Consider the following 260,540-nt stretch of genomic DNA (forward strand, 5'->3'; position numbering starts at 1 on the left):
TTCTGTTGACTAACCATGTATCGACATTTGACCAGTTGGACACCAAATGGATGGAATATAAGAGTTGGTGAAATGGATCTACCCTAGAAGAGACAATAATAATGGTTTTGAAAGAAAAATTTACAGAAAATTAACTTTACAGAAAATACCAGCAATTTATTTACATAATCAGAAATAGAGACTGTTTCAGAAAAGCCAAACAATCACGTTAAAGCACTTTTAAAATCCCAAACACAGGAGATGATTATAGGTTTTATAAAAAAAATACAATCTTGACAATCTGAGTAAGTGGTTTTCCAGTTTCCTTTTTCTTTTTGGATGGGGCAGATATTTCCCTGTTCCCTAACCCTTCAATAATAATTTATTCTATATGAAGAGAGGATCCTCTTCATGTCTTCTGCAAAGATGTTTTTGGGGGTTTTTTAAGTCTCTGTGTTCATTCCTATTCAGCTGGATTTTTCCCCCCAAGTAACATATACGTCACTCCAACTCCTGGAGACAAATCAATTTGCTCCTGAAAGTAGCTCACTTGAACTGTAGCTGGGAAAGTGCTACAGGGTGAATGGAGGGAGCACGCTTGTGTTTTGTAAATTATATGCAGTTTGTGCTGTTCTGGTGCTGTGCTGCTTCTGCTCACCACATCCTGCCTTCCTGGCTACCAGCTTTCATTCTGACACCCTTGTGTCTAATGAGCAGAAGAGCAGGATGCCAGCAATATGTTCTGAAGAGCGTGAGTAATCCCTGGTGTCTGAGAATAGAATTGGGTTGAGAAACCCTATGAAAAGCCAGTAATTCCTCTTATTTCAGCCTCTCTGTGCTCTGAGTCACACTTCAGATGATAGCCCAAGGTCAGTTGACAAAGACATCTGAATTTCAGTGCAACTTAAGGGTGCATTGCCATTGCTGGGGAAAATACTTGTCCATTTAAATGTTGCCTTTTAACACAGGCAATGAACTCAACAAGGGGATTCTGCTTGCCTTGCAGCTGCTTTGGCCCTTACAATTGATAAGTTTTTCTCCAATATTTCACTCCATAAAAAGGGTCCTTCACTAGCAATGGGGGAAACTGCAAAGGAAGTATACACACGGCGAAAAAAAAGAGAGCTGAACTTCACTGGAATTTGGCAAATATTTTAATGTCTGCTTTGCCCAGGAATTTGTGTTGGCTGCTCTGGTTATAGCTGCGGTGACGGGATTCATTGGAATTTTTCTTGGATTTGACTTTCGGGAGGGTGTTCCCCAAGTGAAGCCATTTGCATTGCAGGACAAAAGCCAAGCTCTACCTAATAAATGTCACAAGCAAACACCAGTCTTTGGCAGACTTGACCACTGCTACCTGTTGCAGGGCAAACTGATGTTTCGTCTGAAGCCGGTGATGTTGTTCTGGACAGTGCTGAACCACTGGGTTTGATCCACTACAGCTGTTAATTGCAGTGGGCAGAAGTGTAAACATCCATCACCTCTAGAAATTGCATCCTCAAAACAGCTTAAAAAATTGCTTCTATTCCTATCTCCTCCAAGCCTTTTTACTAAGAACTTTACAATTAATATTACAATGGTCTTACAGCAACTGTAAATTTTGCTTGAAGGTCCTACTTTAATCTTGAAATACATCATATATTCCTTCTCCTGATAGCTTCACAGGTGCATGGGGGGTCTTATTTGGAGGAAAGAAGAAGGGGGCAAGACAGCTGTTTAGCTCCAGAAAGGATTGTCTTTCCATTCTCTGTGGAGATGGCTTCCTGGAGGTGGGTGGCCTTTTATTCATGCAGAGGGAGAGTTGCTGACAGAAATCTGTGTAGGGAAATGAGCTTTGTCCTAATTCCACTGGAATCAGCTGGGTTAGGGAGATTCTCACATGCTTTTTAAAATGAGCTCAGAATCAGTATCTTAAAAGACGTTACCATACATTAATAGAATATCTTTGCAAACACTTTTTGACTGACAGGCAATCCTAGGCTGAGGTAAGGAGTGTGCCTGACTATTAACATGGGTATTTATTTGACTACCTGCCTTCAGACAGCACATTTTAGGGCAGCTTGTCAAATGAAATGTCCACTGACTGGCTGGAATCATTACAGCAATATGGTTTTTCCTTGGGGGACAAAGCCCAAGACCAGGCCTCTTTATGATATTGCTGTTTTAGACAGAGAAGTTAAAAACTATCCCCACAGAATATAATCAGAAGAAACATCCAGAAGATTTTCTCATCCACGTGATTTCACCCTATGGTGGTTAAGAGTTGTGATGGGATTGGAGTCACAATGGTCTCAGGTTAGACAGAGAATCTGAAATTTGTTGTTTGTTTCAGATCTGAAGGCAGCTTTCATGTCTAAAACTTGTGTGTATTTCTTCAACAACATTAGACATTCTGTAAAAATTTGTCTGTTTTTAAGAGGATGAAGCTAATCAGTACAAAACAAACCAACATTGTTTCTGAGATTCTTTCCTTAGAGAGGAAAAGTTGCACAGACCCTATATGTCTCTCACAGATACCTCTGTTTTCTAATGGCATTCTGTTTAACCTTTCAACATGCTCTTCAATATTAGCCTGCTTGTAATTTTTTTTATAAATTGCACCCTGAGTTTACTACATGCTGTATTTACATCTGTGCTGTTTTTCAACTGCAGTTTTGCTATTTTTAGAGCTTTATCAATAAATAGTCATGTGGGCGGTTGTGTTTGGTTAAGGTTTTTTTTGTGAAGCTTTTTTATTATACAAAATAATCCACAAAACCCTGTCTGGACTTCTTTTGATGTCACTGGCATCTGGATCTTAATCTCTTAAGTCTTTCTTTCCAGACATCTCTTGGATGACAGGACTATTTTTATTCAGAGATACTGAATGCTGGTTATTATCATGGGAATGGTAGGTGATCACACCCACAGTACTATCCAGACTCCCTGCTGCTCTGGAGCTGCTAAAGTTTCCACTCAGAGAGAGACATGCTTTAGAAGTGCCTGAGCTGTTCGTGTACTTGTTCTATAACTTGGCACCCACCTGAGAAGACAACTGTGTTTCCTTATGTTACCTCAGTTATGCTCTTTTCTGTAGGAAAACCAAAAACCGGCTGTCTCAATCTCTCAAAAATAGGCTGCTGCATTTCATTGTCCTGACTCACCAGGAAGGTTGTCATAGTTGGAAATTTGCAGAGATGCTGTAAGCATTTGGGTGGTTGTTGAGTTTATAATCACCAATGTCCATAATGATGCTATTGCTTCATAAAGTACTCTTAAAAGTAAATGGCAACACAGCTGGTGATTTTGATCTTAATGCTTTAAAACTCTCCATCGCTCCATTAGAGGATGATGCTCACAAAAAAAAAAAAGTAACTATTGTTAAGCCACATTGAAAAACTGTCCACCTTTTCTAACAGCACAAAGCACTTCTCTTCTTGTGTCACTTGGCCGAGTATTGAGTTCTAGGCTTTTGCCCTCATCCCTCGATGTCTTATCCAGATTCCTGGAGACAGTCCAGTTCTTTCTGTTGAAGTGCTGCAGTTGCTGTAGTGCTGCAGAGCATGTATTGACAGGGAATGCTGAAATACCAGGCTCTGCTTCTGGTTGACTTTTGCTGACTGCCCTAACGATCCACCACTTCGATGCATTACATATAAATACTTCTCCTTGTCTAGTGCTTTTTGCAGAATGCCTTTCTGTTATGTTTGCAGTCTGGATTTAAAAGAAAAACAAATGTAAAGCTTCCTTTACATTAAGAAGACTAGAAAATGGTCACTGCATATTAAAACTGCTAAAAGAAAAAAATTGAGAAAATCCACAGAAAGTAGGCAAAATACTGTGTAAAATCTTCCTTAATGAACAATGGAATTTGTTCCTAATAAAAGGAACTTTAGGCCAAACCTAAATAATCTACTCTGTTCCAAATGTCTAACTAATTACTAGTTTATCCTTGAGGTAAAATCTTTGGCTTTTGCAAAGTGGAAATGGAAAACCCTGATGACTTTGCATGTTTCTGTCACAACTAACCGGGAATGAACACTCATACCTTCTGGGTTTGTTGACTGAGGTTTTGTTTGCTTGTTTCTTTTGTTTGGGGCTGTTTGTTTGTTTGCGGGATTTGGCTTTTGGGGGGGGGGGGAGGGGACAAGGGTGAGAGGGGATGGAAGGGGAGGGGTTTTTTTAGCTTAAAATATGTTTTACTCCACTTGCTTCCCAGCTTCGGACTCAGACTGTTTAGAGCTATTTTCATTTTAAAGACCCCTCCCCCAACCCATCGGAAGAACAGACAGAAGCGCGAGGGAAAAAAATCCTTTTACACGTGAAGATGGTATCAGCATCAGTATAATGATTTTCACTTTAGCAAAAAGAAAACAGCAAAGTGGTATTTGGGCTCATCGGGGGAACAAACAGAACTGTTACCACCGAACAAAGATGAACGGTATATTGTTAAGAAGACATTTCCATTCAGCACTGTACTTTTCAACACCTGTGTAGCTCACAGGAAGGGGACAGTCCCAGTTTGGGAGCTGTGCCGTGTGGTTCGCGTTGGGAAACCTCGGGACTCAGCTGAGCCGCAGTCGCTCACAGCCCCCGGCTCCCCAGCAGCCGCAGCCGTCCCGAACCCGATGCACGCTTGGACACGGCAGATGCCTTTTGTTCTGTAGCTCGCAGCTCCTCTGCATTCCTCCCACGTACGGGCTCGTATCTCATCGCCTGGTGCTGCTCTCGGCTCCCGAAAGGTAGATCCACCTTCGGCGGACCGACCGCGGGGCACGGATCTTTTGTTTTCCGCCGACAAATGAGCAATGTTAGTTAATTCGGAACACTTAGAAGTCTCGCGCTTAGAAACAAAAGAACCCCTTTTCATTTCTGTCAGGCCAGGTGGCACTGTTTGCCCCGGGGATGGCTCCGTGCGCCTGGAAGTTGGTGTTCGCAACGATGATAAAATGAACAGCTCCCGGCCGGGACAACCCGACACCGGCAACACACGACGGCAGGGTCTGCCTGTAACATAACCTCCGGAGCGAGGGAAGACCTGGTAGGAGGCATTTAGGGTTAGCACAGAGTGACAGGCACCGCACGAGAGTGGGAGAAGAGAATTTCTCTCCACAAACGGGGTGCGGGGCAGAGCCAGGCGGGGGCGGATGCTCCTGCCCGCCGGCGGCTGTCGGACCCCGAGCCCCTGAAGAGGGCGAGAGTGACCCAGAGGTGGTCAAGTTCACGGGCAGCGGGGCCGCTCGAACGGCAGCCGCCGGACGCCCGGGGCCGCTCGGGGCCGGGGCGCGTCCCCGCGGCCCCTCGGGGCCGCCCGGCTCGTCCCCGCCCGCCGCCGCCGCCGCCGGGCGGGACCATCTCTCCCCTTGGCGAGGGGGGGGCGCGCTCCGCCCCGGCTCCCCGCCTGGCCCGCCTACCCCCCGCGCGCGCAGAGCGCCCCTCCGCCTGGCGCGCGGGGTGGTCACGCCCAGCGCAGGCATTAACGCCCCCCGGCGCGGGGCGCGGGCGCCTGGGCATCCTCCGGCGGCGGCTCCTCGGCGCGGGGCGGGCGCGGAGCGGCTCCCAGCGCCAGCTCTGCGCGCTCCGCCGCCCCTCTCTGCGCCGCCGGACAACGCCATGAAGCCGGCGGTGCTGGAAGTAATGAGGATGAACCGGGTGTGCAGGATGGTCCTGGTCACTTCCGTGGGCTCCTTCATCCTCGTCATCTTCTATTTCCAAAGTATGTTGCACCCAGGTAGGGCACCGGCACCACAACCGCACCGGCATCACCGGGACCACCGGCCCCGCGGAGGGCAGCGCCCGCCCCGCTCCCCGCCGGCGCAGGTGGCGGGCGCCCCGAGAGCCCTCGCTGGCTGCCGCCGGCCCCGGCTCTCGGCTCCCGGCGCCGCTGCGGCAGGCGCGGGGCTCGGCGGCGGCGGGCGCGGCGGGCGCGGGAAGGTCGCCTTGCCCCCCGCAGAAAACTTCCCGCGGGAAGGAGGAAAGTTGGTTTATTTAAGAATTTTGTTATTTTCCGCTTTATATCGTGCCTTTGGTGAAGGGGGATGGAAGGCGACAGCGGCTGGCGAGCGCGCCGTGGCAGAGCGGCGCCGGGACCTGCCCGGACCCCGCGGGTCCCCCCCGCCGGGAGCGGGACCCCAGGTGCCGTCTCCCATCTGGGGTCGCGGGCCTTCGTCTTCCCAGCTTTTCGTTTTCGGACGTGTCAGGGACACCGCGGCCGAGCAAGGGCATCCACCACCGCCCCGACAGCTCCGCGCCGGCTCGCCCGAGTTGTCCGGAGCGCGGGGGCCACTGCCCAGCCCGGGCCATCCCTGCCCGCGGCGCTGCTGCCCGGTCCTGCCTTGTCCCGGTGTTCGGGCGGCCGAGGGGCTCCGGGTGGAGCCGCTGGCTGGGCACGGGTGTCCGCAGGGACGCAGGCTGCGGAGCGCCGTGCGGAGCGCCATGCAGGGGTGCATGGGTCACCTCGGATCCACACTCCCGGGTATACCTAATGCGACTTCAGTTTTACCGTTTCCCTCATCCTAGGGATGGAGCTGTACCGGGGGCAGCAGATGCTGGCTCCCAGGGAAGTCCCACGTAGATAGCTTCTGATTCACACAAAGGTGGGATTGGGCTGTGGAAACTTCATGCGGTGTCAGCTGTGTGCACAGACCCATCGTGAATGTTTTGCACAGCTTGGCAAAATGTGTCAAGCATGGCAAAAATAAAAAAAAAATCATTTTGTTCTGTCTGTCTGTCTGTCTGTCTCACTTTTTCCCCTTTCTGCCTGAGAAATGACGTGGAAACTGCACTTGCAGTGTCTTTTCGGAGGGATCTGACAGCTGAGCAGAGGAGCGAGGCTAGTGAGAGGGAGTGGTACCTCTTAGTAGGCCAACAGCTGCAGCTGGCAGACTGGCCGTACTCCTCAGCAGGCGAGTCTTCCCAGCCGTACCTGTTATTGTCTACTGCCAGCTCTCAAGTATCCTCGCTACAGGCATATATCTGTAGCTGATAAGGGAATTGCAGTCCAGTAAAAAGAGAAAGGATGTGTTCAGATTGACTCTTTCCCTGTTTGTGGCTACCGTAGTTGCCATATGTGTATGTGGCACTTAGAGATGTAGTTTAGTGGTGGACTTGGCAGTGCTGCACTAGTGGTTGGACTCAGTCTTAGAGGTCTTTTCCAACCTAAATCATTCTATGAAAAATGATTTTTCCTTAAAGTTGTTGGAAAGTTTTTCATCAAATCGTAGAGGCTTGCTGCACTGATAGAATTAGGAGTCAGTAGATCTGCTGCTCTGTGGTGAAGCCAAGTCCTGTTTGGTGTTTTTGTATCAGCTGCCTGCTCTTCCAGAGTTGGTATAATTTGCTTGATGAATGTGTTCTTGTATGGTGCCCATCTGTGTTAATACCTGCCAACTTCTTGGAAAAAATAGCATAATTTTTTTCTTTCCTGTTGTGTCTGCCCCATGCTTACTGGTTTCACAAGGAGTACTCGGTCCTTAGCAGACCTGGAGAAGGCTTTATTTCTGGTCTTCAAGACATCATGCAGAATTATGGATTGTAACATAGCTTCACCAGTTTAATAGAAGTGTGATATTTTAATTGGTGGAGTTCCACAGATAATAGACATATTCAGAAAATTTGGCCAAGACTTTTTATTTCCTTTGTTTCAGATGAATTATACTGCTGGAACACAAACTCAGCATGCAGTAGGTGAGAGATTAGGCTAAATATTCTTCTGTGAAATTTTGAATGTAGAAAAATCACCTTTTAAGAATTCTCAATATGCTCTATAGTTAACTGTTGGAGATTATGGCTTTATATTCATTGTATTGTGAGGCTATAAATAGGCTGAGATTTTAGTACAGTTCAAAGGATTTAGCATAAACTCCAAGGAGAGAATGCGATGCTGTGAAATCACCGGGAGGATAATGCGCACCCATTTTCTGTGTGACACATATTTAGGTTGTTAGTGTAAATGGAGTAGATCTGGAAATAAATAGATCACAACCTTTATTGTGTCTTTTTGATCATAACTGATTTGTCTTTTTTTTTTTTTTTGGTGGGCTGTTTCCATAGTGGAAACTGCTGGGAAGCTCTCAAGCCCTACTGTAGTCCTGCACAGAGTGTCCCTGTTTGGGTTACACATGGTTTGTCAGGCTTGGAGATCTGCTCTCCCAATATCTGTTATGCCAATGTATGTGTTACCATCCTGGTAGTGCAAATGATAGATGAGTGTAGAGTTCTTGAAGGGTCAGGAGAGAGGGAGGTGGTAGAGCTGTCAGTGTGGTGTACATCCGGTAGCAGATCATTTTTGGGAATTAAGTCTTTATTGTAAGATAATAACCCTTCTTCTGTGTCAGAATTCAGTGGAGCCAGACCCTGGGCAGAGTGTATGTCAGGACTGGAGGTACTAAGAGCTTTCAAAATCTCGTTTAATGTCCTTTTTGTTGTTGGAGGGCGTTTAAAATTCTAGCTGGTCTCCACTGAAGCATGTCTTCGGACGGCTGCAGGAGGGAGCTCTCTCTCATCTCTGTCTTGCCAATATGTTGTTGGTAGCTTACTATATTCTCTAGCAGAGGCGCTTTGTCATCAGAATTAGATAGAAAATTCCCACCCAAACCTTTGGGAGAGAAAATAAGGTTTTCAGATAAGCCCTCACCAAGAAGTGTCAGCTCCTTACTGTCAGTTGCCTGAGCCCCAGAGCTCTCTTGGTGAATTTCAGAAGGCTGCTTACAAAGCTTTCTCATCAGTTTTAGGTGTGAGAAAGTGAAGGTGAAAGATGCTAGAAGGCCACCAGTGATGAGTCCAACCCCCTCTGGGTTAAGATAAATGTTTATCTGTTAGATGGAGATTTTCCATTTTAGGAGACCTGAATATGGAACTCTTGTTAGAAGAGTGAGACACAAATTTCTGCTGATGGCTTTTTTTTTCGTTTGGGTTAAAAAATAAGAAAATTACATAGTTAACAGAAGCCTTTTTAAAAAACAGACAAGAAAGAACCCAAACAACACAAACACACTCTATGCCTAAAGCTGGGAAGATGAGCTTAGTTTTGTCTTTACAAAAGAGTATAATGTCTGCCCCTTGTGCTGTATCCCAAATACCAGCACATTTATATTGGAAGGAAATCAGGTGGTTTTTACTGTTTCTTCCCTTTTTTGGCTGTGTACCCATTCTTTGTTGGGAAGCCAGCTGTACACGTGCTGTTTGGTTATTGCACCTTTGCATTGTCTGAGTTTTCTCAGAGATTGCCTATGAGCTGGGAGCCCACCCTCCCAAATTAGGTTTCCCAACCAGTTGTTGGTGAGGGAAGGTGAATGGTGCTGCTCTCCATTGCTCATGACCACTGTAAAGAAAACTTTGGAGATGATCCTGGCTGTTCTGGCTTATCTGGGGCTATGTTTGTTCCTGAGGGAAGAAATGGTAGTGGGGACTTTGGTGTGTTTTCCTGTCTCCTGTCTAGCCTTTTCTGAAAAAACATGCTGCAGTGTTTGCTATAGCTGGAGATACGGCAATCTACAGCTGATTTTCCCTGTCTCTTTTGCTTGAAATATTTTTCCCCTTCGCTCTCATGCTATGTGCTATCTAGATAACTGAGTGCAAGCTGATTATTGCTCCATGCTCCTGGAACTGCTGTCTGCGTGAAATAGGTCAGTGCTGGGGTTTTAGATGACAGCCCATCATAGTTTTATCTGCTGTTTTTCCTGTGAAATCAGTTTGCTCACTAGTCTTTAGCCTGCCTACACTTTCACAGATGTGTTTGCTTTGTTCTGTAGGCTTCCCAGTTGCAGCGAGCGGGGGTACTGTGAGTCACCCAGTGCAGGCAGGAGCTGCTCTGCTGGGCTGGGGGTCACACTGGCGGTGTGCTAGGATCCCTCAAGATGTAAAATTCCTCACAAAGGCAGAATAATTAATGCTATCTTTATCTTACCTCAGACAGGTTTATGAAACTAACTTATTCTAAAGCTGATTCCCTTCCCACCTACATTTTTTTGCTCCATTTTTCATGTCCTGCTTTAGACTTGTACTGTTCTCCTGTGGATGCTAACAAAGGTTAGATCTCACAGGTCAGACTTGCCTCCTGTCCATGATCATCTCAGTTACATATGCAGCACTCTGACTGATAGCTGATGTCTGCCTTTGCTCAAATATCAGAGCAACTCAGACTGCATGAGATTTTTTCCTTATGTCTGAAGACAAGCTCACCATTGGTTTTGATGGAAGATTCTGTTTGAAAATCAATGCAGCAGTCTCCCATCTTGCAGTTGATCCTTGCTTTCTCCCTTGTTTACAAAGGAGAATTAGATCTGCAAGGCAGTTTGGTGTGTGGCATTCCTTTGATGGACCCTGTATACTGATTTTAAATTATTCTGTTTGGGATATGGAGAAATGGAGTTCATTTGACAGCCACAAGAAACTGGCCCTCATTTTGTATGCAAGGAAATCCATCCCCCAGAAACCCCGCCGTGTGCTGGATCTACTTGCTGTTGTCCCTATAAGCTTTTCATAGATTTCCATGGGACTGTCACCAGTGTGAGCAAACTTACTCTGGTCACTCTTCTCAAAGGGACTGGTAGTCTGGAATGGCTTTAAGTTGAGAGTGTAACTGCTTTTTGTATCTTGTGAAAATCCTCCTGGTTAGTGAATATTAATCTTATTAGAAGAGCAACATATCTGTTGCAGTACAAGTGAGTGTAGCTTTTTGCAACAAGTGCTTGTTGAATTTAAAAATCTGTCTCTGAATGTGTTCAAGCAAAAATTACCTGGGTAATTACTGTCGCAGTCATGTCTTATTACATTTTAACTGATCAGGATACTTATTACTCCACAATTACCTTTTCTACCGTGTAGGTTTTAATAAGCTTTTATTTTTTTTTTACTGTGTATCAGTATCAGGAAAGTATGTGCTAACTTTCAGAGCACTGACACTCTATTCACAGATGTAAAAGTGTCATGACTTAGCTAAAGTAACTTTTCCAAAGATAAAGTCAGTGTGCATGGAAACTTTGTTTTGAACTTAGCAAAATAGCATATAGAACTGAAGTGCCCAGGGCTTTTTATGAACAAATTTATGTAATTGATCAGGTGCAACTAGTATCTCAATTTTATTTCATATTCAGAAATATGACCATGTTTCTGGATTCTGAAATTGTTTCCATTACGTTTCATAAGTGACAAGTAGTTATCTTGTGCCATACCATGTAATTAACTCTAAAAGTGGTTCAGACAATTGGAAGAAATTAGATTCATGTTACTTTTTCCAAAGCCAGCACTACTGTGTTTTGTTTGACTCTGTTGCCAGATGTACTATATCAAATCCTGCCTGACAAAGCTGCTGCAGTCGTCCTTGTGTGAATGTCATTCCAGCAGTTTTTTTCCTCTCAAACCTTTTGGGCTGATGCATATGTATTATGTATCAACTCTAAGTTGATCCCGAGGGAGCTAAGGACTGGGATGGGGGACACAATGATTTGAATCTAATGGTTTTTCTTTCTGATTGTTTGTGCCATCCAAAGCAAACGTTTGAGTTCTGTGTGTGACTTGTCTAAGTGTCAACATACATAAAATGAAGCATAGATGCATGGATGAAGGGCCCAGTTGAAATCAATGAAAGGAGAAGGAGTTTTGCCCTCCACATTAAAGGAATGAAATTAAGTTCAGGGATGATGTACTTGTGTAGACCTGGTGTGTCCAGGATAAAGATGAAGAGGTGTCTGTTGTGGGTTTCTTAGATTTAACAGCCACCTACTATCTCATAAGGATAACATTTCAAAGCATGTTTGTGTTTTTTTGAATGTTTCTATTCCCTCTGTAGCCCATTCATGCAGGATCTTTGTGGACGAGGTATTTGTCCTTACAGTCACAATTCCAACTGGGTTCAGTTAATTCCTCATTATTTGTGTTTCAGTATCCAGGTTATAGATAACATCCTTTTGTTATGGGCAGAATGCTTGCATGTGACAGAGTGGTGTTTCTGGCACAAGCCTTGTGCTCTTGACTAGAAGATGAGACCACCAGAGACTGCTGCAAACCAGTGAAAGAATTAAGTTCCTAATTATCTCTGGTTAATGCCTCCAGACACAGGGATTTTCTTGGATTTCAATTTTGTGAATGTAATCAGCAGAGGATGCAGCGTGTTCCCCCTTTCATGTAATTGTTTGGCCCCTGAAACTAAGGTTTCATGGATAAATCAAAATTTTTCCCACATATACACTTGGACTCTGGGTCACTTCACTTGTGTAATGTTGTCATCCCTCACTTTTCGTTTAATGCTGATCAATGAATGTGGTTTGTTTTCTTGCCCTCTCCACATGCTTCTTCACAAAGAGTTAGCTGTTGGGGAAATTGTCTGGAGTAGATCCATTCCCTTCTGTGAAACTGAAATTGTAGGTTTCCACATGAATGACCCGTGTTAGATTTCAGCTCCCTCCCCACTGTCCTCTCGGGCTGTCACACCACCTGTAGCATCACTAGGAATTACACCTAATGGAAAGCAACCTGTACGCAGGTAATGAGCACTTATCTGTAAGGAATAAGGGAATGGAGGGTGCTGACTATCCTGTGGCAGTGTGCGTCCTCTGCTCTGCCCTTTCTGTGATGTCCAGTTCAATCCCTGCAGGCTGGTGGGGAGCCCCTCAGACAGAACATGGGAACTGCAGTTGTGTCTGTGGGAGCTGGTGTGTTTTACTGGTTCCACTCTAGGAACTTGGAGATTGAAAAGCTCTGTGGCAGCAAGCCTCAGAGAGCCAGGGTGGATGACAGGACTAATTTTTGTGATATGCTAACAGGACTTTGGATAAAAACATGGTATAAGTAGGTGCAGCACAAGCATTTGTTAATTTGCAGCAAGGAAGTTTTGTGTCCATGTGTGTCAAGAGAGGCTTCCTGTATAAAGAAATTTTGCTGTCTTATGCATTTAATATTTAAATATCAATTTTTAAAAAAAATTATGTTAAAATAGTAATGCTTTTTTTGGTTGCTTTTTACACTGTGCCCAGTGTTGGCGATGAAAGCAGATGACAGCTTTCCTTTTGGCCATATTAATTTTACACATTAGAGATGAGGTCCTGAATGAGGCATTAACATTAGGTTACAAGCATCAGAAGGGGATGCTATTTAAAATAAATAAAATTAGATGGCTGCCAGTGGAACATTTGAAGGAAAATGTTCATTAGAACACAGTGACTGACATCGAGGCTAGATTTGGAAACTTAGTATTTCATGTCTTTTCCCCTGACAAATTTGAATCTGTGGATTAAAAAGCTGAGTATGAGCACTTATAAAATGCTGACTGGAAAAAAAAGAGGGCTATGCACACAAATGTGTGTGAATGTGCACATGCACTCCCCCATCTTCCCACCTCCTACAAAATCTGTAGTTGGTGGCCCAGGTAATCCAAATGCATTGACTTCTGAAGTGCAAACCCTTTTCTCCTAAAAAGGCTGCTGTAAGGAGTATGAAGTTCTTTGATATTAAAAGAAATCCCAGAAGTGCCAAGGGCCCCACATAGGTGCCTTTGTTATTTTACTAATTGAAATGAGCAGTAAGTGTGGTTTCTCATTTCTGTTATTGTTCCTCAATTTACACATTTGGGAACACCCAGGTTGAGAGAGGAATGATTTTATGAATTCTGTCTAGGCTGTAGAAGAGCAAGGATTTTTATAATTTATCAGTGTATCAGTTTAAACAGTAAGAGTACCTCTTCAAGGTAGCCTTCATCTTGTTTGTGCCAGGCTGTAGACACTGAAGGATGACTTTGCTCCGTTACTATCAATCACCACTGCGATGGCTTCACACTCCTATGAAAAAATGTAAAAGAAGGTGCTGGGGGAAATGGAAAATACAAACAATGCAATCGAGCAGAATTTCTCACAGCACTGTGATTCTGGGGGTTTGGGAGATGGTAACTCTATCCAGCAAATGTCATGGAGGTAGGTGGACTGCACTGTGCAAAAACAGGTGCGAAATGCTCACATCCAGTAAATGTTGTCTGCTCTTCGTTTGGCAGCGAGAGGTAGCCTTGGTTTCAAGGATGTGAGTAAAGTGATCGATGTGTGGTTTTGCAGGATCAGGCCCCCCCCCTCGTCTCTCTTCTCCAGGAGGTGAAAGAGCAGCATCTCATCCTCAGCCATGCTTAATCTGCAAAGGAACTGCTGCATTGTCTCAGGCTAAAAGATGCCCTCCTTAGTCATCTTAATATCAAAAGATTGTGTCTTTTTATCTTATTTGGCTGAGTGGTAGGAGACTATAGATTTTAATTGCAGAGTCCACATATAAAATCCACAAGGAATAAAAGGCTTTGTTGGGTTTCAATCCCCTTCTCGAACACACTGTACTCTGTAAAAAGCAGAGAACTGTGGGATTCTTTTTTTTCCCCCACTTTTATTTGTTTTTAAGACATGGACATTCAAGATACATTTTGTAGATGGTAAAAAGGTGGCCTTCAGGACCCTTGAAGTAATGCCTTCTGAATTCATGCCATAAATGACATAGTAGCCAGAAATTTTCATGCTTTTTTGACTGATAGATGTTTGCATAAAGGAATCAAAAACTTTAAAATGGATAGCTTGTAGGGATTTTTGAATTAGGGAAGGTAGACATATAATTAATAAGGTGACTGTAATTGGATCTCACAGATGATCTTAACTGTAATACCTTGTCTTAAAACAAAGAGCTTTAGGTAGTTAAAATCCTTTTAAAGACTATTTGCATTATAGTGCTTTAAAGCTGATTGGTATGCAGGCAGAACAAAAATGTCTGTATTATCTGAAGTGACCTGACACGGAATAGCACATTCTGCACCCACGCTGGTGGGTACCAGGAGCCGAATATGTCCTTCTAGTAATCTGTATTTTTACAGCCTGTGTTGGAAGTGGGAGCAGGGAATTTATAGTAACTGAGGAGGAGGGCATTAACGCTTTTTAAACACTCGGTGATTAATCAAATGTGTCAGTTGGGGTCATAAATACAAAACTGATAAAGCCTGTCTTGATTATGTATTTTGGTCTTGATTAACTTCTAGAATACATTTGAGTTTCCAGATGGTGAGATAAGCGTTTTATCTTTAGAATTAAGCACGTGTATGCGTGCACATAATTATGAAGTTGAAGTAATTGCTAATCAAGTGGGGCAATACATCAGAGAATGATGGACTGCAAGGGTGACTGTGGACACCTGCACTCAGCCTCCCAGGCATTGCTGTGTCCCACTCCCTGGTTTCATTAATTGTTACAGGATCAGTCAGCTGGACGTGCAGAATTCCTGCCACCATGGCACTGGCAATCCTGTGGGCTGTGCCAGATGATCTCTGCCTCTCCACATTCCTTCTCTTCACAAGTCTTGCTTGTCCTTTGTGGCAAGGTTAGGGAAGCTCAGGTAGGGTGAACATGGCTCCCTGCTAGGCTGTTGGGTTTGGGGTTTTGTTTTGGGCAAGCCATAAGATTTTACTACTTTTTTTCATGAAAGGAGTACACTGAGTGGTTTGAATTTTCTGATGGGTGGACAGCACGAGGTCTGCGTGATGGACTGGATGAGACAGTGGTTGCTTTTCAGTTGATTTCAGTGAGTACTGGGTCAGGTCTACCGTGCTGGAGCAGAGGATTTTGGATTACACAAAAGGCACACGTTCCCCTTGGAGGTAGAAATACAGGATTGCAGGCTTGCATGAAGCCCTGGACTGTTTCTGCCCTGTAAATCTGGGTCAGTTCCATTGACTAGGTTTGATCAATTCTGGATCAAAGGTGCTGTAACAAGGAGCAGAATTTGTCCCTCTGTGTTTTCCTACAGAGCAATATACAGTAGAACAACAGCACTGCTTGTCCTTATTATTATCCAACACCACTTATTTGTCCTTTCTACAGTCAAGTGAATGGAAATTTTTTTTTCCTGTAGAGATACATGCTTGAAGTATTGAGAGGGGTGCTGCCTGTTTTCAATAGTTTCAGTAGAAATTACATTGACAGACAAGCTATATGTAACTATCAGCATGCAGATCATCAATAGGATCGAAGCGTTCTTGTCCTGCTGTAGAGCTGCTCTGTCTCATGCAGAAAAGGCTATTAATATTTCTGGTGCAACAGCAAAAATGTAATTGCATTAAAGAAAAAAATGAGAAAAAGTTGGGGCTTCTGGAGCTATTAACTATTTTGAGATAAAACTCTTATGAGATACTAAATTAGCTGAAATAGATGATATAAGACAGACGTGGTTTAATTAAAATTGTCTTCATATTTGGCTGTCTCGAGCTAGCTTGTGATTTTTGGTGTTTTGTTTATTTTTTTTCCCCTTTTCTCCTTCCTCCCACCCAGAACTCATCAGTGTTTCTGGTGAGTCTTTCTCTGTTCTGTTCCTGTTTCCTGAGCACTTTTTCTTAAAATCTTCCAGAGTAGAGAAAGGAGAATTTTTGCAGACGATGCCAGGAGAGTTTGCAAAACAAAAATATACACGGGGCTATTGTGTCTGAATGATTAGTAATGCATGAAGTCCATACATCAGTATAATGTCAGTGACTTACAACCTCATCCATCTCCAGAATGCTACAGCCAGTGTGGTAACACATTACTGTGAGAACTCTTTGTGCAGCTAGAAATGTGTCTCATTCCCCTCAGTGTGCTTGGGCACCAAGGGAAACAGGCCATAATTCTTGTATGTCCAAACTCGCTGGGGTTTTTTCCCACTGCCAGTCTTTACAGAGGCTTTTCCCCCCTTCATTTTAGGGGTTTTTTTTTGTACTCTTCAGACCTTTTGCTTGTTTCTGCATTCATTGGGATGTGACCAAGAGATTTATTTCATGCTCCCTTTCCAGCTGTGAGGGGATCTCTTGTCATCAGCTTGTACCTCAGCCACTCTTACCTTGCCAGAATGGTTTATGCCTGGTGTAATTTTTCAGCATTTTGGGAGCCTGGAATCACACTGAGTGTCACGTCATGTGTGTTGTATATTGGTTAATGGTGAGTCTGTGCTTTCCTGCTGTCTGTTGCAGTTGAAAGCTTTCACTGGGAGCAAGTTAGGAGCAGTGTTTCTGGAAATCTTTGTGAATTTGGGTCCAAATCTTCTTCTGGGGCAGTAATACTTCATTTAATCAGAAGGCTTAAAAATGGTCCACAAAGTATGTCCATACATTCTTTTTCACTCTACAGCTAGGGAAACTGGGTTGTGCCCCAGGGCATCTGAGTTTTGATGCTAGGTTACAGATGTGCTCTGGTTGTACTACAGAGCACAGGCATAAATGGTTCTTGTTTCTAATTTTTCATTGTTTTGTCTTTATGTTTGGGTTTCTAAAGTGTAAATCTTCCCTGTGTATGCCCTAACAAATGTTGAGTGGCCTTGCTTTTCTTGATCAGAAGTTGAAGGCATACTTGAAGGGAAAACATCAAAGGTCCTCACTAGCTCTTGGGAAGTTATTCTGCTTGGTGGCTTCTCATGCTTCAGCATTGCATGCCCAGCTTGGAGGCAGGTTGCAGAAACAGAGCTTGGAAGTGAGCAGCAAAATGCTCCCCTTCCCAAGCTGAGTACAGGGAAATTCGCTATGGAGGAAACATCATCTTTGGTGCTTCTACTACTTGGGATGGAGACATTGTCCAGGAGCACAGTGTTGCTTAATGGAACTAGACAGTGTTGTGCTTGGACAGCTTTTGCCAGTGAAAGTTTTACTGGATCAGTATAGGTAGGAAAAAAGGCCTGCCTCTTCCCTTTTCATTTTCTTTTACCTCTGTGTCCAGGTCTGCTAGAGGTTTTGCCAGCAAATCTAAGTTTACTAAAACAAGGATGAGAAAAAAAGAGCACATACAATGAAATCATATCCTTTCTATCGTCTTGCTCTGTCAGCAAAGCTTTTCATGTTGACCAAGGCTGATGTGCATGAGGCATCCTGGGTTTTTATTCATGCATCCATGTTTATTAAAATATTGCCTCTCTGTAAAGTACATTGTCCCTGCACTTCGCTCATTCTTCTCTTACTGCAGTTTTAAAGTCAAAGTTGGGAAGGTATCATCAGCTATCTCTGTGAGGGGCTGCATCTGCTGGCTGATGCTCTCTTAGATCCTTCCCTTTTATTAGACCTCCATGCTTTCTGTGGTGGCTGTGGGACATTGCTGTTCATTCCTTGAAAAAGAAAACCTTGGTACAGCATTTCATGCATGTATTTGCTCAGAGCCGCCTCAGATTTAAATCTAGCATCTTTTTCAGTTCCTGTGAAGGACTGGGGCATTGGAAGAAATGCTTCATGCAGTGCAAGGTGGAGAAATGGAAGCTACTTAACATATTTGAAAGGGTAGTTTTACCTCAGTCTTGGAAACATAAAAAATTTCCCATCTATCTTGCTGAATGTGCATGACTGTTTCCCACAAGTGCACAGGACTAAGAGCTGCAGTGAGGCATTTCGAAGAGATGGACTTCTTGTCTTAACTGAAAGGCATCTAGGAATGCTTTTCTTCCTGCCTTTTTTCTCCCCTGCTGACCTGTAAGTTTCTGTGTCCCCCTCATAGTCAAACAAGCATAGTAAAAATATATATCTGTGTCTGAAGTTCTGGTGTTTATTTGCTTCTTGCTCATCTGTCAGATTAATTTTGCATTGAATTATGAAAAATGTTGCTATGTCACGAGTTGTGGCTGGTAGTAGATTGCTTGCACACTACATCTGTTCAAATGTTCAGGAAAGGGACTACTTTAAAATTTCAGTTCTAGCCTAAAAATACACGTGGAGTCTTTTTTTCACGTTTAACTTCCTTGCTGGAAATAGCAGGGTTCTGTCATGTTTGTAGGCACTTTTAAGCGCACCATAGTTATGTAGCAAACTGAAAAAATGTGTACCCATCTTCCTCAAGTGAGGGCATGTGGCAATGGTGCTATGGCCACATCAAATCCTGCACACATGGAAATTACAGGAGCTGGGTTTTGAGCAGACACCCAGTGTTTACATGCTTAATTTATGTAATAGCCCTTTCAGTTCCCATCTGTTCCTGTGCCCTTTGGCAAATGGGTTTGCGGTTTTCTAACACATGAAAATGTTGTCAAGTTCAGGGAATAAGACTCGGATTTTATTTAATTGCTTCTTTCTTTGTCTGTTATAAGTTGGTCCTTAGGGAGAAGAGGTTGACCCCAGGAAGCAGGGAAGCTTTGTCTTCCCAGGCTGCCAATAATCTCTGAGTACAACTCAAGGTTGAGGTGTCAAAGTTGCAAGCTGAGCACTTATGCCCCAAATACATCTCACTGTCTCATATGCAAGTGAGGCAGCTGCAAGGGGGTTGTGCTGGAAATGAAGCTGATCTGAGAACCCCACATTTGTGTTTCTGCACTCATGGCTGAAGTGTGACTGGGACTTCTTGTGAAGGGTGTTGATCTAGAACAGAGAGTGCAAAGATGAGTTCCTATTTGAGTGGACCGTAGCAATTGGCTGTCAGGAAAGAGGGGTCGGTTTCTGCCTTGCTTTTATCTGTTCTTGCTCTTCTGCAGTGCCAGGGCACACTCCATCTCTGTGGCTCAGCTGAAGCAGTGGGTCCTGTGGCAGACACAGTGCAGACCAGAACTTGAGGGCAGGAGTCTGATGGGCCTGACATGCAGTGGCAACAATGATGTGTGTAATAGAGCTTCTCTGAACCTGTGCAGTTCAGCATAGCTAGGGGGTATCACCAGCACAACAGAAAAGCAAATTACTGCTGAAAACAATTGCTGGCTACCAAAACTGATAATTCTGACAGATTTATTCAAAGTCAAGTGTGAGCCTGTGTATGACCCCAATTACCACCTCACTTCTGCGGTTGGTTTGAAATGGGTTTGTGTCCGATACAGGCTTCATGGGAGCTCCAAGGTATGGGTGGAGAGAACACTCCTCTTCTCATTACTGCTGGAGTAAGGATATGTACACCTGTGTCTGCAGCATGGTAAGCCAAGCACAGGTTGTCCATAGCTTCCCACTTGTGTCCTTCACTGTGTATCTTGAAATGCCTTACACCAACACTGTGAGCTTGTGCTTGGAAAGTTGGTCATGTGGCATCCTTCCTGGAACAGGCAGTGTCCTGCTTTGTAGGGCACTGGGCTGAGCTGCCTCTGTGTGTGCTCTCGTGACATCTGTGTTGGGATGAGCTGTGGGTCATCTGCTGTGCTTGGAGACCAGGTTGCAGTAAACTGACCAAATCAGTAAAACTAACCTCCTTCCTAGCATATACCCATAACTTCAGGAAGTGGTTGGAGGACCTGGGAGTTCAACCTAGTTAGCTCCAGGCTTACTACTGAATGATCATGTCTTTGGACAATGTCAGTGGAACAAGGACAAGCAAGCTGGCAAGGAAGAGATGGTCCTGGTGACAGGTGCAACTCTAGGGAGGTTGGTCAGGGCAGTTGAGATCTCTTGGTGCCCTCAGGGTCCTGGCAGTAGGCTTGCTTTTTATGATCTACTAACCAACTTCTTCAGAAGTTCTTCTGGCAGCCCTCACAGATGGCCTTGTGCTGCAGAGGAGCCCAGAGACAAGTGGTATGCAGTGAGAAGAATTTGCTGTGCCAGTTGTTCCATCACCATGGTCGTAAGGGTTTCATGTTTTCTGTAATGGGTTACAGTAAACCTTGACTCTTAGAGTTTCCCAGTTTTGGATGCTAAATGAGAGGATACTTTCAGGGCAGAAAGGAAAGGCATTACCTAGGAGAAACAATCCCTGCTAGGGGAATCTATTTCATCAGGAATATTTATTCAAAGGAAAACCAGTTATTTTCTGCTAAATGGATACACATAGCCTGGCATGTGTGCACAGAGGGCAGGACTGCGTTCCAAGCGTGTGATCCCTGGCAGAGTTAGCTGGTGACATGCAAGAACACTGAAGGTCATGGCTTTGTTGCTTCCTCTTCTGCCTGCTAGCCCTTTTGTCTCGCTCTGGTGGTGCTGGCATGCAAACTACACCATGCTACTCCATGCTGGGCCATTCCTTACAGTTCATGTTGGTGTGCCTCTCGAGCTGGAACTGGTGGTGAAGCAGGTAAAACCTGATCAAAGCACATGTCTAATTGAATTTTTAGATCTTGCTTTAAAAATGTGGGATTTTCAAATACTCCCATTAGTGGGCATTAGTACTGAGGAGAAATATGTCACCAGGTAGGGTTTTTTGAGTCAGAATTTCAGTGTAATTAAAAAGAGATTACTGAACTTAATATCATTAAAAGAAATGCTTTCATGAAATAAAGAACACCACTGGAACCTCTGGGTGCACGTAGGAAGTGTGCTGAGCCACTGCCTGCAGCTTGGTGTTAAGGCAAGAGAAGCATTTTTTTTAAGTACGGAAAAAGGGAGCAGCTGCACACTGGGGCTTCTTGCTCTTTGCTCTGCAGAAGGTTCGTTTGGAGGGAGAGAATTGTACTTCTGAAGGAGTAAGCAGAAGAAACATATGTGGGTTCAACTAAGAAGTGTCAACCTAACTAGCAACGGATTCTGCAGTTTGTATTGGAATAATCAACTGATAAGTAAAATTTTAATTATTAATGTACATTTTTATCCTTTTGCCATGCATCCTAGTTAATTGCAAATGAATATTCTTCTGCAGTGTTGCAGTGCTTTTCATTCTGACAGTCACCACCTTAGGGCCGGGTTATCAGTGCTAACGCGTACTTCAAATTAAATTGGGAGGTAACAGTGAGAGCAGCTTATCTTCAGTAGTAAGGACAAGTTCCCCTAATTCTCAATCATGTGTCACTCAATTCAATTATGACAGGAATATATTAATCTTTTCTTGTGAGCAATTTAGTATGCCCCTTTCTACAGCTAAGGGTTGCATTTTTATGAAGCATTATTGATTAATATTTTTAGGGTTTGTGTTTTACCAGAAGTTATTCTTAGCTGTAATTTCTGTCTTGTACTTGACTGCTTTTCCTTTTCCTGAAATGTTATTCAGGGGCAATACCTCTGAAGGAGGAAGATATTTCCTCCTGTGCACAGGACTGGGAAGGACAAGTAATTAGTTGACAGGATGGCCAAGAATTTTTAGAAGCTGTAGGAGAGTTAGGACTTTTCTAGCAAGACTGACAGTGAATTTGTTTGGTATTTTTATTTTGGTCTTTCCAGCGTTGCTGTAGAACTGCAATGGCATAAGGAGTTGTGCTGCTTGGCTTTGCCAGGGACTGTTACAGTGCTGGAAGTAAGTGCAGGCTACGGGGGTTGCCAGATCTCCTTGAAGGGAGGCAAGCAGAGAAAACAGATACATCACTGATGTGAAAAACAAATGAATCTTGTTTTATCTTCATATATTGTCAGCAAAAAAAAAAAAAATTCCTGATTTATGTTAGTCTGAAAGAGACAGATTTCATGGTATCAAAGAGCTCAATCTTGAGCTTGGACTTGTAGTGAAGCCAAACTGTAAATGGAAAGTTTGTCAAGTGATCTGGCTGTAAAAATTTAGATTTGAGGAAGGAGAATTTAAATTTATGTCAATTTATACCATGTTAATCTCTGCAAAGGAGATCTTAATTGCAAGACTGACAATTTGAGTCATGTTTGAAATTGATTCAGAGATTGGTCCTTGATAACTTTGGATCTGTTTCCAAAGGTGGCTTATGAGTTGGGATTGAGGATCAAAGCCTAAATGTCACTTTGTTTCAAGCTTGAGTGTCAGACTGAGGCATCATGTTTTAAAGTGGGGTTTTGTTGCATACTGTAACTTGAAGTGAAAAATTCAGTATTGTACTGAAAATATTCAGTCTTCGAGGCTTAAAAGACTTATTGAAGATGAAGATGAAACTGTTTGTGTACTTGTAAGCATTATAAGAAGAGACCTCAGTAAAAATAAAGAAGTGCAAGTGGCACAGAGAATTCTGGCAAAAGAGAATCATTGCTATGGAGTTAAAAGATGGATGTTTGAAGGCAAAGGCTTTACCTGTGTTTGAAGTTGTAGCATTTGTGAGTAGGGGTGTGCTGCCTTCCCTCAGGGAGGGAGGCTGGGCAGGGTTTGGTAGCCTTCAGAGGACAGCAGCTTTGGTGGGAGATAGTCACTTGTAGCTGCTGCTGCATCGTTGTGTAGAACTAATGTATTTATGGCTAACAGAGTGATGAAAAGCCAATCCAGGGAACGTTTTCAGAAACGTGCCTACAGACATGCCTGTAGCTGGAAGTTGCACCTTTAAATCACCCTTACAGACACAGCTTTCCAAATCAAGTCATTGGCATAGCTGAAGTGCAGGAAACATTCATCCCATAGAATCATCTTCCTGCCTTTCCTCACCTGTGTGAGGTACTACAGTGTGACAGCTGGGAGGTGAGGATGAACAGCATGGGACTGCCAGGAGGTCACAGGTGGAGAGCGTAGAGAAATGCTGTGAAAAGAATCGAGGCTAAAACAATTGCATGCACATTTGAAGGGGGAGTCTGTTCATTTGCTTGAGCCCTTTTTGTATTTCTTACATTAGTTTTCTGTGTGTCACCTGATACAGTTGTCTTTGCCCTGGTCAGTCTGCTCCCACCCCACTGCTGTGGCATCTCTGGCACGTGCCTGTTTGATCAGGCAGTTCATCAGAATCATGTTTTTTGGAGGGGTGTGTGTGCAAGTGTGTGTCCCAGGTAGTTTTTAGGGAGTGTGATGCCTTGGGCCAGGAGGTCAGTGTCGTGTGAGAGCTGCTGGGGAGGTGCAGGTGCCAACAGGCAGCAAGGTTGGGGTAGGTGACACCGTGCCCAGTTGCAGCCAGATGAACCTCTCGGTGAGCTGACAGGGTGGCCCTACGTTGGCTCCATCAGAGCTGGATGAGTTTCAGCAAGAAGCAGATTTACTGTCGTCTCTAATAAGTTTCTTCCTTCTATTTTCCCTTTCCAGTAAGTCAGTCTGGAGTGGACTGTAACAGAGCCAGTTAAAGATTGGTACAGGGGAAGAGGCATGTCTGTTTAGAAATGGCAAAGAGTGCAACATTTGGCAATAACGGCTGTGTCTTTTTTGGCAGGATCCAAAGAGCTCAAGAAAGCGTTTTCTCTTCATTAGTGGTCTAAATTTTATGATCGCCCCTGTGTTTTGGAAGCATTCTCGGCAAGGATGAGATGATGGAATTCCATAAATCCAAGATTTCCTATTTTTTTACGAAGAACTTTTGAAGCTTTGAATGTGGACTGGGTGCTGAAAATGTTCTGTTGTAGGTCACCTCTACATCTCCCTCGGGCACAGAGAGCACTGAAAGCCAAGCGGATCTGTGTCAGTCTAAGCTGCTTTAGGGTCTGCTGTCAAGCGAAGGCTTCCTGGGAATGCTCTGTGATGTGGACACAAATGAGATGAGAAAGGTTTTTTCTTTTATTTTTATTTAACTTTTTTATTTCAAGCTCAGTGTAAGCTCTCTGACCTCCAACATGCTCCTAACAACATAGTTTTCGGTGATTCTAGGAAACCTTTATTTTGTTTCAAACTGTCTCTGGTAGCTTTGAACAAGCCCCAGAGTCTTAATTAAACATTTTTGATCAGGCATGACTTCACAGCAAGTCAAATCCTTTGGCTGTGGTGTTTTGTTTTATTTAATCACTGGACTATTTCTCTGTATAGAACACTGCAGCACTCCCATCTGACTTCCTTTGTTAGTATTCCATTAAAAATTATTTTAACTGACCTTTTTCTGTCTTTATTCAACTTTTCAGTGACCTATTCCTTCCTTTCCCTTTTCCGATCTCCTGCTGCAAAATTTTCAAAGAAGTTGAAACTTAAGGAAGATGAAACTGTGAGTTCTGTCTGCTTTACCCAATTGAGATGAAATTGTGTCCCTCAGATGGCTCCCAGTGAAGCAGAGAAAATAAACTTTGCGAGTCCCCATTTTTCAGAAAGGAGCCCATGGCACTGAGCTGTGGGGATTGGTGTCCCCTCTGCCTTGTGAAGCTGTTCTGCTTGGCCAAGGGAGTCAGCCAAAATGACTTTATATCCTGGTGGTTATGCCCTCTCCTTCCAGCACCTTTAATTGCTGTCCTTAATGAACAGTTTGTTTCTTGCTTTCATAGCTACTTTGTGTTAGAGAAATTCAGCAAAATGAGAGAGGAAAAAAACTTAAAAGCCCTTTGTGTGTGTGTAAAATTGTGAAAAACTATTTAAGAAGAAACTAAAAGAAAAGTTTCTCATGATTTTGTCACCGAGCTACAACAATTTTTTTTATAGCATGGTTTTATAGGATCACTATCAGCTGGCTGACCTACAGCATCTGAAATTGCCAGTTCTCCACGGGAAAGTTCAAAGTGCCTGGCAGCTCAGTTCTGAGCTCTGCCTTCTGCTTTCCCACTTAGTGTCATTAGCCTGATTTGATAACACTTTTCAGACTCCATAGTTGAGATACTGAGATTGAAACTTGACCCATCTTCTGAGAATTCCAAGAATTTAATATGTAAAATATTTACAAAATGCTAATGGATTCTTAGACTGCTCATGTGTATGATTTATTTAAGTCAAAATCTGCCCTTCTGGGGTGACAACCAGTCTTCCTTTCCAGGGACTGCTGTTTACTTATCTAGTTATATATACATATATATTAAAGATCACCTACTGAGTCATCCTGGTCCATGCTGAGCACTTCTCACTTATTTGCATCCTTTGCTTCTAAGTTGTGCTGCCTGGTATGGCTGTGGTTGTATTAGGATCTCTACAGAGTAGGAAATCTGTGAGCACAGTGAGACCTAATTTGAATTCAATATCTGAAGAAAGCATGCAAACCTGAATTCAGAAGTTCTCTGTAAGACAACCACCTAAGTGCAAGATGCCTCCTGTATGTTTTGTTGCAGATGGGAAAGAAGTTGTGCATGCACTAGTAGAGTAGCATTTGTTCTGGTGTCTGAACGTTCTCAGCACTATCTGATGATAGGCCCAGGAGGCTGTAAAAATAGTGGTTTAAAGTGCTGAATACTCCCAGGATTACTGGGTGAGGGCCTCATGCTGGAGACATTTGCCTGTATCAATACATTTTACACTTCTATGCAGTGCCACCATGTATATTTGGTTGAGTTTGTTGCTAAGGAACTTGGAACCTTTTCTAATTTGATGTGAAATAAATGGTACTGGATGATGTTGAGATGAAGAACTAGAATGCAGTCCATGTTAATTTTATCAGTGAATTTTTATGTGAATTCTATATCTAATATAAGGGAACAACACCAAAATAGATTTGGCATGTGCTTTATGTTGGCTGAGGGCATGCAGGGTTTTAATCTAATTTGTGACAATGGGTATGAAGCATCAGTTGGCAACTGAGGGTGTTCCCTTTATAAACATGCTTTTCCAACATGCTGTGCTTTTCCTGCTGCATCTCATGCTTTATGCAATGAAGTTTTGGAGGTCATTTGAATACTGGTTAGTGCTAATGGGCTGCAAGCTTAATTCATGTTATCCTTGTTATATTTGGGAATTTTCTCTTCTGTTCTTTCTCCACCTCTGTTCTTGGGTATGTGATCACAGTGATAAATTTTAAGTCATCCTTTTTATCCCTTAAGGTTCTATTATGTGATTTTTTAAAAAAAAAATTTGGATGTAATTTGGCAATATCTGCGCTCGATTGACAAATGTATCAACACAGTGTGGGATCTACAGCCTGTAATGTCTCCTATCACAGGAAAAAGCTACGTGGTAAAAAGCCTGCTCACCACAGAACCTTTGGAGACTTGTGGTGAAAAGCACAACCTGTGGCTGTGTGAGCTGAGCAAATTAAGTGGCTGAGATAAAGTTGTGTAGGTGAAGAAGAGCAAGGTGAGTTCACAGGTGTGTCAGCCAGGTATGCACCCTGAAAGCACTGAATGGTTAAAAAAAACCCCAAAGTCAACCCTGCTCGTGGTAGGCTTTGCAGTCTATAATAAAGCACTTGGCAGATTTCATCCGGGTTTGCTGTAGAACACCAGAAGGGCAGTGAAACACCAGTAATAATTAACATCTTCAAGGCTGAATTTCAGTGTGAAGCATACACCATTAAAATGAATGAATGCTTGAGGGACTGCCCTGTTTGTCAAGCAAAGGTTCATTCTTTCAGATCTGCTGTATATCTCTTGGTAAATAGATGTCAGATGTGTAGGTGAATCAGTGCCCTGATAGTAGTATGTGAAAGGGGTTTAAATACTGATTTTAAAAAATAATTAATTGAGCAGTATTTGAATAAAGACCAAAATTTAGTGAAGCATAACAAAAGAGGTGACTTTTTTCCCCTCCCCTTAGTTAATTATTAATTATTTCCCTAACAGTTTCCAACTCATCTATTCCATTGGATGGCAGGAAACAAAGAAGGAATTTGAGTTGCATACCTGCAAGTTGCTGAGTGTATTGAGTGGGGTGGGAGGTCACCTGGCTTTGTGTCCAGTTTTCAGTTAGTGGCAGGGAACTGTTTGCAGAAATCAAGTACTTAGCCATAGCTCAAACCAAGTGGGTTCTTCACTTTATTCAAAACTTGCATGTGTTGTTTGCACTGAGAGAGATGCCTCCTTTCAGAGTAGAGTCCCAAAATACCCCACCTCATGTACTGACATTATAAAATTTTGGACTTTGCACAGTTTAAAGGGGAGATTTTTTTCCAAAGCTTGGCATCTGGCTGCAACAGGAGCGTTCTGCACCAACTTTCTTAGGTCAAAAGCACTCAGTAAAGCAGCTGTACTAGGACTCCCCTGTGGGCCCCCAAGCTTAGATCATCACAAAAATGATGACAGCTGCCTCTGTAATATCCTTGTTTGAAATGCACAGAGCTTCTTGCTATAAAGTGATCAGGTCTTTCCTTCAGCGTTAGCTGTAGGTGCTCCACTCTGGTGAGAGGAGACTGCTGCTTGCAAACATACTGACACAAGATGAGGGAGACTTGATTAGTTTTAAAAAGGATGGACAAATACATGTCCTTCAGTTATGAATAAATTAGAACTACCAGAAGAGTTTTTACAAAGAAAGAAGAAAAATAAAATAAATGAGTGCTAAACTTTTAAATGTTTTATAAAAAATGTTTCAGAATATGGCTACCTCCAGTAGTAAGAAACATCCTGAACATGACTCCCTAGAATAACTAACCTGAGTCGTGCCTTAAAGGAAAAAGCACCCAAGCCCTGGGGCAGTCATAATTGCTTTATTCCACCTGGGAAATATATGGGTTTTACTTGAAAGAGAACACTGAATTTTGGATCTCTATTGTTTTGTTTCACAGTCTGTGTGCTTGAAGAGAAAACACTGTTATATACTTTAGTTCCAGATTCCAAAGGCTGATTGAAACCACATCTTAGATCTGTATGCCACAAAATACATAATACACAAATAAGTGATAACTGCACCTGTTCTTGGGTCTTTCCCATGATGGTCTGGGGTTTTTGTTTTGTTCTGGGTTGGTTTTGGGTTTTTTTGAGGAATTTACCCATTTTGTTAATTCCAAAAGTCTAAAATACAACAAGATGATGGCACAAGTCAATGGTGATGTTGCTAATGGCTTTCTTAGGCCAAATCACAGATCCTTTTGGGGATCTTGCTGACTGTAAGGCACAATATGGGCACAGACTAAAGCACATCCTGAAAATATGGAAAAATATAAAAAATCTTGTTCAGGTTCTGACAGCAGGTTTTCACTCTAAATCTTTCCTGTGATGACAAACCACTGCCATTCTCTAATAAATCAGTTAAATGAACATTTGGCTGCATCTGGAGCTAAAGCCAGTTCAAGCTACTGGATATGGTTGAGCATTCCAATGCTATGTTGAGTCCTGTCTTGCAGCCTGGTCCAGTTAAAGTTGATCCCAAATCTTCTTGTCCAGCAGCCTGATCCAAGGGCTATTGCTGTGATAACAGTGCATTGTTCTTCCCACTAGGATGTGCCCATGAGACATTAGCTGCTGTGTAAAAGCAAAAGCATTATTCTGTTAAAATTCATTGTGGAGCTGAACAAGGTAAACTGTAACGCTAACCACTTTTCTTCAGAAGTGGGGAAAGTCTAAGAAGTTCAATAGTTTTGTTGAATCTAATTGAAGGGACCTGATCTAAAAGAAGACACTACTCTTTGAAAAATCCTACTTCTGTGAAAGTGTTTTGGAGCAGGAACCACCATCTCTTCCTGCCTTGAGGCTACTTAAGTCAGTGCTTCTCTGCCTGGTGGCTGGGACTTCTACAAGCAGGTAATTACCTTTTGAGTGTGTGTCTCTGTGTTACCTTGACCTTGCAGCTGTCTCTCTGATGACAGACTGTGTAGTAGAACAAAAACTTGTTCTTTAAAGCTGGTGGCAGTTCTCACTATCTGTATGTAGCAATAACAGAAGACTGCTTAGTGTCACTGTTGTGCCAAAATAAGGGCAGGCTAGAATGATAGAACTTGGGAAAGGTCAGACTTGTGAAACCATGGCAAATAGCAGATAAAGCTTGTTGTGGTTTGTGGTTTTTTCATAGTTGCCATTCTTCTCTTTAATTTTTTTGCTAGTAATTTAGACTAAGTGTGCTTTTAAGCATGGTACTGCAAATTGTTTGTGTTTAAAACAAAGCATTGCTGGTTACTTTTGGTTGTGGGAGTGCATTGCTTTGAAACACTTCACCAAAGCAAAATTAATTTGAAAAACTCCAGGTGACAAGTTGCTCTGTATAAGACAGAGGCAGCCTAATTATTTTTCTGTTGTTTTTTGTCAGGCTTTGTTAGGTTGCAGTGATAGGTGCCACTTGTTTCTTGTTAGGAACTAGCAAGATGTCTTAACATCAACTCCACTGTAAGTATTTTGGCCCTTCCAACGAAAACTTCCATCAAGATTTCAAATTCACAATTGCTTTTCACATTTAACTCGATTCCTGCGTAATTTCACTTGTGGGCTCTGGAAGCTGGGAGCTGTTCCGGGTCTCCAGGCTGGAGTGAGAGATGATGGCAGGATGTGGCCTCCCTTGCTGTAGGCTCTGGGGGTGTGAGGAGGAGACTCCAGACTGCAGAGAGGCTTGTCATTTATCATCACAAGGCTAGAGCATCGAAGTAGACTGACTCATCCCCTTGCTAGTGACTCACTATATGTCTTCTCTTTCCTGGGTGGAAAAATAACTCCTTTGTTTCTAATGGTAATGCAAAGTGACAGACCGTAGATACCACTTTGTATCAACAAAAGGCAGATACATATTTAGAAGTATTTTTATTACAGGAGCCTTGGTATCCTAGGAAATGCATGCTCATGTGGTTTGGGGCAAGGATTGAGTCAAAATGTATATTGTTTCAGCTGTTGGGACTGGGAAGGATTCCCTAGCACAGAAACTAAGTAGCTTGTTCACGATTGTATTGGGTTCAATGCAAAGCCAGACAGTGAATATATCTCCCGATTGATCTCTGGTCCTGTACACCATCAGCCATCACACCTCTTGGGGGATTTCAGTCAAGTTTGTCATTTCTCCTATGCAGTATGCCAGTAGAAGTGGATTTCTTTTTCTATTATCTCTGATGGTCAGAAGAGCCTCTTCCTGTGTCAGTTCTTTTCTGTTTACTTAGTTGTTTTAGTTAAAGGACAAGACTTTTCTCATAGGAGCTCCTATACCAGTCCTCTACTTCATTTATCTAGATCTGCCTCTACTGGTTTTTCAGTGTGACATTGCAGCTGCAGCCTCCTCTCCTCCATGCTCAAATGTTGTATTCTCATGTAACGTGTGCACACTAAGGACCTGATTCACCAGTGTCTTACTGTGCATTTACACAAAGGCTTCTAGTAGGGCTAATGAAGTCAAATTTTGTGTCAAACTGAATAATGCTGTTCTATAGCTTCACAGAAGTTTTCTCTCCTGATTTTAAATTCAATTTTCTTGTGTATTTTTGCCTATTAACTGAAACTTTCAGAACTGCACCACAGCTGTCTCTCTCTGGAAGACCTGCTGCAGTCCTTTTGCATTTCCCTCTAACATAAGCTCCCTGGCTCCTGTGTACTGTGTGTACAGAGGTGGCCACCCCCTCTCCTGGAAAGGCCGTGCCTCACGAGCCCACTGCAGGTGCTGGATCTGTAGCTGGCTGGGGAGCTGAGTGGATGGGATGGGAGCAGGCAGCTGAATGGAGCCACTGCAATTACACAGACCAGTTAAAGCCTTTTCGCTTTTGAGCAGAAATAGATGAAAAATTTTGTAGGAGGAGGGTGCTAAGGTTCTTTCATGATAAATCTGTTTCAGATAACTCTAAAATAACATTTTCTGCTGTTCCTGATGACTTTGCACTCAGGTCTGCATATATTAGCCCCTCCCACCTACAGCTTACTAAATGCTTTTTTATTTAATACTTACATTGAGGCAACAGTGAATGACAGAAACTTACTCCACTGAAATTCTAAGTGTGTATGTGCTTAAATGTGGAAAAGGTCAACATTGACTGGCACCTGGCATGTCGATAGCAGCTTGGTAGGTCTGTGCCCCAGGCTCTGTGTGCATCACTGGGGCTTGCGGGTTGTGTGTGTGATGATGGATGTAAACATAATTTCTGAGGCTTCTGCTTGCTTGCTGTTGCTGTAATTCACGTTTTTCCTAGTGACTCTGGAATGGCATGGCTCTAGCTAATCTTAGTTTTAAACGACTGGATACTGTTTCATACTAGCACTGCCGCGGGCAGGGCTGTAGGGCGGGTCTGGCTGAAGCTCAGGGAAGATGCAGCCGCGTCTGGTTTCCCAGCTTTACACTCAGACACTTGTGTCACAGGGAAGGAGTAATGGTGTGGGCAGCTCTGTTCCGCTCAGAGCGTTTTATGCTGAGTCTTGTTTTCCATGGCCACTCATGAAATCATCAGGGTAGTTCTGCATCTGAGCACAAGGAGTGTGAGGGAAACCTTGTCTTGCATCTGTCTGGGGAGGCATTTTGTGAGGCAAAACAACATACCCTAAATATTTTACAGAAGAATAGAGAGTATTTTAAACAGGAATAAATAATACAGGTGCTGTCCAGGCTCTCTTTAGCTAGTCAACACAGCAGATCCAGACTTTTCTGTTTCATAAAATCCACTGTTGTGAAGAATTGTAAGAAGGCTGGATTCAGGTTGTGAGGGATGATGTGTTTTGACCAGGAACTGACAAAAGTCTGTCTGAACCAAAACAGTATTTTTTTGTCAAGATGACACTTTTCCTGGCCTGACATTGCGTTGCACAGCTTTAGTATTTAGACTAAAGTGCCTCAAACTGTTCTTCAGCTCCTTTGTAATCCTGAACAGCACTTCTCCTCCACACATACATGACCTTCAGAAGTCCAAGTGTCTGTGGAATAAAGATAGATGACTTTTAGTTGCAATAAGTTTTTTTGTTTGCTTTGCCTAAATTGAATTGTCTTGAAATCAATAGCTGATTTATTTGAGGTTCACACTGTGTCGTTGACTTATTGACACTTTTCTAAGTGCACGGTTTATTAAACATTAGAGTAGTCCTCACAGAATCTGCTGGTTTAAGTTTTGAGTTTTCTTGCATTAAAACTTCCTTTCTTTTCCAAAACTTTTTAGAAAGTTGCTAACAGCCTTCAGCCCACAAAATTTATATAAAGAAGTTTTTGTTGACTCTGAATTTGTTAAACCTACATAGTGTGAGATGTTACTTGTTTCTGAGACAGTTCTTGTACATTTGGTTTAAAATGTTGTTCAGACACATGAGACAAGAGACTCTGTTCAACTTGCAAGAAGATGATTCAAGATACTCATCTCTCTTCTAGTGAATGATTGTCAGAGATTGCTTAGAGTTCATCTAAGGAACCTCTCCCAAACAGCAAGTATGGAAATGTGACATATGAAGGAAACATTTTTTAAGAAGGGTTTGGGCATTCTTTCTTTATTTCAGGATTTTACCACCAGGATTTGAGGTTCTCTTCTGTTTTTCTTCCTTCTCTTTTCCAAATGTTCAGATTTGATGTTGGTGGCTAAACAGGGACTAGATCACTGAAAAATTCCATTATTCATGGCACCTCATTTCAATGAGGTTCTTTTGTAAATCTGTTCCTTAAGCAACTTCCCCAAATTCTGCTTCTTGCCATGTTCCTTCTTCTAAATGGGCCTAGGGGATTTCAGAACATGTTAATATATTCTGATCTTGGTAAGTAGCATTTACTCTCTTGTTGCAATGAGCTGGGAAAGATGAAGAGTAGCAAAGCAGCATGGTCCTTTCAGATAGCATTATTCGTAAAAAGCTGAGGATAATCCTTAGGCATCCTGGCTCATGGGTGTGTATTGTAACTGTTGAGGAAAAGTGTCCACTCACCAGGTACTGAAATAAAAAATTTATATATATTTTTTTAATCACTGCATCTCTCTTGCAGACCCTCAGAGTATGAAAGTATTGGCATATTTGTTTTGGGCAGTCCTTTCCAATCAGCCCCATGAGAGACCACATGAACATGTAGGGTAGAAGCAGAAGATTAAATCCTAGTTAATGATAAATTTAGAATTTGCATATTATCTGGTTTTTGTGTGTGTATATTGGGTTTTGTTCTTCAGTTGCTGCTTGGCCCAGAAGGAGGCCAAAGTGCGTGTCTGCTGTGCTGTGTCCTTTATTCTGCCTCCAGTGCCAGCAGTCCTGTGATGACAACTGGCAGAGGTGCCTCGAGATGTTGGTTCACGATTTAATTTTCATTTTATAGTCTCTGCGTATGGTGTAGATGGAGGAAGGGGGAGAATGATGTTACATTTAAGACCAAACCGTGTTGTATCATTTCTTTTGCAGAAGTGAGGCTTGCAGCACCTTCTCATGGTCCATGGGGCAGGAAGCTTGAGTCACCTCCCAAATTCCTGGCTCTCCATGGCTGGTTCCTGTGGCTCCCTGGCAGATGTGGCGTGAGGAGCGTCTGGGCTGTGCAGGAGCTCCTGCCACCACCCAAGCTCATCTGCAGCTCCAGGGTGGTGGCAGCAGGCCTGTCACTGAGAGCAGCTGCCTCCAGGAGGAGGGAAGCTGGAGGTGGAGGCAGGATCCAGTCATCTGCCAATGAGGCAGATGCCAGGTTTATCTGATGCTGCTGCAGTCTGAACCCCTGGATGCTGGGAGGAAGAGGGAAGGGGAAGGACTGTATCTAGTTTACCCAGCCACAGGTGTGTAACAGGAGGAAGCTGGAGAGAAGACAAATGAAAGGGCAGAATTTCTTCTTAAAATCTAATGTAAACTCACTCTCCTTCAGTTTAAAGCCATTGCCCCTTGTGCCATCACTACATGTCCTGGTAAAAGGTCCCTCTCCAGCTTGCTTGCAGGGCCCCTTTAGGTACAGGAAAGTGCTGTAAGTTCTCCATGGATCCTTCTGTTTTCTAGGCTGAACACCCCCAGCTCTCTCAGCCTGTCTTCATAGCAGAGGTGCTCCAGCACTCTGATCATCTTCATGTCCCTCCTCTGGGTTTGTTCCAACACATCCATGTCCTTCTTTTTCTGGGGGCCCCAGAAATGGATGCAGCACTGCAGGTGGGGTCTCACCAGAGCAGAGAGGGGGAGAATCTCCTCTCTCAGCCTGCTGCCCATGCTGCTTTTGGTGCACCCCAGGACATGTTTGGCTTTCCGGCTGTAAGTGCACATTGCAGGTCATGTTGAGCTTCTCATCCGCTGACGCCCCCAAGTGCTTCTCAGGGCTGCTCTTGATCCATTTTCCAATCACCCTGCATTTTTGCTTGGGATTGCCCTGACCTTTATGCTTTAATGACAAATACTTATCACGCTTCTGGTTTTGTGCTGCTAGCATACAGCACTGAGATCTCCTGCACGGCTCAGATGGATATCTGAATTAAAAAAAAAATTCTGCTGTACTGTGTATAAATACATTTAGAAGTAATTTAAGGAACTTGGAAAGCTGCTGATCTCTGTGAGGGTATTTTCTGTTTCAAAGAGATCACTGCTACTTATGGCAAGACATCTGTTATCTGAGCAGCCCTGCAAGGCACTGAACAATAGACATGTTCTTTGGCAGATCTTTATAGTCACCAGCATCCAAGAATAGCATGTGGAAGGTGTACACTCGATAGTGCTTGATGCTGATGCATGCAAGCAGGTGTGCACTTTAATTCTCTGTCATATAGAGTGTAAGACCTTAACTGGTGCAGTTTCTAACTCAGGACTACTCTGCTTATAGTCAAATCCTGGTACACCATTGGAGAAATAACTTTCTTGTCCCTTCTGTTCAGATGTATAGAAGGCCTCTTGGAACAGCAGAATGCACTTAGCTGATACCAGCACCATCATGGGGAAGCTTGCTGATGCAGCTATGGATTGTGTGCTAGGAGCGCTGCCTCTTAACATCCCTCTTTCATCTCCCCTGTCAGCATCCCCTCCGTGCAATGTTGAATTTCAGCTTTATAATGAGGGCTAAAACACGTGGCAACCTTTTCCTTGTAGGGAACACTGGGAGTCTTTCTCCTCTGATGCTTGTGTTCCCAAGACTTCCAGGAACTAGATGACTTGGAGATTCCTATGCCATGTTTGGTTCAAAGTGGCTCTAAAGCTAACAGGAATTGAAACATGCATAGCTAGGATTGTGTCTGCACAGAAATAATGTCTTATGGTTGGTGCAGAAGAAGCTTATAGCTTAGAAGTTTGGGGTTTTTTTCCAATGCCTATCTTCAGAGTTGGTAAGAATTGGCAATTTCTGTCCCACAGGAAACTTTGATCTTTGAGAAGAAAATCCTGAGACTGCTTCAATGCAAACTACTAGTCAGAGACTTGGAGCATTGAATTGTTTTCCCTGATGCTGCTGACTTCTTTGCAAATATCTTCTGTGTGTCTGAAGGCTCCAAGACCTGGGGCTTCGAGTCCAGGCTGGGTGTGCACAGGGAGGAAAGACCCATGTGTCATCTGAAACCTAATATCTGTGATTTTGTAATTCCCTGCAAAAGTGGTTTTGTTAGGTTTTTGGAGAAGGAAAAATCATGTGATAACATGCCCGGCACCAAGAGGCAGTAACAATACCATGCCTGGAGTCTTTTCCTGAGACTGGTGAGGTCCCTGGAAAATACCATAGCTGAGTACATTCTTGTTGAGGAACAAGGCATCTGGGGAGAGAGCCAGAAATAGGGATGGAACTTTAGTTCATTTGAGCTGATGTCATTTGTAATCAGGCTTTCGATAGCAAATCTGGTGTGGAACAGGCAAGATGCTGGACAGATGGTCTAAGGGAATGGACAAATAAAAGAAGTGAAAACTAACATAAACTGACAATTTTTTTCTTGTGCCTGCAGTTTGGGAGAGTATCCTTTTTGAGAGTGGACTTGCTTGCATTTTCCCTAATAAATGGAATATTTTACAGCTCAAATCTGGTCTAGACAGTTTAGCCACAAAATTTTAACATTCTTTTGAGATCATTAAAAAAAAGTTCCAGCCACATTTGAACAAATGGCTTTTCATTGAGTGCTCACCCTCACTTTAGCCATAGGACTGAAACTAAAAGGTTCTTTTTCTCCCTGGTGATGTGGCTGCCAGGGAGGAAAAGAATTGTCCTGTGGACTAAATGTGGGGGAGCAGCAGGAGGAGATAGTTTCTTTTTGGTAGCTGTGTGCTTATTAATTCTCTACCCAGCAGCAAGCTGCAGGAGTTCAGGTTACTGCCCACTTTGCTTAGGGGCAGAATCTGCCCTCCTGAGTTCCTGTATAAATCTCCAGTAGTCCCAACTGCCTCAACACTCAAACTGGTTGAGAAGTGCCTGTCCAAGAGCAGGTGTGGGATAAAGAATGCCTGTATCAATTTTAGTAATTGTAGGTCTCAATCCTCAGTAAAGGTATGAGTGAAAACATGGAAACTGAGTTGAAAAACATCAACACACCACCATCTCAAAAAAACCCCAAGCAAATGAAACCCCCTGCCTGTTACCCTGATATATTTTCTATTGCTTGTAGTGAGATGGTTGCTATGACTGAAAATAAGTATCCATTTAAATGCTTGCAGAATGGGAACCTAGAAAAGGGTGCAGCCCTCAGAAAACAAAAATACGAAGTTAAATTTGATTCCTTGTCTTCCCAGCCTCTGTTCTCCATAGTGGAATTTGCAGCAAGGACTGCAAGACAGGGCCTGTCTTTGACCTGAACAATAAATCCTGCTTGAACACTCTTCAGTGTCAGGCCTTAAAAGAAAAAAAGGAAAAAAAAAAAGAAAAAGCAAAAAACCCCTGCCCCATCCTGTCTGATATGCATAGAATTGAAGTTCCAAAGATAGTTTTAAGATGAAAGGTTAATCTGTATAGGGTTTTACAATATCTTTTTGTTCATTCAGTTTCCATGACCATTATGAAAACCATTCTTGAAAAAAAAACCCAATCACACTGCAATTTTTTTACTGTTTTTTTTAAATTCAGAAAGTTGTTCCAAATTGTTCAGGTCCAGATCCACATAAAACCACATTAAGTTAGGCACCTGCTGGCAAAGTAGTTCAGTGTGTTCTGGTGATAGGGCTTCCTTCCCATCACTGCTGGGAAGTTACTGCTGTCATTATCAGTAGGAGCAGCAGGGACCCAGTGGTCTTCAAAATTAGGCTGCTTTTACTTTACAAAGTAGTAAAATATGTATATGCTGGAAGTGCTAGCTGGTATTGAAGTCCTGTAGTGTACAGTGGATATTTGTATGTATTGCGCTGCAGTGATTTGACAGGTTTTTAAAACATTCACAGGGTTTTTGCCGTTGTTGCTGTCACCATACAAAGCAGAGCTGGAGAGGATTTGTTCTTGCTGCAGTTACCACACGTACTTCTGCATGAGCTTTTATGGGATCTGTAGCTGAGCCATGGTCTGTAAAGAGTGGGTGAGGACTAACACAAAAGATGGGAACAAACTTTTAAGCAGGTCCTGTTGTGGTTGTACAAGGGGTTCTGGTTTTAAACTCAAAAAAGTTTGATTTAGATTATATACAAGGAAGATGTTTTTTTGCAATGTGGGTGATGAAATGCTGGCAACTCCTCTTGCTTGGAGAGGTGGTGGATGCCTGTCCCTGGAAACATTCAAGTCAGGTTGGACAGAGCTCTGAGGATCCTGATCTGGTTGAAGATGTCCCTTGTCGTTGTAGGGAAGTTGGACTAGATAACCTTTAAAGATCCCTTCCAACGCCCAAACCATTTCATGATGTTCTGAGTGACACTTGAGGCTTGTACATTTGTGCACTTAGGCCCTTTTTTCTACTTTAGTAGTGATGAAATACTTCTGCTCCTGTGCAAACATTTGTTTTGTTTCCAAGTTTTGTGGGCACAATGATGGGCATCAATGATGCAGGGCAGTATTTCCCAGCCTCTGATCAAAGAATGGGTATGGACATGTCCGAGCTCGAACAGCAGAAGGAAACAAAACAGTTTAATGTGAAGCGATAGGAGCACTTGTTTGCAACGAATGAAGTGAAGAGGGGAAAATCCACTTAGAATATTTGTTGCTCTGTAGATTATGCAGAGATTGTGGTATCCCCTGGTCATACAGAGTTAAGGGATGGGCAGCCTTCCCTGAAAAGAAATCAGACCATCAGAAGATCCTTTTAAGGAGGGAGTTGAGAAGAAAAGCACACAATGTGTGAAACTTCCGGTCTTTTGGGGGTTTTAGAGGTTTTGCCATCTGACAGAGATTGGGCCCAAGTTAATGAACTTGAGGGAGGATCCCTGTGTGGGGGCCAGTGCTGTGTGGGCAGGCAGGTTAGATGGTCACTGTGGTCCATGTCCATTATGTCTTATTTGTAGGAGCTGTCAGTCACTGGGAAGCTCCTAGCAATGCTTCTCAAGGCATGTACACTGCCATCAGAAAGACCCTGGTGTGTCCTCACCTACTGGCTGCAGCACCAGGTGGAGTTTATGCTTCTTTTATTTTGGGAGCTGCATGTCTCTGAAGGAGAGTGGGTTGCCTTGTTGCTTCATACAGGTAATAAATAACAGCTGTTGATGTAAGGATTGCTTTGTGGTAACTGTCACTGTCAGAAAATTGGTCACAAAAAAGTAATCTACTCTTTCATATTTTTCTAGTTTGCTAATTAACTAATTAACTTTCCTATTTACTAATTAATAGTGTTACTTTCATCCTGAGACTAAATTTTTAAAAAAATTATTTCTTTCTTGTCTGGAATAAAATTTTCAAAACCATATACCAGTATTGATGCTCAAAGCGTGGGAAAGTGGAGAGATTATATGAAATCTTCTGACTGTATCACTGGCTTTGCTTCACACATCAAAGCAATTCAACCTAAAAAAAAAAAGGAAAAAGATAATTAAGAAAGCATGCAAAGTACAAGAGAATCATTGTTTAATTAAGAACAAGATTCTCAGACCACTCTGTATGGGGGATTAACTCCAGAGAATTTAGGAATACATGTTTTTATAATGAGAACTTAAACTAAACATATTGGCTTCTTCATAAAAAAAAGAAAACATTGGATTGTAGGGTATATAACTGCCTCCACAAGGAGAACATCTCTGTTCCTTGGGGGATTCTTTACTTCCTGTGGTTCCATGTTAGTCACCAAAACTCAGTCAAGAGGGGAACAAAGGATATTTTTAGCAGTGAAGCAGTAGAATTGATTATCAACAATGTGATAAATCCTCAGTTGCTCACAGTGTTTATTTAAATTGGATGGGATTCTATATAATATGATCCATGTTGGATGAAAGTTGTTGAGCAAAGACAGCTGTAGCGAAAGTGGAGGCTTGTTTTTTGTAGAAGATCAAACCCAATAACCATCAACCCATTTTACTTTTGCTGGAAACAGAGATCTGTCAAAAACTGGGCAAAGGCTGCAGCCCGTGTTTGTTTCTTGATTGAAGCTTCCAGGGACTATATAAGACCTCTGTGATTTGGTTCTATTTTTGTTCCATAGCTGAAAGCCAAATGCGATTTTATGGGTTTGCAAATCTTGTGGGTTCTTGGCTACTTCTGTTATATTTGACAGTAAAGGAGAAAGACTCTGAGTTGCTAAAAGCAACCAGGTTATTATTCATTAAAATCACAGGGAAAAACTTCCAGCTTCTGTGGAGTGAGTTGTGGTCAGAGTCACAGATGGAGAATACATTTGTACCACAGCTTTTTAATTTATTCTCCATTTCCAGGAGTCTCAGTATTAATTAGCAGGTGTCTTGGGAGGTTTGTATCACAAGGCTGGAGGATGAGTGACCATGTTACTGTGGCTTCAATGTGGATTGGAACTGCAGTTCTGCTGTATGTTCCTTGACGAGAGCTGGGTTGCCCAGGTCCTCAAAGTTGAGCACCTGTTCCTCCTCAAAATCAGTGAGAGACAGCTGCCACTCTGCCTTAGAAGGGCTCAATTCTCATCTTTCTCTACATCAGCTGCTTTCCATGGAGCTGAGAAGTGCTTCAGAACCCTTCTGTAGGACACAGAGGGTATGCACTGGGATACTTTCCCAAGAGGTCCTGCCTCACTGGGGGATGTTCTCCAGCAAAGCAGGTCCCTGGTTCTGTGCTGGAGCTTCTGGTTGAAGTTTCTGTATAAACAATTACCTGGAAATCAGTCTCCTGCCCTGCCACAGCCGATGCAGAATTTGCCTTTGCAAGATTAAACTGTAATATTGTGCTACCCATCAAAACAAGGACACTATAAAATCAGAGGGGAAGCACACTGTCCTTTGATGCCACTTGGATGATTTACACTATCAGTTTCGTGGAACTGCACTAATTCCTTTTATAAACAGGGCAAGGTAATAGTCACGGAAATTTTAGGAATAAACAAGTATTCTGTGAAGCTGAAATTATTTTGATTCCCTGTGGCAGATGAAGTAGTTTCATGTGGGACATTAATATTTATTGAGATTGGTAGCCATAGAATTGATTTTGGTGACTAATCCTTGTAGCTTTGTAACCATTACAGGTATAATTTGCTAGCTGTGTAAATACATGATATCAGTGTATACACAAAATGATAGCCCAGTTAGATAAAAATACCCAACTGTTCCTGGGCTTTTTACTGTTTATTCAATGCACAGTTCTATCCGTTTTGCTGTTGCAGAGCAGTTACCAAATTGGCCCTACCTTATTCCAGTGGAAACTATTAGAAAAAATGTGTGTGACCTTTAACAGCAGCAAAATCTGTTCCACTGCTAACATTTTCAAGTAACCTTTCTCAGGATAATGTACTATGGTTACACTGTGTATGTCCTGACATTTAACAGAACTTTAATCTCACCTTTTGAATCTACTATTTATAAAAAAAGCAACAAACAAACAAAAAAAACAAACCAACCAACCAACCAAAAAAAAAAAAAAAAACCAAAGCAAAAAATGTGCCTGAAATTTTGAATTTAATTGTTTGAATGGTTGTATTTTTTTAGATAATGGTGCCATGAAGATGGAGGAAGAAATAAAAAATTACAACCTTTAAATACATTCTTTTCTAACAAAGGTGCATGTTCCTGATCATCCGCATAAAAGTTTAGTACGTCTAGTATCTTAGGCTTGTTGATGTGTAGGATCTACAGTATATACAGCAGTGAACTTTAAGTTTAGAAACTTTTATAGGTTTAATTCCATTGTATATTTCTTTCATGTGTTGATGTTCTAGCTTTTAATTAGTCTAAATTAAGCTCATGCAGCTGATTTATGGTCCATATTATATCCACTTAATTTAAAATGTTTAACCTCAGACATCTCTTAATAATAAATCTATTAGCTTTTTCATAAAGGTGGGTCTTTAGTGACTTCAGCATGTGAACCCTCTTGAAAAATAATTGGAGATATTCTTCTGAGTCCTCTAGACCTTTTCAAAACTCACCCAAATTATTATAAATTTCATAGACAGACATGGTGTACTGGAATAGTTCCCATGTTCACAGAGACTGGAGAGCTGCTCAGAGGAAAAGGTCCCCTTGAGAATATTTATTCTGGTGCAGTAGCCAAATCTTTGGGAGAATAATATTTAAGTCAAGTTCACCCTACACAGAGTTTTTCAGTGGTTTTAACCAAAAACTGTGTTTTGTTGTTCCTTTACTTAATAATTGCAGTCCAGAAAGACAAGTTTGATTGTTGCTGTGTGCAGGAGGCATTTCTGTGCTGCTGAGCCAAAACCAGAATATGTGTAACATACTGCACCCTGCTCTTCTGTGTCCTCTAGTTCTTCTGGTGGGTTCACAGCTCAATTTCTGGCAGCAGCAGCTGGAATAGAAAACTTCTCCCTTTTTCTTTTCCCTATTGCCCTTCAGCTCTTTGGGGCAATGGGTGTGCAGAATTCAGGCTGAGGGATATGCACACCGAGCAGTCGTATGTCGCAGAGTAAGAGAAATGTGGAATGAATTGTCGACCTAAGAGGTCACTCATTTTTTTTTTTGTTTACATTTTTTTTCCTCCCCTTTGTGCACTGTATAATAAAATACTGCCTGGAGAGCAGGAGGCTTGGAGGGTAAATTGGCTGAGATGAAAACTGGATTGTAACAACAGTGATTTTGTTTTTCTTCAACATTATCTTGACAGAGTGGTTTCTGAGTATTAAATTTCCAAAGATTACATACAGAGTTGTACCCATGCTCCCCATTAACTGGCAAGGTAAAGCTTTTCCAACCTAGTCCTGTGGAATCCGCCATGGGTTTTGTTGGATTTGGAGGTCCCAGGAAAAATGGAACAGATTCTTGAGTGCTGTCTGCTGGCTAATTACAGATGTACAGACAGGGAACAGAGGCCAAAACCATGAGGGGAGGCCCCTGCATGGCTCAAGTCTGAGCTGAGGCTGCACATCCCACATCTGCAGTAGGGAGCTGCAATGTGGCAGGAGCAGGCAGAGAGGGCAATGGCCTTGCCATGGGTGTCTCTCCTTGTGGCTGTCCCTTCTTGCCAGCCTGTAAGGGCCTATGTGGGGGAGACACCAAATGGGAGCTGGGTCTGGATGATGTTCCACAATGTTCAGCAGCAATATCTCTCTTCATTTCTAGTTCCACAGTTCTCTGGTTTTGGAGAACCTCATCCTCAGTTATAGCAATTCAGAGGTGAGGCTAGATAGCAAACCCATGTGGTGAGAAAACATGATGCCCAGACTGAAGCAGAAAGCATCTGTGTGGTATACCTCCATGTCAAGGGTTTTCTTTGCAGTTAAAATTGTTTTGCTATTTTTTCTACTGTAAGTTTTATGCTCTTTGAAAACAAAGCCAAGGTACTGTTTTTAAGGATCCAGATTACATGGATGTTGAAAGTCTGATGTTTCATAACCCTCTTCTCTTTTATAGACTGGTTCCCTGTTCATATTATACCTCTTAAAAGTGTTTCATCAGAGGCTATGCTGAGTTAGAAGAGACCCATCAGGATCATCAAGTCCAGCTCCTGACCCTGCACAGGACACCCCAAGAGTCACACCATGTGCCTGAGAGTCAAAATGCCTCTTGAACTCAGACAGGCCTGGTGATGTGACCTCTTCCCTGGGAAGCCTGTACCACCCTCTGGGTGAAAAACCTTTTCCTTTTGTTTTCACCCCCTGCATGGTAAATTCATGTGGCCACAAAAGGATTGAAAGCTCAGCTAATGAAACAGGGCTCTGACAGGGCATCTGTCCTGGCCGTGATCCCTCCCAGCTTCTGGTGAACCCCAGCCTACGCACTGGTAGGGTGGGGTGAGAGCCACAGAAGGCCTTGACTCTGTGTAAGTGCTGCTCAGCAATAATGAAAACATCCCAGTGTTATTGGCAGTGTTTTCGACACAAATCCAAAACACAGCCACTGTGAAGAAAATAAACTCTGTCCTAGTGGAAACCAGTGCAGTGTGCCTGGGGGTGCAGTCTGAGCCAGGCGTGGGCGTGGAGCACAGGGCCTGATCAGAGGATTCTCAGTCCCGGTGTTGCAGCTGCTCTCTGCCCCGACCGGAGCAGCTCATGGGTCAGCCTCACCTTTTAAACACGTCTGTGCTTTTGTCCCAGATGTAGATGGTTCAGAAAGGACTATCCAATGAAGTTTTGCTGGCGATGGAATCCTCTAAGATCCCTCCACCTTGCTTTTCCAAAACCTGACATTTTGTCTCACATCTGTGTGGACATGCCTTTGGGTGCAGGTACAGGTGCATTGAAACTCGTAGAATTTTTCTGAAGCCTCTTAGCATAGAATCCCTTCAGTAGCTGTAGGGCTTGTATAACACCACAGCATAAATTTAAAGTGCCAGGGAGGCATCATCCTTGACAGCCACTCAAGACCTTAATGCTGTGTTTTTTGCTGCTTGTCTGAGTGAACAAGCACAAGCATCACTGGGCCCCATAAGTGCAAAGACAGGTACAGGGTTTATTGCCTTTCATCTGCTTTCTCTGGAAATTGTAATTTTTCTTTCAAACATTCTAGTGAGATGCTGGTGGAGCCAAAGGAGTTGTTTGGGATGTTGTAAAGAGGGAATGGTCTCAGCCAGTGAGGATAAATTGGATCAAAGGCATATGTACTAAGAATCTCTCTCTGTTGATATAGTTCATGTCAGTCTAGTGCAGAAAACTACAGTGTCTGCCTGATCACTTGTAGGTGACAGTTCAGGGTACCTTTCTATGGATTGTTTATCACCACTCTGCCTTTCACCCAAGATACTACAGGGGGAAGTGGCTAAGGAAAGGCATAAATAACCCAGGCACAAGATTCAAAACAACTCTAAACACAAACACACGAGAGAGAAGCATAGAGAAATCAGTCTGGGTGGCTTGATTGCACTGATACAAGTGTGTCTCAGCACTCGTGGATGTAGACATTTAATGGCAGAAACCATTCAGTCAGAATAGAATGATGTCTTTCTGCCTTATCTGCTGAGAGCCCTTTGTCAACTGAAATCTTCTTTGCCATCTTTATGGCCTTGTGTTGCGGAGCACAGAGGTAGGTGACTCAGGCTGAGCTGTGTGTTATTTAGCAGGAGACAATGGGATTGCAGGTGGGCAAAGGCACGAGTGGAACGGGATGCATTTACTAGTAATGAAATGGGAAGAGCATTTACATCCACGGGGAGGAACAGAGCCTTTTGGTGTGGCTTTAGAGAAGATGACGGTGATGTCGGGGCTGGTGTTAGTGAGGAATTTGATGATACAGACCAAGTTTTACAGAGATGCCTACACTAATTAGCATTGTGAAAAATACTCTTCTGAAGTCCATGGGTTGTTTCATGAGGAAGTTCAACTTCAGGCAGCTGCAGGTGGGTTTGTGAGGTGTGCATGGACAGTGCAGTGTGAGTGGCAGCTCTTGGTGGAGGTAATGAGGTGGGCTCCTGGCACTGTGGCACAGAGAAACATTCCATTCCCTCCTGCGGTAGCACCTAGTGAAGTATTTCAGCAATCAAAATTATTTTACTACATGTTGTGTACATAAGGTGTTTGCCAGTGTTTTATGTAGAAGGAATGGATTTGGGCATTTCCCTCAAGATTTGTAAGAGCTGGATTTGATAGGACAGGCTTTTAGGCAACACAGAAAAGTGATACGAAAATTTCTTAATAATTCCACATTTCTAGAAAGAGGGATGGAAAACGTCTGAAGAAACTAATGCAGAGTAACTGGAAAGACTTGTCACAGGAATATGGCTGTGATAATGAAGATACTTGTTATTTTGCCATATTGGAAGAAGAAGGAGAAAAATCTGCTCACATTTTTGTTTAACATTGTGTTTGTTTCCATAGTACTCCTAATGTCAAAAAAATATGGGCATATTTAAGACTATAAAACATGTACAATTTGAACAAAACCAAGACAACACACACCAAAACACTACTGGAATATGTTGAATAAGCACTCAATTATCTAAAGTGGGTCTTGTGAATTATCAATTTCCTTATTTTTGTGGTGTTGAAGAAATCCGCCTTTTGGTTTATGTAGCTATTTCTGTTATGTCCTATGGAAACGTCCTCTGTAGATTTACCAGTCCTTTTCAGCTATAACAGCTCCTGCTCTGTGCCCCGGTTAGGAGCTGTAAGAAGCCTCTTTTCGGACAACTGCTGGGTAACTTTGCTCCCTGACAAAGGCAGCAGCAGAAAAAACTTCTTTCAAGAGTACAGATTAATTCTACATTTTAAGAAGTGCCTTTTCTTTCTAGAAAAAATTAGTTTATACTTGAGAAAGCAGAGTGTGCCAGTTGTTGGAGATTTGCTGATGCTAAGGTGCAAGGTAGCTACAAAGGATGTTTTGGGGGAATCTGAATCTCTTTTGTGATCTGTCTTTGGCAAGGTAATGCTTTATCTGTCGTGCGCTATATGCCTGTGCAGCATTTTATGAAAATGTGGCTCTGAACCTACCTGAGAGACCATTCATACTTGCCAAGCCACAAAATGGGTGACAGATGAACGATGAAATAAAAGTCTGAGCAACACCACCCGTTGTCTGAGAGACAGAGCTGAAGCAATCAGGTGGGCACATATGGGGAAGCTTTGTTAGCCGGGGGCTGCTTTGCCAGGGCAGCAATAGCTGGTGAGGAAGGAGATGTGTTGTTTATATTTGAGGAAAAGAGCGTTATATATCTGTCTGCTGTGCAGTGCAAGCATGCCATCAGTTGCCATCATTCAACATCATAGCAAGGCACTGTATGTGGTAAATGATGTCAAAGGAGGTGTTCTTGCTTTGGGGAAAGTGGCATCCACAATGTGTTAACCAGTCTTTTCCTGATGCTGTCTACATAAGACATTTAAAAGCGCAGGTGAAGGGTGACTTCCTTCTCTCTTTTTGGAAAAAAAATAGTCACCTAGCAATTGCCATCTTCACAGACTGAATTTTTCAATAACTGCTCTGATCTGTCAAAAATGACCCTCTCTCCCAAAACAAGCATTGAGAGTAAAAGGCACCAGGCAGTTTGGCAGAAGGTACTCTCAGGTACCCTTGTGAACGGATACTGTAGCCCTACAACACGTACATAGTTTAATGAGGCAAAGTAGTTCAGTTATAGAAAACCAACAGTGTCTCTTCTGCCTTTTCTAACTAATAGTTTCAGGATATCTTGTTTTATGTCTCATCTTTCACCTCAGACAAATACTTTAGCCAATGGAAAAAGAATCTTATTTTTATTTTATTTGAACTATCTCAAGTTATTGACTCTTAAAATTTTATTCATCCAGTATCAGACCACAGTAAAAAGCCAGAACAAAGTGACTTCAGTATTTCAGCTCTCATGTTGTAGCAAAAATATCAAAGTCACAGGAAGGAGAGTATTCTAGTTATTTGTGTGATGTCCTCACATCCCTGAAGCCTCTGTTGCAGCACTTCACAGCTGCAAAGAGCTGTTTGAAAAGTTTGGAAATTGCCAGTTTTTGCAGAGAAGTAGTGAATCCCTCAAGTGAAAGTATGTTCAACCTCCTTTCTAAGCAATGTTTTTGAAATCATTGTAATTCATCTAATTAACTAGCATATTCTTTTTATGCTTTTGTATCAGCAAGTGCAGTATCCAAATTGGCAGGCATGTGGGAATAAAGTCAATTCTAATATTTCACCCAGAGGATAAAGTCAGCCTCAGAGTCTCATTGGGAAAGGTTGCTAAGACTGACTCTGTTTCATGGACCACTCAGCAATTTTATTTCCTTACACTTTTCCTTATGTCCCCCAAATTAAAATCTCTGCTGCAGAAATGCAGTAAGCACAGTAAACAATAATGACTCCTGCTTCCTTTCACCTCAAAAGTAAGGTTAACAGAGCCTGGGAAATTGCTTGAACCAGATGGCGAAGGTTAAATTGCAGAAGCATGTACGAAGTGATGAGATCTTTTTTGAGAAATTAAATCCTTTCTGTGTAATATCTTCCCTTTCCTTGAGCAAACAGTGGCTGTGTGTCCTGCAGCTGTACTCTCAAATCACAGCCATAGCCTGGTCTTAACCATTTCCTCAAACTGGAGTATCCTTCATTTTAAAAACAAAACAAATGAGAAATAAAAGGAGTTGAGTTTGTGCACATTAAGACCTGTGTTATTCCTCCCATTTAGCAGGCCCTCAGTGCTGCTTTGATTCTTTGAGAAAAAAAAAAAATCCACACAAAAGCAACCTAAAAAGATGATTAGTCTGGCTTTACTTGCCATTTGATTAGTTCTGTAATAAATATTTATGTTTTTCTCCAATACACTCATATCATCTTTACATTGTATTTAGTGGCAAGACAATCAATATTTCATTTTATGCAAGACATAAGGAAAACATGAATATAATGAAGTTTACATCCTTGCCAGATAGCCATCAGGGATTAGTGTTTGTATTTTAGCCAGTGTAATGAATTGTTATCTTGTAGAACTGATTAGTTTCTAACAATTTGCTGCAGTTTAAACAGCTCTTCAAGATGGAGGGACATGGTTAACAGTCCTTTAAATACATGAGCAGAGGAAACCTAATGGAAGTTTACATTTGTTGTTATTTATCATTGTAAGGGATGTATTTTTTTAAATGGATGCATTGTGTGTTCTGAAAATTGTGATTCTTCCAGAGGATGTACGCCACCTCCCCTCTTCTTCCCCTGCATGTGGAAATGGTTGATGGGTATTTCAAAGAGCTCCACCCAAAAGCACAACAATGTCAGTTATTAATGTAAGTGGAACAGAGGGGCTAAGCCTTGGTGGCATTCAGGACAGGGTTTAATCTGTTAATAGACTCCACCGAATCCCTTGCTGTAATTCCAGCCAGTAAGCTGACCATCTTTACCCTGCTCTCTCCTGATGAAAGCATCCTGCTGACCACCTGCAGGGATCAGGTAGGGACTGGCAGTGCTCCCTCTCCTCTGCATTGAGTGGCCAGAGGCTAAAGGGGGGAAAAATGGGTCCCATTATAGGTGCAGGTCTCCTGTGGGATGCGAGGCCTCCAGATCTGTGGTTTCTGCTTTTCGGCTAAAAAGCTTCCTGTATGTGCAGAGAGGGTTCCCAAAAACCAGGGGGCAACACAGAGATGCTGAACCACACCAGCTGGAGTTTTTTGGTTTCCATACAGAAGCCCTTTGCCTCCCTTCCTTGTGTCATTCATGGTGGATGATGAGGTCTGTGTTGGAAAGGTCAGAAGTATGAAAGAGCTTAACTGGAGGAAGGTAAAAAGACGGAGAGAACTGAACTAAGGTGCCAGCTACAGAAGCTGTAAAGGAAAGGCAGCTTAGCTTCTCAAGTGTGATGGGGGAGGGGGAATGTTCTGTGTCCAGCAGGGCTTGAAAACGTGTTTTTGCGCTTTTCTTATGAAAACTACCTCAGAAATTGTCTTGATGTGGCCTAATTCTGGGTGTGGCTAGGTAGAATTTATTATTAAGAATCCGTGTCTATTATCATTGGCAATTGAGGGAAAGAAAACAAAAGTTTTCACTGTAGTTCTGCCATCGAGGCTGGAAAAGCAATTTCCATTTTAGTGAGTGTCCAAGCATGTTTCCTTAATTATCATGTTATTTCTCATAGGTAAAATACTGTCATATTTTTAAACTGCATGCTCAAAGAAACCTAATTTTAAAAATATGACAGTATTTTACCTATGAGAAGTTGTTCTGGAAAATAAATAGCCACAGAGGAAAGAGAAAATTCAGCTAGAAACTAGGAAGTAGTTTTGTGATAAGCAGAGTAGAGACTCAGTGTGAGCATAGAGTGAGTTCTGGAGTTGTTTAAGTAACATTATTGGAGGTGGGTAGCCTGTGACCAGGGCTGGCACAGCCTGATTTGAGAAGGATCTGGGCAGATCTCTTTCAAAGAGCTTTGAAGGAATGAACATATGAGCAAGAGTGTGTAATGAATTAGTATGTGCATGGTGTGCAGGGTGTTTTTACCCTAGAGGTACAAGAGGTCTCTTGATTAAAAGGAGAAAAACATTCTATTCTTCGGTCTGACCAGGTATGGTCTTCCTTCTGTCAAAGTGAAATTAAATTTTATACAAGAAATTTTTTGAAGTCAAAATTGCAAGAGAAATGGTCTACTATTGCTCCTCACAGTGACTTCCCATGTCAAATATGTAAAGCTTGGGTTGGTTATGGTAATGATGCAATCACCACTGGAAGACCATGGTGGGTGTTACGACATAATTTTCTCTTTTGTATTCAGGCAAGCACCAGATGTTTAATTGGATACATTCTGTAGAAACATAAATGGGGCCACAGCAAGCTGTGAGATACTTAGATGGATTAATTATCTTCTGTGGTAAATTTTATATTCCTATTCCAAGTTTTGCCCTTGTTAAGTATTCTTGTGCAGGTTTCCTGCTCTGAATTATGGCACGGAGATTATGTGAGTCTGGATCTTCCACTTGATTTTTTCCTTCTCAGAAAGTTTTTTTTCAAAGGTCATTTTGATTGTTAAAGCTGTCTCCTTGATTCCTCCTTTTTAGCCTCTGCCCTGCTCTATGCTATCGGGTTTCCCAGACTGCTTCTGGCAGTGTCGCTCCGCCTGTATCTGCCACCTGTCCTGTTTTCATCAGTGAATCCAGCCTGTGCTTCCTCCAGTGTTTTGTCCCAACATGCCTTGTCGTTCCTCCTTAATGACAGCTGCTTTTTTTCGTGTTTCTTTTTACTTCTGCCTCCATTCAGTGCTTGTGATCCAGCCAGTCTGAGAGCACTTGCCCTTTCTTTGATCCCTTTGTGTTCCCGGGAAGTGTCCTTTACCTACCTTTGCTGTGTGGGATCTCAATTCATGTCCTTCGTTTTGCTGCCTAAAGGCTTGTTCACCATTTATCAGTCCTGGCTCCCAGCTTTAGCTGTAGCTTTTCCTCTCTCCTCTTTTCCCTGCCCACCCTTGACCTTCCTTAGTTCTGGCAGTGGAAGTCGAGAAAGGGATCTCTTGTGTGTCCTCTATCTTTATCACAGACTCCTGTTGTAGCAGTTGAAGTTAAAGTCTGGATTTGCAAACGGCAGTATTTTAAATGTGATAATTGGTGATTTTTTTTTTTTTTAATAAAACCACTGTAGAGACTGTTTCTTCTGTTAGTACTTTGCATCTTTTGTGATCCAGTTTTTGATGTTACTTCTATTTCTTACGTTCAGTTCACGTGCTAAGGGCAGAGTTCTCTATCTTTCCATTTCACAGCTTGTGCTAGTCCAGTGTCAGGTTTTAACAAAGTAAATTAAATTAGAAAAATCAAGTATTTTATTCCAGGTACTTTTTTTGGTTTAGGTTTAGAAGACTGATTAGTAATTTTAAAGTTCCAGTTTTTTGTGCAGTCATTTGCTTTATTTTTTTACATAGAGAAAGAAATGTCAGTATTTTTCTAATTATGCCCTGAATCAGGAGAGGAGACAGAACTCCACCCTTTGAAAATGTTTTTAAATATATCCTAGTTTAAAGCTGTAGTCAGTTCCAGTTCAGACCTTCTGCATGTCCCAGCTGGGTTGTATAGGCTGCAGGAGAATGTGCTGCTAAAAAAATTAAATTAATAGTTTTCACTTTTTTTTTGGCATAAGCTTGGGAGGAATTAGGCTAAGATTCAGGGTTTCTATATATGCTTCTAAATTGTAAGGATGCCTTTAATCATATCTACATAAATATGGTTGTGCATGGCCTCTGCCTAGCTTGGTTTTGTTCACCCCAAAACCCCAAGTCAGGATGTTTTTGCAGGGGTTTCTGTGCTGGCACCTTCCCTGTGCTGTCCAAATACTGCCCCACCATGCTTCACTCCTTGCTCCATGGATTTGCTTGTTCCAGTGTTTTCCTGGAGCAGCTGCAAGGTCTCCCTCAGCACAGAGGGTTGGATTTTGCTCTAACACTTTTAGCATTTGCTTGTACATGTGCAGCCCTGTTGATTTACACTTGCTCATGATGCTCTGTCCTGTTAAAAATATGATTTATATAATCCACATGTGGCTGAGTTATCTAGGGAAGCTGTAGTTAGACATTTTTCAACACATCCCTGTGAGGCTTTACTTCTGTCAGATTTTCGGTGCTATTTGGGGGTCTTTGTGCTATTTTCAGTGGCTTTTCATTTACTATGGGAATCCTGTTTTGGAAATAACCAGATGTTTCAGCAGTTTGTGGGATTTTTAAAAAAAATGGTATTATCTTTTTTTGTATCGTAAGTCTTCCCTGCAATTGTGGTTTCGTAGTCTTTCAAATAAATTATATATGGACTTGTATAAGTTACGTTTTTAGAAAAGGACACATTTCATCTGCTGTCTGTAGTGCATTATCATCCTATATTAGTAATAATGAGTCAGTAACAATTTTGATGGAATCTGTGTGACTAATATTTAACTTAAAATAGCTCAATATTTTTTGTTTTGTTTTAAACATTTTGTTCTTATATGATGACTGTTTCATTTTTTCTGGTTTTGCTTTGTCCAGAAAACTTAAGCACAATGACTGCTTGCTTCCAGTAATGAAAGGTAACTGTAGGAGTGGAGGCAGCAGGCAGTGGTTGCTGTTATTTTAAGCAGCATGTAGTTCTTTCTGTTAGGTTTGAGAAAAGCACATTTTTGCCTGGGCAAATAGAAACCTAAGTCAGTATTTTCTGTTTTATCAGGGTCAGTCTCTGGGTTTTTAAATAGGAACCAAAATTTAGGATGTTACTGTTTTATTTGTAGTTGTTAAGACTTTGGAACCAAAATCTCAGCTGCATTAGATTCATGTAGTGTTGCCAATGTCAGTAGATTTGCTGAGATTTGTATCAGCTGTAGATGTGGCTCTGTGTCTTTTGATAGCACTGGAAATCATTAAAAACAACAAGGGAAAAGCTTTGTCCTTTTTTTTTAATCACAGACACCATCACTTCTCTTTCCTCAATTGGAAAGACACCTCTGTTGGCTCTGAGTCCTATTACGTGCACATTGAGTGATCTCAGAGGGTTCCTCGCTTCCTCCAGCAGAGGCTTTAATCATCCTGCCAGGGTGATACTTCATTGCTCTGTTGAATGAGTTGTTCAGGAGAGACTCAGCAAAGGAGCTGGTGGAAGAGTTGGGCACTTGCACAGATTAATTGTTCAAGCTCTGCTCAATACAGGTTGATTATAAACCTTTATTATCCATCAGCTTGCTGACCCCATGCTGTCTTTTTCTCCTCACTCGTGGGACAGTGTGTAACTTAGACTGAAATGCAGTGAGAAGGGCAAAGGAGTGGAAACCCACCAGGACTTACTGCTTGTGCTAAACTCATGCGTTGGTGGGGGCTGGAAAAAACATGAATTAGGGCAAGTTTAGAGGTAACTTCCATGGCAGGCTTATGCAGTAGACACATGTGTAACCAACAGTACTATGATAAATACTGCTCATTGTGATAATGCTTTGATAGCTGTGTTTTATCAGTGTGACATCAAGCTCTTTATCTGCATCCCTGATACATGAGTCTGTAAGGTGGACGAGAGGATTAAAAGTTAGTGGATGTTTAAATGCAAAATTAAAACTCTTGAAAAGAGTTGTTTTACACAGGCTTATTGTCCTAAAACTGGTCCTCTGAGAGGTTCTATCAGTGTGGCTGAAGAGGAACCCAGTGTTGCTATTCCAGCTTCCTTGATAAAGATATATCCCTTGTCCCTGCTTAATTCTTATCACACATATTACTGATGTAATGGGCACAGTCATAGTGCTCGCAGCATTTTGGTAGCTGGGGTTTCAGTGAAGTTCAAAAAAACAAACAGAACTTTCTCTTTAAATCCCCCAATGTGGGAGTTATCATCCCGTGGCAGTGCTTTTCACCTTGCCTGTCTCTCTCTCCAGCAAGCCCACTGACCCATGGAGTCATTGTGTAGGTATTGCTGGCAGTAATTCATCCTGTCACACACACAGTGAGGAATTCATCATCAGAAATGCGGGCTCTCACATATTTGTGAAGTGTCAGTTTGACAGAATTACTCAGAACTACTGACAGCTGGCATCCTTCCAACAGACCAGTAGTTGCTTAGCTGTGAAAAATGGCAGAAGATGGACAAATATATTGGAACAAGAAAATCTCTACAACACAAAAGTGGTGCTAATGTGATATAACTCATAACTGGTTGCTGTTACAAAGAGTCACCTTCAAGCATTCAAGTCTATTCTTCTTTCTTCTCTGGTAAGTGATTTACTTTGTGTCAGGTAGCTCAGCAAATCTATCTGACTGAAATCAGATGGCTTCTTACCCTGTTTGGTCTTTGTCTCCCTTCTTTTGCCCATATTTTGAGAGCAGGATGGAACTGACCAGGCTAAATGCATTTTACAAGTACTTCTGTCAGGTTGCAGAAGAGCAGCTATTAAACATTAATTTCTAGTGAGGCTTAAGTGGGATTTTAAATATTTAAAGGAGTAATTTGTGTAAAGGGAATTCCTACCACTTTCTAAAATGACGATTTCTCATAATTTGGGTTTGGATATCCATAGTCAATTAATCTAAAATTTCTATTGCTTTAGTTTAGCTCCCTTCACATTAGCTCTTTGTATAAAAATGTGTTCTCAATACATGCCAGCAGGCCTGTATTTTAAGCTAATTATGATTGTCATCCTTATCATACTTGATTACTTTTTACCAAGGACAGAAATTGTTGGGCAAGTGACATGGGGGTGGAAATTGGAGCCCAGAGCCATCAAATGTAACAATGACAGAACTGGGACGCATTACCTGATCACTAAAATGACTCAGACCACATGCAGATGAATTGTTTCCCTTGTTAATTCATGCAAACATGGCCTGGAGGTTAAAGGAATTGATCTTGAGATCAGGAGGTCTCTGCTATATTTCCAGCTCTGTCACCAGTTTGTTTTCTGACCTTCAGCAAGTCACGACTGTATCAATATACTTGCATTGATTTTCAACTCATATGCATGATGTGAAGCGAGGGCTTCAGTATACTGATGGATTTGGGCTGAAGTGGTACCCCCAAGGTTACACAAGAGGACTGTGAGGGAACCAAAAGTAGAAGCCAGAAGGAAACTCCAGTGGGAGGTATCAGCTGTGGGAAACTTTGCTTCCTGGGGAAGAATTTTGGCCCGAGACTTGAGTCTTGCCCATGGACTTTGAGGAGTGCATATCCAGATTTAAGAACAGGGCACAAGGTATATGATGATGATGTGGAAGAAAATTATGATGGGATTAGGCACTTCGCAAGTTGGATTGGTTAACTCTTGCTAAATAAATAAGAGCAGTTCTTTAGGAATGTTAAATGGAGACTAATAATAATCATAGAGTCATAGAATATCCTGAGTTGGTATGTAGAGGTTGTTTTCTTTCCAGTAGGGAATCTGAAGTCTGAGTATTTTTTTCTGAAGCTGTTCTTGAATGCTCTGTTCCAGGCACAGTATGTTTTATCATAAGCTGTGTTCTTTTGTTTTTCAATAGCTGCTATTTTGCAGTTTAGTAACTCAGAAATTCTTTGGGCCAAAAGTCATTGAAGTTACTCATAGCGGAGGGCAGGAAGGTGAAAGGCAGTGCTGAGTGATGCAAGTTGCTGTTGGTGTATAAATCTGAGAATCTGAGAAAGGCAACAGATTTGCTGCTCTTGCTAATTCCTGAGAAGAGTCATAGTTTTTCTCTTTGCTTCATGATGGAGTTCAGATTTTACACATTGAAAATTAATCCTGTCTACCAATGACTAGTTTGCTTATATCTTCCAAATAGATATAAACCTTAATGGCATCTTTTGTTCTAGTGACATTGTTAGCTCTATTCCGGATCTTCCCCCATGTTATTTTGGCCCAGCCCCTACTGTTGCTGTAAGGGGGGTATTTTTCTCCCCATCACTGAGAGCAGAGTGGTCAGTGTAGGCCATGCTCTTCCTGCCTCAGACCTCTCCATCACTCTCTGCTTTCCCCTGGAAGGGCTCTGCAGTATGGGCAGTGGCAGTGGGAGCCAGCTTGGGTGTCTGTGTGACCCAGTGTCTGCTCCCACTCACCCAGGGCTGTGGCTGGGACCCCTGGCATGGCTTCTCTGTGTGCCTCCCTTCAGCTGGGTGTGCCTCCTCGCTGTGGAGCACGGGCAGCAGCTCACGTCAGGAGAGGCAGGTGATCTGTGAAGTACTGTGCTTTTATTTTTATCCAGTGTAGCCAAGGCATTGGTTGTATAACTCAAAAGAACAACCTAATAATAAACCTGTGCTTGCATTCAAAATTCAGGCTGAGTGTCCCTGCTTTGCAGCCGCTTCTTGCTGCTGCTCTCTTTTGAAGTGGTTTGGATAGACATGGGTTGGTCATGGATTTGGCTCCAGTTGGCAGTGTGGTACCAGCTCGTATTTTAGGAAACTGCCATAATTCAGGAAAGCTGTTGTGTTCAGCACTGAATTGTGTAATTTGTATTTTTAACAACCTTCTGGGTGTGACTCCCATGTTAATTCAGTACCACTGGTGCCTGTGCAGTGACAGAAGTCAAATTACAGAATTGGGTAAGAAAGTGCACAAATATTTCCTGTAATGGCTGTCATTGAAAAGAGAAAGATAGTAGACTATGGTTAGGTTTTTTAAGAAGATTGCCTTTTTTTTTTTTTTTTTTTTTTAATTTTTTAATATTTTTGGGTGGGGGGCAAATAGGCACAGCTTTTTATAAGTCGTATTTTCACTTTGTAACTTTCTTCACGTTTTTTCAGGAGAAAGGCCATGGGAAGAAGAAAGAGGTGATTTAGGGAGGAAAAAGTGTTTGCTCTTGCTGTGTTCTACACTTCCCAAGTCAAACAGTGATGCTGGTTGCTGTGATGCCATATCTGCTAGAAATAAATCGCATCATTAGTGACATTGGGGGTGGCCTGCAGTTCATCCTGCTCATCTCCTCTCAGTGTGATTTGGGGAGCAAGATGTCTTTAAGTGCTTGTTTGAGGTGCTAGCCCAGAGACAGTGATTTTTAGCAAGTGACAAGTGGTGGGGCTGGCTGTCACCCTGTGCGTGTTTAGCTTGGCACCTGGCCTTGATGACTGCTTTTAATGGCTACTGTTTTGCTGAGAAGCTGAAAATCTTCCTTTGGCTTTTATCATTTCCATCTCACATATTGTACTTGATGTGGCCAGTAAAAGACCTTTTGTATTTCAGATATTCCCTCCCCTCCTTTAATCCTGACCTAAGCTTTGTTGTGAGGAGGAGAAATGGTGTTGCTGGGAGGGAGCTTCTGGGAAGGAGATTGCAAAGCCAGTGTGACTGGTGTGACCATGTTGTGTCTGGACAGTGGGGAAGAAGAATGCTGTTTGGGTTTGGAAGAAACATTTTGGTCACTTGTATCTCAATATTAGAGACTATTTGAGTATCTTAATCTCGAGATTAAAGGGAGGGAAGAGGCCTGTGTTTTGTTTTGTCTGCGCTAAGCAAACAGATGCTGTATGAAAAACATGGGAGAAAGGAAATGAAGTCTTGTGGTTTCTCTCTTCAGTGTTGTCCTAGCGATAAAAATCCACAATGGAGCTTGCTGACTTTTTGATTAGACAAATAGCATTGGGAAACCCCTGGTGCTGGAAACCCTTAGTCATGTGCATATCTTAACTCTGTCTTTTGGCTGTACAAAGAGCTAACAAGTGAAGGAGAGAAACCCTTGATATTTGGTTGGGGCTTGCTGTGCTTGTTTCACTTCCCCTTTTTCCTCCCTGCACTGTGTGTTTTATTTGGGTTTCACTTAAGGATAGGGATGACTTGACCGCCAGCTGTTTTTCAGGGAGAGCAAGTTGGGATGAGGTTCAACCTGCCACCAGCCCTGAGCACCATCCAAAGGGTGTCCCGAAGATTCTGCTCCCACATGGCCATGAGGAAGCTTCTCTGAGGCTTCTTTGTGTGGAAAATTGTGAGAATGTAACTGGAGCATTTCTACCCTTTTCCACACCAAAAAGCATTGATGCAAAGCACTGCCTCCAGCAGGGAGTTTGTGAAGCAAAGCTGGCTTGGAAAGAGATGCTTGCTGTTGCATTGTCCAACTGGAAACTGGTTTTCAGCTGTAGCTGTGATGGGGTAGATATTTGGAATGCTGGATGATGCCATCAGATATTTTGAAGAAAGCCACAAGTGGAAGCTTATGGAACAGTTCACACCAAATCCCCAAGCACGTATTATTTCTAAAACCTTGACCTTTAGCCTAAGAGAGTTTATTTGAATTTCAGTACTTGCTAGCATTACTGTTTACAAGGGCATGGAGTGACAGGACAAGGGGTAATGGCTCTAAACTGAAACAGAGTAGATTCAGATTAAATATAAGGAAGAAATACTTTACTGTGAGGTTGGTGAGGCAGTGGAACAGGTTGCCCAGAGAAGTTGTGGATGTCCCATCCATTAAGTGTTCAAGGCCTGGTTGAATGGAGCTTTGAGCAACCTGGTCTAGTGGAAAGTGTCCTTGCCCATGGCAGGAGGGTTGGAACTAGAGGATCTTTAAGGTCCTTCCAACCCAAACCATTCCATCATTCTGTAATTCCTGGTATGACAAAATGACATGGGTAGGGAGAGCTTCCTGCTTAAAGGGACATTCTGCAGTAAGGCACAAGGTCCTTGGTGCTGGGGCTGGGCTGATGGAGGGTGTAGGCTTTAGGGCTGTTGTTCTCTCTTAAAAGGGAAGTAGCATAGTTGCAAGAGAAACAGTGAAATTGTCTTAACATGGTGATCAGAGTATACAGCAAGTTTTAATTTCCTCATAGAATAAGTAGGACACAAATGAACATCTGCAGAGCAGAAAAGGTCAGAAAGGAATAAAGAGAGGATAAAGATTTCAGAAAAATAGAATAGGTTTTGACAGGAAAATATTATGTCAAGAGCTTGATTAAATAGAGTAGTTGAAAAGTCGTGTGTTCTGTAAAAAAAAGGTTATTAAATAAGAGACTACCATTAGATGAAAAATTCACATTGCCATTTTCTCTGAATATTACTTAAGCTTTCAGCCTGGGAGCTCTGTAATGAAATAGATAGAAGCAAAATATAGAGATTGGAAAGGAGAAACCAAAATAAACTGCTATTTCATTGTTGGATTTGAACTGTAGAACATTTTGAAAATTATTTACAAAATTAAAAAAACCACCAGTATCTGGCGGTGGGTTAAACACTGGTTTGCTGTGTCAACATCAATAATGCAAGTATATACTCACTCATGTATGGGTGTAATCTAGTCACTCATATCATACCTGCATGAGTAGCTCCACCAAAGCACACAAATGGTGTCCTTCCTAGCTGAATAAAATTATTTCACTGCTTTGCCTGCTGAGGACTCAAGCAGTCAATCTCAGTAAATCTTCCTTTCACCTTTCACAGTTCAGGTCCAATTCCAAACCACGCAGAAGGACAGAGATCTGTTTGAGTTCACGGAGCTGAGATGATTTATCTCAGCTTGGAAAGGGATAATATGTGACAACCCCTTATTGTAAATTTGAAATCAAATCAGCTTTATTTTTTTCACTTGTTGTGTTCTGTTATTTAACACAGCTTTTACATATACTCCTTGGTAAAGGCTGATTAATATTTAATGAAGACAAATGGAGTTTTCAGAATAAAGCATAAGAATTGCCCTAAAAGCAGCAGCCGTCTGAGATAAGAGTGATCAGGAAGGAGCAATCTGCCATTCAGCTCTGTGGCTTGAGAAAGCATCACTTAGACTGTAATTTTTATTCTGCTTTATATTTTTAAGCTGAAAGTGTAAAGTACTTTCAATTAAAATGCAGTTTTGATGTTTCAGCTTTCAAGAACTTGTGATAAAATTAACCCGTGCAGAGTTGAGAGTGAAGCAAGACTGGAATACATCACAGAAGCCTTCTCTGCATCCTTGGAAGGTTAAAGACAGACAATGAGCCTAAATATCTTTCCAGAAATAAATGTTTTAAAATTAATTCTCCAAGCTGGTGACCCTCTTTGTTTTAGTGATACAATGTCAGAATTACTCCTACACAGGTGATATGCAAATGAACAACCCAAAAATTAAATTGGCAAGTGAATGCATGTCAATTTGGCGTACATAATATTGATTTTAAAAATGCTGAACAGTTTGTAAAAATAACTGTAACTGGCAAATCAGCACTAAGCAGATACATTTCCCATGGGGCCCCTGGGGGACCAGATTTTGGGCTGATGCTTGTTAAATGTTCTAATTTATCATCCAGAACAAAACACACACATTTATTGGTCGAATTTACAGAGGATGCAAAAGTTAGGGCATGGTAAATGGAGAGGAAGAGAACTGCAAATCCTTAATGCAGACTTGTGAATACCCGGTGACTTGGGTGGCAGCCCAGTTTTAGTCATTTAGCAGCAGTGAATGCATAGAGGAATAAAATTTAGGTGATGCTTACTTAGTAGAGAACTCTTTTTTGTTGGAAGTGAGGTCTGGAAAGGGTTTGCGGGTGGTGGTTCACCAGCTGGCCTGCCTGCTGCCTGGTACACAGGAGAACACGTGATGGTGGAGGACAGGGCCAGCGAGGGGGGGTGGCACTTGCTCATCCTGTGGGTCCTGCTGCAGCCTTTGCTGTGTGATGTGGGGCACGCTGGTGCCAGCAAGCTGCAGTGCTAGCTTTGAGTGTGTTCAGAAGAAAGGAAGGAGTGATGAAGTGCCCAGAAAACTTGTCACAGAATAAAGAGAAGTTAGCCGGTGCCTTGATCACAAGGTACGTGCATAGAGGTGAGGAGACAGATGTGCCACAAGATCAAGTGGCTGGAAGGTGCAGATAGGTCACATCAGCTTAGCAAAAGGGTATGGTCGGGGAGGAAAATTTGGCATCAAATCAGTTTCTCAAGGTGTGTTTTCTGTTCCTGGCAAATTTAGAAACAAGATGAGTTGTCTTTCTGAGAAATGAACTATTGCCTAGTTGGGAATTATTTTAGGAAAATCTTCTGAAAGGGGCACTTTCCTTTTTTTTCCTCTCCTGCTCTTTCTATCCTTCTCTGCATGAGACATCACAAGGGCAAGAAAAGCATTTGTTCCCTACAGAAGAACTTTTTGAGTCCATGGCTCTGTCAAGCAGTTTTGTTGCCTGTCTCCTTCAGAATGATACTGTCAGAGAGATCCTGGATTTTAGCTACTTATTGGTCACCAGCAGCAACACTGACAGAATTTCTCAATGCTGTTGGCAGGCTATTTGGCAGAAGCCAAAGCTTGATATTTTGTGTGCTAATTATTAAATACTGTTATTACCAGTAGAAGTCACATAGGCATCCAGTATTCTGGAGCCTTAGAAACTACATATTGAAATGCTGTGTGATTCCTTCATTCCCATTTGACGCAGAGGAAAGCTACTTGCATAGTGGCCCCATGCTATTTGTGCATGTTGCTTTTAGATGCATGTAGCATGCCCATACTATTCAGAGGAAGAGTGTCCCAGTCAATTAAAAAGGTTTAGTCTATCCTATTTGTTAGTGATACCAGCATATGTATCTCTTGCCACTGCTGCCTGTTTTGGTTCTGCTTTGAATGCTCTCATTGGATGTAAAATCACAGAAAGATCATTCCTTGTTCACTCCTTTTTTCCTCTGGGATGTGCCTTCAGGAGGTGGAGTTGGTGTGCTTGGCTCATCCACTTGTGTATGTGTGAGGCATGGCTGCATTTCCTCACTGTAGACAAAGTCCATCAAAAGGTTTTAATTAAAGTCATTGAAATGATGGGGGCAATGGAAGGAGACAGATGAAGGGCGTAGTAAGACTGCTTAAACATAAGCAGGCACTGAGACCTCATGCATTCAGCATGGTGAATGGTTTTCTTGTGTTTTGAGAATTTCTCCTCAGAGAAAGACAGATCCAGAGTGCTCAGTGCCTCACCCCGGAGTTGGCTGTAAAGCTGGGCTCTATAATGGAAATACAGATTATGCTAATTGGGATGAAGTTTTATAGTGCTAATGTGTATTTTACTCTTCTATGTGGTGAAGTGCAGTCTGGGTGTGAGGAAGCTGACAATGTCCTATTCATATGTAAAATGTTGTGAAGGATCTGTGGTTTGAGATATTTCAAAACTGCCACATGAAGGGATTCGTACATCTGAAAGCAATATTATCCGTGTACACTCATTGCTAATGGAGAGAGGAGCGCGTGAAAGCAGCTTTCCAGCCTCCCTGTACGGATGTGCAGATCCTGCTGGAAGAAGGCAGGATTGGTGGAGAACTTCTCTGGTCCAGCGGGGCAGGACATGGGGCCAGCATTGCTCTACAGACCTGGAGCTGTCCTGATCCCAGTCAGCTGAGGCAATAAACAGCTGCTGGAAAAGTAAAAGATCTTGTAGAGAAACCCATTGTGTCTCTGTGCCTTGGGATTACTTGGAGTTTAGAAGTATTAAACAGAATAAACTCTTGGAATAAGACAGTAAGCCCAGCTGTGTATTAATTATTACTTCGGACAGCTTTCAAATCACAGATTCAGGCCTTAGCTGTCTTTGATACTTTTTTCCTTTTAATATCAGCATTTGGCCCTCACATTGCCAACGAAGTAGCATCCTTAATTTGTGAGAGCTCATCTGCTTATCCAACAAGCTGCAGTCATAATCCTCTTTGCCATAATGAATGACTGCTCTGGAAGCGATTACCGCAGGATTTCATACTTTCTTTTCTGCTTATCAAATTCCTTAGTGCTTCTTTTTTGTAAAGAAAATTGTTGTTCATAAAGCACAGTAAAGTATCAGGAGGATGTGACTGCACTAAAAATACCAGGGGCACTGCTTCAGAGGTGGTAAATCTTGGTCCATCTGGACATGTTGCTGGGACAGGAATGACCTGTGTCCCTTGGTTTTTGTTTGTCAGGTCAGGTGTGCATATGTGTGTGTGCGCTGCTTCTGCCTCAAGTTCAGAGACCACAAGTTTGAGTGTTTCATTGCTCCAGGTTAAAAAGACTGCTGCAGCTCTATTTTCTATTCTGCTTGGCTTGTGAGAAGACTTGCTGTGCGTTTCAGTATATCCATTGCAAATATGATTTTGTGTTTCATCTGTGCACATCTGTTGAAGAATAGCAAAGGAACAGTAGCTCAAATAGACTGCAGCTGCAGCAGCCGTCGTTTTCATTTTGACTGTGATTCAAGATAAATGCTTTTAAAATTACAGCTTTCTAAAGAAACCTTCCTTTAAAGGTTTTTCTCTCACTCCCTCTTCTTTTCTTTTTTCTGAGCTCATAAATCATTTTTGTTAAGTAGACTGGTACAAACAGTGTGATGGAAGTAGTGGGAAATGTAGAAAGAGAAATCCAGCTTCTTATTTTTTCAGGACAATGCAAATGTACGGCTTTTTTCCCCTGGACCTGTATTTACACAGTTTTCTTTTGAACTTACATCAGAGAGATGGGATATAGCCAACTATCTACAAACCTGAAAACTAGGGTGATAAGAAGAACAGAGTAGAGCATTTAGCTCTTTGCTATAAAGACAACCCAGCAGCAGATGTTGATGTTGTTACAGTGAGTACCTAGAAATTGGAGGAAGGCATGTTTAGAAACCTGTAAGCCTCGTTAGAAACTTTCTTACCGTACCAGATTATTGCAGTCTCATTTTGCAGAACACATGGCTGACTTGTAGTGGAAAAGTAGGAAAAAGTGTAATGTCCAGAAAGAGTTTTTTTCTTTGCATTTGATGTACTGGATCCACAGTGTCCCTTCATGCAAATTTGTAATGCACGTGTTTGTTTGTGAAATAGTTGTAGTTCAAGGCATAATTCCTAAGCTTCTAACTTCATTTGTGGAAAGTTGCATTCAAGATAGAAAAAAAGGGGAAATGAATTGTTAAGTTGATGTAGATGGTAACATTTTAAAAATTTATTTATGAACACTTAGTTCATTGAGAAAAGAAATACACTATTTTGATCAATATTTTGTAACATCTGGCTTTGCTAATTGGTGACATAAATTACGGCATTCTCAGAGGTGAGCAGACAGCTGAGGCGGTCAGTGATCTATCCAGAATGGACCTGTGAAATATTGTGATGCCCCCCGATCTGCATTTCTTGCCAGAGAAAACAAGGTTGTATCAGAAGAGTTCTGACCAAGTCTAATATAGTTTGTAGTATGCACCCACAAAAACTTGCTGCTTTAAAGGAAGCCTGTGTGTTCCAGAGATAAACAAAATAGAGCTCTCCTCATGGGAGAAGTAAAGCCTGTGGAAAAGTCTCTTGATTTAGGTTTGTGGATAAGTTCTTGAGACTTCTAAAGAAATGCTGTATAGAGTAACATTTTTTAAAACTGCTGGAAAAAAGTTTCTCATTGTTCATTAACGGGAAAGATGGTGTACTAATTTATGCCACATGCAATGTCCGTAGGGTGACCATGGATCTAAGTCTCTGCATAATTTCACCCAAGGATATTAACTTCCCCACTGTGCCCAATTAAATCCATCCCCATGCTAATCTGAGAACAAACAGGATAAAACACAAATTTATTTCTGGAAAACTGTCTAAAGCAGAAAGGAATTAAATATCTCTCTATTCTTTGGAGGGCATTTACAACTTTTGTAATTAGTGATTAGAGCTCGAAACAAATGTTGAGATTCATTTCCTTACTGTGCCAGGATTTATTTCATGTAACCTCAACCATTTCAGGTTGCTGGTCAGTGGAAGGGAGAGGAGCCACCTCCAGAGCCATCTCTGCAGCCGTGGCTCTCTTGTTAATTGTAGGAGCTTAAATGAGTGGCTTATAGAAATCTCACTTCCTAACAAGAATTCAGTCTGTAGCAACTAATAGGTCTTGTTTGCCTCTACTCTTTGCCTCTACTTTTCTGGCCAGTGAACTCAGGACTGTTACTTTGCTGGTCACTGGCCCCATAACTTGCTTTCCTACTCTTCTCAGCTGTAATCATTTCACTAAGGTGTGAACTCCTTTTAGTTTTTATCCTTTGCTTTTGTTGGATCCATTTTTGCTTTTTTCTCAGGCTAAGTAAACCCTTGTTTTTATTGTTACTGTCTGGTGTAAGGTAAAATCTGGTTCTCCATTGATATAAAGAAGAAGAATTGTCACATTCTCTGCATTTAAGACTTTGGCATGCTTATATACAACACCTAATCTGATTTTTACTTTCTGAAAATAGATCTCTCAAGCTCCAGGGAAGAAAGCTGCAGTGTTGCCTTAAGAAATCAGAAGAGGCCAGACGAGAGTTTAGTCATAAATCCTTGTACCTGTGGTCTCCAGATGAAGGACCAATAATTTAGTCTAAAATCCTGAGCTGAATGCAGCAAAGCACAAGGCCCCAGATGTCACAAGATGTTGCTATCAATCCGTTGATCTTTTTGAACCCCTGCTGAAGGATTAGGGTTCATAAATCATTGCCTGGAGAGCTATCTCAAAGTCTCCTTACTCAGGCTTTGTAGCCAGTGCTGGGTGACAGCATTTGCATTCACTCCTCATGTTCCTGGTTGCCGATTAAAAATTAACCCTTTCATACTGTTTGGTGTCCTTAGCCTGATTGCTCTGGAGAAGGGAGCATAGGAATTTTAATGACCTTTGAAATGAGTTAGACTTCTTGTTGCTGAATTTCCTATTTTGCCTGTGGTTTAAACTTGGGTGAAGTCTTGCAGAGGAAGTTGTTGTAAATTATTATGGAAGGCTCGTTTTCCTGAAGCAGAACAAGCTATTTATTAATCACAAGCTTGTTCAGCATGATTTTAGCTAATTGTCTGAAAGGTATGTAGTCAGAATGTTGAAAATTGGGGGGGGGGAGGAAAAAAAAATCAGTCCCAAACCTCTGATGAGCTCTGAGAAAGGGCTACTTCCTTGGGTCACTTACTTCAACTCTGCCCTGAGTTTTATCATGCTTCAAGAACATTGGGTGTGCAAAGTGTTGTTGGATTGAACCTTGCTTGGTTTGGATTCGGATTATCACCAGCTTTCCTTGAGTATAATCCTTGCCAGTACAGACAGAGCATTGTTTCATAATACCATTTACAGAAGAATGTTTACAACTGGGCTGCAGATGTCTACTGTGGTTAACATGTTTAGTGTACTATTGAAATATGTATTCCAATGCTTCATCCTATGTACCAAATAAAAGAAATTTTCTGTGCTGCTTTGGTGTTGTAGCAGAAGTCTGTGCAAGAAAAATCGTGTCCAGGTCTTTAGCTGAAGAGAATCTCTAAACTTTCAATGTGGGTGTAATTCTTTATTCCTGATTTGTTTAAAAATTCAGGAAGTTTGAAGGCAGTAGCTTGTGTAAACATGGCTAGAGATGGCAAAGATGTAAGTAACCATTTTGATGCTGCTGTCTTGCCTTGACCAGGTGGCACTGATTTTTCTGTCTAGGTTGGGTAGGGAATGTTTAGGTGAATGGTCAGCCCTAACCCAGTGGGATACAGCTCAAGGAAAAGCTACTATGTCACGTACCTGCTCTTTGCTGTCAAGAAGATGCTCCATGGAAAGCATTAACTCTGGCCTGAAATTAGGGGCAGTTGGGCAGCAGGAGAGCAATGGGTTAGCTGGAGAGCAATGTACTTCAGCCAAAACAAGCAGGCAGAACACTGTCCATTTTCTGCCTCTCATGCAGAAATCAGACCAAAAATGAAGAGCAGTCAGACCAAAAAGAGGAATATATTGGACTTTTTTCTTTAAAACAAGAACAGGATCTGATCTTCAACCAGAGTCTCACCATACTGCTGCCAGTGCATACTTTTTCCTCCTCAGTGAGAAAAGTTGTGTCCCAATAGGAGGAATGAATTATGTATGTCAGCTTTAAGCAATGCTGTATGAGGGACTTTTGTTCTTTGTACTTTAGACCAGTGTAATGAAAAGTTAAATATTAATATGTCCTCAGAACTTTTCTCAAATATTTGTGATATGAGACTGTTAATTTAAGAGGCAGTGAACAGAGGTAAAATTTTTACATGTGGCTTTTGTTATCATGCTAGTAATTAGAATAGTGCAAGCAATGTAAATCAAATGTTAGCAAGTAGGGAGGCAGTTGCTAGATAGCAGCTGGGGAACTTTTAATATATAGAACTCTTGGAAACTGGAGCCTCTGACATCTATGAGACTGTAGAATGGTAGTGATAGAGGTGGCTGCTGAATGCATGCACTCATGTTTGAAATGTCACTTTTTTGTCTCTCTCAGTCCAGTGGAAGAAGTGGCAATTATTTTGTGTATCTCTTCCAGCAGAGTCTCCTCTGTGACTTGACCCCACACAGACTTGTGAGAAATGGTTTGATTTGCCCTTCTGACACTTTGTGAGAAGGTCACCTTTATGGTTTTCAGTCTCCGAAGTTCTTGGTTCCCATTTCTGCCCCACCCCCTTTCACTTTGTCTAGGTAGTCCCAGTGTTCACATACCTTTTTAGACCAGTAATCTCCCAATAAAAGTGCTACCATGTCCCCTGTCTCAGTTTTTTGTAGCTCCTGATAGGGAGAGGCAGAAATTGTATTGATGTGGCTTCTTATATTCAGTATTTTCTCCAGAGGTGTCCCATTGTGGGACAGGGTCTTTGTAGGTTACCAAGTGCATTAGAAATGCCTTCTGCCAAGGAGAGGTGATTAAGCCTGGATCACATGATTCCATGTGAATGATCTTCAGTGTTCTTGTGCTCAGTGCACTGTAATTCACAGGTCAAATTCCTGCTCTGGGTACTAGTGGGTCTAAATGGAGTTTTCTGGAAGTTGAAGCTGTGCACGGATGCTTCCATTCTGAGATGATTTAAGGCCTACACACGTAGTTTCCTTTTCTCTGTGTATATATACACAGCTGATGATTGTGTTGATAAGCAGGGCTGTTTATCTTTAGAGAAATTAAAATTTGGTGCCTAGATAGCATCCTCTACAAACTTCCTTATTAGATTCATAACTAGTGGTTCCACACGTATTTTAGCAAGATGGGCCAAGACTGCATTTTGGACAAATCATTCCTGGGGATGGAACAAAGGTCTTGTTCTTACAGCTCTTGTATTTAAGTAACAAACTAACATTTCATCCAGTTGCTCACACTCCTGGCTAAATTCAGGGGATTCATGTTTTTGCTGCACTTGCAGTATTACAATACTCTTTAATCATTAAAGGCACTGAATGCTGCCGATCTTAAAGGTCTTTTACAACCTAAAGAATTCTAAATTTCTTTGTCAGCTGCTTCGCACTCCTAGTGTGCGTGAACGTGATCTTTTGATCGGTTCTTGGACCCATGCATATGCAGTACATATCATTAGATTATAATTAACTGTAATTATGTATGGAGATCAGCCCAAGTCATAAAATGGAGATTTAGATATTTACTATGCTAATAAGAAGATTTGGTGAGGATAAAGGGCTTGATTTTTTAATTTTCACTTCCACAATGGTGTGACAGATCTTTAGAGAAAGAGTTGTTAAAATTAGTAGAGCTGCAGTTACTCTCCACGCTACAGATTTCTTACTGCAGAGTGCTATAGGCGAGGTTCAGGCCCAAAAAGTTTTGTCATTGGCATAATGAAACACTGCTTCAGAGAAGCTGAGATGGTCGAAAACAGGTTGCAGGAGCCCTGAGAGATGAGTTTGTCCACAGACATACCAGAAAGTGTTGTGAACTATATAAAAACATTATAAGGACAGTTGTACAAACAGTGCAGGTGGGATTTCTGCTGAGGAGAGGGGAGTATTCACCTTTATTTTGATGCTGCAGTTAAATTCCAGGCACAAGTACTTTCCAGGTGTGCACAGATGTGCTGTGTACAGTTGTATCAGGGCGTGCTGTTCCTGACACCAATAAACAGGGAACCAAGTGTTATTATGCTAACCCCACAGTCTGATTCTAAAGGCTTTATTAATGAAAACAAACCAGTTAAGTAATATTGGAAATGATAAAATAGGTTGAATCGCCTCTATGATTAAGGCTCTATGTTAGCATTTAGCTTTTGCTGGGAAGATAGCTTTTTTTATTGTCTGTTTACATCTGGAAACAAATCTTTCATGTTGTGTAGATAATTTAATCTTTATTGCTGGTACTGCTGCATATAAAGTGTCGCTGTGTTGATACCTGCTGGCTAAGTGAAGTAGGGAGAGATGGATACATTTATGCATGGTACTATTTTCTGTATTTAATGGAAATGACAAGTGAAATAACAAGTTAGGGAACACCACACTAGAATTATTGTTCTTTGTCATTGTGGAACAAAGCATCAGTGTTGCAGGACCTTAGTTAATCATAGTGTAATGACCTGGATACACTGAAGTGTTCCCCTCTCCCTCTCCCCCGCTGTGGTGTTTTAATGTGCTTTGCCCTCGAGTAGAAGGCTTCATTTTGGAAAGATTTTTTTATTGAGGAGGGGCCTATAAAATGATTTTCAGAGCTTCTCTGGACACAGTTCCTGATATAAGAGTATAGAGGAGGAATGCAGATGGGGGATAAGGTGACGGGAGCTCTGTAGTTGGAATGGCTGCTGGATGTCTCACATCCACACTTTAATATTTTCTTCCTGAAACCACCTCCAGGCTCTGGAAGCTGACATTATTCATGTGAAATATTTTTAAAGCTTTCACTTCTTAAAACCCATTGTAAGTTATCTTCTAAGAAGGCACATTAGCACAGAAATGGAGAAATCTCAATACTTGTCTGCAGGACTAAAATTGCTCAGAATTTAATCAGGTGTTTAAATGTGTCAATTAAAATTGTTGCTTCTACTAACATTACTGTCCTAATTGTGAAGAAAATTGAAGCCAGTTTGTTTACTGAGTATGTCTGACTCCTGCCACAAGACCCGTGGAATCTGTCTGCTTAGGGAAAAAGCAACCCAGCATGTTATTAGATAATTACCTCCTATTGAAAAATAGATATGAAGTGAGTGAAGGAATCAGTTATGTTTCCAGATTAAACTGTGTAGAGTTTTCTGTGGTTTATATTACCCGATGTATCAATTATGATTCTGTATTAGGCCTCAATATTAAAACATTACTGGACTGTATTCTCTGACTTGGCTTGAAGCCCACAATATCATGTCTGCAAGTGGTGCAGCTCATTGCTCTAGCACACTTCAATAATTTCTGGTTACAAAACGTGGCAAGAGGTGGTAAAAGCATGCCTGACTCTGCTTAACATGATGTTCCTAGCAGGAACATCTCTTTTTTTCCTTTGTTTTTTTAGTTATGTCTTAATCAAACCTTGATGAGACAAATCTTCCCTCACTGCAGTGCCTGATGTGGGTGTCTGACAGCCTGATACTCCTTCCGTAGTTCTCAGGGGGAGCTGGGGGCAGAAGAGTGTTAGCAGAGGATGACGTGGGCCATGTGAGATTAGAAGCACAGCAAGCTCTTGTTTTCCTCTTGTCTACAGAAGGTGGTTGGAGCCAAATGGCTTCTTACGGAGTTTTATGGCTACAAAGGTCTAACTGGAAGCTGATGGTCTCTATCCCTGCTAGGGCTCAGGTCAACACCTCTCCTGAAAATTTTCTTGTCATCCAAAATGCTCCTTGATCAGACCTTTGACAAAGCCTTTGGTTTGAAAACCTGCTGATCTTCAGTGGGGATAACACAGCATGTGTTGGTTTGTGGATCAGTCAAATTTCCAGTTGCAATATGTAGAGCAAAATAGTTTGTGGCAAGAGGGGCAGCAATGTTTGACTGTATGTGTGTTGTGTACCAATGAGTACCTGTTCTAGGTGAAACTGAAGAGTTAGGCCAAAAGCTTTAAAATCATGTCTTTTAATATGAGGTTCATGTGTGCATCTGTATTTAGGCTGAGAGAGGCTCAGACATTGTCTCTCAGAGGTGCTGGTTATAGGAATCCATCCGACTCTTCCCTGGTGATCAGAGAAGCAGATAAATTGTGTTACTTTGGTCCCCATGCTTGAATTTTTGTGCACCCAAACTGAGAGTTGTTGCATAACAGCTTTTACAAGGGAGCCTTTATTTTCAGTAACTTCCACAATAGATTAAGGGTTTAGCTCTTGGACGATTGCTAGGGAAAAGAAAATTAGGACTTAAGTGACAACACTGTCTAGAATCCCATGATCTGTCAGAAAATCTTTTCTCACTGTAGGTATTGCAGTTGCTTCTTGCTAACCAGTGTTGCTAACCTGTACTAATTTCAATTTCCCCTTGCAGTAATGCGTAGAAATCCATTCGGGATGGACATTTGCTGTCGGAAAGGATCCAGAAGCCCACTCCAGGAACTGTATAATCCCACCCAGGTGAGTGTCTCGTGGCTATAATTAAGCTTCCTAATCCAGCATACAAATACCGTCTCTTTTGATGATATTTTGGTATGTTTTTCTTATTTACATGCAACAGCTGCCTTCATTCAGGAGAACTGATCCAGGAACCTGCAGGGTTTAGTTATAAAGTTCTACAGTCTAAGCTAAGGGTCTGATTTTTAAAGGCTTTTAGTGATTTTAATGATGTGGACTCCTCCAAAATCTTTCCTTAGGTACCCAAAAGCCTTAAAAGGGTATACTTTTTACACCTAGCTAGAAGCCGAGGCATTGTGTTGGCACAAAGTTGCAGGGTGGGGTGAGAGAATGTGACATGATCTGCATGAGACAAGGAGTGCAGCAAGACTGTAAATTGTAAAAATAATGCATGATTATAATTTATATGATTTTCAGGTAGCCAGCTGCCTTTCCTCTCCTGGTCCATGGCCTGTATGGAGTCTAGACAAACACTAGCTCATGTTCTTCCTTACACAGTGTGCTATTCAACACCTGACTGTCTTGATAGGAGCTTAGGATAACCTCAGTTATTACTCCTCTTGTGACAAGCAGCAGAGGAAAACTACCTGAAATTCATGCTCCTGTTTGCTCCTTTAAATCAATTTATTCCCTACATGTGGGCTGAATTGGCACATTCAGGAGAAGCATTTCCTGTTGGCAGCTGAGAGGAAGTGCTGCCATTGAGAGAAAATGCCAGCTGACTATTAAACATATTTATTAAAGTTTAACAACTGCCTATTATATATTTATCCATCAATGAATACATTGAGTTTTACTAAATTGGCTATTAGGGAAAGTGACTATCCCAGTAAATCTAACTTGTTAGATTTAACAAGGCAGTAAATGTTTTAAATACTATTTGATTATGAAGAGACTCACTATATAGTGTGCAGAAAGAAGTCTGAGGGATTTAAAGTACTTACATAAAGAATTGACAGCAACCCAAAGATATGTGGTGTCTGTTATGTAGCACAGTAAAGCTCCGTTTGCTCGTTAGCGTTGTTTTTATGAATGCGGGCTGACTTTATAATTCAATTCGAATTCTGGGCATGACTGGGAACATAAGTTTGTCATGCTATGATACCACCCCTTATTGGCTGTTATGGGAATCAGCATTGCATAAATGGAAGGTGCACGCAGAAGCCCTGAAGAGGAAAAATCCAGTGCTGCAAAGGAAAACTATTACCAATTGCAGGTTAAATTTAGAGACTCTGTGCAGATACTCAAGAGGAGCGGGTAAGGGAGAAGAGACTGGCTGAGTAATTAGTCTCTCTGGGGGTCTGCTGTGTGTCAATCAAAACCTTTTGTCCTTTAACGTCATTAAAGGCCAAGCCGTAAGAAAGAAACATCCACTGAAGGGCCATAATCCCAGAGCCCTTGCAAACTTGGACAACTGAAAAGATTTCCTGAGCTCCCTGAAGTGGGAGACATAGCTGGCAGCTCCTTCACTGCCTCTCCTTCCTTTCTGTGTACCCTGATCAAGCAAACCATTAGCATCACTTTCAGGGCTCACCTGTGAGCCAGCCAGAACATCAGTGTTTGAGGAAGTGCAGCAGTTCTGGCAGCTGATGTTGAACTAAAGAGATGATGTTTTTTATGCAGAAGTGTTTCCATCACCTTGCTGATACCATTTGTATCAAGCTTTTAATTTTTGTTTCTTTCTTTGTTTTAAGTTGTTGCTTGATTTTTTGGGAAGGGGGCTTTGCATGCTGCCCTCAGTGCTAGAGGGACGGACAAATGAGCGTATGCAATCTGGGAAAACAGTAATAGGAAAAAGCAGTGAGTAGAGGCTGCCAGAGAAAACAACAGACTGGAGATGACACCTAGAATGTTTCATCAAATACATGGTTAATTTTTTTTTTTCCTTTTTTGCCCAAAGAGATGTCTCTCTCACCTTTCTTAAGGTGGCGGATTAGAGACTGGTGTGTATTCTGGCAAGAGGGTGCTTGTTCCTCAAGAGTTCACCAGTACTTGCAAGGGTGGGGGGATGGAGATTGGATCTCTCATGTTTCCTTGCTGCAGCAGTCGCAGTCAGCCATTTCTAAAGTCAGCTCAAAAGTCAATATACAATAAATACGCAAGAAGACAAGGCCAGGCTGGATGGAAGCTCTAGTGGAAGGTGTCCCTGCTCATGGCAGTTGGAACAAGATGATCTTTGAGGTCCCAGCCCAAACCACTCTTTGATTCTACAAAGATATTTTTGACCAAAATCTCTCTCTTGCAGATCTAGATAATGAGAACAGTTAGATCTTTAACCTTTGGCTTTCAGAACCTGTTGGACTCCTGATCTGGTGAATCCACACTTCTCTCCTGGGTGTCAATTGCTGTATATGCCATCACAGAAACTCTCTGGTACTCAGTTTAGCTGCCTCAGAGCAACAGCGGAGCTGATTGAGCAGATATTGGCAGTTGTTCTTGTAGTTCAAAGTAATATGTGTAATTTAAACACCAAACGTAGGTCACTGAAAGATGCCCTGAAGCTGTGGTTTTGGATTACTGTGAGCTAGGTGTAGCTGTGATTTTTTAAGGGTAGGAAACTTTAAATTTGAGATGCATTAAGGGCCCATACTGCCTTTCATTCTGTGTGCTCCTGGCTGTTCCCTGCCTGGGGAGATGAGAGTTTGGCCATCGATTGAAATTGGTGTCAGATAGGGTCAATACTCACTGAGATTTCAGGCGCTGTAGTTTAACATGAGTAAGGTTTTTCTACTGTGTGTTTAATATCAAGTTGCACTGCCCTCATAAAACCGGATGGAGACAGGTTGATTCATACCAGCTGAGAGTTTGACTGTGGTTATTTACTGTGTTGACATATACCAGCCTCTCTGATCCTGGCCTGTTGTTTCCTTCTATGGAGTTACTTGAGTTGTTTGCAGATGCCATCGTTTGTCTGTTGAATCTTTTTTTGGCCTGGTGAATGATTGTGAAAAGGAAAGAGACAGGAAAGGAAAAAATAAGAGAAGGGAAAAAAATAAAAATAAAAAATAATAATAGTAAAAAAAAAAAGGCAGAATGAAATATTTGGCTTCAGGAAATTCAAATGTAGCAATGGACTGGAGGTGACTGAGTGGGTCGTTTGGTGGCTTGTAGGAGCTGAATGTTAGAATTGCAGTCAGATTTTCAGAGGACTCATCATAATTGTTCCTGTGGTGAGTGGAGAAAGAGAGGACAAATGGGTGGAGATAGCACTTGAATTAGGGCTTGAGAAAGTGTCCATGACAAAGCCCATGTGGTATTTATGCCTTAGCTGAGTGTCTGGCCTTGTGATTATTGTAAAAGTAAGAACAACACATTTGCTCTTTTGCCTGTGGTAATAAAGCAGAAAATAGGAAGTGCATTTGTCTGTGGACAGAAGATTTCTTCTCTAGGGCTTTCACTGCAAGATTTTTCGTGAGCACTAATATACCATGAGGGCAAGAAAAATCAATATAACAGAACTGGATTTACACTGAATAAGTGGATTACCAGTCTGTGGTCTCCTCATACATGGCAGGCAATGTGTAGCATATCTGAGACCTTATTATCTGTTGTTTTGTCTTTCATTTTCAGGTGGAGGTTTAGTAATAAACCTGCAGAGATACCAGTGGCAAATTTTGAGGGCCAAAATGGACCATTTATTTAATGAGTTTATTAAAAACCCCATAATTATAAATGGAAAGAGAAGGAGGATTCAAACACACAACAAGTAGCAAAGAAGAAAATCTAGGTGTAACTGAACACAGATGAAGGGCCCTGCAGGAATGTGACACAAGCATTTTATCTTGTGTGGATGTGGTGGGGATTTTTTGCCTATGAAACCCCAGGAATTTAAGAATGTGGGTAAACGAATACTTGCAAGACATATTCTTAGAAGACAACATATACAACTGTGTCTTGTAATTTACATGGCTTTGTCCAGCCCCACTGCTCCAAGAATAACAGGCAATTGTGGGTCAGCCCACAAGCTGGAGTCACCAGAAGTTCAGAATTGGGTAACAATGCTCACACTTTTGTGGTTAACATTGATCTATTTGGTGCAGTGAATGTGCTACTGAATTACAAGAAGTTGCAGACCCAAAATAGACCAAATGTTGGAGGAATGGGAAATAATTGCGTCTTTAAGGTTAGATTTTGTCTTCTAGTTGTCAAGATTAACATTTAATTCTTATTAAATACAAATAATACCGTTGCTTAGTCTAACTGTCTAGACTTCTGAGAGGAACACAGAAGAGATAAAGTTGTGTATGCAACAGGGTCCAAATCCAAGGAGGAATTTGTTTCGGTTTCTAGTTTGACATTGCCTAACTTTAGTTCATGAATCAACCTGACTGTTTTGCTAAAGGTCATGCTGTTTGCTGTGTTACTTGCCTTTGCAAACATATTTCTTTTTGTCGAGGAGAGGTATTTCTAGGTGTCTGCTTTTGATGTAGCTGGAGCCAGGTCTAGTGATTTGCTAAAGCTGGTGAGTCAGAGCTGTAGACCATGTGTTTGTTGCCTTTGTGTTACAAAATTATATTGGACTGGTTTAGTGCAGTCATTCCAAAATGACCCATGTCTTTTATTACTTCTATTTTTTTTTTTCCCCTCCTCTCCTTCCTACCAGGAGAAGGGAAGTAAGTGAACTCTTGCCTTGCAGACGCTGTTTATACATCCTCAGTCACCTCAGGCCACAAATGCTGGTTTTTGGGAGCTGCCCTGTGATTATCTGTGACTTAGACTGCCTGGATTTTGCACCACCAAATATCAGCCTAGTTCGGCCCACATCACTCACCTGGGTTGTTGTTTTCTATCTTCAGCTGGTTTCCACTAGGATGACTCTGTGGGCAGCTGTACCAGTTCCTTGACAGAGGTTTGTGGTGAGCTTTGTGGTCTGAGCTCTGTGTGCACATCATGCACAGCACTTTGTACCCAGGTTCCAGTGCTTGAGGCCTGGTACTTCTGTCCTTGGTGAGCCCAAGGCGCTGAGCACTGTGCAGTTTGTTTCAGTGTGCTCTGGCTTCTCGTTCTCAGAAACACAAGAACCAAAGAGCAAGTCATTGAGTAGGATGAAGGGTCTAGTTCACCTGGTGGTTTGTCTTCAGCAGCAAGTGACCAGACTACAAGAAAGATAAAAACCCATGATAACTCTTCCAGAGCACAACCACCTGTGAGTCATGAGCTTCCTGAGCCAGACTTGTGTTTTTATCGGCTATATCATGCAAGAAAAGCCTGAGATGACACACAATTACCAGATCAGTCAAAAAGGGGGGGAAAAAAGTAGATCTCCAGAATTACTGGTGAATTCCAGTAAGACAAGAAAATTACACCAGCACTTTACACCAGTGCTATCCATTATTTTTTTCTCCAGTTTTCATGTAGATGTATTCTGAGTTTCAGATTTCTTCCTTGAGACAGCCATATAGCTATCCTGGGAAGTGAACTTCAGAGTATGAGAAATAGTGCAGTTTATCCAAAGAACAGTGTGTTAGGATTTATTGATGCTTTGCAACGGATTCATAAATATGTATATGGCCTTATCGAGGGCAAGAAGTGGCCCAAAAGTCCTACCGGTACTGAAAACATATGTTGTGTGATTGATGCTGATCTTTGTAGGCAAATCTGTGCAGATGATAACAGCACTGTAAATACAGCTCATAATCACAGTGTTTGATTGATCATAGATTAAAAACTCCTTAATGGGAAAGGCGCAGAATGGAGACATAAGGAAGAACAGTCGATGTGCAATGCCAAACTCTGGGTACCTACACCTGTTGGTAAACAACAACTTCAAGTGTAATTAGCCTTGCTTGCTGCAGCAAAATGCCTGCTGATGAAAGAGGAGATAATTGATTTACTCCATGGATGACTTCTTATGCAGAGACATTACTTACTGTCGTGCTTGGAAGTCATAAAACAGCAGCTGGCCTGGCATGAAATATTACATTAACCTTAGCAGAAAAATTGCACTAGTGAGAATGCTTTGTTATTAATTACTGATTACAAATGATAAGAGCTGGTTTCAGATGCTGAGGAAATTACTTGGGGAGGGGAAAGTTTCAGGTATGGTGTGCTTCATAGATCATTCATTGTGACATGATGGATACCTTTGTAAGTCAAGAGGAATTAATCAGACAAGTATGTACATTAACTACCAGCACTCAGGGCTAGAATTATCCCCAGGACATGCTCATTCAAGTTCCTGCAGTGCATTGGGATGAATTTTTGGGCACCTGTGTTTAATAAAAGACTTGTTACCTGCATGAAATGAAAGAAAATACAGTCTCACTCAAAGTAGTTCAGATTTCCCAGATAGAAATAGAAGCAGCACCTCTTTTTAATTTCTCCAGTCCTTGATTTGTATTTCATTATTTTGAGAGCATATGAGTTTTATTATAAAAGATTTCTGGAGGCATAGAAGTGTGAGAGGAAAGGTTTAATAATACAAGAGACATGGCCAAAACTGAAAGGGTTGTATGTGCTGGAGGTGAAAGAAGGTAACACAGCTTTCAAAACTATCTGTATGCAATGTCTGGGCTCTCTGTTAGAGAAGCATTTGGACAGCTGGGTGGAGAGAAGACCTGGACTCCAGCACTCTGACCTGGTGCCATTCAGTGGCTTTTTGTGGTTAATTGTCTCCAAATCAGACCTCTGGAGACCTGAACCATGTTGGCTCAGTCAAATGCTTGCTCCGAACTCAGTAATATTCAAATGGGACACCTTGCCTGCTTCTTTTTCTGCATGAAGTTCCTCATTTTTCCTTTCCATTTGTAAGTTTTGGATCAGAAAAGATGGGTAATCATACTTCAGAGTGCAGGGGGTTATGGCAGTTTGGAGGATCAGGAAGCAAAGGGCAGTGGGAGGATGTCAGTGTTTGCAAATGGGAGTAATGAGAATGGATTTCTGCCCCCAGTCCCTGCTGAGCAGAGTTTGTCCTTTCTGTCTGTGCTCCAAGCATCAGAAATCATCCACGTACTCCAGCATCACTGGCTAAGTTGCTCTATCCCAGTGTTTTCAGCCTAGACCTTGTAAACTGTAGCCTCTCTTGCTTATTTCTGGTGCTAGTAGTTTTGGGGCAGCTCCATTGTGTGAGGGAGAGCAGCTGTGTTTGGTTAAACATCTGCCTTCTTTTCCCTGTGTTGGTTTGTTTTTTGGTTTTTTTTTAATTGGTTTCTTAACTGCAGCAGAGTTGTTGCCCACTTGTGACAGGGCCAGATGATCCCTTTAAACCTGAGAGCCCAGCTGCAACCTCTCTCTCCCCTGAGGGACTGTAATATATCCCAATAGATGTAACTATGAAAATCAGAGAATACAGACATACAGTCTATCTACTGGTACTTGTAGTTCTTATTTACTTTAAGCTTTAATTTTAAGGAGGGAGAGAAGAAGTTGGTAAATTTGCAATTAGTTTCAAGAGGTTAGATTCCCCAAGTCCCATTTTTGCAGACTTAACTGTATCTGATGCAGAACCTCAAGTTCTATAAAATGGCCTGTAATATCCATCAATATGTATTATTCATTCAGTTTTTAATTTTGTACAATGTAAATTAACCTCAGCAATTCAATGAGCTGTATCTTACCAAAGCTTTCTTCAGTAAAAGTGCAATAATCTTCTTGTCTGTTTATGCAGAAAAATTCAGGAATATTTCTCTATGAATGCCACAGATGTAGCAAGGTTAAAATACTGCTCGTTGAAAGATGTGGCTACAGGAGCCAGTGTGCCTTTTGGGATTCCTACACTAAGGAAATTCATAGTACTATGGAGAGACAGGCTGTGGTGTTTTTGTACAAGTGTGTAAATCATCAGATCAAGCACAGGTTATTTAAGGATGCTTTCCAAGGAAGTTTACTTTTAGTTGAAGTTTGTGGGGAAGTGTAAGGTGGGTCAAGCCAGGTGCTGCAGTCCAGTCCATACTCAGTGTGCTGGAAGAGCAGGCTTCCCCTCCAATGGGGCTGCTCCCTGTGGTTATGGACAGGGCTGAGCAGAAAGGTCAGCTGGAAAATATGCAGTTTGCGGATGGCTGAAAGCAGTTGTGAGTTTGGGCTGCATTCTTCCATTTGCAGTAGCTGGGATACACTTGGGTTGGCTTGGAGTTAATCTCACAGGGAAGTGTGTGTGGGTAATGACGGTCTTGAGGTGATTTAACTGTGCATCCCAGACTGGGCAGGTCATGTATCCAGGTGACACAGTGGTTTGAGTGTCTTCAGTCTCTCCTGTTCATGCTGTCATGCGTTCTGAAACTAAACAGAAGAAATGAGCAAGATTTCAGGCTGACAGGCTCTTCACTAAGCCTCTTGTCATGATGATCTGGGGATATAATAGAGTAACAGCCGCGGATGATTTAAGACCTTGTGCGCTCATCAGTTGATCTAGTAAAACAGGGAGAAAATCCTGCCTTGCCCTGACAGTCTTGTTTGGTGACACCAAACCCTTGTGACAGCAGAAATTAACAGTTCACTGAATCCAGAGTACAAACTGGAGGGTCCCGGGCTATTCCTGCCAGTATTCAGGGTGCTCTCACAGGACTGGGAGCTGAATCCCTGCAAACAGAGGAGATGTGTCCCATGCATAGGAAACACCCAGCTGCTGGTTGTTGGAGTTGTTCTTACATTTGTTTGTTTAATCAGCAGACTTTTTAGTTGTAAAAACAGGTTGTTTTAGTAATCATCACCTGAGCACACTTAAACTGCTTTTATTCACTAGTTTTCAGGCCTTGCTTCTTACTCATGTGGAACAGGTGAGGAAAGAAAAGGAAAAGAAAGGTATTTTTACAAGGTAATACCTGTACAGCATTTGGACGCAACAAAAAAGTGTTTATATTGTGTATGTCTTTTTTTCCTCTGTAAATAACAGTACCTATCACACTGAGACCACTCAAGTAGATCACTATTACTCTACTTAACCTGTTGCAGTTGTGTATTCTGGTGTGGGTGGGATCTTGTATTTGAACCATCCTTATGTTTATGAGACAATGGCAAAATGTGGGAGGCAGAATGAAAAAAACCATTTATTTCTTTCAGTGATGCTTTTGTGTAGTTGCACTGGAGGGAGGAGTGGCTTTGTATTCTAGGTTTTCCAGCATGCTGTCAGTGTAGATGTTTCTATCCATTTATAACCTTGGGAGTAAAGTGAAACTTGATCTACTGAAAATTGATGGCAAAACTCCCAAGCTCTAAAGAGGCCAAACTTCGAGTTAAAAGAGTTGATCCAGGGGATCAGAAAGGAGCTATATTTGTGTGTATTTTTTTAATCTGTCTTTTCAGCATTCCACACACTCTATTGCACTAGAAAATACTGAAGGTTTTATGCTCAAAAGATTTCCCTTTTTTTTTTCCCATTGGTAGTGACATAATAAATATAGCCAAACGAAAGAGAGTTGGAAAATTTACAGTGCACTGAAATTGACATGTATTTCTGGTGCCTGGAAAATCCAGGAAGGAGAGTTCCTTTCTTTTCAACCTTAAATCACATCTGAACAGTATTCTGAGTGTTGTGCAGCATGGGGCTAAAAGCAAAACATTACATCCAATTTTTAGAGGAACAGTAAAAAATCACAACGTCCCTACAGTCAGATTGCCTGGCTGCACAGCAAATTAGCAACCTCTGTAGCTATCAAATTCATGCCTTAATATAACTCTTTTCTCCCTGTAAATGTGGGCTGTGTCTTAGATCATTTCAGACAAGCATCTGGGGATTAGTAAGAGGAAGTGAATATTAATTCAATTAGAGGATAGAAGATGAAGGTACAAGCTTGCATGGGGAATTGACATCGGGAGCCCAAGTAACAAAGACATCCCTATAGCTGGGAGAGGACAGTTTCATCTGTTTAAGCCAGACTTGGCTTTTGCCTTGCATATATTTTACTTATGAAATAGTAGTTGAAGGAGTTGTATTTACATAGCAGTATAGTTAGTGTCATATTTTGTGAACTAAGCCTGGCTGACAATAGATGGATGAAAGATCTGGAGAGCAGATGCATAGTGGTAGCTTTCAGTTCATTTTGATACATTAAATATTCATAAAAAATTCAGCTGAAGGAGAAAAGAAATGTTTAGTTGAACCGGCAATGAGAAGCTGAAATCGCTGGTACTTCTCCAAAAGTGTAACACCTTACCTAATGTAAATTGAATGAAGGTTCCTGTGGGGAAGGGGAGACATGCAATATAAGGCACTGGTTTCTTTCTGTAAGAGATTGTTGTGCCAGTGACATCTCTCTATAAAGTAATAGCCAAAAATCACTATTCTGAGCACAGGAGATGCTTTTTTGTTCTTTTATTTCCATAGCCTTGGACCTACAAAAGCATATCCATGCACTTCCTTATTCTTAAATGCCATGTATTTACAGCCTGGAAACAAGTCCTTTCACACTGCATTTTCCAGGCAGGAGCACACCGTCCCTATGGGGGTAAGCCCTGGATCTGTAGGCTTCTCTCGCTCCTTCTATGCACACTCATTTGTGCATGATCTTCTGCTAATCTGAGTCTTCGTCTGAAGGACATGGGCACTCTGCTCAGCTCCCTGCCTGATGCACAGTCAGGAGTCCTCAGAGATGCTTTTGTGGAGCCACACAGTGAAAAACATGTAAAAAATTACAGTCTCATTTATTTGTTTATTTTGGCCAACTAGCGCAAAAACAAACCAGATAAAAGAAAAAAAAAATCTGTTTGCTGATAAAAAGAAGATGGGAGTGTGTTACCAAAGTAATGGCAGGGCAGGTCTTGTGTTTATTTAAACAAGTAGTGCAAGACCTACTGTTTCACCTCCAACAACCACTAAAAAAGTCATGGGACACTGAGATGTAAATGCATGGAGGAGTTTGTTTTCAAAAGGGATGTAACAGATCTCTCCCTGATCCTGCTTGTGATCCCTGAATCACACAGCCACTGATCTGTCACAGGAAGATTGGTGGAATCTTCAAGCATCACCTTCATGCTTTGCACAGAGTATCATGTGCTGGTCCTCTTTGAGAGACCCACTTCAATTTTCACTTGGGCTGTTAAGTGAGTTACTATATAAAATATTGACACTGAAGGAAGAAAACTGCCTTTTTACCCAAGTGTAAATGATCTTGAAACAAAATACGTGGGATAACAGAATGATTTCTTAGGCAGGTTTAATGAATAATTGATTTTTGCTTCTCATGACATTATCGGTGTAATTAAATCTGTGGCTAAAGAAGTAAGACAGAAGATATCATCCACTAAGACACTGAATCTCTTTATCCCACCACTGGCAAAGTACTGTCATGTGTTATTAAAGGTTCCCCTGCAGTCATGCAGGTTCAAGATCTGTCTTGTCACTAACAAGTTGGTCTTGTGTAAGTACCAACATGATAAAAATCCGCGTATTCAATCTGTTTTCCACGTCCAAAAATAACCTAAATAAGCTTCCTTTCCTGCTAAACCTGCTCCTGTCTTTGGAAGCTGTACATTGAAATGATTCTTGCTTTGTGCAGGGTATGTGGATATTGGTGTGTGTTTCCAGCTGATCTGTCACAGAACTACGTGTGGTCTTCAACTTGGGTCACTCACCAGGCCCCACCAGATGGTTGCTGTTGTGATTTCTTTTGCGCTGTTAAAAGTGTGTTGAAAAATCAGAAAGGACTGAGGAATAAGAAGAGGTGATAGGAAAGTAGTCTGAATGCAGCTGGGCTTGGCCAGTGTGTATATCTTTGGAAAACATCCCTATATAGGGCTGTGGGTTCTGTGTTGGAGAAACGGGGCATGGAGGGTAATTGCAGAGGCCAAGCAAGGATAAAACTAAAGGCAAGGGCTTAGTCTACAGTTGCAGGCACTGAAAGTGCATTGATTTAGAAACTTGAGAGTTAGATATCTATTACACTTATCAGCTACTGTTGCTTTATTTTGCAAAATTAATTCTGAGAAGCAGTTTTTGACTTTCCTCTAAGTAACATGTGGACACCACAGTGGTCTCCTGGAATAACTCACTCCCTTGTGAATCCTCACTGTCACACACATCAGCCTCAGATCCCTTACACAGTGAAGTGCTAGAGTGTGTTTCACTGCAAAGCTACAAGTGCACATAGAGTAAGAAATCTAAATACTGTACTGTGTGGTGGGTCAGTGTGTAGGTGATGGAATGGTCTGACGTATTTTGAAAGTCAACAGAGATCTTTTTGCAGATGTCAGAGCAGCCCATTGTATCACACATAGGAGGAGTCTCATTCAGTGGCTACTGAAGTCACAGAGAGACTCCCCCGTGGCTCAGTTTGCCTTAGGGACAGTCCCTTAGTTTCAGAGACTTAGGGAAATGCTCCACTCACATTGTTAGCAGCTCTGGTATATATATATACTACACTGAGCAACTGTTCCCAGAGAACTCCGTCTGTTCAGTGATACTCAGCCCTGCGTACTGCTGCCTGGGTCTCCAAGTGTGGCAGCATTAATGCTTTCCTTGAATCCCCATCTAAAGGATGATATGGTGATCAGCACCACATCAAAGTCACAGCAGCAGCAGCCTGGCAAGGTGTAGTTCTTGTTCCTGCTGTGCTGCAGGATGTTCAGCCAATGCCTGAGCCAGTTTGCACCATCAGCACACCGTACATTCTAGTGCCAGATCTGCCATTGGTGCTTTTTGTCACCAGGTCTTTGTGTCTCTGATACACTTGTAACGCCTGTAACAGTTATGCCTGTTTATCTGTTTCTCAGGGGCACATTGGTGGTATGATTATTGTCTGCATAGTGTTTTGATCATAAAAAATGACAAGTGTAATTACCAGTTACAAGCTAAATTGTGCATCTACCAAAACTACACAGCTGCCATGTGATGTGTCTCTTAAATTCCTCACTTACTTGAAGGCAAGCCAAGTATTTGCTCCTTTCTATAATTATCTAAATCAAAATGTACCCGTTTGATTTTTCTGACATATATCTTTGTCACTGCAGCCTCCACCAATATATACTGAGTCTGAAATGTTCATCTAAATGACTTCAGGGAGAACCAGTGTTTGTGTGAAAGCCTTTATAGACCAAGGGCAAACTGCTTTCTCATGCACAAATATGAACGTGAGTGTGTGCATGCACCCACTGCTGCTGAAATCCATGAATTAGGGATGGCTCAGTCCTGCCAACAGATTTTGTACCAGTCTTGAAAAGGGATGGTTTTGTATGCCCAGTGCTTCATTATGCATACAAAATACGTATTAGTAAACCTGCATTTTGATTCCACAAGATGTACTTGCATGACTGGCTATAGATGGCTTTTCTGTACTCCAGCTGCCGAGCTTTGAGCTGAAACAACTATTTCTCAGTGGGAAGAGTAATTGTTTCAGCTCAGAATTAAGTGGCTAATCATTAGGAATTCAATTGGCATGAAATGCACAACATTAATCATGATGCACTAACGTGTCAATGATGTGGATGTAGGGTGTGTGCTCCACTGAAATTCTCTAATTGATATATCTGGTTTTTATTGAAAAGGATTAATGTGGTCTCTGTTAAGCAGGATGTGGGAGTATCAGACCTGGAGGGGTTTTAAAGAGACTGCCCTGCTGTTCAGAGCACACATTAGTGAGGGCTGAAACCCTTAGAAAGGTACTTTTTTTTTTCTTTTTCTGGAATCTGATATTAAAATTGACACCAAAGATGTATCTTGAATTAAGTACTGTCCCTACCCTGGATATCCCTTATGCCCTGATGAGGGAGTCCCAGCTTGCAGCATGAGTAGGGGACAGAGGTGCTCGTGCTTTATGTAGATCTGGTCCAGTGTGGAGGGGGGGTATTGCCACCTACCTGACAGCTTTCACCAGCAGCCTCAGTCCCCAGAGGCACATGCCAGGTGTGATCTGTGTCCCAACAGGCTGCAGAGGACCTTTGCATCTGAGTCCCAATGCCAGAGAGCCAGAGTCCTGCACCTGGGGCTGTTTCTGCACATTCTTGCTATTGCCTGTGTTACCCTGAAATGCTTTTGATCTCTGTTCTGAAATGACTGAAAATATGATACTATAACATAGCAAATGTTGATGAATATTAAACTGAATAACATCTGGCTTATTCTAAATAACTTCAGATGAAATGTTGCTATTTCCCAGTATTGTGGAAAATTCCCTTCTTGCTAACCAGCAGTTACTGCATATCTCTGAAACAAAATTATTCTGTGTGTTCATTTGTTTTGCAGCCATGCAAACTCCCGTGTTGAGAATTAAAAAAAGTCTCCTATGTTTAATGCCCGAGGGCACAAATGTAACCTCTTCAAATATAATTCTTCAATTATCCTTTGAATCATCTGCCTTCCAACTCTTCTCAGATTCTGTAAAATACCCTTCTGACTACCTATCAAAAAAAATAGTACATCTGTTCTTTCAGTTCATTTCCCTAAACTGTAATCAAGCACTGTCTGTGCAGTAAAAATGAAAAGGAATGTCTATCTGGAACAGCACTCTTCACTTTTATTATTGGAAAATGCATTAATATTCCCTTATCAAACATACCCATTTAACAAATCATTCCATTTCCTTCCATATTCAGCTATTTTAAAAAGAAGAATGCACAGAAAGCCGTTCTTTCCTGATCATAAAGGCCAAGCTTGATTTATTTCTTATTCTTGTAGTTTTATGAAACCTAAAAATAGATTATGGTAAATAGCTTATTGACCTCTCTTTTGTTAAAACATAGCTAAAATATTATAGGCCCTTGCTATATCTGGTCTAAGCTGCCATTTTTATTAAGGGACTGTAGCACAGAGTGTTAATGGAAATTGTATTTAGGCTTAGGGGAAAAACTTGTGTGTCTTAGGTTGAAGTCTATTTCCAGCCTGGTTACAGCAGTTAGAAAAGTGATTCATTCAGGTTTCTGGTGGTTAAGTACTGGGGACAGGCACTCAAGCACTTTAGGAAGTGCTTGCTTTTCTCTCTCCACTCAGAGGGTAAGAAATGGAGGGAGCCCTTCAGCTACTCAACTTGGAGGCTTATTTTCTTTTCCATTTGATGTGGAGGCTTTATGAAGTTCCTTGAGTAGGGAAGGACTGCAGACCTGGTGCCTTAGTCTGCCAAATCCAAACAGCATCATTCTGCATGCACTCTGCCCACTTTCCACTGGCATGAGGCTAACACCAGGTTCAGGGCAGTGGAGGGCTGGCCTGAAGCAGCCACAACTGGGTGCCTTCTTGTAGGTCATTGCAAGGCAGCAGCAATATCCAGATGTGTCTGACTGAGGTTTGCTGTGGGACAGATTCCAGCTGCATCTTTCCAGGCAGGATCTGTCCAGCTGCAGGAAGTGCTGCTCTGTGGTCCAGCTGTCAAAGGTATGAAGAGAAATGCTGACCACCCACCTTCCCCAGCAGCAAAACATGAGATCTCCAGGGCTCCATCCTGACCCTGGGTGTGCTGGCACTCAGGAACTGCTGCTGTGCTGCACCAAAGAGAGCTGAACAGCCCCAGGGGACCAGAGGGTCTCCTTCAATGATGGCCAAGCACCATAAAAAAGCTGTGTATCATGCCTGAGGTCTCTTTAGCTCAGGAAGAAGGGGAACATTTATTGGTTTTTAGATAATTAGATAATTAGAGAGAGTCACTTGGTGTTGGTTTTCCCAAATGACTGAGATACCATGGGTTTTCTGAGATTCCCAAGTGCCTAGGATTTAGGCACTTGAAAATCTCACTCAGGGGCTCTAGAAGGCGGTTAAACCATTCATTAACATCAGTCTTGGTGGGCACCAGGCAATGTTAAAAGCTAGGCCTGGGGTTTAGGGATATCAGCAGCACCCAGGGTGGAGACAGTATGTACAGAGCAGAGTTGTTACGTTGGCACGTGAGGTGCTTGATCAGATCAGTGCAGAAGCAAAGCACTCAGCTCCTGCTCAGTCAGAGCCTATAAATACATTCAATTAAGTGAAGACAACTGTATGTTCGTGTTCAAGGCAGTATTCGACTTCATGCAGTGTTTGGCTCCATTAATTATCAGCCTTTGACTGTTCTTGCAAGTGCTGAAATCCCGAGGAAAACATAAGGTCCATTAAAACTTGCTGCTTCCCCAGGCATACAGACAGCACACAATGTGCAAACACTAGGATTCCCAAGCTGGTTTTTTTTTCAATCTTGAAGCATTACTTGTGTACTTATTTTAATATGTCTGTAAAAAAACCCCCAAAACCTCACACAAAAAGACAGCAATTTTGGTGAAATTAAGTGGTTTTTTGACCACTAGCATCTAGTAAAATTTAAAATCTGTGATTATTCAGTAGCTAAGGAAAATAAAGCCATGGCAGGGGAAAAAAAAGTCCTGCTGATATGCCCTTTTAGAATAGAGCTAACATCAATAATTCTTGTTCTGTGCATTAAGTTTTAATGTGTAGACAGGCACTCTGTGCATAGCAGGGTGTCTGTGGAGTCATCAGTGAGAGCTAATAAATGCCTGTCATATGAAGAATACATTACAGAGGGAGCCAAGTTAAGTGAATCATTTAGTTACCATTAGTCATTTTTCATTAATATTTTTAACTGTAGTATTATCCACTACGCATTAGGTAGGATAGAGAGGATAATGCCTGTGATGTACTTTATCCTAAGAACAAAGATTTCTTCCAAATTGTGTGTTCTTGCTGGGGATCAGGATGAATGTTTCAGCTGTGATCTCAGTGGTGTCTTTTTTTATTTATTTAAGACTACAGGAACCCAGATGAGAAAGGAAATAATTTCATCACATGGCTTGGCATTAACCAGCACTGGCCATTTGCATTAACAGCAATTGAACAGTAATAACTGTGCTGGAAATGGAAATACCCATAAGCGTGCTTAATACTGGGTATTAAAAATAGCACTGGAAAGGAATTTCCACAATAGCAAATGCATTATTCCAATCCAGTGTGTTCCGTTCTGGGATATGCTTCTGTTCCTGTGATCCTGTTCAGCTGTGACCTTTGAAGCACAGCCAAACTGGGACCACTGGGGACAGAGGTGGGAGAGACCAGGGAACTGTTCCTGACCCTGCAGGTCCTGCTCTGGACTCGAGTCTCCGCTGGGCAGAGCTCCCTTTTGTGACACATCGTTCACTCGAGGGCTGGATGCAGCTGGGGTCCTGACAGTCTGTCAGCATGGAAGAGTTACAAGAATAAATATATTTGATCTTACTTATACATTTTTCCGTAGGATAATGTGCTTCTGCCACTTTACACTTTTTCCTCTTTAGCTGGTTTATTTTCCATTACTGTCTGTTCTAAACTCATGGATTCTGATTTCTAAATGTAATAATGGCATGGTTGGGCATACATGTGAAGAAGTATTCTTCCCAAGATGCTGAGCATTTAACAGATAGAGTAAGAGGTACACACTTGAGGTGTGATATAAAGGCTTGTTAGCATGGATTTAAGATTAATCTCAAATTTGCATCGTTCTCAACTTACATCAGTAATGTTCCACTTCTAAAACTGCTCTCCAGTAGTCACAGAGGCTCCAAGGAGACAGGGAAGAAATTAAAATAAACTCTAGAAACACTTACAAATCACTTTGCACAGCTTTTTCTGAACTGTGACAAAATTGAAAGTGAAGTCTGATGGTTCAGTATCTCTGAAAGTTAGAAAGGGACATTGTAATTTTCTTTGGAAGAATGAGATGCCACCTTTTAAAGTGTCAAAAGCTTTGGTCTCTGCTTTTGATGAGTTGTGAAATACCACTTCCAAAACATGTAATTGTCTTGGAACTAAAATTTGCACATATTCCAACTCAGGCTAATAATATCCAGTGGGAAATGAATTTGCACCGTAGAGGGAAATACATACAATTTTTATTTGTGGAGTAAATTACTTTTGCTGCTATTATCTATGTAAAGTGTCCCAGATTATTTTATTCTGTATGTTCCAAAAGTAGTTTACTCATATGTATGGACACGAATTTTTTATTTTCTGAAAGATGTGGAACTGTCAGATGTGGATTTAACCACAAATCAAATATGTTACAGCATCTGTTGCTGTTCCCTTGGGCCAGGCACGCGGACAAGAACAACAGTATCCAGCCATCAGTTCGTTGCAGTAATTTTCTGTGGCTGTGAAGTAATGCTGTGTCTGGAGGATCAGAACATGTACATGGCAAGTGGGACTGCAACCACAATGTTTGTTTCTGTGCACCACTGAATGATGCCGAAATTTTAACACTGTATCTGGTGCGGAAATAACCTTTGTCTTTACTGCTTGATTTTAGAGTAAGGTTCACTGGGGTGATGCAGAGAGCCCCAGTCAGGTACTGTTGTGTAAGCACTGTGGCCCTGTGGTGGAAAGCAGTGATCAGGACATGGTTCTAAATTTGTGAGGGAGGCAAATTTAAGAGATGCTATCAAGCAGTAGCCAATTTGCATATCAGATGAATCTCAGGTAAAGTGATTTGGTCACATAAATATTCCACCTTTCTGGGCTGTGTCTGTGTGCTGACTATCAGCACCAATAGCTTCTTTAATGAGTAGAAATATTTCACTGTTTCACATTCTCCGGGGCTTAATTTTTGTAAGTGAACTGCTGATTCAGTTCTACCTCACAAAATAACTCAGTTTGACAATAATTCAAGGCTAAAAATGTGAGCTGTAACTGCCTGCTCTTTATCAAGCAAGCAATTACACGGAACAGTGCATCATTCCATCAAGCAATGTTTAAATTCTTCTAATTGTGTTTTAAAAGTGATGTCTCCTGGTTTTGCTTTTGTCCCTCAGCCCTGGCTGTAGGCAGCCACTGCAATGGCTCACTGTGATAGTGTTTGCTCCTGGCTTCTGCAGACTTTGAGGGGTCAGGATTGGTGAGGAAATGCTAATGTGTTTTTCTTGTTACTGAGCTTATCGATCGTTTAACCAAACTGAATCATCTGACTGGGTCTTAATCTGCTTTCTTCATCCTTTCCCTCACTCAGCAGCCACTCGGCACTAAAGGTTTGACTGGAGTATTTCACAAGATCCTTTGTATATAGCATTCCTACTTCATCCGTGTATCATTTGTACTTCTTCAGATCTTATGTGCTGCAGGGATTTACATAAGATGTAGATTTTTGGCCTTAAGGCTTGGATGGACCACTTTGCCATCAAAGACCCATTTAAGATCTGCACATTTAAATTTGAAACCCAGCATTTGTCTTAGTTTAGCCCCATTTTTTGGTGGTGCTGATGTTCCTCGCTGTATTCATGTAGCCAAGCCCACCCTTTGCTTGCCACTGATAAGGTAAGAGGGCCACTGAATTAAATGGTCTTTCGATGGGGTACTCTGGAGGTGGTGAGAGGAGCCTGTGCTTCCCTCGTGGGCTCATTTTTGAAGCTGTGGTGCAGGACAGAGGTGAAGGTGTGTTTTCTAGGGTTGCTGTAAATAATGCTTCAGGCAGCCAGCACCGTGGAGAATTTCAAAGTGCAATTCTGACATAAAATAACTGCTGCACAAAAATGTTTAATATGCGGGTCCTGTGCTCTCAGCTGATGCTGGGAAGGGCTTCTTGAGTTTCTCGTTTTGAAGCTCCATTTGGGTTCTGAAAACTGGAAAAATTTTTATCTCTTCCTTCTCTTCCCCCCTGCCCCTTTCCCAATGTAATGAGGAAAAAAAAAAAGGTTCCGTGGCCCAAATAAAATCCACAGGGAGGCTGGTGCAGGCTCTATAATTTCCAGCTTGGTCTATTTTTGCCCTCATTGCCAGTGTCTCAGAGGTGGAGTGCAGTAGCTTGGCCCAACTTCTTGTCTTTGGTGTGACAATAATTGTCTCAGTCTGAAATACCCTCAACAGGATTGTTTGATGGTGGAAAAGGAGAAACAGGGTGTAAGCTGGGCATTTTTTATCAGGACTGATTCTGAAGGGTTGTGAACAGTAAAATCCTGCAGAAAGTCAGATGCTGGAGCTTGGGCTGTATTTTAATCACTTGACATTGTGTATAAATGAGCAGGTTTGTGAAGCAGAGTGGTGCTGTATTTGCATTAATCCTTTTCAGAATTAAGGCATGTTTCAAAGGAAGAAAATTCTCATTTTTAGCTTCTGTAAAAGCCTCATGGTGGTTTGTTGATTTGGGTTGATACACAGTGATCACCATTAAAAGAATTGAACATTTACTACCAGTTCAAAGCTAAACCCAGAACAACACAGGATTTCCCTGAATTTGGAATATTTAATGCTTCTGCCTGTTGAGACACTGTGATCTGATAAGCAGTGATCTCTGTAGATAGCCATATAACTTAATATTTAAGCTCATATGGAAAACATGTCCTTCTTAGATAATTCTGCATCTTTTGATAAAAGCCTTGAAAAACACTGGCAGAATACCATTTCTCTTGCTTGGTTGTTTTTCCTTGCTATTGCAGACATCCTAGCGAACCCAAAATGGAAGTCCTAAAAATTGCATTATGCTGTCAACCCCTGTCACAGGAGTACAATAGTTGTTTTATCATTGGCAGCTGCTTCTGTAAGTAATGACTTCTAAGCTGTGCCCCTACATTTGAGCAGTGTGCACTAAGTCATGTATTCTAAATCAGTTTAAAACGGAACAGAGATGAGATTCCTTCCTGTTAACGTGGGACTAAGAAGGGATTAATAAAACCTAAAAAAAGAAGTCTATTATAGCCAATGCAGTCATAAATAAGGTTTATAGTTCTGTCTCCCCACCAAATAGTAAGGAACCTCTTAATTATTACCTGTGTAATAATTTTCAGTCTTATACAGGATAGAACTGCATTTATCAGGTGTTCCTGCTGTCTGCTTCCTGAACTCTCCCTTTGGACCCTTTTTTGATGAGTTCATTGCTTGTGAGACACCTCTCCATTACTGCTGTTTAAAAAGTCCGTGCTCACATTCCCAGGTTAGGAGCCTTGGTGACATGTCACGAGCTGATTAGACATGTGCAACAGATAAGGATATAAGGAAGGCTCAAGTGAAAACCAGCAGTGAAAGCCCTGCTACCTTCTAGCAACACAGAGCACATTTAAATGTATTCTTCAATACATCAAAGGGCTGGCCATCACCAGGGTGCTGTTCAGCTGTGAGGCTCTTCAAGCTGTACTGAGTGAGGCTCTCGTTAGTGTTTTAAGGATTATTGCACCCCTCACCATAATTTCTGGGCTCTGCTGCTTTCTGTGTTGCCCTGGCTTCATGTGCTGCTGGGTGCTGAGACCTTCATTCAGCAGAGTTCGTAGTCAAGTGTGAGCTTCAAGAGTGAACTCGAATAAATTGCCAAATTGAGGCTTGTATGGGGAATGCTGTATTACTAAATCTCTGTCCTTTTTACATAAGATATTAGCTGCAGTTACTGACTGCCAATCTTGACAGTGTGGGTGAATGCTGGAGAGGCAGTGATTAGGGAAACTGAACTGTATGGTTGTTCTTCCTCTGCTTTCTTCATTATTCATAAATTCACAGTTAGTGTCTCTGTAGTTAATAATTCTGTATACTTCTGTGCAGCCTTCAATCAGAGGATCTCTAGTACTGTGTGAACATCAATGAATCAGCATCCTCTCACTTTCTGCGGGCACTTTTAATCCTGGTTCAGTGTCTTGCCCAGTGTGTTCTGTGCTGCCCTTGGAGCACTGGGCTTTCGTTTTTTAAGGTCATTACTCCAATGTACTAAAATCAGCCATCTAACCTTCATAGAATCAAAGATTGGTTTGGGTTGGAAGGGACCTTAAAGATCATCTAGTTCCAGCCCCCTGCCATAGGCAGGGGCACCTTCCACTGACCAGCTGCATCTAACAACAGCACTTGTTTTTCAGGGTTAGATTCACAATACTGGCAGAAGGAGAGTTACTGGTGGGTTTCCCTTACTTGTTAGCTTGGTGGCTGTAGCTAGTGTTTCTCAACTGGCAGGTCTGTGACTTAGAATCATACCATAGTTTGGGTTGGAAGGGACTTTTAAAGGTCATCTAGTCCAGCCCCCGTTCCATGGGCAGGGACATCTTCAACTAGGTCAGGTTGCTCAGAGCCCAGTACAACCCAGCCTTGAACAGTTCCAGAGATAAGGCATCTACAGCCTCTCTGGGCAGCCTGTTCCAGTGTTTCACCACCCTCATTGTAAAAAAAAATTCCTTATTTCTTGTCTAAATCTACCCTCTTTCAGTTTAAACCATTCTCCCCTTGCCCAGTTACTCCATGCCCTTGTCAAAAGTCTCTCTCCAGCACTAGGACATTAGTTTGGGGAATGAAGGCATTTTAGATCTAATTTCCACCTGAATAGATATTGATTATTTGTAAAAATTATACTACAGAGACTTAACAGGCTACCAGCATTATTGCCTGATAGCTGGGCAGTGGGTGAGTGTGAGACAGTATCACAGATTGCCCCACATATTGCTCACTGCCCTTTGGGGTGAAATAGCATTTCCTTTTTCTAACTGTTTTGATTTTCTTGGCATGTGGCCAGAATTGTTCTGGTTCTGTGCTGGGGAAATAAAATATCTGGTTTGGTTGAAAACATCACATTCTGCACCGGGCAATAATTTGCATATTTCTGCAGATGTGTTTCAACAGCTCTGAGTGTTTGTTATTAATGCAGTGTTATAAATAAAGCAAAGGGTGTTTGTAAGACATAGAGAAGAAAGGTTTTGATCTAAGAGACTGAAATAAATGAAGTCTTACTTAAGGGAGAATGAACAAATTAGGCCAACTGAGTATCCTTAAATTCATAGAAACCTTCATCTGAATTTGCCTCCGGTCTCCTGATTTGATCAGTATGCTAGCAACCTTCCTAATGAAGTTATGTCTTATCTAATAAGCTTTCTAGGCTTATTAGGCAATGCCTAAGTTTTAAGATAAGATTTGCAGCTAAGAAGGAGAAAACTCTAACCATTAGAAATCTTTCCAACAAAGTGGGTAAGTTCCTGTAGCACTGAGCAGACTCAGAGTTGGCAGCATTTGAAGTGGTCACAGTATTAAACACTGAGAAGTGTAGTTTGCAAATGAGGATCATTGCTTAGAGAGGAGCTACAGGGACGGTTCTGGCTGTATAAAGGTTTAATTTTCAACTTCGTCTTTAGAGGACTTTCACTTCTCCCTCACATTTGATTTTCTTCATCAGCCTTTGCACGGTACCCTTTAGTGGGATAGTTTCAGTGCTGCTCTGACACGAACCTACACATGCTTTCATCAAGTAAGGTGTTTCTGATGACATGTTCATTGAAATCTATCCCCATTTGCCTGATCTTGATTGCTTTCAGTTCACAAGGTGATGTGTTGCATGATTCATTAAATGCCTGATACACACTAGGCCTTCTCAAGATTGACAAAATAGGCATGGTGAAAATGTCAGTAATCTTCCCCAGAAATGCCAGTCATTTCCTTATCAGCACACTTCCGTACAGCTATTGTGTTTCAGCTTCTTCACTTTCTTCCTACTCGCCTTTCATAATATAAAAAAGTTGCAGTGGTAGCTACAGGTAAGTCTTCTGTTTCCACCCTGGAAATTAAGTGTCACAGAATCTTTCATCTCTCCTCTGCCTCTTGCTCCCTCTTTCCTCTGTCAGTGCAGCAGAGCTACTTGATGCTACTGGGTCAGCTGGGTTTTGTATACAAAGAGGTGGAAGAATGGGGCTGTTGAGGTCAAAATCTCTTTTGTAGTGAAATGTGCTCTCTAAATTTGCCAAGGGGCTCAGCTGGTACCCTCTGCCTCAAGACTGCAGTGTTTACCAGCAGGAATCAACTCCTGGAGCAGTTTCAGTGCAGAAGGCACGAGTGCAGAAGCTGCACATCATGCTTTGCTGTCTCCTAAGCAGTTCTTTGTGTAAAAGGAAAATTCATTTGTCAGTGTAACAGCTGAAGCAAAATGTCTTTTTAACCTCTACAGTGTTCTGAAGGAAACAGCAGTAACATTTAATGACAAACCTTAATGTAAATGGTACTTGTTCACTGGAGTCCTCCTTTCAAATCACCAGCTTTACATAAATCTTTTACCAAGAAAAACATGCAGGTGGAATAACATCACTGTTAGTAGAAGCTCCAAAGGTCATAGATTTTTACAGCAAAAGCAGACAGTGCCTGGAGGAATATAATTCTTCCTATTGTACATAGACATTGTTTCTCTTTAAAACACTGAGTTTATATTCTAATGGAAACAGAGCTAGTCCTCCTTTGCATGGGCTCTATAGGCTTCTCAAAGTCAGTGGAAACATTTCTGGGAAAGCAGAATTGGATCTCTTGTGTTTTCTGCTTCTCTAGAAAGTAGGCTAATGTGGATCTGTCCAGAGGTAAGTATTAAAGGCACCGATTTTTCCAGAAACAGGACATTAAATAGAGAGCGTGTTGGTGACACCTGTGAGTTTTGGTGTTATATTATCTGTCGTCAGTACATGGCAGCCTGGAAGATTAAGGTGGTGGAAAACTTTGACTACAGAGTACATTTCTTGCTATTGTATTTGTGTCCTGTTCACCTTGTAAATGCCTCCAGCAGTTCCAACAGCAAAGAGGGGAGACCTGTCTGCCAGGCTGGGGTGGCACAGGCACTCCTTCCATGCTCTGCTTTGGCATTATTTACAACCTGCCTTATTTTCTTGCTTTATTTAGGTTGGTGAGAGAAAAAGCCTGTTAAGAAGGGATCCAGAAATATGTTTTGAGACTGAATTTATCTGAAGGATGGTAATGTCTTCAGTTATTAACCCAGGCATAGTTTTGGAGCAGGCAGGTTGCATGGAAGGGACATTGGAGCTGAAGGCTCCTCACTCAGGCTGTAGCTGAAGACAGTGAGGCTGCACCTGGTTGAAGATGGGCAGAGTAAAATTGGTATTATTCAGGCTTGAAGTGTAGGGGGAAAAACAGACAGCTTGAAGAAGCAAAACCACTTCTTCTTAGGCAAGGCTCAGTGTAGCAGCTCATTATGGCTGGAGTGCTTTACCTGCCACAGCCACAGTCTCTGGGTTGCTCCAGGGGACTCCCGATTTCCCATTTGTCAGGGTTATGGATATCCTGTTTGGAAACACCATTACTGAATGTACTTCCCCTTTGGCTTATTAGGAGCTGCAAAAGCTCTTCCAAATGTGCTCTCCACATAGTCCCTAATTTTTTTGGTCTTTGTGCTGTCCAGATAGCATACTACATGGTTACATTTGCCAAATTGTTATAAAATTGATAAAAATACCAGTATTGTGTTGGGAAAATGAGTTTTTTTTCTTTTGGTGTCTTAATCTATTTCAGAAGAAGTCATCCTTTGAAGTCAGGACCCCACTTCATGGGGTTTCACTTAGTCTACCTCTTAATAAAACTTAGATTAACATACAGATCTCTAGACAGCATTTAGCCTGTATAATGTCACTGTTCGTTTTTGCCTCATCTTATTTCAATTTCTACTCTCTATCAGCAGCAATCTTCATCTCCTCTACACCTGAAGAGAGAATAGAGAAAATTAGACCTCCCAGCCTAGCCTGTATGCATTAACCCTTCTTTAGCACAATCAATCCCCATAAAATAAAGGAAATTATATTAGGCAAACATTGCCATCTTATTCAAATGGATGATAAAAGTATTAAGAACAAAAGGTCATATACTTAGCCGATTAAATAAACATAATAGTACTGAATGCTTCTCCACATGACAGTTGATATAGAATTCGACCTCTGCTTTTATGTTAATATTTGCCTATCTCCTGCTGCTTCTGAGAAGATAAGTTTTTTCTTCTAGTTCTGAAATGGAATAGTATTATCTGTCCACCCAATTATAATATTATTATTATTGTTAATATTATGCATGTACAATAGGGCTTAAATGGTGCAAATTGGGTAAAAATTGTGCTTAGTCAAGAAAAGCTGTGTTGCTCTAATGGATCAGTGATAGAACTCTAGTTAACTGAGACAAGTGGTGTTGGAGGCAGCTTTGATATTTCAACTTTAACTGTTCCTCCAAATTCTATATTTGCAAGAAATATTTAATGGAAGTCCACATGACATTTGGTTTGAAATGACAGTTGTCTCCTTTTAATTTGCACAAAGATACTGCAAAACCCAGAGGAATTTCTGTAACTAAGTTTTAAAATCCCTCCTCTTTTCCCTCCTGGCTCTCTCAGTGAGGGTAACAGTTACTGCCTCTCAGTGTTACTGTGCAAGAAAACCTGACGACAGCTGAGCTGTAGAAAATTTATGATTTAGCCTAAAACGTGGACTTGAAGAAGAGGTGGTTTTTAGGTTTCCAGTCATGATTTAAACACTTGTTTAGGAGCCTCCAGAGCTTGAGGTTTGCAGTCATTCCCTGGCTGCTGGCACCCTCCTGGGCAGGGGAGTGGCAGCAGCCCCCGTGGGACCCGACAGCCATCGGGATTCCGTTTAGGGACTTAAGTGGGACCAAAACGTGGAAGGCTTGGCCTTGCCCCATGTCTTTGTTAAACCACGCAGATATTACAGGGGTTAGTTGAGAACGTGGCCGTTGTATGAAGATCTCATCTCCTAAGTAGGTGAGGCAGATGAGAGGTTCCCATCCCTGTTTTACAGGTGGGGAGATGAAGCGTGGAGAGATTACATCGCTTGGTCGAGATCACAGGGAAAGCCAAGGAGAGAATAACAATTGAATCAAGGTCTCAGGAAGGCTGTTCTTTGCCTTTAATTAGTCTGTCAGAAACATGCCATAGTTCCTTATACAGTGTATCAGTAATTACAAAAGCATACACAGCAGCCTGTGTTTGGAGGGTTGCCCAGACAGGAAAACAAAACTGTTTGTTGAGCAAGTAATGGGATTTGTATGAAGGCATGATAGATGAAATTTATTTGAAGGTAGCTTAGTAGATACACGGTGCGGAGAGGCAAGGTGTACTCCATGCAGTGAGAAAATGCAGTTGTTATCTTTCTATTAAATTACAGTGTGAATATCCCTACTAACATATTAACAAATCTGTTAGCGGTTTTCTATGTCTGGAAACATAATTAGAGTTGCTGGCAACAAATGCCACATCTGGCAGTGGAGAAGAATGTAGCACCTCTTGTTACTGTGTTCAGGCATAAGTGGAGCTTGGTGCCTGGGGCTTTGCTGGACAGTGCTGTGCGGAGGTGGAGGTGGTGTCTGTCCCCAGGGCCACGCTCATCTCACCCTTTTGAGGCAAAAAAGGAAATAAATTAAAAAGTAAAGAACCGTATAGAACATGTAGCTTCTGGTAAGGAGGCTGGCAAAAACTTGGACCAATCCCTGCTCTTCTCAATGTATTGGGTACCTGAGCAGAGTCTCTTTCTGCTAACCCTCTAGAGGAGACTGTCTGACTGCAGCTCTTAATTGGCAGCATTATTTGGCATTCTGAATTTTTTAAAGATGATCCCTTAAAAGCTGAGAGAGACCAGCTGATGGCTTTTTGATGTGTCTGTGTGGCAAACAGTAATGATTTTGGTGGATTCAATAGTTGTCTCAATATTTTCTGTACTAATGATGGCTGAAGCTGTGATGGCAGTGACACACCTGTCCAGCTGATCTGAAGGACACACTGAAGTGTGGGTGAGTGGGAGCTAGCCTGTCTTTAATCTGTCCCTTGCCATGACCCCAGTAAATCTGGCCACAGTACCACAATTACAAGACTGAGCTCAGTACCCACCAGGGCTGGCCTTGGCTTTTCCATCTTTCGGTAGAGCCATGTTGTAACTCTGCTCAGTGAAATCTGGAAAAACAGTCTTGCTGGTTTTCTTTGAAGAGATGAGCCCTTTCTTAGCTGCAGGTAGATGCTGACTTTGGTGCAATCTGCTGAGGATTTTCAATAGCAATTTCTTGAGAGTTCTCTGAAAGCCAGTTTCTCGTTCAGTGTCATTTCTACACATGACAGCAGCCCCTTTTTTGAAGGAACACCCTAAATTACTAGAAAAGTTGACTCATCTGTTGCTTTCCTGAAGAATAATCTTTAATTCATGATCTGTTCACTGTGGGCTGGGTGCTACTTAGCTGTGGATTTGAGAGGGAGATGGGCTTGTTTAAAGCCTTCAGTGTTAGGCCCACCGGGTTTAGTTGAATGTTTCTTGGAACATAAAAGCTTGGGAGACTGATAAGGCACTCAAGTTCTGTTATTAATCTATTATTTTTTTTAAGACATACTTTTGTATGTGATTCAGTTGTTGAAGAATAAAAAGACAAGCTATGAGCTGCCCCACACCTCTCTAGAGATTGCTGGCATTTTGCAGAATCAGACACTTAATGGATTAAACAGTTATTATGCAGCTGATGATAAGAAGCAGGGCTTGATTTAAAACCCCATTAATGTCAATCGAAATAATTCTTGTTAACTTCAGGGGTGGACTTTAGATCCTAGTGGAAGACAGTGCATGTATTTGAAGTAACCAGACTGGACAGTCCTACACATGGATTGTCTGCTGCTGACAGTGAAAGTGCTGGAGCCTCACCCGGAGAATGTCTCAGTTACTTGGGAGAATGATGGATGCAAGCTGAAGGTCTGGAGGTGAAATTTTATTTTCTCTAAAAGCTCTCAAAGTATTCAAAAACTCTCTCTCTAGTTTGTACTGTCTAACTTCCTGGACTGTTGGTTTTTCAGAAAATAATGTTGGGAAACTTACATACAGATGTATTGGTTTGATGTGTTTTTTTCCTTGCCAGACCCAGATGAACTTGTTATTGATGATGTCTTCCAGCATCTTGGGAGACTGCACTGCAATAGGCTTATGAGAACTGTTCATGTCATTAAGCCTCCATGAAAAATGACAAATTGGATTTTAAAAATCAGTTTTTTCAAATCCTTACATTGTTGAAATACTCTTAAAAAAAAAAAAAAAATCTGTTCTAGCATGTCATAGTTAGGAATATCCTGAGCGAACAAAAATGAATTTTGCATGACTCTAACTAAAAATATTTTATTTATTTTCCTTCCTACTTTGTCATCTGATTAGAACTCTGCAAGGGATAAAGACAACTCTCATGGTCTCATCCTCTGTGGGGTACCTCAGGAGGCAAAGGGAAAAGACAAGGGTGTCTGCAAATGAGCCTAAATTGGAGTCTGTGCCCTGTAACTGTATCTCCTGTGTCTGGCTTGTGTGACCGCAGGGTGAATACCTGCATACAAAGCAGCTGGGAAGTTCAGACCACCGTCCTAAGCCTAGATTTGGATTCATTAAGTGATTCTCCTTCTATTGTATCTATTGTTTGTACCTAAAGTATGCTGGGACCCACCAGAGTCTAAGTTAGGGATTTTATGATAATTGCAAGACCACCCCATGCCATACATGATAGCACTGAAACGAGTGGCTGCTTGTTCATCCCACAGCCTAAAGGAGAAAGCAAAGTCTCCTGGATGAAACCCCAAATCCCTCTTCAACCTGCACAGCCTAACAGGGGTGGAAGAATATCCTTTTTTATTATGTCTGTGCTGAAATGCGCTGTTAAAACCAGTTTCCACAGAACCAGCACAGTTTAATGGTGATTTATGCACTGAAGCAGGTCTGGCATTTAGATCCCTACTTGGTTCTTTATTATACTGTTATCACTCAGGCCACCTCTACATTCAGAGAAAAATGGCTTTCTGACTGAAAATAAATTTTGGCAAAGGTATTTCAGTTTTTGTCAGTAATGTCTGAGGTTTTGTTAACAACAAAGACCCAACTAAAAATCCTCAGCCCAACACAGCAGTCAGACAGTGAAAGACAGAGCTGTGTGTTTGCAAGCCTTCATGTTTTCAGCCCTGGAAGGGAAAATATATACAGCAAGTAAAGCACAGCACCGTGATCCGTGCAGCAACTTCACGTTTGGGTGATGGTAATAGTCAACCACAGAGCTGATCAATTTATTCTGCCTGGCAGCAGAGAATGTGTTGTAGATATACCCATGACTGAGGTCATTCAGAACAGGTGTAATGTATGTGGGGAAGAGAAAACTGTATTCTGACAAAACAAATTTCAACAGGGTATGCCAGACGCCTTCTAAAATGGATTGCTAGGTGTCCAAATTGCTCATGCAAAGCCCTGAAAGTTGCCCCTTTGATGTGTGAGAAAGGGTCTGCTAAATGAAATGGAAAGTACTGTGGGGGTAGCATGTAGTTAAGCTGCTGGATGCTGTGGAAATTAGTAGCATTAGTCCCTTCAAGTCCTACTGTCCTTGGCAATTTTCAGTCACCCAGTGCAGCACTGGTGTAGATGTGTTAACAGGGAGAGCTGAGCATAATAGCAGGCATTGTATCCTCATCAGGCATTCAGCAACACGCTGTAAAAATTATCAGAGGGGTATGTCAGCAGGATGTAAGCATTTGCTAGTCATGTGTCTTTTGGGATTTCTGCCTGGCAAAGGCCCTCTCTGACGTATCTTCTCACTTCCCAGTATCAGTACAACAAGTATTTGAATATTTCCATATAATTTGTTCCAAGGGGAATATAGAGGATGTGAGAGAGCAAAAAGAGACTGAGATTCCTGTTTCACTCAGAACAGGGTTTTTTTCCCCCTTTCCATTAGTAAACTGAAAAACACCATCATCTGGGGGGAATGTTTGATATGAAACAGTAGTAAAGATGTCATTACAGCATTTTTCTTCTTCAGAGCTCTGCCCACCAGGGCCCAAAATCCCAGCACAGAGGGATCCTGGCTTCTTTGCTTTTCTGTCTTAGGTCAACCACTTTTTTAGGGATTTTTTTCAGCACCTGGTTCACAACACACTGCAGAAAAATAGAGGTGAGATCCAGGTGTATCACAAAACACCACCTGAGTCCCTGGTTTCTCCTACTAAGAGGGATCTAACATCAGTGAATGTGAGGCACAGCTCCCAGCACAGACAGTGTATTGTGCACTCTCAGGGAATGAACTCCATAATCAGGGAGTCTGTCTCCATCTCCTGCTGCAATCAACAGCGTTTTAAAGGCTCCATTCAAAGTCAGTGCTTCAGCACTGACTTTGTTGCTGCAGCTCACAGCAGATGCCGGGCTCCTTGGGACAGCAATGGCCAATGATAAACACAGAGCTGATAAGGAATTATCTCATGAAAGTCCTCAGTGATGTGCTGATGGAGGAGAGCTATGCCTGGCATTCTTAAATACAGAGTAGTTTTTTGTTACACAGGACCTTTCAGGGAGAGGCGGAATAGGAGTGTTTGGGTTCGGATGCTCTCTTGACTTGGTATTGTTTGCTCAAGTTTGGAAACCTGGCAGCCTCAGACTTGCATTAAATTTTGATTTTTGTGTATTTAGAAAAGGCTACAGAAAGAGGCAGAGCAGTTTTGGCTCTACCAAAGCAGCTCTGGTAGAGTTTTCATGCTGTTTATTAACTGAAAATTTTAATGCGTGCTTTATGTTTTTCGTAAGGTAAGAAAACTTAGTGGCTCTTCTTTGTCTCTGAGTCTTTTGCTTTGCGTATCTTTTCAGGCTGTTCCCATAGAAGTGGTTTTTGCCTCACAGAGCACATGCCTCAACACTGCAAATGGGCAGAGGGCTCAAACTCACACTGCTGGTTTGGGGAAGAGATACACGTTTTAGGTTAGACCCATAGAATCATACAATGGCCAGGGTTGGAAGGGACATTAAAAACCACCTAGTTCCAGCCCCTGGCCTGGACAGGGACTGCCACAGTGATGCTTAACTGACTGGCCTTTGTGCCAGTCCTTGTGTGGAGGGAAGCCTTTGGGGCTCTGCAGCTTTGTAAGCCACAAGCAACTTAGCAGCTGCTTTGCTCAAGTACTCTTAATTTTAAATTCATACACTTTCATATCTCTCAGTACCATTTGTCTCCTTGCAGAGCATCTTTTAATCTTTTCCTGGTTTCAGAGTGCCAGATTCTTGATCACCTGTTGCATACCTTAACATTTTCCCTGACTGCCAATGAATTCCCATCTTATTGTGCCTTGTCTTCTGGAAAGCTGTCAGCCATCATCACCTTGCCAGGCAGGCTTTGCAAGCAAAAAGCAGCAGATAGAGAGGAATTTGAGTGAGGTCACTCAGCTTTGCCTTCTCATTCATTCCTCTGGTTCCCTGCACTTTAATAGTCACAAGTGGTAACCTATTTTTGTTGAGCCCAATTATAATGAGATTTTTTTAGAAATCCCTGCAGCTGGATGTTTATATTGGCACCAAGGTATGCTTAATGCATATATTACAGACCAAAGAGCTAATTTTGGGAATCTGTTAGCAGCATCTGAATGCCCCATTATAATGCCAGGATTTGTAAATTGAGGCTTTGAATAGGTTTGGTTTAAATGCTGAGGGAATGAGATGGTCTTTAGACCTGGCTGCAAGTTTAGCATCTAATACAAAGTCAGTGGAAAATCAATTCGTCTTTCCATTTGCCTTAATGGACTTTTGGATCAAACCCATATTCTTAAAAGCATTTGAGTGCATGAATAGTGTCAGGTTTTTAGACAGGTTGTTAATTTGCAAGCCTGAGTAGTTGCTAGTGGAACCCCAGGTATGCAGACATCTGCAGATAGGGCCTTGTGCTTCTGAGTGACTCTACCAGAACCTGTGTGTCCCTGTACCCAGGAAAAAGGGAAGCCTTGTTCAGCCTGGTCTAAAAATTCAATGGGTTTTTTGTTTTGTTTTGGGGTTTTTTAAGTAGTTTCTTAAAGAAATGATACTTCAGAAATATTAATGTAAAAAGACAGTCAAGTGATCTCCTTCCTTAAGGAGTGCTGGAAGTTTGGGAAAAAAGGGCTTGCTCTGGGCCAACAATTGCAAGCATACAGCAACTGCCTTCACCCAAATGCCACAGTGGCTGGAAGAGTATGAGCAAAGCCCTGTTAAAGACGAAAGTGAGTTTCCCTGTGTTAAAAAAAATTATATAAAACCAAAATAAATCAACAGAAGCACTACTAATCTACATTATTGTGCTATAGATCCTTCAAATGCAAATGGTTTATTACTTCGCCTATACAATAAATTCACTGCAAAAACAACTCTTCACATTCCTTATGCTTTTAACCTTGGCCTTGACTGCTGAAAATGTTCTTTATTTAATGCTTCAGTGTTCTCACTGCTTGGCAAGCTCCTGGTTCGGCACATAAGGGGAATTTAATTGAAAGGCTGTGCTACGTTTAGGATCAAATCCTCAGTGGCCAATTCACTAAGGGTGCAACACAGTTCAGTGAAGGAACTGCGAAGGTTCGTGCAAGCTGAGGTTGGGTCTAACAAGAAGCAATTGCCTTTTTAGTCAGTGCAAATTGGCAGAAGCCTTCTCCAGCAGGTGCCTTGTTGATCTTGCCCTTGATCTGTGTGAAACCCTCTGTAAGGAGGTGGTGCCACCCGGACGTGCTGTGAAGCCTCTCAGAGCTGGGATCTACTGTAAGGGCTGAGAGGGCAGCTTTGCACCCTGCATCTCCTGTATATGGATCGAGGCAAACATGAGATAACATGGTTCCGCAAAATGTCGTGGAAATTTGAGTGTCCTCCAAGGTGCACGTGTGCATGCCCAGGACATAAGCATCTGCAAATATAATACTTTAGGAAGGTTCTTCTGAGTTGGGGTCGTACACATGAGTTTGGTTGTTTTAAGTCTGACTGCTCCTGGATACTTGATGCTGTTGTCTTTTTTCCATTTCTCCCCTTCACTTGTATGAGCTTTTTGTCAGAAATCAGAAGTAATGAAACAAAGAGAAGATAGAGATACTTGCATGAGGAAAGCCAAGGCCATTTGAAGCTTCTTGCATGACTTTTATATTTCCTTTTGTTGCATTTGGTTGTTTGCCTTGAGGCAGGAAAGGGAGGTAGGAAATTTGCATGAAGATGGAATTACTTCTACGATTTCCTCTTTGAATTTACATGGGCTACTCAATTCTCTACTGAGGCCTAAAGGGTAATTTCATCAAGGTCCACTTAGGCAGGAGACAGCACATGAGATCAGCCTTCCTGACTGTTGCATGTGGCTTCAGTGCTGCACTCGACAAGAAAAAATCACCCATGCTTCCCTGCATGAATGCAGGAGGAGTTGTTTGTCTGGGACTTGGATGAGATTCTGACAAAATGAACTAGCAGTCTGGCTACTGAGGAGGGTCTACCATGTGTGTAGCCCTTGGATAGCCCAAAGGAAGCCTGAGGAGGTCTTGGGAGTCCTCTCAGTCTTGCCACGATGAAATATTACCTCGGTCCCCCTCCTGGAGTGCTTACATGCTTTTCCAAATTTGAGCTATAAGAAAATAAAGAACCTATATAACAGGCATATTTCTCATCCTTAACCATTCTTGTGTATAAAGAGCTTTGGTATTATTTGGATGGAAATTTCCAGCTGTAAAGAGCAATCCTTGCTCTTATCAACAGACTGTTTGCAAATCCAGTCAAACTTTTAATTTAGGGTAGTTTAAAACTACCTCATTGTCCTTGTTTGAAATCCAAAGAATCTAAGCGCTTTTGAAAATGTATTGCTGGACACAGAAATACTTAAAAATTTCCAGCTGGCTGCCCAAGTCTGTACAAAAAGTTAGCAGTAGAATAAGGAAGTTTAATGGTTTTGCTCCCCATTCCATATTATGTCCAGAGAGCTCCATTAGCCTTTCTGTAACTGTACAGCCGTGGGGAGGGAAAAGCAAGCCCTCTGTAAACTGCTATTTTAAAAGCAACTTGTAACCCTATTATTCAGTTACTTCTTGTTAAGTTAGTAAAAATCGAACTTTGAGTTTAAACAAGGTCTCAGGGAAGGTATGCAAGGGAGCCCCATGGCCAAGTTACCTTGAAATTCTGTAGAAATTGAGTACTTGAACTCCTTCTGTTTCTTCTGAAAATCTCAGCCTTAGTCCCTGCATTGCAGTGGGGTTTTCTGCAGTCTGGTGAAAAATTACTCCCTTTCAGAGCTAAGTAAATCGTAACGATTTAAATCCCATCTTTTACATGTGTTTGGGGGTAAGGGGGATGTTTGTTTATTTATTATAGAATACACTAGCTGGCTGTCTGGCTTCCACTGGCATAGAGAAATGCAATGAGAGACCCTATTCAAAACCAGCATTAGCTGTGGGGAGCAGCCTGCACAGGGAAGCCTGCCCAGATTACCCTTCTGTACTCTTTTTTTTGGCATACCTCTTTGATGAAATTTTTGGACAATTACACGCATTTTTGGTTTGATTTTATGGTTTTCTTCAGAGCAGAGATTGAGAACTTCGCTGTGAGTGAATATGGAGGACAAATGTGGGTATTAAAGAGCCACTTCATCCTTCATTGCATCTTGTCCCTAAGCCAAACAGTATCTGCATCATTCAAGAAAAAAAACCCTGAATGATCACCATCAGCATCAGTGTTAAGTTCACTTGATTTTGGCCCATTTCACTTTGCAGCCCACCTTACTTGCAGTAAAGGCTTTCTGTGGCCACCCCACAGTATGTGACTAACTTTCACACCTTTATATAGTTTTTTTTTTTAAAGCCATGTTTTGGTTAAGGGTTTCCCCCCAGTTTTTTTTTAACAGCTATTTAATATTGAAGAAAGCTTTGGCTTTTGCTGCTGACAATTAAGACAGTGAATTGAAAACCACTTCTGGAATGGGTTTTGGCTTACTTTGAGGTATTATGTCTCTGCAGAGAGAGGGAGAGCAGATCCTGCTGGACAGCACCACTTGTAGACCATTAGGATCCTGCCTGTTGCCATCAAAGCACCACAGGCCTGGCCCCATGGGAGTAGCATGACTTTAAGCAGTCTCTGCATCCTGCTGTGCTCAGATTAGTTGACTCTGCCAAGCATATGTCAGCCTTTCCAGGCTGAATTGCTGGGAGCACCTGTAGGGCAAGGAGAGAAAATCAGGAAATAGTTTGTCTGCACGGATTGATTCAGACTTGTCATGTCTCGCTTGTGCATTGTGGTGCCTGGCTGTGCCATCTCAGTGCCTTGGGGACACAGGGTGGCTCAGGTCGCAGAGTGATGTGCTGGTGAATCCGAGCCTTCAGACAGGGCCCAAAGCTCAGATGAGTGTTCCCAAAACCCCTTGTCTTGCCATCCATGTGGTCCTGCAGTCTTAAGGTTATTTGACTTAGTGTGCAGGGCATTTCCTTCAAGTTGAGTGGCCTGTAAGTAAACTCTGTAAGGCTCCTTCCTTCACTGTTGCTAGAATTTTTTTTTCCTTCCTGAAATTACAAGTAACTCATAGCCACTTTTTTCTTACTTCCAGCAAAAATTAGGGGACATCTTCTTTGGGTAAAGAGAGCAGCTCTGAGGTCAGAGAAGCCTAAGGCTTGGATGCTGGCCTGCCTCCCTTTGGCCCCCAGAGAGGGAACCTTTGCTCTTTTGAAATTCCCACCAAAGCCTCTTTGCTTCTGCTTCCAGTTTAATCATTTATTTACAGAAATTGTCTTTTCAGAAAAATCTGCAGGATGTGCCCTGAGCGCACTGATGTATTTTTAAAGAGCCTTCAGGTGATTCCCCTGGTGTGAATGATGAGATTGATTAGGGGAATAAAGACCTGTTAAAACAGAGAAGTAGGAGGTCATTCATTACCCTATACCACCTCATACTGCTTGGTTTCCAGCTATTAAGATTACATGAGATACAGGGCTGTTGGAAGTGGACACACAATCCTTACTTTTATACTAAGGTAGACTCTAGCCCATGTAATTCAACAGTGTCCTGAAAGTCCGGCTTATATTTTACAGGCTCATGGCTCTGAAGTGTGATACTGTTAGCGCTCAAGATATGACAGGCATTGAATTTCAGCACTTGTTAAATTACGAATAATTGTCTCCACTTTGTGTAAGGAAAGAGCCAAGCAAGATTTCCACATTAACCATCTGAGCTCAGTTGTGCCATGCCTGTCAAGTAGTGGAACATGCTCAAGTTTCCCATTGCATTTCCACCACTTTCTTGGATTTGTAGGTATTTTTTCCCAGCTAAGGAAGTTTGAGGATTTCAGGGTAACCTGTTGGAAATGTGTGGGAATGTCTCTCAATAAGCAATCTGTGACTACTTTGGCTTAAGGTAAAATTTAGCATCCAGGCAAGCCTGTAGAGGAATAAAGACATGCTTTCTTTCCCCGTGTGGTGCATGGAGCCGGGGCTGGGAGGTGAGCGTGGAACAACACTGACAGTGTTCCTGGACACCCGGCTGCCTCCCCTGCTGTAGTTTTCCACAGTGGCAGAGGGAGTCAAGCAATCTGCAGAGGCAAGGCAAGCCTTTAAAGGAAAATTATGTGCACAGAGAAAAAGAAAATAAGGCAGTGTAGTGATTCCCCAGCCAGCATCTTTGCTGTGTGCGTTCAGTCAGTCTCCAAGCAACCAGCAACGTAATAAAGACACAATGAGTCACACTCAAACAGCACCGTCTATGCACCTTCATATCGAGGTCTGTATATATTCGGTGTCTGTGAGTCCAATCTTAGCTTCCTTATCCGTGCTAATTTATTAAATGTGAGGAGCTGGCAGGCAGCTGGCCACCCTGCATGCTCAGTGCAGCCTCCTCAGCACTCCTCCAGCTGGAGTGGCTGGGTGCAGGTCATCATCCCCACTTCTGCCAGGCTTCCTTGCAGCCATCTTCAAAGCCTACAGCTTATTTCCCAAGGACTCCTTCAGTTTTGCAGCTTCTCCAAAGCTTTGTGCTGAGTCTGTTGCCTTCCTCCAGTAGATTTGCAGCTTGCCTGGGCTTTGAAAGGTGAAGGTACATGGAGAATGGGTAATGACTTGTCTGGGAAAAGAGGTCTCTGAATTTCTGAGCACAGAGGGAGTATAGATAAGAGATGCACAGCACATTTGGATTTATTGGCCCTGTCTTGGCGGCGACATTGGCAGTACCTGTACTTGGCACAGGTAATGGCTTTGCTGAATGCCTGGTCTTGGTGCCAGCACTGCTGCAGACAGCACAGCTTGGTGTTCGGACACAGGAAAACACACTGGGGTAGTTTCATCTATTTTAGGTGCGTCATTGGAACCAACTCAACACAGATATAATAAAAGCACACTTTGTAGCAGAGAGGAAACTGCTGAAAGAGAATACTGTTGCAAAAAAAGCATGAAGGAAATTTCCACTGGTCGCATAAACCCAGCTAGGTATAGCCTCCAGACCAAACCTCCTTCAGTCCTGAGTACAACTCTTTCAGATGAAATCAATATTTTTGATTTTTTTTTTTTTTTTAATTTCAATTAGCACACTTTGGAGGTGATTGATAAATGTAAGAAATCATAAATGCATTACTTTGGGCACATCTGAAAGTGCTCAGGGCCAGGTTGGATGAGGCTTTGAGCGGCCTGGTCTCCTGGAAGGTATCTCTGCCTGTGGCAGGGGGTTTGGAACTAGATGATCTTTCAAGGTCCCTTCCAACCCACGGTCTGCATTCTGTGGTTCCATGACAGCCCCAACCTGGGGTCCGTCAGGGAGGCTCCCAGATGGGGCTCTCCACATCTCCTCAGGTCCAGCTGCTGGTGTAGGCACCTCTAGCTCTTGTAGCCTTAGTGCAGGGACCCAGAGAAGGGCGGCCCCCCTTAAAGGTGGGATGTCACACCTGATCCTGTCAAAAAAGCTTCAGCAATTAAGAGCAGGGGAAAAGAAAAAAAATATAAAAGCATTTATTGTTTGTGTCAAAGCATTAGCCCTTTTGGGATGGCAGTAGTTGTGCTGGGCAAGTAGCAAAAGCCAGCCCAAACCCACAGACTGGTAATTTTTAATAAAGACAGCAATTAGAGCACTTGGGTCCCCTGTGGAATTTTTACTGTCATAAAGAGCTCCTCTTCACAACAAGTATTTGCCCTCAGCTAAGGAGTGGAGCACAGAAGCCCGAGGAGAGCCCTGCCTCAGCAGCGTTAGCCAGGCCCACTTCGTGGCACACTCCCAAAAGCTTCCTGGTGGAAAAACTGTGGATAGTCACAGGCTCCCATCCCCTTGGGAGGGGAGATGGGAATATTTTGTCAAGACCCCAGGATTTTGGCATGGGTGAAACCCAAGCCTGGTCTCTCTGTGGGACATAGCGATGTTGCTGTGTGGCTTTTAGTGGAAATTAATGGTCAGGTTCTTACAGTAAATGCAGTGCTAGACTGTCCTAGCAGTTAGAGCATGTCACCCCTTCCCAAGAAAAATGCCCTCTTCTCATCAGGGGTTTGAGCAGCAGTCTTAATTTAGGCAATCTCTAGGTCTGTTCATGACTGTGTTTTCACCCATCTGGCTAATATTGGTAGTTTTCTTTTCTTGAATTATGCAAACCTTTTTTCCCTCATCTTTGGTGGCAGTAAAAAAAAGGCTTTTCTGGAAAATAAAAAAGCTTTTTGAGGAAAACAACAAAAAAGAAGTTTATGTATTAAAATAGAAAACTTACTTTAAAAGACCCAGCTGTGAGGTTGGCTCAAAATAGATTTGTTAACCATACAGTCTTGATCCAAACCAAAGATTACACTTTGTGGATAAAGAATCGCTTTTATTTTGTAAATTCTTGTACACGTTATTTTAGTCTTCTGGAAAAAAAAATCACTAATTTATTTTACCTTTTTACTACTTTGTTCCCCCTCCCCCGTCTTTTACATTTCAGTCTCCATGATCTATAAAAATAACCCTAATTCTCCTCTGCTCTGGATAAACCCATAGCTATTATAAACTTGAAGAAAAGCCCCTTTCATATTGTTGATATTGGATGTTTGTTTAATTTCAGTGGGGCTTTCTAGAAGTGTAATGCAAGTAGAGTTTATTACTATTTGAGTCTTTAATTGCTGTAGTAATATTTTTTTACAGCTCCTTATTTTTATGTTTAAGGGTCCCCAGACCCTTTGATTTATTGGCATTGGTGAATGATTGATAAATGAACGAGGTTACATAGAAAAACTGAAGGCATTGTATGAAATAGAAGTGGTGCCAGAATGACTGTGCAGGACCCACCAGTGTATTGAACGTGATGCATACTACACAGCTGCTGCAAGCTGCAGCCAAAGCCATCACAAATATCAACTGTTCCCTGGGAAGAGACTAAAAAATGTAAAAACAATAAGAGCAGGGGGTTTTCCTGCTCATTGGGAGAAGTGTGGTGTGTTCTCTTACAATCCAGCTTTCCATTTCAGTGTCTCAGGGTGTTTATTTCTGGGATATTATAACTACAAAAAAAAAAAAAAGAAAGGTAATAGGCAGGGTTTGCACAGGCACCTAAAGCAGTTAGACATCCAATTTCTGTGATGTTTCAATGGGAGTTGGTTATTTTTCTCTCTTAAGCTCCTTTGAAATGTCAAACAAAGGTTTCTGTTTCAGGCTTGTTGAGCTTCCTCACTGCTTCCGCTGCTATCGGTTGTTATTCTGCTTGCAGAAAATTTGGGAGGCTCAGGTACCTGGCAGAAACTGTATTTTTATATTATTTGTATTTTGACCCTAAATTCCAAATGGTTTACATTTACCAGAGTAAGAAGTAATGGGTGCATTCCTGGGTGAATGCAGAAGACATTTGCTTGAACAAAACACTTCTGCTGATAGCACTCCCTGTGTTAAGTCACCTCAGGTTGCTTTTTTCCCTTGATGTCTTAAAATGTATTGAATAGCTGGTTCTTCAGGAGGAAAAGCACAGAGATAAGTGCAGGATGCCTGTGTTGGAAATGGAATGGTCAAACAGTGCAAAAGCTGAACAATGAGCACTGATTGTTGCCCTTGGCTTGTTTCTTAATTCCTAACTTTTAAAGCTCCTGATACTCTTCCCACAGAAGCACACTTAGGTAGGCAGTAACTCCTGGGATGGGTGGTGGATGCTCCTGCAGGGTCAAGCCCCTGCACAGCAGAGAGGGAGCCCTGGTAACTTTGCATTTGTGGCAACGTTTTGTGGAGCCCTGTGGGTAACCGGACAGACTGTCCCTGGTGTTGGATCTATGAGCAGATCTGATCCAGGAAATGCCAGACAGGGCAAGGAAACTGGGACTACCTGCTTTGGCTGGAGTCCCCCACTGAACTGAAAGAAGCATGACACAGAGCTGCACCCTGACAGGCGCCAGCTGACTTCAGCTGGGATCTGGAGCAAGCCCAGCCACGGCATATGTTCACAATCAAAATGTCATTAAAAATTCACATAGACAAGTTACACAGTTTGGAGCCTGTCTGTGAAACTCTGCACTCCAGCCGATGCAGTAGCTCAGGCTCGATGTTCCTGGTAATCTTCCCTGATCCTGTGAATCTGCAGGAGATGGGAGAAGGGCACTTGCTCTCGTTGGGTTTTCATTTTCTTAATCTTAAGGGAATGATTTGCCTCCAGTTGGGCTTGGCGTGGATGTCTTCTGAAAGGCTTATCTCTGAATATCACCTTTCTTGGCATGCATTCTGCTGAAACTCAGCATGGGGGGAAAAAAAAAAGAAAGAGTAATTAATTTTGTCCCACATTAATCGTGCAGGTTAATGCTGTCCTCTGGTTTGGACTCTGATTTTGGTTGATAAATACAAGAGTCATTAAAAGGGCTAATATGTGAGCCCTCCTCCCACTCAGGATGCTGCCATAGGAAATCCATAGGAAGCCGGTCATCCACAGGCACCTTAGAAATGAAGTGAGGTGCGCAGTAACATGCAATGAGTTAGATGAAAGCAAGTTTATTCTGGGTTTATACAGCACTCTGGCAATGAAAAATAATTCTATACTGGAAAAGCAACAAATTAGAGGCCCCGGTAATTTGCTGTTGGCAACCACACTCGTACTTGGGTGCGGCGTGATTGACAGGTACTGCAGGCTTTCCATGAATGTCACTGCCACTTGGAAGTGCAGTGGGCTTCACCCTCCTGTGTGGGAGGAGACACTTGCCATTATATATTTCTCTTGGTCCTGTCCTTCTCTTGCAGACCGTGTCACAGGTGCTTGCTTCCCAAGGGATTGGACTCTCTGTGGTGATCTCCCATTAGAAATCAGTAGAGACTCCCTTCTATAGGTTTCCTACACAGCAGCTTTCACTGAAGGTGAGGATGGAACTGAAGTTTATACTGTCCTACTTACTGAAATTTCAGTGCCACCCTTCTTTCTGTCACTACTCTTTCAAAGGTGCAGACAGCCCTTGAAGGAAGTAGAGGAGTAGGAGGAGATGATCAAGGAGTCCACTTTTATTGTATCCCAGGGAGAAATCCAGCCCTGAAGCCATTGCTGAAGAAGCCAAATTCTTAGCAACTTCCTTGTGGTATGACAGTCTTTGGAAAAATGAAAATTATTAGGTAGTCAGTCCTTGCTTAGAGTTGAGCTTTGGATAAATTAGCAACTCTTCAAGGCACAATTTTGTTAATCGCCAACAATTACATACTTTGTTTTTACATTAGACCAGCTGTGCTGAAAGTTCCTGTGCCTCTAGTGCATTTTCCATTTTTTAATGGGCTTCGTATTAAGCCTCAACAATCAGGAGATTGTTTTTATGTTGGAAAAAATTCTCTGTGTGATCCGTAAAATTAACTGAGTAATTTTAGCTTTTTAGTTTTATTTGCAGAGTCGTGTTTGTTTGTTTGTGAATCCCTTCTTCCCTTATTTTAGTTATTCAAGTAGAGTCTTTTTTACTTTGAGGTTATTTTTACATGACAAATACCTAGCTGATCTCAGAAAGAGATGCTTCTAGTCTGGATTAATACAAGTCTGAAAAACTTGGCTGCATGCTTTTGGAATATTAAACAGCTTGATAAGGTGTGAAAATACGTTTTTAATGTTTATTTGCAGATAGTTAAATGCAGTGTAAACCAATTTCTGAGTTTATTTGCTTTTATGCATTCACTCTGGCATGCAGGCTAACCTCACTTTTGGGATGTGACAAGGACAAACACAGGGCTGTGTAGATTAATGGGTGTGTTTGCCACAGCTGAACATGTGGTTCCTGAAGTTCAGGACGTGTAAAAATACAGAGTAAAAACACTGATGGCTTGTGCCAGGCAGACACTGCCTCTGAAGGGTGGGGCTCTGAAAATGCCTCTAGGCATTTCTTTCCTTTCTTTTCCCTCTGTGGAAAGGGGAATTGGCACAAAAGGAAAACTCTCCTCTCCCCTGAATTAAAGAGAAGGCATGCAGCTTGCTCTCGGGGGAGAATTGTGTAGTACCAACTCAAAGCATCAGTACAGGGCTCTGCAGGGGTAAGATGGGCAAAGAGGTTCTCAGCACGAGCCAGTGTCAAGGCCAGAGTGACCAAGCAATGACTCGTGGTGTCCACATCAGAAATGGAGGGCTGAGGTCCTCATGTGCCAGATCCACAGTACCTGGATGGGAATGGGGTGAGCAGATGTCTCGGTATATCCCAGGCTTGTTGGGCTGTTTCTTGGACCTCAGCAAACCTTGGTTGAATCTGTTCAGTAAGCCTGTTCCAGGAGGTGTGGAAAGTGTGCGTAATTTCTCAAAGTACCAGAGTAAGCAGATCCAGAAAAGGGCATCCTGGGGCTCTTTCAGCCTCACTTGGTGATGGGAACTTGACCAAGGATGGTGATGTTTGGACTGACCAATTCTCTGGAGCTGTCGCCAGCAGAGGTACGGTGACATTCATGAGGTGAGTTTGGATGCCAGTTCTCACAGCCATGTTAGGTGCTAGCTGGCTCCTTTGCCAGCTTGGTGAGGACTGAGCTTGCTGGGGTTGGTATCTTCTGGTAGTGATGGAAGAGAGCATTGATATGCTTCTGTCCCTGCCTCCTCACCCTCACAGCTCTCAAAAAACCCAAATACAAGCAGGAGTTAAGTTCCCTGTTGAGTGGGAGGCTGGCTATTGCAACAGTGAAGCTTTGCTCCTTACCAGAATAACTCTTCTTTTTAATACCCATTGCAGGAAATTGGTGCTGTTATACCTGAGTAATCAATTTATGGTTTTCTGAGACCCTCTATAAAATAAAACCTGCTATTGATCTGGTTCGAAGCCCATTTGAGTGAATCACATGGACTCCCATGGATTTGTCAGTGTTTATGAATCAAGCCCTATAGCTTTAGTATATTACAAACAGAAAAGTCTGTGTTACTATTTTTGGTGAGCCACTTGCTCCTAGATAGCTCTTAGCAGGGAGTGGCACCTTCAGTCAGCACTCTTCCCCAAGGAATTTCCTCTCTGCTCCTTCAGAAAAGCAACTTCTGTTCTTGGAGGCAGATTTTAATTTTTGTCATTTCCGTAGTTAACCATTCAGCAGTGACACACATTAACCTCATTCTTCTTCCATATTATCGGGTCAGCCCTCATTTATCCAAATAGCCAAGCAGCTCTACCCTGGAGGCCTGGGCTGTGGCAAACCCTTGCACCCCTTCCCAAACCCATGCTGCTGCAATGCCTTTGCTGCCAGCTGCTGCACAGGGTTGTTTTGCCCATATATGCTGGGACATCTCTCTTCGCCACTGATGGAATCTGAAGGTCAAGATCATCTCCTGTTTTTCCAGAGCAAACTGTTGGCAGGTGGGGCTTCTGTCTCCACTGCTGAGGCATGGCAGCAGGGAAGGACTTTCTACCCCCAAATTCATCCTCAGGTGCTGGTGTGATGAAGGGTGGGATGGATTCTCGCTTCATATCTTGTGTGCTGGGTGTAAGCTTTCAAAGGGTAGTAACAGGGGAATGATTTTGCCACTGCTGAGGCTCTCTGACACTTACTGAAAATACACAGGTTGGCAATCACTCTCTTAAACTCTTAGTGCAATCTCCAAGGGCCAGGTTTTCCAACCATCATTGGCTCCCAAATATAAAAAAATTAATGAGTTATGTATTTTTAAAACAAAACACCTAAGGATGTGTTTGCTTTTATTTCCTCTTTGGTTTTTATGGTTTACATATCTATCAGGGAATTGTCCTACTTTTCCCCATCTGGTGGGTCTCATGTAGTTATGTCATCTAGATTCGAATGTCATCTAGGTAGCCTCGTCCCTTCTCCCAGAACATAGTGGGATTGTGAATCTTGGTTTATAATCGAAGAGGCTGACAGAAAGACATTCTCAGATCCTGGGTCTTCAAAATGCAGTCTGTGTTAGGAAAACTAAAATTAACTCAAAACAAATTTTCCAGAACTTTGAGAGCACATATGAATGGGCTCCTGGCAGAACAATCAATCCTTTGTAAATTGAATTCTTGGAGGTTCACTACTTTAGAGGCTGAATGATAAGTGGTGTATCTCTCATGCACGGTCTAATTTTACAAACCAGTGCATTCTTAAAGGCTAGTTAGGGTTTGGGGTTTTTTCTCCTATTCTTGTTTTTGTCTGGATTAGCTGCAGGAAAGAGTGACCATTTTGGAGTGGATGAATGGATCTGCAAACATCAATTAAAGCGATAAAGCAGCACAAGTTATGCCTGATGTGCAAGAAAGTCTACAGCAGACTTACTCATCCAGCCCTCCACCACACAATTTTAGCCATGCAAACAGAAACCTCCACAGACTTAGGATGTGCAGGCTGCACGAGCTGGGTAGCTCTATCAGCCCCCTGGCAGGCTGGAAACTGTTTTGCAGTGGGACATTGGAGCATGACTGTTCTGCAGCAGGGCTCAGAGCCAAACTCCTCAGAGCAGCATTTGGCTGATCATTTGGATTGAAACAAATGACACATTGAGATTACCCCTTCCTGCTCCTGCAAGATTTCAGGCAGTGCTGCTTTTATTTTTGTTTGTTTGTTTATTCATGTATTTAAAAGAGGAAGGTATTTCAGTGCTTATGAAAAGCCAATACCCAGCAGGACTGAGAGCAGTCTGAAATGATGCTGGCAAGTGCCAAGGCATTTCCTTCACCCCACCAAAGCACCCCAGGCTTTCCTGACAATAGCCCTATTCCCTCCTGTGCCCCTTTAGAGCAATGATTGAAAATTGCACCTCTGTGTTGATTTCTTGTTGTTGTTTTTTTTGAATATATAGCATGTATGTGTTTTAGTCTTTATTAGCAACCATTAAAAAGTAAATGAAACAACCAACAACAAATGAAGCTTTTATTTCAAGCGGAGGTAGGTTAAACAAATGATCGGTCCTTAGCTGAAGGAGTCAATATAGTGGTTACAGAAAGCAGACCAGAAAACACACAGAACTGCTTTAGAAAAAGAAAAAAAACCCACCCCGAGACAGCAGGAAACAAAGAGTTATTCAATTGATCAAGTGATAGACGCCTGTGAAGGGGTCAAGGGGTGCAAGACGTGTTGAAGAACAGCATTTCATTTTAAATACCCCAGCTTAAGCCTGTTCTTTGGAAGGGAGTTCATACTGGAAAAGGCAGGATATATTGCTGTGCCTATCAGCAGTGATGGGGCATAAAGAGCAGCAGTGTTGGATCAGACTTTCACTGGTAATGTAGTGTTTCCACTAGGAATTAAACATAAAACTTTTTTAGCTTTTATAATGCAGAAGCAGGCAGTCTTGTAACAAACAATAGTTTAATGGATGTTTGCAACCCAAAACAGCGCTCTAAAACTATACATAACAGTGCTATTGCTTTACAGAGGTGAGGCAAACCCACCATCTGCACACAGATCTGAGTGATCTATGCCAATGCACAGCAGCCCAGGACACAGGGCTGTAATAATTTTGAAAGCTTAAAATGCAGCTTTAAATGTTAACATGAAAACCATAGCAGTGGTATTGTTAACATGACTGCTTAGTTTGTGTTTTAGAGTGCTCAAATGAAGGTGAGGGCATACACTGTACACCTTCAGGGTGAGGAGCCACCTCTCCTGTGAATTGTGTCTGCCAAAGCAGCCTCTGGGAGGTGTGGGACTTGAGATGGGAGCAATTCCCAGATCCCCAGCATGGCCCAAGGTGACACGCTGCTGACTGACTCCTACACTCAGTGCTGTAGCTAAACTTCCAGAAGAACAAGCAGTGCCATGGGAAGGCTGAAGATTTGAGGGACCCAGCCTTTCTGTCTTGATGTGCCCTCTCCTGTAAATGTAGGGAAAAAATCCCAGCTACCTAAATAGCATTTTTTTTAAAATACATGAATGATTTCAGACTTGAAAAGTGAAACTATAGACTTTCCAGGGTGATGTGCAGCAAAAGTACATGTGATGAATTTTCTTTGATTAAAATGTTGTTTACATAGACCATATCAAGTCAGTTGGTTTCAATGTTTCACAGATTTTAGGGTGGGGAGATTTCCTTTAACCCAAAATTTCTTCTCCAGTGGGGATTGCATGACAGGAGACTGGACTGTGTGACATGCAGGAGAGGGGAAACCCTGAGCCCATCCCTGCCATTAACTCCTTCCTTTCCTGCAGGGTAGCAGATAGCCAAACTATGTGGCTTAGCCTCTCTCAAGATTATTTCAGGGTACAGGGATTTTCAAACACCCAGGGTAGCTCCAAAATTTAATAGTGAACTCTAGGAGTCATGCTAAGATATGCAACGTAACTGGGATAAGCTTTTGGCACAGGTCTAATTGTTTCTCGTGTCCAGGGTGCCAACATAGGCATCTCTGCATGGTACTGAGCTGGATTATGTAGAGGCCATAATGTCTCTAGAGATCCTGGAGACTGAGGCATGCTATTGGGATGTGGCCTTTCTAAAACTGGATTTGGATATCCTTAACTGTCCCTTCCTGGACCGGGAATCTTGAACCCTTAGGGTCTGCCTGGTTCCCCATGGGAGCTTCTGCAGGAGCACAGGAGGATGCACAAAGCACCTTAGATCTATTAGGGAACAGCAGAAGGCAACAGCGTGGTGACCACAGCAAAACAGCTTCCACTTCCAACAGGGATGGTAACATCCAGCTGTAGTAGTTCAGAGAAGAGATGTGAGGACTAAGGAAGAAGTGCCAGGAGAACCTGCCTGTTTTGGGGTTTGTTATTTCCATAGATACTAAGCTAGCGACTGGATCGCCAGGAGTGTTTTCTGGCACTCGTTTTAAAATTTTTAAGGCTAATGATGAACTGTTTGAACCAGCATTTGACTTGACTGAAGTAGCTTTAAAGAATTTCTTTAACTAATCAAAATTGTATGCTAGAAAGAAAGAAAACCACAGTGAGGGCTGGAGGATGGAACAGCCGACCAAAATGAAGTGAAATCCAGCAAACGGCGTTTAACCTTGGGTTTAGGCATGTAAATAGTAATACTGACTTCAGCTGAGCTGTTGTCATGAGGGCAGCCAGCTCACACTGGGGCTTAGTGCATTTGACATCCATACAGAGATAGAAGAGATCCCAAAGGTAGATACTCCTGCTGTTGATAAAGTTTCCTGCTCCAAAATGGAGTCAGAACTGTGCAATAGATGTGTATAAAAATTAGGGCAAAGTTCTGCCCCCAAACAAGTAATTAGCAACCCTTATAATTGCCAGGCACAGGTTACAATTCTTTAGAAGTTTTGACTTGCATTCCTCTTTGAACTTTTAAATAAATCTTAAAGACCACTGTAGTTCCTTAGTTATGTCCCTATTTTCCACTCTGAAGATTTCCATTTATAGTTTTTGAAATATTGGCAAGTATGCAGAAGATGTAGGCTGTGCTATTGCAAAACGCAGCACATGTCAGCACCAAGCAATTGCCATACAGGGACCTTAAATTAGAATTATAACGGCCTTGGTAGTAGTTGAGCTGAATACTTGATTTCTTTAGCTGGTGGATCATCCAACAAAATAACAGAAAATGTATCTGAGGTGAACCAAAGAAAGGGATTTCTCAATTAAAATGAAATCCAAAATGAAGGGATTATGAATTAATGGTTTTTGTTCTCAGTCCAAGCTGAATGATTTTTTGTGGTATAGAAAAATAATTTCTTCCATATTAGTTTTCTTTCTCCTACCAGTGACTTTAAAATGTTTTTATTGATTAAAGATTTCAAATTCTTGCCCACTACAAATATGCCCTTTTTGATTTAAATAGTTTGTGGAATTTGTGGCCAGATTTGTTTGGCCTGAGGTATATTATGAAGGAAAAAGAATTGCTGCAAAGGAAATTTGCCCTACTAACTTGCACTTCTACAGTCCTGTCTGCTTCCCTGGACACTAGTTATGTGTTTCCACTTCACTTTGTTCTCTTTTGGGAGAAGATGGAGTGATTCAAGTCTTTTTTAATGCAATAATTATAGTTTTACACAGTGAGCAGAAGGATTTGGTGTGTTGCTTTGTTTGGGTACTTAAACTCTTGTGTATATTGCTGGCCTGGCTGGGCCCTGGCACTGGCTTCTGGACCCACCACCTATAAAATCAGGCCAAGTTTTGCTCAGATAACCTTAGGATTGCAGAGAATTCCAGCCTGTGCTATCTTATGATAAGGCTGCAATGCTTTAGGCACTCCTTTATTTAGATTAGAAACTTTAGTATGGTAGCACATCCCTATGATCAACATGAAGAGCTCATAAGCTGGTGCTTCAAGGAGTAGTTCTCATAAGTGCAGACTACAAATGAAGAAGGTGGCAGTATGTGCAGGTACATAATAGCAGCCCTCAGAAAAGATAATTTCCAGAAATGATTATTTGTTACTGCTTTCACAACATGAAAGCAGAATGAGGGCATTCAATTTAATATGAAAATAAAACTTAACAAGAGGTGCTCTTAGTATGAAAGTATGGCAGGTGAGAGAACTGTTTGGGAGCAGTGACATTATCCTAATTTCTTGCTTTACTACAGCTTGCCTAGACATAATTAAGGTTGAAAAGTGCTTGCTTTTCTTCTTCTGGGGTATAAAATATCTAACAGAAGGGGAAGGCAGAATTTTTGTGAGCAGCATTGTCCTGTTTTCAGCACTGGTCCAATGTAGATCTTTTGTTATGTGTCAGACAGAGACTTTTGTTACTTCATGAGCTTCTTATTCAATAAATACAGTTTAGGTTTGAAGAATGTATGACATTATATAGCCTGCATTTCATAGAAATATTGTGGCTGCACAGGAAGCAGCAGATACTTTATTCCTTGATGTCTTAGTAGTGCTCCATAATCTGTTTAAGTTCTTCTCCTTGACTTGTGATTAGAGTTATTTAAGAAGAACAACCTTTATGCAGTTTTGTGCAAAATCTGTGCCAGGGTAATAGGTGGATAATTCACTGGTGTTTTAAATTTGAGAGCAAAGCCAGTCTTTTCCAAACTCCCATTTCCATGAGTTAGGTGTCTGGTGTCTTGAGACCACAGCTCTGAGCAAAGGATGACATGATTACAATGGGGTTGTTGAGAGCTGTGGGGCTGGGACAGGGCAAGGGGTGCTCCCCAATCCCACTCGAGGATGACTGCTGGGATGGAGGGTGCACAAGGACATCATTTATGCCAAGGGACTGTGCTCAGCACAACTCAGAGGGGTGGAACAGGAGAGAGAGTCAAGGAAACCATGGGGCTCTGGAACTGTTTTCCCTGAAAGCAGACCATGGTTTCAGGCAATAATATTATTCAGCAGCGTGGATAGGAAATTGTTCCTGCCTTTCTACGGATCCGTGCTGTCACTGCACATGATGTGCACGTTTGATGTTTGGCCCCATACCTAACCTGTTTGCTGCTGCCTTTGTTTCCTGACAACCCTGCAGTGCTGCAGAGATGTCGTGGTTCTGAGGCTGAAGTGTTGTTTGGATGTAAAAAACCCCATGGAGAGCCTTCCGGGTGCCACCAGCAGCCTGTCACTGTTGTGTGGGGCTTGCACCGTGCCTTCTCAGAGGTTTTAGCCATGCTAAGCACAACATTTGTGCCTGGCCCAGAGACATTTTCCTCAGCAGCCCTGGCTGCATGTGAGCAGGTGTGTCTTGTGTGCCTGGGTATCTCTGTTCGCTTGTCTTGTAGCATTGCTTTGGGGCTCTCACCCTGGCTGTTTGATCAGATGCCCCCTAAACCATTCCTCAACCCCTGGGAAACCTGAGAGTTTGTGTGATGTGGAGATTTTATCTGCATTTCACGTGGGAACATAGGATTATACTGAAATAGTTGTACCAGTTCAACACCTCATGTGAATGTGGTTACATGCAGCAGGTGCAGGATCTATTTAACTTTACAGCAGTAGGAACAGAGAGCTCATTTGGATCTCATAGCTGGATGTGTGTAATCAGCTTCTGCTTGTAGGCTGCCTGATCAGGCAAGATCTTGAGGCATTACCATGTCAATTTAGTCCTTCTGAAAGGACTGTGGACCTTGTGTCCACAAAGCTCAGTGGACGTGTGCGACAATCTCGGTCCTGTGTATTCACTGCACAAATATATATTTAACCTCTCCAAATGTAGAACGCGATGTGTTGGGGACACTCAGTGGCACTTGATCCACAGGTGGCCTTCCCAATGTTCCTCTCCATCTACAGTGGCATGGGGTAGCCACTGGGACAGGCTGGTTGTGGTGTAGTTGTGCTGATGGGACACCTAAGCAGGAGCATCCTGGGATACGGCCACAGGGCATGGAGTGATGGGGGAAAGGCTGAGATTTGGGAAGCTGCTAGGAAAGGACGAGGCCCAGGCCAAGGAGGCTGCTGCAACCATCAGCTCCAGCCTTGGAGAAGGCTGGGTCTTCAGCCTGCCTCCAGCTGTCTTCACTTCTGCCCCATTGCCATCCTCAGCCCATTTTTTGATGTCCTGAAAATGTATTTGTTCTGCCTTTTGTCTTTACCAATGGTTATTGCGGGGAGGAGGGAGGGAGGGAGGCTGGTATTTTGTTTTTAATTCCTCCAGGAGAGCAGCCCTCATTGATACTTGCCAGGTCTGAACTGTAGCAGAGACACTTTGAGCTGAGTGCAGAAATGTCTGCGGGGAAAAAAGAGAGCTGGTTGGTTTTGCTTTAAAAATAAAATAAAGGTCCCTCTAAAATTCACCCATGGGCCAAGGAACAAACGTGATAAATTGCAGCCCAGAGGGTAATTCTTCTGGAAAGGTAAAATCATCTAAAAATAACACCTTAGAATGAAAGTGCTTCATTGACAATAACTACAGTGTTGCTACGGTGATGCTGGAAAAAAATGATCGTTGTTACTTAGACTGCCACAGAACTGCTCCCCCGCCCTCCCATGGCACGAATCAACTGCTAGTATTAAAATCACAGACAAATTTTGTGTTATATTTCAATTTTTTTCCTTGTCTGAATGCTTCTCTGTTCTAGTGCATGTCCTGCAGACAAATGAAACACCATCAGGGGAAGGCATTGAAATAAAATTTATTGGTCAGCTCAGTGCGATCTATCTGTACTATCTCAATTGCAACTCATGCTCTTTCTTTTATCAGAGCAGCTTGCTTCCAGAAGAGGGAGGCAGCAGTCAGAATGAGACCCAAAGGTAACAGCTTAATGGGACTGTTCACAGATTATTTTTTTTTTAGCCTGCAGCAAGTAAAAGACATAATACTGATGAAATCCGGAGCCTTTTGTTTCAACAAGTTTCAAGTTAAACACCTCCCAGGGTGCATGCTATCCTGCTTTGTGAGGATTATGAGGGATGAGAAAGTTGAAACTCCAAATTTCTTTTAAGAAAACATAGTTTGGCAATAGTGTTTCTTTTAGCATTCATACCAACAACAGAAGAGCTGGGTAATACCCTTTTGGTATAGTCATCCCATTCAGGCCCAATTTGGGGGATTTGAAATGCAACACGACTTCAAAATGTTTATGGCTCTGCAGAGACTATATTTGCAGGCAAGTAAAGCTTCACAATCTTTTGTGTGGCAGCTGAAACCTACTTAACCGTCTGCCTTAGGTGAAACTGGTAAATGGCTCTGTTTATACAGCAGCTGCATCTCAAATGCAATCCATACAGCTGGCGGCGGACCAGTTGCAATGTAGATGATATTTTAATTTCCCCATCAAATGCTGTCTGTAATTTGTGAGGCTTTCCTTAGAAAAATGAAGCAATATTAAATCACACAGTGGGTACTGTGTGATACTTCCTGCCTTCCTTGAAGAGCCTGGAGTATGCTAGTTACACTGTAGACAATGTTGTATGAATGTGAAAGAAAAATATATCCATGTGTTCTTGAAATTAAGTTTAATTTCTAGCTGCATATAAAGTCTCTGACTTTCTCCATGTTGATGTTGGGCTAGAGCCATCAGTATGCAGACAATTGCTTCTATGTGGCACCTAGCCTTACCTAAAGAAGATACAGTGTCAGTCTCACAGGCTCAAGAAATTATATAATTAGACTTTTAGGGGATTTGTAGCCCTCTGAAGCTAGGAATTAAATTTTTTGAAGGGTACTTTTAAGAGTGGTTGACTGGCAGCGTGGAAGGATGGAGCATTAGATGGCGAAAGAGGAGGGTTTTATTAACTGTCTTTCTCTGGTTTTGCTTCAGGACAATTATTGGGCCAAACTACCCTGAATTCAGAGGAGATGGAGGCATCAGAGACTTTGTAATGTTACATAATCTTTTTAAACAGCGACTCAAGCTCTGGCTTTGCTAGCTGGAAGGTTTAGTGCTCTCCTTTGTAGCTGGTATTCCAGTGGTGAGGAAGAATAAGAATGTACAGGAAAGTGAGGCTGGGTTTAGTTTTTCATACTGCACGCAGGAAGATAATGATGGGCTCTTATCACGACGTGGCACTGAGTTGAAAGGATTCAATTCAGCAGAGCGTTATAGAAACATAAAGAATTTCATAATGCTTGCCTCCACGTGTTTATATATAGCATATTCCTTTTGTTCAGCTTTGCACAGAGTTCAGGTATGAAGGGCTGTGTTTAGAAGGTATTGTGATTCAGGTTTAAAGTGATGCTGATCCACGCTCGCTGAAAATAATGAAAGACTTCCTCTGACTTCAGCAAGCTTCAGTTTGGGGTTACAAGGCAGGGAGCTCAGACACGAGACCTCCCTCATACACCATAATGCTCCAAATGCAGATTGCTCCAGCTGATAGCTCTGTCATGGAGAGCAGAATTTGCACTTCTGAATGTCATTTAATGCAGACCTGCTTTGCTGCCGGCGAATACACAGAGGCAAACAGGTATGCCAGGGAACAGCAAAATTTGGCACAGCTGCCAGGATGGAGTGCAGACAATGGGAGTCGTGGTGTCCAGTCCAAGAGGGTCTGAAATTCAGTGGGAGCCTTGTCCAGAGGCAGGATATTGCTGGGCAGCTGCCAGGTGTCACAGTGCCTCTTTGGGAGGCAGCTTCTCCCAGGTCCTGCTGGTCCGTGCAGCCCCTGATTTGGGAAGGAGGGAAGCACATCCGTCGTTCTCCTGTGCTGCATCTGCTTTGCCCTCTTTGTAATTCTGAAACAGAATTGGACCAATAGCTTAGAGAACTGAAAAACAGCATTTCAAAGTGATGTTAATTCTTGAAGAGATGGATACTTACACAAAGATATACAGATGTCTGGCATGGTGGACCAAACTGTGTCCTCCATGTCCAAACAGGACAGATTATGAAATTGCAGGTTTGCTGACTGTGCGTCAAAAGAAAGGTCACAGTGGAAACTTCTTTCCTAACTGGAAGCTTAGTTCCTGTTAGAGTTCTTGCTAGTGGGAGGTAACATTTACATGCTGGTAGAGTCAGATTCCAGAACTAGCTTTTGGTGCAGTTAACCAATCCTTCTCATTGTTTGCAATTCATTTTACAGGGTCTGTCTTTTTAGTGTACAGATAGTATAAGATGATCTGTTATTTTACACAGAGGCCACTGCTGTCATCTCCTGGAATCATCTTAATGTGGGTTACAATTGCTGAATACTTTGCATGTGTGAAAATATAAAGAGATTCTACAAATAAATCATGGGGCATTTCTGTTCTGGAGAAAGCACAGGCTTAATGAAGAGTAGTTGTCTAGGATCTGCTTATTTTACCGCTGGCAGAGCAGTTGGTGTGAATACATGCTGTGTAGTGTTAGATCCCTTGGGGATCCTTCGAAGTATGTTAAACACCAGCTACATATTTCTCCTTCTTCCCTTAAAGACTTGCTGACTTTTATCAGTGTATATCATTCCTTTCTCTTCGCCTTTGATGATAAGTGAGTTTGCTTAGCAAATGACTGCCCTACAATGGCCTCTTAGCTCTCCTTTCTGGGCTTTAGAACTAAACATTTGTTCAAAAATCTGTAAAAGGTACTGTGGTGTTAGCTTGAAGCTTGAAAAGCTTTGCCTATCCTTGGATGAATATGTGTAAAGGAAAAGTAACTCAGAGGGCATGATCTGTGATTGCCTCAAGGAAACAGGCAACAAAGACCCTCTGTGAATCCAAACCACCAAAGAGTTAACTCTGGGCTTTCACAGGAATACAGGCAGAGTATTTTTCTACATAGCAATAGAGGCTAGAAACAGGATCAGATACTTGAAGAGAAGATAGGAAATGGCATGTGAAAACCATTTCTCTGTGGAAGGCTAGCACATAATTTGCGTCCTCTTTTAAGACCCAGACAAGGCCTTTTTGCTAATTTTGCCTCTTCTGAGAGCTTTTCCCTCTTCTGTAGAGGTAGCAGCCTGTAGAGAAGCACCTGCATATACATATGAGACATGTGCCTGACACAGAGCTGTGTGCTCACCCTGAAGTCCTGGTGTTTTTAGAGCAGACACTAAAGACCCCATTGCCTGCAATGAGCTGTGTCAGTACAGGCTCCACCAAAACACCTCCCCAGTCTGGCAAAAAAGGCACCCTGAGCTCTTCCACCCACTTCTGGGCAGCACACGTGCATGGGGCAGCCCTGGTGTGGACAGGGCAACAGAAGCAAAGAAGCAAAGCAGGTGAAAGTGGAGCGCCTTAAACAATGGATCTCAGCCTTAGCAAACATGCCTACCTCCATTTCTGCATCTACATTATCATCCACCCTCTTTAGCTATTCAAATAATGACAGGCTGAGGGCAAGTGAGGGGCACTGAGGCATGACCTAGCCCCCCATTGCCCTGAGGCTGATGTGTTTCTTCCCTTGAAAGACCCTCCAAGGCCCTGTGTTTCTGATTCACTTCCTGCAGTAATTACCGTGGCTGATGTTAAGAGCTTGTAATACCCAGTGCATAAATTGCTGTGGCAGAATCATTGCATTTTATATCCACTGGGATTAGACTAATCTGTTGTGTTATGCCGAGAACTCAGAAAGTAAGAGGAACCCTTTCATACATTACAGCCTCATTTAGTAGAGGTTATCTAAAAGTTGTTTCTGCATCTTGCTGGAGGCTCTTATGAAACAGTGACCATGAAAGCACTGGTCTGCAATATATTCATGTGACATGCAGTGCTTACACTGCGATTAGTGGAGATCGAGGAATGAGTAAACAGATGTCCTTGGGAGTGATCTCAGCCTTGGCCTGAAAAAACAGTGACCTCTCACAGCTGGGATGCGGATATGTTAATTGCTGATCTTTTAACAGCTCCAGCCGCTTCGCTGGATAAGTCCCAGGTGTGTGAAATATCATCCTTTTGTCTTGCGTTTCCGCAATTGAATCCGTGTAACAGAGAACTTCCAGCGGGCTGCAGGGTGAGATTTTATCTTCTCTGCGGCATCAACTCAGCTGCTTCTTGAGTCCTTGACCACACACAAAACCTGCCCTTCTGGATGTAGTGGCGAGTAGGAGCTGAGGTAGCAGGCTCACCTGGAAATACATTCAGGCACACCTTTGCTTCCGGATGCTGATTGGCCCTCTCTGCAGCAAGGGTCCTGCAAGGACCATCCTCCTCTCAAGCGAGGATATTCTTCTCATACTGCTTCAGGATCTTTTGTTATTCATAGTGTGCCCAGAAATACAAACAGGACATCACTCTGTTGACTGCTAAAGAGATTCTTGCTGAAGCCCAGGAGATTGGGTGATTTTCCCCAAAAAGGCTTTGCTGTGTCTGGTGCTTTGTGTGAGGATGTACTATCTCTAGTAAAGCTTTGCAAGATGTCCACTCAAAATCAGCTTTGACTGAGCAAGGCAGCCAGTCACCTGAGCTAACTCAGCAACAGAGGCTTATCGGTAGTGATCAAAGTCAGCACAGACTGTTCTGTTGTCTTGAGTGTGGCTTTTGCTTAGTAAGAACACTCAGTAGGAATAGAGCTATAGCTCAGGCTTTCAGCTGCAGCTTTGTAATTCAGTGTATATCTCTGTAAATGCTATGCTGTGGCTGAGTTCCTGACAATTCCATAAGGCTACAAGCATTTATCCTCATAGACAAGACAGAACAGTTCTGCTCTGATACTTCTTTGGTGCATATATGTCTTTTTCTAGCTGATTGCACCAACAGCACAGGCCATCTGCCCTCTTGGGTTAGGCTTTAGCTCTGAGTTTGGTGTCATCCCAGTATCTGCCCCCAGCCTTGAGGCTGTCTATTTCATGAGTGAAAAAACAGCTTTTCCCAGAGCCTTTTTTGTTTGTTTGGTCTTGGTTTGTTTTGGTTTTTTGTTATTCTAGCTCAGTAAAGCTGACCTTGTCTTGAGGTTTTGAAGCCCACAGACTCACAGTTCAGAGCCCTAGGGAAGAAGCATTAGGGTTAAATATCTGATCGCTGAGCAGGACTGACAGTGAATAAACCCCGATCTCTCAAGACACTGTTTGTCTGCAGTTGGTTTTATGCCCTTCCCTGAAGTTCCAGGAGATACAATGGTCTCCTGGTCTGCCAGAGATGAACTTCATCTGAAAAGAGTCCCTTGAGCAGTCACTTATTCCCTACAGTTAAGCTATATCTGGGAATATGTTGGTTGTGATTCGACTGACAGGTCTGTGAGTCAGTTTTGTGAGTTCAGCTTTGGAAATAACTGTATTTAGTTCCAAGAATAAGAGCTCTATTGTTGCTTGTGACCTGCTGTCCCCATTCCAGTAATTGACCAAAATAGTCAGCATCCTGAGGATCATGCATTTTTGAACCTACATTATTGTTCTTGCAGAGAGACAACCTCTTTGATTTCTGTAAGAATTTAGTGCATTTGCATGTGTTCATGTTGTAGAGTGCTTAAAGGGATTAGCAAAAGATCTTTTATCATGAGTAGTTGGCTAAAGGAAATAATTCTCCTTAATCTTTGTAATTTTCCCTATATTGACACTTCTCAAATCTTTTCACAAATAATATAAATTAGAACAATTTTCTTAGCAAATCTGAGGATGTCTGTTTTCTCTTTGGAGCCCCTCCTGTTGCCTCAACACAAATGCTCCATTGACTTGTCTTTGTTCCGTTGCTATTAAAAGTCATGGTCATCACTAACTTCAGGTTAAACACAGCTCCATGCAAGAATTCAAGGAAAAAAAAGTCGGTCTCTCAGAATTTAGGAAAGAGTAGGATTAGAGATGCCTGGTAACCTTAACATGGTCCCTCTGGGTGTTATAAAACAAACTTTGATTGTGTAGATTTATGTGGCCCAGGGGCTTTTCTAACTTGAGCCAAACTAATGCGTAGCTCAGGACAGGAGCCAGTGTGGCATGTGCCTCAGCTTCCCCTCTCTGGGTACCCAACATCCTTTGTTTACACAAGAGATGTGAGGCCTGTTTGGCTACTGTTCTACATGTGGAACCATTCTCCACCTTGCCCATGGCATTCCCCGTAGCTTATAGGGGGAGGTTTTCTCTCAGAGTGCACTTTCACAGGCATTAGACAGCAAACTGATGGTTGGACCCAATGATCCTGGAGGTCTTTTCCAACCGAATGATTCCACGGTTCTGTGAAGTACAGAAAGCAGGAATAGGGTATTATAATTCCTCTTCTGTCTACCATATAAGCAATACAGCCTGTAATTAAATCACAGTGCAAACCTAACATTTTGGGAGAGCTGTAGCTTACAGTCCCGGTAACTGAAGGACAACTCCGCATTTACCCATCCCTTCTCAAACACATCAGCAACCAAGAGAAAACTTCCTCAAGGAAGGCACATGCTTCTGAGATATGTAATTCTCCATTGCCACTCCCTAGTTTGGGAAGATGGGAGCTATGAATTTGTGTCTAAGGCAGCACTATTTCTTGGTTTCCATCTCCAGTTTGTAGCAACACTTTGGATCACAAAGCCTTCCTCACACATTTCTTAACCTTTTAAAGGGAGTAGCAGTGGAGGATGATGGTTGTCTGGCACGAAATACCTTCTATGAGAAATCAAGTGGCGCATACCACATGGCAAGATTCTCTGGAATCACACATTTGCCCTCAAAATGTGAGGATAATTGCATCCTTGTGTGTTGAGATACCATAGCAGTCATGAAAAGAGATAATGATGGTGATGATTTTGTAAGGGCCTCCAAGATTCTTAGCACATAATGGGGGATGGAGTAACTTTTTCTATTACTTTTTGTAGCTATTTCTTAAAAAAGCAGAAGGCACAGTTCTTCAAAGTGACAGAACAGCTGCTTGATTTTCACAACAACGAAGCATAGGCTTAATGCTAAACGCACGCTGAAGTGCATAGCTCTGTCAAGATGATGAGCTAAGTTGGAGTCTGATATTTTCTCCAAAATGTATGTAAATTAGAAGATCTGTAAGATGTGATCTCTGCAGGCCACTAACTAAATCAGCTGAATGCCACTTCATGGATGTGTGCTCTGAAGTAGACTGTGCCTGTAATGTCCATCTATACAAACAGCTCCCTTCTCTTTCCTGAATGAAAGGCGAAGCTTATTCCAACTTACACAGTGATGCCAGTAGAAGTGTTGAGTGTCTGAAATGGGTCTGTGTTACTGGCTGTGTCTCTGATTTTCTTCTAAGTCAGTTGTCATGAAAAGAATTTACCTTTATGAACAAGACCAAATGAAAATACGCAATTGTGCTTTGTGAGTGTCATGGGTTAGCAAACCGCTACAGTGAGTGAGATTGAAAATGAAGCCCAGAATAACCAAGGACTGAGTGTAATGGTCTGAAAAAAATTGGTGCTTAGTATTTAGTTTTTGGGGATATGCTGGTAGTGGTGAAAGAGCTGGATGTATAGACTTGTTTTAATATGCTAAATTATAATTTCCCAGCAAGGAGCAAAATTTGGCAGGATTTGTTGTTGTTTCTGTGATAATGTTCATTGCCAGAAGTCCAGTTTGATCAGGAACTTTATACACACACTACCGTACCAGACTGATTAGGGTTATATACATTTTTCTTTTTTAGCTTTACCTAATGGATTTCTAATTCTCTTGATATCTAAAGTGAGAAGAATTTCTCTGAAGCTGAAGAGCTGCTTTACTGCAGAGAAAATTCTGCTCTTGTCTCTATAGGAAGAAGAGGCCCCCTGTGCAGGCGTAACATGGTGATGGCCCAGGGAAGCTCAGATGGTGGGGTAGGAGGTTTGCACCATCTGATACAGAGCTCAGCTCCTTGGGGCTCCTGGCAGGAGGCTTTGAAGGGGTGGAGGAATGCTGCTGGGTTCAGTGGCCATAACTGAGCTGCTCCAGAGCTTGGCAGAAGGAACTGCTTACGCTCCACACGTCTCCAGCAGCCACCCGTGGTGCTGACAGAGGCTGCTGGCACTGTAGCCAGCAGGATTGGCTGTGGCATCCTGGCAGCCTTTGGCTGGAGGTGGAGGCTTCTTGGCAGGGCTCAGTAGGATGGCTCTTCATGGGATCCAGGGTTCCACCCTCTCCAAATCCCATGATGCTCTTCAGTGGAAGGATGAATGATCCATCCCCAGGGAATGGTGAGGGGTTAGGTGACAAGGACGGGGCTGTTAATGTCCCATCCGGATGTGTGTGTGACAGGGGTCATGCAAGTTGCGTGAGAAGTCTGGTTCAGGTAAGGCATCATTAGATCAGGCTGCTACCACAGTGTGAAACAGGCTCTTGACTACCATGAAAGAGAATTCTTGTAAAGGTTTAGCATCTACACCCAGTATTACAATGGCATCCAAGTGAGTAAATGTAGGACTGTAGCTAGCATGAAGGCTTACCTACATTGAACTAATTACAGGATCAATATTAAAACATGAATCACAGCTTTGTGTGATTTGTATCAAGAGCAACAGAAATAAATCAAGCAGCATGGTGTATTTCATTTTATAAATGCTGGGAAAATGCATACTAATCTCCATGTGAAGCAGCAGCAGTAATTGCCAACATTTTGTAGGAGGAGAAAACTGGGACTGAGGATTAATGCTCCTTACCCAGAGCTGCTAAAGCACTTGGTCATAAGAGGCATTATTCTCAAGTACTCTTTTTTTTTTTTTTTCAAATTAAAATCCTAGTTTTCTCCTGAAATGTACATAGCATCTGCCCATTCTGACCTTGGTAGGAGGCAGCCAGGTTGGGAGACTTTCCTTTTCTGCCTACACCACGGGGGTGCACACCCTCTTGGTGCCTGGTTGTATACAGGGGTTGTGCCTCTACATTGGCAGTTCTGCTCATTTATTTGTCTTTGTACTCACACAGTTTCCATTACTTTCATTTCATTTATTTGCCTTTAACTGTCTATAGTAAGGTGGCTTCTGCCACCCAGTCCTGGGCAACATCCCAGGTGGCACCTCCTGCTGGAAAACCCTACCCTGGGAGTTCTTCCTGCGTAAGTTTTCCAGACACTGGTATGTAGGCAAAAAAAAAAAAATCATCTAATTTAATTTGCTTAACTTTTCACTGAGTCACGTGCTCCAGGCACCTTCAGCCTGAAGGACAGACCAGCCTTCCAGGCAGTGCTGCTTGAAGACCTCAAGAAGCTTCATGAGAATTTCTGAAGCTCACCATGTCAGTGCAGAGGGCTTAACATTGACTCTCAAACCTAGTCCCAGCATGACTGGGGTCTTACTGTCCAGCAGTGTCCGATCCTAACCTCAGCCTCACAAAAATTCAGGATTGTATTTGCACTGTTGTCGGAAGCACTCCCAGAATGGGGATGCTTCCTTGTGAGACTAAAAGGTGGTAGCGAACACTTTGTGCTCAGAGCATCCGAGGGGGATGTCAGGTAACAGAGGATGGCATTTAGAAAAGTGGGCATTATTTAATAATGCTAATGACACCATTAGGGTCGCAGTTATCCGGTCCCCTCTGAGCAGGGCTGCTTGTTGGAAGGGTTTTGCACATGTATTTTTGGACTTCTGTGCTTGTATCAAGCAGCTTCTAATTGCATAAACAAGAGTTATGACATGGCTAAACAAGAGTTAATTAAACGGAATATAAGGTACTAATTTTTCAGACTGAAAAGGAAGGATTGGGGTGGAGGGATGTCCTAAAGCAATGCCATTTTATCTAATGCCACCTACGTGAAATGTATCCAGAAAGCATTGATTTTTCCTTTGGAAGTTGTACTTCATTCACCTCATTTACCTAATTATTCTTAAAGGCAGAGGTTTAATGAAATTACTTTGGATAATAAACCATTGGGATTTGCCATCTGTGGAATGCCTGGGTTAACTGGCTGGAACTGAGAAAGAACCTCTGTCCTGCTTCTGTGACTCCTTTGTCATCATTCACAGCAGTGTGATTGGCACTGATTTGCAACCTGGATTGCTCACGTGGGTCCATAAATCATGCTGTTCCTGTCTTCAGTGCCTCACCAGTTGACCAAGAATGCCTCCCAAACTCCTCTTCCACCCACTTCCTCTGCTGGGTACAGCACTGGAAACCGCTCGTGCATTCCTGCCACTGGAAGCTCCTCTCAGGACTGCTGCGAAGGGAGGGCTTGCTGGGTCTCAGGACTTCTAGGTGAAGAGCAGTTACCACAGGCTAAAGGCAGCCTTCAACTTGAGTTATTGTGGGACTAAATTAATAATTTCTTGTAGATGAGGCAGATTTATGTACAGCCAGGTAATGACTTTGAGCTCTTTCTCTGCACATTCCATGGGCCAGCGACACTGCAGATCGTTTCGTCACTAATCCTAATCACTTCCAAAATTGTCATGCTTTCATTATGCTTTGTGAATGTTCCTTTAGGCAAATAACTCCACCATACTGGAAGATCTAGTGCACTGGGATGCATTAGATTCATAAAGGTTTTGATGAAAATGTTAAATTGATGGGCAACATCACTATTCTTCTTAGTGCAAACCAAAAGACCAAAAAGGCTTTTAAACTCAAAAGCACATCAGAGTATAGATCAAAACAGCTTTTTAGAGCAGAGAGAGCAAAAAGCTTGGGATTTAACAGCAGGCAAAGAGAGCCAGTCTCTGCTCTCTGGCCCAGAGATGAGCTGCCAGGGCACAGATTGCTCCCCTGCAGCTCAGCTGCCTCACCTCCTAACCAGGACTGCCGTGTCCAGGCCATCCAGATGGTCCAGGGTTGGCAAACCCTTGAACCATGCCCAGGGACTGTCTAGGAGAGGGCTGCATGGCACCAGCCACAGGGATGGATGTGGCAGACCAGTGCTCAGGTGCAGGGATGAGTTTGGCCAACCTGATCAGTCTATGGAGTAGCTTTGGACTTGGAACACTTTCAGCAGAAAAAGGCTGGCTTATGAATGCCCTTAATCAGGTAAACTTCATCACGTGGATTCAGTATTTAACCCATTTTATTATGACTGCACAGTATATGCCATATCAGTGGTCAAGTAACCTTTCAACCACTACCTTGGAAGAAAGCAGGGCAGGACAAACCTTTCCAATTACCCCAAGTCTTGCTATGGTCTTGGATGATTTTGATCTGAGAAACTCCATCCTGTCAGCCATCTGAGAGCATGGGAGTAAGAACAAACAGATCATGAAGGGTGTTTGATGTAGTTGCTAAATATTATGAAACCTGTGGGGTCACAGTTACAAGAGGTGAAGCATAATCAAGGTCTGTTTTAATCACAGCACTCAAATATGGTGTAATAAGCAACCTTTTAAATCTCTGTTAGGGTTTTCATTATGTTTTTAATGAAATACTGATTAGCCTGTGCTAATTGACATGAACCCTGAGCAGACAGCAGCAAATGAAAACAATCTGGCAACTGGTTGCTACCTTTTGTTGATTCTGTCCAGCCCTTCCTCACTGCAGGCTGGTGGGATGCCAGGGATGGAGTGAGGTGGTGGCAGTATTATAGGGTCTGTTTCATGGATTTCACTATTTAAAGTGTCTGTTATCTTCTTACTTTCTTCCTCTTCTAATTCCACGTTAATTGAGTTCATTTCTTAGACCTGCTTTACTCACATTTCTGTTTGCCGACTTCTCTGGGCAAGCAGTGGCTTTAGGCAGCCAAGTAAAATAGACTCGTCCTCAAGTCAACCGTTGGTGAATAGATTTTGTATGTGGCTTGGTGGGTTTTCATGAAAACTTTTCAAGCTCAGCTCCTGTTTGCTCTCTGCCTGCTTCCAGGAACAGGATTTCGTACAAGCAAAACATTTTTGTTTATAATCAGTATATTGTATTCATGGTATGTCTGTTGCTGAAATGCTAGTACTAGATGTAATACTTTTATCTGAGGGTAGGTGCCTGACAGCTTTAGCAAGATTGACCTTTCAATTGGACTTCTAGTCCTTAGGATTGCCTGGCAATTAAGTGCTTCCTTTGATTTTAAATGAAGATTTTCATCCTAGGCACATAAGCCCAAGTTTAATCTTGAATCATCTTAACCTGACTTTCAGAAAATCAGGTTAAAAGCCCAGAGCCAGCTGAAAATTAAGCTACTTTAGTTTATCTAAAGTTGATTTTTGATTGCTTGTTACCCACTTTAAAATACATAGGCCATTATCTCTTGCAGTGTAAACACTGTGGAAAATGTCACATTTAATAAAACCCATGACCTCATTCTCAGCTTCATTTTAAATGAGTTTCATTATTTTACTCAATATATTATTTATTCATGTATTCAAATATATTTATTCAGTGAAGGCAGAGATATTTTGATTAATTCAAAGACTAAATGCTCTGTACTTCTCATGCAAATTGGTGCGGGAAAAAATGGAAAAAAGAGGTAAAACTCTCTTTGTACTCTGAGGCCTAAATGCATCATCAGAACGTAACAAATGCTGTTTGTGCACAGTCAAGTGAGGAGTCATGTTATCATGAATCTCTCTCCATGGCTTTTATTATCGTAGCAAAAATAAAATTTAACACATGGGTTATATATCTGTTCAGTCCTTATTTACAGACCCCATTTAGATGGGGAGTAAGTGGTCAGATGAGCCTTGCCAGTTACTCAGGTATTGCAGGATGACTCCAATATTTCTTTGCTATTATTTCTATAATCTACCAACTTTGCCTTTCTCAATTGAAATTTAATAATTAAGGAAAAAAAAAACCCACAAAACATCCTCCAAAGCAAGAGAAGTGGGATTTTCAAAGAGTACTCACCATTATAATAATTAATTCCCCACTGAAGTGGGGAGTTAATCTCATTGACATGACTTTGGTGGGGGCAGAGCTCAGGCCAGCACTCAGCACTATTAACACGCAGAGCAGTGATGTGTGGTAAAGTTTGCACAGCTTGAAAGTATGTCCAGGCTGTGGGAATTTCAGCAGGGTAAACCCTTAAAGGGCCTGGACCAGGCCTGTTATTTTCAACTAAAATCACTTGTAGAATTTTCATAGACATAATTCAACTTAGGAAAAAAGCCTGGTAAATTTTGTTACTTTTGGTTTTCATACTTATTTGTGGCAATATGTGTACTTTTAAAAGCACAAGTCTTGCAAGGAGCAGCTGAGGGAGCTGGGGTTGTTTAGCCTGGAGAAAAGGAGGCACACAGGGAACCTTCTTGTTCTCCACAAGCACCTGACAGGAGGTTGCAGGCAGGTGGGGGTCAGTCTCTTCTCCCAGTCATAGGACAAGAGGAAATGACCTCAAGTTGTGCCAGGTGAGTTTTAGATTGGATATTAGGAAAAATGTCTTTACTGAAAGGGTTGTCAAGCATTGGAATAGTCTGCTTGGAAAAGTGGTGGAGTTGCCACCCCTAAAGGAGTTTAAAAGACATGACCAGCCTCAGCTAGGTCTGGTGATGTAGATGATGATGATGAGGGTATAGCAACCATGGGCTCTTCTCCAGCTCATGCACAATCAATCCAGGGTCAAGGTCTGGATGCCCAGGGGTCAGGAAACCTTATTCTGCATCACCCAGATCCTGCTGTTTCCCCTGTCTATTCTGTGGTTCTCGACAGGAAGGGAAAGCTGGCATTGCACTGCAGAGTAATTTTGTTACGTGATTCCCCATCTGCTGGGCCTGCCAAACAAACAAATATATCATGTCTGAGAGATGAACATGGAATGCTTCCATATGGCCTGCTGTAATACAGGTTATTATTCATAGAATCATAGAATGACAGAATGGTTTGGGTTGGAAGGGACCTTGAAGATCACCGAGTTCCACCCCCCTGCCATGGGCAGGGACACCTTCCACTGGTTGCCCAATGTCCCACCCAACCTGGACTTGAACACTTCAGGGATGGGGCATAATCCTGTCTCTGGTGTGAGTCCCAGTTGTGTGCTGGGCTGCCTGCCTGAAAGGCTGGAATTTTTAATCTGATCCTCTTTGTAGATATGGCTGGAAAAGGGTCCAAGGTAGTGGAAACCCAGTGCCTCTTTGCTATGCAGGGACTGACAGTGGCATGGGCCAGGTGTTTTCCTGAGCACCATCCAGAAAACAGCCTTTCCAACTGCAGGGTGAGAATTTCACTCTCAGGTCTCTGTACCCATCTTTCTCTCTCGTATTGTGTTCGGTCCCCAAGAGGGAATTTCATTGACATTAACTGATCCTCTGTGCCTTATGGATCTGAAAGCAGAAATTCTGTGCTGAGATTGCCAGAGTCTGTGCATACAAAAAAAAGTCAGCCTGCTGCAGCCCTGTACCAATCACTGGTAGAAACAGGAAGGTTTTTGTTCTGGTTCTCCATAGATCAGCCTTAAGCACCAGGTCAGGGGTTCCCACATCTTTGCAGGCACCACCAGGCAATATTCTGTCTTGTAGCAATTGTGTACAACATAGAAATTGATGGGATTATGTAACACGGAAGTTTCCATCAGAGGCACCTGTTCCTCTTACCTACGATAAAGTCTCCCCAGCCACATGTCTGTGCTGTGGTTCATCTGAACCATGAAGTGTAAAGCCGCTGATCTTTTTGATCAAGGTCTAAATTAGAATATTGAAATAAGAGCATTCCTCTTTCACTTAGAATGTCTGTATTTCTCTATTGCATTAACAGGATTCTGCATTACTAATTTTTAACCTATGAAGCACAACAAGGCAGTAGCTGTTTGTGCATCTAATAATAGTTATGCTATATCAATAAGTTGAGGATATCCATCTGTCTACGGAAGCATGCCCTTCACATGGGATTTGCCCAAAATAAAAACTTGCTGTTCCAAAAGTCTGGTCACAGAAATTGGAATGTTACTCAGAGCATGAGATACTGCCTTGGCATGAACCTCCCACTGGCTCCTGGTGTCTGCAGAGGCAGAGAAAATGACCTGCAAGGTTGGGAAAATGTCTTCAGGTCAAAACTTACCAATTGTTGATGTCTTAATTATGTTCTTCAAAGTGAGAGCTCTTAAAACAAACACCAGCACTGGAGAAGGCACCTGCAGAGCGCTGTCAGTCTGTTGATCTAGACATCAGATTCTTCTCATCTGTTTGCAGTTCTCAGTCACATCATTGTGTAAACTTTCAGGACTGGACATATGCTTAGGATGTCAAAATACTTGCCTTTGTCTTATTTTTTCAATTTCTTCTGTGTGAAAACTTGGCTGTGAAACTTAATAATAAAACCCATGGGCAGCTCTCCTAATAATATAATTCTCCCTTGTGTCAGTGGGTCATTTGCTGAGCCCTTGGCAGGATGTGTTGCATCTTGCAAGAATTCTCATAACTTTCTCAGGTAGATATTTTCATAACTACTGGACAATTTCCATCATTTGAGACTGATGAAACAGAGCAGCCCTGTAGAGGCATAGAGTCTGGAAACACTTGTAGATTTTTTGTTTTGTGGGGTTTTCTTTACAAAAAGCTTTTGTGCATTCCCTCATTATACAAAGTGGTGCTTTCCTGTGAAATTGCTGTTGATGCTCTACCCTAAGGCGTTTGAAAGAAAACGTCTTACACCTGCCCTTGTAATGACAGGAACATTGCCATAAAGAGGCAAAGCATGTTAATGTTATTTGTCTATATTCCCACTGTTTCTCATTTTCTTTGCCTTTTAATTTGGGTCTGCTCAGTTTCTCCATTATTTTTGCTATTTATTGGAACAACATTTACTGGTCTCAGCTAGCAATCAGCCCTTCATGGTTCTGGACATTGTACAAGCGCAGTGGAGGAAATTCTGAATTCCTCGAAGTCTCTAACAAGCTTGACATTAGTTTTCATAAGGCACATGATCCAAGCCACAGTCTTCTTGCAGTGCAATGTGGATGTGGTAGAAACTTGGGCTGTCCTTAATTCCAGCCTTGTCAATGGCACATTTTTCATTGAGCAATGAACTCAATGAGAAAATTGAAAATTGATGCAGAAAGGGAAACATTGGACAAGAAACTGTGAAAGCTTTATTTTGATTATCTTTTTTCTTTGGTAGATTTACTGCTTGCAGAAGCTGACGTTGATGACAGGAGACTAGGACACTGTTGAGTCAGTCTGTTGTCAGTCTGTTGGCTCTGCCACAGACTCACCATGTCAAAATGACCAGGTTTCACATTTATTGGGCAGTGATAATGTTTGCATGCTTCACAGTGGGCCTGAGAGCTTGTGGGTCTGGGGACTGGCCATGCTCCTACACAAACAAAAGCTGTCTGCTTGTTTACAAGTGTTCCCAGTGAAAGGCTGCTGCTTTGTGTGACAGATGGGTTTGAGCTAATCATGTTTTTATTGGTGTTCACCTATTCAGTGTGCAGCAGTGAGCACTGCTGAGTGCTCTTCCTTAATCTCTAAGTAAAGCATATGTTTTCTCTATCTGCAGGTCTTGCTAAGTTAAATATAAAAGATAGGTTGTTGTGAGTAGAGGTACATTGTCTAGACTCAGACTTACAGCCACTGAGCCTGGGAATAATCTGTGTTTTCTCTGCTTTGTTGAGCCACAGAGGGAGCAATGCCTGATGACCACAACTAGAACTAGTTGAGTAGTTTCTTTTTTGGTTTTAATCACTTGCCATTTAAATGTCTAGAAGAGGCACTGATTTACAAGTTCTGTCAAACTTCACACAAGGTTCAGGAAGGTCATGAGTGCACAGAAGGCAGGGCCATTAGAAAAAGTAAAATGAGGGTGTCAGCACATGCATTTTAAAAATACATCCATAAACTTCTCATCCAAAATTGTATTTGTTATTCTTCACAGTAGCTGTATAGCTGTGAACTGCCTATCAAATGACTCAGGCATCCTTGAATGTAAAATTTTGTGGTGTAAATAACACCCAAAGGTGCTAGAGAACCTTTTTAATCATCCCACCTCTGCCCAACCTGTCTGATTCCAGATGCAGAGCTTTTTAAATCTCTGTGAAGTCATATGTTACATCCCTAGCTGCATCCCCACAATTTCACATATCCACACATTCTGTTAACTTTGTTAATTTGGCAGCCAACCTGTCAGATTGGCCAGTTCTGGGAAACCAGATGGTTAGAAATGCTCAAGGGTCCGTGAGTCACAAAACACCAGGTTTTCCACAGACACATCCATGAGTTTGGCTCTTCCACTGTGGCCGAGCTCAGTGGATGGGTCACTGCCACTGCCTCTCCCAGCTCTGTCCCTGCTCTCCAGGTGGTTGGGTGACCTTGGGCAGGTGAAGAGACCCATCTCCATTCCAATGGCACGACAGGGAGAACTGGGCTCCTCTGTGGGCTTCTTGTCTGCCTTGGCTCCTGGAAAGGGATAGCTCAGAACCCTTCTCCAGCTGCACGTCTTGCTCCCACTGATGGTGGCACTGGACAAGAGCATTCACGAGTCAACACCATAAAAAATTGCCAGGAGCTGGACACAGTCCGTGGATTTTCTATAAAAAAGTAATTATAGACTTTATTGCAGAGTACCAAATCCATTTTTCCCTCTTCTGGGAGCTATTCAATAAACTTTATGTTCTGAGGTAGAGCAAAACTGTCCTAGTTTAATGCAGTGTTTTATGCGTCTTCCCTGCACTCTTAACACCTGATTGTTGCTAATAGCCCAGTGTGGATTTTCTTTTTCTTTCTAAATTACATTAATAGGTCTGAAATGCCCTGTGACTTGGCATTTCCCTCTGGACACTCACCCTTTGTTGCCCAGGAAAAAGCCAGTATCTCGAGGAGCAGTTGCCTGTATTCAGGTGATTAGCATCTATGTTTATACTCCTTTCACAGAACCATCAGGCTTTGTTAGTGCAAGCTCTTGGGCATAAACCAGAACAAACCATGCCTGGAAATTAAAAACAACCCTACCGAAAATGAAAACCTCATCCAAGAAATGCACGTACAGAGCAACAAACTCAGAACTGAGGTTGTCACAGTGGTTTTTATTCAGCCTTTCTTCACTGACACATTTCCACATTCATGACCTTCTGGCCACGGGTATATTTAATGCAGGGGGAAAAGAAGAAACAAACTTCAGCAGAATATCAAAAGAAATGCTTCTCAACAGAGAGGTGCACCAGGATTATAAAATGCTTTCCTCCCCTAAAGCAAATGTCCTTCAAAAACAAGACTAGGTGGTGCATTGAATATGGCACACTATGATACTCCACAGCAGGAAGTGAAAACATCTTTTCTAGCTCACAGCTGTGATGGGGGAAAATTTTCAAAGGCTTTAAGAAGCCACTGGTGCAGTAAATCCCATATGCACTTTCAAAAATAATCATCTCCATAACACTGCAGGTGACACTCCCCAACACCACACGCCAGGATTTGGGATGATCCTCTACTGAGCAGAGAAGCTGGGCAATTTCTGGCAGGAACCCTTCAGTCCTATAGAATCTCTGTGTAACATGGTGTGAGCTATGGGATTTCTTTTGGGGGTGATAGTGATACATCTCTTAACAACATCAGAAATTCCCAAAGAGTCAAATTTTCAAAGCACTTGGAAATCAAGAGGAAATTTTTATTAACTTCAATAGCTTTTGAACTGGGCCTGTATGTGGGGGGTTTTGTTTTGACATTGCCTGAGACAGGGAGGAATTGGTTTTTTGATAGTGCAGCACCAGACTGCAGGCTCTGCATCTGTGTTTTTTTTAATTCAGAACAACTCTGCTTTTATTAGATTTGTGTTATCTCTTTTTTACTACAGTCTTTTTTGCATTTCATAAATATTAATTCCCCAATCTCTTTTGTTTAGCAGTTTTAATCTACACAGGCTTTTCCGTTTCCCTTTCCTCTCCCTTCCCAGAGAGATGTCATCCTCTGCCAAAAAGCAAAGAGCTTCTCCAAGGAAGCTCTTCAGCCCAGAGATGTAGGAGCAGAATTTTTGCTACGTATCATTTTTGTTTTGTTCTTTTTGTTCCTTCCCCTTCGCTTTCTAACACCAGTTCCAGGCTCTGATTTCACTTGCTTCCTTGGAGGGGACTGTAATGCTCCAGGACCTTGTTTACCAGTGTTATATTTTCTCTTGTCATCCATGGACAGGCATTTTAGACCGTTCATTCATCTTTGCACTGATGTGGTGGTACCAGGCTGCTTTAGCAGATGCCATTCAAACCCAGAGGGCTGTTCCCAGGCAGGCTGTGGTTTTGTTACTATTTGGAGGTTTTTTAATGGATTGCTCAGGCTGCTTGTTTTCCTTCATGTTTTCTTTCACCTTCTCTGCTGTGTTTCTAGTTATTTTTAGCGCCGATGAGTAAGTTGTGGTAGGCTGAAACAGGTAGGCAGAGTTGTAGTACTTCATTTAAGCTGTACCCACTAACCAGCTTATTGATGCTGCTTCTCCAAATCAGGTTGGTTTGGCTTAATACTGTCCATCTATTCCAGATAAACTGTTTGCATCTCACCCTTCTCTTGTCTGCACTGAACCAGTATTTTCAAAACAAACAAAAAAATTTCTAGCTTTTACTTTTTGCCATGAGATTTATAGACCAGTGAACTTTATGGTTTGGTTTTTCTTTTCAGTAACATACAGGTTGATTTTCAGGGCTGTGGCAAACTCATGTTATTAAATTTAAAAACAGACCAACACATGCAACCCTTCTATTTTGTACTTCAAGTGATTTCTTTAAATCCCAGTACAACATCTTGGAGTGTTCTGACTGTACGTAACTCTGGTGACTTTCTGTGAGATCTCAGTGGCATTTAAGATAGTAATTTTGATAAACAAAAAGCTATATGTGTTACTGCAGAACATGCTACATATTTCTCAACAGGCAGTGCCAAATGTATGCTACTGATTTCTCACAGACACCAATGTGCTGTGGAAGTTAGACCCAAAGGTGAATCTCAAAAGTGTTGTTCAGGGAGGAAATGACAAGGAGGGAAAGGTGTAAGCCTAAACCAAGTGCTTTTGAATATCTGTAATCTGCTGATTCCAGCATTCTTTACTGCCACAGTTTCTCAATCTGAATCCTGAGTCTCTGATTTAATCCATTTACGTAACCTGTCTTCTAGAAACTTCAGGGAGGACAAATATTTGGAGATATATATCTTGTTCTGCAGTTCTCCCAGAGCAGTACCAGGAACCAGGGCTGAAGAATAAACCCCATTTCCCCTCTTAAGAAAAAGGCAAGATGACAGAAAATTGAAAGTTCTGGTAGCATTAGGTCTTGAACCCGTCAGTTGCACTTGGACAGAGAAGAGGTGTGGGAAGAGGACAAGGTTCAGCTTGTGAAGATGGTAGAAGAATGCAGCAACACTGGACTGGTTCTTTGTGGCTGGCTTCTCACATCTGGAAAGTGGGGATGATGCTTTGAAGTTTGCAGATTGAAAAAATATCAGATAAGTACTGAGTGTTGTTTTTATCCCAGACCTCGATCTACAGTAGTGGCTCGATGCCGCTCCAGGAGGAGTTATCCATCCTGCCAGCACCTGGAGATCCCTCTGCAGTTTGTCTTAGCTTTATTTGGGAATAAGCATTTATTCCCATTGAATATGCATCTGTTGCCTACAGTCCCTGATGAGGCCGGTCATAGCTAAAATATTCCCCATGTTTTAGTGGACGTGGGTCTGCTCCACTGCCTCCCCATAGGGAGCTGAGCAATCTCAGAGTACTTCCAAAAAGCTGTACTTTGAGGCTGCAGTTGAGCCCCTGAGATTTACTGGTCTCAGTTGATCCACAAAAACTAAGTGGGGAGCGGAGGATGGGAGGGGCCCAATCCTGTCTGCAATGGGTGAAAATGGAACAAAAAATATTGTTAGACTGATGTGCAGGCTCTTCATAGCTTTGCTGGCTGTTGAGCAGTTCAGGTTTTCTCAGTTAATCTCAGCAAGTGTTTTCTTCTCCTGGAAATCGTCTGAGTGAACCAGCAGTTTGTCCCTGCTCAGGTGGTCCTTCTCTCTCCAGAGCTGTAGACAAGAGGACATGAATCGTGAAAAGCAAAACAGGAGCAGATGTTCTGCATCAGGTTTAAAGCAGCAGTGTATGGTAGCTGCTTTATCTCGGTCTCTTAAGAATACGTGTGTTTTGGAGCAGCCTTCTACTCATCCTGTTTAACATTCATATCTTCCTTTGGAAATGTTTGCATCTCCTCACTCTTCTCCCAGCCCTCCCGTGGGTTCGAAAGTTCAACTTGAGCTTCAGTGGTGTTGAGGGCAGCTCGCAAAAGGGGCTGTTAAATAAAGAGCAGTTGAGGAGAGAGAGGGAAGAGCAGGGAGAGGCACAAGTGCAAAAGAAGCTCAGGCAGGAGGAAGAGTTTAGGCTAACTTTAAAATAACTGGGATTACCTTAGACCCTGTATTGCATTAACCAGGGCTGACTGAACACAGTGGTGTTAATAAGGTGAGTTAAGGGGCCATAACCACTTCTGAAGGGCACTGGAAAGAGGGACTGAAGTTGTGGGCTTGGACTTGCAGGTGCATAAAGAGAGGTGGTGGAGAGCTGGAATGAGAGTGCCTGGGAAAGCAGAATAAATTGAATGAAATTACAGTTTGTTCCTGGAAGCAGTGGCTCCCACGTACTGCTTTCCCCTGTGAACAAAGTTTATTTTTAAACAAACAAAGTCAGAGATAAAGTTAGGTCATGAAGCAGGAAGCGAATGTCTCTAGAAACAGTAGGAGACGTTGGAAAGAGGCTTTGTGAGACTTCCCTGCTCATGCTAGCTGGGATGCATATCAGTTGGCAGATACCCATGGGATGGATTGCAGGAATGGACACAGAGTTGCAGACACCAGATCAAAAGTGTTTAAGTGTGGTCCTTACAAATGGGCCTTCGTGCAACGACCTGCTCCAGCTAGAATCAACCATCAGAAGGGATTTAGAAACAGCAGGATAAGCAGACTTTCACGAAATCAGTTTTATATTTGAAATGCAAAACAAAGAGGGTTGAAAGCAGTTGGATGTCATTGTTAATCCCTAGGTCAGCTATGCTGATATATCTCATAAAAGACAGGCTACGTTCAAAGAGCAAAATCCACTGTTAATTATCAGCGTGTTTGTGGAGGCATTTGTGCCATGGAAGCACCTCCATGAGCTGAAGGGCACGGAGCACTTGGCAGCTCTCCCTGCCTTGAGAAGACAGGTCCTGAAGCAGGCAACGCTGCGGGGTGGAGGAGAAACCTTTAACTCTTCATTCATGGATCCAGTGGGTGGAAGCTCCTACAGAGACAGTCTAAAATGACAGCTCTCTTAGCAAGAAACTGTAATTTAGGTTTACTTCTTCTGTCAGGAATATCAGCTCTTCCTGCATTGTGTGAATTTGTCACTTTTCCCTGCTCCTAAGTCCATGTCACTTGGCAGCTCTGGAGAAGGACAGCCTCTATTCAATAAGCCTGGACATCATCAACTGCCGGTGTTTCTCAGGAGCCATCGGACATCTCCTGACTGAAATCATCAGGGAGGTGGCAGTAGTTCCAGGTACTGACTGAGTGGGCTCCATGGATGCTTCTCACATCAACCTGCTAAGGAAGATCAGCAGTAGTGTGTGTTTTCCCTCCACTGAATTTTTTCAGTCCCACCTGCTTACACATGAGAATGTGTTTCAGTGCTTCAGTACAGCCTGGGAGCACGCATGAGCCCTGGTCTGTGACCCACATAAATGTGTGTGCCATCTCAGTGCTTACTGCTTGGATGTGGGTAGGGATGCATATACATGTATCCATATGTATGTATAAAGAGAGATGTATGCATTCCTGCCCAGCTTATTGGCATTATTTCTTAATCAAAGAGAAAATAAGCAGCTTATGAAAGCAAAAGTCCTGGGAACTGTAACAGCCTGGTAAGGGTGGGCAAGCAGAAGTCAGTGGTAGCTGGGCTGTTGCTGGCCAAGCAATCAGCTCCCCCATAAGCACATTCCCAAGGCTGCAGTAACAACAAGCAGCACAGTGAGTGTAAACTGCCAGGCTCTGCGTTCTGCCTGAGCTGAGGGGAAGCTGCCCCTGTGAGCAGCTCCAGGCCAAGCGCTCCCTCTGCCACACGAGGAGCCCCGTGGAGGTGGAACAGGCCGGCCCTGTGTGCGGGACAGAGCCACCCTGTTCCCCACGGCACAGCAGTGGGCACGTTTCCATGGAGCACACGGGCGCTTTGCCATGGAGAACACACTCCTGGCTCTCCGAGCCCTGCAGCTGAATGCCTCGACTCACTCCTGGCTGTCAGGCCGTGTCCCTCGGGCTGCGGGATGGCACCTCTCTGCCTTGCCTCGATGCTCAGGGAGAGGGGAGATCTTCCCGATCTTTCCATGCCCTCCAGGCTTGCCAAGGCCACGAGTGCCTGCCCGGTGCTGCAAGCATGTTAGCTCAGGGACAGCGGGGAGCTGCTCCAGGGGGCTTTGCATGCAGAGCAAGAGCTAGCTGGAAATTTAGTCCTGGAGCTCTGTTTTCTTCCAATCTTTGCTGGCATGCTCTAGCTGCAGGTGGGATAAGGCAGCTGAGAAGGGTGCAAGAGCACGGAAGAGGGAGCCAGCCCTTTCAGCAGATAGAGAGGGAACTGATGAGAGGCTGGCATGCCTTCAGCATCTGTGAAAGGAGCAGAGAGCAAGGAGACAGTGCTTGGCTGCAGCCAGAGAAGGATCCCAAGAGCCTGAACTCAGAGGGATCTTTTCTGCTCATTTTCTTTGGGAAGTTTAAAAAAGAATGAGCATTAAAAAAAAAAGGGGAAAAGAAGATGATGTGCAATTTCTTTCAGGCTGTAGTTGAGGTAACAGTTTGAAAAAAAGAGCTGCCATTTAAAGAGATACTAAGAATCTGTTCTTCTATTGTAAAGCAACATTTAGTATGCAGTCCCTAAATGGATCTGTTATTAGATGAGACAGAGAACCCTTAGAAATCACAGTAAACACAGCTGTAGAGATGAGGAAAAATGAATGAGGCATCATGCTAATATTTGTACCTTCCAGTTGTCTTGAATGGCTGACGAAAGGGGCTTTTAACATTGTCCTAATGCTCTGACATAAGAAGAATTAATGTAGCAAGTCAGATGCTTGAAAATGCAACCAAGTCACCCCAGGCTTGTCAGGATTTAAAGGAGATTACCTAGGTGTATTTTCTGCTCTTTTATTGCTGTGCTGAGGACGTAGAGGAACCCAGGAGGACTGGAAGTTTCCATCAAGGGCCTGGTGGTCGGATCCACAGAATGTTGGATATTGTCTGTGCAGAGCTGGCACAGTGGATGGAGCAAGCTGGCATCCGGGAAGAGGTGTCAGTGGCCAACAGGGAAAGCAGCCTTATGCATACATTCTTTGCTTCCCAGAGAAGCCTGTGGTGGAATCACTTGTGGTTGGCTACTGGCAGTGGGTTTGTTTTGGTGCACAAGGACTGAAACAGCAGGGGGTTTTAACAAAAACAAAATATTGAAAAAGCAAGTTATTTTCTCTCCTGTGTCATGGTTCATCTTCTGTCTTTTGTCCTGGTCCCTCTTTGGGCCCAATCCTGACAGGATCATAGTTGGGCTAAAGGACTACTTACTGCTGGCTGGCTTGGGACTGAGCATCCCTCGGGGTTGGAGTCACTGGTGTTTATATCAATAAAGAGTAAATCAGACCCAGGAAGCTATTGATGAAACAGGCTTTCCATGTTAACCCAGAATCTTATTTCTGTGCTACATTCTGCAGCAGGAAGGTTTCCTGGGAAGCGTGTTGTAATTAAGATTATAAATGAATGCTAGCATTTTAGTATAAGAGGCCTTTTGTCTTTTCAAGCAGGAGGTCATCTAATTCTTTTTGTAGAGCAGCAGAAAGATGAAGTTTCCGGTTAACTGTAATTAAGGCCATGGAGAATGAGCAACCCTGGTTAGTCACCTTCTGTGAGCATTAGTGAGCAGCACAGCCAAACGTGCCAGAAAAAGTTACCTTAGAACAGCAATGTTTAGTCTGAGCAAAATATAACCGCACCAAGGGGAAGTAAAATAAATTCAATGTTAATTTGTAATAGTTTAGTCAAGGAGAAGAAAATCATTACCCAAAGGATTTAGGTATTTTGCCAGTCTGTGTCAGGATGAATTCATCTAGACCATTACAAGAAAAGAGAGTCATATTGAGACAGGAGATGAAATCTGTTCTTGTTTCTGACGCTGGCCTGCTGGGAGGCTGAGATTAGCTCTCTCTTCCCTTTCTCCTCTGGACCTTGGCACCATCCAGTTAGACAGAAGCAAGGCTCACAGGGCAGAGCTTACAGCAGGGTTATACTTAGCAGGCATCAGCACTCCTTCTTCCAGCCTCTTACCTTAAAAATAACAGCATGGCATTTCTTGGTGGGGGCCTGAACCTGCATCCCTGACCCACAGGAGCTGAGTTCACCTGACCTGCTCAGAGATACTGGAAGGGACATCCCACAGTGTCCCATTCCAACCAAATGCCTGCTCAGGTTAGGGAACAGGGACTCAACACGCTGAACACATAACTGCGGGGTTCCCCTCTCCTTGAGGGGGTTGCTAAAGCCTATGAATTATATGTAAGGAAAGCAGCTATGCAGCAACTCTCTCCTGCTTCTCCTATTTGGGTTTCAAAAGCTCTGGAGCAATATTGGTGTGTTGCACACTGAGTTAAAAATTGGAAACATATTACCCTGATTTAGCATGGGACTGAGTAAATTGTATTCACTTAAAATAGCAGATATCCTGCTGAGAAGAAAATAAGTATTTCTACTCGACTGTGTGACACCTAAGCTGCAACCCAGAGGTACAGGAGGAGAATTTGTGTTACTGAGAAATCCATAAACGTTGGCTTCCAGGTCAGAGCTGCTGGGGGGAGCAGGGCACATGTGTCCCAGGCAACTCCAGGCATTCAGACCTGCTGCATCACCTCCCCACGTCCTGTGCAGGGTTTCACACGGTTTCTGTCTTGAGCTCCTGGCTGGTCTCTGCCCACCCTGGAGTTTGACAGTGTTGCCTTTTCCTCAGGGAGGTTTCATTCACAGCACCAACCGGCCCCTGCCTCTATGGCAGTGTTTGCTGAAAGCCTTGCTCCTGGAGCCTGTGAAATACCGAGGCTTGTGACAGCAAGCTTAGCTTACATAAGCCACCATCCCAGGTCTGCAAAGCTTGAAGGACCTGCAAGACAACACCTGCCTGTGTGGTGGGATTATTTGAGTCCCTCTCCCTTCTTGGGCAAGTGGATGTTCCCAATGCTGGACATTCCTCATTCTGTTTCAGCACACCCATATCTTACCTTTCTCTTTGGATTTATCCTGTATCTGAGGCTCTCTTGTTTAGCTCTATTACTACTTGTCTTAACCAGACTGAATCCAAATTATTCCTTTCCTCCTTGTGGAATTTCTTCTGTATTTTTGTATTTACGAATCTACTCTATCCTGTTTCCCCACTCCACCCAGTTTATCTCACCCCTGCAACCACAACGCCTTGCAACAGAGAAACAAATGTCAGTTTTTCCATTGTCTCCTAGATGCCAGCTATGCTTAAATGTAGTTTCTTACTCTGTTTTTTAAGGGCTACTCCCATCTCCACCCTGGCTGACTCCGTGCATCCCCAGCCCAGTGCTCCTCCTAGTGCATCATTTGCAGATGTCCATGGCATGCCTTTTCCTAACCAATTCTCAAGCCTTTCCTTGAAAATCATATCTACATCTCCCACAGTAAAGATGTCATAGCAGAGTGCAGCAGCTACAGGTCACTCGCTTGGCTTCAAGCTTCCCAAGCCATGTGCTTGTCCCCAAGTTTGGGTTCTCACAGTTTATGTTTCATCTATGCCTCGACTGTAACCTGGCAGTTGTGAGATAAAAAGTGGAAGCCTCTTTGACCCTGTCTGCAGTCCCTGGTGACTTGGAGACAGTTCTGCAAGCCTGGCTCTTTGCCAAGCACCTGTGGGCAACAGTAGTGTATCCTTGGGAAAGGAGGGTTAGAAGGACAGTGGTTGTGTCCCTGCATGTTACAGGTTCCATGCACAGCTCCAGAGAGCACGAGCTCAGCCCCAGCCATCAGACATGCACATGTCTGTCCATGTGTGTGTGTCAGAGGGGAAAGGACAGAGAGTTTTCCTTTTAAAATTAAATTCATATGATAGCCAGGCCTTTCAGCTTTTTAATGCAAACAGTGATTTATCGCTGCACTTAAAGAATGAGCCAGGAGCAAAGAGATTCATCACGTGCTGTCCTTTCGTGTCAGAGCGGCAGCAGGTGCCTGTGGCAGCAGTGCAGAGAGGTTGGGTCCCAGCACAGAGCCTCTGCCGTGGGAAGGCAGCACAACTCCATCACCCTCACCCCACCATGGCTGCTGAGGTCCCAGCCTGGGGTTTCATCCATTTCTTCTTGCTGTGAGAGAAAAAAAAAAAAAGGATTGACCGTCTGTTCCCGTTCTCCTTCTTCCTTTCTTTGGCTGCTGGAAAGACAGTGCAAAGTGTACACGCAACATGAAGCTTGACACTCATCTTCTATAAATAAAATCCCAATAAACCCACCAACATGAAGATTGCTTGCTTTAAGCATTCCCAGCTCAAGGCTTCTCTAGCCTTCCTGAAGGTTTCTTACCTCTTGCATGTATTGCACTTAAACTCAGTCACTTCAGTTTTGCCTGCCCTGTGTTTGTAATATTCCCCCAGAGCTTCAGAACAGCAACATGCATAGCAGCACATCCTTCACCCTCAATGTGCCTAGGCCACAGGTCTTTCTGCTTGATCTTCCTGGGGACTTCCAACTTGTCCCTCTTCTTGTTCTGAGGAGACACTTTACTTTATAAGATACTTACATTTATCCTATTATCCCCAAACCCTGTGTGTGGTATGAGTCCTGATACAAATAGTTCCTAGCATGGAGAATGAGAATGGACAGGCTTCCAAAGATTTTTGGGATTATACAGGAGAAGGTGGCATTGAAAGAGAGCTGGCTCTTTTCTTCCTGGATCCGTATCTTGTTGTGTGACAAGATGTCTTGTTTTAGCCTGATTAAAAAGCTGGTTTTTATGTACAGCTGGTGTCATTTGGTGTCAGTCTCTGATTTTTCAAGATTTTGCATCATTTAGCCTCTCTGTGGTATTTTACTTTCTCTCCAAGATGAAAAGGTCAGTACCTAATGACCTAGTCGTGAATTTTTCCCGGGAAAGTATCAGCATCTGTGGCTGCATTTGTGTCTGTTGCTAGATTTTGACTGGTCCAGTGTTGTTTTTTTCCAGCACCCAACTAGTACTTGTCTAGTACCTGGATAAAGAAGAGTGAGTGCCAAAGTCAATGCAGGCTTGAGGGGTGTCATTAATCAAATCAGTGTAGCCCCTACAGTAATGCAACTGCTGGATTATCTCACCCTTCTCTGCTGTACCCTTCTCTGAGTGCACACAGACACACACAGAGAAAGTTGGGGATAGGCACAGGAAGAAGGAGGGAATGTATGAAGCAATTCAGGATGTTTGGCAATAGAGCGTTGGCAGCTACTGTGTATCACCATTTTACTCTCAAGAGCTTTGATTCTTCTTTTCATAGCCCTGGTGCATTCTCTGCAATGGCGACTGAAAATTGTCTGGTTATCTTGGTTTGAAATACCAAGAATTGGGAAAAAATGCATATTTAGCCTAATCTTCTCTATAGGGCAATAAGTTCAATTCATGAAATGGAGAAAAGAGGACAGCTTTGTAATATTTCAAGAGTTTCCTTCAGAGGATATAATTTGCTTCTAAAATGTTCTCACTTAGTAAAAATGCTCCTAAGTTGATATTAGCTGTATCTTCTATTATCCAGCCACTCTGTACAGACATTTTCATAGCAAATTCATATTCCAGTTTGTCTGTCCACAAGTTGTCAGGGAAGATGTAAAGCATTTCCATCTCTAGTACACACAATGTACTTTCTCTTGACAAATATTAATTGAGTTTTGGTGTGCTTCTCATTTGAGTGCTTGAAGTTTTTGAAAAAATTAAGTCAAAAATAATATGCTATGAAATGTGAAGTAAATCAAAGTCTGATTTGAAAAGCTGCAAAGTCTGAAAAGCTGCAAAGCTATTGCTTTTTTAAAAATTGTTGCAGTTCAGGTCAGTTGAATAAAATGCCTTTATTGAAAATGCGATTGTTCTTTTAGATACAGTGTTTTGATTCACATAGCTACAATTATCTGACTGTCATCTGTAGAAATCTGCACAGAGTAATAATTATTTGTGATGATTTGAGAAATGCTTGGACTGTCAAGTATGAAAAATTGCTAGCTCCCCATTATTGTCTAGTGCTGAACATTTTTAAAAATACAATCTAGAACCTGGTGTATAGCACATATATACACTAAGCAGGGTAGTTATGGGTGCAAATTGTAAAAGCCAAGTCTTAAAATAGTCTAAACCATGCTTGTAACTTCAAGGCTCTCAATCAAGGTTGCAAGAATCTTATTCACACCTTTCATGTGAAAACAGGATTGGAAACATGCTTGCATGTAACCTCATGCTCAAACCTCCCCCCCCCCCCCCCCCTTTTAGCATCTGGGAAAACAAAAGGAACACTGACAAACATTTTGTATATTGAGTAACAAACACCTCCTAGGACTCATGGTGTAACTGGGGGGCTGGGGGAAGGAGAGCTGATAATTGAGATTTCAGACAACTGAAAGGCTCTCTCGATGTCACAAAACCAGGACCATTAGTGCCACCTATAGTTAGTCTGTCTGACACTTCTCACTTTAAGACCTTTCTTTCTGTGGATTCTGAGGCTGCTGCACACACCCCTTCCGAACAAATACTCTTAAGAAGAATTCGGTGGAGATGAGCTCTGATTTTAACAGTGCTGGATAGAGACAGCTGAGTGTTAGCTGGTTTTTAGTCGATGGACCACAGATAAGGGGAACTCTGCAGCAACTTGCACAGTTCTAGCATAGGACACAAACCAAACCTCCAAACACAAAGGTAACTGAAGAATTAAAGGCAGATGCAAAGTCTTTGTTAATGCAAAATTGAAGAGAAAAACCAATTTAGCAAGGAAAGGGACTGCAAACCCCATTCACAATATTCATCTTCATTATTCCACTCTAAACTGATTTGGATAATTTTAGCCTTCAGTCTGCCATGATCAAATGTCATGTGAGCAGTCCCAGCATAGGCTGGTTGTGAGCCTGGTTGCAGTAATATAGAACTAGCTGCAGGCAGTGCAAGAGAAATAAACAAAACCCTGCCTGGTAAATGTGGTGGCTACTTCTTTCCATGATAATTTTCTATAGTGAGGCAGAATTTAATTAATGGGCTTTTGGAGTGACACTTCAGTATTTCCATCCTTTTGTTAAAAAACTGCTTTCAGTGCAGGTACCTGTGAATTGAATTGATCTCTGTACCTAGTTTTCAGCATACTACTATATTCAGGAAAAAAAAAAATTAAAAATTCCTTGTGTTTAAATCTGTACTTGCTGCTTGGCCATCAAGCTTGGAAAGGTCTTCAAAGATTACTTTATCCTGCTGTGCCTAAGTAACCAGAAGGAAATACCTCCCATCTCATTACTCTGGTTTACCTTGAATAACCTTTGCCTGTAATGAGTTGATGACTGCCAGTTGGTCAGCATATGCATTTCTGGTCAGTATAGTCTCTAGTGCTCTCCACAAAAAGCCCTCCTGCCCCGCCCTGCATACACACACCCACCTTCAGCTGAACAGAAGAATCCACATGAGCAGTGTGCTGGACTTGCCTCCCTTGCTGTTACTTTGGGACTGTTGGAGATGAGAAGCTTCTGGGATCAGAGTGTCCCCAGACTACCTTTTTCTTTTCCTTCTTTTAATGCCACTGAGCTTGGAAGTCTCCCGCTGCTCATGTCACTTCACTGTTCAACTTGGTTGCTGCATCAGAAAAGGAAGGACAGCTTTGATCTTGACATGCTCTTTTTCTCTGTCCCCCTTTACAACTTCTGTAGGAAAACAAAAACATGATTAAGTGCATCTATGGTGTCAGTCCTGTCAGGGAAGAACAGCTGCTTTTATCAGATGTCTTCCCAAAACCTTTAATGCCCTGATGAAGTCCAAGTCGAACAGTCAGAGGACAGACCTGAGCATTGGCTTTATCACCATCCCCACACTGCTCTCAGTGCTTAAAATCTGCACACAGGCTTAAAAGAGTCCTCTCCCAAAGTGGATTTACACCATTACTTATTGTGGTTTCTAGAACTGAGGGAGCAGCAGGGACCTCTGGTAATGACCACAGACACAGCCATCAGTGTCCAGGCAGCAGCTACACACTCACAACTCTGCTGTAGCCACATCTGTAACAGCTTTGGAGGAGGACAGTCCATGACCCTAACTGTTAGTCTTGCCCTTCACCATCCATGAGTTTAAAGATTTCTATCCTTTGGATCTTCTCTCTGGCTGCTTAAATTTGTGGGGTCTATTTTCCTCATTAGCTGTGAGCACATTTGCATTTTTACTCTGGCCAAGTGGACCTCTAGTTTAAACAAATGTACTTCCAGTCTCATTTAAACTTTCTGCTTCCCCAGTTCCCCTCACCAGCTTCAGGACTGAAATTATGTGGCTTAAAAGCCTTGCCTGTAACTTAGAATGAAAAGGAACCATATTATCATCAGCTAACTCACTGCTAATGCATAGTTTCAAAATACTAAATTGAAAATGCTGTTATGATTACCTTCCATGGTGCTGTAGACTCTAGGGGCCACAGAGCATGTCCTCTGTGCAAAGGAGAGTTTGGTGGCTCTTTCATTAAAGATGCCTTACCTGACCTTTCACTAGAGCAGGGTGAATGTGGCCTTCCTATCAGCCACTCCTTCAGCGAGAGGGCTGTTCCCATCAAACCTTGAGGAGAGCCAGCAGGACTCTTTGTGTCTCTGGGGGAAGCAGGTAGGTCAGCTCTTCCAAGGTGCATCAGGTGTGTTAGTCAGCTGCAGTAGAAATGGGCTAGTTGAGCTTTCTATTTCCTACATGGCCCTTCATCCATCAGCCATACCAGATGGTGTTGTGTTTGATGGGAACAAGACAATCCCCTTTTACTCTTGCATTGCTATTTAATACATGTTCTGTGCACCCCCAGGCAAGCCAGAGCACATGCACAGCTCACCCTCGGATGCTGCTTAGTAAATGTATACTTAGTAAATGTAGCTCACCAAACTTTTATGCCATTTCTTCATATTTTTTTCCATGTTAAAAAGAGCGAGAGGAAAGTACCACTTGAAAATGCACAAGTGTAATCTTCTAAATGAATTTAATGTAGTACAGTCTCATTTGCAATTGCAAATACTAAGGCTGCATTTTCCCCCTTACTCTAAATGTCTGAAAATCTCATTAATGTTAATGTATGGGGGAGAAGTGCTTAGCCTATTGATGGAGGAATGAAATCAGGAGCAAAGCACAGCTCTACAAAGATTCATCTGCAGATTAAGGTCTGAAGTAACCATTAGATTATCAAATCTGACCTTCTAATACAGACCATAGATTCTCATCCACTTAATTCTGTATTTATCCTAAGAACAGCACCAGAAAATCAAATACAGTGCATTAACATATTATAATGTAGCAATATATTCAGGCATTTCTCTTTTTTTAACTAAAACCAGAGGCAAACAGCACTACTGTGCTATATGATTTTTGATGAAGATCTTCAGAAAGAGAGAGATTTCAGCTTTTTATCTGCAGCAAAGGAGAATTTGTATGTCTGTGTGTTTGCATAGGGTTTTGTTTAGTTCTTTGAAGATTATTCACTGGTAACTCTAACCAGTATAGAGCTGGTTGAGAACTATGACTTCTGTTTTGCTCTGAGGACATCATAAATGGAAATAGGGATTTTTAATTTTTTTTAACAGAAAAAGTAATTTCCTTGAAAAATCTGTGTGGGCCTTGACAACTGCTTTCTAACATCTTATTTGGAAACTCCCCACCAGTCAGTTTTCCTAGAAAGCATGAAGCACATTTCACATCTGGCTTCTCATCTCTGACTATAACATAAAACTGCCCTTGAAGTGCACCTGGGAGGTATCCAGGGGGATACCACCCACACACAAAAGACAAGACAAGCTGTCTAAAAGAGCTGCACTGGACTACTGCACATTTTAACCACTAGCCAGCATTTTACTGAACAGAGGGGCAAAAGAGATGAGGAAAGTATCAGGGAATTCAGAGGAGAAGTGGTGGGTGGCACTGTGCAAAACACAGAGGTCCCAGGCTTGGCACATAAACACTCTCTTGAAGGAAAAGTCTTCCTGCCCAAAATGGAGCTGCACCAGCCCCTTGGTGTCGCTTCTCCCCTGAAAACATTTCTCTGCAGCCCACCACAGCCCAGACAGAGGGAGAGTTATGTGCTGCAAAAGCTTTTGCTGTCCCTTGGGTGGGTGAAACTTGGGCTCTTAGGGCTCATCTGCAACAATGCAATTTCTATTTCCTTTCTCTCCAAAGCTCAGAAATCCTGTGAGTGGCTTGGTCCCATCTTGGAGTTTCATTTGGGTTTTGACTCTAAAGTTTATTTGGATCCTTTTCTTTGAGTCTTGTTGGGTTTTTTAAAGACGAATCATGGCTAAGTACTGCTATTGAAAGCAGAGATTTGAACCCATGATTGCAGGAACTGGAGGTTCAGTATGAACTCCCGAGATGGTGCAAAACCATTTGCCAAGGACAAAGGATTTTGCCTGGCATATACTGGTTTTGTCTGGTATACTGGCAGGCAGGAAGACCCCTATAACCAAAGGAACACACACAGCAGGTGTATAAAGTCTACATTGCCTCAAATACTTCTTTTCAGGGTCCTGTGATTCATGTTAATTTAACAAGAAGGTACTAGATAAATACTTCTGAAAGACTCAGCATACAAGAAGGAATCTCAGACCTCCTTGCCTATCAAATAGGAAGGTCAATACTTGCCTTAATTCTTGTCTTTGAGGCTAAATTAATTATTGAGCATAAGGCTCTTTGAAATTCACAGGTAAATGGTGTTAAATAAATGTAAATAACATTACTAAAATCTTCCCACTGTTGCTTTGATGCAGTGTATTCTCAATATGTAATAAGGTATTTGTAGCAGTGAGGATAGGGGCTGCACAGCAAAACCACCTCTGAATAACAAACACAGGAGCCCTGCACTGGCATGGTTATCATATCTGAATGAATTTTCCTCTTGGAGAGTATCAGGAATATCCATGGGCTTCATTTATTCTGGTCATAGCCATATAAGCCATATTCAAGGTCATAGCTAAGAAACATGACTATTAAATTCTCTAACGTAAAAGACACCAGTAAGAAGAACACACACAGTTTCCATTTTGTCATATTTTCCAGCTCTGGTGTCTTCCTACCCCATCTCAGCAGCAAAAGGTCTAGCACTGCTGTAGCTGTGGATTGGACTACAGAGTGGAGGCAAGATTTGTTTTCCAGGCCTAAGCAAAGCAGTAACCACATCTCAGGATGAGGGTTCTGTAAATACACTTGCCACCATGCTGTGTGAGCACTTGTGCTGCTTTGTGCTGTCTTCAAAGCAAAGCTCTGGATGCTGTGTGAACAGCATTTAATCAGTGTGTATCAAGAAGTTTGGAGACAAAAAGAGTTTATCTTCTGGAATAGTAACAGTTGTACTCAGCCACATAATGAATTATTCCATGCAGGGGAAGATCTGCTTTTCTATGAACTTGTGTAATACGCAAAAGAGGCAGTTAGAGTTTCCCAGCCCTTGACCTACTGGTGCCTGTGCTTCCTTTGCAGTTGTCCAACACAGCAATTCTTCATCAGATCAGACGAGACCAAGTGACAGACACGTGCCGAGCAAACAGCGTGTCCAGCAGGAAGCGCCGTGTGCTGACACCCAACGATCTCAAGCACCTGGTTGTGGATGAAGATCATGAAATGATCTATTGCTATGTTCCCAAAGTGGCCTGCACAAACTGGAAGAGAGTCATGATGGTTTTGACGGGAAGAGGCAAATACAGCGATCCCATGGAAATCCCGGCCAATGAAGCCCACGTGTCTTCAAACCTGAAGACCCTCAACCAATACAGCATCCCAGAGATCAACCACCGCTTGAAAAACTACATGAAGTTCCTCTTTGTTCGTGAGCCTTTTGAAAGACTGGTGTCAGCCTACAGGAACAAGTTCACCCAGAAGTACAACACTTCCTTCCACAAGCGATACGGCACCAAGATCGTGAGGCGCCAGAGGAAAAACGCAACCCAGGAAGCTCTGCGGAAAGGTGATGACGTGAAATTTGAAGAGTTTGTGGCGTATCTCATCGACCCACACACCCAAAGAGAAGAGCCCTTCAATGAGCACTGGCAGACTGTATACTCCCTCTGCCACCCTTGCCACATCCACTACGACCTCATAGGAAAGTACGAAACGCTCGAAGAGGATTCGAATTACGTTCTCCAGCTGGCGGGAGTCGGCAACTACCTGAAATTCCCCACCTATGCAAAGTCTACGAGAACTACTGACGAAATGACCACAGAATTCTTCCAGAACATCAGCTCCTTGCACCAAACGCAGCTGTATGAAGTCTACAAACTTGATTTTTTAATGTTTAATTACTCAGTGCCAAGCTACCTGAAATTGGAATGAGGGATGGGTTGGGGGGAAAGAGGGGAGAGAAAGCCTGTTTTATTTAAGATTTTTATTTGTCATAATAAATATGGAGAATGGGTTATTTTGTAAATTAATATTTTCTTTTTTTGAATGATGCTGCGAGCAGCACAGTCAAAATTATTTAAATCAATTGTAAGAAAGGACAGCTCTCTTTGCAGGGTAACGGGATTGTGACGATCTAGCTGTAGAAATGAATAATACTGCTACACTGTTTAAACAAATGTTAATTGTGTTCTGGTGAATTTCATTGATCTTGCATTCCTCCAGTTCTAATTAATGTTATTTATACTTATTTAAAACATTGTCTCTTGGTAGGTTTCACTTCAGCAGCAGAGATAAGATAACATGTGGACAAAAGGAGTCTGGTTTTGTGCTTTTCTTGATTCAGCTTGTTCTGGGTAATAATATTCTTCCATTAGCCATCAACGCAGGTAAATACGGGAATGGTTCTTGGTACCACATGCTTTGAGAAGAGTGGTGAAAATAAGTTCTTTAGAAAGTAATGTTGCACTCAATACTAGTACAAAATCTATCTTTCTAGGCCTGAAAAGGAAAAGTAACTTAGATTTCGGTAGATTCATGATATCTAAAACCCATGACTGAAAGAAATGCGAATGTATTCCTTAGGGAAGAGAAACCATGAACCTTTTATAAGTCTTAATGAGTTTATGGAGAATATGACCATTCCCATTTGTCTCTTATTTTGAAGCCTCCCAGCCCAAATGAATTGAGGATGGTCCATCAGAAAAGAATCAGCATTCAGAAAGTGACTGTAAGAGACTTTTGAATGCCCAGAGCAATTGGCATTGACTTAATTCATATCCAGGATGGGGCTGTGGGGACCTCCATCCTCTTCAAGTCATGCCTTCCTAATTGATCTTAAGATGGGCAACCAAAACTGGCTTGAGAGACACCAGTCATGGTATGTTGCTATAAGCGATCTGGGCATGCCATTTGAAAAGTCAGGAAGTCATCTTCATGTTGATTGTCTAAGCATGCAAGGCAATTACAAAGGTCTCATCTTCCTACATGCTGGTTTCATGGCTTTTTCCTAGGGAGAAGAAGAAGCCTTCTTTTTTAGTTGATGCCTAAATGCCATTGACAGGGATTTTTCTAAGTTCCAGTGGGTTAGAAATTAATCTGTCACCTCTAGTGTAAGACCATGACCTTTTTTCTTAAGGGGAATATCTCAGTAGCAGTTGTTTTGTGCTTAACAGCTTTTTGGGATGGCAGATTGTTTTGAGTAAGCAAATACTAATCTATACACAGCAGATAAACAATGAAAAATGGGATTTCAATGTGGATCTGTTAGCCAGCTAGTGGGAGCAGAATTTCAGGCTTCTCCAGATGTTTGCTTCAGTGGATGCAGGTGAGGTGTATGGCCTGGGAAATGCTCTGTAGGCACTTCAGCGCTCGCAGGCAGCTGATGGGCAAGAGGAGGCAGAGGCTAAACTGAGGCACTTGTGAAAATCCAAAATCCATTTTAAAGTTGATAGCTGGTTAAAAATGGGGCATTTAACTTGCCTGCATGTCAATCTTATGATCAAAACAAACCCTTTCAGAAATGACTGATGATTTAAATAAACTCAGCTGAAGGCAGAGCTGTTTCAACTGTATCAGACCCAGATCCTGAAAAATGTCATATTGTACAGTAGCCAGTAATATCCACTGAATTATATTAGTTTCCAGGACACAGATGTGATTAAAGAAGAAAAACAGTTTGTATTTTATTTGATAAAAATAAGTTGCCGAATAAATATCATTGAAAAACAAATTAACATAACAAACAGCAACTGAAGCCCTTTCACAACTGGGTTTGGACTCAGGCAGGGTTCAGGTCATTATTTTTTCTATCATACCATACAAATAAATCTCTTATCCATTCTGTAACAGCCACAGTTTTCATAACCCAGGGCCTATTTATAACCCAGAGCACTGGCCCAGTGGCTGGCAAAGGGTTGGCTGGCTCTGGCTGACCCCTCTGAATTCCTGATCCATTGCTGGTTGTTGTTTTACTTTAAAGCACTCATTGAGAGTATGTGGAGCTGTTGCAAGTGCCTCTCACAGTGTGCCCTGGCCTTCTTGTGTTCGAGTTCAATGGTTGTATGCTTGTTAAAAAAAACAACTGTCTGAGGCAGGTTCTCCTTTCCCCCCCCCCACAATACTTCCTACAAGCTATCTGTGTGCTAGTTGGGTCTTGCATCCCACAGTGCTCATATTTTGGTCCAATTTCCTTTCCAGTTAGCTGTTAATCCATCCAACAGAATGTGATGTGATTTTTTTTTGTTTAAGACAAAAGTTGCTTCAGAAAGTAAATATTTAAAAAAACAGGTTGTGCTTCCCCCTTTTTTTTGTACTTTTCTCTGGCATCATCCCCACATTTTTATGCGTTCTGAAATATTCTCTGTAGTTTCACAGCTTTGGAGACACAAAACCTCTATATGGTAGCTGTGATAGAAAAGCTTTGGGTGAAAAATGTGTACAGGACATCTGAGGGGTGACCATTGCTCCAGCTGGGATTTTTAGCAACAGCTTTGGGTTCGATTACCCAAATTCTGGCTCCCCACAGAGGGTAGCTCTGCAGATGGATGCTCAGCATTGAGAAGGCTTTTATGTGGACTTCAGTGGGTACTTAAAGTCACTTGCTTTTGAAAAACCTTGATTCCAAACTACTACAACCTGGCTATTTAGAGCATTATATCTATTTTGAGGTGCTGTGAATGGGCTGTAGATCTGTGTTTAAAATGAACAGCTGACATGCTGGATTTAGTAGTGTCCTGTGCAGTGAGCAGCAAGCCCTCACCAGCTCAGAGCAGGATGACAAAAGTTAATTTCTTTTGATCTACTGGGTGTGTTATTTTGACTGAGCCAAAAAAAAATCTCTCTTTTCACTGCAGCCACACAGGAAGACGTTCAGGGTTGTTTGTGCTCATCTCAGTGAGCTGGCAGCCACCACCTGCAGTGGGGGCAGCCAGGGAACCAGGTTGGTTTTACCCTCTAACTCTTTACTGGGTTTCCCAGCTGGAGGAGAAGAGGGGCTGGTCTGCTCCTGAGTTCTGCCTCTCTCCCGGCTTCATTTCTGCTGTGGCCACAAGCTGATCCTGGGAGACAAACAGGCAGCAGTGAGCCACAGTAAAATGTAAAATACAGACATGCCCGTGCAGCTGCAAGGGCCACCCAGGAAGCTGCTGGCATAGAAGGGTGTGTGTGAATTATGTCGAGTAGTGATGAGCACAGAGAGGACCCAGTGGGGAAATTCCTGCTCCCCACCTTTGTCCCCAGCCCCCTCAAAGCTGCTGGAGCAGTGATCCTCATCTCTGAGCAGCTGATGCCTCCCTGTAATTTGGCAGGGCCAGCGCTGAGCCCAGCAGTGCTGGCAGCTCCGTACTTGGCATGATACCCACAGCTGAGGGGTCGTTCCCCCTGAAATGGCCCCAAGCACCTTAACCTGGAATGCAGGCTGGATTTGGCCCATCTGAACATGGTGGTGACTCCTGGCTGGTGGGATGTCCCCCCAAACCATGGCTCAGTCCATGCTTCAGCCTCTTCATAAACCACGTCCATTATCACAGAAATGTGCAAACTGCCTGAACCATGCGCTGTGTAAGACAAGTGAAATAAATAATCCACAAGCAGAAGTGCTTTTAGAAGTGAGTTGATCCCAGATGTTTTAGGGTTTCACTGTAGTCTGCTGCACTTTTCAGGTACAAAAAGGGACTGTCCTTACTATTACTCTTGTTACAGAGAGTGTTATTTTCTTACATGCATGCACAATACAATGTGTACGAATAATTTAACATCAATGTGGGGTTGGATTTTTTTTTAACCTATTTGTATGCAGTAGAAGGCTTGTTGTAGAAAAGTATCTCCTCATACTTAAATATACTGTTAATAAAGGAAAAAAGATAAATTATACATTGCCAACACAAGTGTGAACTGCTCATGAATCTTTCCTTAAAAAAGCCATTCAAGCCTGATTATTTTTCTAAGTAAATTCAATTAAATTGAAGAAAGAAAATTCCTCTCTGTGTGCTTTATTTATGGCTTATGCTTTCAGGGCGGGATTTTTGTCTGCACAGCTTTGCTTCCTCACCTGCCTTATTGTATATTGTAGGCAGGACACACTGAAGACTCAAAATTATCTACTCCTGTGGAGCAGGAGAAATCCCTTGATGGGGTGCCTTGGCAGGGCAGCCAGGGGACCAAGCCCAGGCAAGGGGGAACCAGCAGCTGCAGAACTCAACCACAGAGGGAGGGAGGGAGGGAAGGAGGGAGGGAGCTGGGGAGGGCTTTACAAAATTGAAATCACATGCACACAAACCCAGAAACTTCCATTTTTGGGGTAACGGAGTAAGAAATGGCTTCTCAGCACAGCTCTTGGGTGCAGAGCTTTAGGGTGATTTCCTTCATTGCTTGTAAGTGGAAAGAAAGCCCAGTGTCTGATACTGCCACAGAGATTGACAAAATTGGATTTGCACCATTGGAAGAAAGCTTGAGGATTTGTCCTTTTGGCAAGGCTCGATTTTTCCATTAAATAATTGCAAATTTACAAAATCCCTTCCTGTTGGTACCCAGCAGCTGCCCTGTGATACCAGCCTCAGGCAGCTGCTGTAGGACAGGAGAGCTGGCAGCAACAGGGCTGTGTGCAGAGGAGGGGGATGTGGAGCACTGGGGGATGTGAAAAAGTGGCAGGATCCTGCACAACTGAGGTGTCCTCTGACCCAAATAAGAGATTAAGTCCAGCAGAGATGATGCAAAGTTTGAAGAAAGCTCCCTGTGCAGGCACGAACTCCGACTCTTCCCAACCTTTGTTTGGATGGAAATACATTTCATTCCATTCCACCATCATTACAAAAGAATTAAAAATATGGGGAATGGGAAGGAAAAGAGGAAAAAGTCAAGCAAGTGCAGCCAGCAGCAGAGCAGAAACCAGAGCAGAAACCAGAGCATATGCTTGCCAACCGGCAGCACCGTGCCTTTCTCACTCACTGTGTTGCACATCATCACGTACAAGACTCCTGATGCCACACAAAAATATCTTGCTTTTCCAGTTGCACTTTCAACTTTGCCAAAGATTGAACATGTTGAAATATTAGAGTCTGGTTTTATTCCTCAGCGTGCTAAAAGACAACGTATCCAAATGCCACCTCCCCAGATTGCCTGCTAATCAGTTTTTAAAGGAAATCTATGTTAACAGAGAAAAATCAACTTCATCTTCCCTATTGGCAGGACAAGAAGCCAGCTTTTTCTCCTATTACTTGAAATATCACTCTACTGGTGTGCTCGAGCCTCTGGACTCTGAGATACAACTCACTGTTGATGAAAACCTGCTGGCTTAGTCAGAGGCATTTAGGAACAACAGTAGTGGCTTATTCATGGAGGAAAAAATATGGAAAATATTATCATTCATTTATAAATTGTTTACAATATATTTTGCCAATATTTTAATAACATTACTGACTTTGACTGTCCCTATTTTTTTGAGTAAAAGCAACCTGAGCTAACATTCCTTTAGGTGTTCAGGAGCACACATCCTGTCACTGTGCAACAAATGGACAGATCATGTTGGAAAATGAGACATAGTACTAACAGTAAAATTATGTGGGTTTGAAAATCTCATTTCAATCAGAGTTTTTAATTAAAAAACAACCAACCAGCAAAGCTGTTTTCCTCAGTCAGAGAAAAAAAATCAATGCAAAGTTTATGCCCTGGTTTCTGTTTTTTTCATTAATACGTAAAGCTGTCAGGGTAACATACAGCTGAATAATAACAGCTCAGCTATTAAGCTTTGGCTTATTCTAAAATCTAGAATTTTACTGTGACAATTCATGACTTTTTAGCAGCAAGAGGTCTCTGTGCTATCAGCAGGTATTTGCAGCCCTACACCAAGTCAAAATCTGCAACCCACAGCAGTTATAATTTCCCACAAAAGCTTGTGCAAAGTCAGGGTTTAACCTTTACCTAAGCCTTTCTTAGGCTCAATTTATTCAGACTTCCTTTAGCAGATAACTGTTCTAGCTAAAACTGATTTAGTTTTATGTCTAAAGTGGAGGGGTTTTTAAAAAGTGATTGCTCTATGAATGAAATCAATCACTGCATTTTTTACTGTTTTTTTAAACTTCAAAGAAATTAATTTAGAAAGAAAGGTCAAATCAGAGCAAGCAGCCACACCATGGAGAGGCAAGCACTGTTTGCAGAGGTGTCCAGGTAAATGCTGATGTCCCCATTCAAGAAAAACAAAATATATTCCTTTGAGGAATTACAGCTATTTGTGCTTTATTAAGAAACTTGCCTTCAGTTATATGGAAGGACATAACAACTTCACTAGTTTGAATTAATTTTGCAATGTGCTTTTCTAGTTTATCATAGAAATGTTCCTGCTCTGTGTGCAATATGATTTTACATGCTGTATGTATCATTCCCAAAGCAGATGCTTTTAAAGCCTCCCTTTTTCCCTTAGAAAAAACTCAAAAATTAAACCCACAATTTTTTAGTGAAAAAAGCTCTTGAAGTTAATGGTGCAAAGATTAGAAGGAGGCACAGCTGAGTGCAATTCAGGTGAGAAATTAAGTCTTTATACTGTGGAAAAGGATTGCAAGATGGGAGGAAATTTAAGATGGAAGGTCTTGGTTTGGGGAGTCTCCTTGTGAGACACTGAAAAATAAATTAGAGGAAATGTTTGAGAACACAGTGGGGTGAACAATCTTGCTTTGCTCATTGTAGTGTGTTTCACATTACCCAGCAAATCTTTACAAGGGATACTGGAAGCTGATTAAAATCTATAAATGCTCACATATAAAATGGTATTCCATGCTGGGAAATGCAGCCAGAGCAGAGCACATAGGCTCCTAAGCAAGGAGTTACAAACTTGGTTTGCAGCATCTGTCTTACTTTTCATGATGTAAAGAAGTCATATGGAAAGCATTCGGGTGAACACTTCTGAAATAATTAACTGGCTTCAGGTTTAAGTCAATTTGTGCTTGGTTTTGAGCAGCAGAAGACTCATTTAAAGAGGATGGAATTTTCACTTGGGAAATATATAAGTGCCCTCTATACTTTAGACCAGGATAAGGCTGCAGTTAGCCTTTTTCTCATGTGTGTTGTCACAGTTCCTGTGAGAGGTGTTACACTTAACTCCTCCATTATTATCAAATTACTATGCACAGTGAGCTTTTGAGTTGTGCAGAGATCTCCAGTTGGAGACAGATACTTTGCCTTTCCTTCCAGCAGGACATTTCAGAAGGTGTATTCAACCAGGTGTGCTCCTGCTTGTGAGTGAAATAACATGCTCACATTTTTCCTTTGATTAAACAAAAAGCCTCAGGATAATTAGCTGAAGAGGTGATGGTGATAACTAATGGTTTCCTTTTCCATCAGAGATCTTGCTAATGCAGTCTGGATCTACCTCATGATAGATGTGAACTGAACGCAGCCCTGTGCTGCATTGCAAGATACTTCCCCCCTTTTCAGAGGCTGTCATAGTGGAGAGGCATCCTAAACCTGGGCATCCTATCCCCCTGTCACTCACAGTCATTCATTTCCATCCAGTGACCGTCACTCTGCCATACAGAGCAAACACAGCTCCTCGCATTTTTTGGCCTCAACTGTCTTCCTAAAAAAGTTTTGAAGTTAAATTTGCCATGGGTTGTTGACTAAGGATTCCAGGCCAACTCTCCCATTTCACAAGAGGAGTTAAATTGGTGTCAGTGTCATACAAAGCTGGCTCTGCTCCATGGCCATCCCCCTGTAGCCCTGAGGCAAGCACACAGGCTTGCTCCTACTTCTGTGGCAATAGCCCTCTTGTTCCTGGTCCTGAAGGAAAAGGTGTTCCAGATTATTCTGTGGCTTTCTGAGGCTTCCTGCAAACAGAGAGACAGCTGCCCTCAGAGCATACAGAAGGTGCATGGGTCTTGCCTAGTCCACAGAGCTGTAAGCCATACCTACCTAAAAGCAGAAGAAAAGGGGAAAAAAAATCTCTTATGTGTGGCAGGAGCTTTCTACATAAGCATGGACAGGACAAAATGGATTGCAAATAGATATCCTTATCTAGCAGCAGACTTGACCATGAAAAGAAAAAAACAGAAAACTACAAACGAGCTTCTGCTGAACACCTCCATTCCATAATATGCCAGAAAACTGGATGCAATGTTGTTAGAGCTGAATGAGAATCAACAACCAGAAAGGTGAGCATTCATTTTGTGAGAGGGTTCCTATGGTAATAGGACATTTTTCTCCTTCTTGTAATGAGTGCTAAAAATGTTTGTTTCTCTTAGTGCCAGTCTAAAAGCCATACAAATTCCAGAGGTATGTGTGCACTAATCAGTGCTTTAAGTGCAACCTCTGTATCTATTAAACATTTACGTAATGCAATAATCTCAAGTCAGAACGACTTTAAAATATTTACAGGTTTTACTAAATGTTTAAAATGCAATTTTTGTGGCAAACAGCAGAACTGCACTTCCTTTGAACTGCTGGACTTGGTGTCAACTCAGAGCCCTGTGACAACCCAGTGTGAGGCCACAGTCTGCTTAATGCCAAGGCTCTACAGTCAGACTCAAAGCAGGGGATTGAGGTCACCCTGAGGGGTGAATGCTGTCACAGCTCATGTCAGTCTCCTGTACAGGGCACGTAACCAGACGTGGGGTCTAACAGAGCTGCATTTCCTGCTCTTTGGCTCAGTAACCTTACAGTGCTTCCAAAAAGTCTTTGAAAAAAAGAAATGAAGCAGGTTTCTGATGTGGGAACAGAGCAAAGGCCAGCTGGAAATGAAACCTGGGAATGCGTATGTCTTTTTAGATCTGAATTCACAGCATCTTAGATCTTTCATTTTTCACAAATGACACACTGGTTTTTTAAAGGTTTCTTTTTTTAAAGGCCTTGCTGTCTGCTATTACAGTCCCCATACATATGTGGTAGACTTCACACTACAATAGTACTTAGTGGCCTTAGTGGGTTGGGTCTAAAGAAGCCACAATGGCCATAGCAAAGCTTTAAGATGAAATGAATGAAAGAGAGCTGATCAGCCAATCTTCATGTATCAGACAAATACAGAGCTTGCTTTTGTCTCCAAATCATCCAAACTTTTGTCCACAAATTGGTACCTGAGCTGATCCCAGATACCTAAATGTGGTCAAGCTTAGCAAGTTCACTTTGATTCTGGAAATCCTCCAAACTTCAGGGATTTTAATCTATTTTAAGTGAAAGCTACCCTTCATCTCCCTAGAACCAATCAGACATGTCTACGGTTTTCTATGTAATGAGTAAAAATTGGTTCAGTCTTCAAAACAATTGACATGAAGTATGTTCGAATATTTCTCCAGAACCCTGGATACTATAACGTAATAAAAGAATTAATTGTGCCAGCACTGAGAAAACAGAAACAAAAAGAGGGGGAAAGGGCTTTGGATGATCTAAAGTTAACCATAGTATGAGGATTCATAGGAAAGTAGCAGATGATTGCTTCTCAAGGACAAAACAAGTATTGTTGCTCATAACTTTTGAAATACCATTTAGAATGTCAGATTTATTAAAATACTATTCCACTGTACATGGGACATGGCAACAATTTCATTATTCTGAACCAGGAGATGACAGAAAAAATGTTAGCAAACAGACAGAATGTTTTTAAAGATCCTATTCATAGTAAAACTTAGAATGCAAATCTGAGAACTTAGCATTATTAAATCTTGAGGATCTGTTCAGAAGTCAGTAGATGTCTACCATATAATTCATTTGGGATTTCACTTGCAAAAAGCAGATATAGAATTATTCAAGGAAAGCACTTCCTTGACCTCTCAATACTTCAAGCAACTCTTGAAGAGGAAACAATCTCCCAAAAGAGCAAGTTGAAGAATGCTAAGTAAAGCAAGAAGCATATTTCAAGTATAGTTTGGACTGAGAAATAAAAGCATAAAGAGACGATATGATGAACTAGCCTGCATATTAAATAAACAACTAGCAGGACTTGAAAACAAAATAATTTTTTAGCTGCAGAGAAGGTAAAGCCCATCCAGCCCTGCCAATGCTGAATGACTCCTGCTCTTGGGTACCCACCCAGAATATGGCAGTCTTGTATATTTAGTAAACTACAGGTTCTTAGCTTTAATTGTGTATTATTCATGTCTTGCTAATATTGGATTCCCCAGGCTATTCATGCACAGCTTGCATGATGATCAAATTTTTGTTTAATTTAACAGAAAGCCTTTCCTTTAGGACTATCAGAATGAGGCTTTAATGACAAAACACACCTCTTTCCTAGTTCTTTACTGATACAAAAAACTGATCTTTTGACTTCAAATACATATAGAAAAATGATAATGCAAAGGATTACTGAGCAACAGACTGACATGATTAGGAAGGGATTAGAGAACACAATTAAAACAATGTATGGTATCACAAAAAATCTAGCCAGAAATAAAAGAAAAATCCTGCTAAGAGACTTCACAGCACTTCCAGTCGTTTTGGTACTATCTGTGAGCATTACCTTACTTTTTTCAAAGAAGATTATAATTCAATTACCGTATTCTGTTGCCATTTTCTGCACCTCTAAAGAGACTATCTCATTTGCAGTAGCAATTTTACCATTACAATAATAATAAGGAATTTCAAACGCTTCATTTCACAGAGTACGTGTACTACTGTTTCCTGACGTCTATTCTGAGCTATTCTTGCACTTAAGAGAGCTTTTTGTGATGCTCACAGCTGAAGTGAAATAGCAAATAGATTAAAAAGATGATAGGTCTTATTTTGAATCCTGATTCTGCAAACTATACTGCATTTGTGAAGCCTTAATCCTCATGCTGTTCTAATCTTTGTATGAGAAAAGTATAATTTTGTTTGCAAATTATAATAGGAAGTGAAATTAATTTGCTGCTCACCAGTTTCTCATCAACATTCTAAAAATCCCAGTGAAATTAATATATTAAACATGGGAGTGGGAGATAATTTTGCCAATTTAAACATCACAGATTAAGAAAAGGTGTACAGTAATGCTATAAAAATCAAAATATTGATCTACATTTGTTAAAAGAAGAATCTTCCCCTATGTCAAACAGCATAATAAAGCTGAGAAACAATCCTGGCTATATAATTACTCTAAAAAGAAGCTGGAGTCATTCAGTAACTCACTAGAATGATCATTTTCAAAGTGCTACACAGGAAAAGAAAACACCTATGCTATGAAACACTACTGACTCCAAATTTTAAAGCTGCATCTGGCTGTACTTTATAAATGGGATTATCACCTTTCATACACGCTCACAGAGCAATTGAGGTGGTCACAGAGTCCTTCAGAATGGAAAATTACACACACTTCAAATGACCTGCCTGTACTTCTACTTAGGGATTTTTCTGAAGCAGAGGCAAAGAAAGAGCAGACAGTAAGAATGGCCAAACGAGAGCACTCCAAGAGTTACTCAGCATCAGGTTACAGACAGTAGCTTGTAAGGCAAACCACTTGGAGCTTCTGGCTGGTCTAGCTCATAAGCAGAATGAAAATGGTACAAGAAGTTGCAGGAGGAGCTTTAGGATGACCCACAACTTAAATGAGGTGAATGAGCTGATAAAAACAAGAATCAAAGAAAGTGCTCCATGCTGACTCAAAAGCACAGAGATGTGAATCAGCCAGAGCCCTAATGAGGCAGATTATAAAGGAAGGTTTGAAACAATCTTCTGGCAGGTTGAGAGGAGGAAAAGACTTAATGAATTTTAATACCAAAAGTCATCATTTTATCTGCAAGACTATAAAATATGGCTGCTTTGATAACAAGAGACAAGAACATCTCAGGATGTCCCTTTCAATTGTACGTTTTGAGCAGTACAAAAAGCACACAATTTGTCTCTGACAGAATTGCTGCTAACATTTCTTACCCGCACATAGAGTGAAGTAATTCACTGTTCCTGGGCCGTGTTTAAAAAATCAAGTAGGTGGAACACTGTGAAGAGGCTGACTTGACTACAGTTAAAATTGGTTTAGGGAGTCCAGCTTTTGAGTACTTGAAAAAATTCTCTGGAATCCAAGCACTCTTTTGTGCCACCTCCCATATTATCCTCATGGCTGGAATACATGAAATGTGGTAAGAGCTTTTTGCCTTCTTAACACTAGGTAGCAGAGTTTGCAAACCCTGTAAGTACCTAAAATGCTCCTTTCACATAGGAATCAAACCCCTTTCCACATCATAGAGTATTTATTCCTTGTTCTTCCAGATGTCAAGGTTTTCCCTGTTTTATCAGTGTCGTACTTCTTTCTTCACTCAAGCTCCTCTTTAATCACATCTGAGAGCATTCTTTTTTTCCCCCCTCACTTCCACCATTCCCTAAAGTATCTCTTTTTACACCTCTTCCCCAAGTCCTTTCAACACAAGTTATATTTTTCTTCCCTTCCTGAGAAAGAGGTTTGGCTGTGCCTTTTGATTCTTTTCTCCAAATAACTTCCTTCTGCTTGCTCTTGCCTCTCATAATGAATGCTGTGTGAAAGTTTGCACCTTTTTCTTTCCCACAATATGGGTTTTGCTCTCTCAACCATGCAATGGACTTTGCCCCTTACTGAAGTACTTAATTTCCCCATTACACTTTTCCATCACTTATTATTTCCAAGCCCAGATTATTTCAGTCTGTCAATATATTTCCCTTTTTCAAATTTTACTTAATTTTACCCATGTAACATTTCTTCCCCAGTTCAGTGATCTAAACAGCGTACCAACAATTGCTTATTTACAGGGAAAATATTTAGGATACTAACCACTAAGGATACTGCCATGACTAAATACTACAACTCCCTCGTGCCTGAAGGCCTCACAATAATAATGAATCCCATTTCATAACTCCCTGTTTTATAACTGAAATAATGAAGACATAACTGAAATAATGAAGACATAACTGAAATTATAGAAGTACCTTGACCAGTAGGTTATGCAATCTGACCACTGTGGACGGTTGGAGGCCGCTGGGGACACAAGCAGCTCTTGGCTGGTTGGCCAGGTGGCCACTGGTTCAGCCCATTGGGATTGACCACGTGGACCTTCAACTCTGTGTAAGTAAAGGAGGACTCCATAAAAGGGGGCTGTTGTGCATGAGCCCAGTGTGTCTTGTCGCTTGTCTGGCTCCGAAACTGTGACACTCGGGCATCAGATAAGCACAGATCGCAAGTATCTCAAGAAATTTTAATTTTTAAGGATCCTGCAATTCATTTAAAAATGACCTTAAAGTCCAGTAACTCTAATAAGTGCTTGAAATGTCAGTTGAGTGGATTCAGATGGCAGTACTAACAAAAATAAAAAAATTTGCATCTACAGCTGCATCAAAAATAAATAACCATTATCAAAAAAAATTCAGTTACATCTATTCCATTTTAAACAATTTAATAATATTTCCTGCAATGCTACATACAAGAAACTATTTTAAATAACATTAATACAAACTAAGAAAAGTCAGAGAACCTGAAGCTAGAAAGATTTCATCTTTCTCTCACATAATAAAAGACATAATACATAGGATTCATTCAAACAACTATATTATAATAACTGTAAGAAAATGCTTAAATAAAAAGGTTTAAATGAGGGAGCTAAAATTCAGGCATCTAAATCCATGTGTAGGCACTGAGTAGCTGGTTTAATTTTCAGAGTTGCGAACACTTTGAACTTCTGAAGAGTTTAAGGTGACCAACACATATAGAAGTCCCATTAACACTTATCCACATCATCTACTCATCAAATATAGGTCCATCAAATTAAAAACCATTTGTATGAAGAAAGCACATGACTAATGTTTACAGGATTAAACCATATGCTGATAAATTGATTCAGTTGTCTAATTTAAATATCAAAATTTAAAACTTTCAATCACAACATTTAAAATACGATTTGTTTATTTAATTATGCATTTAGGATGTATGCTATAGTCTTTTAAAACATCTGCTCTGAGGAACTCCCAGTAGATTTTAAAATAGAGTAATTAGTACCTTTTTTTTTCAAAGTGGCAATCAGAGTCCTCATGATCAATGTATTATTTGAAATATTCATGTCTACAAATAAGAGAAATCATTGAGAAGCCATAATTTTCCTTATTGACCATATTATTTCCACAGCTTGAAAGCGGATCCCCTGTTAGAAGAGATTTCTGCTTAGAAATTGGTGACATAGCTCTGGAATTTGAGAAGTTTATGTAACTTCCTAAGTGCCTAAAAAAGAAACTTCATCTTTTATACTGCAAGTTTCAAGCAGGGATCAGTATATACAGTTAAATCAACACCTCTAAATACTTCATTAAAATCAGGATACTGGCCACCACAACACCATTAATATCAGTTAGTTAAATATCTTTTCAGTTGCTAAATGAACATATACTTTTCAACACAAGGAATTTTAATCGTTTACCCATTATTATTGACCAGGTCAGTGTCACATTATTATTTGCCTTTACTATTTTTGTTCTAATAAATCTCAACTGCAAAATAATTAGGTGGCTCACTTTAGCACAAAGAAAACGGGCTCAGTCCTGCAGACACTTTTCAAGTGTCTAATTTTATAAATGCTGATTGTCATATTCCTATACAGAAAATAAAGCCTGGGAAACAATGTGTGGACCATAACAGTCATTACTTGTATCAAGTCTGTAATGGTCAGAGAGCTACAGCACTGAAATTGCAAGGTAAGAACATATCATCAACTCTTTAGGCAATGCCTAAGAAAATGAATTAATCTGAGGTCTACTATCCACTCTTGTGGCAAAATAAAAAATATACCCATTTTGTCCCTCGGAGGGAAAGACAAGGCAAGCCACTGATTGGATCTTACCCTTTTCTTCACCACCACTCAATGAGCAATTAGGGATTGTTCTGGTTTGCAATACAGGTAAGGAACTGTTCTTTTAAAAGAAGAGATCTTTAAAAAATTTAAAACTTGATAAAGGATTCATCTGCCCTTCATTGTGTCTACTCAGATATCTTCAGCTACCAGCAATTCACCTTGCTTTCAGAGTAAAGGTCTCAGGTATCATAGCTCCATCCAAGTTTTTAAAAGCAAACCAAACTAAAATCATTAAGGCTGTTTTAGGTCTGTGTCAACTGGTTTTACTTAGACCAAATGGAACAAACACTTTGCGGACCCTCAAGTGGAGTGATCTGTCTTGTCAGTATTCCAGGAAAAGTCATTGCATCCTTTGAAATAATTAGTCACCAACATCACCATCTCTGTCACCTATGAGCCACAGAAAATGAAAACCTATAGCTAATAAGGCAGTTCCAAGAAGATCTCCCAGTGCAGTAAGATAAGGGATAGAAAAACTGTCAGGGTCTTTTCCTTTTTTCCAGAAGTGGTGCACCATCCAGTCAGCAATCCACAACAGAGTAAACACCTACACAACATCAAACAAACAAAATCTGTATCATTATCATGTAAGTTACATCAAAAGGAACTCAACAGCCAACATTACTGTCTCCATACTAGGCAGAACTGTTGTATACCGTTGCTTTTGAAAAATATAAATAATTAATAAGAATGAATTTCAGACTAAAGCTGCCCACAAGCAGAGAGAGGAACACTTAGCCAACTTCCCTCAATCACATGCAGAGCTGGAAGGAACATACTGAATTACTGACAGCATTTTTCACCCAGTCTGTGCTTGAGGACTTCTGAAAATGGCAAGAAAAACCAAAAAAAGTTCCACCAAACATGCAACTGCACTTCTCACATAACACATCATTCTGTACAGAGAGTGCATAAGTGGGGCTTTGAGATAATTCAGAATCAAATCATGTTGCCTCACAGGAATAGGCTCAACCCAGGCATAACTCCTGTTTCCACAGGTCTAACACTGACCTGAAATCAGATGTGATGTAAAGAACAGCCGGTCAAATTAAGAACAGTTTCATCTGGGTTGTGTGAACTGCAAAAAATGGCCTAGAACCTACTTTTATGCCTGAAATACCACCTTCAGCCCTTCTGTAGTAAGGCACACCTGCAATATATATTATGAAATTGTCACTCCAGGCTGAATTTGTCCCAAAGTAAAAGATTTAATTCCCAGCTGTGAATGTCTGAACATTTGAGAGGCTTGATCTTCATACCAAAGGTATGCATAATCATTAACCCAATTTGAGAAAAAAATAATCCTTTTAATGTTGCACAGCTGTATGATAAGAGATTTTGGTTTAGTGGAATCAAGTGGTGTGGAATGGCACAAGATGAATGGAGAAAGGACCACTAACTGAGTTTCATTTCTTCTTGTAGCTTCTAAGGAGCTGCTTAAGTTGAAATAAATTCTGCATTTTAGGTATTTTTAGTTAATCAGATATTTAAGAAGGGTAAAATCAAGACATTTACTACCATAATTAATTTTTAAAAACCGTACTCACTACATTTAAAATAATGTAGATATCAAAATAATGCAGTATCAAAAGTAGTAAAAAGGACAACATTAATATTTTATTTAGTAAATTATCAATTACTGGCATCAAAAGCATACTTATATATGTATACATTCATTCACTGAAATATTGATCAGATGGTTGCAAGACAGTTCTCCACTATAAGTATAGCAAAATGAATGTCATACAAAAAATTAATCTTTGCTTTGCAAAAGTGTATGTTAAAATACAAGCCTGAATTTGTAATTAAAAAGAAAAAAAAGAGAAAGGAGGAGTATTTGCTTAATGAAAAATGCATGGCTTATTTATATAAATGTATCTTCTGAAAAGGGAACTCTGTAGTCTAAGCTAATTATGCAAGTCCTAGGTGTGCTGACTGGAATCCAAACAAATATATTTAAAACAGATGTTTTCTTTGGAAGACTATCAGATTCCTTGAGTCAGCTCCTTCTTCTTACAGAGACAAAAAGAGGCCTGTTTATAAGAGATCCTGTACATTCCCATCTCCTACAGGATGTGCTCAGAAGACGCTGCAGAGCCCCACATCTACAATAGTTATGCATGTTCCATTGGAAGATGAGAGCATTCATTCCAAGAAAAATATATACTGCATTTATATAACACAACCAATTAGACATAACATACACAGTCCAATTTAGATGACAGTATACACTTTTGACTCTTAAAAATCATGACATGAAAGCCTTTCAGTTGCCTATATATTTTCCACTCTGAAATAACTGACTTTAGACTACAGTGAAATGTTGGCAGTTTGGAAACTAAGCTTTTGTGAACCTTCCCAAATAATTATTTTTGCTGTGTTAACTTATGGGTGCACAACAAACAGTGCAAATTATAAGAAGCCTGGCTTCTGCAAGTCTTAAGAAAAAGTTATAGCATATTATATTAACTGATACTCATCACAGTATGTAATGGCAATTGTAACTTAGTGCTTACAGAGTGAGTTACCAGACTGCAGCTCACCAGCCTTCACTTATTTTGGGGAAGGAATAATGCTATCATGCATCATGCATTTGCATGGCTAGAAACTCACTAACAGTCTTTGGAAATGGTTCCCTATTTGCCCACGTTAGTTTGTAATGCAAGACAGAATCAATGTGACTAAGTCTTCGAGAAGATTTTGCTTCTCATCACTGTTAAGAGAAGGCAATCAAAGTCATCAATCAATGATTATTTTGGAAACAGAAAAAAAGAAAAGGCGTGTCCTACTATGAGTTTGCTGAATTTTTGAAAGACAGTCTTGAATTCAAAGTGATAAGTGACTCACAAAGATCTGACACATTAAAAAAAAAAAGCCGTCAAAGAGATGTTACAAGACGACGCTTCAGGATTTGTGAGATTTATTTATCAGTGACAGATACTTCTGTCAGTAAATTGATGCAGATGGCACAGCAGCACAAACACTGTGCATTTCTGCCCTGCACTCATGCTATGAAGAAGAAAGACTTCCTTCTTTCAACTGAAAACCAGCTGGTTTTGAGGGAAAAATAAAGGGATGAACATCACAGAAAAGCCTAATAATACAGTACCAAAACGATCTGTTTAGCATGAAATGCTGTAGAAAATTGATAAGAAAAGCTTGTAAATACATGCAGCACTGTTCAAGATGTGAGCTGAAATTATTTAGTTTAGAAATTATTTAATAGAGAGTTTTCTGCAAAAAAGCAGATGAGTAGTAGTAGAATTACAAAAGAAAACTCTAGGAATTCTTCCAGACTGAAGGATAAAATAACTGCAGGGTTTAAGAAAAGTAAAAAAGAACTAAGTATCTATCTATGTAAAAAGATCTGTCTAAGAAAAGGGAGACACTCAATAGTCACTGATCAAGAAAAAAAAAAGCCCCAGAGACAAGATTGCAAAAATACAAGCAAAATTCCAGATGTTTCAATGGTTTAAAAGGAAAATCATGCTATATTATTATCATCATTACAGGGAGAAAGTCACAATCAAAAGAGTGAAAAATGAAACTAAAGGCATGATCAGATTTAGACTGCATTTCTAAAAATGACCTTTGGTCTCACTGTCAAAAAAAGTCCTCAGAAGCAGCAGAATACAGCAATAAGAGTAGGAGGGAGGGGAAAAGCTTGAAAAATCCTAATGATGAAGAATATAAGTACTCATATTATTTTGTACAACAAAGGACAGAAATAGAGAGTAATTCTTGATAGTGAACTTTCTGACTCAATTTATGAATTTCAGATTGGAAGTGAAATTGAAGATTAATACTCAAATATGAGTGAGCTTTACTATTTTGAAAGTTCAAATCTTATGCCTGCAAGACTAGAAATGGGAACATTACACACTACAAAGCAGGTTTTTTCCCTTTTTTATTGTGCACAAAATTTACTTTCATTCTTTCAAGGTCTTTAGATACAAATAACAAGGAAAAGCTAGGTGAAGAAAAGTTATTTTTGATCTTTTGCATGTAGTATGTCTGCATTTTCTCATGGAATTAATTTCGTATGGGAAAAGAAATTTCCCCTAAAATGAGCAAAGAATGAAACTCTGTTATTTAAAATAAAAATACATAACTCCTTCCAAACATTCTTAATATTGTCTAGGCTTCCTATAGCCCAATTAATAAGTTGCAGGATGCTATAATATTTTTATTGTTTCTTTCATCTGGCATGTCCATATTTCATCAATGGATGCATGTCAAATTCAGTGATGAAAGTGTAATATTCAAATTAATAACTTCTGTAAAGCAGAAGAGAATTGTTCACTTTTATATTAGTTTGTACATTAGTTGCTGTGATAAGTGAATTCCAACGCCAAGCTGGAAGATTAAAGTTTGGTTTATGTAATTTCATATGCTTTTCCAAGTGGGCATTATCAAGATTCAACTATAAGTTCAGTATGTAGAACGAAGAGCTTTTAGCAGTTTATTTATCATGCCTTGGACAGGACACCCTGCCTGTTGCTAGTACTGATGATTCCACCTTAAATTGTTTCCATCTGAAGGTGCATTACAAAACAGTTGTATTAGGAAACATAGAGGTAAATAAACTGAGGGAACCTCTTTTCATATGTATTTTAAGTTTCCTTTACTTTCAAAATTATATTGACTCAAAATTTACACATAACTTAACTATGAAAAGATCCTGAAATTACTGCATAAGAACTATGAAATTCAAAGGTAAGTTTATTTATTTGGTCTTTTAATTATGAGTAAAAAATCCCATTTAAGAATCTCTAAAGACTACTGTGTTCTGACTCTCTCATTCTCGCCAGAGTAATGATTTAGGTCTTCTAGTGGCTTTGACCCTTCATTAAGTTAATTTTCAAATTACACATTACATGTGTCCAATTTTAAATGGCTTTTGATGAAGTAGTAACTGTCAAGTGCTTGTAATAGATCTACCCTGAACTCGTTGACTTTCCATTGTCTAGAGCCAGAAATCTGTAGTCAGTGAACTCTCAGAGTAGGGTCTTACACACATCTTTCAGAAGACATATTTCTGCACTGTTTTCTCAGGTAGTGTATCTGGCGTGGATCATGTCCAGAGGGGACAAGTAATTATTTCCTCCAAACATACAGAGATTTCCTTCAATCCTGACTGCAAGAAAACCACTGAACAGCAAGTTTTTTCTTGCTGCTGTTGTTTGTGTTGTAGCTAAGTGGTATTAGCTCCTCTAAGGTATCCAAGTACCAAGACAGCACACCGTACATTGATGTCAGACTGAGACCTCATTGAAGTAAAAAAGAGAATACCAATTTAACTGAAGTTGTTTCTGAGTCAATTTGATTATATTGATGTAATTTTGTGGGAAGAAACATTTTTTAAACTTCAGTTTGAATCAAGTTTTTCAGATTGTCATCTTGATTTCTTTGTAGCTTTGCCACACACCCTGGTTTGACCAAAACAATCTTAATTTCAGGCTGTTTCTCAGCTATCTGCAGGGATGTGTAACCCAGACCAGTAAGTGCTCTGGCATGTTCAGCCTGCAGTAGCTGCAGCACAACTCAGTGTGTCGTGCTACGTACACAAGCACTTTGAGCTCAGCCTTCTAGAGGCAAAAATGATAGATCCCTGCTATGACTTGGTAGGAGCCGGGCTTCTACCACAGACAGCAACATGGCTGGAAAGGAAGGAGCTGCTGATAGCCCCAGTCAGACCCCAGTGAGTCCAGCAACTCTGCTTGTCATGCTGCAATGAGAAAGCACCGAGCATACAGAACTATCCAGATTTGGGCTTGAGTTTCCATATTTCCTTGAAATACGGTCTCTTTAGCAGTTATACGCTCCATCTTTCGGAAATAACCTTTCCTGTTAGAAAAAGCAATATTTAAAATGCATCAATATTTTGCCTATAAACACAACCTTCCTTTTTTCTCTGTAATGTACAGTACATCCCATGAGTTATGTTTCCACATTAAAGAGGCCCATACCATCATTAGAATCCTCACACTGGTGAGAAATCCAAGACATTTTTGATGTGAGCAGGAAGTCGTTATGAGCACCGCTGAATTCTTGGTTTTCTATTGCCCCAAACAGCACTGAAGCACTGCAAAAGTGACTTTACAGCTGTACACATCTGACCTTCATCGGGTAAGAAGAATTTTGGAATTACTTATTTGCTTGGTAATAGCTCTGGGAATCTCCTATTGTTTGTTTATTCCCTGAGACTAACTGTGTGTTCAGATTTGGTCAGTAGGTGTGAAAATTCCTCGGAGGGCGTTTTACTGGCTCAGTGAGAACATGCAGAACAGAGACCGCCTTTGAGTGCTCCGAGCCGTGTGCCAGGACTGACAGCTTGGCAATTCCAGCACTGCTCTCCTTCTGCTCCAGGCTGACAAGACAGGGGATGAAACTCTGCTTGGTGCACAGCCTCATACAGTAAAAAATACTTGTGCCTTTGTGAGGAATAAGAGGAGGACTGTTTTCCAATTAATATAATAATCTTTGTTGGTCAAATGCCACATCGTAACTGCACACAGTGTGCTGGTGCATTGTTTGTGGCTTGCTTCTGTAAGATTTTCAAGGAAAGAGTATTCCTCTTAAACAGAGGCCACTCAGCAAATCCAAAACACACTTAAAATCATTATACTGGGTTTGATTAGGCACACTGGCTTGCCCCAATACTGTACAGTGCATTGTGTGAAGTACCCTACATACTTACAGGGCATACCATCCCCATAGCACTTTTTATTGTATTTTCCTCTGGTGCTGCCATTTGTAAACACAGAACAGGCTCTTCACTACAGAGCTAATTCAGATCTCTTAAACTTCAGCCTAAAAGTTTTACCTGAATGCAGATTAATAGAAACATTTGTGCAGTTTTCCCTCCCTTTATGGAAAAATAATTGTGAAATCTCGGCCCCTCTAAAGATAAAGGGAGTACAGCCTTGGATGTCACTACAATCAATTTATGAATTTAACTGAAGAACATTTCAAGAATATATATTTATTTAAATAGAAACAGCTGTACTATTAAGGGTAGGAAAATGAAAATGAAATAAAATAAAATGTTTTCTGGGGTTTCCTAAGCTTAGAAACCTGGAACTGTTTTGTTCATAGAGAATCAAAAAGAATGCAAATCATAGCTCTGGCTATTCATGTTACTTAAAATATCTAACTGTAATGATTTTTAGAAAAAACTACATATTCAGTGAAACTGTACTTTGTTTTATTAATGGCATATTTTCAGTCAATAACAACTGAATTATACTATTGATAATACATCATGGCATATTAATTATTTAGTTCCCATAAAAATTTCATTTAAATGACGTGCTGTGGGGAAAATATCTAAGAAAATCTCAGAACAGGTAGGGAGAAGAGATGAAAGAAGCTGGCAGGCCTGGGTGGTGAAAAATCAGCAAACAATATAAGCATCAGATTTGGATGAAAATGAAACTAACTCTCTGACTGGAACTTCAGCAATACTGCATAGAGCTTTCAATGCAAATAAATTCCATTTTTATCACTTTGGGATGGATAGTGACGATTACAGGCAATTTGAAACAGTCTTGTTAAAATGCCAAATGGAAGTCATATGTAGTTAGTTAGTCATATGTATAAGTTAGTTTTACTGTAGAAATAATGTGGAACAGCATAAACTGAAAGAGAGAGAGAAATATAAAAGCAATAAGCAACATCTTTGCATTAATATTTTTTGGATTTTTTTTCCATTTACTCCAACATTCCAGTTCTACGTTTGCCATTTCTCTAACTCTTTCCTCTTCATTTTAAATAAACAGAGCTGGACAGTCAGAAATAATAAACACAATTCAAAGTCAATTAACAACCTATTGCAGTCCACTGTAAAATACGTCGTTAAATAATTTAACACCTTACAATAGTCGCTTGAATTTTAAAGACAGAAAATTCATTTAATTGCTGCTGTTATTTTTTAATTTGGCATTATTTTTTTAACATACTGAGGAAAACCCTACCTAGGTGGTATATTGCCATAATCATTTTCAGCTTCCTGCCTCCCAGCTCAACAGAAGTAAGGAATAGCAAAGCAGTGATATCAGACCTCCTCACAGGACTGACTATAGTTAACTCTTACCTTTGGGAATCACTGTATTCTGCTAAATTATCATCTACCACCTCAAACATAAAAGATACAGCTTGCAAGCAGGACTGTAGTTTTTGACATCCATTTTCATATACCTTCCATGCAAAGTGAAAATAAATACAAAGTCCAATATATTATTAAAAAAGGCCTAGAATGTAGATCTCCCACTGCTCAAAAGACTGTCAATGGATTTGGTTTGTTGTTAATTGAAACAATAATACTTAGCTGCGAGGTTTTTCAGTTTTACAGCAGAACTGGAAAAGCTCTCACTGGGAGGACAAAAATATAAAAGAATTCTAGAAAAATAAGATCAGTAGCTGTTAGGCTATGATAAAAGAAATGGCAGCTTGAAAACTGTTTTTTACAATTTCCAGGTGCATAGATGATGTCACTGAAAAAGGGAAGAGGAATGAGTACAAATATTTAAGTGCTTTCCTCGAGAAAGAAGAAACTTAAAAGCATGAAACTGCAGTCTGGAAGTACTTCAGACCGACAGGCAAATAAAATGTGTTGAAGATTTAAGGATTAAAGCAAGCATCATCTCCCTGAAAATTTAAAATCTGCTCTAATTAGAGGTGTGCGACACTACAATAATCACTACTAGAAAAATGCCAGAATAATTCAAATGGGGAAAGGAATCTATTAAATATTTTCAGAAGGTCTTAAAAACCACGGTGTTTCAAACTGTAAATATGTCAAGACCCATGAGAAGTTATAGTTTGCAATAGTGGTACTCAGTTTCAAAGTAAATACATCTCAAAATGCCTTTTATGACTAACAACAGAAGACAAAGAGGAAAAAATAATCCATAAAAGGGAGCAGGGAAAAAGAAGAAAAAAGCTCTATATCTGCTTTATAGGTGAAAAACCAAGAAAATCAGGTGTATGTACTGCAGTAGAGACACATGACTGCAAAACTGAATACTCTAATCAGATCCTGAATTTATGAAAATGCAACTTTACACCTGTATATGTGCTGTTGCTGGGTCTGAATTACTATGTCATTTGAAAATCCTGCCATAATGCCTGAACTTGGTTTTCAGGTGAACTTCTGCATTTCTCAAGTCTTGCTGCTGAAGAAAAAGTGTCCCTAAACATGCTGTGATTGCAGTTCTGCTAGCAGGAGGACTGGATTTATGAATTCAGGTTGATTCCCATGGGAAATCTCGAAGGTTTAATACTGACTGAAATCACACCGAAGTCTTACATTAACAGGGACTCTTTCCCCAGTCCAGACAGAAAACATATAGGAAAGGAATAGCATTATTTCCTCAGGAAAACACATTATAAAACAAGTGATAAGGCTGGAAACTAGGAATATTATCTAAGAGGAAAATGAAAAGTAATTTATGTCTTTTAGTACAACACTCTCACTTGCAAAGGTTGAAACATTACCAGTCATGTTCTACCAGAAAGGTGTAAATTCTCATATGAAATAGTAATAGTTTTTGAAACCTGTCCTTACTGAAATAGTAGTGTGATAAACAATGGGACAATTCAGAACATTAAAAATTATAATTTTACTAAGGATTGACCTGTTGATAATGTTGTTTGTATATTAAAACTAAATAGGTCACATTTTTTGAAGCAGTATGTATATTTAAATCATGGATATTTCAACCACACTTCTACCATGTAACATGAACAGTCACTTTTTGGTTTTAAGGTGCAATGAAACATTATAGTTAATTCAGGCACGTTATACTTAAAAAATGGGTGTGATTTTAATAAAATATTTAATTTTGTATTAGTGATTTTTCAAAATGAAATCATTTCACCTTGAGACATCGCTATTTCAAAAGGCATCTTTCAAGAACTGCCCTTGCTGGGTATGAACAGATGACTGGGTAAAACAGCCAAATAAGGTAAAGAAGTTTGACAATTAATGCAATTACAGCTTCTTGTATAGTGTTTGCTGTCGTATTAATTTAAACTAATAAATATTAAGAACACATTAAGGAAGCTGTAATATTTTCATCTGCTCGACTATGTTAACTAAAACAGTAATGTGAACCACTTTAGGAAATTTCTTTAAGAATCTTCCTTAATTTTCCTTATTCATAAATGCTACCTTTCCTTCTTTCCATTTCCCCTCCCTTCTTTCCATTTCCCCTCTAGTTGATTAAAATGATGGGGTTTTAGATGCAATGATTCCAAAAGCATGTGAAAGATGCGTGACAAGGAAATAATGCAGTCAAGTGTGTTCTGAAAAGCACTCACAACAACAGTACACCTGTGTAAACTGTATATAAGTGGAGATAATCAGCTACTTCAGAGCTGTGCTGAAAGCCTCTATAAACCCACACTTTCTTGTACCACTTATGAGATTTCAGATACCAGAAAAAAATTATTTTCTTTGAGAACTTGATTTTATACAAGCATTTGCCAGTTGTACTTATTCTTACCTGTAGCAGAGCTGCAAACAAATACACTGCTATAAAGATGGGGGTTAAGGAAGTATGTCCGCTTTTCATTAAATGGATAGTGTACAAGAAAATCAGGTGTCCAGGAATCACTAAGAGAAGCAGAACTTGGGCTGATTTGTTATTTACTCCTACAATTGAAAAAAAAAAGAAAAATCCAAAATTCAGTTAAGTTCTTCAATTATTATATTAGATTTTTACTCATTTTAATATAAAACCACCCCATTTTTGGAATTCCATAGCATTGACTACTGTGGAACAGCAGGCATTAATTTTTACTAAAAGACTCCTTGAGGAATTTCACTGCCTTCCAGAAAAGGTAAGCAGAGCCCTTCTGGAAAAGGGTGCAAACTGCCTTCATTCTGTGCTCATGTAATACCATCTACATTTTTGGAGCTCCTAAAGTCTTACTAAGAAAGAGGATCTTTTGGACTCCATATTCAAGACATTCTCAAAAGTACCTTATATTTCTAAAAAGTAATCCTATATTTACTACTTTCACATCTGTTTCAATTCATTTAATAAATACGAAAGTGTTATACATGGTGGTGACACATCACATTTCAGCACAGTTACTGCATCATTAGGAGAGAGGGAAATACATGGGAGGAATAAGCTGTGAAGAAAAAATCTAGTAAGAAAATGGCAAATTGGAAATAGAAAGCAGGGAGTTGGCTTAGTAATAATGTCTGATATAATGGCTGGCCCTAACAGGAAATTGGTTTGAAGTTCTGAAGGCAGACAAAAGTTAGGAGCTGGTAGAGAAGCTAAGGAAAGTTGAAGGCTGAAACCCTTCTGAGTGGGTATCACAGTGTCCTGCCCCACCATCCCTTATCTTCAACCCTTGCCAGGGCTACATCCTTCTCTATGCTCCTCTCTACTCACCCAGTCCTCAGGGAGATTCTTGTGATTCTCACAGGCAAAGAGCTGCAGGCAAAGGAAACTGCCAAGCCTCAGCTACCTTTGAATAGCACACAGCAAGCTCAGTTCATTGCCATTTCTCACTGGTGGCACAGTATGGCATACAGGGGCAAAGAGATGTGAGACAGGATTTTTAACTGACTAAATACATACCTGTACCATAGTATGTTCTGCATGGGTAATAGCAACCCTTGGCTTCCTCTGGCAGCTCTCCAGGAATGCTATGTAAATGGAGGTAGGTAGAAATTCTGCTAGCTTGAATAGCTACTAGATTGCCACCAATACCTGAAATGCAAAAGGGAACCAATGAAAAGGTTTCAGCTATTTTTTTCCTCTAGTAGGTAATATTTTTGCAGATTTACCAATTTCCTCTATGTTTATCACAGTACCTTACATACAAATGTCAAAATGAAAAATATCTTTAGAATGTATATTAGTTACAGAGAGGCTACAAATCATTCAAGTAAGTCCAAAAATGTGGATTACAGTTTAGTGTATCACTGGGTATTTGGAGATTAGTTTTGTATCACGGTAAGTGCAAAAAACTCAAAACCTTCCAAAAGGTTCAATCTTATGCTTTCTCATAAGTGAAACTCCCTTTTATGCCTCTTCTTTGGAAACCCCTCTTGGAACAGCAGAAGTATGACATTGTTGTGCCACTGCTGGATTACCTCCCTAGGTCATTATTCCAGGCCAGCGTAAGTAACAAAAGCAGCTCACTACCACAAACATAAATGCAGATTTCACACACACAACCACAGGACCAGAAAAGGTTTCAAGAGTTAATATATTCATTCCCCTCTCACACAAAGCATAAGTAACTACAGTCTTCTGTCACTCATAATTCAGGCTGAAAGAACAAGATGAGTGTCTGAATAGCTGATTTTTAAAAGAATGGTAGTGATGGAGATTCTACTTTCTTTCTTGTAAGTGGCAGTATGCACAAGTTGTAGCAGCAGAGCTTTCATCTCAATGTAAGAAAGAAATTTCTTATAGTGAGAACAATCATTCCCTGCAACAACCACCTCAGGGATGTGGTCGAGTCCACTTCACTGGAGGTTTTCAAGATGTGACTGGACCAGGTGCTAGAAAATCTCATCTAGGCTCCCTTTCTCACACAAGGTCGGACCAGATGACATTTCAAGGTTCCTTCCTCTCTGGGCTGTTTCATGTTCTATGAATTTTTACTTCAATGAACACAAAACTAAAACAACTCATTATATCTACACTGCAGAATGCAGTGACATGATACCCTCCTATATACTCGAGCTGTCTACTTGCATATCAGGCACATGCTTTTTCTTTCCCCCTCTTCAGATGCTCTACACAACAATGGGTTGGTCTGAGAAGAAGCAGAAGAAATGCAGATCTTGTCCCCACTTCAGGACAAAGGCCTTGTTTATTGTTATTAGTAGAATCAGTTTATCTGATGCTTACGGCTTTGTCTGGTTGCAAAACAAGTGTTTGTGGTGACCAGGAGACACTATTTGCCAAATTCTTTTGGTGACTATGGACGGGTTAGCACAGAGATCTAATACTGAGATCTGAAAGAAGATGTCCTGCCTCACCACTGCTTAAAGACAGTAAATGGCTGAACCTGACGTGGAAGTACATCTTTCAAGCAAAAACTTCAGATACAAATTAGGAAATGCATGTTCCCAGTCAGAAGTTACAGGGATAAAATATGAACTACCAAAAGGTTGAGTCAGAGTTTGCAAAGCAAATTAAAATAACAGTAGCTCTTTTTTCAGATGAACTACAGAAAAGTAGCAAAGTAAGGGATTTATCTAAACTACGAGAAGTTTAAAAAGATTAAAACCAATCTAAGTAGGACTCAAAGTCTGTGCTTCGATTGAGAACAATAAACTAGAGATTTCTGACTAATGAGATTAAGGTACAGAAAGAGAGGCAGAAATAAAATTAAGGATCAATGCACTACATTTGGATGGGGATCAGATAATTTTTGCAACTGAATTATGGAAAAGCTGTTATGTAAAACCGCATCTTAACAGAGCTACAAAGATCGGGATGATGCCATAGGACTGGAAAATATGAAACAGTTTCTGCTAGAAAAGAGAACATAAAGGCAATCTGGGTAATCACAATCAGGCTAACAAATGCAATAACTGATATATTCACAACAATACTAAGAGAAAAAATTAGTAAAATATTCTGTCATTATCTGCTTCTCTGATAGCACTACAGAAAGAAATAAAGGACAGAAGGACATAGGGCTGCTTTGAGTTTTGTAGCAATGCAACTACAAACCACTTTGGCACAACTCTCTAGATTTTAAGTATTTCCTAGGATGTCTGTAATTTTGTTTTGTGACTGCTAATTATTTGCTTCAACAAATTCAGGCACTGAAAAATATGATAAATGCTCTGGACTTTTTTCCCTAGTTAATAACATGGGAAAATGAATGAGATAAAAGAATTAAGGAAAATGGAAATAAGTCCATTTGAAATGGTGATTAAAAAATCTGTCTGGACAACAGACACTGACAAGTCTGTGAAAGAAGGTGTAAGATTGGTTGTCAGTCCTTTGATGGATAGCTATTAATGACAAATCTTTTCACTTTCATAACCATCACTTGGAGAAAGTATTCCCCAAGCCCTATTGCTCATGCAGATAGCAAGAAATTACTGTCAAGTATTAAAAGTGGTTCTAAAACAAACTGGCCAGCCATGGAATACTGGTAAAGGAGGTGATAGCTGCTCTGCAAAGGAAGCTGACAGCTGCTCTGCAAAGGAAGCTGACAAGCTAACCAGAACAGCCAGTATGGAGTGTGATTTCAGGAGGTGTAACTAGTTACAGCTCAGTTGAACATATACAATCTATTTTAGCTAACTGGAAATGCAGTATTTGTATGTTCAGTAAGATTATTTTAAATTTTATTTGTCTGAGCCTCAATAACCTAATATTAGTAGTGTAATTTTAACTCACAGAAGACAGCCTGGTATAGTGAAGTGTAAGTGCTTCTAGAATCCATACATCCTGCTCAGTCTCAGCCAGCCAACAATGTATGGTGGCGACAGCAGCAGTGATACTGTAATTTAGTTCTGTCCATTCACCTACCAATTCCTTCTTCTAATTATTTTTGAACCTTTGGGCCAATTTCAACCATGCCTGACATGAGGACAGACATGTTAACTACTTCCAAGTATGGTTAAAGAATCTACCAAAAACGAAACAGTGACTAGATAAATAAAGGAAAAGATCCAAATGCATGTCCTCAGTGAGACAAAGACAGTAATATGAGTTATACAGCTAATGGCATATGCATAAGCAGGCCAGCTGGCCAGTCAGCACTCAGCTTGGAATAAAGCATGATGCCTCTTGCTCAGCCAACAGCTCAGTGAGACAGAAGAGGAATGACAATGAAAGCAGAGGGAAAATGGAGAGAATGTTGTGAGCAGCGGGTATAGCAGGAACACGAGGCAAAAGGGAACACCGCAGGTTGGAAAGGCTGTCTAAAAACCTCAGGATACAAATGAGAACAATCAGGTTTCATTCTGCTGGTCACAGAATGACTCATATAAGGCTGTTCTTGCATTGAATCACTTGGATATGTACAGAGATACTCAGTTTGTTTGGTAACAGCAGCTACTGTGCATGTACAGTTACCATCTCAGCTATACCAGACTAATCAGACCCCTGGAAGAAACAGAAAACAGATAAAACTGCGTAGGTTGGCAAGATGTCGATATATAAAACTGATAATGTCTCAGCATCTTCTAAATGTATAAAATGGTCACATATTCAGTAGCTGCTCATATTATTAAAAGCTCTGTAGATGTATATGAGGACTGTTTCCATGAACGTTTGATTAATCCAGACATTTTTTCTCCTGGAAAACCCTCCTGTCGTCATCATAGCAAATACTGAATTTGTGAAGACTTACTTCTTCAGTTTCCTTTCATTTTTGCAAGAACTACAACATAGGGGAAAACAATTGTTTCAAAAGTAAAATCCAGCAACTATTACTTCATGCCTCTCAGAACAGCAAATGTGTTTAACCTCAGTATGAGAGTGTTGCTTTGTCAATGTGCAGAAGAGATTTGTCTGCTAAAGTGAGAAGGATGTCGCACTGACTTAAAACTTTAAAAGAAAATTAAAAACCTCATCATTTTATCAAGGCAGTTAAGGGCTAAGCAAGAACATTTCTTCTAAGAATTGTTATCACAGCTCTTTTGTCTAACAAGCACAGAATCCCATATTGTAAGTAGAGCCAAAACCATGTCGTGTATTTGCAAATAGGCCTATGGGCATGATTCATCATCTGGTAAAAAGAATTTTTTCTAATAATAGAAGTAACCATGCTATTCAGAAAACCGCATTAAAGCTCTTTACATCAATGAGTCTTAAAGAATACTTCAAAGCAAATCTGTGTCTCATAACTCAGTGCAGGTAAAAATCCCCAGAAGTTAAGGGAAGCTGGATCTTGCTGATGCAGATCAGTCTGAGATCATCCACTGCTCTGTGGTAACACATCAGACTGTATTTTTCCCTGGATCTTACATCTCACTTTTTGATAAATAGAGTAAGATTTTCCAGGGAATACTGGGAGGAGTAGTTGATAAACCAGACGGCTGTGCCGCCGTTCAGAGGGAACTGGAGAGGCTGGAGAGCTGGGTCAAGAGAAGTCTCCTGAAATTCAACAAAAGGAAGTGCAAAGTTCTCCATCTCAGCAGGATAACCACATGCACCATGTTATAACTAACCAGTAAAAAATCTGGTATCAGGTACTTGTTTAGTGTGAGGGGAGAACAGTACAACAGACAACCTAAATTTTTCAGAGCAGTATTCAACTACTTTATGTATGAAGTCCCTTCCTTTCCCATAGGTCCCCATCTCATTCTTATTTTTGTGCATTTCCTTAAATACACATAACTAAAGAATTGTTCCTTTAGAAAACTGCCTCCTATGAAAGTACTGAGAGCACCAGAAAAAGTGAACATACTCAGCTTTAACGACCAGAGCCATAACTGTTCATAAAAATGTAAATATTTGCATGATGGGGCACACAAAAAATTCTGTAAGAACAGGCAAAGCAAATCATTGAGATTAAAAATTTTTAGAAACCCAGTTCTATGGAGAGAGATTAATCAGTCACAGAATACTGTGTTGTTCCCAAGTATCTATAATACAGCTTGTGCAATGGGACCAAAATCAATTAATATCTACATAAGGGGAGAATTAGGCCAACATAATTCCCAAACTGATTTTTCTTGTCTATCTATCAAGAGAAGGAAGGCAAGAAGATTCTCACTTTTGCACACTCCTGAGCACAATCCATAGCTCAAAATAGTCAGTTTTGCCAAACAGGCTTTTTTGAAGTTCAACATCTGCGTCATAAAAATGCAATGAAAAGGAAGCAAAAGACTCTCAGTTTCAATGGTGACCAAAAGCTCTAAATTCTGGAATAATCTTCTTATCTTTCAGAAAATGCAAGATGAATTTTTTCCCTGACCTCTCTGCCATTAACTTTAAAAATCCTGTTTTATGCAAGTGAAATACTTAGATTAGAAAATTAACTAGCCACCTATTTATGTTTTTGAGGCTTTTTTTGGTCCATCTTCCATTTTACTTTGTAGCATTTCTTTTAATACTTACAAATGTTTGAGGGAAAACAGATGGAAAATATTAGCTTTCCCTAGATGGATGTTTTTTAAGAGAAGTCTTTATTATATATGCAACCATTACATTCCATGTTTGATTTCACTCATAAATAATTTCTTTCCTATGACTAATAAAAAATTGTTCCTTGACTGTCAAAAAATGAAAATGCTCTGGCTATAATTGTGTTGTGAAAACTACACAATGATTACTGAAATCTCCTAAAAAATTTACAAGTAAGACTTAAAAGAAAAATCACACACTATAAAAGTATATATGCAGATTTACATGTACAGGTTAGCAACTAAAAGGTAATAAATCTATCACACAATAATGCATCAAAAGTAAGTAAAAGAAATCAAAACTCTCCTCCTTATTCATGCCAAAATAAAGACTGATTTATAAAGTTCTCATATAGTAAAGCTGCCTTCTGAGACTAACACATTATTTCCAATTCAGGATGCAGAAAAATTAATTTGCTACACAGCCACATTGCTCTACTACCATCTAGGTACACTAATGTTTTCCCTTGTGATTTACAGAGGCAAATTTCAGATGTTCAACTCTCTGAGACAATGGTTATATCCTAATCAGTTGTGCGAAAACTCAAAGTACAACTATGCTAGAAGAAATTAAAATATATAGATATTAAAATATGTTGGGGTTTTTTATGGCTGTTTTTTGTTCTGTTTTTTTTTTTTTTTTGAGGAGGAATGGTTTCTTGTTGGTTTTTCCATATTTTCCAAAACAATTTACAGTAAAAGCTCTCTGAAAAACCTGAAAGTCTGTCATTCAATTTACCTTACTAACAGATAAAAAAGGGATGGTTTGGGGAATGTATTGCATAAACTTAATTTTCATCTCCCAGACAACTGGCATTCATTAAGTTCTAAATTAAATTTTCTCATATATGTTTCTCATATTCCTTGATACCTATGTATTCCCTCCAGATAGCAAATACTTTTAAAGTATGCACAGCCAAAGAGTAAGAAATATTAGGACAGGCTTGTGTTACCTGTAAAAAGTATTGTTTCTAACCACCTGCAAAGGAAAGTTTTTTGATATAAAGTATTTCCAATTTTCAGGTGTTTTCGGAATTAATTTGCAGAACTTTCATTCTTCAAGGTGCATAAAAATGGGATAGTCTGCTGACATGTTAGTTATTACCCAGTAACTTCTGAAATGCAAATACTTAGAAGATATCTCACAATGTTTTGTATAAGCATGCAATGAAAATGGAGACGAAAGTGGCTCTATCTGGTAACTGCACCTTAGCTCATTTCTGTTGCATATTCAGAAGCATAAAATTGTTTAAGATATTATCTCTTTTTCTGCACAAAAGGAACTCGGTTACTCGCAAATTGCAAATCCTGAGCCAAATTCAACATGCTGTGATGCTGTAAGAGGATTTGCAAATTTTAACCATCCCATTCATGGCAAAACACAATAATCAACTTGAGTATCCAGACTGAAGCACGGGCATGCTCGGGCTTAGTTATTTTATTCAGAACTTTGGTACATCAAAGAGACATCTAAATCTCAAGTAGTCTGCAAGTTGCCTGAAACAACAAAATGATTTATTTATTTTCAAAAAGCAGAGATGCAATTTAACCCAGCCAACCATAGAATTAAAAATAATTATTCATCTCAAGAAATGTATTTTAATGTGTTTAAAATGGAAAAAACAGTTGTGAAATATGTCTGGCCACCAGCTGTAAAGTAGACTATAAATGCCTTTCTGCTTAAAAACTATTTTAATATTTTGAACAAATATTTGTAGTTATTGTTAATAGGGGTGGGAACCTTTGAGGTTGCTCAAATTCCAGACCAGTATTTCTTAAACTAAAGTATTTATGGCTCCACAGTGTAAGACATGATTAAAGTCATTTGTCTCATCTAAGAACAAGCAAACTATCTAGACAGGACTTAGATGAAATGTACTTAATGGTGCACAGGAAGCCTTAGATCTGACCATTTTGCAGTGAATACTGTTCAGGTGTTCAAGATACGGCAAGTGGCTCTGAAAAAACAGTGACCACGTGAAATTCTGGACAAATTTAGAAACTGTCCTCAAATTTTGGCTGGACACATTCCCAGTGGAAAAGAATGTTCTTTCAGGTTTCCCTGTTGTTGTTTTCTCCCAGGATTTCTGTGCCATAGGAGCAACAAACTTCAAGGTAAAAGAAAATGAAACGGGAAAACCCTCAGTTTCTTTCGCTACTTACAATGAGAATTCCAAGGCCAAGAAAGCACTGGTAGAGAAAACTTTCTGCAACAGTAATATTTAAAACCACCTGTTAAGTGCCTTAACACACCTTTCATGTCAGTAAATGAGTGTCAACAGATGTGCTTTTTTAATTGCAGGACTTCCTAACCCCAGTTTACTACACTGTACTGACCAGCAATATCAAAAGGTGTCAGTAGAATTATGAAACCCAGGAGAGGCTAATCTAACAGCAACTCAAAAATTACCAACCTACAGTTTCCTTTTCCAGGAGGTGTACCATAAAACTCTGCATCCTCTACACAGAACATATTTTCTCTATATTATCCAATAGAAATGCATCTATCCTTAGAATTCTGAGTCAAGCCTGCCTCTCACTATCCCAGCCTCCTTGAAAGACTCTTTCCTTCCCTGCCTGCTCCAGCAGCCTCAGCTTTCCCTCTCTTACATCTGCCTAACTCTTCAAAGACCTTTTGACCTGTCAGCTAAACCTGCAGGGCTATATGGGTTTTGGCTAGTTCTTTTCCCATAAAGACAGTTCAAAAGAATGCATGGGCATTGCCTTAATCGGTTTGGGTACACCTGCCTAAAAAGAAAAAAAACCAATCCTCTTCTCTTAGGAAGCAAATCCAGGAGGTTACCAGAAAAGGACTACTATAAGAAAAGTTACAGGTGTAAAGCAGAAAAAAGCTGAAGATCAACATGTCTGCCTTGCCTTTTAGGTATCTGGAAATCAAAATGGAAACACACAAAAGTTAGGTGGAAGTACTTGCAATTTTGAGCTAATACAAAGGCAAGGAACAGGCAGGGAAATGTAATGGCTGAAGTGTAAAAATTAATTTGCAGTTAGCAAGAACACAAGTGGCAACATAGAAATGTTTCATGTTAAAAGCAAGAAGAAAGGATATAGTGGGCCTTAATGAGAAAGTAGAGCAAGCAACATGCTCCACTGAAGATTGAAATACTCAGTTCCTTTTGCCTACTGCCTTCATAAAAATGGTGATATCTGATCACAAGTAGGTATGTACTAGGGCCTGGGGGTTAAGTTAAATTTACTGCCTCTAGAGAGCTAAATGAACAATCCATGAAGTATTAGTGATAATTTTTGCTAACTGATTATTTTGGAGGTTAGAGAATATCTGAGGGATGTAATAGAGAAAACAGAAAATATATCTTTAAAGTGGGTCAAAAAGGATGATACAGAGAATCTGTATATCAGTGAAATTTATATTCCTACATAAGAATTAGAACAAATTATTAAAAAGACAATTTATAAGCATCCAGAAGACACAAAAGCTGTAAAACAAGGGCTAACACGAATTTGCCAAGAACATGCTTCTGTCAAAGCCTCCAACTGAACAGCTTGTGTAATGTTTGCAGCAATAGATCTACTAACTCTCAACCACAGGAAAGCTTATCAAAATGTTTGGTGCTATCCACTGTACCCAGTGTTACATTTCCATTAACAATGTCCGGAAAATTAATTATATCAGAGTAATGTGGTTCAAAACTAAAACTCCATGACCATATTAACATCTTATTATCAAGGTGGAAAAGAAGTGGCCATAATTCATTTAATTTATAGCTTAGAAAACGGAATAGAACATGCTCATGTGGAATTTGCAAGGGCCAACTTAAGTCAAAACAGAATCCTCTTGTTAATTGGAGAAATGGTTTTAATAACAATACATGAAAGTGCAAATTAATGTAAGAAATCAAATGGAAAAATACGAAAAGAGGAAAGAACAGCTAGACAGCAATATTGTGGGGACAGATCTGGTGATTATAGTTATTGCAAGCTAAACAGGCATCAACCCTGGGGTACTGTACTAGGAAAGAAAAGCATTTTCAAACTGCACCAGTCTAATCAGTTATTAACTGTTCTTCTAAAATTTGCCTTGTTCTTATCATTAGAAGATAGAACCCTAAACTTAAGGACCAAATTTTCAAAAATTCATTCCTACACATCTGAAAGGTGCATACCAATCATCAGAAACAACACACATTTTTCTTGAGAAATTTATTTACTTGCTTGTAGCATGCTTCTTAGTGTTTATATCTATCTACATTACATGTCAATAGTAAATTATTGTTTGAAAATTTGTCCTTGGAATTCAGAAAAAAATCCTTTGAGATAAAACTTCAACTACATTTTTCCCAGCCATAACTGCTTCAATATAATACTTGATAATTTAATATTTGAATATACTCCTTCAATATTTATACTTTCAGTTTCTTAAATCATACTTGAGGTTTCTACTTCTCACATTCTCTATCATGTTTTAATGGTTGTTGTAAAAACAGGAAGCACTTCTTAGGTGTTCAAATAAACAGCTGTTGACATCAAAATCAAAACTTGAAATTAATGTACCAGATACTAATTAGCACAAGAGAAATTTACCGTAATAGACAATTCTCAAAACAAGGTATATCAATTGATACAGAGTAGCAATTAATCCTGTCAGAGTCTTACCATTAATTACGGGGGTATAAACAACAATTCCAACCAAGTTAGGATCAGATACAGTTGTGTCCAGAATAAGGCCACCAATACTGAAAAAAAAAAGTACAATATTTGGAATAAGGCAAGCAGGACCATTAAACAGCATTTAAAAATTTTTATAGCAATGTGACTTAGATCATCTTCAAGCCACAATTTTAATCTCATCTTTCCCCTGAGCCATTACCTCATTCTGAGCTACAGACTAACATCCCTATAGCTATTCATTTATTAAAATTGGCTTCTTGTATAACAAAGACCACAGAGTATTAGCCAATTCCTCTACTTTTAAGATTCATAACTTTCATTGGATTAAATAATCTCTTAGACCAGTGCTAAAATTCTAAAGCCTAAATTCTAGAGACTCCTAATTATCCCTCTTAAGTACAATCAAGTAAGAAATACAGAGATATGGGATGACTATCAAGATGCTTCCATGCAGCAAGACAAAGAGACCTACCTGCTTATAATCATGGCAGTTATAACAGGCTCCCATCCTGAATGGAGGACAGTTCTGGTAGCTGGGTGTTTGGCAGCTATGACAATCCCCATCGGAGTCAGAGCCAAAAAAAAGGCACCAACCAAAGGAGATACATAGTAATATGTCTCTAAAACAATAATAAAGAAAAAGAAAACAAGCCCCTTTTACTTTCCAAATATTCCTATATGTTTCTCCTAACTTAGAATTGTAAAATAAATTATGAACTATGCCATAGAAGTGAGGAATTTAATAGTCTTCATTACTATTACACCTGAAGTTTCAACCACTGCATGAAACAACATGGTTTATATCTGCCATCTGGATCATTGTCTCTCATCTTCTCAAGGACATCTGTACAAAGAAGAAATTCTGAAGACGATTTTTGTAAAATGCTTCATGATAAAAATACAGTAAGAATGTAGAATATAAAACATTATTTTGCAACTGAAGAATAATTTTTAAAAGAAACTGAATATAATGAAAATGCATTTTGTTTATACCCAGATTCTTAGCATATGTACACTCCCTTCTTCCCAAAGCAGGTAATGTGGTAATCTTTCCAGAAATAGCATATCTAAAATTATGCAAGCACAAAGTGCAACACTGAGACATTTATATCAGTAGCTCAGTTGTTTCATAGCCAGTCTGAGTCTGAAAATTAACAGGCAATTCTGCTGCTTGCACCTATCCATGAGAATTTCATCCTATTTCATAGGAATACAACTGCAAACACTGGTGAGTACCATCATAAAGCTGAGACTGTAAAGCAAACAGCTGCTTCCCCAGAAAGAACACTATTTTTTTCTGATTACTTGGTTTTATAATCCCATCCTCAAAGAAGCTACTACAGTGATCCAAGACTTCCTAATTCAACAGTGAGGTAAATAATAGAAAATTTATCCTAATGTCAAATATATATGTGTAAACTGTGCAAATATTTCACTTTTAAATATTTGTTTTATGAGAAATGTACTCATGTATCTTATGTTAAAATACATTTTGTTGAAAACTTCAAAATTTAGACAAGTCTTACAGCAAAACATATTTTAAATTAACAGGCTGAAATAATTAATATAGATCACACAAATGCTTTACCAAAGAGTAGTAGTTGGTATATAAAAAGTATTGTCACCTATGCATTATGGCTTATTACAATGGCTGCAAATCCAAGCAATTACTACTTCAAGGTTACCTTAGTGTATCTCCTGAAAGAACTGATGTCGAATTTTTTAGAAGTTACTACCCTTCTGCATTGAGTAACAACCTCTGCAGCAGAGCCAGCAGAAAATGTAGTAAGTTATGTTTTCCTGGGCAAACTGAAATTAGAAAGCTATTAAAATGAGAACAAGACAAAGCCCAAAAGAGAAGTAATTTTTTCCTTTCCTTATCTAATTATTCTACAGTGTATTATTTCCGTCTTCCTTTGTGGGGCCTTTTTTTCCTCCTTTCACTTCATTCTGCAACCTAAGAGCTGGACCAGACAGAATACTCAGCTTCAGTCTAACTCTTTGGAACAGTGAGGGACTTTTTTTTTTTTTTTTTTTTTAAATCTATGGGAGACTCTTCCTGTAGAACATCTTACTATAGCAACCTAAAAAGATTAACCTTGAGATGCATCTGTAAAGGAAGGGTAGGTATCTTCCTCTTCATATTTAATTCACAGAAGAAGCAAATAGCTGGAGAATGGGAAAATAAATGGCTTCTCTTTTAGGGCTTACTTCACTCCATTTTTGATAGATTTATAGCAGGTAGCTTACATGGGAAAAGGAATCTTGCTCAAATAATGCAGCCTCTAGTAGAAATTAGAGGTAAACTGGAAATATACTACTTCAAAACAACTGGTAGGAACCTGAAAACAATAACGTGAATCACACAGCTTGCCTTCTCAACCCAGATTCAACATATCCGGGAGCTAAATGCACATTCTGTGAGAAAAATGGAAAGCTTTAAAGAAATTTTCAGATCATTACTGACAAATGACAGGCATCACGGACCTCCACATTTAATTTACTGGGTATTCCTTAATTTACTGGGTGTTCCTATTCCAGAGTACTTCTCGTGTCCTGTTGGAGGAAAGGTGCCAGGTCCCAGCGCCGGTCCTGGGGAGCCCTCTAGTGCTTTCCCCCAGCAATTTAACGAAGATTCACAGACACAGCTCCTTTTACGGAGTTGTTAAGAACTGTTAACCTTTTACTGTTTAAATCTCCGTGTTTGATAACTTTGCCACTATTTTTAAAGCACTCTAATGAACCTTTAAGAAGTTATATACATGATGGTGGCCAAACAAGGTGCTTCATCTGGTCCCGGCATAGATAAAAATCCTGCAGTCCTTCCCCTGTCTCTTCAGGGTATGACATAAAGTATTGTATCAAACCAAAGGCTGCACACCTCTGTTACAGACAAACATAAAGCTTGTACATAAGTAATTTTCATTCTTCCAGACTTTTTGTCTGAAAATAACTCATGCCATGCAGAGAACAGCCAGAAATGTATTTTGCTCCAGATCATTTCATTAGTTAGGCTGATAGAGGGGAAAATAGTTAATTCTGAACACAGTTCAGAAGGGAATGCCACCAGTTTCACTACTACCCTACAAACCACAGGTTTCTTTTTAATATTCCCATTGGGATTCTTATTTTAGCATTGAGAAAGGAGGGAAACAACAGAAAGGAGAAAAAACATTCTTAAGAGTATCTGTGCTGGATGAGGCATAGTTCTCATCTAGCATAATATCCTTTGTCACACTGTGGTCAACAGTTCAGGCTTATGGAGAGAAGAAAAGAAAAATTACACATTTAGAGTGATGCTTCTTTCAGCGTGACCTGCCAGCTTCTGCTGTTGTTTGCATCAGGGATTTCATCTCTCAAGTCTCTGTCTGCATCTCTCTGTTCAATACACCTCACTGGGTTCCTTTCTTACTAGTCTATCCAAAGTTTTCTAAAATCGCTTTGGTCCTCTTTAACACATCACAGCAGTAAGTTTCACATCCCACTCATGCATTGTATAAAAAAAATTCTTTAACTTTTTTAAACTTGTTGCCTAATCATTGTCTGAATGCCTCTTCCCTGCCATTCACAACTTGATACACCTCTCCTGAGCTGAAGGTACTCCATACTTTTATTCCTTGTTACTATTTCATAGTTCAAATATATGCATCTTGGAAACCACCTATTTCCAAGGGCTTTGTGGCATGTTCTTTCTTTAGAAGGACTCTCTTGTTTCCAAAAAGAAATACAAAGACATTGAAAAAATACAAAGAGCAGAAGCAGTTGTTTTAGTGGTAACCAGATAATTACATACTTCACCAAAAGACAAGTGTTTCCAGAAGACATTATAGACAGAAAATTTGGAGTAACTCTTAGAAGCACATTGATCCTTACCACTACACTTGTGGGATCTGCCTTCCAACTGCAGTTGCCGAGAAAAATGTGAGTGGTCATGACAGCTATAAAAGCAGCAAAGGATCAGTTCAAACTATACCCACTTCTTTTTTATTCCTCTGAGACACATTAGAACACCTGTATCTGGAAATGTAAATTTCTGGAAATGTGTGAAAGGAAGAAGGAAGTCCAAGTTTCTTTACATAACTTTTTTTTTTGGGGGGGGGGGTCGGAGTTGAGTGTTTTTTGTTTAGACTGGTAGATTTAAAAAAACAGCATCTTATAGGAGAAATTGAAATATTAGTAGTAATTACTTACTTCTTTAGAAAGAGAGAAACATAGAATCTGTAATTTACATAAAGCATAGGAAACAGTACTGGATACAGTACAAAATAATATATGTTGTTTATTCGCAAATTACATATGTATCTACTATTAAAACACCAACACGTGCAACTAAGTTTTGCCTGTGGCCACACCTTAAATTTTTTTTTTTTAGAAAGGAAAGAAGTAGAAGAAGCTGTTCAAAAATGGTAAGACTCAGTATTAACAATTTCCTGTCTTTGAGTCATGTGGGTTCCACTTATACAGGGGATACTAGAGATCTCTAACTGAGATTAGATGCTGACAACCACTTCCAGCTCCATGCCTACCCAGGCTGCTAGTACATGCCAATAATCTTAGCTAACGCTCTCCTTCTGCCCAACTTCCCTGGCACATCACTGATAAGTATAAACCCTAATTTAGAACTGAATTTCAATCAAACATATCAATTGTTGGGGCCTGAAATCTGTTTTCAGCAGAATAACCCAATGTTCCAGTCTATTAAGATTTTGGGGCATAGCAATAAATCTAGATAAACAGACTCTAATGAAATAAACTCTAGTTATTATCCCAGCCGTAGCATTAGCTAGGGACACTAAATTTCATGAAAATAGAGGCTTCTTCTCTGTTTTTCTCATCAGAAGAAAAGAAAGAAGAGGTGCTAAAAAAAGATCATCAATTTTCACTGTAAATTTACAAACTTCCCTGAAAGAAGCATTTAAAGAAAGTATTTGAGAAATACAGGTATTAGAATAAAATATGAAAGATTTAAATACAGCTATGAAATAATAAATCCTATTTAAGTTTTAACAAAACCACAGAAAATACAAAAGAAATACTTCTTTGCACACTGATACATCTAAGCTGACATCATGTTAACACTTTTTAAATATGAAAGTTCAAATACCAAAAAAGTAACTGCAAGTCACACCATGGTAGCCTGAGTCTTATTCGATGCTTTTTCTGGCTGATGTTGTAATACTTACATACGAAAAGTTTGGACAATGAGCACAGCTGTAAAGGCTAGATGTGATGACATCAGCATCTCTGGTAAGTTATGGACAACACAATATTTTATCTGTCTACATTTGTCTACAGTTATGTCTTTTAAAACACAATAAACTTTAAATAGTTTCTATGGAATGAGTTAGTTGCAGCAATGATTTCATTTTGAATAAGGTTCTTAACATTCTTTTTCCCACTGTGAGAAAATGTTTTCACATTTTTGTTTCTTCATTACCACCATTTGCAATCCACATGTAGGTATGTACTGTGTTATTGTCAAAGTCTTTCAGGTATTCCTAGATTGTTCCAAAGTTCAGGTTAGTGTACAAAACCAAAAACATGTTTTGTTTTATAAAAATAAAAAGGGAAAACCAAAAAATAAACAAAAGGGAAAGAAAAACACAAAAAAACAAAATGGAAAAAAGAAATCATGGCATAATGTTGCACTCTTAAGATTTACCATTAAGTGGTATAAATGCTGACAAAAATGTCAGTCAAACTAAAAGGTTTGCTGAACCTCTCCCTCCAGCCTTCTTCCCACCCTCCTAACCCAAGAGAGGTTCCTGAGGAGTCATACAGATTTCAAAGCACACTTACCAAGGCAAGTATACAGACCCTGGCTTATCCATGCTAGTATAGCAAGGGTGATGAGATCACCAAAACTTGCTGCTATAGGAGTGGCAACATTGTCAGGATTGATACCAGTCTTCTTAGATCCAACAATAACTCCAACCATTATTACTCCTAAATTCAACAAAGAAGACAGTACAGTAACTGTATCCACTGCTGTAATTCCACAGAAAATTTCAAACTTAATGAATAAGAAGTCAGTGCTTTTTTCCCCAGAATGATTGTTCTTCCCACCTGATTAATGACTGTGTTTTTAAGTTTTAGCCATTTTGAAAAATGGACATATACATTTTAAAAAAACAGAGTGAGCACACACACAAAAAAAATCAAGAATCATCTGTACAATAAACTACTTTGCTAATGACTAGAATTAGCACTATTGAAATTGTAAAGCAACTATTTCCTGAAGAAAAAAATATGAAGTGTATTATTTTCCAACCCTGGTAACTTCCACTGACTGAAATTTCAATCAACCTAGGCTGAAAATAATGCAAGATTAAATACTTTGACATCTGATATTGTGCAAGACTATCAAGGAGTTAGCCCCAAGAAGCTACACAATAAGTTAAACCCAAGACAACATATAAAAAATATTACTTGCTACACATTTGAAAAAAATAAATTAAAGGTGTTAATTTCTAATTTTTCCTATAAACAGCAACACTAACTTTTGAAGACTAATCTCCCTGCAAAATGCAAGTGGCCACTGAAAATAAAATTGGCATTGTTACTAACAGTCTTTGGCACAATCTGAGTAATTTCCCTCTCATTACATATCATATGTAAGAGCTTCAACTGTATATGCCATCCTTTATGTTATATCATGTATGGTAGGCTACATTAAGAGTTCACTTTCAGAGAAACTTACTAAGGAGTTATACACCAGGAAATACTCAAAAGAAATAACTGCAGTGATCCTGTAAGATCACAATATTTCACAAGTGCCTGGTTCATGTGTAGGAGAAAGAAGCTTAGAAAGTAATTTCTTGCACTGGCCCATCACCAGGACAAAAACCAAAGTTTCTCCTCATGTCCAAATCATACATGGGAAGTGTGGAAAATGCACTCTTGTTTCCCAGTTCTCTTGCTGCCCTTAATTCTGCACATGATCAAACTCAGTGACTTTCTAGTCACTAGAAAACATGTGTGCTCTTAATTCCATGCAAAACTTCAACAATTTTGTATTTTCCACATAAGTAAGCATATCAAAGCAGTAAAACAAGGAAGTTACGCATTTTACTTGACTTACTATTCTTAAGACTGCTGACTGTATTTTCATTAAGAACATGTCACAAGTAGAGGTACTTTCCTGCTCCCCTTCACACCCATTAAGTACAATCTTTTATGGTTAAATGTTTCCTGACAATTAGGAAGAGAATATTAAATTCATCATGCCATATTGCTCCAGACAGACACTGCCACTGTTTGTAGAGCTGGACTTGAACTTGGTCCAAACCCTTCAAATAATGAGCCTAATTGTTCACTTCAGACACAAAGCAGAGCACAAACTAACACACAAGCAGCATGGGCAACCTGGAACTTTGAATTCAGCTAAGCTAACATCCGGGATCACCTGAGTTTAATTATAAATAAGTTTTACCTGCTAAGTACTAAGAATATATTTTGTACATTAATGAATATAGAAAGCAGGGGGAAAAGCTCTCCATCATATTAAGTGAAATCTAAAACCAACACTTTTTTGCTTAGGTATGTTCAGGAGGTCATGCCAATCAAAAGCTTTCCAAAGACTGTGACAGGAGAGGAATGCAATATGCCCACCTATAGGGAAACTGCAAAAGGGCATCTTATCCTCAGCTGGTTTGCAGATGTATTATTCCTGACTGGATTTCAATTTTGAAGGAATATCAACATATACACATTCAGCATCCACAGAAAAATAAATAACTGCAAAAAGTAGCACATATACCCCCTTTACCTTGTAAAAGGGAAGCTATGAAGGCAGTTGCTACACTGCTAGAACACAAAAGGACTGAGTGATCAAAGCGGTATTTGCCCTCTGGAATCCAGCCCAATATAACTGCTGCCACTGCTGCCAGAAAACCAACTACTGTTGCCTGAACCTGGAAAAGAAAGCAAATTCTTAAAACAATTGACAGACTTAGAAGGACCACAGAATCATTTTCTGTTAGCCTTTCCTCCTACCTACATTTACATGCCAGGTATAACAGAAGCATGCTCATCCATTTTGTAGAGAGGATGACAACTTTGGATGATTAAGAAAAATCTTAGACCAGCAGAAAAGGCTTTACCAACATTTGTCATACTGCAGAATAGCAAAAGTAAAATCAGGGAGAGGAGTTCAGGATTTACGAGAAGCCAATTCCTAAAGAAGCTTCTAAACCACTTAAAGTAGTGAAGTCACAACATAAGTATTTCACGTAATTTTTGAGAGCGTTACATTGTAACTTCTGAATAAGACATAGCTCTCAATCTTAAGAAACAACTGCTTTGGAGGACATGCACACTTTTCCTCAAATGACCCAGCTATTTAAAATATTGGTTTTTATCCAAAAGCTCTATCACACACTTCCTTTAAACATTGAATCCAACGCAAAATCAGTACTAGAAACATTTGAAAGGTCAGATTTAAAAGGTTTTGCCAAATCCAAAATTTTTCTCTAATCATCCTCAGATCCTTTCCCAGAAAAAATTATAAAGGAAATATACCCTTGGTACAGTCAAAAATAAGACTTTACATCTTCTTCTAATAAATATAAGCTCACATTTTTTTAGAGAAGAACCAGGGTAGTAGAGCTAGTTTCCCATTAACACTGTTCATCTCCATACTTACCAATGATTGTGATTAAACTTTTTCAGTAACTTCCCTCACTTACAACAATTAATCAAATAAACCCATTATATTTACCTGCTTTAAGGCCAAATTGCCAATTATTAGGTTCCATTTCTCAATGGGAGAATCCATTTTTCCAATATTTACCTATCAAAATTAGAAAAGAAATTCAGACATTTGGGTTTAAAATGGTATTATTTGAAATTGCCCACAAATAATTCAGCTAATGAAGTAAAACATTTTGATTAAAAACAAGCTATATTTTTAAAAAGTCAAACATTGCTTTTGATTTTAAATCATACTTACAGTATCTTTCCAAAAGCAGCTAAACTTGATGCAGTTTTACACAGTAACTTGTTTAACATTAGCTTGCTCTGCAAGATATACCAGCCACCTACATTCCTGTAATGTCCAAGCACCACCAGGGATTAGATCAGTGGCTGGAAGATCCCTTTAGACTGAGCTTGTTTCTATGGCACTTAAATTCTGAAAATAAAATATGCTAAAATCCAATACTGTTTAGCATTCTAACTTTTCATTTATGCAATACAGCTAGAGATCTCAGATGCTATAAATGATGTAAGTCCAGTATTAAGGTAGTAGCTGAAAGATAGCAAATAAGTTATTCTAAGAAATTTAAAAGTAGATATATGTATGTATATATACTTAGTATTTCCTACTTTTGCATTTTTTTTTGAGTTAGAGGACAAGATCTGACAAACAATACAAACCACTGCAGTATGACTGTGTTTAAAATAACTTTCTTTTTGAGATAACAGACTTACAATTTTTTACGTGTTGAGCATAAATTTTAGTGGCTTTTCCTATACAATACCAATTTATAAGATAACATACTTCTCAAAAAACAGAAGGACTTCATGCTTATATTTTTCATCTTTTGATAATTTCTTTTCAGTAGATTTCAATTAAATTTCTTTTCCATTTTGTTTCATTTTGTGATAGTAGTGACTTGCAAGGAACAAAGTATTAAAAGAAATGCTAATTTAAAAACAGAAATATAATAAGACACTTTATCTTAATCACACTATAAATATTTTATAATGTTCAAACTACAGTCAAAGCTCTGCAAATACATCCACTAAGTTTAAGTAGAAAAGCAGTTGCTTCAGGAACTACTGATAATCATCTCCTCTGCACCCTTCTTAAGTATATAAATGCTCAACGAACAAAATGGCAGAGTTTCACTTTTTCTCTCCTTTGAAAAAGTTTTGGAAAAGTATCCAAAAAAATTAACAGTATTATTTAACAGTATTACTGTTTTAAAAAGTAATCTTGCAAAGTGCTTAATCTGGCCTAAAGGTGAGCTACTGCCAAACGCCACAGCTCTTCCTTCCCCTGCTGTCACCTACATATTCACATTTTCTTTCTTGAACCAGATCCACCAGCTCCATCAGAAAGTTCACGGCAACATAAATCTGCTGGTTTGATGGAAAACACTTTTTCCAGGGAGCAAAAAGGGGTTATCTGCTATGAAATGATCTGATCCATTACATCCAACCATGCAACCATGCACAAGTGCTCTCAGGGCTTGGTAGGGAGAAAGAGCAGGACCACTCCTTGCAGCTGCAGATTTCCACAAACTGGGATCAAGTTTATTGTGACACTGTGAAATAGATGGACCTAAACAAAAGGTTTGTAAAATCACACTGCTAATGACTAACCCTGATAACACACAGCCAGAACAAGAGTCTGCACAAGTTTACAGGACTGATTAAGTAGTGTTTTGGGGTTGGTTATGGGTCATTTTTTGGGGTATTTTTTTGTTGTTGCTCTTTAAAAACGAAACAGGAATAGAGAGAAAGGACAGCAGTGTGAATTGAGACAATGAGAATGACCCAGAGAACAGAACAAAGCTGAAGAACTGAAGGACACAAACCACAATATAAGTATTGTGCTTGAATGGACAGTTGACCTCAGGGCACCTCCCACAGTTATGCCAGCACAGCAGTGGGCAGAGGGAGAAGGGTTTACAGAGATAAATCTCCAGAAGCACCTTTTTGCTCTTTGTTGTTGGTATTCTACATATGAAGTAACTTCTGGTGGGATAAAAATTAATGTTTTAAAAACAGTAGGCAGTAAGATTGCCAGGGTATGGAGAGTTTACACTAACACCAAAGTGAAGTATGCTCAGAGGCAGATGAAAAACACAGTCTTGAGACAGATTTAGTGAAATAACTGATTCTAAAGTGGATGGGAAAGTGTGAGTGACCAGTAAGAAGCAGCTAAAGGAGAAATTTGGGCAACAAGATGAATGAAAGTGACCAGACAACACTTGAAACCAGATGTACTATGGGTAAGAAACTTGCTAAGAAGACACTACTCTTTGACTGACCACTTAACTAAAAATAAAGTAAAGATAATTAGTTTACAGCCCCAAGAGCACAGACGTGTCTGCAAATTCAGATGCAATTACAAGCTAAGTGAGCAAGCAGGGCATGAATTAACTGCAATGCTGAACTCATGTCAGAAATTTCCTCTTCAAAAGGTAAAGCTGGTCACAGGGGCATAGTCTTGCATTTACTTTAAAAACAAATGTCTGGTGGGCAGCCAGATTTAGCCAAGGCAGACCAATGGCAATTTCTGGTACTGGGATGACAGGAAGCCTTCATGGCATACTTGAATAAAAACGTCAGAAACATCAGCTGATTTATGTCTTGGTGAGGCTTAATGACACTGGTAAGAGGCACTGGTAACACTCCTCAAACTAAGCCTTGAATTGTTTGAGTCTTGGTAGAGCTTGGGGTTCAAATGGCCAAACTGCCTCTGAAAAACCACATTCGAGATATCTACATGTTGAAGAATACATTTAGTGCATCCTTAATGTACAGATCATGTTATCACTGTTACTGGGATACTTTTAAGAGTGCCATTTTGGGCTGGGGAGAGTGGCCTGAAACTCATGATGCCAACTTTGGTTTACCCACTGGACATGCAGCCTGTGCTGTGGAAACTCCAGTGTCCTGCATCTGTGTGCATGAGAGGGGGATTGGCTCCTGTTTTAGTAAGAGCTGATGGATAGTAAGAACCAAGGTCAGGAGTCACAGTGCAGAAAAAGGGTCTGCGTGACCCTTTTCCAAATGTCCCCTGAGAGCTGTGATGTTCACAAATGTGATGGCACTGGTGAGGGTTGGGAATTCAGCAATGGACTGACCCAGACAAGTTCTGGATTTGTGATCTGGCAAAGGTCATAAGCTCAACTGAGACAAAGAATTAAAGATCACATTAACTGAAGCAGAAGTGGTAAAGCATATTCTGACCTTCTTTCTCTTAAGCCTTCAGTAAGGCACTGGTACATCTTGGACTTGGTATATTTTTCACTATGCAATACAAGCATTTTTAATCCTCAGGCTATGAACTGTACTAGTCAGAAACAAATTAAGCAACACGTCAACAAAAATCAAAAGGTAAGCTAATAGAAAAAAGCATTCATGCCTGACAGTAAAGGCAGTAAAGTTTAAACACAAAATGCTGTTAAGGAACAGTAAGAATACTCAGAAAAATAAGAGCAATCAAACAGAAAACAAGACTGAATGGCTAAGGATGACGTTGATAGAGATACAATAGAACATATCAATTCTTATGTATGAAAGTAATCAATTTCTGTAATGGGCATGACACAAGCAAACCTTCATAGGACTGCCAAGGCTACGTCCATCACAGTATGCATTCAGGCAACAACTCAATTATAATGTAGCAATGACATTTATTAATGACAGAACACTGGCAGACCTTGTCAATACAAAGCATTGTAGTACCATACAAAAACTGAATGTCCTTGAGGGTTACAGCAGCAAAAACATAAAATTCAACAGGAGAAATGCAAGGTCATGCACTTATAGACTAATGATATTTCTGCCAGAAGACGGGAGTGACAGCTGGAAATGAACAAAAGCATAAATAAAAGGACAGTCATTGATCACAAGGTGACTGAGAGGTCTAGACCTGACCCTTCCAGGCAAGTAAGTACATAAAACCCTAGAAAGTTTCAAGAGCAATATTCTACAAAGACATAGTAAAATCTCATCTGGAGTTCTGTACACCTTTGACCAGACGTACTAGAAAAATTCATTCAAGTAGGAAGAGGCAGAGAGTGGGGACCTTGCTGGAGAACTGAAGCACTGCATTAGGCAGTCTTAGAGATACCCAGTGCAGCTATCAGAAATAGTCTAGCCACGTTCTTAGACTGATCTAATCACTGGTTATTCACACACACACAAAAGATACACAAGAAGGCAATCTGGCTTACTTAGACTAGAAAAATGAAGGGGTAGAATATCCCCTGAAATGTAAAAAACAGCTATAAGAAATACATGAGAAAGAACACACAGAAAAAACTTAGTTACTGCTACATTATAGTGTTGACACACACAAAAAATAAGCAGACACAAAAAAACCCAAAACAACCACAGCACAATAAAAATAAATAAATCTATTTAGCCAGAAAGCTAAAAAAAAAAAGTTTCCTGCAGTTTGATCAAAAGAGGTCTCGAATAGCAATGTTACCAATGCTTTATTTTGGTGCCAAACATATGGTCTTTAGAAAAATGTTTTCTTAGACTATTCAAAATCCCTCAAGGTCAAAGAGACCTCTCAACCTTACACAATACACCTGTAAATCTCAAAAATCTACTTTGTCTGTTCTGAATGATGAGTAGGAAGAGACTTAAGAAGTGGAGTTTCAATGTATGGAGACAAGGGTCACCTTTTTAACTTTGCCAACTTAATAACAGATTTAAACTGCCCCATAACAGCCAGATTAACTCATAAAATAATATTAATTCATCAAAAAATACCTGTGCCTCAAAGATTTTTTTTCCTTTTTGAAATATTTTAAACATATATCTGAAGAGTAAAAAGGAAGAGAAAGTTACTTACAGCAGTTGACAGCCGGGATGCCAAGGTCATTTCCAAATTTCCTTTGAGACCAAGAAGTGCAGGAACCAAGATAAAGACTTCAGTAACATTCTTGAACACATCCCAGTGCTATACAAAGGATACAGTGGGAAACATTTAATTGAAAAGTTCTCTTTAGACCATCCACAAAGTATGCAAAAAAATTCTGTAAATCATAACTTAGCCAGCTAAAAAAAATGTAATCGTTTTATATTAGACTTAAAATCTGAAGTCAAAACTGTTACCTATTTAGATAAAACAGATTTATGACTGCATATTACTGCTTCAAAGATGAGAAGACTATAAGCAAGAGATACAAAACCTGGCCTTAAACAAACATAGTTAAAAAAAGAAGTCATTAATTTGAAGTATTTGTTTTTCATGACTTTAAAATAGTCCCAGATACTATGACTGCTCTTGAATTCTGCTCTTAATTTTCAATAATATTTTCATCTTTTCCCCCAGCTGTGTAGAAACCTCACATAAAACCAGCAAGGAATCAACTGTCATATTAACAGAGCCTGTAAGGAAAAAAAGCTTCTTTATTCTTTTACCTTTAAGTGTGAAATTTACAAGAGCACAGATTTCCAAAACCCAGACTTTTAGAAGAAAACTCTTAATTTTTTGTGCACCAACTTCTCAGCACCGAAGTGCTGTGTTTCTTTGTATGTCTTGTCAATGCATGTATTTAATTCATCATCATTTACCAATTTTAACTAAACTAACAAAGCTGTAAATTGCCTTTGTATTGAGGAATTTGCAATCATTTAAATGATTAATTTAATGAAAATAAAAGGATTCAATTAAAGCAACTCTACAAAGAACAAATTGGTAAGATGTACATGAACAAAGCACCAGACTGGTGTCAAATAGCCCACAAGCAGTAAAGTTTCTGTGTCAAATTTTATTTTCCTTTTTCTTGAGGTAATGAAGTGTCTTTTCATTGCAACTGATTGAAGTTCAAGCTTCCTTGACTCTCTCAAGATTTTGAGTGACAAAGATTGTCATCTCTTGCTCCTATTTTAATTAACTTTGTGAACTCTTTAAGTGTAGCTAAAGAAATCCCTAAAGCTGAACGAAGCAAAACCAAACAAAAGGGGGGAAAATCCACACAGATTAATTTCTGTATTGTATTTCTGTTTAAATATTGTGGTTATTTCAAACCTTTTAAATAAGGCGTGCATAATAGCAGAACCATGTGCAGACCTAATTACATCTCAATATTGCAGACATCTACAATGTCACATTAGAACTACAGACCTCACAGACTACCTGTTAAAAAAGAATCTTCCAAAGCAAATACCAACCTGTACAATATCCAAAACCATGCCAGCAGAAACAGTTCCAAATCCTGCTAGCAAAAAAGGTACGAGTATCTGCAGTGCCATAATACTACTTGATTCTTTGGGTTGTTTTCTTCTTCCTTCCACAATGATATCTTCATTACTGTCACTAGAGAGAGTGTCATCCTGCAACATGGCATCTGTTTCTGAAGTATCCATGCCACCACAGTAATTATAACTGGTAAAATCATCATAATTAGGGCTACAGCTAGATGGGCTGTGTCCATTGCTGCCATGAAAGCTTGGTTCTGAGAAGTGATGGTACTCTGTGTGTTGTTCTGACCTGACATTAAAATTGTGTCCTGCTGGTTGCAATCCATCTTGCCAGACACCATTCACCTTTTTGTGTTTTTCCTCTTGGTTTATTTGGTAAACAACAGGAACCATACTTAAAAGCAGTCTCAAAAATTTATCAGACTGAATTGTATTAAGATTTACAGTCCAGTTTACAAAGCCTTCTCTGTCATGGACTTTGCTATTTGTTTTGGAGATGGTAGATCTGCCTTTCCAGTTAGTCATAGTGCTACAGAAGTACAGGTTGAAAAGCACTTTGTTCTTCAGATGTCAGCCTATAAATCTTGTAGGTGAGTCTTCAAGCACCACACTTACATGTGGACCAAAATGTTCCTTTTCTGCATGGAAAAGTGTTTTTTCATTGCTCTCAGATCTTCAACAATTCCATAAGCAAGACTGAATCTGCAAAAAAGTAGAAAGCATATATTTAACTTTTAAAATATTTCAACTCTACAGAATACAAAAGACATTGGTTCGATTTTTCAGATCACAATCTTTTCTCCTTTCTCTTTACTGTGATTTAAGGTGAAGTTGTTTCTACTTTGACATTTCCATCATGGTAGGAAATTAAACAACGACATACTGACAGTCTCAAGTCATTTCACATTCCCTCCATCAGAAGCCACTTTACCTTCCTTTTCTTTAATCTTCACGTGATAACCGTGGCAATTTACTAAAAGAACAGTTCTAATTTGACTCAAAGCTTTGCTGACTTTGGTGTTTATTACTAAACTCCATAAATACAAGTAAATGATTAGCATAAACAGAGAAACAAAGGTCAGGGAGACTGCACCAACATGATGTAGGATAACACAATTCCACACGACTTTGTATCTATGCGAAGTTGTGAAAACATTATACAGGCTGCAGGAAATGAAAATATTCTAGAGCTGGAGGACTTTTAATCTGCATTTCCTAAGAAATTCAGCCTCCTATAATCATAGGAGGATGATCCTATGATCATCATTTTTTATGTTATGATTTCTATACTTCGCTTCCATCTGTTTCAATGCTTTTAAGTCCTCCAGTATTTCAAGAGCAATTTTAGATAGACTTTACAGTGAGTGGAGATGTCAAAGCTTTTAGCAACTAACAGCCTTGTAGGAGAACCAAGTTTGTGCCTTTGCTGTTAGGCATCTTCAAACATTACCTAGGATAACTCACTCCTCTATGGCCAGAGCAAGTAAAATTCAAAATTCCTGCTGCTCATAGAACTATTTGATTTGGGCTTTTTGAGTGAAGCGATGACACAGAAGCAACATGACGATTTTCCCTCTACCACTTGCTTTATCCAAGGAAGCTCTGACCAAGAAACGAGTATTTTAAAAGTGACAATGGAATTTATGGCTTGATCTAGAAAGAAGCCAAGTTTTGCAAGAAACTGCAATTTTTTTGCCACAAGACCAACTGAGGAATTTAAATAACCAAGATTCCTGCAATATCTTTTGCTGCCCTGCAGCAGATTGTGCTACACTGAACCTTTTAGTTTCAGTACATAAAAAATTCCTAGGCCTCAATTCTGGTTTCCATACACTTTAATTAGGAATAACAAAACAATTTTTGCTGCTATCCCCGAGCAGCTCTAACCACAGGTGGAAACGGTGCTCTGTTAAGTGCTCAGAAAGACAGAACAAGAAGAAGAAATGGAAGGATTTCATTTCACTCCCAGGAAAATGCATTGAGAAAATTTTCTGACAGCTTTAACAAGGCAGAGTCTGGCTCTCATTGCAGTTTCTCCCATATGTCCTCCAGTCTCATCACCAGAGTGCTAGACCAGTGACTCACAGAAATTATTCATTGCTCTGGAACTCTGGCCAAAAATATTTGGGTTAATTATCCATATCTTGTGTAACATATGGATTGGTCTCCTTTTCAGTTTTTATATTTTGGGTTTTTTTTAAGAAACAAATCCTTCGATAAGATTGTGGTTTCATTTAATATAAGAAAGTATTAGCAAATAGAAATTGTACCTAAAAGAGAAAAAAAGAGGGAACAGAAAAATGATTTGGTCACGTTCCAAATGGAGGAAGAGGCTAGCATGGATGGCTAACTGTTAAAATAGTACAAAGCAGTTTGGATGGCAGCCATTTCTATTTTTCCAACCACAAAGTCTTAGAATGACAAAATGTGAACAATGATAAACGCAGGAAAAGGAGAATTTAAGAAGATAAACTGAAAAATGTAGAGTCATAAAATTGTTTAGGTTGGAAGAGTATAGTATAGTATAGTATAGTATAGTATAGTATAGATTGAAGAGCAATTGCTCCTTCAGAGCATACAGAGAGAAGATAACTACAAACCCTTCTAAATGTAACTATTGATTTCTAAAAACATGTTCCAACAAAAATAATTTTCTAAATGTCATCTGATGCAATATTTTCACCCTAAGTTACAGGCTGTTAATCATTACTGTATTTTCAGGGGGTTTTTTGTACCTACAAGATGCAGCAACCCTTGTTGCTCATGTTGTTCTAAGGAACAACAAGAACTTCCCCAGAAGCTTTATCATTGACAAGAAAAATGCCTATGTTGTTGTTGTTGTCTAGAAAAGATATGGGAGCTAAAGAAGCAAGCTCTGCTCGAGTAATTCATATGAAGAAAAGGCAGTTAAAATCTCAAAAATACCTCTCCCAGTCTCTGTAGGAAGAGGAGATAAGTGGTTCTGGTTTCTTGACATATAATCTGGAGGTTACAGAAAAAGATGAAGTACTGAAAAAAAAAAAAAGAGAGACAGACAAAGATCCTTTGAGAAGTCAGGAAGCAGCTTCAGATTTATCATATCTGGCATATTATATATGAAATGAAAGGGCACCTTGTCTATGTCCCTACAGACAAAATAATGAGCTATGCCCAAGCTATGAAAATAATAATTCCCTCTTCCTTATTGTTTCATAAGTACTTACATTTAATTTCGTTCTTTTCCTTCATACATTTTATACCACATGATAATTACTGTGTACTTCCCACCTCTCTCTGTCTCTCAGTCCTGCAAGCATACACAAACATAAAAAACCAGTGTTGTAAACATAAATAGGAAATACAGCCATATCCTGCCATTTGCCAAAGATATGTTCCTGAAAAATGAGACACTTGGCAATCCAACAGAGAGCAAGCCAATTTTACCTGTAAGGATAAATACAACTGATGCACACCGCAATTTAAAAAATACACATGGAAACAGTATACATGATGGCCAGGCAGAAATAATTGCTGTAGAAAATAGGAGCACAAGGTGGGAGAGATGCTGACTTTCGGAAATGCAAAGCTGCTTTAGAAAAATCTCAGGTACTTCAGCTATGAAACTGAACACCTGATCATGATCATATTTTTCCATCCTTCACCTTTGATTGGCTTGATTCATCTGAGAAAGATGAAATGACCAAAAAAATTAAACTGCTCAGGAAGAAGCTCAAAGAACTCTCTTCACTATTGTCCAAAGAATTGTCCACATTGTTTTAGACACACCTATAATGCTGTTCTCCAGAGCATGGGAAAGAAAATGCTTCTTCCATACTTTCCCTTGGTTTAAAGGACATCTAGCATTAGCAGGATTAAGGGACCGGGTCCTACAGCTAAATTTGATCAGATAGATATTAGACTGCCAACAATTCATTTAAAGCGTGAACACAATAAATCACCATGACCTTTTAAGACCCTTTAAAAAAACAGGAAGGAGGAAGAATCAAGCATAAAATTTCTGTTGAGTCAACATTATGACAGGCTAAAACAAATACTTATCAAAGTCTAGGTCTAGGGAAATTTCTGATTTCTTTCAGAGCTTGGCTAACAGAACCAAAAGATAACATCTATCTAAATAATTCTGAGGGCTTTCACAGGACCCAAAGCTAATAACACCACAGTCGAAACCTGTTTTTCCTAAAAGTTGCCAACATTTTTCACAGGTGGTCTTGTAAAGTAATAGTAATCTCTGCACTGCACTTCTAGGCAGTCCACAATAAAATACAATTGTGTAAACATGCCTGTCTGAGAAATGCCTCTCAGGACAAGAACAAGCCTTGGAAGGGGATTCAGGAAAGTAATAACAAATGCTAACGAAACACTGAACTTTAATATTTTGCCATAATAAGCAAAGATGAAACTGGATTATTCCCCAGCTTGAAAGACTCTTTTTGTGTCTTCAGAGATGACGCCAGACTCTTCTCACTGAAAAGATGAGAGGTAGCAGGCACAAACTGAAACACTGGAAATGGCACTGAAACATAAGAAAAAGCTGGGGGTTTTTACCACCGGTTCAAACAGGTTCTGGAGACTTCATCCTTGGTGATATTTGAAACCAAACTGGACACGGCACCAAGCAACCTGTTCTTCTTGACCCTACTGAGCAGAGGTGGCTGAATAGAAAATTTCCTGAGATTCTTTCTGACCTCAGCAATTATGACATTCTGTAAGGGTGGAAATGTGAGGTTTTGGGGGCATTTTTGAAGTTCAGAATACAGGTGATACAGGGATCTGCATGGCTTCTTCTCCACTATCGTGTTGTATATACATACAAGTGTCAGTATCACACTGATACCCTTATCACAGCCATGGCTAATCATTTACATTAGTGTAGTGGGCATATCAACAGAAAGGGAAAGCTACATCATATCACCTCAGCATTATAGAGAGTAAACAGGTGGTATTATCATTAACCATTACATAGAATCTGGAAACCAGTAAGTACAAGATTACTTATACCAGATATTGAATGTTAAAGAGTGTAAAACATGCTGAAAATTAATAAATGTTGTATGCAAGGCAGATATAAGACCATTACATACCATTTTTAAGTATTATGAAGTAAACTGTGTTTATTGTATGGCAGTTGCTGGTTAAATTAACAGCAAAAGAAACAAATCACAAGGGGGAAAAAACAGATTAAAAAACCTCCAGATGCCTTCTTGACAGTAAGACCTGCCAGCCCCAGGCTCAGTTTTCAGACAAGTTTGAGACTGCTGCATTCCACTTCCTGAACACGGCAGCTTTCGATTTTGGCCCCAAGAAAGAGCAAAGCAGATGTGAGAAAAAGACTTGGTTTGACCGCACTTTTAAAGCAACTCATCTAGAAGAGACCAAAACAGAGTCAAAACACAGCAGCAAGGCTGTGAAATGTGGTTGGTTGTAAAATGACCCAAATGGAATACCAGCATGAAAAATACCACGCAAATCACATCCTTCAGCCCACCAAAAGCAGGTCGGAAAGTATGAAATGTAAGAGATAATGCAGTCCTCTAGATTAAGTAACTGATACATACTTACCAGGATGAATCCTAACTAGTCTTTGGGATCCTGATTACCGGTCTCTACTGTCATCACCAAGGAGAGATTAATTACTTATTAACTCAGGCACTAGGATACAGACTTCACATTGTTTTTTGTGGATAATATCATACAGGTATTTGAAAAGAAAATTATACGCTGTTATTTTTCCTCCTGAAGTGTCTACCAGGCATATTGCAGTATTTATGGATCCAGTTTCACAACCTGTTTAGGGTAGCAGATGTAGGGAATGCTGCCAGAACAGGTCATCCCACCTGCTCTCATCTTTTTACCCACATTGCTGAACTGCTAAAGTGAGGGTAACTAGGCATGTCTGCTAAACATTGCTAGGATTCTTCCTAAAGATTAACAATTATTTCATTGTCTATAACCTGGATTCAAATGTGAGTGAAGAAGATACACAACTATACCTTGGACAATGGGCTGGGGGAAGCAGAAATTATAACATTCACTGACAGTAAAGAAATAGACAACTACAACCTGAACTTCATGGAGAATTAATGAGAGAGTAGAAAGTAAAGTGAAATAAATCACAAAAAGCTCCTATGTTTTGGCAGAAAAGTATGGAAAGAGAATAAATGTACCATCACACATTAATTTACAATGCTTGTAAACAAAGAAGACGTGATGGTTGAAGTCTGTACCTGTGCTGTTCAGGCAGGGGTTTCATGCTTGTCTAGCACTGCATCTGCGGTGACAGAGTCTGGCACGTTTTTATGGGTCCAAAGGTGGGAACAGAACTGCCTGCACATACGGACGTAAAAGGTGCCATGGAATAGGGGCCACTGGGAATGTTGGGCAGGTCTTGTGCAGGCACAGAGAAACCAAAGAAAAGGCTCATTGTCCAGGCTACCTGGAGCAGTGCATAATTACGCGCACATGATGAATACCCGCTGTGGGGCTCTGAGGATCGCAGAGTACCGGGGCGCGGGCGGCCAAACGCGAGGCAGCATCCGCGCTCCAGACGCAGGACATCGGCCCGGCCGGCGAGCAGCGGAGCCCGCCCGGCGCCGGGGGGTGCCTGCGGGGTGCGGGACAAGGGCGGGCTGGAGTGTCGGGGCCCGCAGCACGGGGAAGACGAGCCCCGCGGCACCCGGGGAACACCGGCCGGGGCGGGAGGCGGGCGGCACCGAGAGCCCCCCAGCCCTGAGCACCCCGGCATAGGGGCGGGCCGGCGCGGCGCTCGGGGGGCTCCGCCACTCGCCAGGAAACTTTCCCGCCCACGCCCCCGCCGCCTCCCCCGGCCCGGAGCGGCAGGTCCCCGGCCCGCCCGGTCCCTCTGCCCTCGCTCCCCGCGCCGCCCCCTCGGGCCGCGCCCTCCCCTCACCTGGGCGAGAGCGGTGCCGGCAGCGTCGCGGGGTCGCGCTCCATCGCTGCGGCGGGGAGGGAGCAGCCCGGCGGCGGTGACAGCTCCGCGCTAGGTGAGCGCCGCCGCCACTGAGCAGGCGCGGAAGCGGGCGGCCCCCGCGATGATGTGGCCCGTGATGCGCAGAGCCGCCGCCGCCGCCACCGGCCGCTCCGAGCCGCCGCCGGGCGGGGGAGGGAGGGAGGAGCCGAGCGCCGCCGCCCCGCGCCGCCCGTGGGACGGGACGGGACGGGACGGGACGGGACGGGACGGGACGGGACGGGACGGGACGGGACGGGACGGGTGCCGTGCCTGCGGTCGCTCGCAGTCCGGCCCCCGGGGGAGCCCCCGCTGCCTGACATCCGCCGCCCGCTGCGGGACCCGCCGGCGTCCCCTTGCCGCTGCGCCGTCCCCCCGCCCCTCGGCGGTAGCGGGGGGCGAAGCTGCACCCCCGGCTCGCTGCCTCCGCAAGGGCCCGGCCGGTGCCCCGCAGCCGGGGGAGACAAAGCGCTGGGGAGTGGGGCTCCAGGGCGCTCCCCGGGCGGAGCCGGCGGTGGCGGTGCCTTTGCTTCTACTCGCAGAAGCTTTCTTGGTGACAAGAGCACGGGTTCGCCGTTTGACTCCTGACTGCCAGCTACCAGGACATTGCCGCTCTTTTCTGCCAGCTGGCTAAAAGCAGCTTCCTCGGGAATCCCATTTTTTTTAAGTGTTAGGGTCAGTTGGAATATCTGGAATAGTTCTTGCCCAGCTAGGTTGTACACCCTGCACACAGTGTGTAAGTCTGTGAGTTACTCCATGACATCAGCTGCCTCTGTTTAACTAAGTATGGAGCCAAGGCCTTGCTGGACTCCTGTGCTGAGAAACACTTTATATTAATACATCAAAACAGTCAAGCCAGCTAAATTTGTGCATTTCTAGTTTTGTACATTACTAGTTTTATTCCTCAGTTGTTGCTCAACACTTTGAAGTGGTGAAGGATGCCTTAACAGGAAGGTGAAAGAGAAGAAAGGAAAAAAGAGGATGAAAAGAGAAGATTTAATGACGGTGACAGCAGCTGAGCCTACAGCATCCCTTTTCATGTCTACAGAGAGAAAAAAAAGACAGCACGGGCAAATCACCAAGTACCTGCCATAAACTGGAGCTAGGTGTGGTGGGGATGTGTGGAATAGCAGAAGCTTAAGCAGAGCGAAATGCATTTGCAGGAGTGGGGCCAAAACATTCTGCGCTACAAGAGTGAAACATACAGCATCAGCTTGAACACTCAAGTCGATACCACCTTAAATGAATGAAGCAGCCCAAAGCTCGGAGCTATTAATTCAGCTGTCTCAAGCCTGAATTTATTGGGGATTTGGGCTACAGAGCTGTTGTTTCCCTATCCTTGTAGGAACTGTATATATCCATGCTTTGTGTGTGCTCAGGTGTTACACAGCATGGATACTTAGTTGGGCCGCCTTACAAGTCAGATAAAGATCACGTCTGCTTCTGTTGTCAACAGGTTAGACTGTAAACCTGAGGTTTGGGAATAGCACCTGAGGGTGCTGTTTCTGGCTTTTCTAATTGCTTGTCTGGTTATCTTGGGCAATCACTTCAGCACTCCCTACTGCAGGTTCCTTGACAGCATTATGCCCCACCCTCCATGGAAATCACATAATACCCATGGATGAAATATATTATTTGAGGTTCACGCACTATTATTTTGGGTTGTGTACAAATTCAGAAAGACTCGCTTTTGAGGCCCAAGGCAAAAACCTCAGCCCTCAAGATTTTTCAGTCATTAAAGCTAGCAATGGGATTTTTCTGGAAAATGGAAAATCTGGAGCATAGTTGGGTAGAAAGGTGAAAACCAGGTAGCAAATTCAGTGGAATGCAGCTGGCACTGTGGGTGGGCTGAGGAAGTGACACAGGACACTTGTTCGGGCCAGTCTGTCAGGAAAACAGCAGGGTGGTCTCTTGCTTGAGGCCTTGCAGAAGGTTTGCTTCTTATTCATGTTTATTCCAAGAGACTGGAATCTGGGTGATTGTGTGTTTGGGTTTTTTCCTGTGTTCTTTGCAATGAGAGCCTATAAACACCACTTACCTGATTACTATTTTTTCTCATTTTCATCTTGGGCTTCCCATCTTGTTTCCTATGAACCATTCAGTTTTCTTTTTGCAGTTTTCACACTGTCTAGATGTGAAAGGACAGAAGCTGCAGAACAGATAAGGACATAAACTGAGGAACAAATCCTGAATAACAGGTTGGCCAGTGTCAACTGAACTTGGTGGTTGTGTAAGTTTCTTTTCCAAAGGATGATTAAAACTCCCTCAGGCTCTGATATTTAATTTTAGATTCATTTGTCAAACTCTGAAAATGAAAATGGGCAAGTTTTCAGAGATAAGCAACTGCTGGCAGGCGTTCAGGTGACGTTACCTGCTGGCAGCTTGGTTCCACATGCTCATGGCTCTTCCAGGTGAAGGGATGGACTTTTTGTGCCAAATCACAGAATCAGTCAGGTTGGAAGGGAGCATAATGGATCATCTGGTCCAACCTCCCTGCTTAAGCTGGCTTGTCCTTGAGCACTTTGCACAGAATTGTGTCCAAACAGTTCTTGAATATCTCCAGTATGGGAAACTCCACACTCTCTCTGGGCAACCTGTTCCAGTGTGTGGTCACCTGCACAGCAAAGAATTTCTTCTTCATGTTCAGGTGGAACTTCCTGTGCATCAGTTTCTCCCTGTTGTCTCTTGTCCTATTGCTTGGCACCACTGAGCAGAGCCTGGCTCCATCCTCTTGTCACCCTCCCTTTACATACTTATGTACATTGACGAGGTCTCCTCTCAGTCATCTCTTCTTGAGGTCGAACAGGCCTCCAGCTCTCTCAGCCTTTCCTTTTAAAAAGATGCTTCAGTCTCTTAATCATCGTTGTTGCCTCTGCTGGACCTGCTCCATGTCCCTCTCGTATTGAGGCACGCAGAACTGGACACAGCACTCCAGGTGCCTCACCAGGGCTGAGCAGCGGAGCAGGATCACCAGCCTTGACCTGCTGGCAATGATCTTCCTAATGCACCCCAGGACACCACGGACCTCCTTGCCCGCAGGGCTCGCTGCTGGCTCATGGACAGCTCGTTGTCCACCAGGACCCCCAGGTCCTTCTCCGCAGAGAAGAGCTGCTTCCCAGCAGGTCGGCCCCCATCCTGTAGCGGGGTTATTCCTCCCCGGGCGCAGGGCCCTGCAGTTGCCCTTGTTGGATTTCAGAAGGTTTAAATCGTTTCATGACGGTCTCCGCGGCGCGCTGTCCCCGCTGTCGCGCCCGGCTGCGGGCGGCAGTGCCGGCCCCTCACGCCGCCGAGCTCCTCCCGGCCGGTAGGGGGCGCGCTCCGCGCCGCCGCCTAGGGCGTGGGCCGCTCCACTTCCGTGCCGGCGGGCGCATGGCGGGGCCCGGCGGGGCGGCGGGGCCGGCAGAGTCCCGGGAGCTGCTGGACGTGGGGCGCCGACCAGGTGAGTCCGGCAGCGGCCACCAGCGAGCGGGGGCTCGGCTCGGGCAGGCAGCCCAAGGGAGGGGTTCGTCGGGCCGCCGGGCTGCTGGTGAGCCACTCGTGATTGCATCCCGCGTGCACTGAAGAGCTGCTTTCGCAGGCAGGTCTGTGGTAATGCGAAGTAAATAAGCGGGGAAAACCACGTTAAACGATGGGCAGTCGTAAAAACGTTATTATAAGACCAGAAAAAAAGTTTAAAAGACAGAACGCTTCGCTTTAGTTAATGATACGGGGCGGAAGGCTCCGTTGGTGGTCATAAGGATTAATGTGGTTAATTAATGCCGAATTCCCTGGCATCGTTTGGGTTTTGCGGCGCTGCTGCTGCCCTCAGATAGCGGAGGGCATTGGCACCACGCAGATGAGGGGAGGGATTTAAATCGGTGCGGCTGGCACGCCTCAGCTCCCACCGCACCATGCCTTGGTCTGGGGTGTTACAGGTAGTTTTTCTATGCGTTATAACTCTCGGTTAATCAATCTTTGGCTCAAAAACAGCTTAAGGAACTTTAGCTTAAACTTAAGGAGTGTGTAAGAGGTGACCTGCAGGGTGAGAGCTGTGGCCCGTGTAGCGCAATATTTCTTCCAAAAGCAGCAAAAGCAGATGACAATGACGGAGAACTTGTGAGCTTAAGCACTGCAATACTTATTTGTTTGTTTGCAGGGCTGGAAGACATTTTGCTGATCAATTCAAAATGTAGCAGCAACAAGACCACAACTTTACAGACGGTTAAGTTGCCAAGGAGCAGTGGTAAGTAAGGAGGAGCTTGTACTGTAACTGTGTCAAGTAGTAGGTAACATTTGTGACAGAACTTTGGCTTCAGTGCTTTCCTTGCGTAGGTAAAGGGAGAAGCTCTTGTGTTCAGTGTCTACAGGTGGTAGGTCCTCCTCCCATTACAGTTCCATGTCCCACTGGTGAGTCATTAAGTGCTGCTGCTGCAAAAATTAGATTTTGCAATGCTAGGCATTACAGCTCTAAGTTTTAGGGACAGATTGTTCTTTCCCAGTGCAGAGTTGTTCCTTGGGCTTCTTACCTCTTTTTAGAAGTAATTTGTCAGTATGATATATTTGTTGTATAAAAGCATTTAATTTAAAAAGGATTCCTGTCAACTTATTTTGTTCTCTGCTTTGTGATCGAGCTGAAATTAAAAAAGATTGTTACATCAAATTCTTTGTTAGATAAAAGTCTCTACAAAGATGACAGTGTTTCAAAGGTAGATTATACCTGTTTCCTTTTGTGGAGCTCACCTGGAATAGTACCTCTTCTCAAAGAAAGCAAACTGTTTGGCTCATCTCCATGTGTGGAGCAGTTTATTTGGAGAAACTCTGGAGGTGAAAATACTGTCTTCCTCTGTGGAAGGCATAGGAGTTGATTCTCCTAATTGCATTGATTACCTTAAAATTCTTGTGAAGTCCCACTGAGCTGTAGAGGATAAGTGCTTTAAACTTCAGCGTGGAGTTTCCATCTCTCTCCCACCATCTTAATTTCAAAATTTCTTTAGTCAATTGTGTGGACCTTTCATTAGTCTATCATGGCATCTGCTACAGCTAATTTTTCCATCTTCTTTGAGGCCTTCAGTCTATACTTAATTATTGTAGATGGCTGGAAATTACAGTTGAAATGGAATCTGTTTAAAGGCTCATTTCTGAGGTATAAATGTGAACACTAATGGGCATCTCTTTAACTTTCTTATATAAATGTGATAATTGGGTTTTTTTTCAGTTTTGGACCGAGTACAGAGCTTTTTACCACAGATGGCCCAGGCAAATGATGAGCTCAAGAGAAAGATGGTAACAGCACCAGCTCATGAGTTTGATATTGAACATCTAGACAGTGAAACAGAAAAAGTTATAGAAATGGTAAATACGTTTTTTATTTTAACATAAATTTAGATGGGATTAAAATAACTCCTCGATCTTAGAATGAGTAATATGATAGATAAAGTGAAGTCTTTACCATAGTCTGTGATCTGCTAATTCAAAACTTTTATATAATAAGGATGCTTATTTGGTTGAAATTTACATCCTGGTTTTCATACTTGCAGAATTTAATCACTGGGGATAAAGTAGTTTAAGAACAGAATAAGACATGCTTTTGAATCAACAACTCTGAATCAAAAGTCACAAATTGTATTTTAAAAGTCTCATAGGTAATTTGGTAGCAACCGGACAATATGAGGCTTAGTAAAGCTTAACAGGAGGCTTTAGTGTAAGTGTAATAACTGGCTTTCAGCTCTGCTCTGTCATTATTTTTAGGACTGAGTAGATCTTGGGTTTAGAAAAGTTGTTAGTGTTGTTGTGATCCTTTGTTGTTGGTATTTGTCTATTTATTTACAGTAACATAAATATTTTCTTTCTGGTTTTAACTGAAGTGCTGCAGCCACATGCTTATATAAGAAAGGTGATATATGTGCATGATCCAGTCAAGTGCCTTCTGGCTAAGCAGACGTCAAAAATCATGGCTCTGTATATGGATATAGGAGATCACTTCAAAAAATATACTGGTGGTTTAAACTGCTTGCTGTTTTAGACTAGTTGTAGTGCCCTGAGTACTATTACATTATCAGATATGAACTATATTGATAAATATATATATATATATGTGTGTGTGTGTGTGTCGGTGTATTTGTCATGACCCTGTATGCACTAAATGGTTTCAATTAAATTTTTTACTGAAAAGTGGTATTGATGCCTGCTTCTCATCAGTTTAAATACCTGATTTTGACAATCTGAGATCAGCTATGCACTCAGTTCTTTCTTGGATAGTGATATAAATATGGCCTTAGATTTGCTATAGGCCAATATAAATTGCAATTTAAATATTTAGGAATCTCTTCATGATATTCATCATAATCCTAGGAAAACCCAGAGGTCTTTTTTATTGTGATTGTGGTTTTCTTATGGTAGCAGGCTGTTTAGTGTGTTTGCCTTATGTTTTACTCCAGTGATAGAAGTGCTATAGTGTGTGTGTGTGTATATATGCATGTATATATATATATAAATAGTATATGTAATGTGTTAACCAAGATCTTTTTTTTCCAGAATGTGGCTGTAGTTGAACTGAGTGATTCTGATACAGATGAAGATTTGCTGACTTCAGAAGATGACTCAGAATCTGATGAAGATGATGCTGTAACAGATGAAGTGACAATAGACAACATTAAGTTTCCTAAACAAAAGGGAGAAAAGGGCAAAATAGAAATTTTGGACAGCAAAGAGAATGAGTAAAGCCATTTTATTTTACTTTAAAAAACTCCAAAGCAACCAAATCATGTTTTCTCACTTTGAAGAGTTGGCCCTTAAAATCACCTTGTTTCCCAGTGCAGCATCTCTCAGGATCCTGTGAAATGCTATAGTTTACATGGTGGAGAGTTCAGAATCCCCTCATGACTGTGGGAGGCTGGATTTCTGAAGAATTAAGTGTGATTTGATTCATCAAATAACAGGGAAGTGGACTTCTTAGTAGATTACACTAAGAAAACAGCTAGCGTAAGGGGCACTTGAAAGTTAAAACTCTTGTTCTGTTCCTTTATTGAAGAAAGAAGACTTTTTTTTTTTTTTATAGGATGATTGATAGAAGAAGTTTTTGCTTCAAGGGCAAGAGAGAGTTAGCTAGGAAAAAAGCTTTGGTTTTATATTCCATGTCCTGTGAAGTGCTATGTACACTATCTTCAATATTAAACATGATCCTTAAGTACCCCAGAGGTATGTCTGCATTGCATTCCTGACGGTGACTGCTGAGCACTGGAGCAGTGGCTGAGCTCGTTTCTAGCTGAGCCAGCCTGGGTAAGGACAGCCATGACGAGAGAGTTCAGCAGAGCATTGCTTACCCTGTGTGCCTGCACTGAGCTCCACACCAGCTCGGGAGGGTTACCAGGCTCATGTGGTGCAAATACCTTCCATACTCAAAGGATCAAGTCTGCCTCTGGGGTGTCACGATAGCTTTAAGCTACACTTTTCATCCCCCAGTTTCCCTGCCACATTTCCAATCTGCATTTTGGTAACATCTTTCATTTTCAGAAGGATAAAGAGGTGAATTTTCAGCTGGCCTGTGCTTAATTTGGCTTGACACAATTGTGAAACCAGAATCTGTGACAGTGTGTCTCATTCATACTTACCTCAGATTGATCTAATTACAGTGGTTTGGGCTGTTGCATTTACTTCACAGATCAGTTTGCATTTCAGAAGTATCTGTCATGCTCCTGGATGTCACTGTTTCTTAAAGGAACTTTCTATTTTCTACACCATTAAAGTAAAATTTTTCTATACTGTATTTGCTCAAATATTAAACTTAATATTTGACTTGAAACCTGCAGTTATTTATAGAATTTATTTTGAATCCCATACTTAAAGTTCTATCTGTTAATATATGTTAAAGTTAATATCTGTTTCTGTAATATTTCCAGTAAGAAATAACAAGGATTCTGGTCTTTCTTTTACAGTGTGGCTTAAATACAGGATGGAGATGATCTACTGATTAAACCACAGAACATTTTAGTGAAGGGGTAGGATGGGAATCAAAGAATCAGACTGCTACCTTTAAGGGCAGCCCACAGATAGATGAAGCTTTGGGTGTTTTTGCATTCTAAGAGCAAGGAGTCTTAACAGGCTTAGTTAAATAAGGTCTCAATCTATAGAAAATTTCTTTCAAACTGAAAAAAGTTTGAAAGCCAACATTAGACCTTGGACATTTTACAAGGGATTTTCCCACAGATTAAAAAAAAACCCCAAAAGTGTGAAATACAAAGTAATAATCGTGCAGTATGAAACAGTGATTACAGTCCATGTGCACAGACACAAAAAGTGATTTTAATCCATTAATGTAACCACCTTTCAAATTGCAGGCAGATCACACATTCTGTATCAACAAAAAGGTAGAAAATATTTTCAGCAACTTTAGCTTGATATGCATAGTTTAACACCAATGTTGAACTCTGTATGTACTATACAAAGATCATAGTAAGTGCACTTCCTTGCATTGATTTACTTCTTATGGCACAAAGGTTTTCTGTACTGCTGAAAAGTCACCAGAGCAGAGTGTTTAATTGCTACCATAAAACCTGAACTGGTTTATAGCAAAAATGGCATAATCAGTATATTTTAGTTCAACTTTAAAAGCCTAATGAATAAGGATTTAAAATGATCATGTAAACATGTCGCAGAAGTATGAAGTAGGTATGTGAGAACTTATTCTTCAGTTCTATTTTAAAAAAAGAACCGAACCATATTCTTGGGGTTTTTTTATCTGGGAGGATGGGGGGAAATTGTGCTACCAACTGTTGTTGCTGCATAATTTAAATAGCTTCAGGGTAATTTCCAAAAGCCATTGTCTGTCAGACTAAAATTTGGACCTAATTTATAGAAACTTATCCATAGAATGAGTGTTTTGTTTTGGTTGGTTGGTTGTAGCACTGCAGACAGCGTATCCTACGCGTGGCAGAGTGCTTCGTGTAGTCATCAAGATTGAAACTCTGCTGAAAGTTCACTTCCCAAGTGAAGCTGTTACTTTAATATTCCACAGTGATGGCTTTGGTTCTGAGATATTCATAAAGAGCTTCTTCACCTGTACAAGCACAATATTCACCCGTTAGAACAACAGCTAAATTAATTTTGTCAGGCTGTAACTATTATTAAGAAAAAAATTGAAACACTGTAGCCAATATTTGAGTCCTTAAGGAACAATGGAAACTAATTACCTTCCCACTGTGATTTACAGAACTGGTTTGACAAGAGGCCAGACCCGACAGATGTAGAAGAAAAAAGGAACTGGAATTTAACCATCAGCAGCAGCAGTCTCTAGATGGCCACCAGGGGCCCAGAGCTGAATTTATGAGCTTTGCTTTGCCTCTATTAAAGTTCGTAGGTAGAGAAGCTGTGTAAAAATCAGTAATCTTTTTTTCCCTGATACCACTAGACATTTTGGTTTCAGGAAATGTCTTTGGAGATTCCAAAGGCAAAAATCTGTTGTGTGAATGAAATTTGGTTTTCCTTTTTTCTGTGCCATGAGGCTTGATCTTTCCAGACTTGTGAAGTTTCTTTGGCAGAGTAGACTTCACTTTTCTAAAAAAGTTGTTTTGAAAAGAAAATATTTTTAATGCATCTTTTTCTGTGGCTTTTGGCAGTTTTTGGTGACATTTTAAGGTATAAAAATGTTTACCATGCTCTTACTCAGAGGAGAAACATTAATCAGCATTTTTCTGAGGGAAAAAATATTTTGGCCAATACCCTTGTTACTTGGCAACATTTTGTAGCCTGTACACAGCTCTGGACAAGCTGTAATTTGTCTGCTCACAGAGCTATAGCATCATTTAGCAAACGTACAGGAAAGGCTGAATGGGAAGTATTGAGGTGGGAATATTTAGGAAAGGGAGAGGAATTGAATTACTGTAGTTGGAGGAATGTAGGAGATGCAGGAAACGCACCCATAGTTCATGTTTTACTAGGTACACTGTACCCAGGCAAAGTGCTTCTTTCACTGATTAGGACTCTGAGATGAGAAATGAGGGAGGGAGACAACTTACCTAAATCTTTCCCGAAGCCAGACAGCTTAAATCCACCAAACGGTGCTGCCACATCAGTTTTGTTGTATGTGTTAATAAAAACTGTCCCAGCTTCTAGCTTTTCACTGATGTAGAGAGCTTTGTTTATGTCTTTTGTGAAAACTCCTGAAGCTAAGCCATATTCTGTGGCATTTGCCCGTCGCAATACTCCATCGACATCCCTATGGGGGAAAGAAATTATCTAATTGCAGCTAGGTAAAATAAACAAGTGTTAGCAACCTTCCACCTTCAGTGTCATTGAAGCAACTTTTCCCATGGCCTTTCTTCTCCACTGAGCTTTTTTAAAGATGACTTACCAAGGGCAAATATGTGTGTCAATCTGACAGATCCATGGAAATTCACACCCTTGCTTCAAGCTTGTGAAGTTTTTATCCTCACATCTCAATGGTTAATATCTACACTGAGAAATGCCACGGGAAATGCTGCTGTATGCATACGACTTTGCTCAGCTACTGTACAACTTGGGAATTAGAGCAATACAAAAATGCCTGTAAAGCAGATGATGAATCAGTTTGCTAAAATTTTCTCCAGCCTTACAAGTTAATGGAGAATAAAAGCTGAAATTTAAAATTCTATCAAGACACAACTCCCAGGCCATTTCCAGAGTGCCGTTTTCTAGCTGCATCTCATCTCCATACAGTTTCAAAAATCAGTAGTAGTTTAAAACTTTAAAAAATTCAACACAGTCCCTTATGACTACATAATTATGGATGTGAAGAGTTATCTACATGGCTGGTTCTTAACTTCATTATCAAACTCCAGAAGGGGAAACCTGATGGAAATACTTAGATTAAGATTCTATGTAGGGTTTTAATCTCATCTGTATGTAAAATAATTCTTATGATCTGGAATGAAAGATATTAGAAGTGACAGTTTACAAAATACACAGAGGAATTTTCATTTGCAACAGTAATGGGCTAGTATTACACCATACACAACACTGCAGTCTTCTGTAACACAAAAAAAATAAGTAATTCCACTGGAAAAAATACACATTTTGTAATTTGATCAAGCTATTGCAGTTACCACATAAACTTCAGTAAAACATTTCCCTGAGTACTACCAGGTATTCAGATTGGTCTAACAAGATTTAATAAAATGTTCTGTATGCTATCACTTCTTCCCTTAGGTGAAAATGGGAAAATAAAGTTTCTAACAGTAACCAAATGAGAACATACCCATTTTTAAATTTAGAGATCACCATCACAGGGCCAAAGGATTCTTCCTGGGCGATATACATATGGTCTTCAACATCTGTGAATACAGTGGGTTCCATGAAGAAACCTAAAGAGAGCATAGAGCAGCTTTTGAGCATGGTAAAAGTGCTTAAGGGTTTGCTGTTGTCCAGGCCATCTCTGTCCCATACTTTGAGGCCATAAATAACTTGCAATTTGAAATAGAAAATAGATATGAATGAAGTATGAATGGAAATGCATGCATTTCAAGAGAAATGGCAGAAAAAAAGAGGACAGACTGTAGCAATAGATATTGTAACTTACACTTCATTTGCACAGCTTCACATAATACAAGCTGTGAAAGCCATGTGGTATTGTGGGCTTACCTGGTACTGTTCCCATGATATTGCAACTCCTCAAAATACAGCTGAGATAATCGTGATAGCTCTTGCATAAAGCATAAAAGTTCCAAATACCTCTGGAAAGTGTTTTACCTGGCCTACATACTTGTCTTCCTCCGTACACCAGAGTGGCTCCTTCTTTGACTCCAGTTTCACAGTATTGCAGCAGCTTTTCCAAATGTGCCTTGTGATTTTGTGGACCATGATCTGTAGATCTGTCAAGTGGGTCACCGATTTTCATCTTTTTTATTTCTTCAACCTATGGGTTACCCAATTAAAATGAAGTTACGTAACATAGCAAATAGTTGTTGAGAAGCAGCATTGTCTATCATAAACTATGAGAAATTAAGCAACTGAAAATAAGAAACACAAGTGTCTATAAAACTCGTGGATCTTTCTGCCACAGTAAAACATCTACTTACTTAACTTTAATCTTTGAATATCTTACCACTTTTCTAACAAATTCATCATGAATTGATTCTTCCACGAACAGCCTGCCAGCTGCAATGCAGTTTTCTCCTTTGTTGAAATATACTGCACCCATACCCTGATCAGGAAAAAAACATGAATATTTATATGCATTTTGTTCAGTCTGCCTTTCATTCTGTTCCGTTAGGTTGCATTCAGTGTTTGTGACCCTAAAAGTCTAATGCTTTATGTAAAAGAATATCACCAATACAACATCTTATTTATGAACTTTGAACAAAATATGGCTGGTAGGTAAGGTGAATTATTATGATTGATGGTGAACTAAAAACTATATGGCAATAGGGAGCTCAATTCTTTGTTTTGTTGTAATTTCTAATGTATATTGCTTGTAGTACTTTTTGGGGCAGCATGAACAGTTAAATTGTGCTGGCGTAAAGAAACATCTGAAGGTTTTTCATGCAAAGGATCCCTGGCATTCTTTTTGGCAAGTCAAGAAGAATATTGCAACACTGTGAGGATGTACCACAAGGTCTTTGAATATATTTTACTTCAAAGTAACATTACCATTTTAACAGCTCTGTCAAGTTCACAGTCACTGAATATGATCAATGGTGATTTGCCACCAAGTTCGAGAGAAACTTTCTTCAGGTTAGCAGCTGCACTGTAAAAAATAAAAATAGTCATATAACCCAAATTTTTAATATCTTATTCCCTCATTTCCTTTGAATCATAACTAGTGAAAATGTATAAACCTCTATTGTCTGATAGAGACTTAGTAGAATTCTACATAGTGGTAAACGACCATATGCAGTTACTTTTTCATTATTTCTACGTGCACAATATATCTAGTAAGATACTTCAGAGCCAGACTAAGCAGGGTTTATTTATGATCTTTTGCTGAGAGTACCTCTTCATGATCTGTTTCCCAGTTGGTGTTGAACCGGTGAATCCTACTTTGCGAACATCTGGATGCTCAGAGAGGTGCTGTCCCACTAAGCCACCTATCAGGGTGAGGAAAGCAGTGTAACTGGATGGTACATGGGCAATTTTTACTACTCCTGCAGCAGCACTGTAACACAGAAGGAGCTAACACCACGAATCAAATACAGTATCACATCCTTATTTATATTTGCAGCTTTATTCCTATGACTGTGAAAAACTTGGATCCTGCTAGCATCTCTAAATTGTCCCATCTGTGTGGACTAATGAGCTTCTTAATAATCCACTGTAGGTGGAATAATCTAATTTGTAACCAAGCCTGCCCCATATAATTGCTTTGTCACTTTTCTTCCTTAGGGGAAGGAGGAAAATAGTGACATCAGGGAACACAGTGTGGACCATGACTACAGTGATGAATATGCATCTTAGCACCTTGCTCTAGGTCTCACAGTCACATTTAAATACTTCCATTTGATGATAAAATTAGGAGAAAAACTGAAGTCTTACAATCAAGTGAAACATGTTTCTCTGTAATACATTATTTTCCAGAGTGTTCATGTTAATTGTGTGAACTTGTAAAAGGTATAGACTGACAGCTCTTACCCCTAACTGAAGCCAGATTTTTCCCATTCTCTTCCAGAAACATGTGAAATTGCTGCATGAAAAGATGCAAGCCTAGTGCCTATGAACATACCTATGTAACAGGTCTTCAAAAAGGTGAAGAAGTTCACCAGTTTTAGCATGACCTCTCCCAGAAAAATGTTGAGTTGAAGTTTTACCTGAACCAGGCAGAATATTTATAACGCCCTTAGGAAATCCAGCTTTAGCTGAAAGTTCTGCAAACTTCAAGGAAGTCAGAGGTGTGACCTAAGTAGAAACATCTAGATTAGGTCTCCTATTTTAATCAAATGCACGATGAGACCTTTTATATTCAATACATCTTAGTTTTGATACAATATTCACCTTCTTACAGTATTGGCAAATTAGAAATGATGGCTTCTTGTGGAAATAAATTAATTCTTGAAAATGAGATTAGCACCGGAGCATAACTGGAGTCAATCAGTATCTTGTATCACCATGGCAGTTTGTATTATTGTATGTGCACTTTCCAACACATGACACAGTCAATCCATGGGTACCCATGACAGACTAATCTATGGGTGAAATCTCCTATCTTGCCTAAATCATTTTGCCTGAACAGGGGCTTCCGGGCCATCTGTACATTCCTTTTTGCTCTTACCTGAGCTGGTTTGAGTACGAGGGTGTTGCCTGCAGCCAAGCATGCTGCACTCTTCCATGCAAGCATCATCAGTGGGTAATTCCAGGGGATAATAATCGCACAGACACTTCAGGTAGGAAAAAACATGGAGAGATTACATATTTGCTGGCAGCTCTTCCATGGCTTTTCTGCATGTCAAGGCTGTCACTAAGAAGAAAGAAGTGATACTCACCCAATTGGCTCTTTCTTGGTGAATGTTAGATTATGGTTTGGCCTGGCCTGGTTAATTGGAATTGTAGCACCCTAAAAGACAGAGGAGGGACAGATCTTCATACTGATTAGTAATTTTTATTACAAATATATTTGCCATGTAAGTATGTTTCAGAAAGCTACAGAGTACGCTTCAAAACCACAAGCATTTTTGCATCAGGGAAAGGGGCACAGATGCTTCTGCTGTATGATTTCCTACTGTGGATATTGTAATCAATTCATGATGGGAGAACATTAAGTGAGGGTCTGATGAACAAAAAAAAAAGCTGGATGATATTCTTGATTGGTCTCAAAGACATTGGAGGAAATTCTCTTGAATGTGTGCCACATGCTGTGCCATCAAGCAAATTCACCAGCCTTGGTCAGACTGCAGCAAAGCACAGGTCTCTGCACTTACCTGCGTGGTGAGCACAGTGACATTCTGTTCCATGAATAATCAAGAGCTGACCAAGCAAGTATATCCATTGTGATACCTCAACTGATTTCTTAGATATTTAGAGTCACATTCTAAACCATATTCTCCAGCTGGAAGTGGACTATCCTTTTGTATTGACAGGGAGACCCATTCTAGGTAAAATTCTAATTTTGCTTTAGTTTTTGATTCCTTAATTACTTTTTCCTTTTACTACTTTTTGGCACTGTTTCAGAAGAATAACAACAGGAAAGAAGTGTAGAGAAGCACTGCCATTGATCATTTCCTTTACGTATCCACTTGCCTGAATTTTGTCACACCATCCAGCGAAGTATCTGAATGTTTGCACAGACATTCCAATATGAGTCTTCAGAGCTAAAGTGTAGACAGCCCCTGAGTCAATAGACTCTATTGTTGCTAACTCTTCTTGATGTTCTTCCATCAGGTCTGCAAGTCTTTAATAAAAATGTTTAAAATCTGCATCAAAGGGAAATGATATCTAACCATTGACAGCCCGAAATTATGTAAGTGTGGCAAAGAAACATAATCAAAAGAGCATTCCCACTAAATTTGGAGGTGGAGCACTGGAGACACTGCTCCTTAACATCAGTAAGGGATTGAACAATTGCCCATTAGTCTGCAAATGTCTTCACACTGGCTGTAGTAGACACTGAATGAAGACATGAACTGTGTAAACTCACCTGAGGTGTAAGTAAGAATAAGTAGAAGTATTACTAAGTTGATAATAACTATCAGAGTGTCTCAAAAATACATCTGCACTGATTGACACCTGTACTTAGAAGGCACTACTGTTAGTTTAGTGGTTCCCTGTTCAGGTCTGTTTGCATCAATCAATTTTCACGTTCAGTCCTTTGCATTTTCTCACATGCATTAATGTTTTTCTTCAGCTTCCTTCTGTGATTTGGTACTCAGACATATAATCAATGCTCCCATGTGATTTTAAAAGCTTAACAAAGTGCATTTGAGATCCTGTAAAGAGTATTCAAAGCTGGGTGTGAAACCTCTTTTTCCGTTATGTAAGTTCTGCCCATTTAAAGCATTTGCAGAGATTCGGAAAAATTCTCTCTAATACCTGTTTTAAGTGTATCTTGGAGACCCAGCTACAGGTCAGGGCACTGGCAGTGTTGTGTAAGAGAATGGATATGGGCATGTGAGGGACAAAGGAGAAGGTTCCATTTAAAATGCACTTAATATCTTCTATTAATGATTCCTTAAGACAAAGCAGCAGAGCTAGGAGCTTTAATGGCACACACATTCTCTTTGGTTCAGCACTCAAAATCTCCAGTTTGAACAGAGGCCAGAGAAAAAGGGCCCTTATTTCAATTAAGGTGGTCCAGAGAGAGCTTTTATTCACACTGGGAATGGTTTGCAACATAAACACTCTGGTGTTTTATCCTAGAGAATGATTTCCCTAAGCAAAGTTTAATCCAGGGATAACCTACGTGGTGTAGGGGATTTGTATTTTCCATACACCTAATATAGCTATGCTTGCAAATCTTCCAAGTGTAAAACAGAGCAGGAGTTCTCACACCTTAAAAATCTCTCTTCAGGTCAGAGTTAACTTCGTCTCTCAAGCACTCTACATTCCTGATACAAATTAAACACAAGTTTGTGCATGCTTTGAATATGTGCCCACTTGTGAAAAACTTAAGTGACCAGGTGTATTTAATGTTCAGTTCTGACTTGCCCATCTTCTCTTGTGATCACTACTCAACTCTGTGAGAGTCCTGCAGGCCTTTTTCCCTTTTTTGGCTTTGCTTTCATTCTTTTTTCTAAGATGCCTGCAATGTCTTGTAAAACGTGGCATTTTTTCAGTAGTAACCTGCTTCTTTACTCATGTCTACTCATTCCTTTGAATGTTTAGACTTGAAAAAGCAATGAAAGTTCTTCATATAGCCCACAAATGAGGCTTTCTTTATAGGGAAGCTCTGATGCTTCTAGTCACCTGAAGTCTGCAGACAGTGGTTCCCCTGTGCTTGGGTTAAGCATCATGCTGGATATGGAGAATCTATAACAATTGGGGTTTTATTAGCTGCCTCCAGTATCACTCTCACACTATCTAGTCAGCATTACCATCTTTCTAAGATCACCTCTTGCCCTTCAAGAATCAAACCCCACCATTAAAATACCATTAATTCAACAAAACCTCTGCTTATCTTATGAACCAATAGAAACACAGCCAAAAACAAGAACCAGGCATTAACTAGACACAGTGAGACAGATACAAAAAAGAGGTAAAAGTGTCTCAGGTAAATGTTGGATTCAGCTTAGAGAATTTCTGCACAGGACAATTCTTCCATTGCAGACCATAACACATCTCCTGCAGTGGGTCTTTATCCAGCTACTGGGATATGATCCTGGAAAAATCTAGCATCAGTTACAGTTCAAAAGTTCAAAATTAGTGGCAATGTAGCTGTATGTTTGCTGTAGGGAGTTCATATGCAGCAAGGCTTAGCAAGGTCAAATCTCTGCCTACCTAACCCAGGCACACTGTCTTTAAAGCTTAGCCTCATTTATATGGAAGGATGAAGGTTTACAAGGGAATTCTTAATCCTTGCAATGAAACTCATATAGATTAAATGAAGACTTCAAGTATTTAAAATATATTTTCCTCAAATTCTTTGTCTCCATTCATAAGTAGTAATGAAAGGATGGTGGCAGTGAGAGACCACAAGATTCTTCTCTGCCACAATAAAGGTTGGTCAGCTAAGATGTGAGGCTGGTACACTGAAGTTAGTCAGAGGATGAAAAGATGTCTAGTCTGGATCCTCTGAAAGTGGAATTATGAATATCCATCACATTCAGAAAACATATACAATTCTTCAGAGAAACAAAACAAGATTTGAGAAAATGAAACAAATGCAAGCTGTCCTGTACATACCTGTACATGAGTCGTCCTCTTTCCCTCGCATTCATCCTCCCCCATTCACCATTTTCAAATGCCTCCTTTGCTGCTGCCACTGCCTTGTCAACATCAGCCAGTGAGGCAGAAGATACACTGGCTATTACCTGTGCAAAGGTAGCATTGCATTAGCTCAAAAAGAAACACTGGGATGCAGAGTGTTACTCCTTCCTCCCAAACTTCTCAACTGGGTATAAGCAAGTACTTTATATCTTCAACTGTGGCAGTTGTCACAGGTGAGCCAGGCTGCAAATGATCAGACATAACTGAGGTGGCAAAATCTGGAGGACACTGCAGGGACTCAGATTCCTCAGTCTTTCTTCTTCTTCAAAGCAAGGTGTGTTGTCCCATTGGACCTCACCCTCTCTTCCCACATGTAAAACCAATGTGATATTACAAAAGCTGGAAGTCATTATATGTGGCATTACAACTTAATACCTAAACATGCTAAAACTACTCCCACATGTTCCATTTCTAAGGAATGGAGCTTCTGTTATCATAAACCACCATGAACACGCAGTATTTTAAGTTGATTGTGTTCTGTAAATACACATGTTGTAAATCCTAATACAAAATTGTTATGACTTTTATTCCATTCTATACTGAGTTCAGGAAAAGTATCAGAGTCTGACTTCTGATGATAGTGAAAATTGTGTCATTGATTTCAGCAGACTATTTACTCCAGAATTAAATGGCAACTACATGGACATCAGAATCACTTCTCTTATTTATAATTCACAGTTATGAGTTGCTCAACCAATATTGGGTAGTTCAGTACTGAAGTGCAACTGTATGTATTTTCCTATTGAAAAGTTATTTTTCTTACTGGGATTTTAAAGGGACATTTTAATGTCACACTTGCCCTAAGGTATCAGATTTATAAAAAAAAAAAAAAAAAAAGCAGTTGATTACTGACAGGAAATATACACAGCATCCTAAAAGAAAGACTTCCTTAGCAAATAAACTTCAGCAATTTCTGTTTGCAAAACTAAACAAGAATGAAATCAAGGTAAAATATTCAGCTGGGTATGGAAATTGACATAGTAATTGAAGTGGAAGTAGGTTATTTTTGCTTTGCAGCTTGACTCAAATGGAAAATATTGTAGAATACAGAAAATGTGAAGTAAATTGAAACTTAAAATTTTTTCTAGAGGTTGTTTAATATGTAGTGTATAATTTTATAAATAGCAATGTTCAGGCAATGTTTTAGATTTTTTAATAGGCAAAAAATGAAATAAACTGGTATTGATCACATTTAGAAATTACTTACTGATCCATCTGCTGGATTTATAGTGTCATATGTTTTTCCATCATCAGCATTTATAAATTTCCCATTTATGAAACATTGGTATGGCATATTCACAGTCATGTTGTTAATATTTTTTGAAACCTGGGAGAAATTAACAACAAATTGTTTTAAATATATAATAACTAATATTTTAATGTAGCTTAACAAGTTTTTGATATCTGCAGCCAATATACAGACACATTTTAGCCTGTATATGTGGCTGTTAGAAGTAAAATGTAATGGAAACCAAATACAAATATATAGAAGTTTGTATAACCAAATATTTATTTGCTGACCTACTGTATCAAGCAGTGTAATAAAATGCACAGTCTGCTCTCCCCTGAAACCCAAGAAAGACTAAGAAATAAGTGCAAAATTAAAGGTCTTACATAATCAATGACTAACTCTTCTTCTTTGTCTTCTCCTCTGAGTTTTCTGACAGCCATCTGAATAAAGTCTGCAAATTTAGTGGCCATATACACATCTTCATTCTGTAGCTGAAGTCCACCATGCTTCTGTTTGATCTCTTCTAGCATTCTAAAGATTTTGAAGAGAGAGCAAGTTTAATTATAAATGAAAGAATTCTTCAGATAATTGAATCATTTGAAGGTCAAAAGGGATCAAAACTGGGTCTCAGTTTGTATGGATGTGAATATGTCTGTGTGTTTCTCTGACATGGGCACAGAAGTGCATTTTCCTGAAATCTGTTGGTTTAAATGGGGATGCTATGAAAAAGAAAATGTCAGTTCTGGAATACTCTTAGGCAAACTTTCGAAAATCAATTACAAGAAGACATTGATCTCCTATTGGAAAACAGTATTTGGGACTACTCTAACCAATATATGGAGGACACTGAGACTGGTAAGAAATCAGCACAATAATCAGTTTGTTTAAAAATGCTGCTTTTATATTATGGCCTGAGTTGCAAAAAGAAGGCAAACGAGGTGGCCCAAGCCATGAAAAACTCAGTGCACCTTTAAGCATGGGCTCAATTCTTTCTGTGAAAGGCTCCTCTTTCCCTCTGGGGAGTTCTTTGCTCAGGTCCCCACTCAGCCCCCTGGTCTGGAGATACCTATGGCTGCATGCAGACAGGTTTGAGCATCACCATGCTCTCCCACGGGGCTGATGTTCCTGAAGTTAAGAGGAATTTTCCTTCAGTAGAAAGAGCAGGATTACATCAATATCTCATAACTCTGGGAGAAGAACTGTACATGTTTTCAAAGGTAAGAAAGGGAATAGGGAGAGTATTGGAAAACATAGGGGGATTATTTTCTTTCACACTACTTGATCAACTCTGATTTAAAGGCACCACAACAACTTTTTTTCATTAACTTTGGCTTCACAATTTTGTTATTTTGAATATTTTTACCTGACAACATGCATAGAGGATGCTCCAGATTTGAAGAAGTCTGTGGAATCCTCAATCACAGCAACATTGCTTAAAATTCCCTTCCAAATAGCCTAATAATACATAACAGTAACAGAGGCAATAATGAATAATCCTGTAATTGCAAGAACTATTTATCAAACTGCATTTTCTATGGTATCTGTGCCTACAGCATATATTACTTCAAATGTTTCTAAAACACAAAGTTATTTTAAGAGGGTCTAAAACAGTCTGGAGACTTCATGTCGGACAAGAAATTTTTCAGTATAATTAGATGATCAAAATACAGTATTTTGTCCATGGTAATTTTACCTAATCAGGCAATGAACCTGAATGGTACAATGCTAATAATTTTCAGGGCCAGTTTTTAAAGGTTTTTTATCGTCCAAATAATAACTTCCCATTGCATTATGGAATGTGTCATCAGTATAGGCAAGGACAGCCTGGAGCACTTTGTGAATGGATTGAGAGCATTTCAGGCACCTGGCCAAAGCTGCAAAGTAGTTTACGGTGCGTGCATGAGATGGAGAAATAAGCAGTTAAATAACTGGTAATGTAATATTTCAATTAATTATAATTGAGTTTCACAGTTAACAGGCAGTGTCACCAATTGATGAGTTTATACTTATTTTTATAATTTTCTCAGTCATTCAATAGCTCCAGGCAGCATTTAGGTTGCTGGCAAGCAGGTTCAAGATAATCTTGGAGCAGCAGCTTAAAATACTAGTACATCAAGCTGCCTGACCTGTACCAAAAGTTAATAACCCTGCAGCAGAGTTAGCATAAGGGAAGACATCTATGATTCATTTGCTCTGGCACAAAACTTTAATGACAAATGTGGCTTTCAGCTAAGCCCCTGACACTACAGAGGGATGGATTTCAGGAGAGGGCAGCCTCTCTGGCTATGAGAGTTTTCTGCTCCAGCTGTTCCCATCCCTCTGCCAGCCAGCTCCTTGTGTGTGATTGTGGCAGAAGAGACAGAGCACACAGGTACAGTGAGAAAACTGCTGCCATTTGCTTTCAGAAGGCTGTTCTGAGTCTCCCTGGAGCTTGTCCAACAGGCCCATTCTGAGCACATCCTAGTGATTAACACCACAGTGAAGAAAGGATTTGAAGAACTGTCCAAGTCTGCCAGTGTTGAAAACCCCACTTCTGTGAGGTGAAGGACTATTTGTTTTTCCTTACTCCCACCTTCATCATCCATAGATATTTACCATAGCTGAGCCTGCCATCACTATTTTTCTATCACTTGTATGTGAAAGGAAACTTTGTGAAGTGACAGACAAGTAGGCTAGTGAGTTCCCAGATCCGCCTGAGTTAATGTCAATAACTAAACCTTCACCCCCCCATACATTTTGAATACATTTTATCAAAAAATTATTTGCACAACTAAATAAAAGATATGCCTTGCCAAAAATAAGTATGTAATGCTTTTGTCTGAATAATATCCCACTAAAGCAGTTAGTGAATTACCCTTATATCTTCTGCCACTTTTTTCTCCTCTTCTGTAAGTTCCAGGGCAGTTGTTTCATCAGCAGAGAAGTATTTAGATGCAGCGATCATTTTTCCATCCTCAAACTGCAGATTTCTCACTAGTACCTGAAAAATGAGAGGACATGATTTTAAATAGTCTGGGAGGTAGTACATCATTGGGTGAAGAGTTTTTAGGCATTAATAGGGTGATTGAATTAGTGAAATAAATGGCTTCCAGGAAAGCTAATATAATGCAGGCAACTTAGCACAGGCCACTCATACCTGTCTTTCAGATTCTGTGCTAGTAAGAATAGATTTTACTCCATATAGGAAATTATTATGGACTGAATGAAAAGCAAAGCATGAATGTCTTCTCTATAGGATGGTAAAGGATTGATAAACTCCAAGTGAATTAGCTGCCTGTCATTAGCACCTGGATTTGTGTAGTTTGTCAATTCCACACTACCTGCCCTTCTTGCTAAAACTATTCCATCCATGCCTATGTCTGCCAGACTGAGCACTTACCATCTTCCCATCATTTCCAAAAATGACTAGACCATTCTTTGTTACAAGTCCAGGTCTTGAAGCACCTTTTATTGTCAGCTCTTGTCCAGCAGGCACTGAAGCATCAAGTAATGATGACCCATAAAAAGTTACCACCTAAAAAGAAATGTAATTAAAAGCACACAGATTCTAAATGTGCTGTAAAATTTTAATGATTTTATGATACTGTTTTGAAGCTTTAATATAACAGAAATAAAACATAATTACCTACATATGGAAAACATGTTACAGCAGTTCTAGATCTTTACAACTCAGAACATGTAAAATTTTTCAAGTTGCCTAAACCTGCAAAGCAGCTGAGCTGTAACAACGAGCATGCTGCAACCAGTCCATGAAAGGGAGCAGCTTTTGTCAGTGCATACCCAGAGTGAGGGACCACTCACTCTATGAAATTATATAGATTTATTTCTGCAGATTATCTAGGCCCAAATCTCCTTAAAATGAAACCTTCTGTTATTTCAGTAGCTCGCAGTGTTTCATTTTGCTGTCAATACTGTGATGTTGGCCACTGTACAGCGTGGGCTGCATTATTCTGTAATGCATACCTACTTCACAAAATAACTGGCACAGTGTGGTTCTACTCTTGGTACCTTTGTACCATGCCTTATTTTTTTTCCCAGATATTGTACTCATCTTTCTTCAAATTAAATGAAACGGTGACTAAAATAGTCTTAACTACTGTGTTCTGCATATTTCTTTAGGTGCCTGTTCTATATATACACAAAACATATAATCATCAAATTAGAGCTACACCAATGTAACACCCATTTGTATTCACCTGTATGCAGGCATCTTTAATTTTATAATAAAAAAGAGTCAAAAAGAGGGTATAGAGAAGAACATTCTTCTGGTTTTCAGAGCATACCTGGCCATTTATTGTTGTCCATGCTCCAGGCACTTTATCATGCCCTCGAATCCAATTGTGCAAAGCTGCTGCAGGTTGGTCCCAGGAGATCTAGGAAATCAAAACATGCCAGGATGCATCACCACACCTTCCCAACCACAAACAAGATCATCTAATGCAGTAGGGATGCTTAGATAAAATAATTCTCATATGGGTATTTAATTAATTTTAAAATCTGTGGTTTGTTTATATGGCCTGTGTTGGGTTTTTTTCCTGGAACCAGAAGGAAAGGTGCCAACACTTGCTTTTCCTGACATCAAACGTGTTTCTGGTAGAGAATTTCATACGGCCTGTTGGCAAACAGAGTGATCTTGACTCAACGTTGTCTTCATATATATCATGACATATTAAGAATCCACTGAAATTGCAGCTGCCTCTTAGCTGCCTGTACGTGATCCCGAATAGGACACAGTTTCTAAATACAGGTAACTGCTGAAAGGAAAAAGGAACTTAACCTAGGGCTCCATTATGTGCATCCTAGGAGGTATCCCAGGAAAAAGAGGTGAGGAAACAACTCAGTTAAAAATCATGTTAACTTCATATTACTGCTACTGTAATCTGAGTTAATAACTTTTCTAGTGCTCCAAAAACCAGTGTTACTTCACACTACCTCTGCATTTTCCTTTTTCTGGATCCCTTCATATGTTGCCCCTTCTTTAGGCTGAGGTATGCGAGGGGCCTTACCATCAGCAATTAGATGTACAGCTTCCACCTATGTGAAAAAGTAAAAGATTTAACGTTAGCTTGGTTCACCTTTTTTTCCTCAGTCATACTTGGGAATGACAGCAAAAGACTTTCTGCCACAAGGTGAATTGGTTTGTTTTTTTTTTTAAACCTAGTATTTCCAAACTCTAAGGGACCAGTGCTGCCCTGATTAAAAATGTGTATTTGCTTAAGCTTCTTTGACAAAAGAAATAGCCTCCGGAATTTCATGGGCGTACCTAGTCACCAAACTTAGAACAGCTGCCTGAATTCTCCAGGACAAGAATGTGGCTCAGTATGATTGCGTTCAACTTTTACCTTTTTCTTTCTGCAATAAGTTATTTTTCTGCATTTAAATGGAGAGAGAAAAAAAATCTCTAAAGAACAATGCTGAGTACTTTTTGTGCATTTTCTTTTATTCACTTCAAAAAAATACAAAAAATGAAAAGCACAGAAAACTCAAAGCCAATCTACCACGACTCTGAGCTTCAAACACCGTACTGCCCTTTATCCTTTAAAATCTCACACCTAACTTTTTTCTCACTGAGCCTTTAAAAGATTTTGTCTTGTGAAAGCATTTAAGAAATCTATGGAAAGAGCCACATTCTGAACAAATTTAACTTCTTGCCATCTGTGGAAACAGAATACGTTCTGCCTGCTGTCAGCAACAAATATTCTGAGGTCACACCCTCAGCTGTTGTGCAGCCGCACAGCTCCAGTGAAGTCTAAGATTTGGCTGAGTACCACAAGCTCTGTCTTTCCAAATGCAAATATCTTGTCTATATTTCCTTTACTTTCAACCTCTTTTCCTCTTAAAAAGCTGGTATTTAGAACAGCTAAACATACCATAGCCTTTATTCCTTCTGGGAAGAGAAATCGGTTATATAAGTCATCCACGGTATCATTTTGGCCAACATCACATTCTCGCTGCAGAAGTATTGGTCCAGTGTCCAGACCATCATCAGCCCAAAAAATAGTAAATCCTGCCTTCTTATCTCCTTGAATTAAAGTCCTGGACATAAAAAAAGACTTACAGTAAATACAGACAAAAGTAAATTAGTTTGGAATATCAACTCATGTGTTACACATTTTCTTCAGGAAGATAGAAGAGAAAATCCTAACAATTTTTGCTATACTTTCATTGCTCACTTCACAATCAGGGACCCACAGTTTTGACACTGTTGATGTGTGGCTTCCACAAAGTGACATAAGAAATGCTGCAACTGAACCCCGGCTGTCTCATATGGTTCATTGTGATAATTATTTTAAAAGTATTATTAGTGGTAAAACACTCAGAGCAAAAGGTGTGCAACAGTCATGACAGAATTTGAAAGACAGAATCATCTAACAGAATATTATCTTAATAATTCATGGTTGTTTACTCTAATTAGCTAAGCCTCATGGCTCATCTGTAGGTCAACAAGGGAAGTACACTTGTCACACAGCTGAAAAAGAGTTAAACTCAGAGTGGAAAATTATGTACATGCAACTGTTTAAGGCAAAGTTATTAAGGGAATTAAGGCTATCCAGCCAGATTCTCAGCTGCTGTGCATGAACATAGCAATGCTTACAATAGACCTATGCTGTTTTACCTTGGCTCAGGATCTTCCTCTGCATCAGAAGGGAACTTCAGCCACCTTAAATTTTCCAGCTCTCCTTTGGCATGTGTCTCAGAATGATGGAAAATCAGGCTGAAGTGTGTTTAAGGGAACAGCCAGAAATGGTGAGAGAAGTATGTCCTGCATGGTTTTAGCCATTTGTCTGCATGCAAACACCAATGCTATTTTAAGTAATACATATCTCATGTGTTCCCTTGGCAGTCCTTGTTGTAAGAGAATCGTCTGAGATCTGGCTTATACACAGGAAAATTCATTATTAATTTTAAGCACTGAAAACTACATTATTAAAACGAGTGAAGCCCACATATGTGCTGAACAAGGGGTGAACTCCAAAGACAACTGGGGAAGTTGGCAGGTATAACGGAAGCGAAAGCTTGCAGAAGTTTGGCTAGCCCATATCAGATCTTTCACACATTTAAGCAGCATTTCTTCTGCTTTTTATTATGTAAAAATTCCAAAAGAGCACTCTAGTGAGAAATGGATGTCCTCAGCACGGAGAAGAAGGTTTCATGGGCAAATGTCTCTGATGCTAAATAGGTGACAAGATAAGAACTACTGTGTGCCCCCTCCTCTGTCCACCAGCTCCCTCCACAAAGGGCTGCTGATAACAGAGTGGCAGCAGCTGGAAAAGACTATAAAGGAAGTGAGTGAGGAACCCTCTGCACCCCAGGGCCGTTGTTTGTACCTGGTTATGTCTAGCCACGCCTAATTCTCAAAGGCTTTCTTGGTTACACTGTGCAGATAAAGGGTCTGATCAACACCAGGGCTGTAGCCACGACATGTGAAAGTAGTGATTAGAGCAAGGAGTGAGAGGGTGAAACACAAGAACAGTCAGCCAAGGCCAAATCCTAGTTTAGTTTAAAGGCCTCGGGACAACAGCCTTTACCTGAGAAGGGCAGGAGCAGATGGATGCCTTTTGCAGAAGGAATATGCAAAATAGAGCAAGACACAGTGATACAGCACTGCAATACATTCCCGTTTCTGCAAACCTTCATCTCAAGGACTTCCTGAAAGAGAGTTTGTATCTACACCTTCCTGTGAAATACATCTTGATGAGCTTCTTATCCATGAAAGCACCCTTTTAGAGCTCTCTAGATATGAGGTCCCACAATTTAATGACATACTGCATGGAGTAAAAGTGCCTCCTTTATTTGATAAAATCCTACTACCTGATCTCTTTGCTGGCTTTCCCCTGACTTTTGTTTAGAATGAGCAATCATTCCTTATTCACCTTTCATGTCTTTCATGGCTCAACACACAGCTAGCATATGTCCTTCCCAATGACCTCTTTTCCAATCTGAAGACTACATCATTTGTCTCCAGTCATGTGAAAGCTGTCCTATACCCTTGTCATATCTTAGCCTTCCCTGAACTTATCTTGATCATGTTCCAGTTGAGATGCAGACAGTATTTAAGATCACAGAATCACAGAATATTCTGAGGTGGAAGGGACCCACAAGGGTCATCGAGTCCAACTCTTAAGTGAATGGATCCTTCCATGGTGTCTTTTCTGAGTAAAAACAATTTACTTTAATACTGCTTACATATAGTCAGGAGGGTTTGCCCCTTGTGTGCATTGTGTTATGTTTTTTAACTTTGAATTTGACCTCTCATTTTCTTATTCTCACATTATCACATTTACCTGTTTGCACAGAAAGTGTATTCTTTATGACAGATTCAAATCAGAGTCATTGATATAAAGTTTCCTGGCTTTCTCTTTCAGCCTTTTTAAAACTGGTATTGCTTTTGTTATTTCCCAGTCACTTGCATCAACATAATCTTAACAAACAGAAACGTTGCAGGTTGTGTCAAATCTGTAACTTCAAATTTGCTTAAGTCCCCTGGTCCTGACAAAGATTCTTACTCATTCATCAGTTTACCTAACATCTCTTTTACTCACAGTTCAGCTCAAGAGAATTGTTTTCACTTATTCTGCACAAAGAAGGACTGTAGGATAGTAACATCTTAAGCTCCTCCATCCTGAATACCAATACAGATTTCCTACTGTGGTATTCTCTTTGATAAATACCTTTGTTAAATCAAACATCTCTATCACTTACATACCTCACACCTTTAACATATTTGGAGGAATTGTTGCTATTAAATTTTGTGCCTTAAAAAGTTGGTTCTTTGTTTCTTTGCTGGACTGTCTCACTCTCATTTTCCACTGACTTTATGCTATTTTACTTTACACACTTGGACATAACTGACACTTTTGGAAGGATTTCCTTACCTCTCTAGTAGTTTCCTTAACACCTCTGTTTAAGTATTTCAGCTAGTACCTTTAACAGGAAGGATTAAAATTAACAAAACAAAACAAAATTTTACCTTGAATCCACAACACTGTGGGTTCAGATAATCACCATGCTGCCTGTAAGATTCTTTTAAAATTGTTTCTTCATATTTAGACAATTTCTTATTGAACTTAGACCCAGTACTAATGTCATTTCTGTTGTCACAAGAATGCCAGATTTGAATCTATCATGGTCATTATTGCAGTGTAGTTCTTTCAGGGTAACGATTCGAACCTACCTTGTGCATTGCTCTAGAGGACAGTGAGATAGGGTTTTATTCTTGTGGGCTCTTCTCTCTTCTCCCTTCCACTCTGTGAAATCTTAGGCTTTGTATCAAACCCTACTGTGATAGTTATCTAGTGTTTGTGGGGATGAGCCACAAGGACAGTGTCCTGCTTATGGAAACTCCAGATTGTTGATCTGTGCATGTGAGTAAAATATATGAATGTACACCACTGATCTTCCCAGAGTAACAGCTGAACTCACATTGGAAATAATAATGAATCCTAGGTACGAGGTGCAGTTCATGTGCCAAATAGTCAGCTGCTCCAGAGAAGCTCCTTCAGAGAGTTGCAAGTCAACAGAGCTGTGCCAGCACTTATAAGAGTAATGGGTGCAGACCAACATCCTAACATGACAAACACATCATTTTGATGCACAGAACTCACCAGTTGATTGCAGAAGCTCCTCGGTGGCGTGGTAGGATGGATGGATGGTAAATAATAGAGCCATGTTTTGGGCAGTCAATAACATCCATGGGGATAAACTGTGTACAGAATGGAAGGACATTTAGCTCTGCTCCAACTGATTTGTAGGCTGCAACTACTTCCTGGATAGGCTTGCCTTTAGCTCTCCATCTGGGGAACTTAAAAACAGGAGTGCCGTCCTTCTCCGCTGCCAGTGCTGAGGGACAAGAACAGTATTATTTTTTTCATTTTGTGTTAAAAATGCAAACTGAGTTCAGAGGCATATTGCATGACAACTCAAGCAGATCATCAAGTGTGTGACTACAGAGGGCCTTTCTGTATGCTGCTAAAAAACCTTTGTGCTTGGATATATTTTATTCATTCCCTCTTTGATTCTCATTCCTACATCTTATGTCAATCCCAACTTTCGGTTCACTCCTATGACTTGGCTAGTAAGTACCAACGAAAGCAGAAAAGAATGATGAATGTTACTGACTACTGAACAGCGATGTCTCATTTCTTGTCCACTCATTACATTTGCCTGGAACTGGTTTGGTTTAGCAGAACTCAGTTTTCTACTTCAGCAATCTTTATGTGAATATGACTATGTAAATCTAAGATTCACTTATGTCAGCAGCATTTTGTCACACGGTGCAAATAATCACCGATGCTAGTGGACATCAGTAATTTCTTCAAAATTCTGTTTACTGACACCTTCTGGGTATGCTTTCATTTATATGTGAAACACCCAAAACTAGGCTCAGAGGTGAGAAAAAAAATGCAGTAATTGCAGGGAGAATCTTAAGATGGTTGATAAATTCCATTGCACAACCACTTAATAACTTACCACAGAATGGGCTAGTAAAATCAAATTTTATGTCTTTGAGTTTTAAGTGTAGCGGGAAAAAAAGGAAAACAAGAAGAGGTGGAAAATTCACCGAATTTAATTTCTGTTTCTAATTTAATTTGTATTTCTAAACATGTATTTATACTTTACTTTCTCTTATTCATTTATGAAATTGAATCTTGAGCTTGACCTGAAGCATCTTTAGCCTGCTGACTTAGGTCTTAAGTAAATACTAAATTAAATGTCATTCCATAGAAGTTAGTGTGTACTGAAGTTAGTTTTAGCAACAAAGACTGTAGCTGTCTGAGGGTACAGAAACTTTAGAAAACATTCATTTGAGACTTAAGCTTTTGAGTCATCTGGAAGTAAAAAGAAATTATCCAGCAATTTAATTACCTTTTTTTTTTTTCCTCCAATCAGGAGAGATTGGACTAAACTAATCCTGTAGTTTTAGTTAAAATAAATATACGATTGAAAGATTGGAAGATTTACTTTGTTGCATTAGTTAGCATAATAACTGTACAAGAATAATTTATATAATGTAAACAAGTTATGCTACATTACATATAAAATTTTTATATAATGTAATCCAACCAGACTTGGATAGTCAAATTTCCATTTTCTAAGCTAATAGTTGCCTCCTCTAATTCTTCCAATGTGTGATTAAATCTTTTAAGGAGATAGAGTTGAGAATTACATGCTAGTCTGTGAGCACCATAGCACCGGTAAGCAAAATTTATGTTTGATTCTTCCCTTATGAGAGTTCTGTAAAAACATGTCAGGACCAGACCAAAAAAAAACCCCCAAAAACCAAAACCAAAAGAGACTTGAGACAGCTCATGGAATGTAGTTTTGATTTCAGATTATCCATAAAGGAACATTCCATTCTGGCACCTCTATTTGCTAATCATATTAACTCACTGTCTTTGTGTCACTGAAAGAAAAACCAAAAAAAGTGACAATTCAGATGGTTTCAAATAATCTTCTTTGTCATGCTGGGTCCTGAATACAATGAGTAAAATTCTGTATAAGCAAAACTTCTTTCTTTAGGAAGCCTAGAAAATCCTTATGCAGCTCAACACTGGAAAAAGGGAAAGCAAAGCCTCCTCCAACTTTTTGAATGTATTTTTCATAGCCCAAGTGGAAGAGAAATAGGCTCTGCAGGTACACTGCCACATGCATGCTTGTCAAAAACGGCAGAGAGCCAGGGATAAACTATCTTGGCTCCATGTCTCGAGTCCCAGCCAGCACAGTGAAGAAGGTGACAGACATTTGCACTTGAATACAGGCTCAGCAGCTATTTGCTGTAAGATACAGATCTAGTTCAGGATGAACATTCAAATAAGATATCCAGATTAATTTTGTTTTTCCAATATCTTAATATATAGCTCTGCATGGTTAGAAACAACTTCTGAGGTTGTTTTTTAAAGAACTGACAAACTGACAGGGTTAAACTGTTTCTGGGACTGGTGATTGTTAAAGCATAGTTCTTGTACTGGGTTTAGAGTAACAAAGGCAATATATGCAAGTAATTCCCATATAGATAGAACCTCCACATGGAAAGGCAAGTTTGTTATGTACTGCAATTTTAACATTTGGGTTAAGGTTACACTTACCCAAAGGATCAGCTTGTCCATTCTTGTCAGGCACAGTGAAGACGCCCACAACTTTATGTCCCTCTTTTCTCAGCTTGTTATAAACTTCTTGTCCAAAAATACTTTGACCTATAAGGGCTAGCTTTAGCTTCTGTTGATAAGCCTGGTAAAAAGAATTAAAACAAAGCATGTTCTAGGATGCAAAGAAAATATGTTGTTACTTACATTTCTCTCTTGCTCTTTCTTTATCAATGTTCAGTTTGATTTAAAATGGAATAGTCTTTTCTAACCTAATCACCTTTGAAAGAATAATAATTTTTTTTAAATTAATGACAAGCAACATACAATTCAGAGAGACTATACTTCACATAAAAGTATCATCTGATACTGTGCTTTTTTAGAATTTTCATTAGACAGACCCACTGCTTTTTATAAGAGGATCTATGGTCTGATGCATTTTTCGAAACATACATAAACCACTTTTTCTAGGCATGGTTTATATGCCTGGAACATGCCCTCTAAATCCCTATAATTAAACAGTGGTATATTATTTGTGGTTAACATGTACAGACTAAAGAAGACAAACTTGCATTGTTCCTGCAAAGCTAAAGGTGATGATCATCCATTTGACCCTCCTTCAAGCAAATAAAGGCACTAAAAGTGAGATTCCCTTGCTGAACTTCCACTGCCTGCTGCATTTGGATCCCAGTACACTGGACATGCGATTTAAGCTTCTGAGCAGGTGCAAGTGACCACCTCCATTTTTTTAAAATTTATGATAGTTAGAATCACAACACTATGATGATATTAGAATATCAGATACTGCTATGTTTTTCAAGGAATTGCATCCTGAGAAAATTACTTTTTCCCTCAGAGCCCTTTTAGATTTATGTGACAGCTGTGCTCCTCTCCTACCCTACCTCCAGTCCCTCACCTCTAATACCTCATTTTCCCAAAACTGGTACTCCTGTAGCTGCAAGAACTGGATTAGGGTACTGAAGCAAGCAGGCACTGACATGAAAGAATGTGGCTTATCCTTAACTGGATCTATTCACTGGTCTACTTTGTAGAACTGCCATGAGTCTTAACATAGGTTCAGGAGGGAGCAGGAATGTGCATGGAAATATGGCAGAAGGGTGGAACTGTCTCTATATGCATTGTCTTTGCACTTTTAGTCAGCTTCTGGAAAATGAAAACTGGAAATTTTTGAAAAACAAATGGAGTATCGGACCTGGTTAAAAAGGAAAGGTCCTCACAGAATAAACAGAAAATTTATCCTCCTCAAAGCTGAATCTGGTACAAACTATTGCTAGACTCAAACCATATAGATTCCTCCTCTCAGGAGGCCTGAATGAAAGGTAGGAAATAAATCGATGTAGTCCTCACCTTTATTCTTAACTTCATTTCTCACAACTGGACTTTGACTTCCATTTTTTCCTTATGACCCATTGGAGGAAACAAAGCACTGTATGAATGTCTTCACCACTGTCATTTGTTTTGCTTCTAAGTTGGCACTAGTATGTTTATCTCCTCCCTCCCCTTTCTTAGGGTGCTGGGACATGAGGATACTTTGACTGAGTGGGTTATTGATTGGATAACAAATGCTCTGCACTGCCCATCAGATCATAAGATAAAGAGAAATGTCCTGAAAAACAGGTTACTCAAAACCACAATCCACTGCAATTCATTTCACAGCTGACATATTATGGATGTATTTTACTGGTTTCAAATTACATTTTTGTTGTACAGCTGGCTTTAGAAAAGGGAGTTATGAATTGGTAGGTTCCATTACAGGAATGTTGAAGCTTGCTTTCTATTTTTTATATGAAACAATAGAAAATAACTATTTGTACCAGAGACAATATTTTCCCTCACAATGAAACTCCATAGTAAAACCGTCCTGTATTGAAGCATTACTCAGCACTAGTGCCACTGCAGTAGAAACAAGCAGTAAGATACAAAAGTGGACATAACTCAGGCCCTTGCAAAATCAGACTGTTATAATTGGCTGGTAAAAAGCATCTGTGAGACTGATGATGATAACCAACAATGCACAGCTGGCAGCTATACCAAAATCAGTCCACTATTTTGTTCTTAATAAGCACAAGACCTCGTTCTGAGTTACCATGAGCACAACTTATCCTTGCAATCCTTATCCAGCAAGGCCAAACAGATGCAGATAGTGCTCATTATCAATGCTTTATGATGGATGTCTTTACAGCAGAAATGTTTCTGCATTACAAAAAACAATTATTAGATTTTCCCAAGTATTTTAACTATAGCAGGCAAAATGGAGGAAGATTAACCTGCTGGATCACTGAAGATGTTTGGCATGGTATGAAATCCTCTGATTTCTGTGCTATGCTAATTTACAGTGGTAGCCCAACTAGTATATTGAATGAACATTAGAAATAGTCCAGATGAGAATTACTTATTCTACTTCTGTCCTTCTGCTGACATCTCTCAGTAAGAACACAAGACTGGAAGGGATCTTCTTAGCTAATAAATCTTCTCCTCTGCTGTCACGAACAATCATGTCATATGATTGCTTTTATAAATCTGTCTGACCTCCTTTTCAAAGTATTTTTATAGTAACCACTGCTGTACTCTCCTGCTTCTCTGATACTTGGACAATGTTTTTGTAATTTTAAGTCCAAATGTATCACCACTTTAAGAGTTATTTTTTCACAAAGAGTTTATTCACAAAGGCTTAATAACATGTGGATCCTCTATTCCTAAACTTTCAGTTCATGTTTCCCAGTGAATAAATCTGATTCTCATATCACATGGAATGGCATATCAGTTCCAGTTCCTAATCATGAATCGCTATAAATCAACATACTTTCAGTAAAGCTACACATGTTTAATTTGTGCTAGTTGTGGAACTGAATCCACAAATGGTGACAAGGAAAGAGATCACAGTCTGCAAATGAACAACAGATAAAAAAAACCCACCAAACCCAAACCAAAACTGGCAAGACTGAGAAGATTGCAGAGTGGGTAAGTCTGTAGTGCACAAAAACATCAGTCTGGCAGTAAATCAGCTCTGCTGTCTCACACTTACAGAAAGTAACTCAAATGGGGACTGGTTTCAATTGCAAGATGGATCTGGCAACGGTGCTGTGACCAGTGATTCTTGAGTATATCTTTCCAGTGAATGGTACATAAGTACTGCATGACATCTGGATTAGAGTGGTCATGCATTACCATACACTACCATCAGTAGAAAGCAGGAGACAAACCCACAAGTCAGCCATGCACAGGATTTCTACTGAGTAAAAAGAGAAGAAAGAAATCTGTGTGGAAGGGCTTGCATGATCAGACCATAAGCTCAGTCCTTCATTTTTTGTTTTATTTGAAAAATTACAGTTGAAGAACTACATGAGATCTTATAGCCATTCATATCATCTTTTGAAAAATCTCCTTTTACATTTTTACCTAAGGTGAGTTAAACCTGTGGAAGTGGGAAATTCCCATAGAAGAATTTAATGTGGACATAACACCCGATTAAAATGGAAAGTTCTATAAGATGACACAGAAAAGAAAAACAGTTTGGTGTTTTCTGTCTTACAGAAATGGCACATTTTGGCCAGTGTGCCATCACTAGCATTCATCACAAAACTTTAGAAAGGAATTCTGTTAAAGAACACCAAAACAATCTTGGTTTTGAATAATGTGCTAAATGGATACTCCATCATTATCACTAACATACACAGAGATTAAACTTTATTGCTTCTGACAGTGATGTTAAGAGAGTATATTAGATTTCTTTTGCAGTTGTCTGGCTGACTATGAACGAGTAGCATGCATGAGCATCGCATGTGAAGGTTAATGGTCATGTAGCATCAGAGTGGATCTTTGGCTGCACTTTGGTAAGATTACCCAATTCCTAGTTATAGTAAACAATGCAGTTCAGGTGGTTTAGGGAGATCTGGCCTTTCTTTTATGGTTAATCATAGAATAACATAGGTATTATGACATTGCCACCAAAATACAAGACTTTAGAAAGTTAGTTTTCACTCTGCTGTAACTCTGTTGTTTTCACTGTCTTAACTTTTAATTTCTTCTTTAACCTTCTATTTTGTTTATAACAGGATACAGATAACAGTGATTATGTTTTCTTGACTCAAATACTCATGATTTGAATGAAGAAAATAAGATAAAGGTAGAAGCATAAAATCCGAGGAGTGTTTGTACAAGCAGCCTTATCTTGAATGCTCAAAGCGTCTGAAAGTTCACATGTGTTTCACCACCTCAATACAAAAGCACAGATTTAATTTTAACTTCTATATTTAATATTCTGTCCATACAATCTGTTGATACCGTATTGGAATTTATTTTACAATGGTTCATTAAAAGTTATGCAGTATTTTAATGTTTGATTCCATTTTAATTCTTTCTTTCCTCCAAAGCACTTAACCAAAAATAAAACTAATAAGTAGAATTAAACGCTGAATATATAGCAGCCTGAAAAATGCTGGTAACTATCTTGTCAGGTTCTAGTTCCTAGAAATGGCAGATAAGTCCAACACCTACATTTTCTTCCCTAAGAAGAGTCTAAAGTGACATAATCTCTCCACAGGAGAATATTTATTTCTTGGGTAAAAATAATTTTCTGTTACTGCCTCTTTTGTATGTGCATCTAAACTTCAATTGGTTATAAGTTTCTAACTAAAATTCCTAAAAATCAAGATTTAGTAACTGCTACTCGGCTTACAAAGGTTATATCAAAAATATTACAATATTTTACTTAGTTTGCATAAGAATTTAGTGAAGCTAAAAATACTTGAATGTTACATCTCTTTTAAATTATCACAGAAAGATGCCTCTTTTGAAAAGCAGTACTGCAACTTTATTTCTGTTGAGATCCCCCTACATGTGCTAAATTCCAGCGCCTGCAAATAGAAACCCATAGTAGAGCCCCGCCCCCATCTACATACACACCCAGGGCAATGTGTTCCCACCGTTCATTCATTCGCATTTTTTTTGGCACTGCTGCTTGCATTTCCAAAAAGCTTCTGTTAAAGCTCCTTATTCTAATGCCTTCAATGCAGATACCTTCAGAGGATTGCTGTCCTCACACGAAACTGAGCAGCCAAACATGAACCAATGAACAATCTCTAGGAAAGAAGAAAACCCCCCAGCCTCATTCAGCTTGCCAGACTAACACATCTGGTCAGTTTGGACTGGACAAGGCTTTCAGGGAGCGGTTACTTGCAGGAGTTCTGCAGTCTATATATGTAACAAGACATAAAGAAAATGGCTTGAAACAAATGCGCAGAGCTGTAAAACACTAAACCACGGGGTGCAAAGGAATTTAGGCCATCAACTTCAGCCCTGAGCAGCCCACCATCCCAGAGCTATGAACCAGCGATAAGAAGGTCACAAACGAAACAGGCCGGAGCGGGGGGATTCTCTCTGGCACTGGAAACGAACATGGTCCCTTCTAACTGAGAAGACAGCCTTCAGCTTCTCGCAGGGCAAATCCAGCATGACGGAGGCAGCGAAGGGCTGCATCACATTGTTCTTGACACACGATTACGGGGCACTATCACAGCAACGCTGATGCCTGTTCCCTGCAGTTTCCAGGCACATCCCTGCAAGATGCAGCGCCAAGATGACGGCTGCGATCCCGCTCGCCGAACAGCCGGGCAAGATGCAGCCTCTGCACCCACACCGAGCCCTTTCCCGACCCTCCCGTGCCTGTACGCGCTTGACTATATCCTCGGCAGAGACAATACTCATCACATCCTGGAAAATACCCGCTCCCGCCATCCCCCTCCTCGTTCGGCCCCTGGTCGCCCCCCGACCGGTTCGCTCCCGGGCTCGGCACGGCACAGCACGGGGGGACCCGGGTCCGCGGCCGCCGGCCCCGCGCTACTCACCGCGGCCGTGGTGCAGATGGTCCGCAGCAGCCGGGGGGCTGTCCGCAGCATCTTGCGGCCGCCCGGCCAACACCGAGCCGGTTCCGCGGCCGCGGCGGAGTGCGCCTCGTCTGATGCAACCCGCGCCGATGCCGCTGGCGCCGGGCCAGCGCCTGCATCCGCGGCGGCGCAACCCCGCCCGGGCCCGCGGCCACCGGGGGGAGCGGGGCGGCCCCGCACCTGCCGCGCCCGCCGCCCCCTTGGCGCCGGGGAACGGCGGGGGTCGCGGGGCCGCGCGGGCTCGGAGGGAGGCGAGGGAAGGGAAGGGGCGGGGAGCCAGGCGAGCAGTGCCCTGGCCATTTACAGCTTGAGGGGACAGAGCCCCTCACCTTCACCTTTGCCCTCTTCACTGAGGTTGTTGGCAAGACGTTCCCTTGAATCTGTTGTGGCAATCAAAGATCACGTAGATTATCAGGATTAATTTTAGTTTATTTCATGGCAGCAATGCAGCTAAAGAACATTAATGACTTTCTGGAAATCCATATCACCACCACATTGCCAAGTATTTTTAAAGCAGCTCAATCTATGCAATGATTTTTTTAAAAATCTACCTCATGAGTTCTATTCATAAAAATGCTTCAACTTCAGTATTATTCAGAAGCTACAGCAAAATCTTCATATTAGAGGTATGGAGAAGATCCTGGAAATACAAAATCAAGGTGCTAAAAAGACCAGAAAGCGAGTGAAAATGACCCCAAAAGGGACAGGAATAGCAAAAGCAAGAATAGACAGCATGGCAGTAATATAAGCATCATTGCAAATTAAGTCAGGTTTAAGCCCCAGCAACACTTAAAGAACGTGGGGTGGGTAATAAACTGAAATACATGATGTTCCTGTCAAGAAAACAAAGAAGACAAAAATGGAAAATTTTTTCTTATAGCTAAATTGTGAACTATGTCAGAGAGGTCAGAGGCAATGCTTAAGCCAAAGTCATGACCTGCAGTCACCTTGCTACAGTTGAAAATAGAGTAGACAAAGTCTTACCTAAGACATGCAAACATCCATATCTCAGTGAGACTTTTTTATGCTTTCCTGCAAAAGAACTGCAATAGTAGTCACCAGGGTTTGAAGTCCCAGGCCCCCACCCTCTTCCTCAGGGTATTTCAAATGCTGAGAAGTACCTTAAGGACAAGGACTGCTGCAGTACTGCTGTTCCCTCCCTGTCCAGGGGGCACAGGAAGGAGAGGTGCTGCAAGAGGTGAATTGTGCCAGTCCCAAAGAAAGTCAGGTTGGCACAACACAGTCCCCCCACAGAGTAAAGTTACAGAAGGGCTTGCATGATGACTCTCATACCATTAATCATTCCCGATTCAGTCCTGCATAGCAAAACTATATCCTGCCCTTTATTCAAGGCTCTTGGCGGTCCCATAAGTGTAGGTGGCACTTATGAGTGGAAACAACAGAAATCATATCAAAAACTTTGTCATTAAAATAAACCACTGCACTTCAGTTTTGCAAAGAAAATTAAACGAAGAAAAATCATTAGTCAGTTCCTATATTTTCTTCTCTATGGGGTGAAAAAGCTGCAGGGGTAGTTGGCCACTTCAGTGAAAATTCTTCTCCTCATGGTGTCATGTGAAGTGTGGGGTGATTTATTAGATTATGGAATAATCAGCCAAGGGAGTTAGTGACTTTCTTTGCTCTGAGGTATCAAAACCTAAACAAGTAAAATTCATTAAAAAATTCTATTAACAAAGTGGGATAATAAGTTTATACAAGTAGTACCTTCTCTAGTATCTGTGGTACTGTGGGTTTAAAAAGAATGGTGTACAGTAATTCCAGACTTTCATTAAGAATGTTAAAAGATTCTGCTTTGTGGCTTATTCTTAAAATGGTACATGCTGTATTGTTATTGGCTACTTCCATGGTTATGCAGCCTCATATCTTCCCATTATCTCACAAAAAATCTACCACATTTCATTGCTAAAACTGTTTCTTTAAAATACTCCCTTTTTAAATTGTACAATAAAACCATTAAAACTCATAGTTTTGTTGGGCTAAAATGCATCATTTAACTCCTACAGGAGCTGTTGGCCTGAAATGCCTGATGTTAGTATCTTTTTTTCCTTTTTGAATTGGCAGTTTCCTTCAGCAAGATTAACTGCACGGTTTGACAGGTCATGTAGTAGCAATACAAGGATTATACAGGCTCATGCATGGCTCAGTTTGCAGCTGAGCAAACCCACAATCTGCTCAAATAAGAAGTACTGACTGTCCTTACTAAAAGAACGATAGCACTACCTCTGACATTAGGAGGAATGAATGTGTGTGTCGTATTCCCATGACTTGAAGGAAGTTACACAAATTCCATACAATAGAGTGCAACCAGCTTCTATTACAACAGCTGGCATCAAAATGGTCCTATAATGCAAGGTTTGGAACTGGATTAAAGCATTGCTGAAGTTCACAGAACCTCAAATCTTGGTTCATGATCCAAAATCCTCTACAACCAGAACACTACACACTTGGCATTTAACCACTGACATATAAGCTTACGGCAATATACCTTGTTTTCCTGGGAAAGCAATTTGTAACAACTTGTGGCTCTATTCCCTATACACACACAACATAGACAGTACAACAATGCAAGCATAAAGCACCAAGGTCTAATTAGTTGGCACACCTTCATCTCCAAACATAATTCCTAACCTAGTGAGACAATAATAGACCTTCATTTACTTTACAGACTACTAAAATGTTAGGTGACAGAAGGGAAAAATCACAAGAGAAGATGTGTGTTGTCATCAGAGTTATGCTATAAAGAAGAGCTGGGAAGGAAGACATGGGCTTGACTTTAGATTTCACAGCAATAAGAGAGGCAGAGACATGAACAGGAATAAAGGTGTGCTAAAACATAGACAAGGATGGTGTCTACATATCATCAGCTTCACACTTATCATCAGAGTGATGAATTCATACAAATGGGTTTTAACAACCACTTAACAAATTGTCTATTTAGAATTTCAAGTGCAAATAGTTACAATTAGTATTTTTGGTAAAAAATGACCTTTTTGAGACAGGTCTTGTATGACAAAGTAAACTCCAACATCAGTGTTAAACATTACAACAGTTACAGTGCATTCCTCTGGGCTTTATGTTGTTGGAAAAAGTGACACAAAGTACTACCCATTAATTTTTGTACCCCAGTCAGAGAAGTACCTTGCAAATTATCAATTTTTGTTCATCTGGGAAAAAAATCCTAGCACCAGTGGCTACTTTTTTTGGAGCACATTTTATACATTAAGCTTTCTTTTTTGATTTTTTTCCTTCCAGTTCTGATCCTTTTTCCTAAAGCCAAATTTCAGCTTTGGGAAAAAACCTGCAACTACCCATAGAAAGCTTTTCAGCTTGGGCATTTTCCTTTGTGTTACCAAATTTTCAAGAGATGTTTGTCAGTAAATGGCAAAAACTGATAGGGGAATATGTTTACAAAAACTCTTCAGGAGTTAAATGTGCTTGTTCAATACCAAATATGGGCAGAATGTGTTTGTATGTGCAGAAATGTACAGAACAAATGTAAGACCTAAGGCAGCTGAATATTTTTAATCCCTGTTGATTTCTGTGAAGCAGAAGCTGCTCAGTGTCTTTGAAGACCTCATCAAGACTTGGCAAGATCATTAGGAAAGACTGTATTCCACACAGAGTCCACATACTGAAGTGCTTGGAAACTTCTTGGAATCTTCCAGGATTTGCTTTCTTTTGAGAATCATGCCCTGGGACTCAGTAAACTAAATTAGCTCTGCATAGGCTTTTTGTTGTTGGAAATCAGCCTTGATGGGGCTTTTCATGATGATTAAAGATTTGGTCATAGTTCAGACTCAAATTCCTCAGGAGTACTTTAGAGTTCACCCAGTTTTAAAGACGGAGTAATTAAAAAATAAAGTAAGGCTTTGTATGGTTGTTCACTAAGTATGTTAATTGCACGACAAGTTTCAACTAAAATTTTATACAATAAAAACTTTTCACATTTTTCCACTTGCTGAAGCAAGATTTTACGGGAAAGTTACTTTGTGTGTTATCTCTGCAACATTTATATGTAAAATTTGTATTATTTTAAATCTTTTTTTCCCAGAGGGTCTTAACTAGACTTTAACCATTTAAAACCTAACACTTGACATTTTATTTTTCCAGATTAATCAAAAGGAGGCATACATATTTGATGAGGAAAGGAGATTATTTCACCAATTTAACAAGTGGCAAGAACTATCATGTGCAGATGCCTTACTCACATGGGTAAATGGAAGTCTCTCAGATTCCATAGGATAGAGTAGAAACTACATCTGTAAAAGTTATTGCTGTCTTTGTGTAGTAGAGCTGCAAAGAGCAGATCAAAGGTAAATCCTTTCTGGGCATTCTGCCACAAAAACTTTGAGCAAGATCTTTATTTTATTTAAAAATTTCAGTGCTCAGCATCAAATATTCCACAGACAAGAACATATAGAATAGTTGGGTTTTTGCACATACAGCAAGTCAAATTCTTTCTCCTGTAAGTAATTACAATTCTAGTAATTACTCACTGTTAATCTTGGTGGAGCTTTGCTTGTGTACACGAGAAGCAATTTCTGCTCTGGGTGCTTTTCACCCTTTTTTTTTTTAATAAAATGGCTTTTGTTTGGATTGTTAAAGTTATCAATATGCTTTCAGCTATCAGAAGAATACTGTTCAAATACCAGGCAACTGTATTGTCCATTGTAAAATGACATTTCCAACTGGGATTATTTCAAAGGAAAAAGGATTTTTAGCATCTTATGCAATAAAGCCCCCGTTGATTTATGAATCCACAGATACCTAACCACTTCATAAACAAAACAGTCATAGTACCATATTAATTCTGCTATATTTTGGACTTGTTTCTCTCACCTACCCTTTCTAGTACTCAAGCACAACAAGTAATTTCAGCTGGAACATATCTGTATTCACATTTCACTCATTTCCTGTGAAAGTCCACCAGGAAATTTCATTTCATGGTCATTTTGGCCTGACCAAAAGAAATGATTGTTTTATCAGCTATGTCTGTGTTCAGTAATGGTCAGGTTAGAAATCACTGTCTATTAAACAAAGTCTAAAGACTTTTCTTACTACTCTATTGCCTGGAGATTCTAACAGATGTTTGAGCAATCTTAGCAATTGCTATGAGTTTGTACCACATAAAAGGTACAAATGGCAGCTGTGTCACCCAACTTACAGAAATTGTTTGTAAAATGTCAGTAAATTCACATGAGCGAACAGCATAAAGCCATTCAATGATAAGACAGCCCAGCAAACTTATCAATCAAATCCAAGCCAGTCTTGCTGCCAGTGAGCTTCAAGATAAAGTCTAAATCAGATTTCCAAAGAAAACAGAAATTCTAGCAGAATCTACAAATGACCTAAATAATTCCAGTGTGAGCAACAAAACACTGCCACCTAGGGAGCCAAAGGAAAAGCCAATCATCAGTCATTTAAATAAGTGGACCATGAATGGCAGCATAAATTTAGCTGGTATACTTACTTGAGTATGATTGTGATTTTCTTTTCAGTTATGGAGCCTCCTGCTCCATTTTAGAAAAATGTAATATTTCAATACCTTTTCTTTTAAAATAATTTTCTTTTTCCATGTTTAAAATAAGGGCTACATCACTTATGCTGTGGGGATCACAGTGTGCCCTTTGGTGCAGCCATTGCACAGACCACCCAGTTGGATTACCTTGCATCCAATTTTGATGATCTCACAACCTTGCAACAAACAACCCTGCAATACTTACTTTACAAATTCAGTTTAGATGTGGGAAGTGAGGGCCCTATCAAGTGCCAGGTCTGCAAGTTTCTCCCTTTTATCATCCTGCAGAATTTAAGGACACCTTTTTCTGAGACAGAGAGCAAAAGGCCTGGTGACTACTTTTTATGCAGTCTGAAAGCCTCTGTTCATGTGCAGTCTTCCACAGCTGAAAGAAATGGTGTTTGTTTCAAAGAAAGCATACATAGTTTGTAAAGAAAACTCCTCTATTTTTTTATTTCATTTTTAAAAATTGGAAGACATACATTGGCTTTGAGTAAATGTATAGCAGCTATACTGAGTTCAATTAAAGCTGCACAGACAGAACGAAATCCTTAAAATCTAGCATGTTGTGTTTTCATTTTGTGTGATACTTATCATCTCCTTAGAGACACTTATGTTCAATGCCAGCTGTCAATGTCCTGCACAATTGAACTTCTAGTTCCATTAAAACCCAATGTGAACATCTTCAGTTTCCGTAAGAGGCAATGAGTAGAGGAGATGTACTGACATATTCACATCACGATTATTTGACATGTTCCTAATCAGAGTTCTCTCCTGTACAACCCCCCCAACAAAACAAACAAACAACTTATTCCAAACATTGTTGATGTCATTTCACACAAACCTCAACTTGATCTCTTCTTTCCCAGAATGGCCTCTTAAAATGCACTTTAAATCAGAAAAACTCATCAATAAATGCGATTGTTCAACCAACCAGATCTTTCATCCCTAGAAACTTCAAAATCAATAGGTTCCAAAGGATGGCTTCCTTTTAATCATGAAGCAATCAGAAAGCAGGTGCTATTTTCAGAACTGTTGCATTACCTAGTTAGCCTTTATGGATGGTCCTGCACTTACTGATACATCTCTCATCGGAACTGCTATTTTTGTTGCTCTTTTCCCACTGACATTGCTGATGCTGGCAATATTGCTTTTGAAAGCCATTTCCTTTTCTGCTGATGCTACAGATTCTGCTGAGGTAATGAAATTGCTGTGGTCACTGTTAATGGCCCTGAGTAGCTACTTCTCTCCCTATCCCAAGTGCTTCTATTTTTAGTCTGATCTTACACCCCCCAGGGCCCTGGAAATAAAGAAAAGCCGTGGCACGCAGGTAAGTACCTCATGGCCCTTGTGACCACAAATGACAGCGGGATGATTAGCGGGTGCTAATTGTAGCTCTCCCTGAGCTCCAGACCGTCCCAGAGCTGGGACAGTTCCTCGCACAGCTTCCTTCCTCCAGCACCAGAAAGGGGAAGCGCTGGGCCGGCTGCGGGGGCTGTCACGATATCGGCTTTAGCCAGCAGAGCTTTCTCTCCTGCCAGCAGCCGGGCAGAGGTGCGGAGTCAGTGTCAGAGGGATGGGGCTGGGGTGCCAAGCCCCAGGGAAAATGCAGAACAGACCCCAAAGCTCCCGAGGCAGGCCCTGCCTCAGCAGCACGACCGGCTCAAGCTGCCGGGGGTCGGCGGTAAGAGGGGAGGGAGCGAACTCCCTGCCCCGCCGCGGGCACCGGGCAGCGCCTCCCGCCCCGCGGGGCCTCCCCGCGCTCCCCCTCAGCTGTGGCAGCGC

At 40.8% G+C, this 260,540-nt stretch overlaps 4 protein-coding genes across 5 annotated transcripts; 2 read left to right on the top strand and 2 right to left on the bottom strand.

The window, feature by feature from the left end:
• Nucleotides 1-5,571: 5,571 nt before the first annotated feature.
• Nucleotides 5,572-157,669, top strand: CHST11 (carbohydrate sulfotransferase 11; the record flags this gene model as incomplete). Of its 2 annotated transcripts, none has more annotated exons than XM_082280457.1 (3): nt 5,572-5,689; nt 70,419-70,510; nt 156,821-157,669. In XM_082280457.1, 3 exons carry the CDS (start codon nt 5,572-5,574, stop codon nt 157,667-157,669), a joined length of 1,059 nt encoding a protein of 352 aa, XP_082136583.1. The 2 variants fall into 2 exon arrangements, with proteins under 2 accessions (XP_082136583.1, XP_082136584.1); XM_082280458.1 differs by having other exon boundaries at nt 5,572-5,674.
• Nucleotides 157,670-172,858: 15,189 nt separating this feature from the next.
• Nucleotides 172,859-209,695, bottom strand: SLC41A2 (solute carrier family 41 member 2; the record flags this gene model as incomplete). Its single annotated transcript, XM_082280960.1, has 10 exons — nt 172,859-173,044; nt 183,006-183,154; nt 184,098-184,229; nt 194,261-194,340; nt 194,748-194,895; nt 200,075-200,221; nt 202,044-202,188; nt 202,995-203,066; nt 207,816-207,923; nt 209,141-209,695. The coding sequence occupies 10 exons, from the start codon at nt 209,693-209,695 to the stop codon at nt 172,859-172,861; spliced, it is 1,722 nt and encodes a 573-aa protein (XP_082137086.1).
• A 9,801-nt stretch (nt 209,696-219,496) lies between these two features.
• On the top strand, nt 219,497-223,302 carry NOPCHAP1 (NOP protein chaperone 1). The gene is made up of 4 exons (XM_082280989.1): nt 219,497-219,573; nt 220,270-220,356; nt 221,329-221,465; nt 222,648-223,302. The coding sequence occupies exons 1-4, from the start codon at nt 219,504-219,506 to the stop codon at nt 222,831-222,833; spliced, it is 480 nt and encodes a 159-aa protein (XP_082137115.1). The 5' UTR covers nt 219,497-219,503; the 3' UTR covers nt 222,834-223,302.
• Nucleotides 223,303-225,112: 1,810 nt separating this feature from the next.
• On the bottom strand, nt 225,113-253,335 carry ALDH1L2 (aldehyde dehydrogenase 1 family member L2; the record flags this gene model as incomplete). Its single annotated transcript, XM_082280431.1, is given in 24 exon segments — nt 225,113-225,168; nt 226,127-226,326; nt 227,344-227,449; nt 227,835-228,000; nt 228,190-228,288; nt 228,735-228,831; nt 229,078-229,171; nt 229,889-229,976; nt 230,350-230,455; nt 230,561-230,631; nt 231,315-231,465; nt 233,913-234,040; nt 235,204-235,323; nt 235,611-235,758; nt 236,591-236,682; nt 238,082-238,207; nt 238,607-238,741; nt 239,511-239,600; nt 240,160-240,261; nt 241,098-241,263; nt 244,833-245,067; nt 247,314-247,455; nt 253,178-253,276; nt 253,279-253,335. Coding segments are annotated over 24 exon segments (2,874 nt in total).
• Between the last annotated feature and the right edge of the window lie 7,205 nt (nt 253,336-260,540).

Source organism: Coloeus monedula, assembly GCF_965178545.1.
Source record: "Coloeus monedula genome assembly, chromosome: 4".
Taxonomy (NCBI): Eukaryota; Metazoa; Chordata; class Aves; order Passeriformes; family Corvidae; genus Coloeus; species Coloeus monedula.

Coding starts and splice junctions, on each gene's coding strand:
- NOPCHAP1 (XM_082280989.1), top strand. CDS start 219,504: ATGGCGGGGCCCGGCGGGGCGGCGGGGCCGGCAGAGTCCCGGGAGCTG. Junction 219,574..220,269: donor GGACGTGGGGCGCCGACCAG/GTGAGTCCGGCA, acceptor GTTTGTTTGCAG/GGCTGGAAGACATTTTGCTG. Junction 220,357..221,328: donor TAAGTTGCCAAGGAGCAGTG/GTAAGTAAGGAG, acceptor GTTTTTTTTCAG/TTTTGGACCGAGTACAGAGC.